This window comes from Ictalurus punctatus, chromosome 16, assembly GCF_001660625.3.
Source record: "Ictalurus punctatus breed USDA103 chromosome 16, Coco_2.0, whole genome shotgun sequence".
NCBI lineage: Eukaryota > Metazoa > Chordata > Actinopteri > Siluriformes > Ictaluridae > Ictalurus > Ictalurus punctatus.
The window spans coordinates 24,847,837-25,133,082 of NC_030431.2; the positions used below are offsets into that span (position 1 = coordinate 24,847,837).

The window sequence follows — 285,246 nt, forward strand, 5'->3', positions numbered from 1 at the left end:
TTTCCCAGAGTAATCCCGGGATTAGAAATCACTATTAGAGCATCCCTGTGTGGGCATGAATTTATATTAAAAGGAAGTCAATGCATAGCATCAGTGTTGAAATAGACTATCAATCTGCACACTTCCTGGAATATATAGTAGTAGTGGGATTTAAGAGAACATGAATTTTGACCAATTTCAATGGGTCATGCAAACGCTAGCATCAGGATAGAAATAACTTTAAGCATTCTTATGCCATGCTTCAATTGTTTACAAATGTATAGACCCAGCCAAGACAGTGCAGTACAGTATAACCGTGATTAGGAAGGACAGACTCACTGAATTGGTGAAAGCGATGACCGAGTTTATCAACAAAGACGTCTCAGAGATTATATCATGAATATCGTCTTTAACCCTGAGAGCTGGGAGACTCTGCATTATATTCAATGTTGACTACAATTAATCTACTGAACACTAAACTTGCTTGTGCCCACAGAATAGTCACCTCATATGTAGTGCTGCCAGGCTGTAGCAGTCTTATTGAACAAAGAGGAAAAACACAGCTAATTAATGCTTATGCTCTGATATGTTGGAGACGCCCGGGTCAGAAGAGGTATTTCAGAGGCATTCTTCAGCAACTGTACAATCTGGAGGTGGAAACACAGCAAGAAGACAAAGAAAAGAGTAAAAGGAAATCAACTTTTAAACAAGGAGCCTATGACCATGACCAAAACTTACCAATATGTGTAATATTTGGTATATTTTGTCTTTATGTGCTGCCAAGATTCCTTAAGGCAGTTGGGATTGTAATTACCAATGATAAATTACTGATACCTTTTGTATTTACAATTAAAGTTACTTTAAGTACGTTGAATAAAATAAAGTTCTATGTTATTCTATAACTTTCTCATTTACACACACACACACGCACCTTGGCAGTAGCAACAGCGTTGCTTTTTTGCCATTATTATGTGTTGGAATACTTTCAAGGAATTCATTAGTGTTGTTTGTTCTTCAGCTGTACAATAGAGTGGTGCTTGAAAGAATTGTCTAAATTTCTGCATAAATATGACCTACAACATCATGAGATTTCCACTCAAGAAGTCCAAAAAGTAGACCAAGAGAACCCAATTAAACAAATGAGACAAAAATATTATTCTTGGCCATTTATTTACCAAGGAAAATGATCCAATATTACATATCTGTGAGGGGCAAATGTATGCGAACCTCTAGGATTAGCAGTTTATTTGAAGCTGAAATTAGAGCCAGGTGTTTTCAATCAATGGGATGACGGTCAGGTGTGAGTGAGTGAGTGATTGAGAGCCCTGTTTTAATTAACGAACAGGGATCTATCAGAGTCTGATCTTCACAACACATTCGTGGAAGTGTATCATGGCACGAACAAAGGAGATTTCTGAGGAACTTTTGAGGTGTTGATGAGAAAAGAGTTGTTGCTGCTCATCAGGCTGGAAAAGGTTTGGTGAATTCGTAGAGTGTGGACTTCACAGTCAATCACAGTGAATCCACAGTCAAACAGAATGTGTACAAATGGAGGAAATTTAAGCTCACTGTTACCCTCCCCAGGAGTGGTCGACCAACAAAGATCCCTCCAGGAGCAAGACATGTAACAGTCGACGAGGTCACAGAGGTATCTTCTAAGCAACTAAAGGCCTCTCTCACTTTGGCTAATGTTGGCCCCTTCCTTTGTGGACGGATGAGACCAAAATAGAACATTTTGGTTGAAATGAGAAGTGTTATGCTTGGAGAAAGGTAAACACTGAATTCCAGGATAAGAACCTTATCACATCTGTGAAACATGGTGGTGGTAGTATCATGGTTTGGGCCTGTTTTGCTGCATCTGGGTCAGGACAGCTTGCCATCATTGATGGAACAATGAATTCTGAATTATACCAGCGAATTCGAAAGGAAAATATCAGGACATCCATCCGTGATCTGAATCTCAAGAGAAAGTCGGTCATGCAGCAAGACAACGACCCTAAACACTCAAGTCGTTCTATCAAAGAACGGGTAAAGAAGAATAAAGTTAATGGTTTGGAATGGCCGAGTCAAAGTCCTGACCTTAATCCAGGAGAAATGTTGTGGAAGAACCTGAAGCAAACAGTTCATGTGAGGAAACCCACCAACATCCCAGAGTCGAAGCTGTTTTGTACTGAGGAACGGGATAAAACTCCTCCAAGCCGATCTGCAGGACTGATCAATGGTTACTGGGAATGTTTCGTTGCAGTTATTGCTGCACAAGGGGGTCACACCAGATCCTGAAAACAAAGATTCATATACTTTTGCTGCTCACAGATTTTTCATTTTCTTCAATAAATAAATGACCTAGCACTTGATGACGGAGGTCTGACTCAACTCAACGAGTTGTTAGCCCATGTTGTGATTCAGATTATGCCAGCGTATGCCCTTAGAACTACGCAAGATCAAGTCAAGACTGGGGGGTCGAAGCCAAGTCAAGATTGACACCCAGAGTCGACACCGAAAACAATCACTCCCTTATCAAAGCAAACATTTACTCTAACTTACTGTCTTCATTTGTGCATTGTGCCAGTGATTAGTCTGCTTTCTAGAGGAAGGAATTACTTCTTGTCGAACTTTGTGCCTGCAAATAGATGACAACACAAACATTATTTATATAAACTCTTAGTCGAGACAAAATGCCATACATGTACTTAGCAAGACCAATGCCCAAGACTGAGACAGGTCCAAGTACAAATGCAAATAAGTCTGAGACAAATCTATGTCAATGTAGAAAATGTCTCAAGACCAGACTCAAGTCTTACTTATATAGGGATATATAATATACTGCATATATACTGCACTTATATAGGGATTTTATCCAAAGCGCTTTACACTGTGTCTCATTCACCCATTCACTCATACACCGATGGTAGCAGAGCTGCCATGCAAGGCGCTAACTTGCCATCGGGAGCGATTTGGGGTTCATTGTCTTGCCCAAGGATACTTCAGTATGTTGAGTCATGTGAGCCAGGAATCGAACTGCCAACCCTACGATTAGTGGACAACCCGCCCTACCACCTGATCCACAGCCGCCCTATTGGACGCACCAGGGTACAATTCAATAGTCCACAAAATTAACACCAGCAGACTGGTTGCATCAGCAACGGTGAGTTACGTAAGAGGCTCGGCTCTGCTAGTTAGTGACGTACGAGATGATGGCATAATCATGAAATTTGACGCTTTGGGTCTGTTCGAGTATAGTGTACAAATGAGGTGGTGAGATAGTTGGCCAGGCTAAAGGACTAAAGCACCGCTGTATCACGCTCGTTACGTAGAGATGAAGCAAGGGCTTCAGTAAGACACACCCTACTCTGTGATTTATACAGAGATCACTGATACCATGCAAATCGATCATATTTGCTACCACTGCATTAGTTCACAGACAGACATGTGTCCAGAAATATTACCCCAGTCGAGTCTTATTTTGAATAAGGAGTTTAATTTCAATAATCCTTCCTATCTTTCTCTCTGAACGAAGCAGAGGAGGCACATCATTTGTTGGACGTGTTTAATTTCCATGAAGACAGTTTTGTTAGATAATTAGTCTCCTGGCTCTTGGTTCTCTGCTTTACTCCAATCTCTCTCTTCTTCCTCCAAGCCAAACATGGGTGGTAATTTATTAATTCAATTGCTGTAGAGCAGGAATTTCCGAGCATACACTGAGAGATGAAAGTCCCTGGCAAAGGAGTGTGTAGGTGTTAATATGTCTCAAAAGTTGTTCTGTTCATCATCTTCCACTGCCATGTTCAAGTCCAGTAATTATATAAAGACCTGCAATTCATTGTGGCAATGATGAAGGGCAAAGAGACAGTTCTTTTAATGAACAGCGTTTTTGATATGATTCTTTTAAAAAAAAAAAATAAGCAGCTAATTGTAAACTGGCTACATTTCACAAACTGTAAGTTATACCATTAAAATTCATTGGCTTCTGCCAAGAAGGAGAAAAAAAAAAAACCTCAGGCTTTTGAGATAATTTGCATAATATAGAAAAACCTACTTTTTTTTTTTTAAACTAGCAGGGCAGAGTTTACGTGAATTACCTCAGACATGAATCATGACTCCTTACACAGTACCAGAATAGTGACTAGTGAATAGTGAATAGGATTCAGGTCTCCATGCTGATTTGCTTGAAGAAGGGGTGGGACTGTAACAGTACAGAACAGACATGGCCATGCCCCCAAATCTGAAACAGCACACAGGAAGAAGGGGAGATGTAGGACTAGAGGACTAGTTGAGTGTGTGTGTGTGTGTGTGTGTGTGTGTGTGTGTGTGCGAGAGGGAGGAAGAGAACAGAAGAATGGGATCAGAAAGGAAGCTGGGGTAAGGAGGAACTCAGAGGTTTGTAAACAGCAGCTCAGCGTGGTGGTGCTCGGGGTTTACTCTCCTTCAGATAGTGTAAATTAAACCACATCACCCAGGAGACACCGAGAGAGAGAGAGAGAGAGAGAGAGAGAGAGAGAGAGAGAGAGAGAGAGAGGACAGCATAGAAGGGAGGAAGAAAATGTTCCATAGAAAAAAATGCAGAAGAATGGAAAGAAAAAAGAACAAGGTAGAGATTGTGAGAGAGGAAGAAAACGAGGTAGAGAAAGTGATAGATAAAAGACAGAAATGACAGACAGAGAGGGGGAAAAAAAAGAAAAGCGAGAAATATACAAAAATGGGAGTAGTATTGACAGAAACAGCTCCCTGGGATAGGCTCCAGGTTCCCCGTGACCCTGAAAAGGATAAGCGGTATAGACGATGGATGGATGGATGGATGGATGGATGAATTGACAGAAACACGACCTGATGGGATTTACTCTTCTTACACCGCAATAGTTTACCAGCAAATCATTTTATTCCTTTAAATAAACAACTGTGTGCTTTTATCCATTTATAGTTACGTTTAATATTGCGGAATGTCCATGAAACATGAAACAAGTTCTTGTCTTCACACATAACCAGACACAAACAAATACAGCTTGTCATGTGACCGGGCAATTGGAAAAGCGTAACCCGCTCGATCCTGTCAGAAAATGTAAAGTTAGCTAGAGTTTAGAATTGCAAATGTTAAATAAGCATCTCCATATCAATAATTACACGTGTTTTTGATCTGATTATGTACAAGTCCTTGTGAGAGAGCTGTTACTATAGAAACGATAATGCATTAGAACGCTGTAGTATACGTGTAACTTGATCCATGGGTTCTCTAGCTTGGTTTAGCTTAGGGGCTTCTCCAGAGAACCCGTGGCGTAATCCTATACTGAAAAAAAAAAATCAGCTTCTGTTTTCTTGGTGTAAGAGGAGAGTGCTTTACAGCCCGCGTTCATTTCCTAACCCAAAAGAAATAAAATCATCTGCAAAGCCTGCAGCTGAGATGTAATTGAATGAAACAAATTTTCTGGCTTCTGCCTTTCTGTACAAGACCCGTATAAAACCCAAAATAAAGGAAATGAGAAAGAAAAGGAACAGTGTGTATTTTAAGAGTGCACAAATAACAATGTGAGGACCTACAGCCTTGTCTCTCACTCGTTCTCTCTCTACTTCTTCTTCTTCTTCTTCTTCTTCTTCTTCTTTTCCCCAGACTGAGTTGAATGACCGGCAACCTGTCAAAAAAAAAGGAAAATAATTTTTATATGCCTTGTGGAAATATTCTGCAGAGTAGAGTGAGAAGGTAATAGATTATTTCTAGGCTCAGCTAAGAGAGAGACAGAGAGAGAGAGAGAGAGAGAGAGAGAGAGAGAGAGAGAGAAGGAGAAGCTCGACTGGCCGTGTTTAAATCACTTTGCTCAATCTTGTAGTGGGACACATTTCATTAGAGCCAGCAGCTGGGGCCAACGCGTCCGGTATGTCCGCTCATCCGTCATACAAATAGACCAGTCCTCTCTTTTCCCTCTGTCTATTTCTCTGCTGATGGACAGAGCAAGAGTGATGCTTCTACACCCTCCTGACGAGATGACTGACGGCTAACTCCCAAATCGCCCTCTTGCCCTCCCTCTCTATGTGTTTTTACTCTCTGCTGTCCAACTCAGCCTCGTTTAGCGCCGTGGCTTTCACAAACCCTTTCCAGCTCCAACATGCCTGACAGGGTTGATAAGTGGAGATACACTGGAATGAAAACCCATGGCTAAATACAGAATCCAGAATCCCAAGTACTAGTATCTCTTTTCTTTTATACTGAGGTGCCATTTTATTGGCTAGATCTCTGGTATATAGGATATTAGACCATGTGTGTGGGTGGGGGGGGGGGGGGATAATTAGGTAGCAAATTAATTAACAAGATTAACTACAAGACGATCTAATCTTGTGCATTTCTGTAACACCTGGCTGCTAATGATTGTGGACGTAGGAAGGGTGTACTTATTTTTTCACATCTGGTTTCTGGACACATTATTTTATTTATTTATTTATTTGGGGGGGGGGGGGGGGGGTGAATAACTACACATTGAAATCTGTTGTTTTTTTTTGTTTGTTTGTTTGTTTGTTTTTGTTGTCACGTGAGATTATTTATTTGTTTATTTAAATTAGTGAGAACCAGGACAATAGTTATTTAGGCCCTGATTAAATAAAAAGGTAGAACTGAAGGCGGGTGTACTTTCTTTTTCCCATGACTATATACTGTATGCTGCAACTGTGTCATATACTATAGCTGCATTGCATTCTGGGATTATATAATACCTGCTCATAGTGGGATTAAGCCCTCGCTTCAGCTCTACATAAAGAGAACGATGCAGCGGCGCTTTTAGTCCTGTAGTCTGTATAGCTGCATTGCATTGTGGGACTTTGAGTCCAGTTTTGGCTCCAACATCTCCAGTACTTCTATGCTGGATTTCTCATTAACGCTGAACGTTTCTGGAGAATGGTGAGTGACAAAAGAAGCTCTTGCTTTATAGTTTTAAGACACTAACAGCAAAATCTGACTGTTATCCCTTACTACGTTGTCTAAATAAATATAAATAAATAAATAAATATAAATAATAAATTCAACATTTACTGTAGGCAGTTAATTGTCCATGGCGTTGTTGGTTTATTTGCTTGTTCCAGGCTCTTTTTTCCATTTGTCTGTGTGTGTGTGTGTGTGTGACTTGACAAATTGAAAACTCCTTATCCTTCTATTAATTAATTCACTAATGCTGATCTCTCTATCGCCCCGGTTTTTTTTTTCCCCTCAAGCCCTCTGTAATGTATTCGAGCATGCTTCTTGTCTATGACACATTCCTTCTTTTTTAAACCTCGGTCTAATTGGCAGGGTACGGATGCAGCAGTAGGAGCCCATTACAAGCCGGCGCATGAGTGGGCGCTCTGATACATGAATAGGCCTCATTGGCATAATTAGAGGGTGGAATGAAAAGGAAAGGTCGCGCTCAGGACTGTGTGTTCCCACCAGCGGTTCCCGGCAACTGCTCCGTGAACATGTGACACGGTGCCAGCCTGACGCTTTAATCCGTGCTAAAGGCAGGAAAGCAGAGCTGCAACATAGTGGGTTGTGCTTTTGTTTAGAAAATCAGCAAGCGACGTAGTGAAATTCGGAGAAGAGACCAAACTTGTGGATGCGATATGTTGCTTTTTAATGTTCATTGGTGATTTGTCAGAAGGTGTATTTGCTTTCCTCCGACCTCCCGTAAACATGCCGGGGATCCTATTCGGATTATTCCCACCTCGTCAGGAATTAATCAATCCATTCCAAATCATTCATTCATCCAGGGTGGTGGTGGATCTGGAGTCTATCCTCTGTCCTGAGGCATGAGGCGGGAATACACACTAGATGGGATCCCCACTGGCATGTTTAGTTGGATATGAGAGGAAAGCTGAAGGTATGGTGAACCTGGAGAACCCAACAGAACCTGGGGAACCCAAAGGAAACTTACATGGACACTGGAAGAACATGCTAGAACCCTTCACAGACCCGAGCTCAGAATCACATGATGGATCCTGGACCCAAATGCGCCACCATGCTGACCTGAGATATCAATAACATCGATCTGCTTTATCTTAGTCAGGGTTGCGGTGGATCCAGAGTCTATCCTGGGAACACTGTGGGTAAGGCAATTTATCTTAGCCAATTCATATGTTTTTGGGAGGGGTGAGGAAACCAGAGGACCCAGAGAAATCCCAGACGGACACGAGGAGAACATCTGAACCTCCACCCTGAGAGTAACCCAAGATCAGGCTCAAACCAGGAACCTTGGGGCAGTGAGGCAGCAACACTCCCCACTGTACCACCAGCAGACATCAATAATATTGATCTTTTATAATGAATTCAAAGGAAATGGGGGGAAAAAATGATGTGTGGTGGATTTATTAGCTTGTTTCTCCTTCCTCCCCCTCACACACACACTTTAACAGAGCGTAACATTTCCTTGTTTCCCTTCTCAAATCAAGTCGTATTTTTACCTTATTACCTCCAGAACCCCGACAGCCTTGACACATTAGCTTGTTAGCCTGGCTACTCCCAACGTCCCTGCCATTTTTTTCCCATTGAATCCTTTAGGATTTTTTCTTCTTCTCCTTTTCCTCATTTATTTTCTTCATTTTAATTACTGAGGTGCCGTTTGTTCTGTCTCTGTTTAACCCGGTCTGTTCACACCAACTTTATACCGCTGCATAGGAAGTGTCGTCTAGACATCGAGATTTAGACGTATGCGAGTAGGTAATGTCAAATGCAAGCGGGTGTACTGTAAATTCTGCATACACGGAATAAGAAGAAGAAGAGGAAGAATTCTACCAGTACTGTAACATTACAAACCAAGCAAGTGAATACAAGCTATATCAAGCCTTGGTAGTGGTCCATTCTCAGCACAGTAGTGACCATCGTAGTGTGTGTGACGCTGGTAACCGTGGATCAAGTAGCAGTATTAATGAGATTTTTAAACACCTGAGGTTGAAAAATCGACCGACCAAAAATTCTCTTCTAACAGCAGTGCTAGGGTCAAAACTTCATGCTAATGAAGCTTAGAGGACGATTAACACACTGGACATGGACATAGATCAGCTTTAGTCTCTAAATCCACACCGCCACAGTGACTAAGGAAGGATTAGGAAGCCACTAAGTGTTTCATAGGTATTTTAACGCATTTACAGTTCAAGTGGACGTCTGTTATATTCGAATACATGTCGTTTACTCTTTATCGATGTAGGTCGGACACCTATTGGCGTTTTAAATGTTCTTCGTGAATAAAATTGTGTCTACAAAATAACACATCGTGCAGTGTTGCTGCAGCCTGATTCTCCAGAGATTCTCTGTGTAAATGAATACCGCAGAAGGGCAAGTAATACATTTGCAGAAGCCACGTTCTGCCAGTCTGAAAGGGAAAATTATACCTCTGGAAATAATCAGTGAAATTGTGGTGTGTGTGTGTGTGTGTCATTTGGCCTAAAGTTGATTGTTTGCCTATACCAGGACATCTTGAAGTGTTGTTCTTATTCCTCTTAACACTACAACAATCTACCCATGCTAACGATTTAATGTTAAGGATTTAAACCTGTTGGTATTGAACCAACAAACTTATGTGATCGTTACCATGGTGAAGTTTTCTGTAAGGAGATGTTTACTGAACGTTTATGGAAGGAGACTCCAGTGTCTGTGGCCACTATGGGAAGCCGCTTCTGGAAAACGGTTAACGTCGGCGTGGGAACAGAGAAGAACTCTGACTCATCACACCACCTCATCAATGATTATTTTCCTATGGCAGCGCATCCCCAGGTGTTTTATTCCTTACTTATTTGAGTTTGTAACGCCGGCGGAAAAAAAAAAAAGAAAAACAACTTAGTTTGGTCATTTCTGTTTTCTTTGCAGTATCACACTGATGAAATGTGCGTAGTGTTCATAGCATAAGCAAAGCCAATAAGGAGCTCGTTGCGTTCTTACTCGTGTTTTTTTTTTTTTATTGCTAATGGATCCAGAACAGAACATTTTGCTTCTTTTACCATTACTGAAATAGAAATCTTCTTCCAAATTGGCTCCCAGAGTGAGAAATAATATGCAAGGGAAAAAGTTCTGACAGTTTGGTAAAATCTCCAAGGCTTTTAAGTGGCTGCGTGTCAGTCAAGATATCTTCCATGCAAAGAAAGACAGGCTGCCCAGAGAGCTGGCGCTACATCCATTTTACTTACTTGCTGTGATTTGATGTAATATGAAGATAGAGACGTGCTCGCGACAAGAACTGGAAATGGCACGATTAATATCTGACACAAGGCAGAAATTGCAACCGTAGATGCTATAACTAGTCGAGTAAAAGGCTAATTATATACTGTACTCCTGCGTTAATGTGTAATTGCATCGCAGCGCCGAGAGGTGGATCATGGGTTAACGGAGATGTGCTAGTGCGAAGTCCTAACGATGCATCGTGCATCTCTTCATCGCTGATTGGTCGAGGTTGGCGGTGATGAAATCAGCTGGACGTACTTTGTTAGTCTGAAAACATTCCGGAATAGATTCTACAGCCAACTGCGCACGACTGTGCTGGGAAAAGACGTCAACAGATCGATTTCATTACAGATTCGTACGAAGAGCAGAACTTTTAAATCCCGCCCACTCCTGAAGGATTTCTTCCTGCCGCTTTCATTTTTTTCTTCCCTGCGCTTTAATGCTGGATAAAAATCGGAATAAAAATACAGTTTTCAAATGCTACTGACGAGATGAGACCGGAGGTGGCGGAAAACCTTCTGGAAGATATCGCGTCGTTTATCCGAGGAAGGCCGCTCGTTCAGCTTTAAGGATGGCTCTGTTGATGGACATGAGCCGCCATGCTGTGCGCTCTCGGTTCCAGTGTCAGCTGATCCACTTAAAACATCCACATGAGTGCATGGTGCTTCCTTAATTAGTGTGCCATGATACACGGGTTTATTATTTCGCACATTTTGACACCGATTTATTTACTCGCATCGACAACAATGTAGCCTAAAAAGCATTGAAGCTGGAAATGTGATATGAAGATGATAATTGCACTGAAGTTCGACTTGTTCTTTGCTGCAGAAATAAAACAGCCTAAAGTCGGCAATGTCCTGGAATAATTGCCGATTAAACTATGGGAAAGATGGCTAATCATTTACTTTTCTGCATGACTAGTAACACGTAGTAGCGACGCAGCCTCTAATATGTTGTCAACATCATGCACAGTCCTGGATTGAGGTTCTGAAACTTCGTGATTTGTTTCCTGATGTCAAAAACACAGTACAGCATTCCTTCAGAGTCACCTGATTAATAAGTTGCCGTTCTTTCTGCTCCTGTTGGCGCTTCCTGATGATTTTTGGTTATTTCTCAGATGAGCTGTCGCCCCTCTCTTGTTACAGCCGAGGGTGTTGGACACACTGTTTGAGATTGCTTCTGGCTGAGCCTTACCCTCCACCACTCTGCACCTCACGAACTCCAGATGAGTTTTTCTATCCAATCATACAGCCCATTTTCTGAAGAAAGGATACTGGGGGGGGATCACAACTCGTTCGTAAAGCATGTGAAGGATCCGACTATTTTATGATGTCCTACTCAGCTCAGAGTCGCAAAGCCTTACAGAAAGCAGAGCTGTTTCCGAATCGGAAAGAAGCTATCGAGGAAGCGCAGCATTTGCACGCTGAGATTCCAGGTGTCCCAGGTGGAATGCAAACACTAGTTTTGTTGCTGCAGGAAAACTCACTCACTCACTCACTCACTCACTCAATTCAGTAAACGCTTATCCCGGGTCGGGGTCGCAGTGGATCCGGAGACTTGAACCTGGGACCTTGGAGACAGCAATGCTACCTGCTGCACCATGATGCCACCTCAGAATAATTGAACGAATCATTTTCCAAACATGCTGTACAGCCCCCTCTGACACTATCGAAACGGTGAGATTAGTGAGATTGTTCCAGAAGCGGTCGTGCAACCCCAAGCCATGACACTACCTCCACCATGTTTCACAGATGAGCTTGTATGTTTTGGATCATGAACAAATCCTTTCTTTCTCCACACTTTGGCCTTTCTATCACATTTCTACAGGATAATCTTGGTTCCAGAACTTCTGTGGCTCTTTTCTGTATTTCTTTGAGAATTCCAATCTGGATTTCCTGATTTTTTTTTACCGCTGATGAGAGGTTTGCATCTTGTGGTATGTCCTCTATATTTCTTTTCTTGAAGTCTTCTCCGAACAGTGGATTGCGATACCTTCACCTCTGCCCTGCGGAGGTTGTTGGTGATGTCACTGACTGTTGTTTTGGGGTTTTTTTTCACAGCTCTCTCACAATGTTTCTCTCATCAACTGTTATTTTCCTTTTTCAACCTATTCATTGTCTGTTCCTCAGTACACCAGGGGTTTCTTTCTTTTTCAGGACATTTCAAATTGTTTTATAGGCTACGCCCAATGCTTGCGCAATGCCTCTGATTGATCTTTCCTTCTTTTCTCAGCTTAAAAAATGCCTTGCTCATCTCCCATAGACAGCTCTCTGATCTTCATGTTGGCGTATCCTTTTTAACAACAAATGCAGTCACGCCAGGTGAAACTGAAGGCAAACCCCAAGAGTAGATGTTCAGAGCTAAACCAAACGACACTTTAAAGTGCTAAATCATGTTACATTAGCTAGATTAAAGATCTATTCGGTGATCTCAAGACTCAGTCGACCTCGTTCATATCTCAAGATGGATGTTAAAACCGGTTGTGAACGGTGTCTTAGTTATGTTCTTCAGCAAAATATACTTTAATGGTGTCCACCACCAGTTTACTACCATAGCTAGCTCCGGATCCATGCTAGCAAGCTGATAAACTAGAAAATACTAATAAACACAAGTAAACAAATTCAACATGCAACAGTGCGCTAAAACTACGATACCACTGAAAGAAACCCTAATCATGAAGCCTGCCTAACTTCCTGTTTGAGACTTCTGAAAAATGCTAATACCTTAAGCAAGTTCCTTCATGATGAAATCTCTCACAGCTCCCTATTCACCTTCTGCAGTCTTCCTTTCCTGCAGAAAATAATCGTTCAATTTGTAGAGTGCTGGAGTGATTTATGAAGCTTGATATACTTTCCCAGTACAGCTCATGATTCACTCACTTGCAGATTGAACAGGAAGTATAAGTCTCTCTCAGACTTTTGTTTGCTTTCAGATTTTCATCTTGCTCTTCAGAGCTCAATGTACTCTTTGTTTAGATGCTCGGTTTGATTGTTTTTTGTTTGTTTTTTTTTTACATCATCCCATTATTTTCCAGGGTCAAAAAGTGCTTTTTGAAAGAGAGAGAGAGAGAGAGAGAGAGAGAGAGAGAGAGAGCGAGAGAGAGGTGAATCAGACTTGCGAAGGGCCCTGAGGTGAAAGCCGTGTTTCTATCTTTCTCTCGCTGTATGTTCCAAAGATGGAGGGGAGAATTAGACAGGGATTACATTACTTTCTCTCCAGAGATGTGTAGTCTCAACACAATTATACTCTAGATCCTTGCATTAATAAGAATACATTTCGGATGGTTTCAGAATGGACGTTACTCATCCTGAAGATCAGTCTCGACCAAAAGTCCAGCTACTTAAAATTTCTTAAATGATCTGGATAAAGAATTGGGGGGAGGGGCACGATTGCTTAGTAGTTAGCACGTTCGCCTCGTATCTCCAGGGTCGGGGGCTCGAATCCCGCCTCTGCCATGTATGCAAGGATCCCGCCTGTTCTCGCCGTGCCTCGAGGGTTCCCTCCGGTTACTCCGGCTTCCTCTCCCAGTCCACAGACATGCGTTCTAGGCTGATTGGCATTTCCAAGTTGTCCATAGTGCGTGAATCTGTGCGCGATTGTGCCCTGCAATGAGAAGGTGTCCCCCATCCAAGGTGTCCCCTGCCTTGCGCCCCGAGTTCCCTGGGATAGGCTCCAAGCTCCTCCACAACCCCGTGTAGCATAAGAGGTATGGATAACAGACGGATAAGCAACTAACATGACAACTATAACCCTTATAGAACCTACACAAGAAGAAGATGAGGAATTCTGAGGTCAGGATTGAACCGGTGACCCTGGTGGTGCAACGCGGCAATGCTACATGTGATTGGATAAGTCACACCAGAGGCTCTGCACCAGAAGATGCGATGGTTCATATTGTGTGTGTGTATGTATTTAGCATGCTGAGTGCTAAGCTGTCCCACAGGGAGTGTTTTAATAGGGCTCGTCCAAGACTGAGACGTGCTGATTGCAAGAGCTACAGCACCCAAGGGCAAAACACAAACATCGAGAGCGCGCGAGAGAGAAAGAGCAAAAGAGAGAGAGAGAGTGGGATTTTGCTCTATTTCACACATGCATGCATACACACTCATCTCAGTGAGGGTATGCGCCTGGGGAATGATCTGTATGAGAAACACATTTCCCTCTCAGTCTCTCTCGAGCTGCTTCTCAGGGTTTTCCTCATGACTGCTGCGGCTTCCCTCCATGCTTATCAGTCTTTTATACCACGCCGCTGTTGAATTCTGATTGGTCAGAAGGTTTGGATTCTTTTTCTGTAATAGCAGCAGCTGCAAATCACCGGTTTAGAGCATACGAATGCGCTCGTTCTAATACGTTATAATTTCTCAGGTTATCGTGTTCGTTAAACATTTACGGAAGGAGTCTCCGGTGTCAGACGGCGTCAGGTCGAGGTGCAACGTGAAGTCTTTGGTTCTTTGTGGTCTCTCAACGTGACGAGCGTCACTCCCATAAGCCTCTTCTGTCTTCAAGCTCTTTTTGATGAATTAATATGTCCCAAGTAATGGCGGAGTTCGGTTAATTTTCCAGCCGGACAGCACGGTTGTGGAGAATGCGTCAATTAGAGTATTGGGGCGGGGGGCGGGGGGGCGGGGGGTGATGGTATGAGTTCACATCTTGAGATCAATGCCAAATTACTGCATATGAAATCATCGATTTATGCCTAGACAAGAATATTCCAGGTCTTTATGAAATCATATTTATTTACGAATTTATTTATTTATTATCTGTCACCGTTACGAAAGCTCGGGATTATTGATTCCACATAATTAAAGGTTTGAAGGAGTTTGACCCTCATCGTCCACGGACGCAAGATGAGCAGCGGGTTTGAAATGATGCAATGGCTTCACGTGTCTCCGAGGACGCACGTGCTCGACTTCACTCCTTCACACTCCTGTTAGTTGATGGGGAGAAAATATCAATCAGAACTCTTTTATCATATTCGCCATGAGAGTCTAAATATTTAATATAGATTTTTTGGGGATTGATTGGATGGATTGATTTGATTTTTTTTTATGTGCCCTGTGATGGATTGGCACCCTGTCCAGGGTGTACCCCGCCTGGGATAGGCTCCAGGTTCCCCGTGACCCTGAAGGAAGGATAAGCGGTATAGAAGATGGATGGATGGGTACTTGGGATAGAATTTTTGCCTAACCCTGTTAAACAGACATGGAGTTTATATAGAATCAGTGATTATTAGCCTCATATGAAATCTTATCCCAGGTCAGTGCAGTAGCAGATGTGACTCAAAGTCAGGACCGTCTGTGTCTTCTGTGTGTGTGTGTGTGTGTTGCTGTAATGTGCACTGGTGTGTTCAGAAATCTGCTGTGCGTGATCCATGTCTGAGTCAGGATCACATCTGGCACTGTCGAGGAGAGAGGCCAGACAGGCCAGGGATTATACGCTGAACAAGGTCTCTCTCTCTCTCTCACACACACACACACACACACACACTCATATGATGCACAAAGAGAGGAGAATAGTGAGGGATGAGATCATGACCGGGGCCAGCGTGACATGAACACACCTCTGGGTGAATCTCACATTCTCTACACAGGTGGATAAACGGATTAGCCTTCAGCGGTTCTGGGGAAAATGACATCACGCTTCACTTTCGTTCCTTATTTCACTTCGTCTTTTTGTCGTTGCTTTCTTTTAGCGCTGTGACTCTCTGATCATGTTTGGGATTTGCTGGCGAATTAGATTTTCTCACTTTATCTGTTTATCATTCCTCATAGACCTCTTCTCTCTCTCTCTCTCTCTCTCTCCATATATATATGTACTGTATATATGTGGGTGTGTGGGTGTGCGATTTACAAACAATAATTTCCTTAAGGGCTTCATATGCAAAGAAATTAGAGAAAACATCATCTCGATGAGCTGTATGCATCTTCTGTTTGTTTTAGTCGTGTCAGGTCTGGATTTTGATTAAGGATGGCGAGACGCCTCGATAAACCCTTGGAAATACGATATGGATGCAAAATACGATCATAGTATCTGATCATAGCCCACAGCAATGCTGAAGTCTTCAATCTGATTGGTCAGAAGGCGAACAGCAGGTCTGACGGTAGCGCCGCTGCGATTCGCAGGTTTATATTAATACGTTATCGTTTCTATAGTAACGGCTCGTTCACAAGGCCTTCTATGGCACATGATCATCGGAAAATGTGTGTAATCGTTGATATGATTTTCTGTAAGGAGATGTTTGTTTAACATTTATGGAAGGAGTCTCCGGTGTCGGGGGTAAAGCTGTAGCTTTGGGTTTTCCGACACCTTCAGGAGGGACGTGTTAACGCTGTGTAGTTTCTCAGTAACACGACAAGCTTGTTATAAATAGTGAAGCGGAACTAACTGGTTTCGTGGACAGGACTGTAGACGGATCAAATCTCTGACGTGTTGTTCTTTAAGAAGTTTTCAAATGAAGTAAAATATCAAGATATACAGTCCCCTCCGAAACTACTGGAACGGCTGGGATCTGTTCCTATACTTTTGCCCCCCCCCCCCACTGCAAACCCTGCAAGTACACAATGTAAAAAATAATAATAAATAAATAAACTGTACCAGCATGTGTCACTGGGGTGGTAGCTACAAGGGGACGTGTTTTGTATCTTGTGCATCTAGTGAATATGGTGTACCATTGTAACTCGCTCTAGGCACATAATTGAACCTTAAGGACCACGTTTCTGTCTTTGGAAGATGATTTACATGTTGCTTGTACCTTGCGGAGCAAAATGTACCGCATGATAGCTTTGCAACTTTTTATTATTATTATTATTATTATTATTAATATTTGACACTGTGGGACTTCGCTGAATATAAATTCTTTACATACACGTACTTGTTTTTCTGTTTGTGAGGACCTCCCATTGACCTAACGATGACTATAGATAATTAACGCTACATTTATCCGTACGTCCAACGATCAGGTGATCGCGTACTTGCTTTTTTTAATCGAGCCATATCATGTAAGTTTCTAAATAGTTGTTTTTTTTTAATGCATGACAGAACTATATGTCAAAACGACGTAAATCATTCATTAGTAATCATTTTAAAACGTCCAACCATAAATCCTGTTCATACGTCCACACGCTTCAACCTGAACGGTGTCGACTAGTTCGGTCATCCGTAATCTAGTGTTAGTTCATTTTAACATATAACGTAGTTGGCGGCTGTGGATCAGGTGGTCGAGCGGGTCGTCCACTGATCGTAGGGTTGGCGGTTCGATTCCCGACCAACGTGACGCCACATGCCGAAGTGTCCTTGGGTAAGACACTGAAGCCCGAGTTGCTCCCGATGGCAAGCTAGCGCCTTGCATGGCAGCTCTGCTACCATTGGTGTGTGTGAATGAGAACCTTTGTAGAGACGCTAAGGTTAAAAAAGCGCTATATAAGTGCTGACCACTTACCATATACATTTGAGCATCAGGAAACGACAATACTGTACAGTATGGATTCCAGATTCCAGATTAGACACAAGACCAATCGTCACTACACTAATTTAGCGAAAGTGATGTATAATTAACTATGGCCTTTGGCCATGTAAAGAGTTCTGTCTTCTGAGTTGAGGACAGATAGACTGATAGACCTTGACTAGCCTCTGCCTGAAGCTAATCCTAGCCTTAACCTTCAACGGAAATATTTTGGTGATTTCTGTTTTGAAAGCCATCTTTCTGTCAGGACATTTTACACTAGCATATCTTTGTGAAGACATTTGATCCTTTCTGGTCTTTAAATAGGGCTAAACACGTGCGTGCACACACAAATCCTTGAGGACCTTCCATTGGCATAATTATTAATGGTGGTAATTAATGCTATGCTACACCTAAATGCTAACCTTAACCTCCGTAAGGAAAGCTTTTGGCTTATTTAGCTCTTTTTATTTTCTTTTTTTTTTTTTTCCTTTTTTTTTTTTAAATAAAAGCTGCAGTTGCAAGAAAAAACAGGGACTAGACACACAAAGTCCCCACAAGGTCTACGCTGTCAAATATTCCTATAAACACACACACACACACACACACAGGCGTCAAAGTTATCCAGTAACACCATGGACAACCATTTTTATTCTACTTTTACTATATGTTCATTTCTCTTCAATTGCTATGCATTTCTACAGATAGATAGATGCATTCGCCCACACACACACAAACTTACACACTCACTTCTACTACAACCATCACAAGCACCACCATGCAGTCATGAGGCTGATCAGCTTCATCACTTGTCCCCACGTCGCCCGATATTAAGTCCTGCATTATTAAAACCTGACAGAATGGATTTTTGATGATATCGCCCCCAGGCTGAGATTGGATATCTGCTCCATCCATTCTCTTAAAGTAATTTTCCCAATAAAACGTACACGGCTGCATGCGATGGTTTTAGATAATCTCGCTCCAAGACATTTTAATTCATTCAGCAGGAAACCGCGAGGGAAGAAGACGAGCTGGAAATAATTTTGTATTTTTTTTTTATTTTTAAATGAGCCACATCAAGAATAAGCAGGGGGGGTTTGTTTTGTTCTTCTATACATAGAACATATAGATACATATAAAGACACATATGTATGTGAAATAAAAATCTCCGTGTCGAGGTGTTATAGGAAAATAATCCACAGTGGTCTCGGTGTGACGAAGCGGAGTTACTGTTACCGCCCAGATGTTGGATATTTTCTTATAACGGCACATCCTGAAGTGTTTATTCCTCTTACACCACAACAATGTGCTCTTTTATTATTATTATTATTATTATTATTATTTCATGTGTTATAGAATGATAAGGTGTATGTATTTTTTTTTTATCCATTTATAGCTGCTTGATAATTCCTTAGATTTACTGTACGCGCTTTACAATGTATGGGGGAATCTCCTCAACCACCACCAGTGTGTAGCAAGCACATGGATGATGCGACGGCAGCCATAGTGCACCAGAACACCCACCACACACCAGCCATTGGTGGAGAAGAGAGGAGAGTGATGAAGCCAATTCATGGAGAGATGGAGAGTGATGAAGCCAATTCATGGATGGAGATTATTGAGTAGCCATGATGGATAAAGGCCAATGGGGGAATTTCACTAGTTCCCCCTTACTATCTTTGTCACATACAACATAAAGAAAGCAATCGTACAGAATCTGAGCCAAATTGGTTCCACTTGAGATACAAGATGGGTAGTTTCCAAACTATCCATTCAGTGTTACCCTGTCCTGTACAAACACTTCACCTCTGCAGGAGAAAGTGTTACGAGAAAGATTGATGGAGGTCCAGCTAAGCACTTGATCTGTCATGCTTTTGTAACTAAGCTGGGCCTCATGCCCAGTGCATTGGAAGAACTTTCAGAATTAAGTGTTGAGTAAAAACAAATAGTGAAAGCAATAGCAGAAAAGCTGGCGCATAAACCGAGATCACCCAGAGGGCAGCTAAAGAAAACCGTTTTCAATAGGTTTCCGTTGCACACAGGGACGCTCAAAGTTGTCCTTGAGGGGATGCGTACCGGATGAGGATACAAGAAAAAATTGAAAGAGCTTTGCGAGGACTATTGGCCTAACAAGACTGAAGCATTGTATAGTGAAACCAAAATGAAGATACTGTATTAGTGCTTTGGCTTTGAAAATGCTACATTCAACAGTCAGGTATTCAGACAGTTCATGGAAACACATACAGGAAAAGAATTAAATGATCTGGCAGTGTGTGACTGAAAGAAGAAAAAAAAAAACTCTTACATCTCAAGTTCAATCCAATATCATACACTCTTAGGAGATAAGAAAATAACAACTTTCTGAGAGGAAAGCCTTTTGCTGTGGGTTTCTACATAAAAATCTTTAAGGATTCCTCCATAAAAAACAAACCGTTAAGAAGCCTTAAGACTTCCGGTTTCATGTCAAACCATAGAACACCAAGAGGCATTACAGTAGCATGGACCCACGAAGTCCAGCCGAGCCGAGGACAAAGGACGTGTTATGGCAACACTTCTGGCCCTTCTTGGTGAAGAAAAGTGTCATGATCTTATCCTTCCCAATTCGCATCCCAGTTTCCATGGCAACAAGCACAATGTGCTTCTGTTTTGTTTTTTCCTCCTGTTTTCATTCTCTACCCTCTTCTTAATTCCCCCAAATGTACTCACCTGTCCCTTTTTTTTTCTCCTCATTAGTTTGTGTATTTAAAACTTTCAGGTTTCTTGTTTTATAAAGTTTTGTTGTTAATCTGGTGCAAGTATTATTAATGATTATTATTATTAATAATAATAATAATAATAATAATAATAATAACAGAAGGCCAAGCACCGAAGGTGTGTAGGCACACTATTGTTATTCTACCGTTTCTTCTTCCTCTTCTGGCTAGGGTGTCTATGGCACCCCATAGAACCCTCTGGTCAAAAGTTGTGAAATTTGGCACACTGATTGGGGAGGATCTAAGGAACATTTGATCTAAGGACCAAATTTGGGCCAAGCTCTGCCAGTGCTGTAGTGCCACCATCAAGTCAAATTTGGGCCTGATTTGGAAGTATGTTCACGGTCATAACCTTTGAACTGTGTGTCCAAAATTTAAAAGTCAGACCTCCCTGGATTCCCTGGGTCGAGACGAGTTCAACAAAACCCATGTCATTCATTTCCAGCTAATTAGATTTTCCGCCATCTTGGATTTTGTAAAATAAATAAATAAATAAATAAATAAATAAAATAAAAATAAACATTTTTTTTCTTTACTCCTCCTACATTTTTTTTTCCCCAATCATCACCAAATTTGGCATATGTCTTCTTTAGGGTAAGCCTCACAAAAGAAAATTTGTCAAAAGAATTTTGAATACTCCAAATGGTTTGCCTGTAATGGGCCAACAAATCTGACAGTGAAGCCTCCAAACATGGAGAGAAGGTGTATCTCAGCAAAGACTTTGTGTACTAAATCAAAACCTGGTAGGCATGTTCAGGACCATGACCTGAGGCTATGCAACAAATTTCATGATAGCACCACTTACTGGTCAAAATGTACAATAACATGCTAAAAATGCTTAGACCGACAGTAACGGCCATTTTTGCTACACCTCCGAGTTTTTCCTATCTTCCCCAAATTTGGCTCAAACCATCTTGAGACCTGTCTGAACAAAAGCTATCAAAGGAATTTTGATATTCAAAACCGTTCTCCCATAACAGGCTGGCAAATGTGTGAAACTACAAATCATTCTTGAATCCCTTTACCTATAGTTATGGCTCTGCTTTCCTGTGATTGCTTCAGCAACAGTTGTAGAGTGTCTGTGAATGTGCAGCTCACAGAGTCTGGGTGCTCGGCCCCTGAAAATGCTGCTTGCAGATTTAATTATTCTTATTATTTGTAGTAGTTGTTGTAATAGTACAGTAGCAATAGAATTAAAGTTTTTTTTAAATTCATTTTTCTACAGTTAGATATCAAGGGCAGTACAGCAGGTAGTGTTTCTATATCACAGCTCCAGGCTCTAAGGTTCGATCCTGAGCTCAGGTTTGATATTTTCTCACCGTGTCCTCTGAGTTCTCTGGTTTTCCTCCCACCTCCCAAAAAACATGTCAATAGGCGGATTGGCTGTATTAAATTGCCCCTAGGTGTGAATGAGTGTGTGCTTGGTGCACTGCAATGGCCTGGCATCCTATCCGGGTCTATTATCTGGTGCTTTGGAATGGCCTCCAGATCAGTTAAAGAAGGTGATGATAACAATAATTAATAATTAGTTCATAATTACAGTATACATGCTCTTTGCTCTGGCCAAGCCTTTCCTATGTGGTCAGTCATGTGACTAGAGGGGAGCCTGTAAGAATCTGCTTACGAAATAAGCTTTCAACATTCCTTAGTGTGCATTTACTGTCTCTGGTTCAAAGACAGAAACTAAAAACAGGGCATATGCTTTCCGCTCAACATAGTTCTTTTAGACGCTTGTAATATTACCCAAGGACAAAGATTACAAGGCCCAGTGGGAAAAAAAGACAGAGGAGTCTAACAAGATGACACAGTAGCTGACTGTAAGAGGGAGTGAAAGGAGCTCAGGAGGCTTTGATTTCCCTGCATGCTCTATTAATGCACTAATGATCTCCACCTCTGCTCAGTGAGGAAGCTACAGCCACGACTGAGCTCTACAACATCATCAGCTCATTTACAACTCTATATTCATCATGGGCCATATTTAGAGGTGCGTTATGCACACTTACTCAGGATTTACTGCCAAAATTGTGCACATCGGTATTCAGACCGCAGATATAACTACAGTACGATTCATAAGTTATGAGAAAGTTATACACACGGGGTGGAGTTTGCCAGAAACACATGAAAGACGTGCCTCAGATGCCGACCTTGGATTTAAGCGGTTTTCTTACGGCTCGAACAAGGAGCAGTATTAAGTCTAGCATCACCGTCTTGACAGTGTTTAGTTGTGCGCTTATGTAAATGTCAAAGGATGGTGCGGAAAGATAAACTGCAAAATAATACGATCCGCTGGATCGAGTGCTATTTTTTATTATTGCTGGACAATAGGTTTGGAAGCCATTTTGCTCAAATTTGCAGTGATTTCATGTGATCGTTACAACTAGGAAAATTGATGCAGCGATATATTTGCAATCTACTAGACTCTTATTACATTTAATAATCCATATATCATGATATAATTCTTTTCCAGTTTTCAATTTTAAACTGTTCCTTGCTTTTATGCTACATCGTATTACATTTTTTTTTTTTGGCTTAAAGGCAAGTTCTTATGTTTAACGGTGGAAGGTCTAGATGCTATAGATGCTTCTACGCAAGAAAAATCTGGCAACCCTGAATTCATGAACTACAGAGAGGTAATTTGCATAATCTGAATGCCCCGCCCTGGAAATTGACTTAACTACAAACATAACCGGATTCTGAATACGAGGAACTTTCCGCCACATAAATATTGATGTAACTTTTGGACTTGAATCACTGACGCTAAAGATGGCTTCCAGATCAATAAATCAGGAAATGAACTATATATGAGACAAAATGAGAAATGGATGCATGTGAGCCATTTTAGGCTAAGGAGAAAGTTTGAGAAGAAAAGAGACAATGAGATAAAAGTGTTAATAGAAATAGGATGTAGGATCACATGTCCTACGGGTAATATGATACCTGGGACAGGATGTTTATTTCATGCAAATAGATATTTCTTTACAAAGATCACCCTTCTTTCAACACTGTGTAGCACAAATCTCACAGTGGCATCGCTTAGTAGCAGCGATAGCTCCAGTTTGCTCCAGTTGATGCAGACCTCTAAGTTTCTGTATCTTGTTTGGGCCATTTATCTTCTTTGTTTTCTTGGGGTTTTTTTAGGCAAATGTAGTGCATCTGGTTCCTTCAAGCCCAGACGCACTCCATTATGCAAACTTGACAAACTATGTAACAAACGAAACCTCAACGCACGCAAATGGATGGCACGTAATGGTGGAATATTAAAGCTTCGAAAAAATTTCGATTTTTGACATTTTTTTTTTTTTTACTTTGACTGACAGACGCAGAAGCCACGCCTCCTCTTTATCTAATAGATACAAAATCCAAGACTACTTCACTTGGACTAAGAGGTCTAGAGTTCACAACTACTACACCAGACTGACAGGCACAAAGAACACGCCTCGGTCGCTAGCACTGACAGGCAAACAAGCCACGCCTCCTATTCCCCCTCCTCCTCCTCCTCCGGGGAGATTAACAGGCTTAATGGCAACGGAAACTCATTTCAGAACCTCCCTAATTAATAAAAAGACCCGAGCGTGTGATATTGAAGTTTTGATTCAGAGATGGCGGAATCTGTAATATATAGTTTTATTTGGATCGGTAAATCTTTACTCCAATAGTATGGGGTATGAAGCAGGGGGGAAAAAAAAAAAAAAAAAAAAAGGTAGACTGCAGTAATTCCATTTCATTACAAAAGCACATAAGATTTCCAGCCAGATTTGTGCTATAAGAGAATATTTGATGAGGAACTTGTGTCAAGGTGGCACCATTTCGCTGAAATAACTGGGTAAAGCCTGCAAGGCAAACAAGGGGGGAGAGGAAATGCCCTTTTCTTCACTGCACTGCAGACGACGAGATGGAGAGAGAAAACGGAACGAGAGATAGCACGGTCCATGTTATCTGGAGCTTTGCTGCCATCATGTGGGCTACAAAATATGGTATTATGTACAGACTTCTTCTTATTTAACCAATACAAAGCTACTCGTCGCATTCTCTCACTGCGCGTCTTCAAATGGTACGAATAATGTGTAGTGTAGTGTACTTACCTGAAGACCGTATCAAACCCCGACCAATCCCCATCCTGAATCCTCCCGCACTCTGAACATTTCCTCCTTAAAGCTACGATAACAAAGCTAATATGAAGATGAATAGACTTCTCCCAGCCTCGGGACTACACACTGAAACGCACTCTGTACAAAGGCTCCTGCATCCGTCCAGAGCCATAATAGGATTAGAAAACGGGCCAGAGGATAGCGTGTGTGACATTTGGTTAGCGATAAATGGGAACTCTCAGAAAAAACAGAGCATACCTGCTGAACAGAATCGATCACCCGAGGCAATCCTCATTGATTTTACACTATCAGCAAGAAATGATTGATTCACTGCAGTGTGTGCATCCAATTACCATCTAAAGACTGAGTGTGTGTGATTGATCATGGCTAGATTAGACACTTGAGGTTTAAAAAAAAAACAGAGAGAGAGAGCGAGAGAGAGAGAGAGAGAGAGAAACAGTTCAGTGTTAAAAGGTTAACATTGTCAAGTTCTATACTGATTTATCGAAGAACTAATGTTATTCTCACGTCTGGAAATCATGGATGTGTCACTACCTGTATATCAGAAAGCTATGATATATTTACAGCACACAAGAACTAGAAAATTACAGGCAAAAGCAGCAGCTTCGGCGGCTAGCAGCTAATTCTTTTGAGCGCTCACGTGCAGCCATTTTACTTCGTCGACTCGAACAGCACTGCACATGTCACGTAATGGCGGCCTCCGTAGGTTAAAATCGGTATTAAATATTAAGGATTTTAAAGTAATGGACATATTTAATGTGTTTCTAACAGCGTATTTTAGTAGGAGAGGGCAAGTATTGCGTGTTAAGACTTACACGTCTTCATAGTCGGGGTTCCTTTTAACTCGGACTGCTTGCTACAAAGTGCTGACACTGGAGACTCCTTCTGTAATGGGTTATTATTACAAAATATAGCTTTAATTCTGAACCTTGGGCTCCTTTGAATACAATAAGACAACTGAGTATATAGAGGTGAGAAGAAAAAGGGCAGGAAACCCGCACAACTGTCTTCCCTGCACTGTGGAGAAAAAAGAAGAAAACGTATAGCTATAGATCAATAGCGTAATTTAGAGACCATTATCTTTAATTAACAGATCATTAGGTTAATTAACAGGGTTAACATCGGTGCCGGTAAGTCCGCACGTTACCTCTTTAAAAGAGCATTGAGATTGGAATAACCACAGGAGCTAGATAGAACATGAGTAGATGAACTGTACCATAGCGCTTTTTGATGCTACGTTCTGATTGGTCAGAGAGTGTTGATTGATTTTTTTATAACAGTAGTGCAGCTCTTAATGCACTCGTTCTAATATGTTATCATTTCTTATTTTTAAAAAAAAGTGTAGAAATACTGTACTAATACAGTGATTTTTTGAAAAGGAGATGTTTATGGCACATTTATGGAAGGAGTCTCCAGTGTCAGTGCTTTCTAAGAGTCAGCGCTTTCTAAGAGTCAGCGGTAAAGCTGCATCGTTAAGTTTTCCAACTGGGAAAGGTTGGAAAGTCTAGCTGCCATTAGCAAACCCAGCTGTTATTTATCAGTAGCTTAATTTCTTCAAATACCAGCTCATTATTAGTTGTCTATCTTTTAAGGCATGAATTTATCACGTTGCACTAAATAATGTGTAAAGTGCATTACTATGGCAATTGTGAACATGTCTAATTTACAGTACGATACCTTATGATTCATCCCTCATCGCTAACTTGCCGTTTAATCTAATAATAATAGATCTCATCAAAAGATGTTGAATTATTATACAGAATATTCTTATATTTTTGTTTTTTTTTTTTTTCTTTACAGCTTTGTTTTCAAATCTCCTCTGTATCGGATAAATCCTAAATGTTGGGTAATTTCCCTCATGCTAACCCGAAAGGATTAGTGTAATTAGCCTAATCTGAACAAAACACAGTGACACAATGTGTTAGTTTGTAGTTGAAACTAAGCTGAACTTGCAGGACTGGGCACTGATTCTGCACGTTCAGCACTCAGGCACTCAATAAAGTTAAAACCCGTACAGAACTAACACACATCGATGTCGTAACTGTTTCACTTTAACTTAACTTCCTGTGACAGGTGTGATTAGCTTACTTAGCATTTGATAAACCACTATAAACAAGTTTTAACTAATATATACTTAACACAGGAGATAAATAAATTGGGGGTTTTTTTTCCCCCCTAAACACCACCACAATGTAATTCAGCTTATAGAAACCGCTATTTGATTGAATACATTTGTATAATTTCCTTCAATGTAACCTATTAAGCGACAGAGGAGGTCTTATTACAATTCAGTCTACGAGTGTGTAATTTACCTCAATGTACAATACAGCATCACAAGAAAGAGACACTAAGAAAGAAAATTTCATCACTTTGAGTTAGTACTACTTAATTAGCTAGTTAGCATACGTGATAGCATGTACGTGACCTTACCCTGCGTATTAGAGATAACAACTATCTTCCCACCATATTTCAGCCGGTTTGCTACTAGCAACCGTTTCTTAGTCTCAGATAACAAGGGATGTCCCCATAACATTAGCTGAGATCTGATTTTTGTTATGCGAACGTTCGGGTCGCTGTATGAATATTACAGGCCAGTCATAAAATACAGCATGTTGGCGTTATTACATCGAGAGCTTATGTAATCCTAGATATATTTGGTCTGCGAAGAAACATTACAAAAGGAGAGATTTTATATACGGCTTTGTTAATGTTCCTGTTAGAGCAGGAAGATATCCTCGGAATGTTCATAAGACATCGGAAAGGATTACTTTTGTACCAAACATAGAACCTTTTAAGAGGGACAACTAAATAACACCTTTGTACATTTTTAAAGTGGAGCTGAGACAAGTGTACCACCATTTAGGAGAAACTCTGTGATTATCTTGCTATCGTTTTGACTCCTACGGAGTTGTTTTTACTTTCCCTTTTGGATCCACACACTTTTTTGACGGAAGAAAAAAAGAACCTTTCATCTACCTTAAATGGTTCTTGAATTTGTTCAAGAACCTTGTAGCAGATGTTTCTGGCTTTCATAAAGAGTTTTACGTCGAACTTATGGAAGCCTGAACCTGTAACTATTCAAAGAACCTTCCTGGAACTCTATTCAAAGATTGATGATCAGAATGTAATGGTATATCTGGAAATTTCATGTCAAGGTTATCTCTGCTGTATATCCTATACTACAGTTCCCTCTACTACTTTTGGCACCCTTGGTCTTTATTCACAAGAATACATTCACAAAAATACTCTGCTCTCATGGATATCGAACAATTGCAAACAAAACACAGGTTTATCAAAAACAAATATTATTGGCACAGCTATGAATTCATATGAGAAAAATATATTTGAAGTATATTCCCATTGATATTTGACTTTTTTTTTAAGTACACCAGGGTGACTAGGAACAGGAAATTGTTCAAGCAAGACTTCTTGTTTCACAGAGGTATAAATATGAGGCTACACATAGGCATGTCATGTATGCAAGGATGATGCAGGATGCAAGTGCATTTAAGAGCTTTTATTATCAAGAGGCAGGCAGACAGATCCAAAACGTTATCAGAATTGTAGTCAAAACAAGAAAAAGGTCAGGCGAACAGCAAACAGGACAGACTAGGCAAAACCAGAATCAATATCCAGGAGAACGAAAACAAGATCAAACCATAAACCGAGAAACGAGGATCAAAAGGCTTGTTACGGTACAAACACTCAATACTTCACCCTGAACAAAGACACAGAAGGGGTATAAATACTAAACGTAATCAAGGGTAAAACATAAACAGCTGAGACACATTAGGAGACAAGCACTAATATAGCAGGGGTGGAGACATGACATAAACCATAAAAAACACACGTGTAATGGTAAACAATGACAAAGTCAAGAACCCGGAAGTGCACGCTGTCGCGCTTTGGGCTGCTGAGTGCGCTGCTCGCTCCAGCACTCAGCATGAGGGGAAATCTCTATAGGCCAAATTCCATTAGTCATTCATAAGAATGGGTAAGACCAAGGAATATAGCTGTGATGTGCAGGAAAAGGTTGTTGAGCTTCACAGAATGAGAAGTGGTTATAAGAAAATAGCACAAGCATTGAAAATGCCCATTTCCACCATCAAAAAAATCTACAAGGATCACAGCTGGAGAGTTGCAGAAGTTAGTTGTTTCTTGGGGTCAGAAAGTCTCCAAAACTACAATCCGAAGTCACCTACATCACCACAAGTTGTTTGGAAGGGTTTCAAGAAAAAAGCCTCTACTCTCATCCAAAAACAAACTCGAGCGTCTTCAGTGTGCCGACACTACTGGAACTTCAAATGGGATCGGGTTCTACGGTCAGACGAAACCAAAATAAAGCTTTTTGGCAATAAACACCAGAGGTGTTGGTGCACACAGAGAGGTAGCCATATGGAAAAGTACCTCATGCCTACAGTTAAATATGGTGGTGGCATCAAAACCAACACAAAAATGGTTTACTGACCACAAAGTCAAGGTCATGACCATCCCAGTCCCCTGACCTGAACCCCATAGAAAACCTGTGGGTTGAACTGAAGAGGAGAGTCCACCAGCGTGGACCTCGAAATGTGAAGCATCTGGAGAGGTTCTGTATGGAGGAACGCTCTCAGATCCCTCGCCATGTATTCTCCAACCTCATCAGTGTTATAGGAGAAGACTCAGAGCTGTTATCTTGGCAAAGGGAGCTAGCACAAAGTATTGACTAAAAGGGTGTCAATAATTGTTGCACACGTATATTTAACAAAGGTATATTTTTTGTGTTTTGTTTTGTTTGCGATTGTTTGATATCCATGAGAGCAGAATATGTTCGTTATTTTTTTTTAAAAACAAAAGATCGAAAGCTTAAACAATATAGACGATTTTTCACAGCCTTATTTGCTCATATTTACCAAGGGTGCCAATATTAGTGGAGGGCACGGTATACGGTTCCAAGGGGAAAAAATAAATGAAAACTTGACTTGGCATGTATCCCAAGGTGGGTTCCCTGGTGGAGTAGTGCTAGCATGTGGCACTCTCACCACCCGGTCAGAGAACCAACCCCTGCCACTGAAGGATTGCACGAGCCGGTGCCAAGTCCCAAGCCTGGAAAATGGGGAGGGTTGCGTCAGGAAGCATCTGGTGTAAAATTTGTGCCAGAATCAAAATATGAGCACAGGTGATCCACTGTAGCAACCCCAAACAGGAGCAGCTGAAAGGGGGGAGGGGGATGTATCCCAAGGTGCACTGCAACATATGTGGACAAACAAGCGTTTTTGTACTTCAACACACCATATCTTCAGGAATCAACAGCATTAATTAACTTTAACTTTGCACCAGTTCATCAAGGTCTTCTTTATTTGGCGGGATTCCCAACCCTGGAGTCGCCCTTCACTGCACAGATGAGTGATTTCTCTGTACAGAGGAGAATTCCCTGCTCAATCACACACGATTCAGCTCATCAGCCATCATGCTTTGAGGAAGGAGAATAGTGGAATAATGAGAGACTCCTTGGCTTGGGAAAGTTAATTTGGCCACCTGATGTTGCTTTCTGTCAAACAAAAAGTGAGTTGTTGATCTTCATGTTCAAATGTTAGCACAAACCATCCCATTTCCATTAGCATGTTTGGCTCTGGGCTGAGCTATTCTCTGTTGTTTTCATGGATATTGTACACACCTTGACTTTGACATTTATTTTCACTGATATCGCACCCCCATGACATCTCATCTCAGGTACAGAATTACCTCACTGTCTTGTCTTTTATTTCCCTCACTCTGGCAGGGAAGCATGGGCCACACTCACGGTTGCATCATTTACATTTCAAGTACAACCTGCTTTGTATCATGGTTGTTAGAAAACCATCTGATTCCATGGTGTTTATGCAAAAATGTTGATATTTTCATATTCAGTGGCCATTCTGCTGCAAAAAAAAAAAGAAAACTTCATCCAGGCTCTCATTGTCTGAAAACATGGTACACAATAAAGAAAATCATTGCTGGTGTGTAGACTGATAAATATGAAGCATGAATGGGAAGCTTTGGCACGGGAAATTGTCAGACATGCATGAAGAACAAATTATGTGGCTTTCATTTGAGAATTGAAGTAGGAAAAATATCAGAAATGACTCTTTCTTGTGAAATTGACAATAATGCTGAGGGATTCAATTTCATGTCATATGTTTAGCACGTTCGCCTCACACCTCTAGGGTCCGGGGTTCGATTCCCACCGTGGCCCTGTGTGTGTGGAGTTTGCGTGTTCTCCCCGTGCTGCGGGGGTTTCCTCCGGGTACTCCGGTTTCCTCCCCCAGTCCAAAGACATGCACGGTAGGCTGATTGGCGTGTCCAAAGTGTCCGTAGTGTATGAATGGGTGTGTGAGTGTGTATGTGAGTTTGCCCTGTGATGGACTGGCACCCTGTCCAGGGTGTACCCCGCCTCGTGCCCCATGCTCCCTGGGATAGGCTCCAGGTTCCCTGTGACCCTGAAAAGGATAAGCGGTATAGAAGATGGATGGATGGATGGACTTCTGAGAGTCATGGAGAGTTTCATGTCTCCGCTAGCATCCATCTGGATTTTTCTTTGCTTGGTTGTGTCTACTGCATGGTTTCCAACATCTTCACCATTCCCCAGATGAAAATATCAATCACAGAAATGTTAACATGTCGGCTATAAGAAGACACAAGCATACGTATGTTCAGGACATTTTATGCCTAATCTTTTCATTATCATTATAGAAAAAGCTCACAATCTGGAACTATCCACAGGTGTACAGACAGGAAGTCCGACGCTTAAAGGGTCCACAGTGGGCTTGCAGTGTCTGAAAACTAGTGTGAGAAGTAATCTGAGCTGTTCAGCACAAACAGAGATGTTTGTGCTCCAAAGAGATGAGCGATGCATCAAATTGCTTCAGAGGAAATCCACAGCAGCTGGATTTGATGGATGGCTGGATGGACGGCTGGACGGATGGATGGCTGGATGGACGGCTGGACGGATGGACGGACAGCTGGACGGATGGACATCAAACAACAAAGGCTGGTTTTGGTCCCTAGCCTGTTGTACCTGTTTGTATTATTTCTTCTTCCAGAGATGGCCCAAAAACAGGGCTGATTTTAGTAGCAATGGATGTCGCTCCAAATCCTTTGAGTTCTGCTAGAAATGGCTCCGAAACAGGACTAATTTTGATTCCTACACTGTAGTCTCCTCCCCCATGTAGTTCTTCTTCCAAAATTTACACAGAAACATGGTTGATTTTGGTTCCTACGCTGTACTTTCTATGCCTTTTTATTTTTTACAGAGACAGTCCAGAAACAGGACTGATTTATTTAGTCCTTTTTTGCCCAGGATGTAGTTCCTGACGTTGATCAAAAACAAGCTTCAAAGATTGAATAAAGGTGAGCAACCATATAAGCCCCCACACATAAAGAGCAATAAACTAGCTATCGGGCAAGCCTCATCAATTCAAGCCTCAAAAATGTATTCATTCATTTGCACAGACAACCCTTAGAGTAAAATGAAAAGTCCAAACACACTAAAGTGGTGGGAAAATGAACTGAAAACACATGCATGGTCTCACGAATAATGATAAATGACTTAACTAAAATATAAATATGTAATTTTATGTCACGTCAGTTTATCACCCGTGTAGATTATGTAGGATCTCCACACCCAACCATGCCACGCCAGGCCATTTATCTATCCATGCTTTGTCATTGAAAGATGCTGCTCTACTTATGCATGTTAGAAGTCATCCATTATAATCCCTAAGAGTCAGAGTAGCTGGAGATCAGGAGTCTCCGAGGGCAGAGGTGCAGAAGGAAGCAGCTGGTTGGGTTTTGGTTCTCAGAGAGGTTACTGTCAGGGACAACAGTTGCTGTGCCCTCTGAATCATTAAAGCTATAAAAAGCTTCAATTAATATTTTCTTGCCTTTAGTTGTACTCATTTCAGAAGTTCACTTTCTCTGCAAAGTTTTTGCTCCATTAAACTTTATTCAATAAGAAGTTTGTGTTTCTGTAAAATACCATAGGGGTTTAATTCCATTTTTTTTTTAAATTAATATTTAATCATCTTTTTAATTATTAATGTTTTTTTTTTCTTACTGTATCTGGTTCTAATACATTTTTAAAGGTTGTTAATAAGTGCTACATAAATTGTCGCAAATCTATTGTGTTCACCTGCTCACAGAGGAATTCTGACTGAACCCACACACTCCTGAAGGAATTCTGTCCAATCCCACACACTTCCAAAGGAATTCTGTTCAATCCCACACACTCCCAAGTAATTTCTGTCCAATCCCACACACTCCTGAAGGAATTCTGTCCAATCCCACACACTTCCAAAGGAATTCTGAACAATCCCACACACTCCCAAATAATTTCTGTCCCAATCCCACACACTTCCAAAGGAATTCTGAACAATCCCACACACTCCCAAATAATTTCTGTCCAATCCCACACACTTCCAAAGGAATTCTGAACAATCCCACACACTCCCAAATAATTTCTGTCCCAATCCCACACACTTCCAAAGGAATTCTGAACAATCCCACACACTCCCAAATATTTTCTGTCCAATCCCACACACTTCCAAAGGAATAATATGCAATCCCACACACTTCCATAGGAATTCTGTCCAATCCCACACACTCCCGAAGGAATTATATCCAATCCCACACACTCCCGAAGGAATTATGTCCAATCCCGTACACTCCCAAAGGAATTATGTCCAATACCACACACTTCCAAAGGAATTCTGACTGATCTTGCCTGCTCCAAAGGAAATCTGAGCAGTACTGCTGCACACTCTCAATTGAATTATGTTATTATTATTATTATTATTATTATTATTAGTGCAAAACCTTTTTATCTCATGCCTGTGCCAGATTTCAGATTTATCTGGAAGCATACAGCAGGTCATTCTGGATAATTAATTTTATGTTTCTGCACAGATGACTGAATAATTCCCACAAGCTATACAGAAGCTATTACACAGTGTTATTTCTCAGTTAGAGTCACATTTTTTACCCCCGATGGTAATAGAATGAGTATATACTTATTTCTCTGTTGGGCCTCCAAGCAAAGTCCTTGACCTTCAGCTGTTCAGAACTTTAATTGGTCTACATTCTGCCTCATTTATGAGTCACTCTGGTTCAAAGCTTAAAACATTAGCATAGTAAAATTAGAAATCACAATGACGGCAACAAAAATAGATTAACAGGAGAAATGTGTGGAAATTTGGAGCACTTAATTAGTAGAAATAAGCAAACTGTCCCTTTGTCCTGAGGATGAAGTACATCAACAGATGAACGGTACAGTCCACGACTCATGAGTCAATCGCCAGTAGGCTCAGACAAGTAAGGTGGAAACATAAATGAATACGCATAAACGAGAGAATTGTCTTTACAAAAGTTATACCCTATTCACCTGTAGTGCCTCGGCTTATGTGTAAAACAGGAAGTAATTTCTTCACCAGAGTGTCCTCACCAATGTGAGGACTGTAATTCGAAGCCCATTGAGCCACAGATTGACACTCAGATACAAACAAATCCCCTCCAAAGCCCCAGAACTCATTCATACTCACAGGCTAGGCTAATACACCTAAATGCTACTTCAGAACAAAATGATGGAAAGACAGATCTCCTGTTCCTAAATGGTGACGCACATCATGGTGGTCCACAACGTGTGTCCTTCACTACCATAAAGCCAGGCTGGCATTGTGTTATTTAGACACAAGTTTCCGTTCACTGAGGATTTGTTTAAATGTGTGAATTAGCTTGTAAATCAGGTCTGAATGGAAGTCTGTGAGAGTAAACAGTGCCTGATAAATACGTTCCATCGAGCTGTCGGAGGTCATGAGGAATTTCTGAAAAGTTCATCTAAGCAACGTGATGATCATTAAACAATAGCACAATAAGAGTCTTTGCTATGATTAGCATGGTTGCTTGGTAACCACATTCATGGTACAGGTTACAGGTGAGTTAAAAGTTGAAGAGTTCCTGCTGCCTGACGTGATGCCTGTGTGCCTGATCCTGACATCCTGTCATCTCCTACTGCGGCACTTCTTGTCCTCTGGATGTGATATTTCTTCTATTTGGAGATTTCTGCACTTGTGACTCACTTTCTGCTGCTGTGAATGACCCCACACTGATACCTTAAAGATCTGAATGTCCCACATCTCTTTGCTTCTTCAATGAATGATCTCACCTGGAAACTGTAAATTACTGTAAATTTGTCCCTAAGAGCTGCTGCTGCTGTAATCATACACCCGGTGTTTTGCTCATCCCAAGACGTACATTCATAATCTGCTCATACTGAACACACTGTACACTAGTATGCTGTAATTATTTATAATCCTCACCCTGAATAGGATGTTCCTCTCATGCGAACCGCTCATGGTTTCTTCCTAATGACGTCTCAGGGAGTTTTTCCCTCACTGTTGTTGCTTTTCTGTTGTATTTTAGGGATCTATGTGACAATATGACAAAGTTCAGTGTTCCAACTAGTTAGAAAACTAGTCACAAAGTGAAAACGCGTCCTCGATCGCTCCATCTTTCAGCGACTGGATGACTAGAGATATAATTGGCAGTTAATGCAGAAACGTCCTGATGTCATTTTCACCATTTATTTACGTTTGTTCATTTGGCACACACTTTTATCCAAAGTGACTTAAGTCCTATTCGGACGGGATTAGTTATGCATGGGGATGTGTGGATGGTAGGATGTGCGGTAATGTGATTATTATTAGAGTATCTCAACCCTGTATAAATCCATCATGTCATTCATTTTTTTATGCCTCATTTCCCGTCTATAAATTGACTAATAGAAATAACCCCAAGTAATACACAGTATAGTCCACCCCAAATTGACATGTTGGGAAATATCCTGTAAGGAAAGAGGTATGGTGTTTTTTTTCTTCAGTATAAAGAAAGCATTTGCTCGTATCTATCATCATCTGCTGACCACCTAAATGAACCAAAGTAATGGCCATGTTTAAAGACAGAACTATAAGATAAATATGATGTTTAGGAGGACGGGGCAGAGAAGCAATGTTTCCAGGGGGGGCGGGGGGGTTAGGTAAGTAATTGAGTGCAGCCTTCATACACTTTATGGTCATGTGACCTACTAATAATCGAGAGCAACATGCACAGCCAGAAGATCGGTCAAAATAATCAGTTTGTGTTCACCTCTGTGTCATCCAATCACATTACTAAAGAGACATGTCTGGACATCTTATCCTATCAGAATAGTGCTTTACTAGTGAGACGGGATACAACTGAGCAGTTGAAGGTGTGTGAGTGTTTTGTTCAAGAACCCAACAGTGGCAGTTTGGAAATGCTGGGGCTCAAACTCACACCTTTCAGATCAGTAGACCAAAGCCTTCCCCACTGAGCCGGCACTCCTCAAGAGTTCTTGTCAAGATCTCATCAAGAGATCAGATTGTGCAGTCTGACCAGGAGTCCGATGGCACGTTTTCTCCAGGGTGCTACAAACACCAGAGTTTCTCCTCGGAGCAGATATTTTATTAAAGCTGCCGGGATGTGAGGAGAATTTCACAGACCTCACCTTTTAATATAGAACACAGTACAGGTCAGGAAGTGGAGGACCTTTCGGAATGCTTTCAGTTTCCTTCAAGTTCAGAAAAGCGGCATGGAAACACACACAAGGCTTAAGTAATGTTAAGTGGAGATGAGATCTTTCTGTGACTGGAGCCTGGCACTGATGTATTAGTTATGAGCGTGGAAACGTAGCAGAAATGAGGCAGCAAGAAACTTCAGATAGATGGCCTTTTGTGTGCATGTGTGTGTGTGTGTGTGTGTGTGTGTGTGTGTGTGTGAATATTGAACTGAATTGAATTGTAAGCGTCCTAGTTGTGATTAAAAATGTAATATCTATGTTAATGTAAAGTGATAATACAGGCGAGGACACGGTGGCTTAGTGGTTAGCACGTTTGCCTCCCACCTCCAGGGTTAAGGGTTCGATTCCTGTATGTGCGGAGTTTGCACGTTCGCCCTGTGCTTTGGGGGTTTCCTCCCCCAGTCCAAAAATGTGCATTGTAGGCTGATTGGCATCTCCAAAAAGTGTCTGTAGTGTATGAAAGGGTCTGTGTGTGTGTGTGTATGTATTTGGATGAACGGATGCACTCCATCCAAGGTGTCCCCTGCCTTCTGCCCCTGGGATAGGCTCTAGGTTCCTGGTGACACAGTAAGGATAAGCGGTACAGAAAATGGATGGATGGATGAATAATACAGGTATCTCAAAGGCAATAAAATAAATGTATGTTCTTCATGTAGCTATTTAAACTCATTCAATTTCAGAAATGTCAATGCTGGAGATTTTTTCGGTAGCTCCATGAGACGTATTATTTGGGGCCATAATATCAATATGTGATGGCACAGACGCTGCCCTCACAATCAGCACGGCTCATAGAGGTGTCAGACTCTTTCATAGCTGGAAATGAATAGCCCTCCACTTTAATTGAAAACGGACTGATTGCCGAAGGTGAAGGAAAATGGATTTTCTTCATCTCCTTTCCTTCCCTATTAGTGCAAGACAGGACTATTAGGTAGGACAGAATTACGTCGGCTGCTTAGCCTCACATGCTAAAGTGATTTTAAAACTACAGCTCAAGGACGACTAGAGCTCGCTTTATTCCTTTGTGTAAGCAGAAGGATGTTTTATCTATGGAAAAGATCTGGCTCGTACTGTATATACAGTGCATTGATGACTTATTACTCACTTTCGTTCCAATATCTAGCTGTCATCAGTATAACAGTCAAAACGAAGAGCGTGGTAATGAATAATTTAAAGAGTTATTACCATGTCGATTATAAACAGAAGTGGACCAAAAGAGAGCCTAGTTGGACACCAGGAGTATCGTGGAAATATGCAGATGACTTGTTGCGAGCTATGCATGAATCATTTCAGGGCTGAACCTCCAAAAACAAGAGAAATACAAGCATACTGTGAGCTACTCTATCAAATAAAGAACCAAAGTCAAGGAGTGCAGCGCATTTTCCCTCTTTTACTTCTTTAATCGTGTTGAGCAATGGAGTGGCTCTGAACAACCAGCTAAAAATGTTTTACTTGGTCTGACCAGCTACCAAAACACAAGCCAGACTGGTCAAACTGCTGAAAAAGATGGAAGGTTATTTTCCTTTGTCATTATTACTTGGCTAAATAATTTGTGATTTTATAATTGCAGCATTATTATCAGTAATTCTATCTGTTCCAGTCTACTGATTTGATCATTTCAGATTGGATTCAGGTCAAGCTGTACCTACAGGCACATGACACCTGAACATCATGGCTCGATAAGCAGTTTATGGGAATGAAATTCCCGTTTCTTTTCACTCCTCATATCGTAAAGAATCCCGTGTCTCTATCAACAGCCGCATCCTCCGTCTCCCTACAGTAATAACACTTGAAACTTATTTCCCAAGACAAACGACGACTCTCTTAAGACAACAGTCGGTTTTTCAGTCTTTATGCCGTCGGTTACTAGTCTGTATTGACTGTTTTGTTTACTTCCAGGTTTTGCAGTTGAGTCTACCGTTCTCCTTTTCGTCTTTAAACTCTGTATATCTATACATATGATTATTAACGATGTCCACAGAGAAACGAGAGGCAAAAAAAAAAAAAGCATCAAAGCCCAACATTTGCGATCGATCAAGAGGCGAGAACGAATACCCTTTCGGTGTCCCCTTCCCCTCGGAAGGTTAACGAGGTTCAGAGGAAAACATTTATGTTCGAGTTTTCTCATTAACAACGACAGGGCCGCTGATATATCTTGACTCGTAGTGAGCTTGACAACGCGGGGGACACTGAGGACGAGGATAAATTGCTCGGCCTGCTCGATTTAGATCAAGGCCAAGCAATTACATGGCTGCCACAATGCATGTACAGTATTTTGTACTGTAGAGTATAGTACATCTGGTATATAGTTTATAGACCATCTACTTAATTAGATGTGTTTGTTAAGTAATGAATATCGCACAACGGATGGTTCTGTTATATGAAGAATACAGAGTTAGTACGTTGAAGTAGATGATTTTCATACTCTACCTTCTATTTATCCAAACAACAACCAGAAGTGACTAGACTGTTGTTAAGACTTAGCCTAGCTATAACCTATAGCGTTCAAGAGACACAGCAACTCATTCCAAAACGCTCAAGCATTCAAAATGAGTTTAGATTAGATTCCTTCTGTCTTGTAAAAGACTTTGGATAAAAATGTGTCTTTTTTTTTATATTATTATTCAAATGAAAATGAATAAATGTAAATGTAATAAACGCAAAAATGACCAGGATCAGCACAATCGCAGGACTCATGAATTCAAATGAGGAGTTTCGGAACGAGAACACATAATCTCTATAAATGTCAGATTGAAGTGCTTATATAAGTCGATAAATAAATAAATAAATAAATAAACAAGCATCTAGAACTCGCCGTTGTGAAATACAACTATGATGTGTAGAAATAAAGCGTTTTATAGCCTCTGCTTTTTCTTCGGGAGCATCTCAGCTGAGCATTGTGTTGAATACAGCCGTGAAGGTCAGGCACCTCACTGAAGCATGTTATGTATTACCTGTAAGTGTGAGTGTGTGTGTGTGTGTATATATATATGTGTGTGTGCACATCGTATTTGTGATTGAAACGCACGCTCTTCAGGTGTACACCCCGCCGCAGCATCTTTCTGGATCAATAAATAATCCATTCGCCTGACCTTGAGTGAGATGAGGATGGAAAATTATACGATTGGTCCTTGTGGAGAAAGATCTCGTGTCTGGCCGTTCTCCACTCCGAGGGCTCAGCAGATAAAAGATGAAGAAAAAGAAGCGGATATGATGTGCTAGGTGGTGTTAGCTTTGATCAGGGTCCAAACAGAGCGCACGCTCTCGACTCGTTTCAGGGGACGCATTACCTAAAACAGTGATGATGCCCATAGTGGCATGACTCAGGCCTACGATGATCCTAATATTTCTAATGGAATACGAAAACTTGCAAATTTACATCCTATTCTATTAAGTGTGCAAGTAGGAAATAAACCTCAATAGGATGGTGTGATAGAGCGGAGTTACTTTTGGCACCCAGAAGCTTATTGTTTGTACAGTAGCAGCATGTACTGAAGTGATTTATTCCAGCGATTTTATTTTGACATGTTTATATTTATTAAGGAAGAATTCATCATGGGGGAAACAGTGGCTTGGTGGTTAGCACGTTTGCCTAGCACCTCCAGGACTGTGGGGTTGAACCCCGCCTCCGCCGTGTGTGTGTGTGTGTGTGTGTGTGTGTGTGTGTGTGTGTGTGTGTGTGTGTGTGTGTGTGTGTGTGTGTGTGTGTGTGTGTGTGTGTGTGCGGAGCTTTCACTGTTTTGACTTTCACACATACTGTAGGAATATCGTGTTTGTGTCCTCTAGCTTGTAGTGAAGCATGATGCTCGAATGTGTATGCAGAGGTTCAGCTCATCTGCTCGCCACACTGCCCCTGGTGTTAAAGAAATTCCATGTTCTCACTGCGGACAACGAGAGCAGCAGGAAAGCTGACAGCGACGCATAGAGCTCGGTCACATACCTGCCACCTGCGCTGGATTGTGACCCGAAGCTATAACTGGTCTCAGTGGAGACGTTGAGCCGTGGAAATATTCAAGGATTGTATATCCCTGGAGTGTAGCGGAATACTCGATGCACTGCTGCTGAGCTGGCGAGGGAACAGCAAGCGACATTTGATGCCATTTTTCTGAGTTTATACAGGATATTATCCGGTACACACCACTCCAAAATGTCTTATAGGTGCTCTTTGGTTTGAGATGTGTCATAGCATATGATTTACATCATCATCATCATTATCATCATCAAACCGTTCATTACACCCTCATACCATGTTGATGAGGGGTGAGGTCATCCAAGAAGAGGCCACGCCCATCAGGATAGACAGGTTCCAATGTAGGATAAAGGTGATCAGTCAGAAGAACTTTGAAGCCAAACCATGCCAACAAACAAATAAATAAATAAATGCGCCCCATTGCATAAGAGCACCCGCATCTTTCGTTTCATTTTCAGAATGGGTGTTTTGGTTGAAGTGGATGAACGTCGTTGGAAGAAATCAAATGAAAACGCACATGATTTTCATATATCGGGAAAAAAAAAACAAGACCTGAAAGTGATATTAGATCTGAAAGCGAAGCTTTATTAACAGAGCGTTAGGTCATGGAGACGAAGACGGAAGCAAGCGCAGATGAAGTTAGAACTAGTGGCAAAAACACAAAGGCTAGGAAACAAACATAAAACAATGACCAGAACACAGAAACGGGGAGGGGGGGACAACGGAAAAGTAAGACCAACGACGTGGACGGCAATGTGTGCGGTGCAAAACGTGACTTATATACAAGTGATCGTTAACCCCAAACGTGAATCAGGTGCAGATAGTCACGTGTGGTGATCAGGTGAGGTGCAGTGGCTGATGGGAATCGTAGTCCTTTTCCCGGTATTTCCATAACATGGAGATTGCTAGATTAAGCTAAAATCCAAGGTCTAAATGCTAAAATGCTAAACTGGTAGCATTTTTCTCGTATTAGCCTTACTAAGTTCTCTTTTCCTCACAGCTTTCTGCCATAGCTCTTTCAAGTCAGCGTTTACGAATCTACGTCTTTGCTTCGTAAATATCTACGAGTCTATATTAAATTGTACCAACATCTGCCCTTTTTACTGTGGTTCTCCTGCAGATAATAGAAGACCCTAAGTGCTACAGTCACCATGCAATGCTAAGATCCATCTCTGAGTTTCCTGATCTGACTGTAATGCTGCAGATGCTCTGTGGTACAAATACAATGCTGTGGTGCTGACAGATGTCACACTGCGTCTCGCAGACCTCATGGCTTGATCTGCAGCAGATATTAACAGCCTCTCCGGAGGGTGAAAGCGACAGGGGGCTTCTCTCAGGGGCAGGAAGGTTGACAGCTACATTAACGAGTGTCACTCATTAACCGCTCGTGAACGTTATGTAGAAGAAGCCATGCCGCGTGCATGTCTGGATTCCTCCGCGAGATCTTCGTATACAGGCTGGATCATAAATCTAGCATTATATTATTTACAGAACTTGCTCAATATCCTCTTGCTCTGTTTAACGTCTAGGTCAAAGACCTTCTGGTCTGTAAAAATAACCTGACATTAACATGTTAACTAATTAACATGAACTATACAGCAGTATCTGTTTGGGTTTGTTGTTTGTTTTGGGGTTGTTTTTTTTTATAACAGAGATAACACGAAGATAGGGATTGAATAGAAAAACACCTGAATGTCACCGATTTGAATTTGACGTGTTTCATCAGACGAAGCCACAACTCTTTTGGCTATTAGCCATGTCAAATTACGTTTCAATTGTGTTTCTTCCAGGAGGTTAAAGCTTGGATATGGACCTTTCAACCAGATTCTCTGACTCAGATTAGATCAAAAGCATGACATGTTGCATTTCCTGTGTGTGTTTGCCCTACACCATGCACCATCCTGACCTTTTCTGCTCTAATTAAAAAACAGAGAGACACACAGGATCATTCTCATTAAGCACTCCACAAACCCTTCACTTAAGGCCCATCAGTGACTCATCGGTGTGTGAAACTGTCCTCTCTAATCAGACTTACAGCGGCCTCCTTCCTGAGCTCCTGAGCTCTTCGTAGCATACAGCTACGTTTTATTAGCAGATCGCGATCCACATTTCACACGCGCGATATCCGCGACTGTTTGCGCTTATGGGCCGTAACGCTGAAAACGTAGAGCCGAATATATCCAGCAATATTTGCTCTGAAGAGTGGAGATCTGAGATAAGTGGGTTTGTTATGGTTCCTCTGGGACTGTGATTGTGAGGGGGGAAAAAAACAGTTCTTATTATTTACTAAAGTAGGTCCGATCTAAAGTGCGCAATGAGATGCGGATGTTTGGAGTAAAGCTGTCGGCTCCGACATCATCACAGGGACGCAGCTGGGTAATTAACGAACAAGAGACTTTCTTTCCTGATTTTAAGGCCTTCCTTAATTAACCTTCTGGGCCTTTTCATCAGTTATCAATGGAAGAGGATGAGCTTGTGCAAAGTTTGTCAGAATTCAAAGAAATAAAGAGATTGGACCTTTTTTTGATATCTTTATCAAATTTATATCTGGAATAATCCTTCTTCCGATGACCATGCTGACCCATTTAGTCAGAACCATTGTCAACGATCCATTGTCAAGCACCTTTTCAAACTAATATTGAAAGTAGCTCGTTGATTATTATAATGATAATGAGTCTTTATTGGTCACATATGTACAGTGAAATTATTTTCTTCGCGTGCCTCAGCATGTCAGAAAGTTGGGGTCCGAGTGCAGGGTCAGCCATGATAGAGCGCCCCCTGGAGCAGAGAGGGTTCAGGGCCTTGCTCAAGGGTTCAACAGTGGCAGCTTGGCAGTGCTGGAGCTTGAACCCCCGCCCTTCCGATCACTAACCCTGATTTATCCATCATCCATTGATGATGATCCATTATCCATCATTTAAGCATGGATAAAAGTATCCCAGATCGTGGTTGCTGTTTCAGTTGTTTGCAGGCTTTTAAGCCACTTAAATTCCGCGATCGATTTACAGACACACTCACGGAGATGATCAGGATGTTCTTACAGCTCCGTCAGGTTGAGTTGTGCTCGAAATGAAGTCCACTCCATCTCCTAAACAACACAACACAAGCTATTTTCAGTCCTGATTTTCACACTGGACTTCATTATTGGCCGGGGGAACGAAGGCGCTGCGATGTAATTGGTAAACAGTGCTCAGGCTTACAGAGAAAAACGAACTAATCATGCTGTTTACATATCGAAGGTTTTTCTTGTTGTTGTTGTTGTTGTTTTTACATTTCACAGTATAGTGACTCGAAGGTCCTGCACTGTACATCACATGCTAACAGAAATGCAATACAACACGAGGTTATTCGGCGCATTTCATAAATATGCTGTGAATAAACGTGGTGTATTTATTGAACGCTTTGAACCTGTCTGGTCAATGGTACCTGGATTGCAGAAAACAGATGTTTTGAAGTGAAATGTTCATTGTTTATGTAGTGTGAGGATTAAAAAGCCAAATATCCCTCCTAGACCAACGACTAGGTGACGTTGATGAAGCGGAGTTACGATTAACAAACCTGACGTGGATCTAGAAGACCACAGCGATTTGCTATCTGGGTTGTTTTTTGTTTTTGTTTTTAATTAAAGAATGACACATCATACTTTTTATCCATTTATCGTTACACTTAATGCTGTGAACACCCGTGGAGGAAAACGTAGCTTGTCGTGTTACCCAGAAACCGCAAATCGTGAAGACAGTGACAAAGCGCTGACACTGGAGACTCCTTCCATACATCTTTAGAGAAAACGTCACCGTCTTGACACTTCTACGTGTTTTTTTTTTTTAGTCCCTGTACAAGTCCCTGTGAATGAGCTGTCGCTATTGAAACAAGCACATTAATATAAACCTGTGATTTGCCGTACACTCTCAGAGCTGCTGTTCATTCAGTAAAGGTGAATCAATACCCTCTGACCGAACAGATTTGAAGAACTTTGTCTTGTTCAGTGGACAGATCAGATATTTTCAGATATGCTCATTCCTACGCTCTGAGTTCTAGACCAGTGCGGTCTATACGAGTGAACGTGTTTGGGGATTAGTGGGAGGTCCAGATCACCCCGTGGGTCAGAGTGTTAATTACACTTTCAATCCATTAAACAACACTGTTTTTATCAAGTGGCCAAAGCAGAATAAACAGCAGTTAATTAAATAGCATCTGGCCTGCTTTCTGCTTCCCGCTGTTACATGAAGACATGTTTATAAATCAAAATGGCCACCTTTCTCACAATCTGCCAGCGTTAGATCGGCTCATTAGTTATGGTCTAGCATCTCCTCTGGAGAATCTCAGAATGCATCCAAAGTGCTAGTGTAGTAATAATAATAATAATAATAATAATAATAATAATAATAATAATAATATGGGGCATGGTGGCTGAGCAAGTTTGCCTCATAACACCAGGGTTGGGAGTTCAATTCCCACCACTGGCCTGTGTGTACAGAGTTTGCATGTTCTCCCGGTACTTCAGGGGGTTCCTCCGGGTACTCCGGTTTCCTCCCCCAGTCCAAAGACATGCACGGTAGGTTGATTGGCGTGTCTAAAGTGTCCATAGTGTATGAATGGGTGTGTGAATGTGTGTGTGATTGTGCCCCATCCAGGGTGTCTCCCGCCTTGTGCCCCATGCCCCTTGGGATAGGCTCCAGATTTCCCCATGTACCAATAAGGATAAGTGGTACAGAAAATGAATGGATGGATGGATAATAATAATAATAATAATAATAATAATAATAATAATAATAATAATAATAATAATAATAATCTGTGTGGTGCAATACCTATGTAAATAGCCTTTAAACCTACCAAACAGTCTGTTTTGCGTACTAGACGTCTGGATTTTCTAGATTAAATAAAAAAATACTTTTATTTATAACGCGAAGTCAGAGTTTGCGATTTGAGATGCAGCTCATGATGACGATCGCGGCGAGTTTAAAACAGCAACGGAGCTCGTCGGCCTATATAACACCGTTGGACATGAAAATCGCTAAACATTTGACGGTTTGTCTTGGAGACTTGTTTCGGATCGACCGGGTGTCGCTTTTAATCCTTCGGCTGTATATGAGATACACAGGCGAGCGTATGAACAACGAGGCTCACGTCGCTGCCACGTCTGCACGTGAACGTAAAAAAAGGCAAGAATAGCATGAAGTGCAATAGGAGCATTATGTACGTTTTACGACATTTGCACTCAGCCCTAGTTCGAGATGAGACTCCTTTTTAAAGGAGTCGATTAACAGGACAGTACAAAAAAATATATATAATAATACATCGAACAAGGCTTCACATTTAAAACGAGCGTCCTACTGTGTGGTTGTTGATAACAGATGATAACAGTAATAGGGCAGGCTGTTATAGGAAAGCAGTCGAAGGTGTCGTAACGTGACGCAGCCCGACACAAACCCGAGTTACGGTCGATCGTTCTCCTATATCCGCATGCCTCGAAAGCGTGTCGTTCCTCGTCTACCGCAGCAAACGATTACAGTCTCCGTGTAAACTCGAGTCTCGATAGAGACGATCCCGTATTACAGCGAGAGTATTCATGTATAAACCTGTTTCTGCTGTAATGGAAAATGAATCCACTCCTCCTGACCAATCAGAATGCAGAAATCGACAGCGCTGTCGTACACGTCCTCAACGCTCGACGCTTTGCTGTTTTGTCGCCTCCTTTTTTTTTCTTTTTCTTTCTTTCTTTTCACTCCGTTTATATTCGCGCCTGAACTAAACCGACCTTTTCAGAGCTGAGGTCACCTGGCGTTGAGAAAATTACCGCGCACGCTACAAATGCAATTAGACGGACGCACAGCAACAACAAAAAAAAAAATGTCAGGATGTGACATGGGCAGGAAAGGGTCATACAGACCTAACTGAGTTTCTTCTTCTTCTTCTTTTTTTTTTTAAACATTTAATTTAAAAAAATATATATATGCTTAACTATATGGCTTTGCAGGAGGAAATACAAAAAAAAAAAAAAAAAACAGGAGAAAAAAAAGCACAAACCCTTGCTCAACTCAGTAATCGCAGCATCTGGATGCAGCAATCCATCTGTCGGATGGAACACACACACACACACACACACACACACACACACACAATGCTTGGGGTGAACGAACTGAAATGTAGGACTCGTTGAGAGATAGTCAGAGTCAAATGGAGCTCTCGGAGGTGAAGACGAGCGCTCTATCTCTTCCCCACAGCCTCCACTCAGATGAGTCTCATTAGTGCACGACTGAGATATTATTCACTCTCCAGATTAGAAAACACGCTGTTCACACAATAATGGAGCAAAAATATGCCTGTTTGCTGCCCCCAGCCATTAAAACAAAAAGCCAGTGTTAAACAGACGAGAACCTGCCACTGGCTCGTCTTCATAATTGAACATAAATTGCAGTGTGTGTGTGTGTGTGTGTGGGTGTGCGTGTGCGGGTGTGTGTGTGGTGGGGGGGCTCTTCTCACTTCGGTGTGCTTTTGTAGAGCGAGAAGCTTCCCCTGGAGTTTAATTTGTTCAAATGGCAATTAAGGAACACAATAGATCTCATCAAGGACACGCAGTATCACGCTGAAACATGAAGTGCCATGTTACATATTCGCGCGCTGTTCCCCAGTGGGCACGCACCTATTTTAGGATCCAAAAGCACAGCAGTCGGGTCGCCGGGGTAAAATGAACACCAGCAGAATTAAAGCTGGTGCAGTTTAACACCACAGCGGCTCTGTCAGAGTTCAGCAGCAGCAGCAGCAGCTCTGTCACACTCCTTTCTAATGAACCGATTTCACATTCACACCGATCATTTACTCCTCGTAACGCTGTTTAATTCAGGATTCATGTCACATGCTGTAGGAGGGTCAAGTCCCAGCACTGCCAAGCAGGCACTGTCGGACCCTTGAGCAAGGCCCTTAACGCTCTCTGCTCCAGGGGGCGCTGTATCATGTATCATGGCTGACCCTGCACTCTGAGCCCAACCTCCTGACATGCTGTATGTGAAGAACATAGTGCTGTAATGTATACGTGATCAATAAAGACTCCTTATCATTTACGGAACTTCCAACTCGCGGGGAATCTTTCGCTCCGACCCGTACGGGACTCTGACGCTGGAGACTCCTTCCAGAAATGCGAACTAAACCCGCAGAAAATCCTCATACGATCGGACATATTTTGCCGTCTACGTAGCGCTTCGGCCGTCCGAGTCGCTGCGGACGAGCTGTTACTATAGAAACGATAAAGCCTTCGAACGCGCCGATAAAAACCTGTCTAGACGTACCGTCTAGACTATATCAGCATGTCGAATACACCAAATCTACAGTGGTAAGGATTTACTCCATTGGATTAGTTAATAAGGTTTTTTTGATGTAAAACGTATTCGCCGTCTGCTCTGATAATAACATCATCGTCCAGTTACATAAACTCTTATTACTAAATCAATGAAATACCCAGAGGAAGAGGCCTTTGTAAGGCTTAGAACAAACGGAATTAGTGGAACAAAAGGAATTAGTGTGTGTGTGTGTGTGTGTGTGTGTGTGTGTGAACGAGAATATTAATAATGATTAGACCATTGTAAATGACACCGCCCGCGCATGTAGTTCCACTCAGAACTTATTAAACAGAGAGGATCTGCCATCATTAGCTGCGTTTTTATCGAACCCTTTTCTCGTCTCTTAATCACGTGTCGCCGTTTCGCGATCAGTATAAAGGTCGGAGGCTTCCGACAGGAAGAGCATGTGTATGTGTGTGTGTGTGAGAGAGAGAGAGAGAGCTTGTGTAGCGCTAAAAGTGGTAAGAGAGAAATGGTGTACGGATCAGAAGTGGAGGTGAGAAAGCAACGGCAGTATGGTGGGAGCGACGGTTCAGAAACAGAGAGGTCCTAGTGGTTCTCAGACCCGGTTCTCAGCCTCCCGTTAGAGTTTTAAGTGCTCTGATGGCCCTCATCAGGTTCTCATGAAGCACCTCATGAGCTGAATTTTGTGTTAATGCTGGGGGAAAACACTCCAGAGCATGGGGCAGCTCTTATTTTCAGGGCTTTTTAATAAAATAGTCGAGTTACATTCATCACCGTGGTGTTTCTGTATAACAGCTCATCGTGGCATGAGGAACACGAAGCATAAACTCCTCGGTCCTGAAGGTGTCGGAAAACGTACACGTTTTTAATCTGTTTATGTCAATGAGCTCCTTCTTTATGCTATTTTCTTAATATCTAATATAAAGAGTTATGTAGATAATGCATGATTAAGATGCACAATGTGACGAGCATCCGCAGTGTGATGAGCATCCAACTTAGCTTTCTAATCCAGTTTCTCTTTTTTCGGTGTCTGATCATGGGGACTGAACTGATAACAGTAAATGCTATAATTAGTGTGTGTGTGTGTGTGTGTGTGTGTGTGTGTGTGTGTGTGTGTGTGTGTGTTTCCAGTGGTGAAGATAAATGTGTGTAATTTGAATTGGATAGTGATAAGGTAGATGTGTCCCTGGAGGCAATTAGAGAGGAGTTTCCATCTGCCAATAAACTCCTGCTTCGGTGGCCTCTGTGTCGGTCGGTCCTAGAGAAGGAGGTGTGGCCTCTGTGTCGGTCGGTCCTAGAGAAGGAGGTGTGTCCTCTGAGTCAGTCAATCCTAGTGAAAGAGGTGTGTCCTCTGAGTCAGTCAGTCTCAGTGAAGGAGGTGTGTCCTCCAAGTCAGTCAGTCTCAGTGAAGGAGGTGTGTCCTCTGAGTCAGTCAATCTCAGTGAAGGAGGTGTGTCCTCTGAGTCAGTCAGTCTCAGTGAAGGAGGTGTGTCCTCTGAGTCAGTCAATCTCAGTGAAGGAGGTGTGTCCTCTGAGTCAGTCAGTCTCAGTGAAGGAGGTGTGTCCTCTGAGTCAGTCAGTCTCAGTGAAGGAGGTGTGTCCTCCGAGTCAGTCAGTCTCAGTGAAGGAGGTGTGTCCTCCGAGTCAGTCAGTCTCAGTGAAGGAGGTGTGTCCTCTGAGTCAGTCAATCTCAGTGAAGGAGGTGTGTCCTCTGAGTCAGTCAGTCTCAGTGAAGGAGGTGTGTCCTCTGAGTCAGTCAATCTCAGTGAAGGAGGTGTGTCCTCTGAGTCAGTCAATCTCAGTGAAGGAGGTGTGTCCTCCGAGTCAGTCAGTCTCAGTGAAGGAGGTGTGTCCTCCGAGTCAGTCAGTCTCAGTGAAGGAGGTGTGTCCTCCGAGTCAGTCAGTCTCAGTGAAGGAGGTGTGTCCTCCGAGTCAGTCAGTCTCAGTGAAGGAGGTGTGTCCTCCGAGTCAGTCAGTCTCAGTGAAGGAGGTGTGGCCTTTGCGTTGGTATAAGTGAATGATTTTCATATTCCTTTATCTTTATACATATTGCTTATACATTTGTTTTATTCTTTGTCTATTTTTTTATATTTTATGTGAAGCATGTAAAGATTTTGGATTCAAAATGAAAACTGCTACATAAATATAGATAATAATTATTGTTGTTGTTGTTGTTGTTATTATTATTATTATTGTTGCTGTTATTATTATTATTATTATTATTATTATTACATTTTATTTGTATAACACTTTTAACAATGGACATTGTCTCAAAGCAGCTTTACAGAAACATATAAACACAGGATACAGATTTTAAGTGTGTGAATTTATCCCAAAGAAGGTCATACCAATCCAGCGTGTCCTGGGACGGTCGAGGGTACGGATGCTGACGTGTCGACAAATCAATAAATGTGCGAAAAGAAGGCGAGGATGTGGAAAACAGTAGATGTGTAGATGATAGAGGAGTAGAGGGTGAGGAAAGTATGGACGTTGTCTCAGGAGCTGTAGAACGTACAGGAAAGGTGAACGAAAGTGAAACTAATGTGACCGCCGATAATGTTAAAGCTGCAGCTGAATGTACTGTAGCCGAGGAAAATAAGAACACTGACGTCGAGAAGGATGAGGGCTTAATTAAAGCTCCTTGTAGTAAGAGGAAACGCTTTAAGAAATCCCAAAGCCAAACAAGTGATGACTTCGGATGGCGATGGATCACATTTGAACTCTGTTAAAGATGGAGTGGCCGTTCCTTTTTGCAAAAATCTTTCCGCCAGTTTACAGTGAAATAAAGCAAATGATGCCTGGTAGGCTATTAGTCCTGCAAGCAAACTTTGAAAAGTTTCATTTTGTTTTTCTTAATTTATATGCTCCTACATAATAATGGTACTGGAAGAATCGTCTTCTTTAATAATGTCAGGTTTGTTTTTTTGTTTTTTTTTTTACGAATTCAGATGATTATCTCATTGTAGGGGGGATTTTAACTGTACGGAAAATGATGTTCTTGATAGGAATCATTTGGAACCTCACGCTGCGTCAATTCGCGTTATACGTGAATTGATTGAATCCCATTGTTTAGAGACCTGTATGGGTTTAAAGACACAAGGAGCTCTGGTTAGATCACGATACCAGATGCTCACACAAATGGATGCCCCATCGGAGGCGAGTCGATTTATTCGCTCTGTTCGATCAGAAAATGGGCAGGAATTGAAAGAGCCTGCAAGTGGAAGGAAAAATTGCCGTACAATTCTATTCTGCGCTATATCGTAGTGAATATAAAGAAAATGAAGGGCTGTCTGCCAAGTTTTATGATGGTTTGCCAGATATGCAGGACTCCAGTAAAACTTGATAAGCCTCTCATGGGGCAGAAGATTTTCAATGCTTTAACGGACGTGAAGACTGGTAAAGCACCAGGTAGTGATGGTCTCAACGTGGATTTTTTTTAGGCCCTTTGGGGAATGATAGGCAAGTCGTAGGAGGGCGGTGGTCACCGTGCCGCCTAACAAAGATGACTCACAGGAAATAAAGAACTGACCAGACCTATTGTGTACCCGGAAGGTCGATTATGGGTAACATTGCTCTTATCGGGGATATTTTAGATGTCTCTGGTTATCTCGGTCTTGATATAGGCTTTATTTCTTTCAGTCGATCAGGAAAAAGCTTTTGATCGAATAGAGCATCAATCTCTTTGGAAGACACTTGAGGCATTCGGGTTCGGGTCTACTTTTAGCGGAATGATTAAAAGTATCGTATACGGACATTGAGAGCGTACTGAAGATCAATAGTGGTTTGAGTGGCCCTTTTAAAATGGGTAGAGCTTGCTAACAGGGATGTGCTCTATTTGGAATGTTGTATTCCCTGGCGATCGGAAAAAAAAACAGTGTGTAATATCGAATATCAGCTTATGCGGATGATGTTATGATTTTAATTAAGGTGGTGGGGGGGGGGATGTTACAAACGACCATTGGTGAGAAAATCAGGGGACCTACAGGGGAGAATCCTGAAGGGGACTGTTGCTGTTAATGCCATTGTCCCAATCATTAACACGTCATTAACATGTTAATGAGCACGTTCGCCTCACACCTCCAGGGTCGGGGGTTCGATTCCCACCGTGGCCCTGTGTGTGCGGAGTTCGCGTGTTCTCCCCGTACTGCGGGGGTTTCCTCTGGGTACTCCGGTTTCCTCCCGCAGTCCAAAGACATGCACGGTAGTCTGATTGGCGTGTCCAAAGTGTCCGTAGTGTATGAATGGGTGTGTGAGTGTGTGTGTGATTGTGCCCTGTGATGGATCGGCACCCTGTCCACGGTGTACCCCGCCTTGTTCCCGATGCTCCCTGGGATCGGCTCCAGGTTCCCTGTGACCCTGAAAAGGAGTAAGCGGTTGAAGATGGATGGATGGATGGATTGTTTTTTGTGATAATCAATGATGATGTTCTTTTGTTACTAAGAGACTGATTTAATAAAAGTATGGGGTAACATTAAGAAATCTCTCTCTCTCTCTCTCTCTCTCTCTCTCTCTCTCTCTCTCTCTCTTAGTTGAACTTAGTACAGCGAAGGAAAAAAAAGAAGGAAATGAAAAAGCTGCTGATATGAAAGCCTAGTCCTGCCATATTCCAGCTCGTTCATTAAGCACAGCATAGCTTTTGGCCTCGGTTTGACATCAGAAGTAATTACAATAATGAAACGGAGTATATTAAATGCCCCCTGCGTTATTTCACTGGGATTTATTCGGATTTTTCTTTCTCACCAGAAACATTATTCCCTTCACCCTAACGCGAGCCGGCTCCATCTGAAAAGAAAATGTAAATCTAAATTTGTTAAACCAACACTGTTGTAGTCTTTATTATTATTCAGCTGGATGCGTCATTGTAATGTATTAGCGTTAGCGTGAGGAATAAAACACGCGGCGTCGTACTGTTTGAGGAAAAGAATCGACGACAGTGTGGTGTGATGAAGCGGCGTTACGGTTACCACGCCGAAGTGTTTTATTCCTCTTATACCACAGCGATTTCATTGCATTTTAATGTATTAAAGAGAGACCTGCAGTGCTTTTTATCATGTTATGGTTACACTTACGGTACACAGTTACACAATTGTTCCTTTGCCAGTATCTCTTTTCTCTCTCTCTCTCTCTCTCTCTCTCTCTCTCTCTCTCTCTCTCTCTCTCTCTCTCTCTCTCTCTCTTTCTTGATGTAAATAAAACAATGAGTTTGCATGTTTTTATTTATTTATTTATTTATTTATTTATTTATTTATTTATTTTTTTATTTATATGGAGCGTTAAATGTCCCTGTGAATGAGCTGTTACTATAGAAACGATAACATATAAGAACGAGCGCATTGATATTCATAAGCCTGTGATTTTGCAGCTGCGCTACCGTCTGAAGTATCACGATTCACTTTCTGACCAATCAGAGTCAAGAATTCAACTGCACTTTGGTGTAAGCGATATTAAATCTCATACACAAATCTCGCCGGCCTAAATGATCTTCCCGGGAAATGGCAGAACGCATAAATGCATTGTGGAGTACAAGAGCAGTTGTAGTTCTCTACATGTTTATGTATGCATGAACTTCAGATAACCTGTGGAAATTATTTCAGACTGTTGGAATGGAAAACCTTATTTACCCCAAGGCGGCCAGGTCCATCATGTACCGCAGTGTGAACACTTTAAATACGAACCTAACATGTTTTCTGAGTTTATGATGATTGCGTGTTGATGATAATTAGATTCTACGAGCGCACCCGCTCCGGATCCAGGCTTCGCGTCCTGCATATTCCCGCAGGCGTCCTGAAACCGTGGTTCGTTTTATCGAAGAAATTATTTCAGAGCTCTCTATTATCACTGTGCTGGAGACGATACGTGGGCTTAGCGGGAGACGGACATGTCCGATTAACTAGGGAAGCGCTACGGTGTGCTACTGACGTGACAGTTCAATCAAACCTGCAATAACAGTTCTTAAATATCTCATTTATCTGCATCTGGAGCCCAAAGGCTGAATCTCAGACGATACCTGTTTCATTAGGAAGCACTAAAGATCTCGGCATGGCTTAGATTTGTAATAAAGATTACACTTTTGTGGGGCAACTTCTTTGGCATATTTTGGTCTCAGGAAGCCATCTGGAAATCAATTTCCTGCTAACGTGCCAGATAGTGAACCTGTTTACGTTTATAATTTTTGACTTGTTTCTATAAGGGAGACATGTGAGATTGGTGCTCTTCTGCTTTTTCAGCTCAAGCATCGATATAATTCACCTTCAAACTTTGACCTGTGAATTCATTAAGTCTTAATGCGCCAGTAGAAACCCAAGAAGTGTTGTCTGTTTGGTGGGAAAATAACCGAGGAGCCGTTAATGATTAAGTGGCACTCACACCGAGTCGAGTTTACTTACAAAAACAAATGAACCAGCCAGCTAGCACGGTGAAACTGCAATCGGTATAAACAAATCAATCATTTTATCACCGCAGGTATGTTATAAGGTGAGGACACTGTTGGGTTTCTGTGCGTGGAGTATCGTGACTCTGTGTTTAGCTGTTGGTAAGCTGGTTGATGGGAAACGGGAGGGTTGTGAGCCCCCTGCTGGCCAAAAAATTCCCACCTCTCCATATTAACACCGGTACAAACATAAAATGTACAGCACAACTAAGGTCCTGTTTACACTAGTGCGGTTTCATTTTAAAACGCATAACTGTCACTACGGTTACGCCGGTCGTCTACACTACTCCGCCATTTTAGACTCTCGTAAAACGGAAACTTTTGGAAAGTTTTTAGTTTGAAAACCCCGGGCTCGCGTTTCGGTGTAAAACAGACCAAAACGTTTTGAAAACGAAGGCGTGGCTTCGGCCACGTCATGATTGGGTCTTTTCTGGATCGTCGCGTTTCCTTCCCTGATTCGTCAAGCCCCTACCACGTGACCGTTACGCTTCCTTGATCGTATACGCAACAACACGGAGACTGAACCGCCGCCGTCGTGCGGTTCCATTCTGTATTTTATAACACTGCGGCTGCTACACGCGCAAGAGGCGAGCTACGATTAGAGCGATCGCCAACAGATCTCATTTCGAGCGGCGTAAGCCCTACACGGAACGCCGGTTTGGACTAGCAACCGACTTCCTGTTTACGCTCGTACGCGCATGCCCAGTGTTCACGACCGGTCACGTGACATGCGTTTACGGTCGTGTAGCGTGGACGGAGATCGTTTCCGAAACGCGGCGGAAACGCCAGCGTGGCCGAGGAACGTTTCATTTTAAAACGGCGTTTTAAAGCAAAGATGTAAACTGCCAAAATAAAATGATTACATTTAAACCTAGTAGGCTACGTAAATAAATAAATGAATAAATACTTTAAAAAAATAAATAAATAAAAATTGTAATTGTTTGCAAATTGCTGTGGTATGATTGGAATAAAACAGTGACTCGGCTTCATCACACCACCATGTTGCTGATTATTTTCCTATAAGAGCACAACACAGAGCGTTTTAGTTCCGTACCTGATACATATTATCATTCTTGCTTTCATCTGTCGGGGAAACAAGTTTCTCCAGATGTAATACTTGCTCCTCGGACGAAATCATTTGCGCGCTCGATCGCCTTCCCGAACGTGACCTTCAGACTTAAATTCAATTCATTACGCGTGCGAAACCAATCCGTCCGCATCGACACCGTCGTATATTTTACACCTTCGGGTAGAAACGACCCGCGTTGCATAACGGACGACATGCACGCTATCTGCAATCGATCCTTCGGTAGTCGAGCGCATTCCCTCGTCACAAGTGATCGGCTCTTTGTGTTTTGCCCGTGAGTAGATAATGAGGACACGTGAGCCGTGCTGCTTTCTGTAAAGGAGTTGTTCTGACGCTAAAGGTTATGTTGTTTTGCTAACAGCGTTCTGGAGACGTGGACGAATAAAACCTCTCGCACACAAGCTGAATCAGTGAAAAAAAAAAAAAAAAAGAAAAGAAAAAGTGTGCGAGACGCAGATGAAGTCAGGTCGAGGATTAAGAGGCGAAGTGTGTGTCTGGGAAGCGAGCGAAGCTAAACTCTTTAAAAGGTCATTCGATTTTTATACTACGTGTACTCCTGCGTTTTTGTATCTCTCCCTGTGTGTGTGTGTGCGTGCATGTGTGTGTGCGCACATTTTAAATTGCTACTTTATCAGAACAAACAGACGAAGCCCACGAGGACGTCGTTCCTCTCTCACACAGTGCGCGTATTTATTTGTATGTTGTTTTGTTTACTGCCTAAAGCTCTCTGCGTCTCTCTTTTGTACTTCCATGAATTATTCAGCGCCTGACCTCCTGAAATTGATGATCTTTAACTTTGTCTGCTTTCATCCATATGCATATATATTCATTTATCCGCTCCTGCGTCCCATTACCCGGAGGAATGGAGTATCCGAGAGGGTGGGCGGCGTGTCGGCGGGAATGTTTAGCGCCGGATTACCTGACGCCCAGGTCGCCTCTTCCTGCTGAAAATTCCCGAATTCAATTCAGACACGCTCCGAGGACTTGAGGTATTTAGTCGGGGGTGGGGTTGGGGTAGTTGGGGTAAAAGCTGACCAGATCCAGTGTATAGATCCATGGCCTGTCGAGCAGATTCCAGAGATTCCCGTCAAATCTTTATTTCTTAGAGAAATGTTTTATTTTGCACCTAGATGATTGATCGTAGCTCGTCAGAGGCACGGACCGTATCTCTAATAAGTCTGTGAGGAGAAGTCACATATGTGGGATTTCTTTTTGTAACACACACACACGTACATTATACTGCAGAGTAAATGATGTGTATGCAGAAGAAACGGTCTCGGGTCGATTCCGCATAGGTCAACATAAATCTACATTAACCGCCGTTCTTTATATGTTCCCTCCGACAACATTTCCAAATGAAGATACGTTGGCGATTTTCCAATCCATTCGACAAGACCGATGAGGGGAAGAAGAAAAAATCTGACAGCCGAGATGATAACGCCGCACTTTCAGGAGCGATCGATCCGTACGATCCAGTCCCATTCTGTCATGATGGCGGATTAGGTTCTCGCAGGTCCTATGTTGTTCCCGCATCTGTGCTAGGATCATCTGTCAATCAATTTCCCTTGATCGGATCAGCTGTAACTATCTTCGATGGATAGAACTTTCCTGGAAAACTATCAGTGACTTCTCTTAGTTGAAGCATTACACATCGTGCGTTCTTCTCTTTACTATCTATTTAATAGTAGTTGCGTTTTGATTATAAAAAAAAAATGATGATAAAACCGCCGCTCGGACGGTTCCTGAAAGCGGACACTCGGTGTGGTCTAGGAGGAGCACTATGAGGTCTTCAGGAAACGAATCCCCGGCTGAACTAGAACCGAAGCTGCTGTAGAGCAATAAATCTTGAACGTAGGAGCGTTTATTTCGACTGCGGCTGAAGCGGGTCTCTAGCGTAGAGCCCTTTAAAAGTTCTGACTCAGTGACTCGGGTGGAATCGGAGAGCTGTTAAAAATGAGTTATTGTGTACGCTGTAAAGTAGTTGACCGTATTTCCAGGCCTTTTGTATCGTTGTGTGTGTGTTTTATTTGAAATGATTTTTGCCATTGACCTTTGTGTCTGGGCTTTGTAAAGGAAAATTAACTAATGACCTCTTGTTAAACATTGCCAATTTTTTTTTTTTTTTTTTTTCTCACCAGTGTGGGATAATTAATGAAGTAATTAAGCAGCAGGCGAAGAGGATGAGGATGCTGTATCATCAGAAATATCTCTCCGAGTATTTCTCCTGTGGCCCGTTCTGTCCTCTGCCTTCTGTCCACTCGATATAATAAAGCCGCATACTGCATGCACGGTCTACTTTGATATGATAATCTTGTCTCTTTATTCTAAGGAAATATTCCCTATTTTGAACAGTCTCCCATAAGAAGGGATCTCTGGTGTCTTATGTAATCAAATAAATCCATCCATCCATCTTCTATAGCGTGTATCCTTTTCAGGGTCACAGGGGAACCTGGAGCCTATCCCAGGGAGCATCGGGCACAAGGCGGGGTACACCCTGGACAGGGTGCCGATCCATCACGGGGCACACAAACACATACACGCATGCACACACTACGGACACTTTAGACACGCCAATCAGTCTACCGTGCATGTCTTTGGACTGGGGGAGCAAACCGGAGTACCCGGAGGAAACCCCCGCAGCACGGCGAGAACACGCAAACTCCACGCACACACAGGGGCACGGTGGGACTGTACATCTAATACTCGGTAAATAAACACACGCTTACTGATCTCCAGTGTACTGTACTCTACCAGTTCCCTCTCATGAAGAATTCATAAGGATGGTAATGAGCGCAGTGATTTAAAGAAATGAAACTGTACGAACCACTTAACCCGCTTTATAAATCTAACGAATCTTATCATTAATCTCTCTCGTAATGGTGATGAGTATCGCTTGCCAAGTGAGGGTTGGTTAAATTGGGAAAAGGAACATTTTTATTTAACGGCGCTCCTCGGTGTTTCTTGATCTCAGCACTTGCTGGAAACTTTGGTATGAACATCTGCCCTATAACTTTTACATACAGAAGGTCATAACCAGAGGTGGACAGTAATGAAATAGATGTAACACATTATTGTACATAATTCAAGTTTCTGTACTTCATTAAAGTGTTTTCGCAGATGTTATGCTTTTAATCCGCTACGTTTCAAAGCTATGTAAATATCCGATTTTCACGCAATTACAGGACGGTGGTGGCTTGGCGATTGAGGCTCTGGGTTACTGATCGGAAGGTCGGGGGTTCAAGCTACCGAGCTGCCACTGTTGGGCCCTTGAGCAAGGCCCTTAACCCTCTCTGCTCCAGGGGGCGCTGTATCATGGCTAACCCTGCGGTCTGATCCCAACTTACTAACATGCTGGGGTATGCGAAGAAAAGAATTTCACTGTGCTGTAATGTATACGTGATCAATAAAGACTCATTATTATTATCATTACTTTCCGCAGCATGAATCGTTACTAATCACAGGAGAAAACCGGACTGGATTAAAATATCTGAACACGACACGCTTTCAAATCGAAGTACACCGAACGATTGTGCGGCGAAACGTTGAATTGGCCGAGAAAGCGCGCTGTCCATTTCCGACGGCGTCCGATCGCACACTGCTCGAACGTGCTTTTTAAAAGGAAAACATGGAGCCATGAATCTCATAGGGTTCAAACAACAATGATGCAACTAATTTGAACTGAAATTCAGGGTTTCGCGATGGACAGGTTCGTACGCGTCCTGCGTCGTAGATCGACAAGAGTCGGAGAGCTTTCTAGAAATTGTTATCATAACAATAATGATAATAATAATAATACAACTACAATAGCTCGGTACTTTTACATCGAATACTTCAATGCGGTTTATGTATTCTAAATGTAAACAGAGGTCACATGTTACCAAAGGTTTGTCTGCTTTCCCTCCAGAGCAGGAATTGTGTACTTTGTCCATCGATGCTCAAACAGTACAACCCTTTTTACTAACGCTTACTTTTCCAGCCTTACGTTGCCCCCGTCCCAACTTTTTCGAGACGTTTTGCCGGCATCAATTTCAAATTTACCTTTTTATTTTAAACCTCCGTTTAAACATTTGAGATGTTTTCCCCCTGTTTATTTCCAGGGGAAATTGACCGTTAAGACCAGTTCCTTTTAATTCAATTCAATTCAGTTCGATTCGATTTTATCTGTATAGCGCTTCTAACAGTGTTACACTTGTGTTGTTCTGAAAAGCAAAACTGACCTGAACTCTGCACCGACTCCTGACCAGGGATTTCAGGAGTGTGTTTTCTCTCAGACCGGACTGTCTGGAGAGTCACTTTCACTTTTATCTGTGTTGTTTCCCGTCTGCTTTCACTGGAGCTTCAGTGCTTTTTTCCTTCACTATAACACAGAACACACATCTACACACAGCCACAATGCTCCACATCAAAACCTCAAGTGCCTACAGAACAGTGTGTAACCTTCCTTCGTCTGTGCATGTGTGTGTGTGTGTGTGTGATGAATTCCCTCATAAACCTCATGAACATTAAATCACAGCGGCTCTTTCCCCCGCGTGCGGGTTCGGCCTGCTGATCAAAGCCGCCATCAATCGTGCGACCCGAGGCTATTGACTTATCGTCATATAGTGTGTGCATTATTTAGAGGCATTATGCAGTGATAAGTATTAATAAACAGCACAGGAGCCAAAGGGCATAATAATCAGAACACCACACACACACACACACACACACACACACTTCCTCAGCACTATCGCACACATATGTATATACGGACTATGTAGCTTCTCTGCATGCGTCATGATGGACAGGGTGAAGTGTGTGCAGTCAAACACGGCTCGTGTGTTCAGGAGGACCGTGTGAGCGCTGAGGATTTATTTTATAATAAGTAGCGCACACCGAGGAGCTCAGAGGGGGAAACAACCCGAGTTCATCTGACGCTCAATAACGAAGCGGCGTCCCGCAGGAGCCGGAACGAGCCGCGTGAAGCTATCGTGCGCCAAGGAAGACAGAGAGCATTGTGGGAATTGCGGGAATTGAGCTGGAGTCCAGCCTGGATCTGGACTTCATCCCTGCCGGTGTTTCATTTATCACTCACTTCCAAGTGGCCTGTTTCTCTGAGCCACGTCCATCTTCACCGCTCTTTAAAGATGACGTCTGCAGTGTGTGAAGAAGAAAATTACGCGTGAAGTATTCCGTGTGAGAAGGTGAACCCGAGTAAACCTTTCGCATCACGTGAGTCGTATGTGAACGATGAAGCCGCAGTGTGAGAAATGTACGAAAATAAATAAATAAATAAATCATGGGGGGTGGGCGAATCTTACGAAATATAGAAAATGCGTGACGACGTGACGTGTCTGTAAAGCCTCCGTGAATTTCACGTGAAGCGCGTGCGATGTTTCGGTAAGCATCCGCTTTCCAAAGCGTTTCGGGTTTCACGTTCACGCTTCCGCACTGCTCACGTAAAAACCAACGTCGTGTTGTTTTTTCCTTTGTCGACCGTCGTTAAAAGACGACTCGGAGCCGAGTTCAAGGAGCGCGCTGTGAAAACCGTGTTCACACCGATGTTGTTTACGCGAGGGTAAAAAAAAAAAAAAAAAAAAAAAACAAATCAAGCAACTGTTTAGATCCCCGAAGTACTGAAGAACTCGAATCAGCATTGCCTCGAGTGTGAATATCAAACTCCGACAAGCTGCCAGCGTTTACCGCACTGCATTCTGTTCACTTTAAATGGCATACTGGCATTTAAAAATTCATTAATTAATTTAAAAAAGGATGCATGAAGGCAGTGAGTCGTTATCATAAAGAAGCTCGGGATGAACATCCGACCCCGTTCGGGCGTCGTTCACTGTTGATCGTCATTCTCATGCGTGCGTTCAATTTTTTTTATTTATTTCAAAACATCTGAAACACTGTACAGATGGTCGCTTTAGGCGTAGTAATTCATACTTGGAACTGAACACGAGCATGGAATGAATCAAAATTCATAGTTCTCGGTACTCATGGGTTGCCAGGTATTGTATCTACGTACACAGTCTAATTCAATTTTTTTTTTTTTTAAATCCCAGAAAGGACAACTTTAGATTCATGTAAGAGAAGCATACTGGACCCAGAGTGAAATATTCCCTCAGAGAGACCCGCCCTTTCCTCCGAGTGTCCAGGGAAGACTAACAGATGAACCAGTCCTGCTTTGAATCACAGGAGATGATTCACTGGCGAATCTGAGAGTTGCCTAAAGACATGCAGACAGAGCGGGATTCAATATGTCGGGAATGATAAAAATGTGGACCACAGACTGAAAACCATACGCGTGGTAACAAAACATGTTTGTTTGGGGTTGTTTTGTTTTTTTTTTGTATCATGGTATGAGTAATATCATGGCTACACCCATCTGTTCCACTTCCATAATACACAGCAAAATCTAAATAATACATCTAAATCCCTAAAATATTATATAGCATTTTTAAAACAGGAACATTTTTAGAACGGGGTTAAGCCGGAACCTGGTCACCTCTGCCAGGAGGTTACGACTTGACCATTCATATATTTATTTATCATCAGCAAGATAAAATCTCAAACAAGCAAATCAACAGAAAAAGGTTTTATTATTTTATTATTATACATCCATAAATCCATCTTCTATACCGCTTATCCTTTTCAGGGTCACGGGGAACCTGGAGCCTATCCCAGGGAGCGTCGGGCACAAGCATCGGGGTACACCCTGGACAGGGTGCCAATCCGTCGCAGGGCACAATCACACACACATTCACACACCCGTTCATACACTACAGACACTTTAGACACGCCAATCAGTCTACCGTGCATGTCTTTGGACTGGGGGAGGAAACCGGAGTACCCGGAGGAAACCCCCGCAGCACGGGGAGAACACGCAAACTCCGCACACACAGGGCCACGGTGGGAATCGAACCCCCGACCCTGGAGGTATTATCATCACATTTTAAGAGTTAACTTTGTTAACTCTGCATGAACATGAGATGAAGTTCACGTAATTTAGTATCGGAGAGATCTCCTTGTTAATTAAATAAGGATGAAAACACCCCATGTTGTGTGATGAGGTGGAGTTACTGTTACCATCCTGAAGTGGATTATTTTCCTATAACCGCATGTGTTTTATTCCTCTTATACCACGTCGGTTTGCCGACAGTGACGATTTTGTTCATATATTACTAAATGTCACCATGCGTTTTATCCATTTCGAGTTACTTTTACAGTTGGGGAACATCCAGGAAACAGTTCCTGTTCTCACTGACGTTAAAACAGTAAAAAACAGTCGTTCCCTGACCGGCCTCTATTTCTTTTTCTCTCTTGGAGTTAATAAGACGTGGGGGCGGATAGGCAGTTTGACATCAACCGGAGAGACCATCAACCGCCAGAGCCATATCTCCATGCAGTTCTAGCCTGGTTTCCCACTGAAGCTAAGTAGGGTTGAGCCTAGCCAGTAGACCTCCTGAGGAAAACTAAGGTTGCTGGAAGTGGTTTGAGTGAGGCCAGTAGGGGGCGCTCACCCTGTGGTCTGTGTGCATGAGAACATGAACATGAAGGAAAAACACGAGACAAAACACCTTGACAAAAGCATCCTCAAGGACAGCTTCTGTTAACAGCGCTGCGATAAAAATGACATTTACTCAATTCTTATGAAAGGGTCTAAAGCTTAAATGGTCTGCACTCATACACCGCATTTCGAACCTCAGCTTAAAGCTGAAATGAGCACAGAGATAAGTAGAAATGATCAGTTCTGCAGGATCTCACCTAGACAACCTTCTTAACCGCACAGAGTTTCTGAACCTGGTGCGGGTCTTAAATCTCCTCCTGAAACACACCGCGCTCGGGGGAGGTGCGAATGGTCAGATAATTGGCGTCGCTGACTGCTGAATGAGTTTTGCATGGCTGAGCATCAGAATTACAGCGGGATCGATCCGGACGCTCTCGTCTGTTCAAGCCGGTGCAGGCGTTACAGGCATCCTACAGAGACTTTAAATCAAGGCAAATGTGCACGGCAAAAAGAATTTACACACTCTTAAATAGAGAGCGTCTGTAGGGTCGGTGGATTTACTGAGACCGAGAACGCTTTAGGTTTGATATCCTAACACCACTGATGATGCTGACTGTTTTGTAAATATATATTCATTGATTGTTTTAATAGAGTTGATGTTATGTTGAAGGAGTCGGCTCTTCGCTTGTGTACGCTTAAATAAACATGGGATAATTAAGGGTTCTTAGGCCTTGAAGAGGGTTCTATTTGGTGCCTTTTTTTGGATTTTTCTCCCCAGTTTGGTTTTGGCAATTCCCACCTACCCTCTAGCTAACTCTCTCCATCAAAGAACACATACCATGGTTCTACATGACAGAGAGAGAGAGAGAGAGAGAGAGAGAGAGAGAGAGAGAGAGAGAGAGTATGCCCCTCCCACCCTGAGAGCACAGACAATTTTGTAGGATAGCCACTTGAAAGCTACCTACATGGAAGCTTTATGGGCGGGACAACAAATAGCGAGAGAAACGGCGTGTAATCGCGAAAGAATCGACCCGCGCGTAAATAAAATATCAACACGCCAAGATCGGGATATTCCGATCTGAGCCAAAAAAAAAAAAAAAAACGGCTAAATGAAAATGTTAAAAATCAAACTTAAATAAATGTTATAAAGGTTCACACATTCGAGGCTCTTTTGAGGATCTGTCAGTATGTTTATGTTGGTCACGACGTAGATATTTAGATCGAAATAAATGCTACAGTCGCAACGCTATCATATTTAAACCGATAAACCCATTGTTCTTGAACAAAGTAAAACATATAAGCATTGATATAGGTGTACTGATTTTTATTTTTTATTTTTTTTTGTAAGGAAACGTTTATTTCACATATAGGGAAGGAGTCTCCATTGTTAGTGCTTTGTAAACGTCACTGGTAAAGCTGTAGATTTTCCACCGTGTTCCGCAACGTTAAACGGAACTATAACTAGATAAAAAACGTACGATATCGTAGTTTATTAAACGACAACATCGTGTGCTTTTGCGGTGTAAGAGGAATAAAACACTCACTGGAATAGCTGTAAAACTTCAGGATGGAGTTCGCGTGTTCTCCCCGTGCTGCGGGGGTTTCCTCCGGGTACTCCGGTTTCCTCCCCCAGTCCAAAGACATGCACGGTAGGTTGATTGGCGTGTCTAAAGTGTCCGTAGTGTATGAATGGGTGTGTGAGTGTGTGTGTGATTGTGCCCTGCGATGGATTAGCACCCGGTCCAGGGTGTACCCTGCCCTGTACCCCAAGCTCCCTGGGATAGACTCCAGGTTCCCTGTGACCCTGAAAAGGATAAGCGGTATAGAAGATGGATGGATGGATGGACGGACTTCGGGATGGTAACGGGAGCGCATCGCACCGCATCGCCGTCGTGTCATCGTTGTGTATTTTTCTATAACACCCTGTGATCAATTTTTTTAAAAAATGGTTGAACCAAGCACATAAAGTCGTTCAACTTTTTCAATTAAAATGTTCTATTTGAACCTGAAAAGAATATTAAGGGTCAAATGTATTTGTATCTTGCATGAGCGATTATTCAGATTTCGGGTTCCCACTCCCACTCTGGCCAGAGCGCTCGAGCTGAAGCAGATCATTTCACATCCTAAATTCTCGGTGAATATTTTACACTGTCTGCAAAAGAGGAGGAATATAAATTGGAATGTCATTCCACCTCCCAGGCTCTGTGTGTATGTGTGTGAGTGTGTGTGTGTGTGTGTGTGTGTGCTCGCTCTGTCACTCACACACTCTATATGGGAGTTGAACATTCAGTGCACTTCAGCAGAAGTAAGAAGAGAACAGAGCGCAGTGTGCGGCTCAGCCTCGGCACGCTGTTTTATTCCCATCCATATTCAGTGCTGTCAGAAAGTGTTGTTGTGGCAACATCAGTGCTCCAAACTTCAAAACTTCCAACTCTGGTGCAAGAGCCGGAGATGTCAATCGGGGAGGATTCATTTAAACGGAATGTCAGGAAGTCACGGAAAACAACATTTGTTACTGGGAATTTGTAGGGAAGTATAGGCGAAGGAGTGCGAGACTGAGAGAGGCTGATGATGATGAGGCAGTATATAGCAAGGAGGGAATTTTTCAATAGAAACCGTGTGTGTGTGTGTGGGGGGGGGGGGGGGGGCACAGTTTTCACACCCCTTTTGTTGAAATAGTAAATCCAATCAAGTTTTCCAGATGTTATAGTGAGTGATAGGTTGGATGGAAAGGTGTTCCTGTCACTCCTGACACACAGAGAAAGAGAATGGAGAAGAATTGACTATTAGCAGCTTGCTTTTAACGAATCCAGTCGCACGTACTCTATACAACACGTGTCACATATTCTGTCTCCCTGACCTCGACCCCACCAAACTCATTTGGGGATGAACGGAAACTGGAGCCTCCTCGCCCGACCTCGACCTCACTAATCTTCTTGTCGCTGAATGAACACACATCCCCCACAGCCACGCCCCCAAATCTACTGGAAAGCCTTCCCAGAAGAATGGAGTGCATCATAACAGTAAACGTTGATTAAATCTGGAATGAAAATGTTCAGCGAGCACATATGGTTGCGATGGTGAGGTGTCCACAAACATACATTTTGGCCATAGAGGTGTTAATCAGAAATGAGTCATTTTGTACGTTAATCTTACCCTTAACAAAGACTTCATGTTCATCTGAAGGCAGGTGTTAGTTCTGGTATTAGGATTTAAAAAAAACAAACAAAAAAATGTGTTTATCCATATAGAAACCGGCGTGGGGGTGAAAACTTTTGCACTCATCTGTATGTATAGAGAGGTATTTCTATCAGCTTTATATAATTGTATCAGCTTTCTGCTCCCGACCTCTACAATGATGTTCGCTTCAGGGCATCTAAAGGGTCATGTAGCAAACATCTCCAGTGGTGTCCATACACTAAGCATGAACTTCAGCTTGTCCTCATTTTGTAGATTTTCAACCTACACACAGAGTTTTTTTTTGTTGTTTTTTCCCGACAGTAGTAAAGGTCTGATACGTGGTATTCGCTCAGATACATCGTGTAGTGCCAGAAAATGCAGACGTCCTGTATTATTATTTTTCCTCGCAGCTCTAGATGGATGGCGTGAAAATACTTGTAACCTTCTGATAGGAAAGCCCGTGATAATATCGGCGCTGGATTTGGAGCTCCGTCCTTCGCGAGCGCACGAGTATAAATGGTTCAAGCCACAAAGTGAGTGAACTAAAGGAGCTCTGGGCTTTCTCGTGTGCAAAATGAACCTGGAATACAGTGGATTATTGATATATTCTAAATTATTAATACAGTGGTGCGGCGAGTACAATAATGGCCGATACTGGAGAGGATTATATTCAGGTCATGGATGACTTCCACCTTAACGAGTCAGGTTCTTCATTATTTTTATATAACTAGCCGCTATTGTGCTAGAACCATACAGCTCCTTTTTATTTATGTGGGTACCTCTCTAAATAAATAAAAAAAACTACTATAAAGAGCACTAAACTGAAGAAAGTCAGTATTTGGTGTGACAACGCTTTGCCTTAAATATGTCTCATTGTGTGCAGTTCTATGAGAAGATTGGCTGGTAAGTTTTCTTTTCTTTTCTTTTCAGCATGAAGGTTTTGTGTGAAAAGTGGTCTATTATATAATAAGTCCATCCATCCATCTTCTATACCGCTTATCCTTTTCAGGGTCACGGGGAACCTGGAGCCTATCCCAGGGAGCATGGGGTACAAGGCGGGGTACACCCTGGACAGGGTGCCAGTCCATCACAGGGCACAATCACACACTACGGACACTTTGGACACACCAATCAGTCTGCATGTCTTTGGACTGGGGGAGGAAACCGGAGTACCCGGAGGAAACCCCTGCAGCACGGGGAGAACATGCAAACTCTGTACACACAGGGCCACGGTGGGAATCGAACCCCCGACCCTGGAGGCGTGAGGCGAACGTGCTAACCACTAAGCCCCCGTGCACCCTCTTACGTACGTTATTTTCTTTATTGACATACAAATATTTTTCTGTAAATGCCATGGAAGAAATGACTCGAAGCTACTAATACATAATTAAACATTTCAAATGTCAGCTGGTTTCATTTCCTGCAGTTCCAGATAGTCCAGATGGATGAATGGACGAATAAGTTCTGATATCTGATTTGACCAGTAAAGGTTTTCTGATGACCAAATGGAAAAAACACAGTCGTCGTCATCCCCCCCCCCCCCCCCCCCCCCAACTGGAATCGTCATCACTGCGGACATTCTGAGAGTCGATATCTGCTTACAGACCTAATACCTGAAAAGTGTCATCGGGGTCCGTCTACCTGCAATCGTCACTTCGTATAATAGCTGCTGTAAGGCCATCGTGGATGACCCCACGATCTCAACCCTCTCGTGGACTCTCCGCCCTCCTGCCATCTATCAGCACATCCATGCTACCACCAGCATATTTCTGTCGTTTGTATATTTATCGTTCTGAGTACACTGTTGTGGGTATTTATTGCGCTGCACTGTTGTGTATTTGCACTTTATGTAGTCTGTTGTACTGTACCGTATAAAAGTCACCTAAATAAAAGCTGTTTGCGATGAACAAATCAATTTATTCAATTTAATCGATCGATTTAAAAAGCGCATCATGAAAAGAACACCATGGTGAAGCATGGTGGTGGCAGCATCATGCTTTAGGACCGCTTTTCTGTAGTCCTAAAGACATGAATTCATATGAGAAAATATATATTTGAAGTATATTCCCATTGATATTTTACATTTCTTTAGTCCATCTCGGTGACGAGGAACAGGAAATTGTTCAACCATGACTTCCTGTTTCACAGGGGTATAAATATGAGGTAACACACAGGCCAAATTCCCTTCGTCATTCATGACAACGGGTAAGGCCGAGGAATATAGCTGTGAGATGTGATAGATTTATATTTATGGAATTAAGATGATTTTCATGACTACCATTGTCATGTAGATCTGATCACCCTGTTTACATCCAATTACGAGGCATCGGAGCTGAAAACCAAGTGTGTATGGAGTGTGTAACAAGAGTGCGTATTGATAGAGTGTGTGAAATGCGTCGGCAGGTCATTTCCCTCCCGTACAGCAGGCACTCGCTGCACACTCCGAGCTCTGGTGGCAGCTACGGATGCTGCTTCTGCGTTCTGCTGAATAAGGAGCTCTCGCTCACTCCGTTATTCCAGGTATTTCACGCCATTTCAATATCGGGCCTCCAGAGACGAGCACCTTGTCCCGGCGCCTGGCTGAGATCCTCTCCAAAACCTCTCACGAATTCTCTTTACTCACGCTCTCTGCCTCTGATGAGAGCTTTCCGCCGCCGTAGAGTGTCCGATTTCACAAACATGTTCATATCTATTAGATCCTGATTCATGATCATTGAACATATTGTTGTTGTTGTTGTTGTTGTTTTTTGTAAAAGGAATGCTGCAGTTACATCGTACTCACCTTTATCAAATTAATTAGTCTTCCAAGCAGAAAAACCGACCGATTTTAAGTACAAAGTCATCAGTTTGCTCCAGCAAATGAAAGCGTAGAGCGAATTCACAAAGGAATAAAGCAACTCATCTTAACATATATCTTCAGGTAGGAGCTATAGATCAAAGCGGTCTGAAGCGGCCTGGATCATTAGTCAAGAGACGGAAATAAATGGGAACTGTGTGTGTTTTATTACCTTGTGGAATATGGAGAAATGGAGGCGTGTTTATTCCAAAACATCATCTACTGGAGTATTATTTTGCCTTCTCATATAGAGAACTGTAGCTCGAAGACAGCACTAGAGGCTCACAGGTAAAGAACACTGTCTGACACAAATGATCCCAGAGAACTTTTATTTCTCATAAAGCTGATCTACACACGTTTTTAATCAGTTTATGTCAAAAGTCCCAAGTTATTCCAAGAGCATATCGGATAACATCTGGATTTGCAGCTGCACCGCTGTCAGGGCTGTTGTTATATAGAATGAATCAAAACCTTTTGCCAAATTAGTGCATTACTACCCGCGTCCGTATGCTAGCATGCAATTTCGTACTTAGCATTGTGACTGCGTGTGTTTGTCTAACTTTTAATCCGCTTAAAATTTGACATATGGGTTGCAATTACACTTTATGAATCCTAACAGAAGCATCAAGTGACGAGGGAATGTTCCAGAAATGTTCCATCTCTCTCTCTCTCTCTCTCTCTCTCTTTAGACCACCTGTTTCGAGCAGTTCTGGAGACGTGAGCTTGAAAACAAGCCTAAGTGGTTATAACAGAAGCGAAATCAATCCCCCAATAGTGCATTAGGAGATGCGAATCCCGGGCCTGATTGAGCAATCGGAGGGAATCAGAACTCGCTCAGGCTGACACGGATCAGGTTTGGCACTTCTAATTCAGAGTGTGATTCAGAGCAGGAAATGATGTAATCAAGGCAGCTGCTGTCACCTTTCATTTCCTCGGAGTCTGTCGCTTGATGCCTCGCAGCGTCTGGGACTTACTGAAGTGTTCACAAACATGTTTAAGAGACAGACAGAATCGGGGTCTTTATTTGATCCTGACTTTATTATCAAAGTGTGTATGCAGAGAGTTGAAAGGACCGATGTTCAAAAATCCGTTCACAATCTCTGAAAACTCGAGCGAGGATTCAAACGAGCCGGATGGATCAAAGTTCTGTCAAGCCACAAAGCTTCGAGCCTTCACTGCTCACCGCGGTTGGTCTGTAAGCTTAAACGCAGATTATTATCATGTTAAAGCATTCAGGTCAAGCAGGTCAGGAGATATACAGTAGGTATGGAATAGGTGGAATGACGTGGAGTTGCTGTCACCACTCACACAAAATTGGTTATTTTCCTATAACAGCACATCCTGGAGTGTGTTATTTTTATTTTTCATTTATTTAATGTTGTCGAACGTCCATGAGACAACTTAGTCCTTGTTCGCACTTACGTTATAGCAGACATAAACAGTCGTTCCTTCAAAAGCCTGCTTTTCTCTCTCTCTCTCTCTCTCTCTCCTGGAATTAATATACGGTATGGAATTGTGTCAAAAGTATTGTCACGTTACTGAGACGTTAGTATCGTGAATAGTAGAAGTCCCCCTGAAGACTCTCTTCAATGATGCACTGACATTGGAGACTCTTTCCATAAACATAACAGCCAATCATCGATGCACCATTGTTTCCAGTGACCGATTACTGATCACCATTGTTCTAAGGAGCCAATCGCTGACACCAGTGTTCCCAATGACTAATCATTGATCAACATTGTTTTCAACAACCAATCACTGATCACCATTGTTTCAAATGGCCAATCATTATCATTAGTGTCCCCAATGACCAATGACTGATCACCAGTGTTCCCAATGACTAATCATTGATCCACATTGTTCCCAACAACTAATCACTGATCACCAGTACGCCTAATGACCAATCACTTATCACCATTTTTTCGAATTACCAATTACTAATCACCATTATTCCCAAAACCAATCACCGATCACCAGTGTTCCCAACGACCAGTCACTGATCACCATTGTTTCCGATTACCAATCACTGTTCACCAGTGTTCCTACAGTCCAATTACTGACCACCAGTGTTCCCAATGACTAATCATTGATCAATATTGTTCTCAACAACCAATCACTGATCACCAGTGTTTCAAATGACCAATAACTGATCACCTGTGTTCCCAACGACCAATCACTGATCACCAATGTTCCTAATGGCCAATCACTGATCACCATTGTTTTTTCCACCTGTACACTTGTTTGTTCTTTCTCTCTCTTCTCTCTTCTTGGCGATGTTGACAGTGATAAAACTTCCATCCATAACTGTTTCCTTCATGTCAATTTCCTGACTCCTCAGCAGCACCACTTCATTTGGTCTGCATTCTTAATACAAATTATATGCACATATTTTGTAAATATGTGAATAGTTTTTGTGATGTTGTGACCAAAGACGACTTCGTTCTATAAGAAAGAAGTTACTGTATAGTCTCTTATCTTCTATTCTGATCAAATTATTTTCCATTCTATTCTATCACGAAGAGTTTTCAGAAAATCGTCCTTCTTCGTGTAACGCGTTTTGATATGCAAATGATTTGAACTGATTCAATGAATATTCAAAAAATTATTCTTGAAAGTCACTTTTTGATTAGCATTAGCTACTTTCCCTTGAAAAGAACTGGCAGCACTGATCTGTATGTAGTTATGGAGCAGTTAGGTTCCCATGAGGTGTTGCACTACTAAGAGGCAGTTCATACATTAACACCATGCTACTTCCACCCATCCATCCATCCTCAACCGCTTACTCCATTTCAGGGTCGCCGGGGAACCTGGAGACTATCCCAGGGAGCATCGGGCACAAGGCGGGGTACACCCTGGATGCCAATCCATCGCACACAATCACTCCCACTACGGACACTTTAGACACGCCAATCAGCCTACCATGCATGTCTTTGGACTGGGGGAGGAAACCCCCGCAGCACGGGGAGAACATGCAAACTCCACACACACAGAGCCACGGGGATCGAACCCCGACCCTGGCGGTGTGAGGCGAACGTGCTAACCACTAAGCCCCCGTGCGCGCCCATGCTACGTCAACTAGAACGTAGTCTCCTTTGACATTCACCCAGGCTAGGATAGAGCTTTCATTCAATTAGTACAACTGGCTACTGCTCTGGATGCCTTGAGCAAGACTTGTGTTGGCTCAAGTTAACTCAAAAACATCTTAAACAAAGCATAAAAAAAAAAATTAAAGGTTTAGAATGTATTAGAAAATCTTTAGCTTAGCATTGCATGTCAGCACTTACACTTGGGTGGAAAAGCCACCTCGATCCAGGCTGATGGGCGTCGTTCAGCTTTTCCCCTCGGTTTGAAAAGCATCCATGCTCCTTCATCCTTTTGTCTAGAAGAAAATGTCTCAGGCGGCCCTGTCACAGCGGAGGGCTAGTTAGAATTTAGATGGAAAGTGAGAAGATGGAGGATAGAGAGGCTGAGTAAAAGATGAAAGATATCCCTTTGATAGGAGCATCAAAAGAGAAAAGTCCACGGTTTCGACTTTCAGACAGAGCTAGCAGGGTCTCACACGCATGTTTTTGTTTTTTTTTTTTGCTTTTAGTTTTTCGACCATCAACCATAAATTCACTAATTTGCTTTCAGGAAATATTAAAATCTTCAGCTCTTCTTGTCTATTTTTTGTCCAAACTTCATGACTTAAGTTTGATACTCCGTTCTTTACATTATATTTTCCTATTCATGGGATTCTGGCACGCAGCAGGAGCTTCTATATTATCACCGACATCTTCTATTAATTGCCGTAGCTAAACACGGCGCACACGTCCGCATACATCTCCATTCATTACACTCGTCGTCTGCATACACGCGCTTCTGAAACGAGTCTCATTAACAATTTCTCTGCTTAAATGGAGACATAATTTAAGATTTTAATACACTTTCCATCCCTGTAGTCTTGTTTATAGAGAGTGTGTACGTGGAGGTGTTCAAGGTGACTCATTAATCATATTCTAAGAATTCAGTCCGTTAACTCTTTTTTTAAGATAAATAGATCCGTCCATCCATCTATCCACCGATGCTTCCGTACATTCGGCTATCCACCCACTCAGCTATACTGTACATTCATCTATCAGTCCTTTTATCTATCCATTTATCTTTCAGTCCACCCATTCGCCAATCCATCCATCCATCCATCCATCCATCCATTTTTTCCATTCCTCTATCTATCTATTCATCCATAAATCATTTAAACTTTATTTTGTCTTATGCACTCTTCGAAGTAAAAAGTGGTTCAATCTAAAACCCTAAATAGATTTGCAGTTTGTTCCTCTGGGGAACCTTTGAAGGTTCTAAAACAGAGTAGTTCCCTTTTAGAAAGGGTTCCAAAAAGAACCCCTCTAGAATGATAAGAACTCTCAGAAACCCGGTTGTACAGGCGATTTACAGATTTAACCTCATTTCTATGGATATCTAATTTGCCTCTTTGTCCACGCATTCTCCAATCCATCCATCCAGCCATCGACAGCGGTGCTTGAAAGTTTGTGAACCCTTTAGAATTTTCTATAGCTCGACGTGAATAAAACATAATCTGACTTTCTAAAAGCAGACGAAGAGAACCCAATTAAACAAACGAGACAAAAATATTACACGTGGTCATTTATTTATTAAGGAAAATAAACCCGATATTACATATCTGTGAGTGGCAAAAGTATTTGAACACCTAGGCTTAGCAGTTCATTTGTAGGTGATATCAGAGTCCGGGGTTTTCGATCGATGGAATGACGATCAGGTGTGAGTGAGTGAGAGTCCTGTTTTATTTATCGAACGTTTATTTATTGAATGTTTGCGGGAGTGTATCATGGCACGAGTTGTTGATGCTCATCAGGCTGGAAACGGTTACAAAACCGTCTCTAAAGAGTTTGGACTCCACCGATCCATCTGTTAAACGTCCAGTGATCTATTCCTCAATCCACCCATGCATCCATCCGTCTATATATCAATGCACTCGTCCATCATTTGTATATCCGTCCGCCCGTGCATCCATCCATATGTTCATTGTTCAATCCACCCATTCAGCCACCGATCAATCTTTTTTAAACGCACGTAGTCGTGCCGCTGTTCTCGCTCTCACGGTCTCACAGCAATGAGTCTCCATAATGGACAATTCTGCTTGAAGAACATCTGATTACGTTTTGATCCCAGGCACCGAAAGTAAACCTGTACTGAATGCAAATTATACATAAACACTCGTATGCGACGGGACCAGATGTTTAGTTCTTCCTGTATTACCACTCAGATCGAGGAAGCAATTTCAGCCCACAGCTTCCGATTATACGTCACATTCTGTATTAAAACATTCGGTTTCATACGAGTGCACAGACACACGCCGACGAACACGAAGCTTCAGCCAGGAGCCGTGAAGTGCTACCCGTTTAATAAAGCTGATGGACTTCAGCTTTATTCCAGCAGTGCAGGAACCACAGATATGTTTCAGGTCAGTTGAGGGAAGAGGAATTAATAAAGCAAAAGCGGCCCAGAAGCTTGCGAGAGCTTTTTTATTTTTATGTCAGCCCCCTCCTCCTAAATGTGTCGTCTGGATTTAGAGGCAGTAAACATGATTTGTTCGGTCCGAGCCGCGGTAAAGCGTAGCTCCTGCATTTTTCTCCAAGGCGTTGTTCCGCTCGACATTCCAGACGCACAGGCGTGCAGACGAGTGTGTAGCGTTCGCTCTATAGAAAAGTGAAATCAGACGCACGTGCGCATCCGTTCAACACTTCCTTTATCATCTCTCGACACTGACAACCATTAATGAGCCCTCTCTCCGTTTCTTTCTCTCTCCTTTTCTCTCCCTGTTTAATTCGTGACACCGCGTCGTTCATGGAAACGTCTGATTAAGTGACAAAACTGTAATCACTTACTGATTACCCTCATCTTTCCTCTTCTTGTTTACTCTCTCGTTATTTTGCAGTTTCCGTCACAGCTCGTCAAAGCTGCCGCCGTGTTAACACGCTGACACAAAATGGCCGCCGCCGTTAATGATTATCATGTAATCCGATGCCTTTTCGTGAACCGGTGTCATTCCTCTCCGATGAATCTCCGTGATAAAGTTATGTCGTGTTAAAAAAAAAAATTAAAAAATCGGCTTGCTTTAACATGCCGAAGTGCGCAACAAATCAGAAATATGAGAAAGAAATAAATAAATAAATCTGAAAACAAAACAACAATATCTTGATCGACAGATGTGTCGACCAATCAGCGGTAAGAAATCCATTCGCAAATTTTTTTTCCATTTTGTCCTACGTTACACTGTGTTTATAATTCGTTGTTGTTTTTTTGGGCGGGGATTTGTTTTGCACTACTTGGCCACCGTAGAAATTAGCATGTATCGTATTACTAGCAAACAACATCGGTCTTGTTTCTTAGCATGTAGTGACTGCTAACCTTGTCACTTGTGGGCGTGGTCTGCCCAAAGCATTTTTGCTGTTCTTGTTGTTTTTATTTCAGGTCTGATGAAAAGCATTAGCAGCTAAAATATACATCCTGCATCCCACTATGTAATTTATACACGCTACTTTTGTTTAAAATGTGCTTGGTTACATTGTGATGCGTCACGCAGTAAATAGGAACTGATTGCTGGTAGGAACTAAAGTCGTGAGTGGGGAATTTTAAGAAATGTCGTACCGCGCACACACCAAACTGATCCGAATAATCATTCTAGCGAACTGTTTGGATTTGTCGCTTTAGCGTGTCATGGCTAATTTGCATACAAATGCTGTCACGTTGGACTGGCACCCGGTCCAGGGTGTACCCCGCCTTGTGCCCGATGCTCCCTGGGATAGACTCCACGTTCCCCGTGACCCTGAAAAGGATAAGCGCTATAGAAGATGGATGGATGGATGCTGTCACGTTGTCACATGCTTCTATCGCTGTCACACATGTACGTCCAAAACGGCGGTCCCTTGTTGCTATCTTAATGCGCAGCGATGAACACAATGGTGTGTGATTGTTTTATTTATGCTTGTTCAGGAAAAATTGCCGCTAATATCTCATGCTTGAATATTTTTCCAACATAAAAGGGGATTTTAAAAAAATAAATAAATAAAAAATTCAACACACACTTATTGTAGACCTCACACTCTGATCTTTCTTCAATGGCATGAACATCTTCCAAACTTTGTTTCAGCCTCGTCTGGTTCATGAACATAGCAGCAGGGGTTTTTCTGCATCTGGAGCGAGTGTGTAGCGCTGGAAGGGTCTACAGGGCTTCATGGTGGTGTGTGTGTCAAACAGAGAGAGAGAGAGAGATGCGAGAGAAAGAGATGCTCAGGGACCCAATGGGGGAAAATCAATGGAGGTAAAGTGGGAAAATGAGACAGACAGAGGAGACAAACTGCCAGACGCCTGTGTCTCTCTAGTTAAGGGAGATACGGCTGTGTCTCGAATCGCTTATAGAAATCTAGCACACACTCTGAGTGAAGTAAGAGAGGAGGGACACACTCTGCGCATTTATCGATCTATATCTGTCCGTCTTCATACCTGCTTCAAACGTGATATGATATGTTCTTCCATCCATCCATTTTCCGTACCGCTTATCCTACACAGGGTCGAAGGGAGACCGGAGCCTATCCCCGGGGACTCGGGATACGAGGCAGGGGACACCCTGGATAGGGTACCAACTCGTCACAGGGCACAATCACACACACTCATACACTACGGACAATTCGGAAACGCCAGTCATCCTACAGCGGGAGGAAAACCCCGAACTCCACACACACAGGGCAGAGACGGGAATCGAACCCCCAACTCTGGAGGTGCGAGGCAAACGTGCCAACCATTCAGCCATCTTAATATTGATATATGGTGTGATTTTTTTCACACGTAATATTACATAATATTTTTGTCTGTTTTCCAAATGAGTCAGTTATACGATTCATTTATTTACACGTATAATCTTTCTTTATATATGACTCATATACTTTCATGTAATTATTTTCCGACAGGATTCGTTTATTTTCACCCGTGACTTTTATTTTGTACACGATTAATATATTTCACTATCTGATTTTTTTTTACAATTCATTTTCCACAATTTCTTATTCATTTTTTTTTTTTTTTACACGTAATTGTATTTATTTTTATATGGGATTTGTTTCTTTTCCAAACGAGTCATTTTTTACAAAGATTTTTTACACACGATTCTTTTATTTCCCCGTGTGATTCTTTTCATTTCGGATCAATCATTTTGACGTGATTTTTTTATTTTTTTTTTAAACGCGATTCATTTATTTGCACGTATAATCTTTGTTTATATATGACTCATATACCTTTCGTGTAATTATTTTTGGACCTGATTCGTTTATTTTCACCCGTGATTTTTTTGGCAAACCGTTAATATATTTTTACTAAGTGATTTTTTTTTTTTTTTACACCTTTAATTTATTTCACGTGATTTATTATTTTATTTATTTATTCATTTATTTATTTATTTTCACATACGATTCGTTTATTTCACTCGTGATTTCTTTATTATCACGGTCCGTCTATGTTTATGTCTGATTTTGTTCATACGATGAGTTGTGTTCATTTCTGACATGAATTCATCACATATGACTCGCACAACCACGTGAAGGACCCGTGATCGCACGTGAAACGTAGCCTATATTTTTCCATTCTCCTGTTTCAGGAACCGTTTGCAGAGATCATCACGTCCTGCGTGTGCGGTGCTGATGCGCGGCGTTTTTAAGCGCGTGTCCGACTTGCAGCCCGTGATGGATGATTGATGTTTTATTGAGGTTGTTTGTGAGTTCGGTTCTGACCTCGTTCTCTCCCCTTCTGATATCTCACATCCATCTGCCTGTCTCAGTGTGAGACGGACGATCATGGAACACACTGTACAACTGACAAATTCCCTCTTCCTGTCAGTGCTGGCCTGCTGCACTGCTGTAAATTAGGTGGAGATGTGAAATATTAAGCAGCGTTGCTTACTGCACAGCGGGCAAATCTCACATCCCCGACTGCGGCGGTTTACAGAGAGACAGGAAACGTTCGGCTCTGTGCACGTGACGAACTGCAGACCCCGGGCAGAGGATGTGACAGGGAGACGTCTCTGTCCACACACGTGCGTTTTCATCAAAATACAAAATGCAGAATTATTGGCACCCTTGAATGCAACGAGTAAACATTACACACAAACAATAAACTTGTATATGTAAAATATGTCACCCGGTCCAGGGTGTACCCCGCCTTGTGCCCGATGCTCCCTGGGATAGGCTCCAGGTTCCCCGTCACCCTGAAAAGGATAAGCGCTATAGAAGATGGATGGATGTAAAATATGTATATGTAAAATTATTGGCACCCCGGACATACATTTTCAACCTTAAATAAAAGGCTGTAGATTATGAACTGAAGTGCACAGCGTATAGAAAGTGTGCTTCTTCGTTTTCAATCGATTTCTATGAAGTTTATGTTTCAGTCATGCACACAAATGGACAAATGGAGTTAAACAACGGCAGTGACACGTGTGTGTGTGTGTGTGTGTGTGTGTGCTAGGGTTCTACACTTCACTAACATACCTTAATGCTTTTAAAAATGGATTTGACTGACGTCTTGACGTGACGTGTGTGCGTGTGTGTGGTACGAATCGGCCTTTAGGTGTAAAAGCGAACAAATCGGTCAACGTGAGCATTGAAATAAGACGTTATTCAGGTGTCGCGTATAAACTGACACGTGACCGGTCAGTTCTTTTCGACCGTTTCACTACGAAATCTCGCCTCTTGGGTTCGACTCGACCGCGTCGAACGAGTTTATGATATCTGTTATTATATGGAATTATATTATCTGAATTTACGATAATAATGACGTGATATCTGTTGCTGTGAATCTGGGCGTTGTTGCATTCAAGAGATGAAGTGAAAGGATCTAAAACTAAAAAAAAAAAAAAAAAAAAAAAAAAAAAAAAAAAAAAAAAAAAAAAACGAGCAGATGGCGAGTTCCTGCCTGGGAGGATCTACAAAAGGACCCACACAAATAAATTTAAAAAAAAAAAAAAAAAAAAAACAAGAAAAAAAAAAATCAAAAGAAGGGCGCAGGGGGAAACATGGGTAAACAATTCAAAGGAAACAAACCTTTTAGGTCAGTGTACACATTGAAAAGCGAGTAAACAGAGCGTAGATATGAGCTCGCTCTCTCTCTCTCTTTCTCTCTCTCTCTCTGTCTCTCTCTCTTTCTCCCTCTCTCTTTCTCCCTCTCTATCCATTTCCTGTGTGCGTATGCGTGTGTGTATCACTATCTGTAACAGACCAAAAATGGAGCTCGGTGTGAGAGACGACAAACAGCATCTCATTCTCCTCGCAGCAGCACCAGGGTTATTCGACAAGACTAAATCAGGGGTTCCCAAACTTTTCCAGGGCGAGGCCCCCCAAATGGCATTAACATTTGACCCCCTTTTGCAAGATGTCTTTAAAACACATTAAAAATACAGACTTCTGAATTTATCCTCCTTTTTTTTTATATTAATAATTACATCTTACATCTTTATATTACATTACATTAGGAATTGATTGTGTGTGTGTGTGTGTGTGTGTGTGTGTGTGTGTGTGTGTGGTTGTCTGACAGTGGGAAAGAGAAAATCATGTATTTATTTATTTTTCACACCAAATTGTCGAGGCCCCTTGGGCGCCCCCTGGCGGCCCCTAAAGGCAACCGCGGCCCCCACTTAGAAAACCACTGGACTAAATGACGTTGGGGTTGTGAAATGCTACGATTTGATAGCATTCGGGGATAATAAGGCAGTGTATTTGTGTGCAACCTCTCAGAAATAAACAATTCGACATCTTCTATCTGTGCATCCTTTCAAGACCTTGAACTTCCACACGGCGGTAATTGGCGCCATTAAAATCATTAATGTGAAGTACTGCACACGGAACGGCTTTTAACGGAAAACGCGTAACACTCAATCAGCCGCGGAGAGGACGTGCAATTTGGCACACTCGTCTCTGAAGTCGAGTGGGTTCTTGTCGGATCTGCGCTACACACGTCTAGTAGCTACGCTTCGTGCTGCAAGGGGCCGTTCGTGCCGTGTCTGAAATGTTCGCATTTTTTTTTTTAAATAATGAGCGTGAATCCATTCGGTCAGATTTCAGATTTAAACGCACGGCGTATGGCAGAATTCAGCTGATCCTCTGACCCGGCTAGTCGTCTTCCCAAACAAACAAAGTTTTGAACTCCGAGCCAAGCTATCTCTAGCGATACGAGATCGTAGATTAGTACCGTTAGCAAAAATGAGGTCTTTGGTGCCAAAGCGAGATCGTGTTAGCATTGCGCAGATTTCCCGATGCTAACGTTTGGTTTTTTGTTCTCTGCCTCGCCAAGTTTGCACGATCGTTTGACCCTTGCCTGTCTATGGTTATAGATTTCTGACTAACCCTGTGGATAGGTCTGCCTAGCTCTCGTCTAATAAGGCTCTTATCTGCACCGTCCTAACCTACGTTACGTGATTTACATGACAGCAGCAGAATCAGCGGTAGCGTCAGAAAGCTAATCGCTGCCTAAGAAACGACGTTGTATGATATGATGTGGAAGCCTGAGGTTTGCACCCCTGCAGTTTACAGATACCGGACTTCCATTAAGCCTGAATGAGAACTGTTTCGCCAAATGAAACGTATTCTGACGAAGAGCACAGCTTTGGCTTTTTAAGACAAATTGAAATTAAAAAAAAAAAAAAAAAAAGGTACCGAAATGCAGCGTCCCAATCCGCACCATGCTTAAAATTCTCTTACAGGTTTCAAAGTCCGTAATTAAAGCGATAAAAACTTAATTCTTCCGTCAGTCTGATTTGCATGGCTATTGACGACTCTTTTGATCCTGTTAAATCAACTCCACACGGCTGTGAGAACTCGACACAAAGGATTTCTGTCAAAGCAGATCGTTCCTGGCGTTCTCTCTCTCCCTCTCTCAGAATTCAGCAGCACTCTGCAACCATTTCATTTTTAGTCCTTCAGTACTTATTGTGTTGGGTTTGTGACTCGGTTCTAGAGAAGGAGGTGTGGCCTCTCTGTCTGTCAGTCTCAGTGAAGGAGGTGTGGCCTCTGTGTCTGTTAGTCTCAGTGAAGGAGGTGTGGCCTCTGTGTCTGTTAGTCTCAGTGAAGGAGGTGTGGCCTCTCTGTCTGTCAGTCTCAGTGAAGGAGGTGTGGCCTCTCTGTCTGTCAGTCTCAGTGAAGTAGGTGTGGCCTCTGTGTCTGTTAGTCTCAGTGAAGGAGGTGTGGCCTCTCTGTCTGTCGGTCTCAGTGAAGGAGGTGTGGCCTCTGTGTCTGTTAGTCTCAGTGAAGGAGGTGTGGCCTCTGTGTCTGTTAGTCTCAGTGAAGGAGGTGTGGCCTCTGTGTATGTCAGTCTCAGTGAAAGAGGTGTGGCCTCTGTGTCTGTTAGTCTCAGTGAAGGAGGTGTGGCCTCTGTGTATGTCAGTCTCAGTGAAGGAGGTGTGGCCTCTGTGTCTGTTAGTCTCTGTGAAGGAGGTGTGGCCTCTCTGTCTGTTAGTCTCAGTGAAGGAGGTGTGGCCTCTGTGTCTGTTAGTCTCAGTGAAGGAGGTGTGGCCTCTCTGTCTGTTAGTCTCAGTGAAGGAGGTGTGGCCTCTGTGTAAGTCAGTCTCAGTGAAAGAGGTGTGGCCTCTCTGTATGTCAGTCTCAGTTAAGGAGGTGTGGCCTCTATCTGTTAATCTCAGTGAAGGAGGTGTGGCCTCTGTGCCTGTTAGTCTCAGTGAAGGAGGTGTGGTCTCTGTGTATGTCAGTCTCAGTGAAAGAGGTGTGGCCTCTGTGCCTGTCAGTCTCAGTGAAAGAGGTGTGGCCTCTGTGTATGTCAGTCTCAGTGAAAGAGGTGTGGCCTCTGTGTCTGTTAGTCTCAGGGAAGGAGGTGTGGCCTCTGTGTATGTCACTCTCAGTGAAAGAGGTGTGGCCTCTCTGTATGTCAGTCTCAGTTAAGGAGGTGTGGCCTCTATCTGTTAGTCTCAGTGAAGGAGGTGTGGCCTCTGTGCCTGTTAGTCTCAGTGAAGGAGGTGTGGCCTCTGTGTCTGTTAGTCTCAGTGAAGGAGGTGTGGCCTCTGTGTCTGTCAGTCTCAGTGAAAGAGGTGTGGCCTCCCATTACTTAAAATTAATACTTAGTTCAAAATTAATTTTGCACAAAACTAAATCACATAATAATGCACTGTTTTATATTTGTCTTGTTTTTACTCATAGGTTAATATAAATATATTTGCTAGTTAGGATGCTGATTCCATACATCTCTGAAGAAGATTTCACACTCCTGGAGGAGAACTTATGAAGAGAACTTGTGCACTCCGAGCATTTAATTTCTTTCATACACAGATATATCAGGTCTTTACGCGGTGACAGTCCATTTCTCTTTGAAAAAGATTAATCCCTATTTCCCGTTCTTTATTCTCCGAAGACCTATTTAAGGAAGGTTTTCTGTCAGGAGATATTTATATTAAAATTCCCTTTGGATCTCTGCCCTACATGTGCTACACAAATCCTCTTCAGCAGAGCAGTCCACGTAAATCTGTCTACAGATATGTACTTTTAGCAACACACTCGGTGTTCAGCGCGCGCTCACACTCGTACACACTGCCTTTATCTGTGTTCTGCCTCCAGACGCGACTTCCTCCTGCCTCAGGTGAAAGAGTGGAGGAATGACAGGACGGAGAGAGAGAGGGACGCTCACTTCAAGAGGCTTTTGGACACTGGTAAGGAATCTGACCCAGGTGACACTCACACACACACAGCTGTAAGACCACACACACACACACACACACACACACATTGCTACAGCAGGGGAAAATGTTACACGCTGACATTTCTTTGTAATCAAAGGAATAGAAAGATTGCAGCAGCGGGTCACATATGTAACGAATCAGTCCGAGACAATCATAAAATCTAAAAACTTATTCTAAAAACTTATTTTGGCCAAATAAGTATGTTACACAAGATGTCAAACTTTGGAATACTCTACCACTAAATATATTTTTTACGCAGCTGAGGCCTATTCGTATAAATTAGACTTTATGTTATGTGTTAATAATTATTTCAAATTATAATCTTTTTTAACTTTTTTATTTAAAAAAAATGTAAAACTTCAATTATATCAATGATATATATATATATATATATATATATATATATATATACTGTATATTTATGTATGTAATATATAACCTTTTGCATTATTAAAAAAATAACACTAGTAGTATTCCAGTTCTGTCAGAGATGAATGACAGCTAAATGTGAATTTTAAAATTTTTTAAAAATAATAATTTTAAAAGTTTGACCATGTGATTGTGGTAATTCTGACTAACGTTTCAGTTAGTATTCGCTTAAACATTAGCATAGAGGTGTCACCTTAAATTTTGTTTAAGTAGATATGAGATTAAAGAAAAAAAAAATCCCACGTGTAAATAAAGACATACGGTATATACGACACGTGACGATGTGTGAAACGTCCTGTAACTGAAAGCCACATTTTATCTGATTGTTCACACACGGAGTTTGGGAAAGTTAAGCTCCCCGAATTGTCCATAAAATACAAGATCCCTCGCAACTTTGTTGTTAAAAATCCAGCGTGCTTCGTGTGCTGGTTGACTGACCGGCGTTCTCATAGAGCCGATAACTGACGCGAACCGAATTTCCAACGATCCCGGGTGTTCGAGTTTCCGATGGATGTTTAATGGGGACACACGTTGTCCTAGAGAGAACTTTTAAGGCTTCTCTAAGCTTTTCCAGCTTGAAATGAGTAAAAAATATCTATAAATATATAAAATATCTATAAAAAAAAAACAGGGCTACAAAGTTACCTGTACTTAAGATTCTTTCATTTGCTAAGATTGTATCTTCTGCAACTATACCACTTTAGGAACCTGAAAACTAGACTGCTCGACAGCACATAAACGAATGGCTCAGGCTAGAACCAGGAGGGTGTTGGGAAACCAGAAAGAAAGAAAACCTAAGATTTAGCAGTTAACCAGATGCATAGAATACTGGAGAACTAGACAGCTGGGAAAACTAGGAACCGGAACGACATATCAAGACTTCCTGTAAAACAGGAAGTAGCAACTGTATGGACGTAAACAGGAGACCTCTATGGACAACTCGTCGCTTTCCTTTTTTTTTTTTTTTTTTAAATGAATTAATTAATCCAAAACACTGGTATCTTTCCATTCCAGACAAAAATCGCTGAACGGAAACGGACCGATCTGAGTGCAATCCAGTAAACCGCCATCTCCTTCATTTTTGAGAAGTAAACTTTTAGTATATATAAGTATAGAATATAAAACATTGTAACAATTTAAACAGTCAATAGCAGGTTTAGCACTGACCAGGCGAAACCTTTGGATAATTATTCTAAAATTCAAACGCACAGACTGGATTCTTTGGCTTTGTACACGGTAATGAATGTAATTATAGCACCAAGGAGGAGCGGATCCTCTCACTCTGAAACGTTTCGTGAATATAATATCACTCAGAGCCTGAAATGCAGGTGTAGTATAATTACAATGCAGCTGCTAGGTTCAAAATAATCATCTCTGAGGTGCTCTTATGTTGCTAAACTGTACCCACTGATATTACATTTACAAATATCAAATAAATAAGTTGTTGTGTGATGCTTTTTAATGTTTTCTTCTCTTCTTTTTTTTTTTAGCATGTAATGTATCTGTTTGTGCGTGTATAAGATCTGCAAAGTTACAAAGCTCATAGACTCCCACATAGGGAATTTATCCAATCTAACAGAGAACACTGCACCAGACCTGCCTAAAACACCTCGATCCGAGTCCGGATATTACTTCAAGAAACGTCTACGTCACCATTTGGACTATTAGCGTAATCCCGCCCACAGGCAGGCACGAAGAAAGAAGGCGTGGCTTCAGTGAATTGTTCGATGTCGTGGTGATAACCGTGTGTAAGGAGGGGCTTCGGAGAAACCGGAACTCAATCGGAGCGTTTCAGGCAGACTGGGAATAGAGGTACTGCAATAATTTCACCCAGTAAACAAAATAACGAACTTTTTACAAAAAAAAAAAACGTTTCAAACGCATCACGTGACCCCTTTAATCGAATCTATAAAACGCGCATTCACCCGTACGAAATATCCCACAAGTCACGTGCTCAAGACCCACTCGAATCATCTCAAGCGAAGAAAAGTCTCTCGTTCTTTTTATTTATTTATTTATTTATTTATTTATTTATATTTTCAATGATCTTGACTGATGAGATCACTTTAAAAGTCCGACCTTGTTATGGAAATGAACGCAGCCTCGATAATTCATATTTGAACGTTAAAAAAAAAAAAAAAAAAAAAAAAAAAAAAAACACGATATTTAAAGCCCTCGGTCTGCTTTTTTTTAAGCAACTGCTTTCAAAATAAACCTCCAAGACATACTTATATAGTTATAAATCTGCTTTCTTAAAGAACTACTACTTCGACATGACTCGTCTCCAGAAACAAGAATCTATCGTTTCATAGGACCTTCTGAACCATGGATGATTACACGAAACATGCCCCTTCACTCCCACAGTGTCTGACCTTTCCATATCAGAGCCTTGGACATTTTTCTATTAGCTTGGAGATCAGACTGCTTCCCCGCTCTCTCGCTGTGTCTCATCGATATTCCTAACAATAGCTTTGTGTGTGACAGAGATGAATCCGAGCTCTCCTCTCGAACCCTTTACTCCAAGTTCATCTGAAGCATAAAGGAAAATGTTAATGTCGATGTAACGCACGCGGAGCTCACGTGATGTTCATATTCTCTGATTTATCGACACCGATAAGTTGTAGATACTTGATAATATTACGTTTGTCTGGACGGGTGATGCATTTGTCATCCAAGCTAATAAAAGCTGCTGATGAATGCGTTTGATGTGGACAGGTACAGTGGATAGAAGAGGTCTACACACCCCTGTTAAAATGGCACCGTGTCAGGACTTTTCCCGCCCTCAGTGTGAAATTACAACGTATAAAAAAAAAAAATGACGTGAAAAAACAATCAAAAAAATATTAGGGAAAATAGGTGGGGGGGAGGGTTTGGGTGGCGGCGTTACAATACCCTTGTTGTATAAGCATGCACACCCTTTTATAATTGGGGACGTGGCCGTGTTCAGAACGAACCGATCACATTCAATCTCGTGTTTAAAAGTAATCATTATACAGCTGTCAATCAAGGAAATGATTCTGGTTAACCCCAAATAAAGACCTGTTGGATTTTCTTCACGTCTTCTTCGTTCCATCTGACAGCTGAAGCCATGGTCCGCAAAGAGTTTACAAACAGGAAGTCCATCCAAAACAAGACAAGACAAAAACGTACCAGGGAGGCTGCCAAGAGACGTGCAACGTCGCAAACGTATGCGACGTCTTACTAATAAACTGTGAAGCTCTGAATGGATTTGCACTTCTAATTTTATGCCGCATGATCGCCGATTGATTTGGAATCGCATGAATGCCCAGGGTGTTCCTATTAAAGTGGCCGGCGAGCGTATCTGCATAAATTCACGCATGATGGACGTATTAATGAGAGGAATCTGTATATCTGCATTTCCTCCAGATGCCTCCATCTGCTTTTAAATCAATCACACACTCGTTTAACCCTCAGACACGTCGCGCTTATGGTAATGGCTGTGAATATGATTATGGTTATGGTTATTGTAATATTTTATTGAACCCCAAAAGGGAAGATTAGACTGCCTCTTTGTGAGCGAAGGAGAAAAAAAAAATAGAGACTTAAAGAAAATTCCGATACATAGAATTAAAATAGACCGTTCTGTAAAATATAATAGTGTTGTAAATATTACAGCATCACTCTAACGGCTATTCCAGAGTTCTAGTGTGTGCAATCATATAATCTCCTGATAAAGTGCTGCTGGTCTCCATCCAGATTCCTTCTGCATGTGTGTGTGTGTGTGTGTGTGTGTGTGTCCTCCTGTTCTAGTCCAGATGAAGTGTTTGGGCTCCTTGAGGAGTGTGATGGCCATCAGCATGCATTGTGAATCACCACAGTCTCCTCTGAGTGCTGAGGAAATAGAAACAGCCAAACGGGGAGAATGAAAGCAGTGTCTGGCTTTATGTTCGAGTGTTAATTTGTTGGTTGTTTTTGTATTTTCGTCATTCTTGTGCGGTTGTATCTCACTCTGATGTCGCAGGGGGACGTTATTCTTGCGAGAGCAGTTGCACTGATGTTTAATATTTTTAAAACTCAACGACCTCAGACGTAAGTGATAATAGTCAGGTTTCGACGTTAGCTCAAAAACATTTTTCACTAAACATAAACATTTTCCAGTGATGTTCAACATGATATTAATGAGAAATGGAGCGTAGAAGTAGTGGAGACGTTGCTGCAAATGCTGGACTCCGATCCGCAGAATGCAATGCGGCTATACGACACGGTTAAGAGACTCGTCTCGACTGGATACCGATCTACGAGATGACGAGTGCGATGAGGTTAATATTGGTGTTAGCATGAAAGCTGGACAGAGATCTGGACAGACTAAAGGAACAAAACACGGCTGCATCACTCTCTTTAGGTTGAGATGAACATTATCAGCAAATTGCCAAATCCATATCAGCCTGCAGTTCTGGTGTCCTGGTGTCCCACTGATGCTAAGTAGGGTAGCGCCTGGACAGTACTGGATGGGAGACCTTCTGGGGAAAACTAAGGTTGTTGCTGGAAGTGGTATTATTAGCGAGGCCAGCAGGGGGCGCTCACTCTGTAGTCTATGTGGGGCCTAATGCCCCAGTATAGTGACACTATAATGTAAAAACAGCACTGTTTAATGAGACATTAAACCGAGGTCCTGATTCTCTGTGGTCATTAAAAACCCCGGGACACTTCTGGTAAAGAGGAGGGGTATGACCAAATTCCCACATTGGTCCTTATCTATCATGGCCCCCTAATAATCTCCATCCCTGAATTGGCTACATCATCCTCCTCTTCTCTCCAGTAATAGCTGGTGTGTGGTGGGAGTTCTGGCGCACTATGGCTGCCGTCGCATCATCCAGATGGATGCTACATGCTGGTGGTGGTTGAGGAGATTTCCCCATACATTGTAAAGTGCTCTATAAATGTAACTGTAACTAACAAACTAAATGAAACCCTGAATTTCATTACAGAATAAATCTTTAGATGCAGTAACTGATCACATGCTACTGATCAGAGCCCATCCATTTTGATGCACCATGGAAGATCACAGAAGATCAGAAAGCTGAGTATTGGCTTTAAATGTTTCCCTCTGGCCGGAGCTCTGGAACGAGGCTGGGAGCTTTAGGTGTTTTCGGTGGATCACCTGTGAACCCTCAGGGCACACACCAAGGGCCTGAAGCCACAATTAATGATTATAACATAGCTAGCAGCTAACAGCACCGGTTTAACGGTTTAAAAAGTGTATGTGTGTGTGTCCATAAAACAGAGCAACTACGAAAACATGTTTTTACTTCATGAGTTATGAAAACTCTATATATAAAATGCTTTATATTTGATCATGCGTCACAAATATACATTCAGATTGCAAAGACATACTGTATCCAGTCAATATCAGATGTCTACAGTGAGGGAAAGGAGTATCTGATCCCCTGCTGATTTTGTACGTTTGCCCACTGACAAAGAAATGATCAGTCTATAATTTTAATGGTGGGTTTATTTGAACAGTGAGAGACGGAATAACAACAAGAACATCAGAAAAACGCACGTCAAAAATGTTATAAATTGATTTGCATTTTAATGAGGGAAATAAGTATTTGACCCCCTCTCAATCAGAAAGATTTCTGGCTCCCAGGTGTCTTTTATACAGGTAACGAGCTGAGATTAGGAGCACACTCTTAAAGGGAGTGCTCCTAATATCAGTTTGTTACCTGTATAAAAGACACCTGTCCACAGAAGCAATCAGTCAATCAGATTCCAAACTCTCCACCATGGCCAAGACCAAAGAGCTCTCCAAGGATGTCAGGGACAAGATTGTAGACCTACACAAGTCTGGAATGGGCTACAAGACCATTGCCAAGCAGCTTGGTGAGAAGGTGACAACAGTTGGTGTGATTATTCGCAAATGGAAGAAAGACAAAAGAACTGTCAATCTCCCTCGGCCTGGGGCTCCATGCAAGATCTCACCTCGTGGAGTTGCATTGATCATGAGAACAGTGAGGAATCAGCCCAGAACTACACGGGAGGATCTTGTCAATGATCTCAAGGCAGCTGAGACCATAGTCACCAAGAAAACAACTGGTAACACACTCTGCCGTGAAGGACTGAAATCCTGCAGCGCGCGCAAGGTCCGCTGCTCAAGAAAGCACATATACATGCCCGTCTGAAGTTTGCCAATGAACATCTGAATGATTCAGAGGACAACTGGGTGAAAGTGTTGAGGTCAGATGAGACCAAAATGGAGCTCTTTGGCATCAACTCAACTCGCCGTGTTTGGAGGAGGAGGAATGCTGCCTATGGCCCCAAGAACACCATCCCCACCGTCAAACATGGAGGTGGAAACATTATGCTTTGGGGGTGTTTTTCTGCTAAGGGGACAGGACAACTTCACTGCATCAAAGGGACGATGGACGGGGCCATGTACCGTCAAATCTTGGGTGAGACCCTCCTTCCCTCAGACAGGGCATTGAAAATGGGTCGTGGATGGGTATTCCAGCATGAGGATGACCCAAAACACACGGGCAAGGCAACGAAGGAGTGGCTCAAGAAGAAGCACATTAAGGTCCTGGAGTGGCCTAGCCAGTCTCCAGACCTTAATCCCATAGAAAATCTGTGGAGGGAGCTGAAGGTTCGAGTTGCCAAACGTCAGCCTCAAAACCTTAATGACTTGGAGAATATCTGCAAAGAGGAGTGGGACAAAATCCCTCCTGAGATGTGTGCAGACCTGGTGGCCAACTACAAGAAACGTCTGACCTCTGTGATTGCCAACAAGGGTTTTGCCACCAAGTACTAAGTCATGTTTTGCAGAGGGGTCAAAACATATTTCCCTCATTAAAATGCAAATCAATTCATAACATTTTTGACATGCGTTTTTCTGATGTTCTTGTTGTTATTCTGTCTCTCACTGTTCAAATAAACCCACCATTAAAATTATAGAATGATCATTTCTTTGTCAGTGGGCAAACGTACAAAATCAGCAGGGGATCAAATAAATTTTTCCCTCACTGTATACATTTGGTACTATTTGGAACAGAACAAATACGCTTTAAAGATCCAGCTTTTTTCCTGTACACTTCCTTTTGCGTCGTCCTTACAGTATATTCCGAATGTCTTTGTATCGGAAGCAACGAAGGCGCAAAACGTGATGCTACCACCACCGTGCTTCACAGAGAGGATGGTGTTCTCAGGGTGATGTTGAGCTTCCCACCAAACATAATGCTTTGTGCCGAGGCCAAAAAGTTCACGTTTGGTCTCATCAGAACATTTTTCTACATGTTTGAGTCTCAAGTATGCATCTTGTCCAAATTCCAAACACGCTTGCAACTCCGTAAAGCACAGCTTTACGAAATACCGAGGTTGTCTGGCGAATATCTATTCCCAGCCTTGTCTAGCCTCTTGGTTGCTTCTATGACTAATCCCCTCTTTACCAGCTCATTCAAATTCGGGAGACAGCATTGTCTAGACAGGGTCCCAAATGATTCATATGCTTTCCATTTTTAAGTAATGGGATTTTTTTTTTCATAACTAAACCATCATACCTTTCCAGACCTGTCCCGGACTTGTTTATAATGCTGTATGTTTGGGTTTAACTGGCCGCACTAGAAATAATTTATGTGTTTCACAGCAACAGGGATGATTACTTTTTGTTTGTACATGATTTTGCACACTATATTGAGTTTTCCTCCTGTTTTAATTTTTATGGGCTATTTTGTGTATAACATAAAATTTTAATCCCAGTCCATTTCAGCTCCATTACAAAATGTAGTTCAAGGTTGGAGGGGTGAATACTTATGCTTGACACTGTATATTCATTTGTGAGTACACCTTATTTGAAATGATCTTTTCTGTTCCCGATTAAACCCCTCTATACACAAACCAGCACTAGTCTTTAATCGTTCAGGTTACAGATTCTTTAAGTTCTTTTTATATCTGTGTACTTTTAGCTGTTTGGTACGTTGCTCTCTTTTGTAAGAGCATCTGTGCGATGACTTCATTTAAATGTAAACGTACATACAGTATGGAATACAGATTTAAAAGCCCTTTGCTTGCACAGCTGATGAAGCACTTTTGTTCAAAACGTCCTGCTATTCTGGAGACAAAACAAAAGCTCCTTGAATATAATGACTAAAGATGTCTTGCCATAAGGGATGGGTTTGTTTGGGGGGTTTTTGGGAGGGGGGGATGTTTGTTTGTGTTTTTTTCTATTCGGAATGATTGATGCAAGTTTTCCATGTGGCTCTCCAATGCTGATCCTTTCTTCACTGGAGGAATGTGAGCTGATTTCAGTGCTTTGCTTTAATACCCATTTTATCCTCGTTAATTAGCAAGTTATTGACTAAGATGTGCGATAGGAAGACACTGAAATATGCAGTGAAGGACTAACACCTCCATTTGACTGGTTCTAACAAATGACAAACATTCATATTCATTTACAATGGAGAGGACGCACCGATTCTGCAAACGTGGACTTTATTGAAGCCTCGAATGTATAAAACACTTCTGCAAGAGACCTAATGCGGACACTGTCGATCCTAGCTATGATAATACATCCCTACTTTACTAGCTTGTACTTTGCTAGCATAAGTACTGTGTATCTTTGCAAATTTAACTTTAACTTCCAATGCATTGACTTGTGGAAAGCTAATCCTTATGGGAAAATACGATTCCCATGTGAAAAAACGTAAAAATGTCGGAGACGCTAAGAACCACGTGTGTAAATCTCACGTGAATTTTCTGTAAGAGGAAGGCTTTCCTATGTCATGTAACTTACAGTTATAGTCGCGTTCCCACTGACACTGGAGACTAGAGACCGACCGATACTGATTTTTTTTTCTTTTTGTAACCGATACCGATACTGATACCGATTATTTGCATGTTTGCATTTGCATGTATGTGCCCGGTAACCGATATGCAGAACTGATATTTATTCGTTGTTTTACTTCTGTTTTTGACACAATGATAACGACACCACTGAGCTGAACAAACCGTTTTATTTATAACAATTTTGTCAATTTCACTTCCCCCTTGCATACAAAACAAAACAACTCTTATTTATACACCAATAAATAGAGGGGTCTGAAGAGTGCAAAAAATTAAAAAAAAAAAAAAACAAGTGCACTGTTACTAGCATGTCTTTTTTTAAAATAAAAGCTTTGATGAGGTAAACAAGCAGGTAAAACAAATGAAGCATATAAAAAAAAATAATAAAAAAAAAAACAGATGCAGTGCTTCAATGTCGGTCCTTCTTAAAACGCCCATAAGATGGCACCATTTATCGGTGGATCCGATATTACAAAACCGATATCCGATAATGGAAAAATGCTTAAATATCAGGAAAAATATCAGTAAAACCGATTATCGGTCGATCTCTACTGGAGACTCTTTCCATAAATGTTAAACACAACGTCTCCTCACAGAAAACTGAACCATGTTACATCGATTGCACGTATTTTTAATCCGTTCATTTGGAGTGTCTTTAATACAAGTCTCAGTGAAGGAGCTGTTACTATAGAAATATATTTTTTAAAAAAGCTGTTTTTATAGAGAATTAATCAATTAAACATCAACATCTGACCAATCTGAATCCAGAATTCAGCAGTGTTGTAGAAGAGATCAATGTTTGCGGTAAAAAGGTCACGGTCATGGTCAGTGTTCAATTTGGCTTGTGTTTTTTCTCAGCTCAAGCTTTGAGCACTGTGGTTTGGGAAAGCCAGACTGCTCGAATGGTTTGGATTAATTACGTAAATGTGCACATATGTTGATTGATGATGTTGCAATTTAAATAAACCAGGGGAAAAAGTTGTTCAGTCTAATGAAGGCAGCAGCCTGGAACATGGAGGTGCTGTAATTAAAAAGCTATTTTTCCTCCATGCTAATGTTTTTGCATTGTCCATTCTCAAGGACTGTGTTAGGGAGTTTACGTGTTTTTGAATAAGTGAGGTTATTTCAGGTCATTCTTGTGAAGGATGGACTCTTGAACAAAACTCGTGATTCAGACCGCCTCAGTGCAGGGCTGGAATTTGACTCGGTTTTGCGTTTCAATTTGAACTCGTTCAGATACTTCATCTGTCTTAACTTCCATCTTCTTTTCATTTGAATGCCTGAGGTGAACGAATCCATCCATCGTGACACAACAGTGTGATGGTATTCGTGTTGCAGTTACGTTCCCGATTATTTCGTTCCTTTTCTTGTGATTCTCAGGAAGTTGGGGTCAGAGTGCAGGGTCAGCCATGATACAGCGCCCCCTGGAGCAGAGAGGGTTAAGGGCCTTGCTCAAGGGCCCAACAGTGGCAGCTTGGCAGTGCTGGGGCTTGAACCCCAAACCTTCCGATCAGTAACCCAGAGCCTTAACCACCATGGTACAGTAATACCTCTCGGGTAAGTTATATCGTTAGAAGGTTCTTCAAATGACTGAGTATGATGCATTGTTCTTTAATAAATAAATAAAACTCAGATCATTGGCAAATTGCTGTGGTATAATGTGTGTAATAATCACAGGAATCACTTTGGGACTGTTATAATTCCTCTGATTCTTTTCTGAACTGTGTTACGACTAATGGACTTGGTGGCCTTGTCAATGTAGTCATGACAGGTGATGTAGTATTCATAAACACACACTCCAAAGCTCTGAAGCGTTCATGCATCAGACAGCCAGGCGCAAATCATGAGTTATTCCCATGAGCCTCTCTGCTGTAATTCCCCAGAGACAAACTGAGCCCCAATGAGAGAAGCATTTACACAGCACGCTGAATATTTCTGTCCTCTAATTAAAAAATGTTGATCCATTATACAGCGGTAATCATTCACGAAAGTAAATTTACCCAAAGCATCGTTTTAGGTTTTAAGACAGTACAATTCGTTTTAAGAAACGTGACGAAATGACAGAAACTCTAATTAATCCAATCACATAAAGTTTACGCTCGTACAATTACATCTGCGAGGCTTGAATTAAAAAGTCTGAATTTACATTGGACAAATGAAAATCCTTAAAATTCTTAAAGTCTCATTTAGGCTACAAACATTCTCGATCTAGTGCTTTTTTTATTTATGCGTTTATTTTTCACTTTAAAAAAAGATGCATTATCATCTGTTTTCGATATCATATCATACACGTTTGATAACAGTGATATTAAAGTGCACCTATTATGGTTTTTTCCTCATGTAGTGTGTTTTATATAGAGAGCTGTCCGTGAATGTAAAAAGTCTGCAAGGCTTCAAAAGTCAAAGCGCACGACAAACGGAGTTATCGACTCCCAAAAGAAGGAATCGATTCTGAACAGCTGAACCGACTCATTAGTGATTCCAGACTTTACCTGCTGTACAAACCTACGTAGGTTCGTAACAAAAAGCCCCGCCTCTCGTCTTCATCACCTGCTCGCTGACAGCGTTAGTGCAATCAAAACAGACTGGGACATCTGACCAATCAGAGCAGAGTATGCTCTCTGAAAGGAGGAGTTTAGAACGAATCATTTAACGAGTCGTTTGTGACACTGGGGGAAAAAAGGTAACACTGCAGTTTAAATGATGAGCACGTTGACGTGTTTTTTGACCACGGATGCGTGTAAATCTATCGTATGGGAGCTTTAAAACAAAATTAGGCACGTTTATAAACGATGACGTACGGTATAAGAACGAGCGTATTAATTTAAACCTGCATTATTGTCAGAACTGCTGTTAGAAAAAATGAATCAACCACCTTCTGAACAATCAGGAACTCGAATTGAAGCCCCAGGTACACGCAAGAGATGGAAGGAATCGGATGGGAACTAATCACTGGGCATGTTTTAACGCTCTTTCATGTCCAATCTAAAAAAAAAAAAAAAAAAAAAAAAAAAAACTTGGTCCTGTTTTTTTATTCGTTTTGTCTTGTTTAGTTTTTTTTAAATCTTCATCAAGAATTGGCCTATGACGATATAAATATAAACCCAGTGTGTCTTTGTTCCTTAATCATTTCCACACCGCCGCTGATGATGTAGCGTTCGAAAACGTTCTCCGGTCTAAGTGTTCAGCTTTGTGAATTTATTTATTTATTTTTTTAAACAAACAAACCAACAATGCATTGACAATACCAATACTTTCATATTACCATCATAAAGTAGTAGCGATATGTGTCATGCTGTTCAGTCCTAATTAAACACCTGCTGCTTTTAATTCACACTCCAGAAGCAGATTAGAGATGATGGAGAAGAGCTGCTCTGATTGCTTCCCTGATTGATCATCCATGCTCATTACATAATAAACAGATGAACAAATAAAGAGCAAATTAGTTCGCCGAGAACGGCTTCTACGACTTCTATAATCCGGATTCTTAAATACTTCTGTACTGCATATCGTCCCGTTTTCCTTCTCCGAGTCAGCTACAAGGGCCTTCGTGATGACAAATCGCGTTAGAAAGCAGAGACGATCCCCGAAATCAAGTTATACTACTCAATCATTCACGAATAACACAGTTTCCATACAAAGCACTCCACATTCACCGTAATGCTCCTATCTGAACTTCCCTAGAGAAATTAAAAAGGATTTCATAAACAGTACACACAGTCTTAGAAAACAAAAGAAGTCTCGAATGTCGTCTCATCGAGGTGGTTCGAAAGACACATGGGGGTCATTATGGCATTTCTATAAACGTGCTTGTTATCCTTTCTTCGGTAACAAAGACTTGTACGCTGGACGCTCCGTATAAACGGATTGAAAAGAACGTGTCTATCTAACGTTTACGGAAGCCGTCTTCGAAGACTGTTTGCTAAGGTCTTATGTTCGTGTCTGGAATCGTATCTTAAATATACCGAGCGTATCTGTCCTTTTATCCGTCCGCCCTTGTTTCTCGGCTCTGTACGTACGTCGGCTTCGAGCGTGAGCCGATGGAACCTTTCCAAAGTTATGCTTCTGCTGGTGAAAAGACCGATCTAAAGATTCTTCAACTGAAAGAATAAACGTCAAGGAATCTGAAGCTCAAACCCGTCTTCGTGTGCTGACTCATCTTGGCTGAAACTTGGTGCCGTGACCCGGGTGGCTCGCTGATACATCTCTGATGAGTTATAATGATTATTTATAAACCAAGACAGAAGTCGGGTAAAAGAAAATACATAAAACATTTGCACTTAAAGCGCGGTGTGCGCCAAGTTCTCCCGCCATGTGCGAGTTACACAAGCAAACCACGAGATATTTAAACTTCAAACTTGAGAAATTCCATACGTTTTGCTCAATTCTAACATGTAGGTGTCCCGCCCACTTTTTCCAATTACTCGTTCGCCATAGGATGAACAAACCTAACGTATGATCAACCGTTTTGGGGAGATTCATAACCTATTTCCTTTCTCTGTTACAAGAGGGAACAACTGTTTATGGCCGCTACAGTGCACTCCACTAATATTGGCACCCTTGGTAAATATGAGCAAAGGTTAACCTTTTGATCTGTCATTCACAACAATACTCTGCTCTCATGGATATCAAACAATTGCCAAAAAAAAATATATATCTTCGTTAAATATAGGTGTGCAAAAGCCCAGAGTGCTCTGATTGGCCAGCTGACCCACTGCGTTATGATTGGCCAAAAACCTCAAGCGTGTGTCGGGAATGTAAACGCCGCTTAGCATAATGGCGAGCGTCAGCTTCCATGGCTTCCGAAGCAATTCCTAAACAACACTGTTAATAATGTCGTCGGTTTTACCGTATCAGTTCGAGCCTGAGTCAGATATATGAAAATGCGGATGATCGAGCAGCTCAATCGACACCAACTTTGCGAGCACAACTTGAGCCGGACATTTATTTCGGAAGGTCGGGGGTTCAAGCCCCAGTACTGCCAAGCTGCCACTGTTGGGCCCTTCAGCAAGGCCCTTAACCCTCTCGGCTCCAGGGGGCGCTGTATCACGGCTGACCCTGCACTCTAACCCTAACCTCATAACATGCTGGGGTGATTCACCCATTCTCCACCCACACACTCTCACACACCAATGGTAGCAAGGCGCTAGCTTGCCATCGGGAGCAACTCGGGGTTCAGAGTCTTACCCGAGGACACTTCGGTATGTGGAGTCACGTGGGCCGGGAATCGAACCTCCAACCCTACGATCAGTGGACGACCCGCTCTACCACCTGAACCGCAGCCTCCCAGAATGCATCAGTCTATGAGTTTTGTAGCTTTGCACAAACAGATACATTCCACACTAAAAGAAATGGAAAACATTACAAAGCATCGTATGACCCCTTTAAATAGAAAGGTCCTGAAATAATTCATCGTTCATCACTTAAATTGCACGCTGTTCTGAGTAACGTGATGAAATCTTCTGCGGTTCCACCTGGGACGTTAATCATCCTTTGTCCAGCAGAGAAGAAGGATGAAGACGAACAAGGCTGAGTACGGTACAATTAATATTTTAGAGATCGAGAGAAAGAGACTGCGAGAGAGAGAGACCACATTCACGTAACTTTTCCTATGATAATTGTTCTATCTTATTACTAGTTATCGTTCTTAATGTCTTATTGCGCCTAATTTATAAGAGAAACTTTATCACAGTTATGTACTGCACAATATACACTGTTCGCTACTATCCGTGGTCTCAGGCTTTATTTTATTCCTTACATCGCTTAAAAATCTCTAATCTTGTCCAGGTATTCTGTCTGCATGATTCTATTTATCGTTTCTCTTAGGTTTGAGAAAGGTGTTCAACAAATTGCTTGGCGTGTAAGGGTGCGTAAGAGCCCGATCCTGGACCGGTAGTTCATCTGACGTTTGATAAATACGCTGTAATGTATCTGACTGTCAGCAGACGGCGAGAGCGTTCTCTGTACTGCTCAGAGATCTGATAAGATTAATGACGGTTCAGAGGTGTGAGTGATAAAGCGAGGGGAACGTGTGCAGCACTCAGGCTCTACATGTGAGGTTTTGTGTTGCTGCTTAACCCCAAACAGCAGCGTATACAGGTCAGAGCTCCAGAGAGGTGATTATCCCATTGTGTGCTTAATGGCCCTTAATGACAGTGCTTAATGAGAATTAATGAAGGCTATTATAAACACCCCTACATACACAAACTCACATGGTGGTTACACACACACACACACACACACACACACACATACAGAAACAAACTCATCTAAGTGAATCTGTAAGTGTTATCTTTCAGAACGCCATTAAAGATCAGATTTCCTTTGTGTTTTCAAAGAAATGCTATGCACAATACACATTATCCGAGAGATGTCTTTAGCTATGTTGCGTGTGGTTGGATTAGAGGTTTACGTCCTGGAACGATGCTCTACAGTGAGTAGCGAAGGAAATATCCGACCTATTTGCTTCTAATTATTTTCCTCTGGCTCCATGACCATTTGCTAACCTTTCTCTGACTCTCTGTGTTGAATATGCTCGTTACGTTGTGTTTCTCATTCCTTGTGTCTCGCTATCGTCTCAGAACACACCACAGTCGGACGTGACGCACTGTCTGGCTCCGTCGCATGAATCTGGAGATCAAAGCAGTCTCCTGCCTGCTGAATTTCTAACAGTTCGGTGCCGTGACCCGGACGGCAGGCGAACTCCTGCCTGGTGAGTTCTAATCACAAGAGAAAAGTTGACCGTTAGAGACCATCGGACTCCTGTAGGATTTCTGAGTGCCGTTAGAAAAGCGTCAGATGTGTCTAAGACAGGTCAGCTGAACCACGTGTAATACGAATGCACATAAAAACCCAACATTGGGGTTTAAAACTATTAGAAAATCACCAGGAACCAGTAAAAATGGCTGAGATTTTTGTAACGTTATCGCTGGGACGTCGCAGTGCCGGGAGACGAATAAAACTCTTCAGGTCGTGCTGTTATAATAGTCAGTTTGCTCTGCTTTTAAATCGCATGTTTTATTTACATTCACGTTTATATTTATGGCATTTGCCAGACACCGTTATCCAAAGGGTCACATCATGCGTTCATAACAAAGCCTGGATGAGCAGAGCCGATCACGACCGTACTGTAACCGTGGAGCATAATTAGGCCTGCTGAGATAGTCTTGTATTTCCATTGATATCGTCATTCAAGTTGTTATATCGGTGTTCACGTCGTTTAAAGCGCTAAGTGTACTTTTTGTAAGACCCGTAGAGATATGACTCAAAGTGTCTGTCGCCAGCTTGAGCACGTCTCGTGAAGGAAACGCGTAGTCGACTCCGCCAGTCCTCCCACGGCATCGCGGAATCCCCCGTCGTACCGAAGTCATTATAAACACGCTATTATCCCTAGCTCGATACGACAGCACACGACCGCTCCCAGCGCTGTCGTCCCGGGACTTTTTCCTCACGTTTTACAAATGAATCACCGGTTTAGCGGTTCAGATCGAAATCAATGATTCATGAATGATTCATCTGCAGCGATCGGTAAAGAAAACACACACACACACACACACACAAAAAAAAACGTGATTTGTTTATTTATTTATTTATTTATTTATTTATTTATTTATTTATTTATTTTGCTTCCGAGTTCTACTGTAATACTCTGTCGGGCCGTGAGCACAGAACTGCCACGGCTCTTTGTCCTCCCCTGCCAGGATGGATACAGCGATTGTGAGAGGAGAGGATGGAGCGATCGTGAGGAACGATACGGCCTGGAGAGCTGGCACACATTAGCATGACTTTCATAGGCTAATTAAATGGCTGTCGCTCAAAGCGATCGATAGAGGGAGAGAGAAAAAAAAAAAAAACTCGAGCCAGAGATTCGGCTCTCCACAGTGACCCTTTCACACCAATTGATATGTTTCAAGAACCTCCACCTCCCTCTTATCCCTCTGTTTCTTCTCATCCCTCTCTCTCTCTCTCTCTCTCTCTCTTCTCTCTCTTTTTACTCACCTGTCCATAGAGAGAGATGTTGGATGTAGAAAGGCTGCCATCATGTGCCGACTAGAAGCTTTCCTTCCCTTTTCCTCTCCCTCGTTCTCCTTCATTTCCATTCAAACACAGAGGACGAAACGAAATTTCCCAAACCGTCACCCGGACTTTAACTCGAACCCACATTTTTATGGAAATGGCACAAACTCGATAAACCGTTTACTTAAACGTAACGCTTTGCCGATCGATTTCAGAATCGGCCTGCTCTGATCGGAGCGGCCGTCCACGTTCCCATGATGCAACACTGCCACCTGTTGGTGTCGGTTTCGATCCCAGCTCTCTTCGTGATAAAGTGCTCACATTAGGAGCTCCCGAGAGCCGTGCAGTCTAGAATGGAAACACAACCATCTGCCGCCTTATTCCTAGTTACGTTTCAGACGTGGGGAGAAAGAAAAAGAACGCTTGCGGAAATAGAAGACTCAATTTGTTTTGTGTGCACACACCGTAACCTGAGAGAGGGGAGGAAAAGAAAGAAACGAAAGAGACGATAACGCTTGCTATCAATCGTATCATGTTGTACCGCGTCTAACACATAATACCTTATAATGTCCGTCAAGTGCTCTCGGATGCTCGATCCTGATTGGTCAGAAGGCCGTTGATTCGTTTTCTATAACAGCGGCTCAGACGGGAATGCAGCCGCAAGTCACATTCTATCATTTCTGTACAGTACTAACAGTTCGTTCACAGGGACTCGTGTGGCAGATGCGCTACATAAATGGACTGAAAAATGTGTAACTATGTGTATTGTTTGAAGGAGATGTTTATTTAACGTTTACGGAAGGAGTCTCCAGTGTCAGCGCTTCGGAACGGTCAGAGGTAAAGCCGCCAGTTCGCGTTTTCCGACATCTTCGGGACAGAGGAATTTTTCTAGGCGGCTGCTCGGAAACATCTGCGAGTCTGCAATCTCTTTATGTACAGACACACCGAACAAACACTTTATTATTACGATTATTATTATTAAAACACCTGTACACCTAGTCATTCATGCAATTATCTAATCAGCCAATCGTGTTGCAGCGGTGCAAAGCATAATCCATGCCATGAAGAATTGAGAGCAAAGCAAAGGGAGGCCCTACCCAATGCTAGTATAGTGTTCCTAATAAAGTGCTCAGTGAGGAGTGTATAATGATCCTTATACCTCGTCATAAATTCATGCTTTACGAAGTGTTACTCATGACTATAAATACAGACTTACAGTACGCCGAGCATTATGAAAGGAATTTAAAAATAAAAAAAACCACTCTGCGCCGTGTTGTGTATGACTTTTTATCCGTTTATAGTTACATTTAACATCGTGGGATGTAAACTCCTCTGTCCTGACGACTCATAGCTTCATCTTGTCAGTTATCGATCAAGAAGAACTCTAGTCTCTGTGTAATGAAGAAAAAAAGACAAAAAAAGAAACAGGGCCACCAACCTCCAACCAATTAGAAAATGGACGTACTATTTCTTACCTGTCAGTCATGTTGATTGACACATAGTGCCGGAGTACCCGTGGTCAAATATCGAATCCTTGCCTCGAGAAGTGTTTCGTATAGCATTTTCCTCTAGCGTTAAGATGTTCTAGAGAGTGTAGGCGTAGCACGCAAGCGTGTCTTACAAACGGACAATTTTACAAACATCAGAAATGCTTATCTGAAATTTCACATACGGAGCAAATGGAGTTAGTTTCCTAGCATGTCCTCCTTCTGTAACAATGGGCATACTCTGTAGCTATTTTTATCTCAGGCTTTATTTTCATGTTCCAAGCACAGTGGTGTGTGTATGTGTGTGTGTGTGTGTGTGTGTGTGGTGCTGCATTTGGTGGCACGAAAGTCAGTAAGAGCTCGCTCACTTGTTCAGCTCCCAATGCTTATGTGATGACTCAGGCTCTGCTCTCGCCTATTAGCATCACCTCCACTGCTGATCCCTGGTGCAGTGTGTGTGTGTGTGTGTGTGTGTGTGTGTGTTCCTACAGAGAATTACAGCACTTTCTGATTCAGCAGCTGAGATACTGTAGGTTGGCTTTAGCTCCTACACTGAAGTCTCTGTGCTGTTTTCTTTAAATGACACAAAATGGATTTCCTGCTAAGAAAAAGACAGGAATATATACATACAGCAACATAAGACATAAGTTTCCCCCCCCTAACTTCTTATTCAGCTGGAGATGGTCACGGTACATGATCATTTACTTTTCCATTCATTCATATGCTGGATGGTTTTATTTAAATTCGGGGTACCACGTTACACTCGGCCCAATATGTAATGTAGTATTCACCCTGCAATAAAAGACAGGTGAAAAGAAACGAATCGAGGGAAGAGGTTAAACACGACATGCGCACGTTTCGGATGTGAATCGTGCGATTATTTACACGTGACTTTACTGTGCGTGGAACATGTGCTCATTGTGCTAGATTAGAATCGTTATTTTAATCACATTTCAATGACATCGATGTTAGAACGACATATAAAACCTTAACGACGTGACAGCTGGGCTCGTCAACCTTTAAAATCCCAGTTTAAACAAGTAACAACATGAAAAACATCAACATTTGAACACACACACACACACACACACTCAATGGAATGAGGGTGTTTCTTAAGACAAGTCAAATCAAGCCTTATTGTCATTCTTTCACATCACAGCCGCGTGTTGAGTAAAGAAAGGAATATACATTGAGCCTTGCATAAGTATTCACCCCCTTGCATTTTTTTTCTCCCACATTTTGTAAGTGCTACAACCTGGAACTGAAATGGACTTAATTGTGATTTTTAGTGTTGGTTTTTTGCCAAAAGTAGAGCTTTGTTCCAAGGCCACAAATATTAAATTTTGACCAAAAGAAATCAAACCAAAGAACCTTTTTTTTTTCGTCAATATTTACTTCAAATAAGATTTCGTCTTGTTTGCTACTCTTTCATAAATTCACATGGTTCTCCTATGAACAGTTTCTCCCACCTGAGCTGAGAATCTCTCCTGCGCCTTCAGAATTAACCTTGGACTCTTGGTTGCTTCCCTCAAAGCACTTAACCACAACAATTGTGATCACATAAACAGGTTTTTCTATTTAAAAAAAAAAGAAAGAAAAAGTTTATATGGGGATATGCAAGTGGCTCATGCCCAAGTAATATTGTATCATTAATAAAGTTAAGGAGATAACTTGCACCTCTGGGGTTGGGGGTTCGAATCCCATGTATGCACAGTGCTTGCATGTTCTTCCTGTGCTTCGGGGGATTCCTCCGGGTACTCCGGTTTCCTCTCCCAGTTCAACAACATGTGCTGTAGGCTGATTGGCATTTCCAAATTGTCTGTAGTGTGTGAATGTGTGTGTGATTGCGCCCTGCGATGGGTCGGCAACCCGTCCAGGGTGACCCCTGCCTTGTGCTCCGAGTCTCCTGGGATAGGCTCCAGGCTCACCGTGACCCTGTGCGGTATGGAAAATGGATGGATGAATGACCGATTGCTGTATGAACATTTCAATTTAATATTGATTATAAATGTGTTTTCAGTAAAATTAGCCCTGAAAATATTTAGCAATTACTTTGGTCATATTCCAGGAAGGGGGGGCGGTTGTTCGCAACAGCAACTTGCAGTTATATTGTTTAATTATAATGGAATATGTTATTATAATCATGTCATGAAATGGTTATAATCAACTAATGAAATTTTAAAATGAATATAGCCTATAAATGGCTTTCTACATTGCAGACTATTTCATAATGTAAAAATTCAAAATACACTCTTTTTTTTTATTTACGCTTTTTTTAAAAAAAAAAAAAGTTTTTATTTTTATTTTGTAATATTATATATATATATATATATATACCCCTGCTCTTGTTTGCAAAAAACAGGCACTCTGGATTGTATTGTATTGTTTTCAGTTAATTAAGAGTAAAAATTATTTAAAACGAGATAGATATGCGCCGATATAAAACACACACATATTGACGCACACGAAAGGCGTCATGTCAGGGAAGGTTCCCCGAAAGATGTCGGCGCGTGTTGATGGCGTCACGGCAGGGCGGGGTTGCGCCATTTTGAATGTGGATAGTGGAGTGTGGGAGGAAAAGGCTGAAGGAGGATTGTTGGACTGGTTCAGAGGGACTTCAGCTTGAGAAAGGTGGAGAGAAAATAAAGCGGCCAGAACACATCCGAGATTTATTATCTAGCACAGATTTTAATTATTTCGTTGGTGCAATAACACAAACCTCGGGAAAGTTATCAGCCGCTGAGATTCCCTCCCTCTCTCTCTCTCTCTCTCTCGCCATGGCAGGTAACTTTGCTAAGCTAACTGCTAGCCTGCATGAACGTCATGATAGCTAGTTAATGCATCGGTTCCTGTATGATTGCAGCGTGCTTAAAATCTGACCGCGTTATTAACAACTCTGTATTGCAGCGACTGTTTCCTATCATCACATGGGACTGATCCCATGAAACGGAAACAGTGCTCGTGCCTTTAGCTTAGCTTATTTTATCTTAGCATGCTAGCATCCTGCTTCTCCCTCCCGGTTCGTCAGCAACTCCGCCCAAACTTTTTTTTTTTTAATTTAATCTTGTGTGTGTTAATTAAACCATTTTATTGCATTTATTGTGTCTAGCTCTTTACGTTGAACCTCTGTACGTTGAGTACGCAAAGGGATGGGAAGGGGGCAAATTTACTTGGTTTGCTAGCGTGTTTTTCCCCCGCTCTACCTGTTTTCCGATATGATCAGACACGCGGACTTGATTGGTTAATCCCATCCCGCCTCCTGTGCTATGATTGGCTTGTTGTTATTGAAGGGCTGTTAGCGAATGGAACGTGTTAGCCAATCATATCTGAGGAGGCGGGATGTTTCGGAAAATGGGTGGGGATGAATAGCGCGGCTTTGCTAGCTCAACTTGCTGCCAGTAAAGCAGGCGCATTATTGAATGATTGACTTTTATTTCTTTATTTATGTTTAATGATCACTGTATTTTGGTGAGTTTATATTAAATATATTGTCACTTACTCATCTGGAATAGGTTTGTAGGGATTTCAACTAACTAGCTGATGAACTTTAATGAGTATTTGCAGAGTCATGTGCAGTGAGAATGTGTGGGGAGGAAATAATAATTTTTCAGCTGCAAAAAATCATTTTCAACCCATAAACCCTTCTTGAGGAATATCTGTGAAGGTGTTCGTCCTTGCGTTTCTGCACGCAGGGATGATAAAGATTGTGCTTAATAATAACAACAACAATAATAATAATAATAATAGCAATAACGTCTCATATTTAGGTTATATCCAGCACCTTCCTCAGGTTCAAGGTCACTTATTTCCTGATTTCTAAAGTTGATTCATTCAGGACCGGAGCAACCAATGCACACACAATTTCCATCATAATCGTTCAGGAGAAAATCTGCTCACTGTAACTCTGTGTGCAAAAGTTTGCACCCCCCATGTTTACTGAATTGGGATTGAAGGGGGACCGCTGGATCCAAAAGCTCCTCAAATAAACTCTACACCCAGTCCAAAACATATTTAAGCTTTTATTTATTTATTATTATTATTTAAATGAACATATTTATATTTACGCACCCCACTCACAAACTCATTCAAGCTTAAGTTTTTAAAAGTTAATTATCTGGCGCGATTCACTATTCATTTATTTCTTTATTTTCTTCTTCAAATTAGACCCACATAATTAAGACCCGAGCACCCCGATGTGGCCGGTGACTTAAATATTTAACGTGCCTGAAATATGTACGTATATAACTGTGTACGTGACCAATAAAATCTCGAACCGTGGTTTCATTTCACCTGGGAAGGGTGCGCAAACTTTTGCACTCGACTGTATAGGCGTGTGGGAATCGCTACCGACCTTAAGTTTTGTTTTGTTTATGATTTATTCTGCCCTGATTGTGATTATTGAAATGTTTCTCTTCATGCATCTTGATTTTTTCATTTTTTATTTTTTTTAATTCCTCCTATTATTATTATTATTATTATTATTATTATGGTTATGATGCAGTTGTCTATAGGATGCCTTTGCGATCCACCGTAACCGTACGTTTAATTAAAAATGTTCCTTTACGTGAATAAAACCTAATCGTTAAGGTTTGTAATAAAATCATCATGTTTCTTCCTTGTGATTTTCTTTACTTTGGAAAGTGAAGCGGTCTTGTAATATTTCCACTATAGCATTCCTATTGTTGTTTTATTTCAATTTAATTTGCATATATTTGCTTATACGCGGAACGCGTTCAGGAAGGAATAACGGCTCAGCCGTCTTTATATCCCTATGGCTGGTCAAGTTTTGATGAATGTCTGTTTAAAAATGTCACAAGAGATCAGATCGTGCAGATGTTATTCTGTTCTAGTGAATATCCGTTATAATATTCCTTTTTTAAACAGTTTAATTAAAAATAACGACACAGTCTGCGTGCGGAAATCTCAGAGACGCTTTTTGTACGCGATTAAGTTCGTAAAGCGGAGTCTAAAGTGATATAAATCGGATGAGACGTGCTACTGGTCAGTTGGCGCACCTTCGTACTGGCGTGACGAGCCAATCGTCGTGATTTTATTTTTTTTTCTTTTCTCACACACGAGTAAAACGACGCTTTGGATCGATGCTCAGTCATCACGGTGAACCGGTTTATTGTGTAATCTGACGTTCGGTTTTGATGACTAACCCATCCTGTTTCTTCTCTTTAACTCGTGCTTTTTTTTTTTAACGCTTCTATTTCTGTAATGAAGCGTCTTTACTCATTTTTCTAAACACACTTGAACGCCACTCTCCTCGTCCTCGTCTGCGTCGCTTCCCTCCAGGCGGCTTTTAATAGCGCAGCCGCACATCCTGCTTTTCCACTGCGTCTTATGTCCGTGACTTTACATTTTCCTAGGACAGTCCTATGAGCTGTAAGTGTGTCGCTCAGCCAGGGCGTGCTTCTCGTCGTGACACGATTGGCCGCGAGGCGAGGCGAAGGCGTTCCTAATAAAGTGGACGCAGATTGTATGCGAGCTGGTGTATCTGTTTTACGCCGAGGTGTCAGGATGTTAGAACGAACCCCTCCACACGTCCGTGGGGTTTGATCTGTTCTCTGCGATCAGATCGGAGCGTTTGTGGTTGTGGGCGGAGTTTAAGCCGTGCGTTTTGTTCGCCGCAGGTGCCGGAGGCGGGGGCAACGACGTGCAGTGGTGCTTCTCGCAGGTCAAAGGAGCAATCGATGATGACGTAGCCGAAGGTAAGTGCTTGCTTTCTTTTTTAACCTTTAAATGTGTAGAAGTAATTATTATTATTTTTATTTTTTTTAAAAGAAAGTAAATTTCAGCACGATGTTTACAGTTTTTTCGTAAAGTTGTGCGTAAACACCGCACTAACATTTTTCACAGGATTAAACGACAGTTTCGCAGATTTTTCTTCTTACACGCGCGCGCACGTCGATCAGACGTAAAATGCGAATCCCGACACGGCTCATTTGCATTTTGTGACGCCCACAAAACTCCATATAAGGTATAAGAGCACCGACAGCTAGGAGCAAGAAATGAGCAATCGGAGTAAAGACGGAAAATCAGAAGTCAGGGTTATTTTCACTCCCTTCTGTGCCGTTAAAAAGACTTCATAATCTGTAAACGTATTAATAATAAACAAGCGCTACATCTCCCGTCAGCTGAGGCGTTTGTTTACGGCGTTTTCATCCGGTGACGTTTCTGTAATGATCCGTTTTATTTGTCTTCGTTTATAGGTTTGTTTTGGCTCGCTTTCGTTCTGTCTTTTTACTTTTTCTATTCTTTAATAACGAAATGTTCTCGGTGGTACTCTCCTATAGTATACGTCGCTCTGGATAAGTGGCTCCTACCATGCCTGGTATTCGATGCACAATGTTCGCTCTGCACTAATAAGGAAGTGTGTGTATTCTGTTCAGCTTACAGAACGCTGGAATCTGATTGTGAAAGAAGGAAGACGTGAATCCTGCCTCGTCATGTTCCCACATAACTTTAACTCCAACCACAACGACTTCATTTTATTTATTTATTTATTTTTAAAGCGATCCGAAGGATACAAATAGATCGTGACGAGCGAGTGCGTTTTTTTCCTCGTCGTGTGGGACGGAGACCGAGAGGTTGTTAAATAACAACCACGGCACACCTTAGACGTTATTCCATGCGGGGGCACAAACTTTCGAATCATCGCCTCTATTCCCGGCTGCATGGAAACTTTTATCCTCTTGCACCAGAAGGATTTTTGTTGGTCTACGTCGTCGCAGGAGTCGGAAATGATCGGTCGCGGGTTAGAACGAGGCGCCGATCAAACCGAGGCCCCGCCCACTTCACTCCGAAATACGGCATAGACACGTTCCGATGCGTGTGTGTGTGTGGTTTTTTTTTTTTTTTTTTTCTTCTTCTTCTTCTTCTCCTTTTTGTCCGATTTAAATCAAATCCCTTTAAACCGCGCCTTGTATCCGGATTGTATTCCGGTAAAACTTTTAAACAAATGTGTTGTTTTGCATATTCATGTCATATGCAAACGAGCTCATTACACTTCTCTAACGCTGCTCGTTTCACACCGATGCATCACCTCCGCTCTTTAAAAAAAAATAACCTGAAGCGCTAACCAAACAACTCGTTCCTTCCGGTTTGCGTTGACGGTTTAAAGCGTGTGTTCGTTTTCATTTCCGACTCGAACGCTTCGAAGCAGGAGGGTCCGAGCCGGTTAGAAAACATTCCCAGTCGTCCGAAACGCAGCGTTTTAGGCTCCGTACAATCAGCTGTTCGTGACGTCCTCCGTCTTGCGTAACTCTCACTAACGGCACCGACGCCGCCCGACACGCTCGGACTCGTCGCCGGGATCCGTGGTCTTTCACGCGGACGCCCTCGAAATCTCCCAGGATTCTTCAGTGAACTGTACCGAGTGTCTGAAAAGCCAGGAACTAATAGATAAACGGCGTATACTTCGTTCTGTATCCGTGTATGTATTTACAGCATGGAATTTTTAAAAAAAGATGGTTTATTTATTTATTTATTTAAGCTTTCGAGAAGCTTGCTCTCAGTTTCACGGTCCTTCATTTCATTCTGCAGACCAAAGCCAACTCCCCCGTCCCCCCATCCCCCCGTCCCTGCACCCCTTTGGTTCGTCCCATGGGTATTATTCCTGCTTTGAAAAGATGGACGTCCTTTTGTACTATATGAACTAACTCTCTCGCTCTCTCGCACACACTTAAAGAGAGGCCTCAGGGAGCCCGAGCTCACACAAAAGCCTCCTTCTTCTCTCTCTCTCTCTCTCTCTCTCTCTCTCTCTCTCTCTCTCTCTCTCTTGCACGCACGCTCGTTTTGTCGTTGTGCAGCAGCGAACAGCCGAGGGTTAAAGCGTGAATCAGTCTCAGGCGAGCGAGACTCAGACGGCCACGCACCTATTTTAGAGCAGCGTGGGAGTGTGTTCGCCGTGTGCTGATATTCATCTCTCATTCCACCGTAACTGCTGGTTTACCGCCGGCGTGTCGGTCGTCTGGTTTTAACAGCAGCGACGTGTCTTCAAAATGTGTGCATGATAACACGCTGTGCTTTTAAAATGTTCACGATGACATAATGTGCGTCAACATCCTGCTGTATAGTGTACCCGGTTATTGAGTGTGTGTGTGTGTGTGTGTGTGTGTGTGTTTCCGACAGCTGATATCATCTCTACCGTGGAGTTCAACCACTCAGGGGAGCTGTTAGCCACCGGAGACAAAGGCGGACGCGTCGTCATCTTCCAGCAAGACACTGAGGTATCAGCACACGTTTCCCATCATGCATCGCTCCACACTGCATATTCGCCATTCGATTAGTCACGCGTTTTAACATCGGCGAACACCGGTACGAGTTCTCTCTCAGAAATACGCCCAAAGCTCCGAAGCGATTGATAGTTGCCTAGGTGATTTGAACTTTTTGTGATTATAACTATCTTTTGAAGGCGCATGCAAATTTTTCAGAATCATGGGCCGAGACGCATCACGTGACGCCGTCACGCCGCTCGTTCAACCGAAACCGTCTTCGAGTCGCGTGCGAGTACAGCCGAAAGGTCTCATTTACCAACAAACGTCGCTGCGATAGAGCGCGCAAAACAATTTCGCGCAGTTGCGATTCTGCAAAAAAAAAAAATCTAGCCTTTTTTTTTTTTTTGCCTGCAACACACACACAAAAAAGTCCCCGAGATCGAAGCTGTTTTGTGATGATTGTTGACATTACAATGTATTAGGACAGATATAGTTATAATAACAGGGGAAAATAAACATTAATATGCAACGCATGCAGCCTACAAGACCGGCAGATGGAGACGTGGCGTGTCCTTGATGAACAAGCGGTTCGATAGTGACGCGAACAGTAACGCGTTTTCATCCGTAGAGGGTCTCGGAGGAAACGGTGCGAATTATAATGCGTAAGAAGAATGATTTGTGAGCTATATTTTGTCCTGCATCTAACAAAATCGGTCTCTGTCCTTTATTTTTTATTATTATTATTATTATTTAACGCTCCAGAACAAGGCACAGTGCCGCAGCGACTACAACGTTTACAGCACGTTCCAGAGCCACGAGCCCGAGTTCGACTACCTGAAGAGTCTGGAGATCGAGGAGAAGATCAACAAGATCCGCTGGCTGCCACAGAAAAACGCCGCACAGTTCCTGTTGTCCACGAACGGTGAGTGTTTCCGAGGCAGGATGCAGCGAAAGCACGCGAAACCTCACACACTTACAGGTAGAAGCTCACGTTTCACGCGTTACTGAAGCGAGCGCGCTTTATATCCGCAGGAGAGGCTGCGTGTCCGAGATCGATGATCTCGCACCCGGGTATTGACCGACTGTTTACTTTGGCCTGGTTAATCGCAGATGTTTTTCTCAGTAAAGACGTGCGTAAAACATGAGCAGAGTAACGTCCCGCCGTCTGTACAACGTTAAAATCGCATTTGTTCAGATCATTATAATAAGGCCCGGGAGCGTCTGCGCGACGTGATATCGAACCGCTTCCAGTTGAACTCTAGTAGGAAAATGATTCGACTCTGAATCGACTCGGTTACGGAAAACCCAACAGGCAAACGAATCAAAAGAATCAACACGGAAATATATAGAGATATATAAAACAGAAAATGGAAGATATCTGAATGTGGAGCTCATCCGTTATAGTCCACCTTTAAGTCTCATAAAGCGCTTCATTCCTGTTGTTTTGTTTTTGATCGACAGATAAAACTATAAAGTTGTGGAAGATAAGTGAACGCGATAAGAGACCAGAGGGTTACAATCTGAAAGAGGAGGATGGCCGCTGCAGAGATTCGACCACCATTACTACTCTACGGGTACGTACGCACACGCACACGCACACGTGTACGCGCGCTCATATCCCTCCCGAGTCTTACCTGAGTCTTACCGTGCTCTGTGTGGTGCGTCAGGTACCCGTGTTCAGGCCCATGGACCTGATGGTGGAGGCGAGCCCTCGGCGTGTGTTCGCGAACGCTCACACTTACCACATCAACTCCATCTCAGTAAACAGCGACAACGAGACGTACCTGTCCGCCGACGACCTGCGCATCAACCTGTGGCACCTGGAGATCACCGACCGCAGCTTCAGTATCCTGCACAGGGCAAAGGTCAGGCTCGGGCAGAGGGTGCGCGCACGCGCGCGTGTTTAAGTAAGTTAAAGTAAATTTCTCTCAAGCACAAGAGTTGAAGTGACGAATGATTGCTGCACAAGTGTTGCACATTCAAAAATAAATGAGTAAATGTTTTTTTTTTTTTTTTTTTTTTTTTTAATAAATAAAAATCCCTGAAAATTCCAAAAGACTACATGAATTTACAGATTTACAAAGATACCTGTTTGACTTTGTATTTGAATATCGGGTACACATATGATAGTTTTAATTCTTTAAACAAAAAAACACAACAATTCAAAATGGTGTCTAAATCCTCTCTCTACAATCTTATTTGAGATGATCAGATTTTAAAATTAGATCAATCTTAATAAATAAATAAGATACATGGATAATAAATGAGATAATAGATCGACGTATTTAGCTAAAAGCTATATTGGCTCAGATTTGAGTAAACTCAGATTTGAGAGTGCACACGTGAGAGAGAGGTTGTGAGAGAGAGAGAGAGAGAGAGAGTGCACTCTGTCTCAGAGCGCTGCACGTACTCCTTAACTCGCCGTCAGACATCGTGGACATCAAGCCGGCCAACATGGAGGAGCTGACGGAGGTGATCACGGCGGCCGAGTTCCACCCGCACCAGTGCAACACCTTCGTCTACAGCAGCAGCAAAGGCACCATCCGCATGTGCGACATGCGCGCCTCCGCCCTCTGCGACAAACACTCCAAACGTGAGTCTCACCGCCGCGCCGAAGGCGGGATTACTCACACGGTCTTACGTTTAATACCGTGGAACGTACGATGGAGTTAATATAACCTGATTGCTTAAATGTTTTTCATTAAAAGCGATTGTGTGTGTGTGTGTGTGTGGGGACAGTGTTCGAGGAGCCAGAAGACCCCAGCAACCGCTCTTTCTTCTCAGAAATCATCTCTTCCATCTCGGACGTTAAGTTCAGCCACAGCGGCCGCTACATGATGACCCGAGATTATCTGTCCATCAAGATCTGGGACCTGAACATGGAGAGCCGGCCAGTGGAGACGTATCAGGTGGGGCCGTGTAGGGTGTTTTACTGGAGGTTGGTTGGTTGGTTGGGTGGTTGAACTTATTCATGTCCGTTGTTGTATTAGATAATTGAGGGCGCGCAGTGTAAAGTGTAAATCCAAACGAAATAGCACGTGATTTCGCCTACAGTACGTGCTCCCCCTTTTCTCCCTAATTCCCACCTGTCAGCTCTCCCACATCACACGACGGCTAGAGTTAAAAGCGCTGGTGTCACTGTGATTGACAGGAGACGGGAGATTGTACCTCAACAGGTTCGGTAGCTTCATAATCCTCGTTAAGCAACCTTTTCGATTCGAGCTATGACGAAGCAGCTGCTGTCAGGGCCATGTTAGAATTTCACCCATGTTCATTTAACCGAAGCACATCGGAGAAAGAGAAAGGCTTTAATGAGCTAATGTGCAGTGGGAGGAAGTAAAACTTTTGAATGGAAAAAAAAAACAACTTAATTTTTTGTTGAAAAAACTGTTCTTTGTCATCATGGAGTAAATCAAATGACTAAAATGTCCATAATTAAAAAAAATTATATTAAATAATAATAATAATAAATGTGTTAATTTCAGCACACTATGAATTATAATATTTATCCTATTGTAATGTTCTTAATGCTTCAACAGGGTGATTATGCAGCATGTAAACCACTAGAGGGCGATGTCACGGCACATTTGATATTACAGGGTGTCCCAAAAGTCTCATTCATATCTATCTATCTATATATATATATATATATATATATATATATATATATATATATATATATATATATATATATATATGATTGAGACTTTCGGGACGTGTGTGTATACACTACCGGTAAAAGTTTGTGGACACTCGACCTCGCGGTCGCAGGACAGTACCGGACACATTTGGAAAGTTGTTACGGTTGGTCCGACGAGTCCCTCGATTTGTCGCTATAAAAGGCAGGCTAAGCTCCGCCTTATACAGAGAGAGAGGGAACGTGGGCTTTTTTCATCTATGCACATTCTATTTGAAAAGCATTGAAGTACACCGAGGACCCAAATGATGCCCTGTTTTTTTTATTTTATTTATTATTATTTCTTAAACAATTTGCGCCCCCCTTCCGATCTAACCCTAACTCCAAGGTTGAGAACCACTGCGCTAGCCGACTCTGACCTCACAACCCTTCTGGTCTCCACAGGTTCACGAATACCTCAGGAGTAAGCTGTGCTCGCTCTATGAAAACGACTGCATCTTCGACAAGTTCGAGTGCTGCTGGAGCGGGAACGACAGGTGAGGAGGAGATCGGAACGGAGATCCGTTATGTTTACGCGTTACGTTCGCGTCCAGCGACCGAGCAGATGAGAAGATCATTTAGCCAAATTGTTAGTTATTTCTTCTATATATATATTTCTACCTGACATGTTTTCTCCAGGTAAAAAAAAAAAAAGGCAAATCACAGGTTTCTATGGTAACGGCTCACTCGCAGGGACTCGTGCAGCGCGAGTCGACGGCGCGAGGGTGGGGTCCTCTTATCGACACGAGCCGCTCTTATCACACGCTGCAGGTTTAGAGGACTCGACGCATCACTGACTGTTGCACTGGATATTCAGTCAGATTTGCTCATTTGCTCAACGCCTGTTCTATATTTTTCCTTACACACACGCACACTCTCGCTCAGTCACTCACTCACTCTGCTGGTGCTCACTAAATACACACACAGCTGGTAATGTTTACACACAACACACATACACAGCTGGCAGCATTTACACACACAGCTTTTACACACAGCTGGTAATGTTTTACACACACACAGCTGGCAAAGTTTACACATAAGTAGTGATGACTACACACACAGCTGGAAATGTTACATACGTAACTAGTGATGAGAACACAGCTGGTCGGAGAACGGGGGAAGTTTGAAACACCTTCACACACACAGACAAAGAGATAGAAATGTTCACACACGCACAGAGTGCTCGAAAAGCCCACACACACACACACACACACATTCTTTCTCTGACTCACTTACAAACACACACACACCCCCTGAAAATACCTGCAAATACAAACAGAGACCTTAAAAATGTCAGCATGGCCATGCGTACACGTACACACACACACACACACACACACAGCTCAAACTGTATTCTAGATACACAGAGAACTTGGAACATCTACACACGCACGCGCGTTTTTTGTATGCGGCATTACGTCTCATTAAAACTTTTGTACACTATGTTCATGTTGTTGCTTGGTGACAAACTAGCTGCATAATCGGTGTTTATTTATTTATTTATTTATTTATTTACTTACTTACTTACTGTTATTTATTTATTTTCTCTCTCTCTCGCTCTCCCTCCCCCCACTCAGCGTGGTGATGACGGGCTCATACAACAACTTCTTCCGCATGCTGGAGCGCACGCAGCGGCGAGACGTCACCCTGGAGGCGTGCCGTGAGAGCTGTAAGCCCCGGCAGGTGCTGAAGCCGCGGCGCGTGTGCGCTGGCGGGAAGAGGAAGAAGGACGAGATCAGCGTGGACAGCCTGGACTTCAACAAGAAGATCCTGCACACGGCCTGGCACCCGCACGCCAACATCATCGCCGTGGCGACCACCAACAACCTCTACATCTTCCAGGAGAAGGGCAACTAGGAGCGAACGACCAACCTCACACACCTCCCACACCTCCGTCTGCGTACGTGCGTGCGAGTGTGTGACTGTGTGTGTGTGTGTGTGTGTGTGTGTGTGTGTGTGTGTGTGTGTGCGTGCACGTACGTGGAGAAAAAGTTAAAGAGGAACTAGAGAAAATAGTTTTTGTGACAACCATCACCACTACTGTCGTCATCTTTATCATCACGAACAGGACGGGGCGGGGCAAACTGCCGCCATGACGCTGTACCGAGACAGCCGTGACACACGCCGTCCACTCTGTGTACCCACAATCCTCTCCTCTTACCCATCAGGCCTGGCTACAGGGCCACGTTGGCCACAGGTTCTGAAATGTCAGTCATTTTGTCATTGTCTTTTTTTTTGTACTTGTCGAAACCTTCGAACTAGGAATGTGCCGATAATCAATTACGCAATACATCGCAATATTTGCATATATTAATATTCTTAACGTGTACTTTTCAAACACAAACGAGAAAGTCCATAATTCCGTGCAGCGGACGAGGATTCCGGCCGCCTCCGCAATACGATACTGTATTGCGATATAAATATTTAATATCAAGCACATACCTAATTCGAATGAGTCCCTGTATTCTTTACACCTCAGCTCTTTTTGGTGCCATTAAAGTTTTTTTTTTTTCTTTTTTAATCTTCTCAGTGAAATTGCCAAGTTGTTTAGGTTGTTTTAATTCTGTTTAAAGAATTTTGTCTTTCTTTTGCTCAATAAATTCTCCTCTATACTGTACTCAAACCACATGGTTCCATTCAGCCATTCATTCCCAAAATACCCACAGTACTTTTTAATATGCATTCACACGTACATACTCGCACGTAAAGAACAAAGAAGGCCGGTCGCGGTGCAGACGAGCCCGTGGCAGTATTGTAGTCGTGTGATTTGTTTGCCACCGTTTGTTTGACCTCGACATGCTCCAACAGACTGATGAACTCTTGTTTGAAATTTTTTTTTTTCCTTTCTGTTCCCACCTCTCTGTCTGTCTCTCGTTGCAAGCTGAGAAAGATTATAGAGATTATGACAATGGAAATAATGGTATTTATAAACTGAACAAACATTACATTCAGAGTCGTGTCTCTTTTTTTCCCACCGTATTTTTATTTTAACTTTTTTTTTTTTTTTTAAACGATTTTTGACCCATTGCTGCAGCGATACGTTACCTGAAAACGACACTTTTCTGCTTTTTCAGATAAAGTCGACCAAACGAATAAAACTTGCCTGGCAGTAAAGGGAAAAAAAAAAAAACTAAAAACAATTAACCGAAGGGGAAAGGTCTATCAGTTTAGCACAAAATTCACACCTCAAATCCTTCTCCGCTCCTGACAAACCACTTTTCGTTTTCATGACGCTCCTTCTGAACCTAGCCTTTTTTGGCCTCGTCTCTGGGGAATTATGCTGTAAGCATTTTCTTCAGCTGGAAAAACTAGAGCGAAAAGGTGCAGTCCGTCGTTCCGCCCACCTGTGTGACGGCGTTAATGTTGAGCACTGGGCTGGTATTTTCCTAATGAAACCTTTGTGTTGCCGACTTATGGCTTCGTATTACTGTACTCTAAACCTGCAATTATGTGCGCTCGTGTTTACTAAACTCTAGCAACTACTTAGATGGAATTACAGGTGTTAGAAGCGCAGTAAGTGTCCCGTGTGACCTTTTGTACTCTCCCTCAATGAGCAAAACATGGATGGAAAGATGGAAAAGTTTGTGTGTGGAATGTTATGGCAAAGAATCCGCTAAAGGAAGAAGCTTAATGAGTTCGAGAACACCAGTTGAAATGGGATCGTGTTTGAGAGAAATGCCCCAGTCTTGCGCTATTCACTTCCAAAGTCGAGATTTTCGAACGGCTCCAAATCTGGTAGTTTAATACCTGCTGGCAGGGACAATAGAAACAGAAATTCAAATGGTTTCCACTATAAACCATCTGCGAACAATTAAACCATTATCATTTATGGTCCTGAATGGTATCTACATACCACCAATAGAAGGCAACAAATTACCAGTAGAGACCCACAAGGACCGTTACACTTCCATTACATCCAATACAGTTTCAATTATAGACATTAAACCATTACAAATTCTATGAGTGTTTCAATTATGTTTTTTTTTTTTTATTTATTCGGGAGGTCCGTGTTGCTGAGTAGTTTCTCAATATGGAGACCTATAGGCTATAGAAGTTGGATACACTTGATGCGAAGAGTAATTTTAGTCGTACTGGATCTTTTCTTAGCAATTCACCATGGTATTATAGACAAACATTGATATTACCAACAGTTTTGTCTTATTTCTAGCTTAGTTGTCACTTTATATAAGGTCATAAGGTCATGCTAGTTAGCTGAATTGTTTGCCTCAGTCATTAGCTAGCATAACATTGGTGTCCATGCTTAGCACAGGTGCACAAGCACATATTCATGAGTTGTACAATAGTAGTTTCTTTCATATCGATTCATGTTTTTTTTTTTTTATGGATTAATTTGTAGAAAAGGCAATGACTGGTAAACCTCTTGATAGGTGTAAGGCCAGTGTTTGTACCTTATTCTATTAACGACTTAATTCACTCCATATGGAATCAAACCACAATTTTACTCATACTGAGTATTTTATTAGAAAGTTGCTAAGACATCTGAGGTAAAAGTTGATCTTTCTGATTGTTTTGCCCAATTTCCATTGTTATTCGGTCTTTATAATGTTTGTTTTCTTTTTATAAAGACTTGGAACAGCTACGTGCTACCTCGGACCATATATTTTCAGTTGCCTAGCAACAGTGAGCTCACGAATTCAACTATTTGGACTTCCCATATTGAAATGTTGACATGTCGTGAATTGACAAATTACGTTTTAAAAAAAAATACTTATAGACTAGTATCACCCAAGTATATACATCACATTCATTTATTTATTTATCATTATTATTATTTTTAGAAAGACACGTTTATATCCTTATTTTCGCAGGGATCATCATATACACAAATCCTCCAATAGGAACACAGCGTGCGTGCGTGCGTGCGCGCGCGCGTTCGCTGGCAGTTTTACCCGAGCCTTCCTTTCACAGACATGATGTCGGACGCTGCTGCTACACGAAACACAGGAGAGTCGGGATTAAACGGTATGTACCGTCGCCTGTTTGACTCGTATTACCCCGTCATCCAGGTAGTGCGAAAGATAAGACTTTATCGTACCACACTTTGTGTTTTTTAAGACTTTTCAAGCGTCGCTTAATGTACAAAACGACGTTTGCTGAGTTCAAAACAACTTAACCCAAGCATTCCCTATAGCGGTCCCGACATGATTGACACCTGTCGTGACCAATAATAATGCGCTGAGTGTTAATGAGGCGGGACAATAGGAAAGATTGACAGTCTCCGAACCAATCATGACGGTGAACGCTGTGACGTGGCTCTGCTGAGCTTCATGTCAACAAGACGACTGAAAACATGAAGATTTCTACTCTACATGAAAAAAAAAACCTTTATAGTTTTGAAACCTTTTTCATTATTATTATTATAATTAATAAACAAATAAAAATCCCAGTGCTTGAGAAAAGCCTAATTTCCAATATAGCCAGCTTTATATAAAATGATATATTCCTTTAGTAAACATAATGTCCGCTCTATTTTCATTATTTCATTATTTCTAAATAAAAAAATTACAGTTACTTTTCACGTCTGAATGGCTTTTAAAATCTTTACAGCAGCTGCTTCCGTCAGTAGTTTCATCTTTCTAATTTATAACGTGTTGATATCGCGACATCTAGATTTTCAGTCAAAATCTCGTGTTGTCTCGCGAGATTTCGCCTGTAAGCATACAACATAATATACAGTAGTAGGCATTGTAGTATGTGTATATTAGTGATCTGCAACAAATTCTCAAATGTTTTTGCAGTGTGAATTGTAAAATGTCACTTGAGCTACATTTAAGGGGGAAAAAAATAGTGCAACAAAATTGCAAATGAAATTACAAGACCAAAAAAAAAAAAAGAATATAAGGAAGTAAGAGAGAGGGAAAAAATACACGGTTGTGTGTGTATGATATGAAGGAAAAAAATGTCATCGTGATGTTCTGAAAATATTTCTATAATACACTATATTTCGATTTATATCGTGGCATAATTCATCACAATATTGATATCATATTGTCGTCTTGCCCTTACCGCGTGTGTGTATTTGTTTGCACGTAATCAAGGACAGAATGTGACAGAGACGTCTAAAGGGGAGGGGGGGGGCAAAAAACAAAAACTACTGAATACTCTTCATATTTAGACGTACTGTATAACACAATAATAATAATAAAGTTGTAATGAAATCCCGGTGTATGTTTGTAATCGTAGAGACGTAATTATCCTTATTTTATTATGTTGACGTGAGTGAATTCTGTGTCCGAGTCCTAATACAGCTGGTATACAGTAAGACCTGGAAGCGTTTAGCGCGAGGCGGAGAGCCAGTCGTCATGCTCCTGCTAGCAGAGCACAAACCTGGCGTCGGAGAGACAGATTTCCATTCCTCGGAGAACGGTCGGCACATCCCGCATGTTTAAAGCTTTAAACATGTGGGATGTGCCGAACGTTCTCCGAGGAATGGAAATCTGTCACGCCTCGGCCTTGCTGTGTGCTTAAATAATAATAAAAAGCCATGACAGTTTTTTTCCTCAGACTCTTTTAATAAAAAATGTAAGATGACATAAAAAAAAAGTACATCTATTTTTGAAATTGTAATCATTTAAATCTATTTCGATTTTGACATTATCTTCCATCATAAAGATGAAATTATCACCGTACGCCTTTCCTCCATCCAACATACACTGTACTATTGTCTCTTTACACGTCTGTTAGGATCTTTTCATGTCCTATTTAATAGATAATAATAATAATCCGTGCTATCAGCCCTCTTCCACATACACGACCTTACAGATGCCCGTGGTTGGCTAGTGACGCTGTGATTGGCAGGTGAGAGAGCGTATGCCCCTCCTACTTAGTGGCACTGGCAGCTCAGTGCTGAAGACATTAGACGTCTGATCAGAAGGTCATGAGTTCAAATCCCAGCACCAGCGAGCTGCCACCACTGGGCCCCTGAGCGAGGCCCTTAACCCTCAACTGCTCAGATGTATAAATGAGATGTGTGTAAGTCGCTCTGGATAGGAGCGTCTGCCAAAATGCCGTAAATGTCAATGATTTTTTTTCAGTTTTTAAACACCATAATTGAGATAGTTGAGATGAGATAAAAAGGTATTAGAGTTTCGCAGTAAAATTCGCATCTTCGTGCAGAATAAAGACGCCACTGTGCAGAGTTTCATCATTCCTGTGAGACGTTAATCATGCTTGTTTTTATTTTCTTTCCCCGAAGTGTTTAGTTTAACCGAGATTCGGTTTTATTCCACTCGCTTCCAGAAATAGAGCCGCACGTACGACTCGGGATGCAGGACTCACAGTTTTGGAATTATCCTCTCTGTCTCTCTCTCTCTCTCTCCCCCTCTCCCTCTGTGTACATGCATTACGTGCCCTGTGGAAGAAGATTAGGCTGCGCTCCAGTGCTCAGCCCTCTTACCTAACCGCGCGCTCGAGTTTCCAGCACTTCAGAGCCTCTTTTCTCTTCAGTGCCAGCGTTTGTGTTTTTTAACGACCTCTCGCTCGCCGACAGTTCTCCACGCCCTCAGGTTCGGCCGTTTTTAACCTGCGTAAACACCATAAAGGCGGTTTATCAGGTGACTTGTGTTGTAAAGAAGACGTCGGAGTTCCTCCGGTCGATATTTTCACAGAGCACAGTTTGCAGTCTGCTTTGTTTCGAGCAGACTTGAAATTGATTTCCTTTTCCCAAGCTGGCGATTTTGAAGATATCGCGGTAGACGACGTAATTGTCCAGAACCAATGGCGTACAAACAAACAAACAAAAAGGAAAATGAGCATTTCCACCATTTCAGATTGATGGAGATTGGAGGTGGTGTAATATTATCATTATTATTATTATTATTATTATTATTATTATTATTATTATTATTATTATTATCAGCTGTAGAAGGCGAGCAAATGGTGGGGTTTTGAGGTGGTTTTACAGTAATGTGCTGTAAGAAACAACACAAACCCCTGAAACAGCACATTTTAGATGTAATCCTGTTCCGATCGGTTTTTCGGATGTCCACATGGCTGACATTTTCTCTGCTCAGTGTTCGAACATCTGCGCCAGTGTATTCATCACTTCATCATCGTCGTCATCATCATCATCATCATGTTTTCTCATGTCAGGAAAACGTACACAAGGCTTACGTCACACAGTAGCACATGGTTAATAATAATAATAATAATAATATACATGAGTATTATTACTTCATGCTGTGAAAAAGTATTTGTGCCATCTTGATTTCTTCTGTTTTTGTGTACATCTCATACTAAATAGTTTTACATCTTCAGACGCAGTACAATATAAAACCAAGGCAACCCGAGGCCCTGATTACACTGGTGCGTTTTCGTTCTAAAACGAAAACGTTCCTCGTCCACGCTGGCGTTTCCGCCGTGTTTCAGAAACGATCTCCGTCCACGCTACACCATGACCAGTCGTGAACACTGGGCATGCGCATACGAGCGTAAACAGGAAGTCGTTTGCTAGTCCAAACCGGCGTTCCGTGTAGGGCTTACGCCGCTCGAAATGAGATCTGTTGGCGATCGCTCTAATCGTAGCTCGCCTCTTGCGCGTGTAGCAGCCGCAGTGTTATAAAATACAGAATCGAACCGCACGACGGCGGCTGAGAATGACGAGAAAGCCGGCAAAGCTCGCGGTTCAGTCTCCGTGTTGTTGTGTATATGATTAAGGTAGCGTAACGGTCATGTGGTAGGGGCTTGACGAATCAGGGAAGGATACGCGATGATCCAGAAGAACCAATCAGGGAGTGAATGTGAGGGAAGCCATGCCTTCGTTTTCAAAACATTTTGGTCTGTTTTACCCTGAAACGCGAGCCCGGAGTTTTCAAACTAAAACGGGGTCTCCGGCGTTTCCGAAAGTCGGCGTTTACGAGAGTCTCCGTCTATGTTCATCTGGGTCCCTGTCTCCTCCTCTGTTCGTCTGGGTCTCTGTCTCCTCTCTGTTCGTCTGGGTCTCTGTCTCCGTCGTTTGAGTCTCCGTCTCTGTTTGTCTGGGTCTCTGTTTCCATCTCCGTTCGTCTGGGTCTCTGTCTCCGTTCGTCTGGGTCTGTGTCTCCGTTCGTCTGGGTCTCTGTCTCCGTTCGTCTGGGTCTCTGTCTCCGTTCGTCTGGGTCTCTGTCTCCGTTCGTCTGGTCTCTGTCTCCGTCTCCGTCCGTCTGGGAAAATCTTGGTTTGATTTGTCTCTTATTGCCCTGTTGCTTGTGTCTGCCACTGGAATTGCGTCCACACGTTGTTCCATGGTTAAATAAGCAGTGTGTAGTGGGTGAGCATTTTTGTGTTTCAGAAACCTGATGCAGATTGTGGTTTGATGGACAGAGGTTTGATTATTCACAACATTACTATTGTGTCTTTTTTCAGGATGTTATGGCTCAGCCGTTATCAGGTTCTGCTGCATCGCTATGTAAATCAGTGTAACATCCCATATCAGAGTGTGCAGCCTTCCAAACGGAGTGTGTGAGAGTGTGTGAGAGTGTGTGAGAGTGTGTGAGAGTGTGTGAGAGTGTGTGAGAGTGTGTGAGAGTGTGTGAGAGTGTGTGAGAGTGTGTGAGGATACGAGCTTCCTGCTTAGCTCATCAGATCTCAGTTCCAGAGCAAAGTCAACACACCCTGGAGTCACATGACCCCCACATATTTACTTGGTTAAAGGAAGTCATGTGATTGTTTTTCCTGCTTATTTCTTAATCACCGGGAACACTGGATTTATTGCTGCAGTTGTGTCTCAGATAATCAACAGTGTGTGTGTGTGTGTGGGGGGGGGGGGGGGTTGGGGGGTTGTGTGTTCCTGACTGGGCTGACGTAAGGCTTTGGTTCAGATGTCAGTGAGTTTATAGAGGGAGGCGGTGAGAGGCATTTAACTTCCTTTCACCACGCTGTAAATAGAGTTCAGCTCAGCCACCACAGGGCTTATGGGAAATCCTCCTGTCCCCGTCCGTCTCTTTCTGTCTCCGTCCATTTTTGTCTCTGTTCGTATCTGTCTCTATCTGTGACTCTATCCGTCTTCGTCTTTCTCTCTGTCCATCTTTCTCTCTGTCCATCTCGGTCTTTGTCTCTGTCCATCTCAGTGTCTGTCCATCTTTGTCTCTGCCCATCTTGGTCTCTGTCCATGGTGGTCTTTGTCTCTGTCCATCTCTCTCTGTCCATCTCGGTCTCTGACCATCTTTATCTCTGTCCATGTTGGTCTTTGTCTCTGTCCGTCTCTCTCTGCCCATCTCTGTCTCCATATATCTTTGCCTCTGTCTCTGTCCATCTTTGTCTCTGTTTCTGTCCATGTTGCTCTTTGTCTCGGTCCATCTCTGTCTCCATCTATCTTTGCCTCTGCCTCTGTCCATCCTTGCCTCTGTCCATCTTTGTCTCCGGCTATCTTTGTCCATCTCCATCTGTCTCTGTCCAACTCTCTCTGTTCATCTTTGTGTCTGTCTGTCTCCGTACCCTTTTCGGGTATCTACGGATCGTTTCTTTAAAGGAATACCGGTCCACGCATCGTAAGCGAGAATCCTTCTTGGTGCAGCTCCAATCCCTTTAGCGCAGGAGTGATTAAGCACTTAAATCAGCAGGTGAGTTTTAACAGCTGGAGCCGAACAAAAGAAGGCAAATATCTGCCTGCGGACTGACATCGGTGTTGCAACACGGGTTTGCAAACAGTGTTGAAATCAACGTCTAAAAATAACCCAGCGCTGGCGTGCGAGCTCCCGCTGAACTCACGAGGAAGGAAGTCGCACAAGTGAAATGAATAACAAAAGCGATTTGTTTCGATTTTCCTTCTCCAAGCCAGCGTGTATATTAACCGCTCATTCACGGAGTTAAAACGTGTTGCTATTTAACAAAGATATGCGAAGATGCATAATTGTCGATATGGTGAAGTTTAAGGAAGGAGTCTCCAGTGTCAGGAAAACAGGAACGAACTTGTTTTGCAGAGATTATTAAATAATAAAGAGAAATAAAACTCAGTAACTGGAGTCTGTCACGCTTTCGAGATCCTAACGATGGCCCTTCGTTGGTCCGTGTTTATTTCCCGGTACCGTGTAGGATGTTCGTGACGTTTCTTTGCTTTCAGTTCTGATGTTTGTCCACGTTTTCCCGTCCTCAGGCTCATGGGTGGAGCTCGAGATGAACAAGAACTCCCCCGAGACGTCGCAGTCCGCCTCCCTGGGCACGTCCGGTTTGGCCCAGGTTGTTGAAGAGGATGACGGGATAGTCGGGGGGCTGGAACACGTACCTTCTTCATCCTCCATCCATAACGGAGACATGGAGAAGATCCTGCTGGACGCACAGCACGAGTCCAGCCGCAGCAACTCCTCCTGCGACAGGTAGTGGAACAGTTCTGGGCTCGGGAAAACAACAACAACAACAACAACAGATTATCTGCATTGACCGTTTTGAATTAGCATCACATATATCCCTCTCTCTGAAAAAGCAGTCGCATTAGCTTTCATTTCCTCATATTTAAATATAGACGTGCTAAACAACTTAAAACTTAAATGGCACCTTTCGTTTGATCAAATATATTGGAACACGCGTATAGGGGTTTCGTGCTGCCCAGGTGTGTCCTGTTCGACTGATTGTTTAAATAATTAATAGCTCTGAATATCTACTCTTGGTTTGAGCCCTGGGTTTAACCTGTGGAGACTGTATTTGTTGTTAAAAAGGATAAACCAACATGAAGACCAGAGAGCTGTGTATGGGAGAAAAGCAAGCCACTGGGGATAGCCAGTACAACTATGTGTTCACATTTTCGCAGATGTAGTGCATTATTAATAATACTCGGATGAGGTGCCGAAAATGTGGAACGCCGGACACCTTTTGTACTCTGAAATTCCGAAATTAACCCGGTTGTTTCCGTCCCGCAGTCCACAACGTCCCCGCAGTCCTCAGGATGAAGGTCAGATCAGCTTCGACGTGGACAGAGGAGAAACCCAGGTACTCTTAGACCGAATTTCCCTCTCCGATTCACGTGCGTCGACCACGAGTACAGCTAAAAAGGTCTCGTTTACCAGCAAACAAGTATAAAAATGTATTGTTTTCTGCGAATGTACGTATGAAGAACTCAAACTCGCGTTTTTGGCCGCAACAATCACACAAAAAAAGCCAACCGGCACAAATTTAGCAGATTGTCCAGAACATGTTAAGAGTAACACTGACGGAGAGAGCGTTGTGTAAAATGAGTAGCCAAAAAAGGTTTCTTCAAAAAATTGCTACGCTACCGGTCAAAAGTTTTAACTTTAAGACACACTCGGTCTTTATTTTTATTTTCCACATTTTAGAATAATAATAATGAAGTCATCAAAACTCTGGAGTAACACAAATGGAACGATGGGAATTATGTTATGATAAAAAATCCAAAATAAATCAGAATAATTGAATATTTTAGCATCTTCAAAGTCGACGCCCTCTTCGCAAATGTATTCTTGGCATTTTCTCAACAGATTTCTTGAGGGATTTCCCTGAGATGATTTTTAAACAGTATTAAAGGAGTTCACAGCGACGCCGGACTCTTATCGGCTGCTTTCCGGAAAATATTTCCCACCGAGTCGTACGTTTAAAAAAAAAAAAAAAAAAAATTTGGTAAATAAATTAGACAAAATTTTTTTTGAATAATGAAATAAATGAATACGTCAGCACGATGATATTTCTCTCTACGACACCGATTTCGAACATTTGATCACACACCTTCAGATCAAAAGATTTCATTCTCCAAACTTTTAACCGGTTGTGTATACCAATTTGCAGATATGATGCAATTTATGGGTTTATTCGATATCGTTACCTGACAGGATTGGAGCCGATATTATTATTACAGACATTATTATTATTATTATTATTATTATTATTTTATATAAAGTGAATAACATGCATTGTAAATCTGTAGATGCACCAGAGTTATAATAAAAATAGCATATAGAACGGACTAAATTTGGAAATCTGTGATCTAGTTTTGTGTGAATTATCTGTAATTGTGTGTGTGTGTGTGTGTGTGTGTGTGTGTGTGTGTGTGTGTGTGTAGGAGGAACTGGAGAAGCTGAGGGATGATGAAATTCTGATGAAGGACTCGGACTGGGTGGCCGACTGGTCCAGCAGACCTGAGAATGTTCCTCCCAAGTGTGTGACTCTGCTTTTTTTTTTTTTTAAAAAAAAAGAATTATTTGTTTATTTATTTATTTATTTATTTAAATATTATTAAAATTCCCTTTTTTTATTACATGTCTAAAAATCTATATCTAAAAAGTGCAGTTGATTTATCGCTTTAATGTCGTACAGTGACTAAAAACAAACTCGATATTATTGTTGTTGTTGTTGTTTTTGTTTTGTTTTGTTGCGTGTCTGTGGCAGGGAGTTCCATTTCCGACACCCTCGGAGAGCCGTCACGCTCAGCATGCGTAAAACTGGAGCCATGAAGAAAGGAGGGATCTTCTCTGCCGAGTTCCTCCGAGTGTTCCTCCCCTCGCTGCTGCTCTCACACTTACTGGTCCTGGGGCTCGGGTGAGCACTTAAATTATACGCAGACACGCCGTCCACTTTATTAGGAACACCTGTACGTTCAACCAACAACAGTAACGGGAAACGTCTGGATATTGGAGCAATTTGGAAAACTAGATGTCGGTCGTTTGTGATGATCATTTGTTGGTCTCTCTCTCTCTCTCCCTCTCTCTCTCTCTCTCTGTCTCTCTCTCTGACAGGGTGTACATCGGGAAGAGGTTGACGACACCCCCTGCCAGCTCATTTTAAGCGTCGACGTGAAGACGCCTCCTCAGCCGTGGCTCGTGTGGATTTGAGAGAGTGTCGCATTTTGTACAAGAAACGTAGCCCCACCCCCCCCGCTCGCCCAAAACTCACTTACTTTTAGTCACCGTTCTCCTCCATCTCTCCTTTTATATCGGTACAATCGATTTCTGCATCGCTCGGCCTGGAAAGTGCCATAAGAGACCAGGAGGAAGTTAAACGCTCTATATCCTCCTCCCCTCCCCCTCCTTTCCCTCTATTCTGTATTGTCAGGAGTTGTGATTACAGTTGTGTCGTGTGTTCAGTGTTGTGGACGTGGATACAGAGGGGGCAGAGTTTAAACCGGACCCCGAACCGGAAATATTCCACTCACGAAACCCGTAAAAAAATAATACTAATAATAATCATTTTTAAATCGGGGGTCAATTAAAGTAAATATATCAGCTTGCAGGTCTCGTAGATATTGCTTTATAGCTCGTTGAGGTATTTTGGATTTATTTAGCCGTTTAAAAAAAAAAAAAAAAACATTTTAAACTCTGCGTATTCTCTGGACTCCTTTCGCAGCTAAACCGTTATCGCTTCTGCGTTTTTATTTTTCATTATAATACACACACACACGTGCTAATCCAGCATTTCTGGTAATTAACGATGTCCTTAATTATCCTGATCAAACCAGCACAAAATCTCACGAACCAGCAACACTACTGAGACAGAAACGAAACTAGTCCCCGCACCAGTAGGGGGCGCCTACCTAAGTGCCGCTTTCAAATGCAGTCCAAAATGAAACATTGAAATGAATGCGACTTATTCATAATGATGCAGCCTTTTAATTTTATTATTCCAACCCGGAGCATTTTTTTTTTTTTCCGGAAAAGACCGTACGTGTGTGTGAGACCCAGACGTTGGGCGTGGGCGAGACCTGTTACATGTGAAGTGTGTAAATGTTACTGCGTGATGTATTTAAATCTGTGTGCGAGTAGATCGGAGTGGGATGAAGTCTGCGGTCGTGTCCGTCGTGTTTGTGTCGCTTCACTGTTTTTTTTTTTTTTTTTTTTTTTCTTTGTCGCTTTCCGTTTTCATTTCTCTTCTCCGTTATCAGACATTTCTTGTGCTCCAGAACATAGCTCCACTTACAAGTGGCTTGTCGCAATAAAGGAGTAAAGTAGTGCTATTTGGGAGGGGAAAAAACCCTACACATTTTGTCGAGCCTGCAAATTAGCTGCTAATCCGTACGTTTCGTTATTCGGTTCTTCAGCAGTTAAAGATTAAAGATACGGTGAGGGGAAAAATCTCTTTTCCAGACCAGTCCTTACACTCGGCCTTCCGGGTTCCTGACATCAATCAGACAAAAGGGTCTAAATCAAGGGTTCTTGACCTTGTTATTTAAAAATAAATACATATACAGAGTACAGATTATTATTTTTATTTATTTTAATATATTTTTTTTTCTCTTCCCACCCATAGAACCCATTTTTAATCAGATTGTCATTAGATCAGAGTCGACGTTATTTACAGATGCAGTAACTTTCATACTTGTGGATTGTCATGTCCACTACTTATAATAAAACAAAAAATAAAAGTGCAGACCCCCTGTCTACGCTTCAGACCCCTCTTTTAGAACCAGGGCTCAAGATATATAACATTGGGGTTTTTTTTTAATTAAATTATTTTTTTTATTATTATTATTATTTCTAATATATTCATTTTTTCTTTCCATGGTGAGTAATTTGAATTATCTTGGAGTAACCCAGTGAATAAACCACGCCCTTATCAGATATAATGTGAATGTGTTTCAGCCAATCAGATCGCGTGGTTGGAACTAACTGTCTTTATGCGACGACATCCGGGTAAGGTTGATGTATACTACGCGTATGTGTACGCGAGACGGCTGCCGCACGTATCCCGAGGTCACGTGGCGCGCCATCGTGACGCGCGGACGCGGTATAACGCCACGTGACGCGGTCCGCACCTGAATAAACGAACTAGCGTCGTGTCCCAGATCGCACGCTTGTGTCTTTATCCAGACCGTTATAATCCAGCACTAAGAGTTTTCCTATTACAGTTAGTGTTTGAATTAAAAAATATATCAAAGGGATATTTTGAGTACCAGTCTAGGATTCAGGATTTTTTTTTTTTTTTTTTTTAGATTAGTAAATATTTCTGGATGTTCAATAAGGGGTTTTACGCAGATCATGCCGACGATCACAAAGACGGCAGAGAGAAACCGTAGTAGCAGACGGTCAAGTCGGGTCAAATTCTCTTCATTTTCCGCCGCATGACGACAAACAAGCTCCTCGTCCCCAGAGGATACACCGGTCTTCTATTTCATCCGAATTACCGAGAATAATAAATCGAATGTAGAGAGCGAGCCAGGCTAGTTGGCTGATTCTAGCTAGGACGGGTAAGCGCGTCGTCCTGGCGACGGCGTGCGTGACACATTTAAACGTATAAGAACTGAAGACTCAGGTCAGCGCTTTTTGTGAAAGCAACCTAGTAATTGAGCTGCATTTAATACGACTCCGCCCTCTAGGCTCCGCCCCAAAGACTTGAGATGAAATTGTACTAGAATGCTAATACAGTCCCACGTTAAAATGAAACGTTTGATCACGGACCGTCTTTTGGTCTGGAACGGAAACGTATTTCTCCTCAGACGAACAGCATCTCTCGACTCAAACTATTCAGTTAGTTAGTTAGTAAATAACGCTTCCTCTGTCTCGCGGAGCGTGATTACTGAATATACAATGATCCATTCAAATCATGAGCTAAAAACCGGAACGTTTAAAGCGAGTACGGATCACTTTTCAGCTCGCAGCTTGGCATGATTTACACTTCCAATCAAATCAAATGCCATATCAGGCATGATATGAGGCAGCAGTACAAGGATCACTGTATTTCCTCCATAGCCTTCAGTCGTCGATCATAATAACGAGTAAGTCTTGGAGCATGCTCTCAGGTACTGTAGATAGTTTACTCGTATCAGGGGTGACCGATCAGAAGGTCGTGCGTTCATGCACCCAGCACTGCCAAGCTGTTGGGCCCTTCAGCAAGGCCCTTAACCCTCTCTGCTCCAGGGGGCGCTGTATCATCTCTGACCCCAACTTCCTGACATGCTGGGGCATACGAAGAAAACAATTCACTCTGCTGTGACCAATAAAGACTCGTTATCATCTGTAATTTCAGTAACTATTTCACTTTTATTTCAGCATAGTCCTCGGACATGTTTAGGGTTCTTCAAAGCTTCTTTAAGGATCCATAATGTTTCTTCGATTCAAAAAAAAAACCCTTTCAGAACCTCTGAGTGCACGTAGCCACGTTTTCAGATAGTCTGTGTGATCGACACATTGTGTCTTAAAGCAACATTGGGACGTTTTTCACAATTGTCCTCCGTTTTGTTTTATTCCTCCCATAAGACCTCCTCATCACTCGGGCTCTCCTTCACCATTTCGCGTAAGTGCTCACGCCCCCGTGTGCACCGCCACGTCCTGTTACTTTCCGTTGATGGGATTCTTTCTTTTCTTTTCTTTTCTTTTTTTGTCTTTCTTTTTTACCGCTTTTGTAGCTAGAGATAATGAGTTGTATTTGTCGGATTGTTTAGATTGTGGCCGAGCTAAAAGCTTGCAGCGAGTTGCTTTTGGGCGTGGAGAAACCTCTTTCACAAATTACCCCTGTCCGTGGACAATTCAGATCGTTTTGACATTAAATTTAAAGAAGAAATCATGTTTGTTTGTTTGTTTTTCTTGATTGATTGATTTATTTTGAGAGGGTGGGGTTGGGCTAGTTATTACTTTAGTATGCACATTGTTTTCTAAAAATAATAATAAATAAATAAATAAAGTCTGCAACTCCTTACCTTGAAAAAAAAAAAGTCAAATAAAATTAAAATTCAGTGTTAAGGTTTTATCATATACGGTACCTGGAACTGAAATGGATTTATTCAGAATTTTATACGATGAATCTATATAAAACAAGCCCTAATATTGAAATTGAAAATATATACACTACACAGTATAGGCAAAAGTTTTTGGACACCTGACTGAGACACTAATGTGTGTTTTTTTTTTTTTTTTTTTCTTCCAGATTTAGTCACACTTTTGCTGTTATAATGCGCTCCACTCTTCCAGGAAGGATTAACGCTAGATTTGAGGGCGTGGCCGTGGGGATTTGTGTTCATTCAGACATTCCACAAGTGCGTTAGTGAGGTCGAGGTCAGGCGCTGATGTTGACTTGAGGAGGCTCCAGTTCCAGTTCATCCCGTAGGTGTTCAGTAGGGTTGAGTTCAGGACACCTCGAGTCCTTCCAGTCACACACCATGGAGCTCTTCATGGGGCTGGCTTTGTTGCACAGGGACACCTTCATGATGGAACAGTGTCTGGGCTTCTTAGTTCCCGTGAAGGTAAATTCTAACGCTACAGTGTTCTGTACAATTTTGACCTTCCTGCTTTGTTGAAGAAGCATGTGTGGGTGTCACGGTCAGGTGTTCACACTTCACCTGTGTTCACATCTTTATGCAACACACTTGGTCAGTAGCTGAGTTTATGGCTGTGAGTTTATTGCTCTATTTTGCCCCCTAGCGGACTAACAGTGTATTACGGTCTACAAGATGATTTTAATGTAGAGTGTAAATTGTATGGTAGGCAGTATCAGAACCTTCTTCTTAAGTAACAACTAAAAGGAAAATGGATGGAGTTAATAGGAAGAGGAATGTACATCTAAATCCACCGAGTCCTGACAGTCCTGAAATAAAATTAGGTAATTAGAATATATTTTTTTTTTATTATCAGGGTAAATGGAAATGAAGTCGATTTGAAATGGATGAAAATGATTTGATGTGAAATGCAAAGTATATAAAGTAAAGATATTCTGTTTCTTAGAAAGTATATGAGGTCTTCGTAAAATGATTTCAGCCCAAATATCATCAAGTGTGTCTAGTTCTGAAACCAGTAAAGCCAGTGAGTCGTTTGGGAGCCGAAAGAGTCGACTCATATTGCTGAGCTGAGTCAAACGAGTTGACTCACTGACAATTTTTTTTTTTTTAATGAATTGAAACCAGAATTCCCAATCAGTACTAGCTTTCCATTCTCAGTGATCTACTCTGCCCTCTCGTGGGTAAGATGAGAAGTAAAAGGTGTGTCCATGTCTGGCTTTAAGACCTGAGAAGTGCAGAGAGACAAAAGCTGATGAATCTGATGAGTCAGTACGCTCTGTCCGAGCTGGAAATACAACACGCATGCAAGAATCCATCAGGAACACGGATCACTTACTCGGGAATGAGTTCTAACCGCATAAAACAGATGATATGTTCTCAGAGCTCAATAAGTCGTTGCTTCTTCATGGGAATTAATTCCTGATGTTTTCCTCCATAAATAAAAATTAAAAAAACTGACCACTTTTATGTATTTTATAATCTAGGAAGAAAGCCCAGTGAGACACACCCAGAAATATCTAATCACACACTAATACAATCATCCAGCCAGATCCCGGTGACCTATGACATCAGCGGCAGGAGTGGGAGGAGCTAAACTCATAGGTTGCTCTATCCTGATAGGCTGAAACACATGTTCTGATGCTCTCTAAGGGAAGGCGGTGTGGGACGTGTTGTAATAAGGAGGATTTATGAGGCAGTGTGATGAGATAATATCGAAATCGTGATGTATGACATCACAGTATGCTTTTCCGAGCTACTTGGTAATGATAACCGCAGTCGTAAGGATATACTTCATTGGTTATGTGGTGTGTGTTAAAATATACACGTTCTAATAAAGAAACTCGACGCTCTGCCTGGTTTTCAGTAATAGTTTGAACATGGGAAATAAATGAGCATTTTCTTCAGAAGGTGTTGATTTATTCTCTGTAACAGCGGCTCTGAGAGTTCTACAGGTTTATATTAATGCGCTCGTTGGAACACGTTATCGTTTCTATAGTAACAGATCGTGTTCAGGGACTGGCACGGCAGACGCTCCACGTGAACGGGTTTATTAAAAACTCGTCGCGGTGGTGACGTTTTCTATCATGTTTACGGAAGACGTCTCCAGTGCCAATGCCACTTCTGTGGCAGTCAGAGGTAAGTTCAGTTTCTCCTCTCATAACCTCATACCAGTGGTGCGTGTGAACACCGTACACAGGAACCTTTGCACAAACTCGTGTGGCCGTCATATAACGTTAACATCATCCCCTGGAAACTTCTAAACAAGTTCCTAACAGTTTGGAGCGTTGAGGAACCCTGGCGGTTACCTGACGTCCATAGAACCACGGTTGCATACATAACAGAGCTTTCTTTTTTTCTGACAGAGGAGTTTAAGCGTTTAAGCCAACCAGGACAGCCAGGAACCTTTTGATGGCAGCTTGACCTTCACGGACCACGTTTCAACAACTGCATGGTTCTGTAGGTTCATCCTGTACAACATCAAGAGAATCAGACCCTATCTCACTGAACAGGCTACACAGATACTAGTCCAAGCTCTTGTCATCTCAATACTGGTCTACTGCAACGCACTACTCTCGGGCCTCCCGGCCAGCTCCATCAAACCCCTTCGGGTGATTCAGAATGCAGCAGCGTGCCTCGTCTTCAACCGGCCCAAGAGAACCCACGTCACACCCCTCTTCATCTCACTCCACTGGCTTCCTGTAGCCGCTCATATCAAAATGATGCTCACGTACAAGACCTTGTCTGGAACAGCGCCCCCTTACCTCAACTCTCTCCCGAAGGCTTACGTTCCCTCACGCACTCTGCGATCAATCAACGACCGATGCTGAGTAGTGCCTACTCAGAGTGGCTCAAGGTCCCTTTCAAGAACCTTCAAACTAACTCCCTCAGTGGTGGAATGAACCTCAATCCAACCTCAATCCGGACCACAGAATCTCTCACCATCTTCAAAAAACAACTAAAGACCCGCCTCTTCCTTCAACACTTAACCAACCCCTAAAATGCCAACCCCCACACTATTTAATAAATAAGTAAATAAATAAATAAACTTACTCTGTGCACGCTGCTTCTCTAGAACTCTATAGCTCTCGTATGGTGGCGCTACTTGTATGGTTCTCCGCTTGATATATATCGCTTCGCTTGCATTTCCGCATTTGTAAGACGCTTTGAATAAAAGCGTCCGCTACACGTATAAACATAAATGAAAAAGTTTGACAAGTTTGTTAGCTTCGGAAAAGAGAAACGAGACAGGCTGGTGAAGGAGCGAGTGTTATAGCTGCCGTAACGTAAGCGAGGACATGCAGGAACTCGCTTTCACAATGTTAAGTGTGATTATTAATAAGATTTGAGAAAGTATGCAGTGTTATTACGTAATAGAATAATGGAACGGATGGCCAAATGTTGTAGTGTGAGTGGAATGAAACGGTTCGGAATCAACGCGAAACCTGTCGTCGGTTAATTTCCCTTCACAGCACGACGCAGAGAGAACGATTTCTTCATTCATTTGTTTTGTTTATCTGGAGACTTAAAGCATGCTTCTAATAATACGTCACACCATCACAAGATCACTGGAAAAACAGCATGGGCGCAGCAGTTAGTGCTTGGACCACTAATTTGCGGGCCATTTATGATTCCAACTGATTGTGTGTGTGTGTGTGTGTGTGTGTGTGTTAATGCTTGTAGAATATGTAAGCAATAATGTGTGTGTGTGTGTGTGTGTGTGTGTGTGTGTGTGTGTGTGTGTTTGTTTTATGGCTTGTAGAATATGTAAGCAATAATGTGTGTGTGTGTGTGTGTGTGTGTGTGTGTGTGTGTGTGTGTGTGTGTGTGTGTGTGTTTGTTTTATGGCTTGTAGAATATGTAAGCAATAATGTGTGTGTGTGTGTGTGTGTGTATGTGTATGTGTGTTATAGCTTGTAGACTGTGTATGCAATAATGTGTGTGTGTGTGTGTGTGTGTGTGTGTGTGTGTGTTTTTATGGCTTGTAGAATATGTAAGCAATAATGTATGTGTATGTGTGTTATAGCTTGTAGACTGTGTATGCAATAACGTGTGTGTGTGTGTGTGTGTGTGTGTGTGTGTGTGTGTGTGTGTGTGTGTGTGTTATGGCTTGTAGACTGTGTATGCAATAATGTGTGTGTGTGTGTGTGTGTGTGTGTGTGTGTGTGTGTGTGTTATGGCTTGTAGACTGTGTATGCAATAATGTGTGTGTGTGTGTGTGTGTGTGTGTGTGTGTGTGTGTGTGTGTGTGTGTGTGTGTGTTAAGGCTTGTAGACTGTGTAAGCAGTAATGCGTGGGTGTGGGTGTAGGTGTGTGGAATGGCTCGCGCGGTGCTGAACGGACAGCGCCCTGGGCGGGGCAGCGCGCGCCACCGCGCGCCACCGCGGACACGCAGCCCCGACATCAAGTTAACGCAAACTTTCCCCGCGTTCATTCTTGTATTTTAGCTGCACCGTGTGTTATAATTCTCTCCAGATGTGCGGTGCGTGTGAGCGCCGGTAATCCGCCGGAGATCGATCACGCGGTCAAGCAATCACACAATCGCGCTCGCGCGCGTGCGTGCGGGGGAACGGCCACGGTGGTCAGACAGAGCAAAACAAAAGGAGCTGCACCATAAATCAATCCGGGAGGAAGTGGATCAGAGATCAGAAGCTTGGACGCGTCCGTGACTGCGTGAAAGCGCAGCACTTCCGGATAAGAAGCTGTGCGTGGACATCTTCCCGCAGCTCCCAGGCGCATCCTGATCAGATCTGCTGCACGGTAACGCACACCTATATTTTCTCCTAAGGCGTGACATTTGCGTCGGGGTTTGCATTAAAGCGCGTGCTTGTCCTGTGATCGAAACTAAACCGTGCATGTGCACGAGCTGAGAATATAAATATATATATATGGCTTTAATCGCGTGCAACATATAACCAGAATATGAGGATGAGATTAGCATGCAGTGTTATTTATTTATTTATTTAATAAAGAAGTTTAATCCTGGTTGTCAGTAGCGTTAGCAGTGGTGGTGGTGGTGCGGTTTAATTCCACCCTGAACACTGAGTCACTCCTCCACTCCTCCACTCCTCTGTGCATTTCATTTCAGTCCTGAAAACCAGAGCCTTCACTTCACCTGAGCTTCCAGTCTGAGCCATGTCCATGTACAGAGACACAGCCGATTTGTCCCGGAGTTCCCCGACCCCCAGGCTGTGTGGAGTGCTGTGTCCGCTCGACTCGCTGTGGACCGACGGGAAGAAGATGGAGGGGCAGCAAAGGAGCACGAACACGGAGAACAGGAAGGTGGAGATCCGCAGGAGTGCTGGCAAAGAGCTGCTGCAGAACCTCAATGACCAGGTACCAGACTCCATCTGTCCATCCCTCCACCCATCCCTCCATCTGTCCATCCATCCATCCACCCATCCCTCCATCTGTCCATCCATCCACCCATCCCTCCATCTGTCCATCCATCCACCCATCCCTCCATCTGTCCATCCATCCATCCACCCATCCCCTCATCTGTCCATCCCTCCATCCACCCATCCCCCCATCTGTCCATCCCTCCACCCATCCCTCCATCTGTCCATCCATCCATCCACCCATCCCCCATCTGTCCATCCCTCCATCCACCCATCCCTCCATCTGTCCATCCATCCACCCATCCCCCCATCTGTCCATCCCTCCACCCATCCCTCCATCTGTCCATCCCTCCATCCACCCATCCCCCCATCTGTCCATCCCTCCACCCATCCCTCCATTTGTCCATCCCTCCATTTGTCCATCCATTCACCCATCCCTCCATCTGTCCATCCCTCCATCTATCCATCCCTCCACCCATCTCTCCATCTTCAAGTGGTTTCCTCAAATTCAACTGAAAATGCAACTTATAATGATTTCTCCAGTCTCAAAATGATTCACCCCCCTGAATAGAATCCCTCACAACAGCACAGATATGCAGAGCAGGTGTTTTCTCAAGCACACCTGATGTTAAACTAATCAAGGGCTTCATTAGCTGCACCAGGTGTGCATGAGCTGGAACACATCAAATACCTGAACTGGCTGGGGGCAGAAAATGTATGAAATACCTGGAAGGGGTGGAAAAATGAAGCTGTCAACAGCTTCAAGCAGATTTGTGAGAAGGCAGATTGTGAAAGAACCTGGAGTGACTGTAAAAGACCTGCAGCGAGACTTGGTGTAACAGACACTGAGGTTTCAGTGAACACAGTAAGGCTCGTACTAACCTCAGAAGGTCTCCATGCCAGAACTCCAAGACGTTCACCACTACTGACCCAAAAGCACAAGAAAAGTCGCTCAAAATCATATAAATAATCCACAGAAGTTTTGGGATTCTGTTCTGTGGAGCGATGGAACAAAACTGGAACTTTTCAGCGGTACGTCTGGAGGAAGAAGAATGCAGAAAGAACACTCTGTCCACAGTCGAGCATGGTGGAGACTCGGTGATGCTCTGCGGCTGCTTTGCATCCTCTGGCACTGGAGACCTGCAGCGTGTGGAAGGCGAGATGGATTCAGTGAAGTATCAGGAAATACAAGGAGAAAACATCATGCCGTCTGTGAGGAAGCTGAAGCTCGGGCATCACTGGACCTTCCAACAGGACACTGATCCCAAGCGTACCTCAAATTCCACCAAGGCTTGGTTACAGAAGAAGTCCTGGAAGATTCTACAGGGCCATCACAGTCACCTGACTCTGACTCTGGTGGGATTTGAAGGCGGCGGTTGCAGCACGCAAACCCAAGAACATTACTGAACTTTAGGCCATTGCTCATGAGGAACGGGAGAAGATTCCTCAGGAACGCTGCAGAAGCTCTGCATGTCATTTGCATCAGGTAATAACAGCAGAAGGTGCTCTACTAAGTACTAAAGATGCTTGTGATGAAGGGGGTGAATAATTTGAGACTGGAGAAATCATTATAAGTTGCATTTTCAGTTGAATTTGAGGAAACCGCTTGAAGCGTTCGTCGTGTCGAACTATTTCAATCGCTTTCATTTGATTTGTTCATCGCAAACAGCTGAAAGTCTGTACGTTTTAATAAATAAACCTGATTTGCAGTTGGGGTTGAATCATTTTGATTGCAACTCTATCTATCTATCTATCTATCTATCTATCTATCTATCTATCTATCTATCTATCTATCCATCCATCCACTGCTATAATTATTCATGTCTGTGTCTGTCTGTGATTATCCATCCATTCAACTGTCTGTCTCTCTAAATCTGTGTTCTAAGCATCCCTGATTTGGCTACTGTTCTGGACATCACTGAGAAATTGATGTAGCAAATCAACATTCAAATACTGAGCTCCTGTGACAGATGCAAGCTAGTTTACTAGCAGCTAATGGGCTAGCTATCTGCTGCTGTTACCTACACTCTACTAAATTCTGCTCAAACTCACCATTTTACTGACCAGATCATTCTGACCTTCAATCTTGCACAATAGACGTCTCCTCTTAAGACTCTTTAGCCAAAGTGGATTAGACAAATTGTTCACAGAATCAGACCAAATGTTCAGGATTAGATCAAATATTCCAGATTAAAGACATTTTGTTTTCCTGGATTATACCAAATATTCCAAATTAGAGGAAATATTCTCGATTAGATCAAATATTCGGGTTTGGAAAAAATCAGTCTGGCTTAGACAAATTATTCCTGATTAGAGAAACTATTCTGGATTAGAGACGAAATAGTCTCGATTAGATGAACTATTCTGGTATGAAGAAATTATTGTGTATTTAAAAAAAAAATATTCCAGATTAGTCAAAATCGCATGGATTAGACAAAATATTTGAGATGAGAGAAGTTTTTCTGGATTAGACAAAATATTCCAGATTAGATAAATAATTCTGGATTAGAGAAATTATTCAGGGTTATACAAAAGATTCCAGATTATAGAAATTACTCAGAATGAGATTTTTTTTTTTTAAATCCAGATTAAACAAAATATTCCAGATCAAATGAAATATTCTGGATTAGACAAAATATTCCAGATTAGATAAATAATTCTGGATTAGATAAATAAAAACATATTCCAGATTATAGAAATGATTTGGAATTGGGTTTTTTTAAATAAAAAAAATCCAGATTAGACAAAAGATTCCAGATTAGATTAAATATTCTGGATTAGACAAAATATTCTGGGTTGGATAAATATCTCTGGATTACAGAAATTATTCTGAATTCGATTTTTAAAAAAAATCCAGATTAGCGAAAATATTCTCGGCCATACAGAATGTTCCAGATTAGAGAAATTATGCTGGATTGGACAAATTATTTCACGTTAAATGACATATTTTTTCGTGTGAAATCTTTTTCTGGATTAGACTAAATGTTGTAACCATAATTACAGCCATATTGTGCCATAAGTATTGGCATATCGTCATGAGGGTTGGAGGGTTAATGGAGGAAGGAAAGGAAGGAGTCGGAATGGCAGGAGGAAATGGGGGTGGTGTTCATCATTTGCATATTCATAGACATTTACATTTCTAATGAGAGTAAAGGTATGGCACACGTTCCTAGAGCAGTTGTAGTAGTTTGCTGGGTATTAAAAAGACATGAAACACTTTATTATTCAACAGATTATGTTTTTATAGTTTAAAAAGCATAAAAAGTGGTTCTCTAAGCAAGACAATGTGAAATGAAAATTCGAATGCATGTAAATCATTGCATTTTAGTGGGCGGGATTTCAGTAGGTGATCTTTCGAACTTTTGCAGCTATAAACATTCGTTCCCTCACCAAACCTCTCTCTCTCTCTCTCTCTCTCTCTCTCTCTCTCGTAGACAAAAAAAAAACCCCAAGAAACTGCAAAGTCACAGCTTTACCTCTGACTGTTCCAAAGCACTGACACTGGAGACTCCTTCCATAAATGTTAAATAAACATGTCCTTACTGAAAACCTCAGCACATCGACGATTACACATTTTCCTCTGTTAAATAGTGTTTTTAATCCGTTTAGAAAAAACAAAACAAAACAATTAACAGATATACGAATCCCTTCGATTGAGCTGTTACTATAGAAACAATAGTATATTAGGACGAGCGCATTTATATGAACCGTTTCTCAGACAAATCAGACAAAGCTTTAGAAATTCTGAGTCTTGGCTTGCGTGCTGTTCCGCTGCCTCTGAGGACATGCTAAGACTACAGGGAGCTCTCGATATCTGGGATGCAGTAACCATAGTTACCCAGCCCCGTCTAACGACAGCGACGGAGGGAAAACGGGAGCGGAGGAATGGCGGAGGAGTGATTCAGGAGAATTTGCTTCTCTCTTCCTGTTGCATTTGAGAGAGAGAGAGAGAGGGGGGGAGGGAGAGAGAGGAATGGGGGGTGGGGGAACACATTTAATAATCATAAATCAGTGCAGTTGATGTGATCTCGAGAAGAAGAGTAGAGTAAAAGGGGGGAACACATGATTTAAGGCGTAGTAACATGACCCTGAGCTGCTCTCAGTCACAGAGCTTCACTCGTTCATTCTGTGTGGATGTGAGAGAGACGCTGCAGCTCTTTCCCTCACCGAGAGCCTGTAATCATCCACCAGATCAATATACAACTGTGGTGAAGCAGCTGGACTAATGCACTCTAATGTAACACCCGAGCACTCTATCTATCTATCTATCTATCTATCTATCTATCTATCTTAAAACCACCCACCCTTATTTCTGTGCCTGCCTGTCTATCCATCTGCCTATTGTTCTGGTCATTTATCTCTGTGCCTGTTCTCTTAGTCCATCCATCCATCCACCCATCCATCCCAGTGATCATTTATCCGTCTTTCTTACGCATTTATCTATTTGTTGAATTATTTATGTTTGTCTGTCTGTTCTCCATTCATCCATCCATTCACTCTAATTCTTTTTCCCTCTTTGTCTGTCTATCTGTCCATTCATCCATCCATATAATTATCTACCATATAATATTTATCTCTGTCTGTTATCCAGCCATTACTCCATCTATTTGTCTAGTTATTTATGTCTACATCCATCCATCCATCTATCTATCTATCTATCTATCTATCTATCTATCTATCTAAGGAAAAGTTATTGTATTTAATACACAGAGACAGGAAAGTAATCCAGGAGTGAATAATGGAGAGATTAATCGGTGAGGTTGATGAAACCAGGCTCCAACATATGACCGAATCAATCCCCCCCCCTCTTTTTTTTTTTTAAGCAGAGAGATAGACTGGATCTTCTTTGGTCAGTTCGCTATCCGTAACAACCGGCCACACCTTCTGTAGCTAATGCACACTTCCGTTAAAGATAGCATGTCTCATAGTAGTGTTTACCGTGGGTGGGGTACGGTACGGTACAGTAAGGAGTGTATATAGAGTTCTGTGAAGAAAAAAACAACAGCAACGAAAATTGATTCTGTTTTTCAATCGTATTCCTAGATTGGACATTTAATTAACCCATTTTATGGTATATTATTATTATTATTATTATTATTATTATTATTACTATTATCATTGTACTTGATTTCTCTTTATATCTCAGTAATGAATCCTCCCTCAGTTGCACAGAGATGTCATTGAGGGATAGCGCCACCTACCTTTGCACAGGTTAAGGTTGCGTTTGTAGAACATCTGATATCCTTTAAGAATAAAAGCAGGAGATTTTTGCTCTGCGGTTCTTAATAATGAGTCAGAAGCCCTACAACACTGCATATAAATCAACATGAGTCGGATATGATCCATTAACGCTTAATGTATGAACTGCACAGACCTCTCAGAGGTCAGACTGGGGTGGCATGCTGGGGTGCTTCAGGGGTGGCAGTGGTGCTCTTGTGCCCCCCATGTGACCACGGTGCGAATTTGTTCTGGCCTGTTTGACCCTGTTTCATTAAAAATCCGTGGCTCGCTTGGCATTCAGAAGCGTTTGGTCACACTGGATCCAATGTTTTCCTCCACCCAGTTCTTGGACTCGGAGATGGGCGTGGCTAAACGTCTGTCCATTCGGAATGGAACAGGGCGGGGGCTTTGCGCATGCGCGCTGCGCTCTTTCTGTCCTTCTTGGCGCATCAGCGGAGAAAAGGAGAGCAGATAGACATTCTTCTTTCTTTCCCTGTGATTTCTGTCTTTCTCTTTTTGCGCTTCGGCTCGATCGTCTCCGACTTCCGTCGCACAGCACGGCCTGATTTCCTCTCCTTGAAAAGCGTTGGAGAATTTTTTAAAAATTTTTGACATCTATTTCAGCCATAACGGTTCATCCAAAAGAGGGTGAAGATGTCCGGATATCAGGGCAAGAAGAACATCCCTCGCATCACTGTGAGTTCATGGAGAAAATTATTTGATTTCTATAGGGTGGGGGATTTAAAAAAAAAAAGAAAAAAAAAAAAAGGTGCTTTTCATTGCAGGACAGATGACAAAATAAAATAACCTAATGCACTAGATCTTTTTTTTTTTTTTTCATCATTCATATTTTGGAACCATTTCAATCCTGATGTTTTGTTTATAAATATATACAGCAACCTTTAACAGATTAGACAGTTATGTGCAAAAACATGACTCGTTCGAGAGCTGTGTTCTGGATATTGACTTATTATGTATTAATTTATGCAAATGTCGAGCTGTCACTTGAAAGGATCTCGTGCACCGGCTTTGCATATGAAAATAACACAAGTGTTCATTTAAATACTAATAGCAACAATAATAATAACTTCAAATCTAATCCAGGATGCTATAGTTGATCAGAGTATACACTAGTGCATTGTTATTTGCTTATTTGACCCAGAGCAGCTGATGAAGCATGTCCGATCTCCTCTCCAGCTCTTTCATTTCTGCTCTTTGTTCGAGCTGCTGCGGCTGGGTTTTTTCAGACCCCGGGTTGCCAGATTGACATTTTGTACGCTCTGCGTTTTAGGAGCGTTGGCATCATGTAAAGGATTCGGTGTGTGAGATTGCCTTTCGGGTGGATGTGATGTGATGAAAGGGTATGGACGATCTGAGGAGAAGAGTGTAAGGGTTTTGTGTGCAGATGATGGAATGAATGGTGATGAAATCTGGCAACCCTGCGGCTGTCGCGGCGCTACAGTGTGTGTTTAATGTCGCATCCGCCCATCCGCAGCCAGGGCCAGCTGGGAGCGGTGCAGGGTAGGATTGTGGGGGGAACAAAAAAAAAAAAAAGAGAGAGAGAGAGAGAGAGAGAGAGAGACAGGAAAGAGGGTCTAATGTCATCAAAATAGTGCACTAGTGGAGATAAAGTGCAGTGCAGTGAGAGATATGTAGAGCTGTATTATTATGGAAGCACCTTTGCTTGTGTGTGTGTGTGTGTGTGTGTGTGTGTGTGTGTGTGTGTCTGGGGTGGAACCCCAAATAATCTTTAGTACCTTCACTTGGAAATGTGTGCGATTTAACATCAATAGTGGAGCACACGCACCTTTTCCAGGTCTATCCGTCTTCACGGTACCACCCCAAGCATTCGTACACGTCTTTCACGTCTTTTTTTTTTTTTTTTTTGACTCCACCTTAATGAACATGTACAGTGATGTAGGTGAGTACACTGGAAGGAGCTCTGGAAACCGTGTTCTACAGTTCGGGTCCATGAAGCGAAACAGGTGTTCACGAGTACTTATGCACAATAATCGACACAACCCCTGATCGCACAAATCTGGCTCAGCCGGTGGTCGGGGGACATGGTTGCATCATTACAAAGGAAGCCATTTTTGGTGGGCTTTAGAAGACGACGAAGAAGAATAAGAAGAGGAGGAGGAAAGGAAAGAAGGAAGGAAGGAGGTCTTCGGGGGACGTGAGACGGCCTCTTTGCGCTACACGAGAGGACCGTTGTCGTCCTTTGTGTTACTCAACCCGGAGCCATGCAGCTGCCACGACTGAGTGTAGGAGCATGTGCTCTCACGGCACACGGACTGGTGTCCGGATGCCTTTCGCACGATTTCAAAGGCGTAGAGATGAAGGGACGGCTGAAGAACGCGTGCTGGAAGAGAAAAGCGAGAGAGGGATCAAATAGGCGAATAGAAATAAATAAATAAATAAAAAAAAAGGGTGGGGATTGATTTGGTAGCTGTGAGGACCCTCTCTCTCTCTCTCTCTCTCTCTCTCTCTCTCTCAGCTGTGTGAGTGTGTGTGTGTGTGTGTGCGAGCCACACCCCTGTTCCTCACGTCCATCAGGTACCAGCTGCCTGCATGCTGACAGCACCGGACTCCTAACACAACCGCAGTATTTACACCGGATTCATCAGTGTTTTTAAGGAGCAAACACAAACCCACAGGATGCTGGTTATAAATGATCACTCATTCATTCCATCTGTCCGTCCGCAGCTCGACAGACAGCTTTCGGACTGATGATAAAACCCAGAATCGGCTTCTAGAAAGCATCCTCGTTCCACACGTGGAGCCCAGCCATCCTAAATTTATCCGAAACAGTGACCTCGCGTTGTTTATCTCGTTTCTGTTAAGCGGTTAATTCTCATCACTCGTCACAAACTCATTCATAGATCAGAGAGGGGAAAAAAGAAGATGCACAGTACGTTTCTGTAGATAGTAGATACACTGTAATACTCGTTATACTTCATCACTAGTCAAAGCAGGTGCATTTTTGAAAAATTTGTTTTATAAGTTAAAACACATACAGCTTTATTTTAATTAAAAATTTTTTACAAGTCAAGGTAAATACACTGTACATTTTGAATAGATAGGGAGTTACAACTTGAATTGGAATTCTCTTTGATTTTTTTTTTTTTTTTTTTTTTTTTTAATAATAAGTCAGAGCAAATTCAGCTACATCTTTTAAAAGTACAGACTTTTTAAAAAGGTTTTTGTTTTATTTCAAAGTAGATACAAATTTAAAATCATTTTTTTATCGTCGATGCACAAGTTAAATTTTTTATTTTTTTAAATTTTTTTTGGTAGGAAGATTTTATTTTAGAATTTTTTTTTTATGAAGTCCAAACAGATGCAACAAAATGTTTTTTTTTTTATTTTTTTTTTTAAATACATTGTTGTAAGTCAAAGTAGATACAACTTTCGTGTTTATAGAAAATATTTTTGTCAAAACAGATACAACTTACATTTTTTAATCATATGTCAATTATATGTCCAAATAGATACAGCTGAAGTGGTTTATATATTTATAAATCAAAGTAGATACAATAATAGGTTTATTTATTTATTTATTTATTTATTTATTTATTTATTTTTGTGCTTCTACTGGTAGCCAGATAGTTGACATTTTTTGTTTTGTGATTTTTATAAGTGAAAGCTTATACAACAACAACAATATATATATATATATATATATATATATATATATATATATATATATATATATATATAAAGTAGAAACAATTCTTTTTTTTAGCAGATACATTTTAGATACATTTCTAAATACAAGATACATTTAGCAGATACATTTCAAGATTTTTATATGTCAAGGCAGATACAGTTTTTATTTTTTAACAATTCTTAATAAGTCAAAGCAAAATCAGCTTGAATTTTTTACATGTTTTTATTAGTAAGCAGATGCAACTTTTTTTAAAATAATTTTTTATAAGTTCAAACAGATGCAACAATTTCTTAAATACATATTTGTAAGTCAAAGTAGATACAAAATTAATGTCTATATTATTTGTTTTTAACAAATTTTTAAAGAAAATTAATTTAACAAACTCCTCGTTTATTTTTTTTTAACAAATTGAAGCAGCTACAACTTTTTTTTTCTTTTATGTCAAAGATTTTTTTTTATTTATTTATTTTTTTTAATAAGACCAAAATTGGCTCCTCGTAAGCGTTCCTGCTCCACATGTGGACTTGATCTTAAATCTTAAATTAGTCTGAAACGACCTTGTGTTGTTTATCTTGTTTTCTTAACTGGCTAATCCTTATCACTCACCGCAGACTCATTCACACACGACGTTGCCAAAAATCAGAGAGAAAAATCCCAAATACAAACTGGCACACACACACACACACACACACACACACACACACACACACACACACATGCTCGTAAGAGCTTCGTTGTTCACTTTAACTCAATTCCGAGGTCTTTCTGGAAAGATGCAGTGATTAGATTTGCGTGTGCTGTATTTCCTCTAATTTCCTCAGACTACATGAATGCTCAGGGGAGCGGGGAGCAGAAGGTCTGGGTAATTGGGTGGGGCAGGGCAGTGGTGGTCAGCTGCTCTCTCTCTCTCTCTCTCTCTCTCTCTCTCTCTCTCTCTCTCTCACACACACACACACACACACACACACACACACAGCAGTGTGACCTCTCCTTTCTTATTAAAAATAAATGACGTCTTAATTCACCACCTGCCTGTCCACGTCCAGCTTCGACGGTGTGTGTGTGTGTGTGTGTGTGTGTGTGTGTGTGTGCTTTGTTAAAACCATTAATAGAATTGTAGATTTGTAGAATTTTATCTGAACTCTCCGTGACATATCTGATAATCAGTCCTTCAGGCAGCGCGCTGCAAACCATCCTCATCTTTTGATTCAGTTTTCAATGGAAGAAATAAAAAGATGGCCGACATGGACGTGTTTGCGTTTGTGTTTACGCTGAAAAACTAAAGACTGCGGTCTAAAGTCAACAGAGCGCGAGTCGGTCCATGGTCACGGATCTCCGAAAATACACGCAAAAGTTTATCGTGAGTCGAATCTGATAACTGTCTGATGTTAAAAACATTACGCCTTAAAGATCAAGCGTGCCTTCAGTAAAGTCAAAACAGATACAACTTTAATATTTATTTATTTATTTATTTATTTATTTGTAATTCATTTAAATCCGATGCAGCTTGAATGGTTTTTTTTAAATAGTTTCAGAGTTAAAGCTGTGACACAACCTTCATTTCATTTTTTTTTTTTTTTTTTTTTTTTTTTTTTTTTTTTAAGAAACAGAGTTAAAAGTCTGTACAACTTTGATTAGTTTTATACATTTATAATTATAAATCAAAGCAGGTACAGCTTTAGTATATTTATATATTTATTTTTTTACGGGTAAAATCACTTTTATAAGCAGATATAGCTTGATTGTTTTATACATTTTTATATGATACGCATTTTTATATTTATTTGTTGTTTTTTTTAAAAAATAAATAAATAAGTAAAAGCAGATACATCCGTATGTTTAATACGTTTTATCATTTAAAGCAGGTGCAATGTTAATATTTGTTCAAATATTTTATATCTTCATATTCTTTTGCTTTTTAAGGGCAAGCGAATAGTTTTATTTTTCTTCTTATTTTTTTTTAATGTGTCAAAGCAGACACAAAGGCTTTTATCATACTTTTATCAAGAAATATATATATATATATTTTAATAAGTCAAAAGCAGAAAATTCATGTAATTATTTTGATAATGCAAAAAAAGGCACAGCGTCGATCATTTCATAAGTTTTGTTTTATAGGTCAAATTTACAGACGTGATTTATTTCTTTATTTTTTTTTACACATTTAAACTATAAACTGTATTTGCTGTCAGGTTTCTCGTGTGCTGCATGTTCAGCGGTGGGTAAATAACATATTTATAACATCGACTCGTTGCCGATATTTCCAAGATCTTTGCCAAAATGCAGTACAATGAGATCAGATTAAAAAAAAAAAAAAACCAGTAGTCGTTAGTCACATGATCTGCTATTTGTATTCATTTTTTTTTAAAAAAAAAATAAAATTTTGCCTGCGCGGCTTTGAATGTATATTCTCTTCCGAAAATCCTTTACGTTTCCGTACAGCTTTTTAAATAATAAAATAAAAATTCCTATAAATGCTCACCACATAGTGCACCTTAAGTCTTTGTGTAACCTGTGTAGAGCTCAAGAACTGAATTTGAAATAACAATAATAAAAAAAGCATAATTTTAATAATATCTATAACTAGTTTAACTGTGTATTAACCACCTAAATATGGATGTCACGTGTTCAGTTTATTTCTGGCACATAAGGCCTTCTGAGTTCTAAACAGATTTTTTTTTTTTTTATTATTCACTATATATGTTCACTACTTAGGGTAATGTAATATTTGCTAGCCCCGCCCCCCCCATATTTGATTATGAAACCGAGACACAATTGAACCGATGTGTCCAAATGAAGTATTCCGATATATAAACGAGATGCTTTTATGTAGCACGGACGAGTCCTAAACGTTTAGCTGAAACATGTTTCGTTTTGGGACTAACGACAGAACACGGGATTTTAAACGTTTGTGTGGATTTTCTTTTTAGCGTCCAGCGTTTAAACTGTGAAATCGGTCGTGACAGCTGAACACCCAGCTCCGTCGTTCCAGCTGGAAATCCGGCATTCTTTGCCTATCTGTTCAGTTACTATGGCAACCACATTGTTGTCCCAGAATGCATCGCGTCTCGTTCTGCACCCGAGCCGTCTCAACTCTTTGGCACACACACACACACACACACACACACACACACACTCGTCTTCCAGGAATGCCATTTCTCTCACCGGCCGCATCGTGTGTCAGGATTTCCCCCACTTACAGCCGACACTCGTGTGGGTTTGGGGGCTATTTTTGTTCTCCACAACGTTAAAAAAAAAAAAAGAGAGAGAGCAGTTTTTCTGGTGGAAGACTGTAGGGCTGTAACCACACACTTCCACCACACGGGTTTTCCTTCAGGACGATCAGATGTCAGACTTCCTAGACAGACCGATAGTCAGTTGAGGAACAGTGCTGGGCGGTTTTGGACGGTGGAGTTTAGAAGACTGCTTTCACATATACAGCGTTTAATGCGTTTGAACAGAACCCTGGTGTGTCCTTCACCACGGTGCGAGAGCACTCCGGTCCAAGTGCGTCTGAGAGACGTCGGGCTCAGGGACTTTGAAACTTTGGCTCGATTGCAGGAAGTGAGTTTCGCCTTGAAGTGTTTTGTCCTTGATGGAGGATGTTTTTAGTTCCAGACTTCCCCCAGACGACATTTCATTGGCTTTTTGGTTCATTAACTACACTATTTGTCCAAAAGTTTGTGAACCCCCGACCATCACAACCATACTGTATGTGATTCTTCCTCGAACTGTTGCCAGAAAGTTAGAACACCACATTTAAATGTACATTCATGGCATTTGGCGGACGCTCTTATACTATACAGAGCGACGTACATTGATCTCATTTGTACAACCGAGGGCCTTGCTCAAGGGCCCACTAGTGGCAGCTTGGCTGGCAGCGCTGGGATTTAAACTCATGACCCACTGGAACTAAGAGGCTCAACATTGTTCCAGCATGACGATTCCCCTGTGCACAAAGTGAAGGTGGAAGAACTCGAGCGTCCTGCACAGAGCCCTGACCTCAACCCCACTGAACACCTTTGGGATGATCTGGAACAAGGTCCGCAAAAAGTTCTGAGAGCTTCATAAGGCACTGGGTTTGGGGAAATCTTTTTTTTTTTCTTTGTTCTGGACTAAGAAATGAGTTCTACCATGCACTGTGATGTTCAGCGCACACACTCTTCTCACACACTCCTAATGTGATCCATTCATGAGGTTATCTAGCTAGGCAAACATTTTGGAAAGCATTTATAGTCTTGCGTCATTTATATATAAAAAAAAAAAAAACACAAACACATGTTGACTTTACTAACAGGGTCTACGGAGGATTGGGGCTTTCATGAGCAAAATAGCACGTTAGATCCAAAAAATGTGTCATTCGGGGCACTGCGTCTGAAACGGCAATACACAAAGTGAAGTCAAGGCGACTGGAATAAATAAACCCCCGCAGTGTGATTTATTAAAGCCGGTAATGCAACTTCAACACAGATTCCGTGTGGCTGAAGGGCAGGGATTAAATTTGCCGAAGCCGATCGAGTTTTCCTTGGTTAGAGAGAGCAGTACAGCATTTTTACAATTTTTTTTTTGCACATTGCTCAGCCTTAGAACACACCGAAAAGTTAAAGACATGGTGTTTACAGTAGTTGCAGGACAGAGCATTTTGGTTCTGTGTCGATTTAAGCAGCACTCACCACGGCAATCCTCAGAAAACTCCCACACGCTCCATATCAGTGTCCTGGTCCAAATCCCAAACCCGTTACACACCTGACCTGAGTCATTTGGGATATTTTGAATACAGATACTTTGATTTTAAATATTGGCACATGGTGCGTTTGCATAACAAACTGTATGTCAATATGTTCAAAAATATATTATCTATCTATCTATCTATCTATCTATCTATCTGTCAGGTTTGTATTCTGTCCATTCTGCTGCGGTTTCTGGCGTCTCTTCATGTTTTACTCCAACATCCGTCTTCATTTAGGTCCAGCCTTACTGTACGTAGATAAACTTTTCCGTATGATGAGAACTCTGAGAACATGTTCTCATCGGTGAAGCATCCGCCGCTTTATTAATCTTCTAGAGCTGCTCCAACACAAGCGGCGGAGATGAAGGACTGTGGGAATGGGCCTTAAATCTAACTGAGAGAAGTGAGATATGGCAAAAATATGAAGGAAAATCACAATATACACAATATTATGTATCAGAATCTAAATACGGCAAATGTAAATGGTTGGGATTCAGGTGTAATGATTGATAAACTGCACTGTGATGTGTCTGTCTGTCTGTCTGTCTGTCTGTCTGTCTGTCTGTCTGTCTGTCTTCCTTAAGAGTTTCTGAACACTATTTTTACGTTTCTTAATGGACGTTACTAAGAACCCTCTCTATCTGTCCATGAGAAAAATCCAACAACCCCTCCATCCTTCCAACATCCATCTATCCATGCAATTATTCATCCAACCTGTATTTATTTTATTTTATCTCTGGTCTTTTGACACTTTTTATGCTTCATATGTTTGGTGGGAGTTCTGTCTATCTGTCTATCTATCTATCTATCTATCTCTCTATCTATCTATCTGTCTGTCTGTCTGTCTGTCTGTCTGTCTATCTATCTGTCTGTCTGTCTATCTATCTATCTGTCTGTCTGTCTATCTATCTGTCTGTCTGTCTATCTGTCTGTCTGTCTGTCTGTCTGTCTATCTATCTGTCTATCTATCTATCTGTCTATCTATCTATCTGTCTATCTATCTATCTATCTATCTGTCTGTCTGTCTGTCTATCTGTCTATCTGTCTATCTATCTGTCTATCTGTCTATCTATCTATCTGTCTGTCTATCTATCTATCTATCTATCTGTCTGTCTGTCTGTCTATCTGTCTATCTGTCTATCTATCTATCTGTCTGTCTATCTATCTATCTATCTATCTATCTATCTATCTATCTATCTATCTGTCTGTCTATCTATCTATCTATCTATCTATCTATCTGTCTGTCTATCTGTCTGTCTGTCTATCTATCTATCTGTCTGTCTGTCTATCTATCTATCTGTCTGTCTGTCTATCTATCTGTCTATCTATCTATCTATCTGTCTGTCTATCTATCTGTCTGTCTATCTATCTATCTGTCTATCTATCTGTCTGTCTATCTATCTATCTATCTATCTATCTATCTATCTATCTAACTGTCTATCTGTCTATCTGTCTGTCTATCTATCTATCTCTCTGTCTATCTATCTGTCTATCTGTCTATCTATCTATCTATCTATCTATCTATCTATCTGTCTGTCTGTATATCTATCTATCTATCTGTCTGTCTGTCTATATCTATCTATCTATCTGTCTATCTGTCTATCTATCTATCTGTCTATCTATCAATCTGTATATCTATCTATCTATCTATCTATCTATCTGTCTGTCTGTATATCTATCTATCTATCTATCTATCTATCTATCTATCTATCTATCTATCTATCTATCTATCTATCTAACTGTCTGTATATCTATCTATCTATCTGTCTATCTGTCTATCTATCTATCTGTCTATCTATCAATCTATCTATCTATCTATCTATCTAACTGTCTGTATATCTATCTATCTATCTATCTATCTATCTATCTATCTATCTATCTGTCTGTCTGTCTGTCTATCTATCTGTCTGTCTATCTGTCTATCTATCTATCTATCTATCTATCTATCTTTTTCATCCATCCATCCATCTAATGATCCATCTGTGACCCATAGTGACCCAGCTGTTTGTCCAGCGTGTACTGCTCTGTCTACAAGCCTGTGTTTAATTGCACTCCTAGAAAATTGTGAACTATTGTAAACCAAATTAAACGATCCGAACTCTTATGTGTCGAAATGGAAAAATACAGCAGATGAAACTGTTTACGTTTGCAGGAATAAGCGTTGTGTGTAGACTCGAACCGAATTGTATTTCTGGACATATTTCCCCTGATCATTGGGCTAATTCAGGGCTGTGAATGATAAGATACAAACCAAGCGTTTACGGTATATCTGCGCACGTCTTTATTCGGAATTTCCTCGTGGATTGTGTCATACGTTCGAATCTTTGTAGCACAAACCGAACTCCATTACCCAAATGCAACAGTGACTTTAAACTGCGAACACACATGACCACACGCCTGCTTATGAGGAAACCCTCCTCGTGCAGCCGATTTCGCTCGTTTCCACCGGACTTTACTGATCTGGGTGAATAGGAGTGATTACTATTAACATTTCACAAAGGAAACAATCCCATGTTTGGCTTTTATACTGTAGTAACCTTTATAGATGAGATTTGGTTCGGTTTTGCGTTACCGGTCTCTCGTCCGTTTGAGTTTGCGTTCTTGTTTTCCGAGCTGGATTAGGAGTTTCCCTGTTTTAGGACTGCACCATCATGCCGATGTTGGGGGGACGCCAGACACACTTTGGCCCGGGTTGCCAAGCTGCCATTGAGCATGCGAGAGCGTCGGGGTTGGGACAGAGACGCCTTTGTCTGAAAAACCATGCAGTGTGTCTTGTGAGCAGAATGGATCCTGCTTTCTTTTCATGGAGAAATGAGTGTCCTCCGGGACTGAGCGTGTAAACAGCATGGAGTAGGAGTGGTTGTGTGTGTGTGTGATGGGAGTGTCATGAAGCACTTATAATTTAGCTCGATCTGGATCCTGATCCATGGTTCAGCTCCATTGCATGCAACAGTGAGCTCTTTATTTTTTCGTAACATTACTCGGGAAACTGGAGAGCCGCAACACAACACCTCGCCAAACACGCGACCCGAAGCATTAGCACAGAGTGTGCATTCGGCTCTGTTAGCAATTCGGCCTCGCTAATCGATGACACGCCGGTCGGTGCTAACATTAGCCGATGGTTTTGCTCGTCGGGTCCTGTGAACGCTAGCACGGTTCACAGGGTAAGAAAACATCCTTAATTCATTAAGGAAATCCATTTCGGAAAGGATTTCTAAAAGTATTAGACCGTAAGGCACGCTTTTAAAAGGTTCTGTGACTTTGGGCAGATTTGTATTATATTTTTACTTTTATATAACATGGCTTTTGGCAGACACCCTTATCCAGAGTGACTTACATTTATCCATCTAAGCAGTTGAGGGTTAAGGGCCTCACTCAAGGGCCCAACAGAGGCCGTTTGGTAGTGCTGGGATTTGATCTCATGACCTTTTGATCAGTAGGCCAAGATCTTAACCATTGAGCTACCACTGCCCTAGGACGCAATCTTCATGCCACCTCCAAAATCTCAATCGTGCATCATCATGTCAGTCTGTGGATACGGATGCTGATTGGTCGAGCAGGGCAGTGTACGGATTAGCGCTAGCATCGGGGTGAGACCCGAACGTTCGAGCATGTAGGTGGCGGTCAGTGTGAACGTCTGTGCGTGACTCTTCGGTTTCCTGATTCGCAGATGTACACGTCAACTCGTAGTGCGTTTATAGCGTATGGTAGGTTGCTAGTTTGGTGTAAAGAACTGCTAGCATAGACTAACACGACGCTAACTGTCCTAGAGCGGTGCAGGTGAACGCGAGCGTTATCGAATCGTGACGTCCCGACTCCAGAACCTTACAGCACTGTGGTATTACGCAACGCATTCAACCAAACACTTCATATATTGTTTTTTATTATTATTATTATTATTATTGAAGAGTCTAGGGATGTGCATCATAGACTCCAGAGAGACTTAACATCTGGAAAATATTGTATTATGAAAGAAATGACGTGTTTTTGTTTATTTATAGCGGTAGTTACGAGGCCAGCGTTTTATCTTCTTTCTTGCTCCATCCTCAATCCTCAATTTGACTCGTGCACCCGAGACTAAATCTGCCGAGTCATGTGAGCACGTCTTGCGCATCCGGATGTCGCAGTGATGACTTTGCGTCAGTTGTGGAGCATGGTGTCAGGGTGAGCTGGTAGGAAAGACACTGGTGTGTTTTATACAGTGCGGTTGGTGTTACAGCGGGGCCGAAAGTAAGAGTCAGCCTCGTAAACGTCTTTAAAAGGTTCCTGTAAAATTAGTTCTAGGAACCACTGTGTAATATTTCAGCTTTCCTTTCCGGCTTAAGCAAGTCCATGACCCGAGTCCAATCTTCCACTGTTGACATTCGTTCATGAATAATTCAGCGTTCGTATCAGGTTTCTTTTTACTTCTTCTTTTCTTTTTTCTTTTTTTTTGCTTCCCTCTAATGGCGCTGTATTAATATTTATATGAAACTTTCTATTTCTAGAGTGAGCGCTTGCTCATTAAAGGAGCCAAGATTGTGAACGATGACCAGTCCTTCTCCGCAGACATCTACATGGAGGATGGACTCATCAAGTAAGTGTGTGTGTGTGTGTGTGTGTGTGTGTGTGTGTGTGTGTGTGTGTGTGTGTGTGTGTGTGAGAGAGAGAGAGAGAGAGAGACTGCAGAGATTATAGAAACAAAAATTATACCAATTTTTTAAGTTAAAAAAAGACAATTCTACGATTCAACACTTCACTAAAATACACCTTTCCATTTCTTCATTTCCTTTCTTTCCTTTCTATTTCTTTCCCTTTCTTTCCTTTCCTTGCATTTCCATGTCTTTCTTTCCTTTTCTTTCCTTTCCCTTTCTTTCCCTTTCCTTCCTTTCCTTTCCATTTCTTCATTTCCTTTCCTTCCTTTCCTTTCTTCCCTTTCCTTTCCTTTCCTTTTTTTCCCCTTTCCTTCCTTTCCTTTCCTTTTTTCCCTTTCCTTTCTTTCCTTTCCTTTCCTTTCTTTCCTTTCAATTTCTTTCCCTTTCCTTCCTTTCCTTTCCTTCCTTTCCTTCCTTTCCTTTCCTTTCTTTCCATTTCCTTTCCTTCCTTTCCTTTCCTTTTTTTCCCTTTCCTTCCTTTCCTTTCCTTTTTTTCCCTTTCCTTCCTTTCCTTTCCCTTTTTTTCCCTTTCCTTTCCTTCCTTTCCTTTCTTTCCATTTCCTTTCCTTTCCTTTCCATTTCTTCATTTCCTTTCTTCCCTTCCCTTTCCTTCCTTTCCATTTCTTCCTTTCCATTTCTTCCTTTCCATTTCTTCCTTTCCTTTCTTCCCTTCCCTTTCCTTTCCTTTCCATTTCTTCATTTCCTTTCCTTCCTTTCCTTTCTTCCCTTTCCTTTCCTTTCCTTTTTTCCCTTTCCTTCCTTTCCTTTCCTTTTTTCCCTTTCCTTTCTTTCCTTTCCTTTCCTTTCTTTCCTTTCAATTTCTTTCCCTTTCCTTCCTTTCCTTTCCTTCCTTTCCTTCCTTTCCTTTCCTTTCTTTCCATTTCCTTTCCTTCCTTTCCTTTCCTTTTTTTCCCTTTCCTTCCTTTCCTTTCCCTTTTTTTCCCTTTCCTTTCCTTCCTTTCCTTTCTTTCCATTTCCTTTCCTTTCCTTTCCATTTCTTCATTTCCTTTCTTCCCTTCCCTTTCCTTCCTTTCCATTTCTTCCTTTCCATTTCTTCCTTTCCATTTCTTCCTTTCCATTTCTTCCTTTCCTTTCTTCCCTTCCCTTTCCTTTCCTTTCCTTTTCTTCATTTCCTTTCATTCCTTTCCTTTCCTTTTTTTCCTGTCCTTTCTTTCCTTTAAATTTCTTTCCCTTTCCTTTCTTCTCTTTCCTTCCCTTTCCTTTCATTTCCTTCCATTTTTTTCCATTTCTTTCCTTTAAATTTCTTTCCCTTTCCTTCCCTCTCCTTACTGTTCCTTCCCTTCATTACATTTCTTTCCTTTCCTTCCCTTCCCTTCCCTTTCCATGTCTTCCCTTCCCGTTCCTTCCCTCTCCTATCTTTTCCATTCCTTTCCATTATTTCCTTTCCTTCCTTCCTTCCTTCTTCCTCCCCTCTTCCTGCTGTATAGGCAGATTGGGGAGAACCTGATTGTCCCAGGTGGGGTGAAGACGATCGATGCTCACGGCCGCATGGTGATGCCGGGTGGTATCGATGTCCACACTCGCTTCCAGATGCCTGACCGAGGCATGACGGCAGCCGACGACTTTTATCAGGGCACCCGCGCGGCAGTGTCAGGAGGAACCACCATGATCAGTGAGTCTCAGCGGGACTACCGGCGTGAAATAATCTCTCAATCAGTCCGATAATCCTCGCAATCAGACCCCATGTGGTCTCGCACGGCGGAGAAAAAGGCCAGGGTTACTACACACTGATGGAACACGTGGAGCAACTCAACACACTTTACCGTAAATAAGTCAAGAAAGCCGTGAGCAGATAAAAAGTCCGAATTTACTGCGGTCGACGAGATGATACTTCACCTATGAACACACACTTCTGGAATCTCTCACTGATGACAGATGTTCATGTTTATGTCTATCCGTTTCTCTCCACATTTTGGAATACCCTCCTGCGTGTCCGTCTGTACTAAAAGCCTCTGCTTTGTGTCCGTGTGTGTTTTTGCGTGACTAGTTGACCACGTGGTTCCCGAGCCCGGTACCGGTCTGATAGCGGCGTTTAATCAGTGGCGTCAGTGGGCTGACAGCAAGTCGTGCTGCGATTACTCGCTCCACGTCGACATCACCGAGTGGCACAAAGGCATCCAGGAGGAAATGGAGACGCTCGTCAAGGACCATGGTACGACACACGCCCGTTTTAAAACCCAAAAAATCGAACACGGTGTTTCCAATACGCTTTCCAACTATCAGGAAGTCGTTCAAGATGTGTTTGAGCAGGATTGATCGGATATATCCAAACCAAATAGATATACATGAATGAGTTTGTAATAAATTGGACCTCTATGTATTCAGTCCTCGGTGTGTTTGTTGTACAGGTATTAACTCTTTCCTGGTCTACCTGGCTTACAAGGACATCTTCCAGCTGACCGACTCTCAGGTATGTCTCTCAGGAAGTTCTCTCATCTCACCAGCTCTCTTCCACTCGGTGTACGTCACACGGCCGATATTAAAACCAGACCCGTTCGACATTATTTACATCATGTACGCTGCGAGACACAGTGTTTCCTTTAGACGTGAAGCTTTCCAGAAGCACCGAGCGATCTCCATAAGAGTAAGGACGAAAAAATGCGGGAAATGATCTTCAGAGACGCCATTCTGACTCACTCGTAAACAAAAGGGACTCTGGTGGTCTTAGACTGCGTTTTCCATCTGCGTGAAGGTCTGGAGAAAAATCCAGAAACGTAGAAGGTCTGTTAAGGCCAACATAAGTGAAAAAGTGTGTGTGTGTGTGTGTGTGTGTGTGTTTGGTCTTCTGCAGATCTACGAGGTGTTCAGCGTGATCCGGGACCTCGGCGCCATCGCACAGGTCCACGCTGAGAACGGAGACATCATCGCCGAGGTGAGAATCTCAGATACTAAAGACATGGTGGATTGACATACACAAACCATGTGGAATAAAACGCCGGGGACTTTTAAGTCCGAAGACGTTCTGTAATGTTCAGACTTTATACTGGCACAGCGAGCAAAGCATAACTCCGTCGTGACATCAGAGTTATTAACGCACACGCGCTCGGCTCTGGACAGTTTCGCTTGTCAGAGCCGTCTCTCCGAAAATAAGGACGCGGTCCTCGTTGTTGTAAGATATATGTGCGGTTGAAGACATGGTGATTATTAATGTAATCATTTCTTTCCATTTGTTTTGAGTGTGGTCGTTCGATGCAGTTTTTTTCTCATTCATCTTTTCATTTCAAGCGCTGCTTTTTTTTATTATTTTTTTTTTTTACTTTCCGTCTGGACCAGATCGGCGTTTCTGCACGTCCTCGTCCGGGCCTTATAACGTCTTAGCCCAAATCGTATACTGGAGAACAGCTGAGAATTTCGACTCGTGTTCTGATTGACGTCTGAGTAACTTCGCAGGTCGATGTAACATGTTATGTGGAGGGAAAAACAAACAAACATTAAAATAGGTCAAAAAATGTAAATGCATAAATAAATACATAAGGAAATAACATCGAATTTTAAAGAAATAATCACATTAAAAAGTTAGTCCGTGTAAACAGCTCAATAATTTTGCTGCAGGTCGTCATCACTTGCATTAAAAGAAACATAAATAAATAAATAAATAAATAAATAAATAAATAAAATTTTTTGCCATTTAATTTTTTTAAGAGGCTAGAAGCTGTGTCAGTTTCGTAATAGTAGGACATGCAAATATTTCACTAATGAAACATAAATTAATTAATTAATTAATTAATTAATTAAATGTGTGGTTTTTTTTTTTTTTTTTGCATTTAATTTTTTTTTAAGAGATACAAATCCCCTCCTTATAGGGTGTAAGACATACCCATGTGACCATCCACTGCATTTTTCTTTATATCTGTATATGTTTCTCCATAGTTATTATTTCTGGTTAATGATTCTAGGAGCAGCGTCGAATCCTGGAGTTGGGAATCACCGGACCGGAGGGACACGTTCTGAGCCGTCCAGAGGAGGTACATCACACCGATCTGTGTTCGCGCTAGATCGGATTATTATACCTAATAAACTGGCAACTCAGTGCATGGAGGTTGTTGAGGAGAATTTGAGCTGCCTGTGGTTAAAGTGGGATGTCACGTCACATAACGGTGAAGGTCTCAAACGTACACACGCCTGTTTAATGATTTGATGGTCAGAATGGGATTTGTATTGGTTTTAATGGAAACTGTAATGGTCCCTGTTGGTCTCTTCTGGTAATTTTTTGCCTTCTATTGGTGGCATGTTCGGTCTAGCGGATACCATTCAGGACTGTTAATGATAATGGTTTTAATGATTAGCTGACGTGTGTAATGGTATTTGTAGTGGAAACCATTAGAATTGGTGTGATGTGTACTGGAGGGTTGAAAAGAAACGTGTCGGGAAGAGACGTGTCGTTTCCCCCAGCAGACCGAAGTGTCTGAAGACTTCAATGAAGGAATGAAGAGGAAGGAATTTACAGATAGTTAGCTAGCGTGGACGTAGAGTGTTCTAACTCCGTTTAGGGTAAAGAGTTTTGCACGCTATACTAGGCGACTTCCTGTAGAATCTGGGATGTAACACCGCTAACGCTGCTAAAATCCCTCCACTCTGTCTTGGCGTTTAGGTGGAGGCCGAGGCGGTGAACCGCTCCATCACGGTGGCCAATCAGACCAATTGTCCTCTTTACATCACCAAGGTGATGAGCAAGAGCGCAGCTGATGTCATCGCCCAGGCCAGGAAGAAAGGTTTGGACCTCAATAACAGGGTTGGAATGACCTAACAGTAAAAAAAAAAAGATTTCAGACAATTTCAGATCATAACACACAACATCGCATGACTCACTTTCACTCTCGCCATTATTTGACGTTATATAGCCGAGACTCCAGAATTAGACAAGATAATTGCTGTATGATTACACGCTAGCGCTGGATCGATGTGATGTGATGTGATGTTGATTGGTCGTCGCAGGCACCGTGGTATACGGGGAGCCAATCACGGCCAGTCTTGGCACAGACGGCTCGCACTATTGGAGCAAAAACTGGGCCAAAGCTGCAGCATATGTGACCTCGCCACCCCTGAGTCCGGATCCCACTACGCCCGACTATCTCAACTCCCTGCTGTCATGGTGAGACTCGTACTCTGTCTCGACATGTATTTCTGGTACATTTTTTTTTTTTTTTTAGTCCTAATTATAAAATAAGCATTGGCCAGTCTGGAACCACTGAAGAGTGAGCTGCAGAAAAAAGGAAGAGAGTGAAGTCATGGGTGGCACTGGGTTTAGAACAGGAACCCACCCTGTTATGGGGCAGATCCAGTCATACTGTATAATCTCATAACTACACACTTTCCATATCCATTTCATTGAATAATACATGAACGTTTTAGTATATTATGGGACGAAAACTAGTCTTCTAGTCTAGATGTTTTTGAAGTACAGTTTGTAAATGTTTTTCTTTGTTGTAAGGAGTTTAACATTTATGGAAGGAGTCTCCAGGATCTTTTACACTTTACACTTTGGTACCATGATAATGAGTCTTTATTGATCACGTACAGCACAGTGAAATTCTGTTCTTCGTATACCCCAGCATGTCAGGAAGCTGGGGTCAAGAGCGCAGGGTCAGCCATGATACAGCGCCCCTGCAGCTGAGAGGGTTAAGGGCCTTGCTCAAGGGCCCAACAGTGTCAGCTTGGCAGTGCTGGGGCTTGAACCCCCGACCTTCCGATCACTTAGCCAGAGCCTTAACCAAGCGGCAAGCCACCACTGCCCCATGTACCATGTTACCTTGTACCCTGCTGCGTAGTTATTTTTTTGTCTTGTCTTATTAACCAATCTCAGAAAGGAGCTTAATTATGGTACAGGTCAATCTGCGGTGGACAAAACGACAAAATCAGTTGAGATCAACGGTTAATTCTCCAAGCTGTGAGATTTTCTGTTTCTATGGAAATGTCGTGTTCTCAGTATACAGTAAATTGCAACCAAGCGCCATTGCTGTAAATATTACGTTGATTTGGTTCCCGAGTGGTGAAAAAGAAAAAGCTAGCTAGTTAGAATGTCTGACAGTGCCAGAACCATCCCTAGCCGAGAGCCAAAGGAGCTAAATTGGCTGTGTTCTCTGGGTGGGCGGGGCATACTTCTCTCTAACTCTATCTTCAATCAATCAGAGCGACGCTAGACAATCGCAGCCGACTGTGAGCTCATATATGCGTAAGATGGTAGATCGCTCATGTGATGCAGCGTGAGCAACAGTTTGAAGAAATCTAGTTGTCTTGGAGGAAGCCTTCATGTTTGCTTTCACAATGGTTGGTAGGTGTTGTATGATTGGGGAGAGCTGGCTGGTTGGCTAGTCCAAATATGCAGGAAATGGGGGAAAAAATATAGAAGTCGGCATTATTTACCGACTTTTCATCTCTGCGTGTCTACAGTGGCGACCTCCAGGTGACAGGAAGTGCCCACTGCACCTTCAACACCGCGCAGAGAGCCGTTGGGAAAGACGACTTCACCCTCATCCCTGAGGGGACCAACGGCACAGAGGAGAGGATGTCCATCATCTGGGACAAATGTGTGGTGAGTAGGACATACTGGAGGTTTGAAATCAGAAGAAAAAAAAAAAAAGATTTCAAGCAAAATAATTTCTCTCAGTTTTATTTCATCGTTGTTTTTTTTTGGGTAACAATCTGATCACGCTCTTTTCCCTTTCAGGTGTCTGGGAAGATGGACGAGAACCAGTTTGTGGCCGTGACCAGCACAAACGCAGCTAAGATCTTCAACCTGTACCCCCGTAAGGGCCGCATCGCCGTGGGATCAGACGCCGACCTGGTGCTCTGGGACCCCGACATCACCAAGATCATCTCGGCCAAGAGCCACAACCTGGTGAGGTCAAGCTGCGATGTGCGATGAGGGCGGGGCCTGTCGTGATCAGTTTAAATGAATGCAAATAGGAAGTGGGAGTAAGACTCTTCGTTTTTCATGCTTTCCATATCCGTATTTATCCGTTTGATTAGAACATATGAGAAAATGCGTTCCTAATTGAGACGGAGGATAAGCATAAGCATAATTTCTGGGGGGGTTTTTTCTGCCAGTCTAAATCAGTTGAACACCAGAGCACGACCTGTTAATTACAATAAACCTATATTCGTTTTCTTTCTAACATTATGTAATGACCGATTCTGGGTAGATCAGTTAGCTAATCGATTCATGAATTAATTCCTGTGCGACGTAGGGTGACCATACGTCCTCGTTTTCCCCCGGACCGGTCCTCTTTTTCAGACCTCAAAAAAGCGTCTCAATTTGAGAACATGCCCGGGATCCGGCTTTAGTTTCATTATGATGCGTTTATGGTCTCATCACGCGTGCGCATATCTGCATTGCTTTAACCCCACTCTGTAATTCCCGCCTTCTCGCACACCGATTGGTCGATTCTAAAAGCCTTGCAGCAACTATTGGCCAAATTCCTGCCTCTCCACCGTTAGCCTACTCTCAGCGAACGCGCAAAGACGAAGCGCAATCGGTTGCTTGACGATAGCAGCGAATGAGTCGAAACGATCAAAAGAACGTAATGTAAGACCTGGACATAGCGAAACTTTGAATCTAATCTTAATTCTATATATCTATGTGACGCTAATAGCGTGTCTTTTGTTTTCAGTGTATTAACGTCTGCATTCATAGATACACCGGTTTGAACGCCCTCTCGTATGTTCTGGAAATTTCGATCCTGGTTATAGAATATAAAAACTAAAAGATTTGGGTTGTCTATCGAGGGTTTTTTTTTGGTAAGTTTTTATCTAGAACAGTAAAACAGGGTTTCCAAGAATAACCCTAGAACCCCTAACTATCTAAAGAACACACTTCTTCTTCTTCTTCTTCTTCTTTTTAAAATTTTTTTTTATTAAAGTGTGTGAAGAAAACTCGCGTCAGTGACACTACTGTCGACCAGTGTAGAGCAAATTTGGGTGACGTGATGCAAAAATAAATAAATAAATGAATGAATGAATGAATGAACAAATGAATAAATGAGTTAACGTATTTCCAAAGTGACCGTGCTTGCTTCCATGGAAAATGAGGCGTGATGGGTGTATTTAATAATGCCATCAGCATACAGAGTCGTTTTTTCTCTTTTTTTGCAGACTGTTGGAGTTTTTATGGAGTTTTTTTTTTTTTAGTGTCGACTGTAAGTGATTGGTCGTGTTGTTCACCAGAGTCTGGGTGTGGAGCTCTGACTCATGGTTCAACGCTGATGTCATGCTAAAATGCTGCCCAAGTGTTGGATCATAACTGAACCGACTGTTGGAAGCCATAACAGGATGCGTGTGTGTGTGTGTGTGTGTGTGTGTGTGTGTGTGTATATTGGTCTACATGCATCCTGTATACTCTTGAACTATATACCACAGCGCTAGCCAGAAGGCGTTGATTAGTTTTCTACAACAGCAGCCCGGACAGTACCGCGTGCTACAAATCACACGCTTACATTAACGCAGCTCGTTTCACAATATCATCGTTTCTATAGTAACAGCAGCTCGTGTACCGGGACTCGTACGGTTGACGCGCCACGTAATCTTTGACTAATAACACCGGGGTTTAAAACAACGTTGGAAGGAGTCTCCAGTGTCGCAGCTTTGAAATGTATGATTTTTTATTTTTTTTGGTAACATTTCCACACAAACACCCCCCCCCCCCTCTTATTAATTGAAGAGAGAGAGAAAAAAAGAGAGGCCGGTGAAGAAACGTCGTCGTACAGCTGCCGTAACGTAAGCGATAGCACTGAACGTAACTGTAAATGGATAAAAAGTACGACGTGCCGTTATTCAGTGAAGGAATTTTTTTTTCATTGTTGGCAATTTGCCGTTGTGTAAGAGGAATAAAACACCGTACGGTTATTAGCAGATGATCAGAGACCTAACTTGTTCCTCGAACATTAAATGTAACTATAAATGGATAGAAATTAAACTATAGCTATGAATATATAAGAAAAATGCACACATACGGTATGATTTTTGGTTTTTTTTTATCGCTGTATATTCTGTTCAGTCAGGAAGGATGCCATTCCATGAGGTACAGGAAAATTGGCCACAGTGTGTGTGTGTGTGTGTGTGTGTGTGTAAGCAAGCCCAGACTGACCTCATGCTGTTTTTACCTCAATTGGGACTTCGCGTGCCATCATTAGCTGTGTGGCAGTAATATTTATCGCGCTGGTCACGCTGACCTCAGCAACACACACCCTGCTGACTTTCTCTTCTTTTCACAAAATATCAAGGAAATGCTTTAGTTTAACGTGAACAAGATGTTGATGCTACACCCCCCCCTTCCCGCATCATATCAGTGGAAATTGTAGACTTTATTTATTTATTAATGGAGTTTTTCCTCACACTTTCTTCGTCACACAATAATAAGGTGAAAAACGCAGATTTACCAAGGTGGAGCCGATGAAAACGGGCCGTCGACGACTGACGAGCGTTTGTGGTACAGTAGAAGGAAAAAAAAACAACTCGGGTTGGAGTCCTGGACTGCTTTAGTTCTAGAAAACCAGAACCGCTTGTTGAAAATGTAAGACAGGAGCGAAAGAGCGAAGGCGAACAGGGACATAACGGTGAGGAGGTGTCATGGGGAAAAATAAAGTTAGATACAAATAAAGTTAGATGGGTGATACTGTATGATCGATATATTGTGCAAAACTGTATCGCAATACACAGTATCGTGTGCATGGTTAGTCTGTCTCACACAACCAGATCCGCTCTTCATCACAGTCGCAAGTATTAACGTGTGGAGGAGAAACTTTACGTTTTAATGTCGACCGTACGTAATATTTTTTCCCTTAAATCTGATCGATCGCACGTTCCATTTTCTTTTGTTTTGTGAGTGCGCTGTGTTCAGCTACAGTATGTTGTTCCATGCGCCCCCTGGTGGTTAAGGTGTGAAGCACAACAAACGAATTGAAATTCGAAGAAGGAGAAGGGGGACGGCCTGCAGGGTGCCACGTGAGTCATAGCACGTGACGGGGGGGGGCGGGGGGGGGTGACGTGCGTTCTCAAAGGCCACATGTGTATTCTGTATTCGGAATATGATGTACAAATGACAATTTTTTTTTTTTAATAAATATTTCATTTATAATATATAATAATACAATATAATAAAACAGTCACTTGTATTAAATCATATAGATTTAATCTTTTTAAATGATATCTGTATTATTATTATTATTATTATGTATTATCAGATCATATTTTAAAAAAAGAATATATATATATATATATATATATATATATATATATATATATATATATATATATATATATATATATATATTCTTTATATTGATATACTGTATATTTCTGGATATATCTATCTATATTAAGGAACATGGGTTCCTTAAGCTTAACAGTTCCCTGTGTAGTAGGGTTCTACAAAGAACCTTTAAGGTTTCCATCACGTGTACAGCAGAAGACATCGTTAGTGTTGTATTTAAATGTTTTTATACACGGAAATCTGGATTAAATGCACTTAAACAATGTCTGTGTGTGTGTAGGCGGTGGAGTACAACATCTTCGAGGGCATGGAGGTGCGTGGGGCTCCGCTGGTGGTCATTAGCCAGGGAAAGATTGTTCTAGAGGACGGAACCCTGCACACCACTGAGGGCTCAGGACGCTACGTGACCCGAAAACCATTCCCTGACTACGTCTACAAGAGGATAAAAGCCCGCAGCAGGGTAAGAAACCACATACGGCTCCATTGTTACCATAGTTACCATAATTACCATACTTTACCCTTACCAAGAGATTCATTCCCAAACACAGTGGGCCTGATTTATGTTAAATAATTTATGATTATTTAGCTGTGTGTAAACGTTCCTGCCGATCGGCCGATAAAACGTGTTCGCGTCGTAGTTGATTTCCGTTTAGCCACGCCCACAAACGCTCACAAGAGTGCTGTAAAATGTCAAAATTGATGAGTAAATGATGCAGGAGTGCGTCAGCTATCAAAGAGACGGCGTAACGTGTCATAACGAGCGCATTAATATAAACGTGATGTGATCAGTACCGTCTGAGCTCCTGTTATAGAAAAGTAATCATCACCTGCTGACCAATCCGATTAGTAGATTCATGAGTGCTGTGATGTAAATAAAGATCGCATTTGATATGTATACGTCTGTGTCCTGCAGCTTGCTGAGTTGAGGGGCGTTCCTCGTGGCCTGTACGACGGCCCGGTGTGTGAAGTTACCGTGACTCCCAAGGCTGTTACCCCTGCTTCTTCAGCCAAAACATCTCCAGCCAAACAGCAAGGTCAGCCTGTCAGGAACCTGCACCAGTCTGGCTTCAGCCTCTCTGGTGAGTGTAGAAACTAGAACTATGAGTGTAGTTAGCGAGCACTTAGCTGTAGCATCTCTTCCAGAGGTGTAAAAAGGTTACATTTAGAACCCAAAGTTTGTAGCGTTGAGGAACCCTTAGACGTTATACGCAGAACCTTACAATAGTGTTTCTCTATCAGAGAGGATACCAAGTAGAAACCATTCAGGAACCTAAGAACACTCACCTGTCCGAAACACACTCGGGGAACCTTACGAATTGAGAAACTCTGCATGCACAGTATTTCATCCTGCTGTACACCGTATACAGTATATTCCCATAGAAAAATCTAGAACCCTGTGGGGAGAACCCTTAAACGTTCTACGTAGAACGAACAGAGAGGCTTTCGAGTAGAACTCTTTTGCGAAAATGTTTTCCAAAAACGTTCTCCTTGCAGAAAACTAAAGACGGTTCTTCAAATCTAGAACCATCTGGGGAACCACTGAGAACCCTACAACAAAGGATTCCCGAACAGAGAGAGCTCAACTCTTCAAACTTTTTTCTAAAAAGTGTCCTTACTTACAGTACTACTACGCTAGTAGAAAAGTCTAGAATCTAGAAAAATCTAGAACCCTCGGGGGGGAACCTTTTTAAATTTCTACGTACATCCTTAAAACGGAATATTTCATCGGACTTGTGAGACTTTTAGGAAGCCAAGAAGCCCTTCACCTATTTAAAGAACTTTTGAAGAACCCTTTAGTTCCAGAACCCATTATTACCCTTAAAGCGATTATGTAGAACCCATAAAGGTTCCAAGAAAAACCATACGACAGAGCGTTTTCTTATCAGACGGGTTTCCAAGTGATGCCATTTTACACGCCATCAAATAAAACCTTCAAGAATGCTCTTTCTTTTTCTAAGAATATACGTGATAATAAGAATACACGGTAATAATAGACTATGATAGGAAGTCTTAAAGGTTCTGCGTAAACGATACAATAGATTCATTCTCTATCAAAGAAGATTACAAGTAATAGGCCTTTAGAAAGCTAAGCACCTTTACCTATCCTCAAGGAAGAGTGTAATTTCATCCCTTGCTCTTGTCTGTAGTTGTCAGGATGTCATATATAATAGAAAACCACTTAGAAATCTAGAACCGTCGCCCACTTAACCCTTAAGAAAAGAGTTTATTATTAAAATCAATGGATCTTGATAATAATGCAAGGATTTCTTGGTTGAAAGAGCCCTTAAAGAACCAGAAATGGCTCTTACTATTGACTTGACCCTAACACACGTTTCATGTTTGGGCTCTTCATTCTTCGCTTCGTCCCTCTGGGAATAACGAGAGGTTCCATTTAAAAAGGTTTCCTCCAAATAGAACTCTCGAGGAACCCTTGCATTATATTATATCATGAGAACGTAGGCCAGTGGAAGTTTACGCTCAGTAAGTGGATAAGAGTCACAGAGGTTGAGGCCTGAAACAATAACAGGATGCGCTGATGCGATGTCGTCAGTGATATGCTCTGAAACACAATAACAGTTCAAAGTTCATGAGGGGAACGCGGTCGTCGTCGCCTGACGTAGGTGTTTGCTCCTGTTTTCTTGTTCGCAGGTGCTCAGATTGACGATAACGTTCCACGTCGCAGCACTCAGCGCATCGTGGCACCCCCTGGTGGCAGGGCTAACATCACCAGCCTGGGTTAGAGCTCTCAGCTCCCTGCAGGAGATCAGGGGGTTGGGGGGTGTTTACAAGTGGAGGTGTTTCCGATACCAACGCTAGGTCCAGAGTCGAGACTCTCCACTCCTGAAACCCACTAACCCTCCTTTAATCTCATAGTCCCCTACTTTTACCCCGTTTCCCCTCCTTGCCCCAAATCCCTAAACCCTCTCCTTTAGGAGAAATTTAACGAAAAAAAAAAAAAAGAAGTATTTGCCTCATGTGAAGATAAAAGTAAAATAATTAACACTCCATATTTGAGCACCTTGATTGTATGATTTAGCATTTTTTATACTGTATTTTTTACCTATCGTGTGCCATTTTATAGATCTTTTTTTTTTTCTCCTTTATTTAACACCTTTTTTTAATTGGAGGGGTCCAGATAATAGGCTAAGCGGTTATTGTTTACCATTAAAACTTTATTTAACAAGGTGAGTGGCATATAGAGTCCTAGCTTTGAGCACGTTCCAGTGGCATAACGTTGTTTTTCCGTCATTGTAGGGTTTTAATATCATTTAGGATTGTTAATATTCGTTGCGTAATCGGCGACACGTTAAAACTAAAGGCCGTTCATTTTTGTCGCACGCGAGCGCTAACTCGTAAACGTCGGCTTTTAGGCCGGAAATTGATCCGACTTAAAGTGCACCTATTGTGGTTTTGAAACGCGCCTAATTTTGTTTTAAAGCTCTCATACGATAGACTTACGTGCATCCGAGGTCAAAAAAACTGCAGCGTTACCGTTTTTCCCCCCAGTGTCACAAACGACTCGTTAAATGATTCGTTCTAAAGGATTCGTTCTAAACTCCTCCTTTCAGAGAGCATACTCTGCTCTGATTGGTCAGACGTCCCCGTCTGTCGTGATTGGTCTACCGCTGTCAGCGAGCAGACGATGAAGATCAGAGGCGGGGTTTTTTTGTTACGTACCTACGTAGGTTTGTACAGGAAGTAAAGTCTGGAATCACTAACGAGTCGTTTCAGCCGTTCAGAATCGGTTCCTTCTTTCGGGAGTCGATAACTCCGTTTGTCGTGCGCTTTGATTTTTGAAACTTTGCAGACTTTTTACATTCGCAAACAGCTACGTATAGAACACGCTACATGAAAGGGAATATCTGAAAAAACCATCGTAGGTGCACTTTAAGTGTATTCGTTTGGCGTAAATGAAAAACATCAGGACACAATTCAAGCGGGAGTCCTCACGATTTGGCCACTCGATCTGAAGAAATCAAATCCATACGAGGAAGCAGCTTTAATGCTTCGAAGTTAGTTTTGTGATTGGTAGTTGAGGAATTGTGCACTGTTTAGTCGTTTTAAAAGGTGAGCTGTGTGGAAATCGGCACCCCGTGTGAGGACTTTTCTGGCTCGTTTTAATTCACCGAGATGCAGATGGGAAATTGCAGAGACGAACGTCCTTTTTTTTTGTTTTGTTTTTTTAAATAAAGTTTGCATTGTTGTGGTTGTTTTATATTCATGTAAAATGTGGGATCGTAACTTCTGCCATTCCTGTAAATCGGGATTTCGGAGCCAGATCCGTCATCTTGGCTTATTATTATTATTATTATAATTGTGCTTCTCTTCATTTTTTTTGTTGTGTTTTTTACTTATTTTAAATTCCTCCATTACATTCTGTGTTAATGAATGTGATAATATGGCTAACGTTTTTTTTTTGTTTTTTTTTTTACGTCCACGGAAATGCAAACGTAACAGCTTATGATTTTAGACTAACCTAACACTTATCTTTATGCCTGTGCCTAAAGTAACAGAAGCGTACTGATCGTTTTAAGGCTTTTATTATTATTATTTTATTTGATTTTTGGAAATTTTTTTTTTTTTTTATTCGATTAAACTTGCTGATGAAAAAAAAAAAAGAAAAAAAGAAAAAAAAAAAGAAGGCTATAGACGTAGAATAGCCGAAGTAAACCGATGCAAAGGTGCCAGATTTTTCTTCTCAACCCCTTTTCCGCAAGGGTCTTGTTCGAGATTCTGTGTCGCAGTGCCATTACAGGGGTGTAAATGTCAATGTTAGTGATGTAGTGCAATGGATGATCATTTACAATAAGGGACTTTCACCACACTGAAATACACATCGACTGACCGCGTTTTCAACATTAAAAAAAAAAAAAAAAGAAAAAAAAGAAGGGTTGAGCCATTTTTTTAGCATGGAATCCGTCCGTACGGACCATAACATAGTTGTAGTGTTGTGAAAAAGTGTCACGCTGGATCTTTGTGTAACTCTCTCACGGGATCCTCAGGATCGCCCGTGTTTTTAAAATTTTTGTATTTTTTTTTTTTTTTTTTGCCTTTTTTTTTTTTTTTACCCGTCTTTTCTGTTTTTTTTCCCTCAAAACATCTGCTCTGTTTTTCTCTCATCTGCAGAAATCTTGGCTCCTCTGTCGCTCACCTTTTCCTCCCCATGACTACATAAACACACACACACACACGCATAGAGATTTGTCTGCTTTATTACGCCGCCTTCCCACGAGTGCGAGTCGTAAGCTCTTGGCTTCCAGTTCCTCAAGCTGTTTTAACTCTATAAGGAATTTGGAATAAGATTGCGAGAGACGTAGCGCTGACGGTCCCGAGCGAAGGGGGTAAGCGAGGGGATTTCCGAATGGAAGTTAGAGAAGGATCGGAGGAGCGTATTAGCAGCGTTCTTTACCTCTCACGGAATTCGGTGCCGAACGTGGGGGGGAGGAGGGGGGAAGCGTACGGTCCAAACGACATTTCTTCAGCATGAGGCCCCTCTTTTCTTTGTTGATGAAAGGGCTTCGGAGGCTTTACTGGGATCTCGCCAACATTTTATTTTTATTTTGAATCTCAGTTCCTTTATCATCCCTCATATTTCATTTACCGAACCATGTCTGTTTTCCTCTGTGACTTCCCTCCTTCCTGCATTCATGTGTTTTCCGGCGTTACTATGACTACGGCTCAGTGTTTGTCATGGCAACACACTCTGATACGTCGGAAGTTGCCCGTAGCAACCCTTCCAGACACGGTGCTATAAAAACAACATTGACTCATTTGGACCGCTGTCTTTTCTTTCTTTTTCTCTCTCTTTTTTTTTTTTTTTTTTTTGGAAAGTTGTTCCACGACTGTAAGATAAAACACATGTTTTGTTTCTGTCTCGACTGGGAACGGTTCAACATGTCGTCACGCGTCGCGCTTTCTCATCTTCGGTGACATGATGTTCTCCTCTTGTCTGGGGGTTGCATGTTCTCGAAGGTTCTGTGTGTGGTGCAGAACTGGATAGAGCTACACAACACCATGCCTTCCCCCCACCTCCCCAACCCCCCCCCCCAAAAAAAAAGAGTTAACCCACAGAGCCACTGGTGTATGCATGCATGTGCATTAAGCTGATATTAAAAAAGACATGCCTTAAGCTTCAGGCTTTGCCTCCTCACATCATCATCATCATCATCTAGTATAGCTTTCAACATTCATAACACACACACACACACACACACACACACACACACACACACACACTTATACTTAACGTACCTCATTCTGTAAACCTGTATGTTTTATATGCCTCTAGTATGTGATGTAAGTGAAACGCTGTTTGCTGACTGGGGCTGAGGGACATTTCAGCCTGAGTTTGTTATGCTGTTAGAATCCGCCCTCTTTCTTCACTTGCCCTTCCCCTCCCCCACCCCCGAACCCCACCGTTGGCTGGTCGATCGTGTCTGTGGGGTTCGAGGATGTTCGCTCGCGCTGAAAAGTGTGTAATGGATGGTGATGTAAAGTTAAAAAAACAAAACAAAACAAAACAATGGTGGTTTGACAAAAATAAAAAATGTTTAAAAAAAAAAAAAACAACAGCTTGTAGTTTTCTGATTCTTCGTGGTGATGTATTGTTCAGTTTGCACTGTGGGAGTCGAGTCCGTGCAGCCAACCTTTCAGGCAGTGGTAGCTCGGATATTTATCGGAAGGTCATGAGTTTTCAAATCCCAACACCATCGAGCTGCCATTACTGGGTTCTTAACCCTTAACTGCCCGGCTGTATCCGGTCTCGGTTGTGAGGTGCTTTGGAGATGAGCCGAACAAGGAAATGTAAAGTGAGAAGTCTTCGTAAGCAAAAAAAAAAGAAAGAGAGAGAGAGAAAACAAGCACCTCCTCAAATTTTTTTGCAGAGAATTTTTTTTTTTAAAAGATTACAGTCCCGCCCACTCGGTTTCTATTGGCTCACACTCGATTTCATAATTCATGAGACAGCTCACGAAGGTAAAGAGTATATACGGAGCGAAAGCTGCCGTCTCTCGCGTCCTTTTCCCCTTCAGCGACATGAACAAAATAAAGAAATAAACATTTCAACAATACGGGTAAGCCATAAATATTGGCACCCCTGGATTAGCCATGAATTATTTTTTAATCGACATGCACGATATAAATGTCGGCTTTTCTCATATTCTACCGTCTTGTGATTGGTCAAAAGGTTTGAACACAAACGTTTGGTCATTTACGATAAAATACCGAATAAAACTAAGTACCAGAGGTTGTCGTCTGATGTTGTGAGGTTAGAAAGGGGTCTACATTTCAGAGCCATCTCGATAGACCGGTGAAGCTTAATCGAAAGATTGCTTCACCGTCGTGTGTCCTGCTCGTCCGTATAATAATAAACCGGACGACAGATCGTTTGTTTAAACAGAAACATTTCAAGATGAATTGCGCACAAATGTTTTGGCACAGCCAGACCCTTACACATGCGAGAAGAACACTGTTGATGAGGGGGAAATAACCGTTTAATCGGAACCAGCTTTGAAAAATAACATGCAGTATTAATAAGACATAAAGCACTGGCACCAGAACAATCATGAACGGCGTCATTTATTCGAGATACTTTCGAAAATACACTTGACTAATTAATTGCTTGATACAACAATAAAATCTGAATATAGTAGAGATGAAAAGATGATGATGGACCACTAGGTGGCTCTGTATTCCTCTTCTAGAGCTCTTTTCCTCGTTGTTTTCTATTCTACAGTGCTCAGAAGTCAGTTTTGTCCATATCCTGATGTATTCGTCCATGTAGAGTTAGGATAGAGTCCGCTATCAAGAACGTTTTATTTCACAGGTTAACAGATAGATAAAAGTAATAGATAGAGATAGAGATAGCACCGATCTGATACCCAGTATCATTAAAAAAAATAAAATAAATAAAGGTTCCAGTTCGAAGTAAAAAGGGGGGGGGGTTTCATCCTGAAGCCATAGGAGAACTCTTTTAAGTTGCACAAAGAACCTTTTACTTTCAAGTTCTTTAAAGAATCATGTATTTACTGGTGCTTTAAAGAACCCACAAATGGTTCTTCATAGTTGTGGCAACAAGGAACCATGTTATCTAAAATAAATTCTCAGTTATTGCTTTAAGGAACCAAAGTAAGGTTCTTGAGAGTGATGTCCTGAGAACCTTTTCCAATTTCACCCTGTTAAGGAACCAAAGTAAGGTTCTTGAGAGTGATGCCACGGGAACATTTTCCAATTTCACCCTGTTAAGGGACGATACCTTCGAGAACCAATACACTGCTCCGAAGAACCTATAATGCAACATAAAGAACTTCTTTAATCTCCAAACGAGCATATAGCTCAACTCAAGAAAAATCGGTTCTTGACAAGACGAAGGTTCTTTGCAGAACCTGTGCTGCTGTAAAGATCCATTGAAGAACCTTTATTTTTAAGAGTGTGCTTTAAGAAAAACAACAAACCCGATCTCGTCGGAAAATGTGCACAGATCCACCCGGACTAACACGCTGCTGGATTCCCTTCGATTTCGTTTCACGAGTACAGCACATTCAAGTATGCAAAATTTCCTTATTTCTGCTGGCGATTTTTGTATTTCGAGTTGCACCCTATGTCTTGTGTCCGAGAAGCACGCCCGGAACTTTTGATTAGGCCCTTTGCAGTCTGTGAAAGAGTGATTTCCTCTCCATGTATGTGCTACTACTGTATCTGTTGCCCACCTACAGTCTACATCTGAGGGACATTTCTCCTCAGCATGCAGAGCACGGATGAATGAACAACACGCTTATGGAAATAAGATATAGTCAGGAGAACCTCAGGGGAACGGCAGAGAGGGGAAAACGAACACACCTGCCTAATGTGAAGGACGAGGGGATAGAAGTGGAAGTGCAGAACATTGTATTTTCTGCAATAATAATAATAATAATAATAATAAGGAGAGAGCGAGAGAGAGAGACAGAAGTTCTACAACATGCTGGGGCGGCGTTTTTATTATGTTTATTCATTTTGTTAACAAACTCCCAGAAACAAAAGCTCATTTTAGGAACAAAGATGAGCAAGAAAACATCCAGCTGTACAAGGACTGATCTGAAACAGAACCAGAAACGTGCATTGTAAAAGAATGTATAGTCTATTCTTTATTTTTTTTTTTTTTTTTTTTAATTTATTTATTTTTCGTCAAAATCGGCAGTGAAAAATGATACACGGATTTATCAGAAAGTTTCCCCGTTAAAGCGGCAGGTTTTTGTGAACTAAAAGGACGACACTGAGATCAGATTTTGTCAGGTTCTTTCTGAGCACATCCACATCCCAAATTATATAAGGGTGTGCATACTTATGCAACCAGGTTATCGTGACGTTCTTCTTTCTCCTGATTGGTTTTTCATTGAATTGATATCGGTTGTACTTTCACGTCGAGGGCGGAAAAAGTTCTGACATGATTTATCTTAGTTTCTTTTTTTATTTATTTATTATTTTTTTTACATCACAAAAACCTGAATTTTAACAGGGGTGTGTCGACTTTTATATCCCCATCTGTATAATCCAATTTTTCCATAACAATCACGTTCGTCATGTCTCACACCGCCTGTCCTGCCGTCATGCCTTTCATGTCCACAAAGACGTGACGGGTCTCAGTGCTGGTACTTCTGCCCCTGGCGCTGAAGCAACAGGCCTTCAGGAAGCTTTTACTCATCTGATTTGCCCCTGTCTGAGTAAACTGAGGGGCAGAATGAGTGACGGGACATGAAGGCGGGGCAGGATGGAAGGCGATTCGGGTCAGAGGTGTGGCGGCGGTGGTTCTGCATAAGCAGCAGCCTTTGAGAACGTTCTGGAAGGCTTTTTTGAACTCCTGGCTGAAGCAGGTGTAGATAATGGGGTTTAGGCAGCTGTTGAAGTATCCAAGCCAGAAGGTGATCTTAAACACCGCGTCTGAGGGTCTGTGAGACGGGAAGATGGAGCCTACACGTAGACAAACAAACAAAAAAAACGAATCAATAAAATTTCCCTCTCATCATTAATTAATTATATATTACAGTAAATAATCACACTGCTTTATATCGAGGCTTAAAGCGCCGCCTACGTTATTTTAACCAAATGGATCGAGTGTGTGTTTTGCTCACGACAAAAACACAACAAGACAACGACAGTGTGTTAGGAATTTATTTCGATTATTTATTTGCTTGTTTATTTATTATCTTCATATTATAATCGTATTGCAATAACGATGAACAAATTCATATTTTGTGCATCACTACACAAGGGCGCACGGAGGCTTAGCCGTTAGCACGATTCCCACCGTGGCCCTGTGTGTGCGGATGTTCTCCCCGTGCTGCGGGGGTTTCCTCTGGGTACTCCGGTTTCCTCCCCCGGTCCAAAGACATGCACGGTAGGCTGATTGGCGTGTCCGAAGTGTCCATAGTGTATGAATGTGTGTGTGAGTGTGTATGTGATTGTACCCTGCGATGGATTGGAGTGTACCCCGCCTTGTGCCCCATGCTCCCTGGGATAGGCTCCAGATTCCCCGTGACCCTGAAAAGGATAAGCGGTATAGAAGATGGATGGATGGATGCATCACTACACTACAAACCTTAGTTTAAAAAAAAGGTTCTTCGAGGTTATTTAAGGGTTCATTGTATAATTGGTTCCTAAAACCTTTTCTGACTGGAAAGGCACACAACGTTCTCCTAGAGGAACAAGTGAAGATTCGGCTATAACTAAAAGATAACTGGATTCGTCAGGCTTTCTTTTAGTCGCATCTTCTTTTTAGCACGTTCGCCTCGCACCTCCGAGATCGGGCGTTCGAATCCCGCCTCCGTCCTGTGTGTGCGGAGCTTGTGCGTGTTCTCCCTGTGCTTTGAGGTTTCCTCCAGGTCCCCCCCACCAGTCTGAAGACATGCACTGGAGACTGATTGGCATTTCCAAATTGTCTATACTGTATGAATGTGTGTGTGGTTGTGCCCTGCAATGGGTTGGCACCCCATCCAAGGTGTCCCTGCCTTGTGCCCAGAGTTCCCTGGGAGACACTCCAGGCTCCCCATGACTCTGTGAAAGATAAGCTGGATGGATGGATGGATGGATGGATGGATTTTAATACAGACTACTATTACCTCACAAAATAAAAGCCATGTTTTGAGACTCTGGAAAACGTGCTCATAGATTATTACTTATTAGGCTCACTGTATCATTAAGGCTGTGTAGCTTATAAATACGTATACACGGATCGCTATTTGCTGTGTGACATTTTGACAGTGAGCCCATTCAAACAAATAGATCTGCACTGTGTATTCATTTCCATCCCACAATGCATTTTATCTTCGCATCAAAGCCCCATTTAAATGCACACACACAGCAATAAAAGAGCTCTTTATACAGTCCTTTACACACAGCAGCTGACAGAAGGATATAATGAGAAGGCTGACATGAATAACTGCTCACGAGCGAATCATAACAAAGAAATGAAAACGTACTGCAATAACGACAACTTTGCCCTCATGAAGCTTTTCCCCACACTGCTTTACTATCCACGGTCGTACTCTTTACATTTTATTAATGCAGAACGTGATCCTTCAGAAATATCTACAAATATAACATCATAGACATCAGTTGCATTAAAGGAAAGGGATAAGTGACTGTTATGCCGCTTATACCGCAGTTAGCACGCCTCAAGACGTCGTTCGGAGGTTTTTATTTCAAGACGTTGGTCAGGTTTTTGTCCTTAAAAACGCTCGTGTGTGTGGAACTCATTCAGCACGCATCGCATCTCACGTGTCTGTTGCTAATTCTGAAACGTTTTAGAGCTAGTAACGGAGATGCACTTACGGGAGAGAGAGAGAGAGAGAGAGAGAGAGAGAGAGAGAGAGAGAGAGAGAGAGAGAGAGAGAGAGAGAGAGACTGCGGAGATTATAGAGACAAAAATTATACCAGTTTTTAAAAGTTTTTTTTAAGTTTAAAAAAGACAATTCTACAATTCAACACTTCACTGAAATACACCTTTGTCTTCTCTGTTACCCTTTCCTTTCATTTCTTTCCTTTCATTTCTTTCCTTTCCTTTCTATTTCTTCCTTTCCTTTCTTTCCTTTTCATTTCATTTAATTACGTTTCATTTCCTTCATTTTCTTTCTATTTCTTGATTTCCTTTCTTTCCTTTTCATTCATTTCTTACCTTTCTATTTCTTACTTTCCTTTCATTTCCTTTCTTTCCTTTCATTTCATTTCATTTCTTTCCCTTTCTTTCTTTTGCTTTCATTTCATTTCCTTTCTTTCTTTTGCTTTCATTTCATTTCCTTTCTTTCTTTTGCTTTCATTTTATTTCCTTTCTTTCTTTTGCTTTCATTTCATTTCCTTTACTTTCATTTCCTTTCTTTCCTTTAGTTTCATTTCCTTTCCTTTCAATTTCTTCCTTTCCTTTCATTTCCTTTCTTTCCTTTCATTTCATTTCCTTTCTTTCTTTTGTTTTCATTTGCTTTCCTTTACTTTCATTTCCTTTCTTTCCTTTAGTTTCATTTCCTTCCCTTTCAATTTCTTTCCTTTCATTTCATTTCCTTTCTTTCCTTTCATTTCATTTCCTTTCTTTCTTTTGCTTTCATTTGCTTTCCTTTACTTTCATTTCCTTTCTTTCCTTTCCATTTCTTCCTTCCTTTCAATCTCTTCCTTTCCTTTCTATTTCTTTCCCTTTCTTTCATTTCATTTCCTTTCGTTTCATTTCATTCCATTTCCATTTCTTCCTTTCCTTCCCCCCCATTTATGCTGATAATATAAAAGTAGAATAAATAAAGGGGGCAGGGGTGGCTTGGCGGTTAAGGCTCGGGGTTACTGATCGGAAGGTCGGGGGGTTCCATATCATGTCTGACCCTGTGCTCTGACCCCAATCTCCTGACATGCTGGAGTATGTGAAGAAAAGAGTTTCACTGTATCTAAGCAAAGTTATTTATTCTGTGTGTATCTTCTTAAAGTTCTGACAGCGTTACATCTATAACTCCGATTCATTGCAGTTCCTATGAAAAGGATTATTTACAGTTAATTCCCGTTCTCCCTTTTACCTTCTAGCAGCTATAAACAATTGTTTCCTCACCGACCTTTCGTTTTGATCTCTCTTGAAGTTTTTTTTATTTATTTTTTTTTTATTTAAGAAAGGAAATGCACCTTGTCTTGTTACAGCGTACTGAAGAGTTCTATCTGTGTTGGAAAACATACAGTTGGAGAGTTATCTCTAACTCTGACACTGGAGACTCCTTCCACAAATGTTAAATAAACATCTCCTTACAGAAAACTTCACCATGTCAGTGATTACAACGCGTCCGCTGTACAAGTCCCTGTGATAATGCGCATTAATACGATGCACTGTGATTTCCAACTGACCAATCAGAGCTGAGAATCAAACAGCGCTTAGTACGTGTTTGGAACTGGTCAAAATCTTTTTATTTGTCAATACGTAAGCTGTACTGTACTCACTGATGGGCAGCACGAGGAAGAAGGGGAACCAGCAGAGGACGAAGCAGCCCACCACGATGCCCAGGGTCTTCGCCGCTTTCATCTCCCTCGAGAATGTGAGCAGCTTCACAAGGGCACCATAGGAGCGACATTTCCTACTTACGTCATCTTCCTTTCCACACCTCTGAGCATTGCCGCGGTGGATCCTGAACACCACCCTGTCCTTTACATCGCTGTGCCACTGCCCATCATTGAGACTTCTTGCTCTCCTGTGTGCCACCACGTAGACTTTACAGTACATGACTAATATTACAGTGAGGGGAACGTAGAAGGAGCAGGCGGCCGAGAAAACGGCATATCCCGTGTCTTCGTTGACTCTACACACCGATTCGTCGTCAGGCATCGGCTCTCTCCAGCCAAACAGTGGCCCGACAGAAATGCCAGCCGACGCCACCCAGACAGCCACCATGGCACCGATAGCACGTCGACTTGTGGCGAGACATGGGTACTGCAGCGGATAGCTGACAGCCAGCCAGCGGTCCATGGAGATGACGCAGAGGTTGAAGATGGATGCGGTGCAGCACAGGACATCGAGAGACGCCCACACGCCACAAAGAGCCTGGCCGAAAACCCAGCGTCCCAGTGCCTCAGATGAGGCTGACAACGGTACAACCACGCAGCTCAGCAGTAGATCAGCAACAGCTAAGTTGGCGACGAAGTAGTGTGTGACCGAACGGAGATGACGGTGGCACGCGACAGACACGATGACCAGCACGTTACCCATTACTCCGAACACAACGAAGAAGATAAAGACCACCGCCATGGTCACCACCTTCGGGAGGTTCACATCATACACTGACGTCTGGGTGCAGTTCAGACAGCTGTCTAGGTTTAACACAGCTGTGAGGTTTTCTTCACTGGGCACCATTACACATCTGCTGTAAACTGGCTCTTGTGATTATTGCTGAATTCTTAAACTTCTCACCATCAGGTGGTGCATACAGTGCAGCGTTTGACGTCATAAGTCATCCACGTGTTAAATCTGTCCGGAGATCAGGATGGTTCTGGTTGCGTTCAGGCCAAAAGAAATCGCCATCTTTGTTAAAGCCTCATATCCGGCAAAATCGAAACACCAAACTCGACGTGAAATTTCACCTTTCCACCTTTCCAGATTTTCAACGATGCATCCATGCAAACTCTTACAGCATCCTGCAAATAGAGAGGAAGAAGACCCGGTGAATAGCAGGTCCATAATGTGATTTAAAAATATAAATGCAGGTCTGGGTTTTTTTTTGTTTTTTTTTTCCTCACACCTTGTCGTGTAGCATGACGAGGTGTGGTGCAGTATAGCATGGCATGGTGTGCTATAGAATAGTATGGTTTAGTATTGTGTAGTGTAGTATGGTGTGGTGCGGCGCAGCATAGCATAGCATAGTAGCATATAGTGGCAATAGTGGCATGGTGGACGAAAGAGCTATGGTATAGTACCGTATGTATAAAATAGCTACAGTATAGCATTAGATAGAGCAGTATTGTATAGTAGATAAAATAGTTATACTTCCATCCAAACTCCTGTATTGCACATGTACTTTAAATGATATTGACCAGTAAAGGTTCAGTTTTCTGCCTCTGAAACCAATACATTGGAAATTAGAGGCTCAGATCTCACTCAGTTTTGGAGCCTGATATTATGAAACTAAGTTCATTCCTGTGTTATTATTAAACATCCTAATGCACCGTGTTTGCTTAAAATCAAAGAATGTTACATCTTTCCTTTACGTTTCTTTTTTTTTTGGCAAAAATTTGATGACCTCGAATCTTTACCAAATTTTTCACCATGCGTCAGGGTGGTCCGTACTAACCCCAAAGTGCACTCAGTTTCATATGTACACCATCCAAAGTTGACATACAACAGAGTAACGAATAGGGCAGTAGATCATATAGCTATAGTATAGCATGGCAAAGTATAGTATAGATTAGAACAGTTTCGTATAGTATAGTACAGAAAATAGATAAAATAGGTATATTTCCGTCCAAACTCATGCACTACACGTGCACTTTAACTGGTATCGGACATTAAATGTGCTTCCGGAATGTATATTTTATTGAGTATAATATATTAGAAACGAGAGGCTCGGATCACGGTTTTGGAGCACCGTATTATAAAACTACGTGCATTGCTGTGTTAGTCGTGTCTGTTCTGACAAACCATGTGAATCTGATGAACATCAAAGAACAATACTTTTTTTGTTTTGGTCGCCAAAAACACGAAGGGATCAAAGAATGTTACGTTAGATAAAAACCCTTACCATTTTTGGTGTGAACAATCTGACGTTCTCAGACCAAATTCACACTGTGACTTAAGGCAGTCCAGACTAACACAGTGGTGCACTTACTTTCATCCCAACACACTCCAAAGTCGAGATATAGTGCACTGTATTGTAGTAGAGTATAGAATAGTATAGTATAGTACAGTACAGTATAGTACATTATAGTGTAGTATACCACAGCATGGTATAGTATAGTACAGTACATTATAGTGTAGTATACCACAGCATGGTATAGTATAGTACAGTACATTATAGTGTAGTATACCACAGCATGGTATAGTATAGTACAGTACATTATAGTGTAGTATACCACAGCATTGTATAGTACAGTACAGTACATTACATTATAGTGTAGTATACCACAGCATGGTATAGTACAGTACAGTACATTATAGTGTAGTATACCACAGCATGGTATAGTATAGTACAGTACATTATAGTGTAATACACCACAGCATGGTATAGTACAGTACAGTACATTATAGTGTAGTATACCACAGCATGGTATAGTACAGTACAGTACATTACATTATAGTGTAGTATACCACAGCATGGTATAGTACAGTACAGTACATTATAGTGTAGTATACCACAGCATGGTATAGTACAGTACAGTACATTATAGTGTAATACACCACAGCATGGTATAGTACAGTACAGTACATTACATTATAGTGTAGTATACCACAGCATGGTATAGTATAGTACAGTACATTATAGTGTAATACACCACAGCATGGTATAGTACAGTACAGTACATTATAGTGTAGTATACCACAGCATGGTATAGTATAGTACAGTACATTATAGTGTAGTATACCACAGCATGGTATAGTACAGTACAGTACAATATAGTGTAATACACCACAGCATGGTATAGTATAGTACAGTACAATATAGTGTAATACACCACAGCATGGTATAGTATAGTACAGTACATTATAGTGTAGTATACCACAGCATGGTATAGTACAGTACAGTACATTATAGTGTAGTATACCACAGCATGGTATAGTACAGTACAGTACATTATAGTGTAATACACCACAGCATGGTATAGTACAGTACAGTACATTACATTATAGTGTAATACACCACAGCATGGTATAGTACAGTACAGTACATTATAGTGTAGTACTGTACAGTACAGCATGCTATAATATAGTACAGTATAGTAGAGTACTGTATAATAAAGTATAGGACAGCATAGTATAGGACAACATATAGCATAGTATATTATGGTTAGATAAAGTAGCTATAGTGTAGCATGGTACAGTTCAGTATAGTGTAGTATAGTATAGTACATAAAATATACACAGTATATCATAATACAGTTTAGTATAGTATACTATAGTAAATATAATGGCCATATAGTACAGTATAGAAGAGTACAGCATGGTATAGTATGGTACAGTACATTATAGTATAGTATAGTATAGTATAATACAGCATTCTCAGATCTTCACCAAAATCACACCGTGCCTTAAAGCACTCAAGACTAACACAGTAGTGCAGTTAGTTTCATCCCAACACACTCCAAAGTCTAGATATAGTGCAGTGTATTGTAGTATGGTATAGTATAGTACAGTATAGTAAATTATAGTGTAGTATATTACAATACAGTATAGTAGTGTAGTAATGTAGTGTAGTATTGTATTGCATAGTACAGTACAGTACCAGAAGTGTAGTATGGTGTCGTATACAGTAGTATGGTTGTTAGTATTAGTCACACTGTGTGTGTGCATGTGTGTGTTTCCGTGTCCACATCCTGCCGTGTTAACGTCTGGGGTCTTCCGCATTACTCCGCATCGTCTACGGGTGTGCTACATCATTTGTGATTTGTCAGGTGTCCACATACTTTTGGCAATAAAGTGGATTTAGTAATATTGTTATATTAGTGAAATGAAGAATATATACGCTTCTTTCATCACTGCTTCCAAAACATCTGGGACCAGGTCCAGTGGAACACAATTACATCTAAACTAAATTACATCCACCTGCCAGGGATATTCATTCATTGTCATGTGATGACATAGGCAACACCGAGGTGAAAGAGTCCAATCTGGCAACACGCACATCCAGCTAAGATCAATTCACTTTAGTGAGGTCAAAAACATTTGGACATTTTATTTTTATTATTACATTCCCCATCCATTAAACTGAAATTGTGTCACGCACAGATTTCAAAACATTGTTTAATTCTGACAAAAACTAGGTAAATAACGTGAGGTGTTAGTCTAAGAAAAAATTTAATACACCAAATATTGAAATATTTTATAGTCTGTATTTTATATAGGCTGCATATAAACAAAATATACTTCAATATTTCTTTGATTTTCCAAAAAGGAAAATCACAGAAAAAGAAATACGTGTTATTTAGGCTCAAGAGAGAGACACATTATTGTTCCTTTTTTCAGAACAACAACAACAAAAGGCAATAAAATCAATCTGAAAACATTTACAACACGTACAGCTCTCTCCTCAAATCCACCAATCAGGGAATAACACCACAGCGCAAGAACCAAGTGCATTTCATTTATGAACTGGGGTCTCTTTAAAAACTGAGGAAACATTGTTCATTCATTAAGACAGAACATCATGAAGATTCAATTTAACCTCGTGCAGCCTTTTAAAAACCCGCGACATGCTTTTAGAGGGTCTTTGGAACAAAAAAAAAACAAAAAAAACCAACTGGAAATTCAAAATCACACAGCTTTTTTTTCTGAACGATATGAAAACTCACCTTTTCCCCCTGTCATGGTGAAGTCGTGTCTCCGGAGCTCAGATGTGAGGTATAGAGAGTAAACAAGTGCAGAACATGTCTGAATCTGAATCCCGGCAGCATCATTATGCACGTTACATCCTTTGCAGCCACCTGCAGGATGATGGTATGAGCCCCATATAGCCCTCCCTACACTTTTGTGCACTCAGGATGGGTGGGGTCATTGGTCAGGGTCCAAGCTCTTCAGCTCCTCAAGCTTTTTTGTTTTGTTTTTTTTTCCCCTTTGGCATATGTTCAGCATTTTTACATTCTCTCTGAGATTGCAGTGACACATGCACACAGATTCATCTATCTCGGATGCTATGAATATATACAATGCACAAATGTATTTAGCTTGGATTAGATCCATAAATCAGAAAGTGCTTGTGCTGGGTTTTTGCGATTGAACACTGTCTGATTGTACACTTACAGTAGTCTCTGTATGTGAAGGTCAGCTCGGATAATGAAAGGAAACAAAAAAAAAAGCAGCCAGTGAAGGACTTGGCTTGATTTGATTTATATGAAATGGCATGACCACAGGTATAAAACACTCTCAAACTCGGGTCTGCTCGGCATCCATGGCACCGTTGTGCTTTCTAATTTCCAGGTAAAGGATTTATTCGATGAAACTCTCACCAGAATCCTGAAAGCTCAAAGCTCCAGTCTGTCCACATGGCAGTATAAAGCTGATAAATTTGAATAAACGTTGAAGTTTTATTTTCAGAAGGCTACATGTCCTGTATAAATATTACCAGCTTGTCCCAATTCACTCTCAGACAAACTCTCAAAGACGCTCAGAGACTCGAAGGCATGCTCAGAATTTTAATATTCCTTTGGAGGTTGCTTTGGACGTCCACCAACAATGGAAAAAAAAAAAGAAAAGAAAGAAAAAAAGAAAGATGTGTCCAAGTGAGAGGCTGTACGTTAGCAACAGATTTCCATCTGCCACAACATGCTTTAAAAACCTTCCCATATCGACGTATATACACTTCGACAAACCCCTTCGTGAAACGTTGATTTGGTGCTCGTGCACGGACGACTCGTCTGTTAACGTATGCTAATTTATTCTGAAGAGGTTTGTTTGTGTTTATTTATTCAGAGCAGAACTGGGAAATGGCCGTCTGCTCAGACTAATTGTCACTTCAGTTGTCTGGAACTTGGAAGATAAGCTGCACTCATATCCACACACATTTTGTCTATGATTTAATTCACTCCATCGAGAGCATTAAAGCGTGAAATTCTCATACGGGGTTAAAAAAAAACCAAACAAAAAAACAAGCTTGGGACTCCTTTGTATACAGGCTTGAGCAATAAAGCCTCAGAGGCGCACACTGTGGTGATATTTGTCTAAAGACATTACACAGAACTGTTTCAGTACAGCGTTTTGGTACTATGTCATGTCCTGTAGAATAATCGTTTAATACTTTTATCACAGGGGAATTTGTTGATGAATAAAAATTCACCTTCTATAATAAAGCCATGAGTACATTCCCCAAATTAATAGTTTCATATAATAACAGTTATAATGACTCAAACATCACACTCAAAATAATCGAGGAATCCTTTTTTGATATTACACAAATGGTGAAGTTCAACAAGACATTCTTTTTCATCCTTTCATCTAATTATCTATAGGTATATACAGTACACCTATCCTGTAATTCGTGTTTTTAAGCTTTTCCTGCATGGTGTATTGCAACAATTCATTTATCTCCAATTTAAAAAAATAAATAAAAATAAATAAATAATAAATAAATAAAGGAGATGACAAACTCTTTTCTAAACTTGTTGTTTCCAAAACATTTGATAAACTTTCCATAGACATTTAGCTGGTTGATTCCCGGCTCAATCGAAATATTTCAATTCAATTCAATTCAGTTTTATTTGTATAGCACGTTTAACAATGGAAATTGTCCCAGAGCAGCTTTCGAGAAATATATCAATTCAGGATATAGATTTTAAATGTATGAATGTATCCCTAATGAGCAGCCAGAAGCGACGGTTGCGAGGGAGGAAAAACTCCCTGAGACGATATGAGGAAGAAACCTCGAGAGGAACCGGACTCAGAAGGGAACCCGTCCTCATCTGGATGACGCTGGATAGTGTGATTATAAATAAATAAATCCCTTCTGTAAATGTGCTAATACTACATGGTCAAATAGTGCAGTTGCGTAACCAGGAAAATTCATTACAGTTTTTACATGCTTTGTTGAACTTCTCCACTGTTCACTGATGGAGACTCGAATGCAAAACAAGCGCAGTCCTAAAGCTATCATAGCGTAACTGTTCCTATGAATTGAGGTCCAAAGCCATCTTTATGGTTTTTAAGTAGTACCATCCTCAGTATTCTCAGTGATCTTCAGGCTGCACAGGTTGGGCCATCCTCAGCAGCAGCAGCAAGTGACTTCCAACTCATGAAAACAGGGCATCAGGATGGATCGGGCAGGTCCGGAGAGCAGAAGGGGGTCAGGATTAGGGCTGCACCTAATGATTATTTTGATAATCGATTAATCTGGTGATTATTTCTTCAATTAATCAATTAAATGGCCAATTTTTATTTTTCTTCGAAAAAACTTTATTTCACATTCTGCCCAATGTTGTCCTTCAAACATTGTGCAAATTGTACTGTAACCCTATTACAGTTACTGCTGTCATAAAAACACAATTTTTATTGTGTGTGTGTGTGGGGGGGGGGGGGGGGGGGGGGCAATGAATTCACTGTTGTTCTTAGACATCGCCTACCAGGAAGACACCAATGTGAAAATGTTTTAGAATATTTATAGGCAGTATGAATAAAATTCATTAAATAAAAGTGAATAAGAGCCGCTCATACCTTAAAGCTCTAAAAAAAAATAAATAAATAAATAAAAAAAAAAAACAACTCTAATTTATGCACATATTACCTGTACATATCGGTTAAACAGAAAGAGACTTACGGCTGATTTAATCAGGTAGAACTAGCATCCCCCCCATAGACTTGCATAGACTTACCGTTGAATCGGGCCTTTTCCAATATGGCGGACGCGTTGACGTGTCATAGTAATTCGCAACACTGTCCAATATGGCGGCGACCGTTTTCCTCTCCGGGCTGGATTCGCGAAAGACGCCTCATCTCCTGCGACGTTACGACGTGACGTCATAAACCCGGAAGTAAACAATGTAAAGAATGTTGAGAGCAAGCTAACAGGCCTGTTATTCTCTTACATTTATTTATCTTCTGTGAAAATAAACAAGCCCACGGGACTCCTGCAGCTTTAGACAAAGTTAGTATTTCAATTCCATTTTAATATATGTAGCGCTTTTAACGATGGACCTTGTCCCAAAGCAGCTTTATAGAAATAGATCATTTCAGGATATAGATTTTAAAAGTTTGAATTTATCCCTGACTATATAGTAACTATATCATTTATATCATTACTGTAAAATATGCTGTCATATGCACGAGTCAGGCTTTATTGCGATTTAATTTGAATACCCTAAGGCAAATGCTCAAAATAGAATAATATCAGATGAAAATGTAAAAAAAAAAATCTTTGATTGTAATTTCCATATTTGATCACCTTTATGTTTTTTATTTTTTATTTTTTTTTTTACTCTCCATATTTTATCACTTTATCACATTGCATCTCCTTTATTATTTATTTTGGTCTAGATTCTTATCACACATGTTTTTATAAACATATTATGTCTTCTTTATTTTATTTTATTTATTTTGTAAACTCTAGATTATCATCTCCTAATAAATAATATCTCCAAATAAATAAAATTGTACAAGTCCTGTACAAAAGTATCGGCACATAAAGGTGATGTGCCAATACTTTTGTACAGGACTTACACAGTTTTATTTATTTGAAGATGTTGAGCTGCATTTTATGTATTTCAAAGGTGCTGTATTCATATTTATATACATATTATTATTATTATTATTATTATTATTATTATGGTTCAGAATAACGGTGATCTGTGTTGGTATCAGGTCATGACGCCCGCTCTGAGCAGTTCAGTGGGCGGGGGAATCTCAAGCAATAAAGTGAAATACTCCAGACTGGCGAACAGCGATGAAGGCTACATCGATCTGCAGGTGAGGAGGAATGGGTTTTAATTATAATTGCAATCCAGCTTCTTTTTTTTTTTTTTTTTTTTTTACCTTAATCTCTATCCACTCTGTCTGTGTGATTAGCACAAAGAACGAACGTTTCCACTGTTGCGCTGAGAACGAGAGAGAGAGAGAGAACCTGTTTTTACTTCAGACTCACTTATAACGGAAGCGTAAGTGTAGTTTTGAGCTCAATAAACATTTACGTGGAACATATTCTGTTGAAAACCTGACGGAATTTTCTCGATGGTGCCGCTCTGAATCTGTAGAATTAGTTCTTAAAGCTGGAACTACTTTTTCAAAACTTTGTGTAGGGATACTACAAAACCTGGAGGTAGTTTTAAAGCCAGTGGAACTACTTTTACAGTAGAGTTACAGTGGTATGACTTTACCCTCACATTTTTATGGTTTCAGTGGAATGACTTTTAGATCTTCACATGGCAGTTACACTCGCAGGAGATAAATTGACACGTGATCATCGTTTTCTCCGTACGTATACGGCGCGGCAACTGAGCGACCTTTCAGCAAAGAAGTGACATTTGGATTTAGATTCAAGCACTGTCTTGAAGCGATCGTCTCGACAAATTCAGACCGATCTTATGGCACGTGAGGTCCGGTGTTTCTTCGGTTCTCACAACTTTCCTTCCCACCTGCAGCAGAAAAAACGGAAGAAAAACTCACTATAACCTCAGTTACATCTTATCTCATCCTATACGACATTCCATTAAATGTGTACATAGACACAACTTTAAGTATCCATAACTAGTACTCTTTAATCAGCTCGTATGAAACCGAGCGCATTGTTTCCAAGGTACACTACGCTATAGATGCAGTGGATCTTCACGTATCCCTTTAACCCCTTTTACTGTAGCTCATGATTATTCCTGTTTATTTTCTCACAGTTTAAAAGAAGTCCACCTAAAGTTCCATACAAGGCCATCGCTCTGGCGACGTTCCTCTTCCTGGTCGGGTCTTTACTAATCATCATCGGCTCTCTGCTGCTCACCGGGTACATTCATGTTGAGGTGAGCTAACAAACACATAAACCTGCAGCATAAGTAAATATACTGAACCCTGGCTTGCGTCAGGATCCACTCTGATATACAGTACATACACCGATCATGCTACAGCGCTGTTAAATTCTCAATTCTGATTGGTCAGAAGGTGTCGATTCATTTTCTCTGGCAGTAGGCCAGCAGCAGACGGTGAAGATTTCTGTAAGAACAGGTAAAACAGGTCCGTAGCACCCCCTTGCTGATTGTAAGAGGCGACAAATCGGGCGACTCGTCGGCCGTGAGTTGCGACTCGGATCCTGGTGATCGAGGATTTTGGCTTGCTGCCGGTTCCACTTATGCGACACATGACTTTGGCTTGGTGGAAAGGTTGGAAAGGCCCGTTCAAGTCAGTCGGCTTGTCAGGACTTGTCCTGGGACTGTTTTGGTATCACAATCGACCATCTCTTTCACTTTTCCCAGAATGTACCGGCGTAGGGTCAGTTGAGTAGTATAAACCTCGTGTTTATGTGCTGGAGTATATAATTGCTGTATCCTTGGTGTACATCCCCTTGTTGGGCTCAGAGGTGAGTGAGGAGCAGAGATGATGAATAAACATACTTCAGACGTCCAGGACTCGGATGATGAACCGACGACTGATGTAATTTTTTCCTTTAAAAATGAAAACTGGCAAAGATTTCCTCTACTAGAGTCACAACTACTGGTATGCCCCTTACTAAACTCTCACGGGAATAGCAGGACCGGTCAAAGACATCAAAAAGCTGCGATCTGACCAAATTTTTGGTCGACGTGCTACAGTAAGAAAGTAAACTCGGAAAACTTACTACGGGCAACCAGTCTGACCGGAGTCGCCATGAAAGCATTCATTCACCCTTCCTTAAATAACAACAAAGGCGTGGTCCGTACCAGAGAGCTGCTGGGCATGGACGAAGCCGAAATCGCATCAGAACTGAAACAAGCAGGTGGCCAAATGATTAAAGCATGGACATACGTCCTGTCGTATAGGAAGAAAGAATCCAAATAGGATACCTAAGTGTCACCGTGAACGTCTTCATACCGAACCCATCGAGATGTTTCAAATGCCAGAAATTTGGTCCCGGTTCTGCCGGATGCAAGGACCTGTCGAAATTGTGGTGAGGACAGCCCCGAAGCGAACTGTACAAAACATTCTAAATGCAGAAATTGTCTAGGTGACCACGCAGCCTCGTCAAAAACACGTGCTATCTGGATCAGAGAAAAGAGAGATCCTGTAAATCAAACACACAAAGAAGGTGAGCTATCCTGAAGCACACCAACAAGTTGAAGGTCTCCCTGCTCTGACGCCGAGCGAGACCTACGCCGCTGAGGTTAAAGCAGGGTATGTACAGACAAACCTCAAACTCTAGGCAGTGCACGGACTCTGTCCCCTCGAAAAAGTAGGAACGTGCACATCCGGACCAACCCGATTCAAAGCTCACAGTCAGAACAGAGGGAATCCAGAGAGAAAAAGAAGTCTCATAGTACAGCGACTCAACAATCAAAATCAAATCAAGATAAAAACCCCACTTTAAAAGATCAGGCAACACAAAGGATGTCGAAATGTAGTCGAAGCCTGTCTCCTAAATGGTCTGCACTTATATGGCGATTCTTTTACTCTCACACTCTCCGTCGTGACCCAGATGAGGACGGGTTCCCTTCCGAGTCCGGTTCCTCTCGAGGTTTCTTCCTCGTATCATCTCAGGGAGTTTTTCCTCGCCACCGTCACCACCGTCTCGCCCAATAGGGATAAATTCACACGCTTAAAATCTCCATCCTGTGTTTATATGTTTCTGTAAAGCCGCTTTGAGACGATTTCCGTTATTAAAAGCGCTACACAAATAAAATCGAATTGAATTGAGTTCCATGAAACATATTTTATCGGACTGTTCTGCTTTTAATGCAAGTAGACAACATTTTATATAGTAAGCTCACTTGTTTAATAAGATATTTTTTCTCGATATTTTATCGTACGTAAAGGTAAAACATCTATCTTTTCACCCCCGACATCTTCCGGACAGAGGCGTTTACACTTTGCGATCTCTTACTAACGAATCAAAGCTGCGTTTTAATCTCGTTAACTTCAAGAGAGAGACAGAGACGTAAACAGGGAACGATAAGCGAGAAGAAGCACTTACGTTAAACGTAGCTATAAACGGATAAAAAGTATGATATGATAGTTTAATGGATTTTTTTTTTTTTTAAATGTAATATTGGTTTAAAAGGAATAAAACAGTCAGTGAGGTGCTTATGTATATTTTTAAAAAAAAAAGAATCTTTTAAAACACCAAGTGTTTTACTCCTAATGTATAATTTGACTCCAGAACTATTGGCACCCTGGTTTTTAGTCTCTATGTTTCTCTAGTTATTAACACCCAATAAAGACGGACGTAGTCGTCGTCGTCGTCGTCTCGCAGGTCAAACCGTCGAGCCCGAGGGGTGCCAATACTTTAATCTCAGCGTGCAGACGGAAAGACGTTCGAGCGGCTAAACGTGAAATGAATTTGTGAAACTCTATCGATTTGTAGATAAACAAATCAAAACATTAAACTGGAGGATGAAATGTCCGCTTAAATCCAGACAAATGAGGCTTTGACCGTTTAAGAATGAACTCTGACACTTTTTTCGTTCCTTCAGAACCCGGACCGGACGATTCCGGTGCTCATCATCGGGGTGCTCGTCTTTCTTCCTGGCTTTTATCACTTGAGGATCGCCTTCTACGCCTCCAAAGGTTACCGCGGTTATTCCTACGACGATATCCCGGATTTTGACGACTGATCCTGACCCGTGCCTTGTCGGAGTTACACAAGCTGCATGATATTTGTGGTATTTTACTTCCTGTGTCTGAGCAGAGGTCCGGGATGAGGTCACGTCTCATCCTGCGCGGTATATCAGTTATGCAAAAATATACTCATCTCTAAAATATACTCTGATATGCAAAATAGCCAAAAGAAACGCCTTTGTATGTTTGTTTTACGTATGATGTGACGTGTACATAGATATAAGAAAATATTGTTTCAAATAAACGATTTTTTTTTTTTTTTTTTTTTTTACGATATCGCTATGGTTTAAAAAGAATACATTTATAGTCTGGCTCGCTTTGTCGCGTTCGCTTGTACTTATTACGTGCATCGCACCTACGACCTTTTATACGGATGAGTGCAAAAGTTTGTGCCCCCCCCCCCCCCCCGAGTGAGAAAACGGGAAACTGTACCCCTATTGTCCAATTGATCAAAAAACTACAGCGTTAAAAATAAAATGCTTAACAAAAACGTAACGCAGAATCATCAGAAAAAAAGATTTCTTTATTCATATATAGTTATTTGGTGAATTAGAAAAGAAATGATGGGAAGAGGTTGTTATCATTTGAATATGGAGTAAGTTATGAAAATTTATTCGCTAGTAAGAATCCAAAGGAAAAAAAATCCGTTCAGAGATTATACGCAGATATAATATCGATATCGTGATACATTCCGTCACGATACACTTTTCTCAGGTATTGTCGCGATTATATCGATAACTTTTTTCATTCGAAGCAGCTTATTGTTAAAATTTACCGTTACATTTTTGTAGTAAACCATTGCAGTCGTCAGATTTATTATTAAAATTCCTTAAAATTATTATCACTTATTTGCAGTCGGTTAGGAAACCTATATATCGTGATACATATCGTGTATTCAAGTACCGCGATATGATATTTTTGCCGTATCGTCCAGCCCTGTTCAGTAATCTACTGTTTAACCCATCTGTGAATCCAAATGCACTCATTTTTTTTGTTTAGGGTGTAAAAACATTTGCATTCAAGTGTCGCTGAACAAGTTCTGCTTGTAGTAATAAGTGCTGAAAGTATTGGCACCCATCTACCTCATCGATCGGTACACAGAGAGCAAAGAACCAGCGCTGAGCAGCTAATTGTTTAGTTAATAAATAATTATGAAAAATATTAACCGGAAGCTGCTTGGGGTTTGTACGTTAATTGTTTTTCTGCAAAACGATGGATGTCAAGTCCAGACTTTCCTCACTCTCATAACTACACACACTTCCTATTAATCTCACCGAAATTACCGAGTCATCGGATTAAAGGTAAACAACTGAAAAATAATCCATCAGGTGTGTGGTGCCATCTAGTGGCACAAAGTGTGCGGTCGGAGGCGAAGCTCGATTATGCGTGGGGCCCTGATAAATTCGGACAGATTTATCTTGTTCTCATGTCTTCACGTCGCCCAGAGGTATTGTCGTGACCCTTTAGTTCCGTGGAGGAATCGCAGTATACGGGTCTCCTGTCTGCTGACCGATTCAAATACGTAGGCACGATAGGTCAAAGTTTAAGCCCACGTCATCATATGGTTAAGGGAAAACTAAATAAAATGTTACATAAACGCATAGAAATATAAAAAGGTTTTAACAAGATATTTGATAGATTTAATTATAATAGATATAATTATACAACGTACGTTTAAAAGTACTCAAAACACATCTAAGAGAATATGAAGTGCGTATTTAAAAAAATTATTTATTTTTTTTTTTACAGCTTCATGGTGTGTTTTACAAATAGGAAACAAAATGTCCTCCTTCAGCTAATGTGAACTAATATTAACCAGAACGTACAGGATTTCGCTGAGGTTTTTTTTTTGTGTGTGTGTGTGATTGTCGCGGCCAAAAAATGCTCGATTTCGCTGTGGCCGTTTTTCAAAAATTCCGACGCAGTTTGTGGAGTTTTATGCGCTTTTGTTTTTTCTTGCAGTAAACTACTTGAATTGGCGAAATTGCAGTCGCACGGAATTGTTTTGCATGGTCTTTCGCACTGTTTGTTGGTAAATGAAACCAATTATGGCCGTGCTCATGTTCGACGAATCGGGATTCGACCGAATGTGCGTCGTGATGACGTCACATTGCTCGTTGCGATGATGTCACATGGCTCTTTGCGATGATGTCACATGGCTCTTTGCGATGATGTCACATGACCCGTGATGACGTCACATTGCTCGTCACGATGACGTCACATGGCTCGTCGTGATGATGTCACATGACCCGTGATGACGTCACATTGCTCGTCACGATGACGTCACATGGCTCGTCGTGATGACGTCACATGACCCGTGATGACGTCACATTGCTCGTCACGATGACGTCACATGGCTCGTCGTGATGACGTCACATGACCCTTGATGACGTCACATTGCTCGTCACGATGATGGTCACATGGCTCGTCGTGATGACGTCACATGACCCTTGATGACGTCACATTGCTCGTCACGATGATGGTCACATGGCTCGTCGTGATGACGTCACATGACCCGTGCTCGAGCCGCGATGACGTCACATTGCTCGTCACGATGATGGTCACATGGCTCGTTTTTGGCACGTCACTGCCAAAAATGATCTTGAGTATATCCAAATGTATCCAGTATTACTTATAACCTTAGTACAGCAAAGCGAATATCATTATTATTATTATTATTATTATAAGATTATTAAACCAATTTATATCTTTTATCACTCATTTCAAGCCTGACATTTTGTCATTCGATCGGCGGATGATTTTTGCTTCTTTCTAGAAATCGGCTCGATAAATAAAACAAAAAGAAGCGAATAAAAGAAATACATTTTAAATTCTTAAAATGAGCAAAATCATCCGCCAGCAGAGCAAGACTATATTAAACTTCGAACATGTAAAATTAAAAAATGTAAAAAAAAAATGAAAAAGGAATGTCTAGAAAAAGTTTTAATAAGCTTATATTTGGTTTATTGTAAACCGATAATAGGAATAATAGGGGAAAAAAAATGACTACATTCAAGATATTTCCGCTTGCTAATGTCATTTTTTGCAGTGTTGGGACAAAATAAAGCCGGCGTGGCAATTTACAGAAACACGACATGGTATGTTCAGATGGAATCGGACAAATTGTAAAATTGAGGTATGTTTTGCGTTTCTTTCCTCCACTGAGAAACCGTGGTGGACCAAAACTTTTGCACCCAGCCGCATCCCAACAGACTGCACCCTGTGGCCTTCTCCGTTTATTACATTATCGTTTATACACTCTTTGGCACGAGATCCATCCTCATGACTTTATCTAATATTACTCATGTGCTTTCAATCAGACAGACTCGTTTCTAAACAGGAGAGGAACCGAGGACAAAGTACAGAGGGCGTGCCGAACACGTACACGCCGTGTTATGAGGAAGAGTTCGGAAATAAATAGCGTCCGTGCTAGTTCACAACACGGTTAAAGGAACCGTCCAATCTGAGACAAAACACGAGGATGATGCAAGTGTGCTTCACCTAAAAGCTCCTCTGGACATTTCTTGTCCAGGTCTTCAGTGTTGAGACTCTCTCTCTCACACACACACACACACACACACACACACACGGTGTGTCAATGTGGTTTAGGACATGGAGTGTCACTGTTGTCTATCAACATGAACTAATCTTCACGCTGTAGCACAACACTGGAATTTCATTCATATTATAATAAGGGTGAGAAAAAAAACACATTCTTAGCGACCGTATTTTCACTTTAATGCTTTCATGCAGAAATTTTATTTTAGATTTATGTTTTAATATGAATAAAAACGGTCACAGAGTAAAACGCTGGCGTGTGCACAATTGAGATGCGTCAAGAGTAATGCCTGGGTTTGATCCGCGGCTTGGGCTTGACCTTGATTAGACTTTTTTGTATTTAGTTTGATGTGACTTTTCTGTTTATATAAACTGTATATAGTACACACACGCGCGCACACACACACACACACAAATGCACACACACGGTGTGTCAATGTGGTTTAGGACATGGAGTGTCACTGTTGTCTATCAACATGAACTAATCTTCACGCTGTAGCGCAACACTGGAATTTTATTCATATTATAATAAGGGTGAGAAAAAAATGATTTCTTAGCAGCCGTATTTTCCCTTGAATCCTTTCATGCAGAAATTATTATAAAGCATATCGAGATCGATGTTTATTATTACTCAGGAACGGTTTGCAAATTCAAAGGGACTTTCTGAAATAAAATAAAACACGACTCTAGTCAGGCTTCAACATGATCTAATACGATTCGTAAGGCGATGATTCGATACGTGATGATATTAAGGAATCGGATATGATACGATTCAATATGATTCGTACGGCGATGATTTGATACGTGATGATATTAATGAATCGGATATGATACGATTCAATACGATTCATAAGGCGATGACTCGATACATGATGATACTAATGAATCGGATATGATACGATTCAATACGATTCGTAAGGCGATGGCTCGATACATGATGATACTAATGAATCTGATATGATACGATTCAATATGATTCATAAGGTAATGATTCGATACATGCTGATGATACTAATGAATCTGATATGATTCAATATGATTCATAAGGTAATGATTTGATTCATGCTGATGATACTAATGAATCTGATATGATTCAATATGATTCATAAGGTAATGATTCGATACTTGACGATACTAATGAATCTGATATGATACGATTCAATATGTTCATAAAGCAATGATTCGATACTTGATGATACTAATGAATCTGATATGATACGATTCAATAAGGTTCTTTTACGTACAATTTATGAATCTGATCAATAACAGCACTGCTGAATCTCTAGATATCAAGGGGCAAATCACCTGCCCCTTTGCCCCTTGATATCCACAGTGCCTCTTTAAAAAGAATTTTTAATTGCTCAAGGCCCTTAGCAAGAGATTACATCACCTGTCCTACAACCTTCAACCCTGCATTGTGCTCAGATTTAACAATAGACACCATCACAAAGAAGCTTTACAGAAAGCCGGATGTAGATTTAGATCCCAGAAGAGCAGAAAAGCAAACTAGGGGAGTCTGTGATGAGGAAAGTCTCCCACAAGGAAGACTTCCGGTGACATCGTACATAACTAACATATATATATATATATATATATATATATATATATATATATATATATATATATATATATATATATATATATATATATATAGACTTCACAGAAATCAATCATCAATTGTACATGAAAATTTTTAATGAAAATTAAATAAACAAAATAAAACAATCATTAAAATATATTCAAATGTTTGCAGTAGAAAATTCTTGATTCTTACTTTTAATAACTAATAAATATTATAGTGAATAATAATTTGTATAAATGTGCGTTCATGAATTGTGCTTTGATTTTGAATGAAAATAAAAATAATCACTGAAACGTATAAAAGTAGAAAAAATAACGCTGTGACATTATAATAAAAATAATAAAGAAATAAAATAACTATAATAACTTAAAATAGACGATAATATTTAGAGTAGAAAAAGTTTGAAACTAATACATAAATAATGGAATCAATAATATGTGTAAGTGTGCATTTATAATCCATAAGCTATACATTACGCTTAATGAAATACTACTACTACTACTACTACTAATAATAATAGTAACAATAACAATAACAACAACAACAACAACAATAATAATAATAATAATAAATAAATGATACATGAATGCCTAATGAAGAATGCTAAAATTATCACACACACACACAAACACAATCACACACACAATCATACACACAATCACACACACAATCACACACGTACACACACAATCACACACACACACACGCATACACACACACAATCACACACACACCCCTTCCTGGTTGATGAGGGTAAACTTGTGTGCGCGTCCTCGAGGAGACAGAACACACAGAGAGCGCGAGTCTCGCGCGCCTGAGAAACACTCCGCGCACGAGCCGAGTTGATCAGAGTTTCCGTGGAAACCTTTCACTTCCTGATCCACAAAATCCACGAATAAGCCATTTACCTACTGACGGACATCTCCGATACTGACCCGGCGGCTCTTTCCTATCCTTGGGAAGTTGGATGGTGAGCGTGGAGGAGTGGAAGAAGAGAGAACCTGCTCGCGACCGGCAAGGAGCTGCGCGTGCATGCGGACGGCAGGAATAAGAATAAGAAGTCGGGGGAAGAATGAAGCGCTTTTGTGGCGCATTTTTAGACTTTTAAACACCGAGCACGAGGAGGCTGTGAGTTCTGATCTCATCCGCGCGTGAGTACGAGTTATTACTGCAGTGTTCAGGACTTTATATCACCGAGAGAACCTCTTTAACCTACTTTAATCTACTCTAATGCAACTACGTTATCTACACCTGCGCACGAGCGCGTTTTATGCATTAAGTGTTGGATAGAGCATTGGATATGTATTATTATTATTATTATTATTATTATTATTATTATGATTAGTATTTAATTATTCATTTGCACATTCGTCAGGTAAACAAACTGCTTTATTTTGTTGCGCGTGCATTTTTTAATTTTTTTTTTAGAGCTTTAAAAGGTACAACTATGTCCCTTACATTATCTTTAAAAGGTGAAAAAATATACTAAAATATATACTATATATACACTATATACTAAAAGGTACTGTACAAAAAGGTACTGTACTCCATTGATGGTTCCGTCCCAACAGCCAGGAGAAGTACAGTTTGGTACCTTTATTTCTGAGAGAGCATAATTTTTTTTTTCTCTCTCTCTTTCTTTTTAAATAGCATTCCTTACAAAAACAAAACACGTTTTAGTGCTTTAATCATAAATGACTTGTTTCCCTTAATTCACACACCATTACCCACTTCTTAAATCTCAAAAGCAGAGTCCGGTGCACTGAAATAAAGGTACCAAACACTACTCCAGTAGTTGCTCGGGTGGTACCTTTTTGTCAGAGTATCGCTTTAAATGTTCAACAGGTCTTTGAGGTCCAATTATGTCCCTTAAATTGTCTTTAAAGGTGAAAAACATGCACTGGAAGCGACAGGACCTTCTCCCTTGTTTGGTACCGTTCTTCCTGAGAGGGTGTTTAATGTTTTATTTAAAATGAATTCTAATATAAATAAAGGTATAAAACTGTACTTTGTCTTGTCAGTGGGACGCTACCTTTAGTGTGCAGCGTTTACCTTTAAAACACTTTTAATCTACACAGTCAGTCCTTATATTTAAAGCTTTACTTTAACATGTCCGGCACACACACTTTCCCAGGTAAAAGACACTAAAGGTACCTCTATTTCACTCGTAGGACATTAACACAGCGATATAATTTAAAATATACTATGGTATGTAGGATTAAATGCTAAATACGTCTTTTTTTTTTCCTTTTTTTTAAATTAGGGTGCCGATTCCAAAAATGGGAACTGATTCGGGAAGCGAAATGGCTCTTCTTTTGACGGTTTTATTTATAAGAGTGATCGTTTCGTTCGTAAGAGGGATTCCGTGAAACGTTTGACTCATTTGGAACTAAATTGTGGACTGGGAACGACATTTTTGAGGCAGTTCGGATAAAAACGGTGTCCAAAGTGATGATAAATAAGGCTTTGTGTGTGTAAAGGGGATCTGATATGGAATGTGTCTGATTATTGTAATTAAAGGTTAAGCTAATAAAACAATAAGTGCAACAAAACGGTAAAACATGATCACAAACCAGCTTTATAGAAATCGAAGTCTAGATCCCCGACGAGTCTCAGGTGACGGTCACGAGAAACGGATCCGCGAAAAACACGAGGGATAGGGATAAAGAGGAACGCGTACAAAACGTGCCCGAGTACAAAAACGCTGACACCGGAGACTCCTTCCGTAAATACCAGATAGCCATCTTGTTAAATGAAGCTTCACCGTATTAACGGTTTTCCTTCTGTGTACGGTATTAGAACGAGCGCGTTAATGTTTACACGCCGTTCGATCTGTCCGAGAAAAAAAAAAAATCACCGAGACGTTCTGACCAATCAGAATCGAGAATCCGACAACACTGTCGCGTAACACTCTGGGGAAATCGATCGGATTTCCACAGAGGCGGCTTCGAGACCGCCGACGCTCGTTCGTGTGGGAACGAGAAGCGCATGCGTCCTGCTTCGATCATCTCAGTGCCCGAAAGCCACTTTAAGATCCAATCCTAACCCGCGATTGAGCGCTGAAGCTGCTCTGTATGTTTTGGGGGGTTTTTTTGGCACATGAATTATTCACTAAAGTGAATTAAGATCCTGGAGGAGAGCGTTATGGACATATGGCTGTAACGTGAGCTGGAGATCGTCTCTCGTTTAAAGCCTGATGTGACTCATTGGTTCTCTCTCAGTCAAGCTGGAAGACAGGATAAAGCCTTACGAGCGTATACAATATTCATTATCGAAGGACAGATTGTAATTATCCGTGTACGGTCTTTCCTTTTCACATTATTACCTACAGAGAATTTAACCCACAGGGACACTCGCGTCCAACCTGGCAACAAATCACATTTGTATGAAAAGTGATGAAGGGTAACGTTAAGATTATATAAGGTGGAGGTTAGCAACAAATTCTCAACAAATTCATTCATACCGAAGCGAACGAAATCCTGTCGAGACTTTCCGAACTCATAACCCGGTGTAGAACTTTACCCGTCGATGGAATTACACGAACGATTACACGACTTTATCCAAATCGTTTGGCAGAAACGTCTCCAGAAGGTCAAGCGATCGCGAAAACAGAAGAGTTCAGGTGAAAACGATGGGCGTGGCAAACGAGGGAATCGAACACGAAAGCAAGACGATATTAAACCATCGAGGAAGAATAGTATAATATGTGTGGTTTAAATAGGAGGAGTGGATTGGAGTCTAAACAGGAAACAGGTGAGCTAGTGTTCAGGTGAGCGTGAGAGTTAAAATCCGGAGCGGATCAGGATCCGGTGCTGGATTCCGGCTCGGCGGTCGGAACTAAAAAATCTCTTATAACTTCATGCATATGAAATCGGACAAATTCCCACGGCTCCAACCTTCATCTTGCTAAAATGTATATGATAACAGGTTGGGTTATGAATGAAATATCGAAGAAGGCGTCGCTCAGTGGCTCTTTATTCAGTCCCTCCAGAAATGAACGCAAAACTTCGCGCCATTCGCAGGAGCTTGCGATTTTTCAAAATCACCGCGGATTTTCCGCAGATCCGGGCCGAGACGCGTCACGTCGCGTCGTCACGACGCGCGTTCAGTCGATAGCGGTCTTCGATTCACGCGCGTCGAACATGAGGACAGCTAAAAGGTCTCGTTTCACAGCGGACACCGCTGCGAAAGACCGTGCGGAACAATTCCGCGCAATCGCGATTTCGCCAATTCAAGCGGGCCGGATTTGTTAGCTCAGTCTCACGCTTACAAATCCGACCTCGAACTTAGCGGGTTCAGTCGAATGAAAAACGAGTACGGAGAAAGATACGGAGGTTGGAATCAGGGGCGGGGTTAGTGTTTGTACCGTTCCTTACGACTTCGTTTATACGAAATCGACGGAAATCCAACGACTTCGCCGTCGTGTTGTTCAAGCTTGCGTAATTATGAGGGTTAAGGTTGAGGCTGGTGTGTGTGTGTCACGTTTCTTACGAAAACACAACCGCCTTGCGTTCACGTCGTCGAATTCCCACTCGAATTCTCAGTTTGCATGAGCAGCGACGATGGTTCGAGTTAGGGGCGGGATTAGTGTTTCTAACCCATTTTTAGGACTTCCTTTTGCATAATAAAGGGAAACTCATTCATATTAGGATAAATTTCTCTCTCTTACACGCACGATCAGAATCGCAATCACTTCCTCGTAAGACTCGCGGGCATCGGGACAGGTTCGAGGAATGACAAATCTCAGGGTGTTAACACACACACACAAACAAACACGCAGGCTATGGAGATCAGGGTGTGATCTTGACAGTGGAGATAGATTTGTTTGCACTTCCCTCCCCTCCATTAGTACATTTTGCATGCGGTGGAAGAAGACAGCCTTGCTGTGTCCACGTATAAGAAGAACATTCCTTCTTCACAGCTCTGCGCTTTCGCACCTTTCAGTCCTTTTCTTGAGTCTGAATCAGAGCGAATCTGATACTTATGGCGTCGGTTGCTCTTTGTTTCGGTCTGGTTTCACGCTGCATATAATTAAATGAACAATAAAAAAAAAACAAAAACAAAGAGTCATTGTTCAGAAACAGGACTAGTTTAAATATTTTGTATGTCTCATATCGTGTGTAGTTTCTCTTCTTTGTTCATCAGAATCTCCAGAAGACGTGACGTTTCTACGGCGGATACACGTTTATACGTTTTTTTTTTTTTTTAAATATGTACTAAAAATGCTGCCATATGAAAAAAAAAAAAGCACACAGCATGTTTGATTCACTTCCTGTAGGTGAGTCGATTCGGAGTCGAATCAATTTCTCGTTAGAGTTCGCTTATTCCGTCGCGTCGCTCAGGTGCTCCCGGACCCGAGTGTGATTTTCTCACCCGCCTGAAGAACTGCGACGGGTTGGAGAACACACCACGGTTCTGTTCAAACAGACCGACCTCGTAAAAAGACACAGGACTAGAGGTCGTAAAAAACAGGACTAGAGGTCGTAAAAAACAGGACTAAAGGTCGTAAAAAGCATTTCACTGCGTGTCATATGATATATGGTTATGTATGCGACAAATAAAATTGGATTTGATTGGATTTGTGGGTAGTGGTGGCTCAGTAGTTAAAGGCTCTGGGTTACTGATCAGAATGTCAAGAGTTCAAACCCGAGCACTGTCAAGCTACCACTGTCGGGCCCTAGAGCGAGGCCCTTAACCCTCAGCTGCTCTGTTGTATAAATGAGATAAATGTACGTCGCTCTGGATAAGAGCGTCTACCAAATGCCATAAATGTAATGATCTGATAACCTTTCCAATTATTGATTCAGATATTCTAATCTCTTCTCCAGAGAAGAATGGATGATGAATCCACTAATCTCCATTATTAGACTCTTGTAGCCGTTTCTCGTTTCTTGTGTCCATCTGCCCGTGGCATCTGTTTGGGTCAGGAAAGGCCAAACGGAACTGGCACAGTAAAACGGGTTATCCTTTCTGGCCCCGGTAAATCAATGCTTTGCCCACCATGATTAAATCTGAGAACATGACCATGAACCCAGTCGTACGTTAAATCCCAGCCGTCTGTTTCCTCCTTTCAGCACTCAAATGCAGTTAGCGGCTTGCGCTAGCTCTCTCAGCACCCGTTAGCGTCTGTGTTTATGGGTAAACACAGGACCAGCGGGTTGCCATGGAGAGCACGGCTTCGGAGGGCTGAAGAACCCACCTCATTGTTTTCAAGGAGATTAGAGTCTGGGTTAGAGTTCGGAGGTCAAAAGTAGCAGATTAGTAAAAAAAATAAAATAAAAAAAAGAGTTATGTGTTAATTACTTTGAGTGTAAACAAAGTGTTAAAGTGTTTCAGTGCACTGAATTACAGGATCGCCATTTCACCGAAGCTTCGATTGTTTTTAAATTGGTCCCAAATAACCGCCTTTAGAGGACATTCCAGCCCTAATCCGAAACCTGATCTCAACACCACAGGCGCCCTCCAAAAATGACTGACTCCAAGCCCCGCCCACACGTCATTACTGTTGCTACCTAGGGCAAGCCGGAGGCCGGCATCGACGAATTAAACTCTAACCCGGTCCTTTCACGATCGTGCGAACGCAAAATCGAACAAACGGTCCGATATTCGCAGGAGCTTGCGATCTTTCCAGATCGCCGCCGATTTTCCGCAGATTTGGGTCACGTGATGCACGTCACGTGACGCCGTCACAACGCGCGTTCAGCCGAAGCCCTCTTCGATTTACGTGCTGTGAATAATATGTTATATTATAGATCTGATTTGAGGATCCGGAAAGGTTTTTAAGTAGAATCCAAAGACGAGCAGGTATTCGATACATAAATAATGTTCCAGAAAAACAACAACAACAACAACAACAACAACAACAAGAGCTCAGCTTGAGCTAGCTCTCTCATACCTATGGGTATTACCATAATTAAGTCAGATTTTACACAAAAACTAACTTTATGTTAGTCTAAAAAAATTTCCACCCATGGACTATTTGCTATACATTCCACATTTAGCTGGTTACTTTCTTATTGGCTAGGCTCCATCCACAAATGTTGCCAGATCCTTTACAAAGAGGGCGTGTCCAGGTTAGAGCCAATCACTTAATTGGGGGAATTCATTCATTTGGGCAACAAATGACGTATAACAAATATAACGTTCGCTTGCCGTATAACAAACTATGAAAAAAGTAGTAATGCGATACGCTAGCATTACGTATTTAGCGTCGTTAGCTAATTATAGCCGAAGAAATCCAGTGTTACGCCTCCAGACGATGAATATTGTTAACATATTGTGTTCGCTTGCTCAGCTGTTTGTGTTTGTTGTTTCACTAGCGTCAGAGAATGCTCCTCTTCCATGTCCGCTCGCTAAATCAGCCTGTCCCTGCGTGTCGCGACACTCGTCGACGATCCTTGCGGCCGGACCGTGATGGAATCCTCTTTCAGGTGTTCTTATATAAAGCAGTCTTTCACAGCGAGTCGTTCGGTTTGGCATCACGTGACATTCGCGACCGCATATTATGTAAAGATATCAAACGGAAAGCACAATATCTCAGACGAGTGTATTGTGACGTTCATCACAGTATCGATGTCATATGGTCGTGAAGCCCCGCCCTGCCGGGACGTACAATAGAACGCAGAGGGGAAGAAAAAACAAAGCTGAATGCTAATGTTCCTTATATGGAAATGGCGAGATCAAAGGCGAGATTTCACACGTCTTTATTTTTTTCTCCCCAGGGATTGAGAAACGCTTCGGATTTTTAAATGACAAGGTTTTACGACAGATTTAAAAGCGGATTATAAACTCGACTTCAAAATCAAATTAACCGAGGACCCGTGTGGGTTTCAGATCTTTTCATGAAAGCTCACAATAATGTGTAAACATTCATGTGGAGAGAAACCATGATGATACATAACCCTGTCTCTCTCACACACACACACACACACACACACACACACACACACACACACACACACACACACACACACACTACAACCTTTGTTCCCTTAAAGCTGTTAGGTAGCTTTTGGCTTTTGCTTGATCTTCAGCAGCACACGGCCATCAAACACAGTGTGTTTGCTTTCAGGACTTTGGCCTTAAATAGTGCTATAAACTCCATGACTTAAGTCAGTAACATCACCAGAGCTTCCACATATGGTGGAGTGCAAAAGTTTGCATCCCCCCATAGACTTGGAACGGAGAGAGAGAGGAAAAAAAAAAAAGGACAAAATGAACAGAAACACTTTGTGGGCCTACAAGTGATTAAAGAATATATATATATATATATATATATATATATATATATATATATATATATATATTTTAAATCACGTTATTACCACAGCGCTGTTGAATTCTGAATGCTGATTGGTCAGAAGGTGCGGATGAATCTTCTAGAACGGCAGCTCTGACAAATCACAGGTTTATATTAACGCGCTGGTTTCAATACGTTACCGTTTCTATAGTAACGGATCGTTCGGAGCGGGATCGTCGGTACGGCGTCGTTTTACGTGACGAGATGTTTACGGAACGATTGTGGAAGGAGTCTCCAGTGTTAGCGCCTGGTACAGGTCAGAGGTAAAGCTGTAAGGTATGAAGGTGTTTCACAGTATGAAACGTAACTATAACTGGATAAAAAGTATGACGTATCATTATTTAATAAATACTGACGTGTTAGCATTGACAAATACGCGGTGGCGTAAGAGGAATAAAACACGCAATCCATTTCCTTATAGGAAAATAATCAAATTCACCACACCGCGCAGTCGTTGATGAATTTCCTATAGCAGCACGACACGGCGTGTTTTATACCGTACTTCAAGAAGGTCGAGACCTTTTTTTTTTTTTTTTTTTTTTTTTTTGGAATAAATGACATTTTTTATCGCGTCACACACGTGCGCTCGTTCGGAATTTTTCTTGTTCAAACTCTCAATGACCGATTCGATGTTTTGCATGAAACAGCAAACTAACCAAACCTTAAAACAAAATGGCGGCGTGCACACCAGCAGAAAACTGTTCAGGAGATGTTATGCATGGATTTCCAGCTCGAATCGGCGGAGTAGCGAGTAAACCGATGTTATTGTCCTGCAGCTGGACCTGACCCGGCGTATTCATACCGATAAGCGCGACGCTAGACGTGTATCAGGTTCATTTCTGACACGAGTTACATCATCCTGCAGCTCATTTGAATCGCTGTGAGAATGGAAATGAGGCCAGAATCTGAGTCAGCCGCTGGTCACACGATCGCGATCTTCTCGTTAGGCCGTGCTATATTGTATTTTCAACCATTCCGGAATATACATAAGCACGGACGCTTCATTTGACTGCCGTTAGGGCCGGAACTAGCTCAAAACAAAACGGAAACAACCTACCAGAAAGGTTTATGCAAGCCTAGACGGATAAGGTTAAAAACGAGGAATTGTAGTCCATGCTTATCTCTTTGCGCTGGATTCGGGGGTGGGGTTTTGACATGATTTGGACACGACGGCGTGTTCTGAAAGCGTTTATGCGGTTCAATATGTTCACGCGGGGACGTCTCCGAGCCATTTATCCCAGGACCCAACAGCAGTGTATGCACCAAGTTATGTTTAAAATGATGAAAATGAAGTGATTTCAAAAATTTCTCCATGTTTGACTCTTTGTCTCCGAAATAGTTTGCGCCGCTGCTGTAATTGTGAGCACGAGTCCTCGACGTGCACCGGTCTGTTCGTGTGTTTGTTTGTTTACTCATCCTTGTGCAGACAATCGACCAAACACAATTATTAAACAACGCCGAGTGGACAATCCAGTTATTCTGACTGACTGATCCTTTCAGCTGCATACCGAGCCACTCTACACGCCCGAGACAGGTTTAACATACAGCATCGAGCATATGTTAATATGTTATCGTTTCTATAGTAACAGCTCATTCACAGGTACGTAAAGGGTTACCTCAATCTCGCAGTGGTGGCTTGGTTAACTGGGGTTTAAGCTCCAGTACTGCAAGGCTCTGGGTTAGTGATCGGAAGTTCGGGCGTTCAAGCGACAGTTCTGCCAAAGCTGCCACTGTTGGGCCCTTGATCAAGGCCCTTAACCCTCTCTGCTACAGGGGGCGCTGTATCATGTCTGACCCTGAAAATTTTTTTAAAGTGTAACGATTGACAAACTGGTGGGGTATAAAAAGAATAGAGCGTCCCGGGGCTTGCTGTTGTAGGAAAATACTCGAAGGGGGTGCAAATATTTAAAGCGATACACGTCTGTTTTTCCACTATCGATGTCTCAACATGTATTCTTTGAAAACTTATGGCACTTGTGACGAAGAAACATTTGTGAAATTGTAAACATTCCGTCGCTATAAATTCCATAGGAATTCGTGATTTTTGTCGTAAGGGTACACAAACTTTTTCACTCAAATTTGCCTATTTGTAAAAATACAAGAATAATCTTGTCGGATAGATATAATTGGGCAGAATTGTGTTTACTCATAGAGGATTTCGATTTTTTTTTCTTTTCTTTTTCATAGTTTGAATGATTTCCCAGGTTAAACGTTATTTTGCGTCAATATGTTATTGACTCTTTGGGTGATTTCTCTTCTCCAGTGAATATCGGATGAACGGTCGATTAATATTTGACCCGAATGATCTTTATCGCAGTTAAGGAGATGACCGAGTGTGTCTGAACGTCTGCCATGGCACTAAAGGAGCTCCCTGCACCTGGAGTTATAATTACTGCTGCTGCGGTGGTGCTCTGCTTACTTGGTGAGGAAGGATAAAGATATCCTAGCTAAAGGATTAATATCTATGTGTTATTCGTGCTAGTATTGATATTAGTACGTGTTATCCTGTGCTAGGTGGAGTAGGAGGCGAGCGGACCACGCTGCGGGCCAAACAGGGAGGTTCGGCGCTGCTGAATTGCCCCCTCAGTCCTCCGGCGGAAGTTTCCTCGGCTTCGCTGCACGTAGTCGAGTGGGTCCGGCGGGATTACGACGTTCCCATCCTTATGAAGTTCGGCGCACACGCACCACGAGTGCATCCCAGATATGAAGGTGAGCGTAACAGAATTGACTAGCGTGACTAGCATAGCGTTTGAATGTGTGCATGTGTGGAAATCTGTGCAGCGGATAGCGTGGGAGGTGGGAGTATTTACTTATGGAAAGTACGTGTCGGTGTGGTGGATGGTGGGAAGACGTTTTCAGTATTGCGCACTCTGTCCCACGTCTCTAATTTGTGTCCGATACTGAAGACACCATTCTAGAAATCCATCCCTTCCGTAAGTTTGTGCCCCTCTTACACTTACAGTAATTTCTGTGAAGGATGTTTACTTGCGAATGTGAACGACCAAAATCTTACCATCTGTGTGGGTAATACGCCGTGACCTATAGTTTGTTTGTTTATGATTTTATCATTTGTCTAAGCCACTGAGAGTCAAAATTGCATATGAAGTCGATTCCTGGTTGAAACGGAGAATCAGAGAGCTTAGATTAGTAACCGAACTTCACTAAATAGCCGAACCCAGCTAGCAAATAAAGTTAGATAAAGTCTGTAGAGATAATTAGTAATATATCATAGCTTTAGCCTCTTTGTGTAATAATTAACATGAACACAATCCAAATTCAGTCACCCTTGGTAATATTAAAGCCATTAACGCCACTTAAATAAACAGCCTAGTCGCCTAGTCTAGTTAGCAAACATAGCTAGATAATGTTCGTGGAGATAATTCCCAAGATAGCTAAAGATTCTTTAAGATTCATGAATATATGAATCTTGAATTTTGAAGATTCATGAATATATGAAGGCGGAACCTGACCATTTTAGACGTTATAAATACGTTCAACTAGCTAGCTAAGAAAGTTAGATAATACTTGTAGAGATAATTCGCCAGGTATATTAGCTACAATTTATGCTAATCTAGCTAGCTAAGAAAGTTAGATAATATTTGTAGAGATAATTAGCCAGGTATATTAGCTACACTTTATGCTAATCTAGCTAGCTACGAACGTTAGATAATACTTGTAGAGATAATTAGCCAGGTATATTAGCTACAACTTATGCTAATCTAGCTAGCTAAGAAAGTTAGATAATACTTGTAGAGATAATTAGCCAGGTATATTAGCTACAACTTATGCTAATCTAGCTAGCTAATAAAGTTAGATAAAGTTTCTAGAGAGCATTAAGACGATAGCCTAGCTAAAGTTTCTTTGTGCTATGATTAATACTATGCTGAAACACAAGCTGAAATCAGTTCCCCTCGGGAAGATTTAAATTAATCGAAACTTTTAAATAACTTTCACTGGCTGGTAACATATAAAATAAGACTGCTAGTGGTCCTGTAGCTGTTTTGCTAACCCCTACACCTTGTTGCCGTGCCACTCCCTAGTTGCTGTAACTGTACTCTTCCGTGTCCGACGCGACGTCCTCGCTTTTCCCCCATCGTTGCGTATTGTGTGCTCCGAGGCTGTGGCACAAAGGGCGTGTTGGAATAGGACACCCGAGTCAGTGGACCGCGCGCGGAGCTTGTCCTTAAAAAGGCACACAATGCCGCTAATGTGGAAGAGACGAACGGCTGCCGTGGTTACGTGGCGGGCTGCCATCGTGCCCCCTGTCCAAATGGAGGGTTCGACCCTACGACCTTTCATTAGCTCAGAGAAAGATTTCATTAGCTGGCTGCGTAACCGTGGGATGGTCTGCATCTGTCCGTCGCTCTGTTTCCAGGACGATTCAGGAAGGAATGTTTGTAGGAGGTATTAGTGCTACCGTGGCTAACAGTCAATGGAAACAGCTTGCTAGTTTGTACAGTGAAGCTACTAGTGATTGTTAGCGTCATTTCTTCTGCCCAGGATGAGGTTCCCGGCCTCCGGTTTCAAATGATTGCATATGATTTTCATCTGATTTCCATTTCCTCAAGCACAGAACAATCGCATGCTGTTCGAAACCCACGGAATCTAATAGGGCACGGTGATGCTAAATAAAGATTAAACTGTCTAGATCTCATCTAATTAACGTGCACGTGCTTTAAATGATACTTCCTGTAATCTAAGATTAGAGCCTGAATTCCTTAATATTACAGTGGAGTCAGTGTCTGTAAGCTCTGGCAGCACTTCCCCAGCTGTGATATGAACGATAGGTTTATATAAATGCTTATTTATTAACATTATTCATGTTTTCCGACATATTCTGGACAGATGGAGTAGGAGTTTACGCTTTGTGGTTTCTTTGCGACTTTAAATATAAAAGATAAGAAGAGAGGCTGGTGAGGGAACGACTCTTTCTAGCTGCTTTAAAGAGCTATATAGCAGCTTTCTAGCTGACTCTTTCTAGCTGACTCTTTCTAGCTGACTCTTTCTAACCGGCTCTTTCTAGTCGACTCTTTCTAGCCGACTCTTTCTAACTGATTCTTTCTAGCCGGCTCTTTCTAGCCGACTCTTTCTAGCTGACTCTTTCTATCTGACTCTTTCTATCTGACTCTTTCTAGCTGACTCTTTCTAACTGGCTCTTTCTAGCTGACTCTTTCTAGCTGACTCTAGCTGGCTCTTTCTAGCTGACTCTTTCTAGCTGACTCTTTCTAGCTGACTCTTTCTATCTGACTCTTTCTAACTGACTCTTTCTAGCTGACTCTTTCTAGCTGACTCTTTCTAGCTGACTCTTTCTATCTGACTCTTTCTAACTGACTCTTTCTAGCTGACTCTTTCTATCTGACTCTTTCAAGCTGGCTCTTTCTAACTGACTCTTTCTAGCTGACTCTTTCTAGCTGCTGTAACGTAAGTGAGAACATGAACTAACGTGTTTCACGGACGTTTCACAACATTAACCTTCTAACAGTCGTGTTTTATTCTTCGTGCATAAATCAGTGTAATTAATAATGAGATGTATATAAACATGAAATATTTACTTTATTAATATTTTCCTACATTACCCTGGCTCCTTTCTTCCTTCCTTCCTTCCTTCCTTTTTCTTTCCTACCTTACGCTTGCTCCTTCCTTCCTTGCTTTCTTCCTTCCTTCCTTCCTTCCTTTTATCCCCGTTTTTCTTTCCTACCTTACCTTCGCTCCTTCCTTCCTTCCTTTCTTTTTATTTATCTTGCTTTTCCCCCTTCCTTCCTTCCTTCCTTCCTTCTTTCCTTCCTTTTTTCTTTCCTACCTTACCCACGCTCCCTCCTTCCTTGCTTTCTTCCTTCCTTTTTCTTTCCTACCTTACGCTTGCTCCTTCCTTCCTTCCTTCCTTCCTTCCTTTTATACCCGTTTTTCTTTCCTACCTTACCCTCACTCCTTCCTTCCTTCCTTCCTTCCTTTCTTTTTCTTTATCTTGCTTTTCCCCCTTCCTTCCTTCCTTCCTTCCTTCCTTCCTTTTTCTTTCCTACCTTACCCTCCCTCCCTCCTTCCTTGCTTTCTTTCTTCCTTCTTTCCTTTTCCCCGTTTCTTCCCTACCTTACCTTCGCTCCTTCCTTCCTTCCCTTCTTTTTCTTTAGCTTGCTTCTCGCCCTTCCTTTCTTCTTTCCTTCCTTCCTTCCATTTCTTTCCTACCTTGCCCCCCCGCTCCTTCCTTTCTTCCTTCCTTTGTTCCTTTCTATCATACTTTAGTTCCCCCCGTTCTTTCTTCCTTCCTGCTACAGTATATATTAAGTTATAACAGGAACCATCTTGTTTCCTGGATGTTCCACAACATAACTATAATATAACTCTAAACAGACGTGTCGTCCTTTATTGAATAAAAACCGCAGTAATTTGTAAGGAGGCGTTTTATAAGAGGAGCTGCTCCGTACTAAAATAACGTTCTGCGAAGAAAAAAAAGAATTTTTTTTTTTTTTTTTTTTTACGCGATTGCGTAGAAGCATCGACGATGATCATGAGCATAAAGAAACACTCGGTGTATTTTCACCCTGGAAATATCATATTATAAATCTGTATGAGAAAGCGTCCTGGATGAAAATCCCCACTCGATAGCGTATTATTAACATTCCCAAACAAGGAAACGAAACACTTTCCTGATGTAGAACAGGAGCAGGACAAAGACGTCTGGAAGGATTTAGGATTTGGCGTCTCGTCTAACCCCGAGCTCACGTTCTGTTTGAGCAACAACAAAAGATTCCGAGGGACTTTTTCTCTCAGGTGGAGACGACTGCTGGCTTACAGGACGGTGGGATGATGATGATGATGATGATGATGATGAAGTTACATGCCCTCAGGTTATAAACCTTGTCTCAGGTGGTCTCGTGTTGCTCATTGTCGTGTGTTAGTGTTACTCCAGTCATGAAAGTAGAGTCCTTCGGGACAAAAACCGTCCCGGATGCAACGAAACCCCTCTAAAAAAAAAAACAGCACAATGCGGGAGTTTATTTATACGGATTAGACAGGAGTCCGAGCTGTAACGCACATCGCAGGTTCGTGTCGATATGTTATCGTTTCTATAGTAACAGCTCATTCGCGGGGACTTGTACGACGGACGCTTCACAGAAACGGATTTTTTAAAAGCCTGTAATCATTTTTTTTTTTTTTGTAAGGAGTCTCCAGTGTCAGCGCTTTGGTCGCAGAGCGCTTTACGCTTTGTGATTTCTCGAAAACGTGACACGATTTTTGTTATTTTTCTCAGGCGCTGTGTACACTAGTGCGTTTTCGTTTTAAAAACGCATAACCGTTGCTACGGTTACGCCGGTCGTCCACACTACTCCGGCGTTTTTCGACTCTCGTGAACGGAGACTTTCGGAAACGCCGGAGACCCCGTTTTAGTTTGAAAACCCCGGGCTCGCGTTTCAGGGTAAAACAGACCAGAACGTTTTGAAAACGAAGGCGTGGCTTCACTCACGTTCACGCCCTGATTGGGTCTTTTCCGGATCATCGCGTTTTCTTCCCTGATTCGTCAAGCCCCTACCACATGACCGTTACGCTACGTCGATCGTATACGCAACAACACGGAGACTGAACCGCGAACTTCGCCGGCTTTCTCGTCATTCTCAGCCGCCGTCGTGCGGTTCGATTCTGTATTTTATAACACTGCGGCTGCTACACGCGCAAGAGGCGAGCTACGATTAGAGCGATCGCCAACAGATCTCATTTCGAGCGGCGTAAGCCCTACACGGAACGCCGGTTTGGACTAGCAAACGACTTCCTGTTTACGCTCGTACGCGCATGCCCAGTGTTCACGACTGGTCACGTGACATGCGTTTACGGTCGTGTAGCGTGGACGGAGATCGTTTCTGAAACGCGGCGGAAACGCCAGCGTGGGCGAGGAACGTTTTCGTTTTAGAACGAAAAGGCACCAGTGTAAACAGGGCCTCGGAGCGAGAGAAAGAAAGAGAGGCTGGTGAGGGAGCGTCTATTTATAGCCGCGATAACGTAAGTGACAACAGGAGCATGACTTGTTTCTTGGATGTTCCACAAGCTTCTTCTTCTCCATCATTGTTCCTTCTCAGGGTAAAGTGTCATACCAGAATGTTGTCACACCAACACGAAATAATAATAATAATAATAAATAATAATAAACCCTTCTTAAATGATCATGCTGTAAGCTTCCGGAGCCACCATTACTGCTCATCCAGTAAATTCGCCGAAACAGGAAGTGATGTTTTTACTGCGTCGTCATGCGGTTTCGTGGCAGGTCGGTGTTTAGTATACAGAGCAGACACATGCGGGTGTTACAGAAAGGTGAGATCGGTGTCTGATGTCACAAGGTGTATGTTTTATAACACCACTTCTGTTCTCGACTCTGATTGGTCAGAAGGCATTGATTAGTTTTCTGTAACAGCACGGATTAAACAGGAGTCCCAGCTTCTAATACGTTGCGGTTTCTATAGTAACAGCTCTTCTGTGTGGCGGATCAGTCGAGGTCGGTCGAGTTTTCTATAAGGAGGCATTTATGTAATATTTATGGAGGCGTTTACGTCTCGCAGCTTTTTTTTTTCCTGCTTTTTTTCGAAACTTTTTGACTATTATTATTTCCTTCTTTCATTCCTTTCTTCTGTTCCTCCTTCCTCCCTCGCTTCTTAGGCTCTCTTTCTCTTTTTTTTTATTTTACCCTCACTCCTTCCATACTTCGTTCCAGAAATTTCTTCTTCTTTAGTTTTCTTTTCCCACCTGTTTTCTTTCATTCTTTCCTACATTGACTTCTTCCTTCCTTTCTTCCTTTTCTTTCCTACATAACCTTCGCTCCTTTCTTTCTTCCTTTCTTTAGTTTTCCTATTCCCCCTTTTCCCCCTCCATCTTTCTTTTATTTTCTTTCCTACCCTTCGCTCCTTCCTTTTCTTCCTTCCTTCCTTCCTTCCTTCCTTCCTTCCTTCCTTTCTTTCTTCCTTTTCTTTCCTACATAACCTTTGCTCCTTTCTTTCTTTCTTTAGTTTTCTTATTCTTCCTTTTTCCCCCTCCATGTTTCTTTTATTTTCTTTCCTACCCTTCGCTCCTTCCTTCCTTCCTTCCTTCCTTTCTTTCTTCCTTTTCTTTCCTACATAACCTTCGCTCCTTCCTTTCTTTCTTTCTTTCTTTCTTTAATTTTCTTATTCCTCCTTTTTCCTTCTGTTTCTTTTATTTTCTTTCCTACCCTTCGCTCCTTCCTTCCTTCCTTCCTTCCTTCCTTCCTTTTCTTTCCTACATAACCTTCGCTCCTTTCTTTCTTCCTTTCTTTAGTTTTCCTGTTCCTCCTTTTCCCCCTCCATCTTTCTTTTATTTTCTTTCCTACCATTCGCTCCTTTCCTTCCTTCCTTCCTTCCTTCCTTCCTTGCTTTAGTTTTCTTCCCCCATTTTCCTTCCTTGCTTCTTTTAGTGTCTTTAGTGTCTTTCCTCTTTCCGTCCTCTCTATCGGTGCTGTTATGTCTGGAATCGTTTTGATTGTCGTCTGTAAAGCACTTTGAGCTGCGTTTTTAACCGTGCAGACAGCGCTACATATATCCCTACGTCGGCTGGAAGTTTCGCTGGGTTTGTCTGCACAATGGAAAGCCCGCATTGTTCGTCTGCGAGTGTATTATAACAGTGCGGTTGCGGTCATTGTGCCCCAGGCTTAAGAAACACCCCCCGTGCATTGTCCATGCTTTCCCACCCAACCCCCACACGTCTGCATTGACCAAGTCCCTGCATCACATCTCTCTCTCTCTCTCTCTCTCTCTCTCTCTCTCTCTCTCTCTCTCTCTTCACAACCTGCCACTGAAGTTTCGACTCTTTTAACGTGCTATGATTCAAATTTCAAATGAAAACAAGGCCTTAAAACAGAACAATGGGAGCAAAGCCGGTGGATATTGTGGCCCGGGGTGAAACTCTACCTGCTCTCTCCCGAGCTGAAACCCGAGAGTGTGTATACGGGAAACACTTGCCGAGGCAGAGGAGGGAAGAGGCGATGGATTCCCCCGTTCAGACCCCCGGGCGGTGTAACAGAAGGTTGGCAGTAATGTGTGGAGGGACTGAGACGGGGTTTGGGACTGCACTAACGGCTTTGCCGCAGGAGATTAGCCATGAAACGCTCCAGCAGCACTGTGATGATGCGCACTGAATTATGGTCTGTGTGCGAAGCTCTTCCCGTTCCTCCTGCCGTGATCTCGCTGTCTGACAGAACCGAGAAACCTTCCCTGGGTTATTACTTCAGCTTCTCTCGGCGTACAGCACTGCTGCGGCGTCAGTGCGACACTAAACACGATAGCACTAACATGTCATCTATAGGAAATGGGCATCGGACATGAGCTGGGGAATGTAGAGCGCGATAAGCGTCTGACTTTTAACTGCTGGTGCAGAATTGATTTCTCCAGAGAACACAACAGAACGTCCTGCTGAGAAATGAGCTCAGAACTGAGCCGACTTAGAATAGTTCATAAAACTTCTTCCACATAATATCCTTCCTTCCTTCCTTCCTTCCTTCCTTCCTTAGTTTCCTTCCTTCCCTCCTTCCTTCCTTCCTTCCTTAGTTTCCTTCCTTCCTTTCTTCCTTCCTTAGTTTCCTTCCTTCCTTCCTTCCTTCCTTCCTTCCTTCCTTCCTTCCTTAGTTTCCTTCCTTCCTTCCTTCCTTCCTTAGTTTCCTTCCTTCCTTCCCTCCTTCCTTCCTTCCTTCCTTAGTTTCCTTCCTTCCTTCCTTCCTTCCTTAGTTTCCTTCCTTCCTTCCTTCCTTCCTTCCTTCCTTCCTTAGTTTCCTTCCTTCCTTCCTTCCTTCCTTCCTTCCTTAGTTTCCTTCCTTCCTTCCTTCCTTAGTTTCCTTCCTTCCTTCCTTTCTTCCTTCCTTCCTTCCTTCCTTAGTTTCCTTCCTTTCTTCCTTCCTTCCTTCCTTCCTTAGTTTCCTTCCTTCCTTCCTTCCTTAGTTTCTTTCTTTCTTTTGACTATCATTATTTCCCTCCTTCATTCCTTTCCTACACTTGTCCTATACCTTTCTCGCTTCTTTAGTATTGTTTCTTTCATTCTTCTGTTCATATGTTCATCAAAGAAACTTTCTTTCTTTCTTCCTTCCTTTCTTTCTTCCTTTCTTTCTTTCTGTCTTTCTTTCTTTATTTATTTCTTCCTTCCTTCCTTCCTTTCTTTCTTTCTTTCTTCATTCCTTCCTTTCTTTCTTTCTTTCTTTCTTTATTTCTTCCTTCCTTCCTTCCTTCCTTTCTTTATTTCTTCCTTCCTTTCTTTCTCTTTCTTTCTTTATTTATTTCTTCCTTTCTTTCTTTCTTTCTTTCTTTCTTTCTTAATTCCTTTCTTTCTTACTTCCTTTCTTTCTGTCTTTCTTTCTTTCTTTATTTATTTCTTCCTTCCTTCCTTTCTTTCCATCTTTCTTTCTTTATTTATTTATTTCTTCCTTCCTTCCTTTCTTTCTTTCTTTTTTTCTTTTTTTCTTTCTTTATTTATTTCTTCCTTCTTTTCTTTGTCTTTCTTTATTTCTTCCTTCCTTTCTTTCTGTCTTTATTTATTTATTTATTTATTTATTTATTCCTTTCTTTCTTTCTTTCTTTCTTTCTTTCCTTCTTTCTTCCTTCCTTCCTTCCTTCCTTCCTTTCTTTCTTCCTTTCTTCCTTCCTTCCTTCCTTTCTTTCTTTCTTTCTTTATTTATTTCTTCCTTCCTTTCTTTCTTCCTTTCTTTCTTTCTTTCTTTATTTATTTCTTCCTTCTTTTCTTTGTCTTTCTTTATTTCTTCCTTCCTTTCTTTCTGTCTTTATTTATTTATTTATTTATTCCTTTCTTTCTTTCTTTCTTTCTTTCTTTCTTTCTTTCTTTCCTTCTTTCTTCCTTCCTTCCTTCCTTCCTTCCTTTCTTTATTTCTTCCTTCCTTTCTTTCTTCCTTTCTTCCTTCCTTCCTTTCTTTCTTTCTTTCTTTCTTTCTTTCTTTCTTTCTTTCTTTATTTCTTCCTTCCTTCCTTTCTTCCTTCCTTCCTTCCTTCCTTCCTTCCTTCCTTCCTTCCTTCCTTTCCCCTTCTTCCTCCCTGAACAGTTTGGCTGTAGGTCAGGGAGAGTAAGAGTAGGTGATGATGAGAGGAGTGCGTGAGGGAAACATGGGGTTTGCTGTTATAGGAAAATAATCAGGAAGTGGTGTGAGGAAGCAGAAATATTAGTAATATTATTTCAGGTTGTTTTCCTCTAGCAGGACGTCCCAGAGTCTTTTATTCCTCTTATGCCACAGCAGTTTGTCAGCGATTACAATAACCTCTTATCACTACGTACGTTTTTTATCCATTTATGGTTACATGTAACGTCGTGGAACGTCCAGTTTAGGCCCAGTGCTGTTGTGTGTTTAATGACGTCACGCCTGTTAGCAAAGCACTGCAGCATGAGTTGCTCCGGGGTCACGAAACCCCTCCCCTCCCCCCATGGCACCCCTCCCCCCGGTACCTCTTCACTACCCCCACCCCCACTAAAGGTTTATAGACGTTTTTAAAATGACTAAAAAAAAAAAAAAAAAAAACACACCTTTTTTCTGGTATGAACAGGAAGTGAGTGTTGTAAACAGGAAGTGAGTGTTGTAAACAGGAAGGGAATGTTAGTTGTTTACTGTGTGTAATTTCACACCACGTTCAGCCGAACCCTCTGGATGCTCGAGTGACATAGCAACAGACTGAGTGTGTGTTTGTGCTGTGAGTATGCAGTGTGCAGTGAAGTGTGGATAATCGCTCGGCAACAGTGTGTGTGTGAGTGTGTGTGTGTGTGTGTGTGCGCGTGTGTGCGTGTGTGTTTTGAAGTGGTTCCCTACTGAATGAGGAAGCAGGTGGACACACAGATGACGCCTTTGAAAACTTTTTTACTTTGTTGACTCTGTGTGGAGTTTTTTACTGAGTTCTAACCACATCTCTAAACTTTTACCTTTACTGACCCCGCCTCCATCTCTCTCTCTCTCTCTCTCTCTCTCTCTCTCTCTCTCTCTCTCTCTCTCTCTCTCTATCTAAAAAGTTATTCCTTTTTTACTAATATGGGATTCTTTCTTTCATCCCTGCTTCTTTAGTATTCTTTTTCATACTTTTGTTCAAATATTCTTCCTTCCTTGGTTGCTTCTTTACTTTTTCTTTCTTTCTTTCTTTCTTTCTTTCTTTCTTTCTTTCTTTCTTTCTTTCTTTCCTTTACTTCTTTCTTTATTCCTTCCTTCCTTTTATTTTCTTCAATGCTTCTTTCTTTCTTTCTTTTTTCAAACTTTACTTCTCTTTTTTATTTTTTTCCTTCCTCCTTCTTTTCTTTCTTTCTTTCTTTCTTTCTTTTTTCTCTCTTTGCTTTCTTTTTTCCTTCTTTCTTTCTTTCTTTTTTCAAACTTTACTTCTCTTTTTTATTTTTTTCCTTCCTCCTTCTTTTCTTTCTTTCTTTCTTTCTTTCTTTTTTCTCTCTTTGCTTTCTTTTTTCCTTCTCTCTTTCTTTCTTCTTTACTTTTCTTTGATGCTTCTTTATTACTTTCTTTTTTCTTCCTTTACTTTTCTTTTTGGTTTCTTTTTTTCCTTCTTTACCTTTCGTTGATGCTGCTTTCTTTCTTTCTTTCTTTCTTTCTTTCTGTCACAGAATCCCTTTCCCTTTCTTTTTTCCTTTCCATTTTTTGCACCAGTCTTTATATTTCTGTTTCCATTCTCTCCATTCTCTTTACCTCTTTAATATTTCTCTCTCTCTCTCTCTCTCTCTCTCTCTCTCTCTCTCTCTCACACACACACACACACACACACACACACACACACACACACACACACACACACACGTCCTGTCCTCACTGCAGTTGGAAGATGAGTAATCCTGCTCTGAAGTCACTACCTCGCTCATGTGATTTCAGTCCTTGTCTCCATGGCAACTACATTCAAATCTCGACCACGGCTTGCACTGGTGTTTAACTCCGGATCACCGTCCGAGTCCGAGTGTGTGTGTGTGTGTGTGTGTGTGTGTGTTTATACAGAGTGTGATCTGTGCTGTGCTGTAACCTCTCAGCTGCGGGTGCTTTTACCCGGCGCTGTAGACGGGTGAAGTGGAGTAAACAGGCGTGTGCTGGAGCTCGGCGCCGCTCCTGTTGTCGCAGCGTGGACTCCACGGTGCCTTCCGGTCCTCAGGGGAGCGCGTTAATGATTAGCATCAGCACCTAGCATAAAGAAAACATCATGGCATGTGACTCAGTTCGGCACGGCACGCACGAGTCACAGCTTTAACACCGAGACGCCGTCGTGATTCACTTCTTCACCACGCGCAGGACAAAAACGCACAGGAAAGGAAACGGATCAACACAAACAAACAAACAAACAAACAAACACACAAACACACAAACAAACACACAAACATTCTGCTCCGTCCTCAGTGCTGATTATTTCCCTACAGCACACGGGTTTTATTCCTCTTCTCTCACAGCAGTTTACCATCGTTAGTTCTGTCCATCAAAGAACACCGTACTGTTTATCCATTTCCTGTTACAGTTAATGCTTTCCCTTCTTCCTGTCATCATTCCCTCCGTTCTTTCTTTCATCTTCCGTCTATTACAGAATTCTTCCTTTCCTTATTACTATTACAGAACTCCTTTCTTTCTTTCTTTCTTTCTTTCTTTCTTTCTTTCTTTCTTTCTTTCTTTCTTTCTTCCTGTCTATTACAGAACTCTTTCTTTCTTTCTTTCTTTCTTTCTTTCTGTCTATTACAGAATTCTTTCTTTCCTTATTACTATTACAGAACTCCTTTCTTTCTTTCTTTCTTTCTTTCTTTCTTTCTTTCTTTCTTCCTGTCTATTACAGAATTCTTTCTTTCTTTCTTTCTTTCTTTCTTTCTTTCCTTTTTACTATTACAGAACTCCTTTCTTTCTTTCTTTCTTTCTTTCTTTCTTTCTTTCTTCCTGTCTATTACAGAACTCTTTCTTTCTTTCTTTCTTTCTGTCTATTACAGAATTCTTTCTTTCCTTATTACTATTACAGAACTCCTTTCTTTCTTTCTTTCTTTCTTTCTTTCTTTCTTTCTTTCTTTCTTTCTTTCTTTCTTTCTTCCTGTCTATTACAGAACTCTTTCTTTCTTTCTTTCTTTCTTTCTTTCTTTCTTTCTGTCTATTACAGAATTCTTTCTTTCCTTATTACTATTACAGAACTCCTTTCTTTCTTTCTTTCTTTCTTTCTCTTTCTTTCTTTCTTTCTTTCTTTCTTTCTTTCTTTCTTCCTGTCTATTACAGAATTCTTTCTTTCTTTCTTTCTTTCTTTCTTTCTGTCTATTACAGAATTCTTTCTTTCTTTCTTTCTTTCTTTCTTTCTTTCTTTCTGTCTATTACAGAATTCTTTCTTTCTTTCATGTTTTGTGTTTAATTTCTTTATTTGTTTGTTTGTGTTCTTCTTCTTCCTTTGCCTTCTCATCTTTTTTTCAAAATTCTTTCTTTCTTTCCTTTTTATCAGATTCCTTCCTTCCAGGAAAAACCCCAGCAACGTGTAAACCCCTCTGTCCTGATGATGTCGGAAATCTCTGAAAAGTCACACATTCACCTTTGACTGTTCCGAAACTCTGACACTGGAGACTCCTTCCCTAAATGTTCAACAAATATCTCCTTACAGGAGCGGTTGCTATAGAAACAATAGCGTATTAGGATGAGCGCTTTAATATACATTTCTGTCTGCGCTGCTGTGATCGAGAACGAATCAACACCTTCTGACCAATCAGAACACCACAACCCGCACCCAGAGCTTCCAGAGAAGAAAACCTTTCTCTTCAATTTCCACCCGTTTAAAGGCCGAGAGAATAAAAGAGGCATTGAAAAGTTGCTTTCAATGAAAGAAATAGGAGAGAGACAGCGAGAGAGAGAGAGAGAGAGGGAGGGAGAGGGAGAGAGAGTGTGAGAGTAGGGGGAGTGAGATAGAGAGAGAGCGAGAGAGAGAGAGACAGCAAGAGAGAGAGAGAGAGAGAGCGTGAGAGAGAGCGAGGGAGAGAGAGTGTGAGAGTAGGGGGAGTGAGAGATAGAGAGAGAGACAGCGAGAGAGAGCGTGAGAGAGAGAGCGAGAGAGAGAGAGAGAGAGACAGTGAGAGAGAGGGAGAGAGGGAGGGAGAGAGAGTGTGAGAGTAGGGGGAGTGAGAGAGAGAGAGCGTGAGAGAGAGCGAGGGAGGGAGAGTGTGAGAGTAGGGGGAGTGAGAGAGAGAGAGAGAGGGAGAGAGAGAGAGAGAGAGCGTGAGAGAGAGCGAGGGAGAGAGAGTGTGAGAGTAGGGGGAGTGAGAGAGAGAGAGAGAGAGGGAGAGAGAGAGAGAGAGAGCGTGAGAGAGAGCGAGGGAGAGAGAGTGTGAGAGTAGGGGGAGTGAGAGAGAGAGAGAGAGAGGGAGAGAGCGTGAGAGAGAGCGAGGGAGAGAGAGGGAGGGAGAGTGTGAGAGTAGGGGGAGTGAGAGATAGAGAGAGAGACAGCGAGAGAGAGCGTGAGAGAGAGAGAGAGAGAGAGAGGGAGAGAGAGAGAGACAGTGAGCACAGCCACTCCAGGGTGTAGTCACCTGGCAACTGCGTGATTGAATTTCAGAGCCTGCAGAAGTGTGTGTGTGTGTGTGTGTGTGTGTGTGTGTGTGTGTGTGTGTTTTGAAATGTGCTTTATTGCGGTGCTTTTATGTGCTGAGTCATAAACCCGTGCGGATGGTAGGGAATGTATTTGATATAATGTACCTGAGTAATTTGCAGCACACTGCCTCACCCGCCTCACCCACCTCACCCGCCTCACCTGCCTCAACTAACATAACACACTGCACCCTCATCCCTTTCTCCAACACACCCCTTCATCTCATCTTCAAAGGAAGAATTCGGCCAAAAATAAACCGCACGCAATGCAGCGCCGATGCTGAATCCGGCCGACCGGGCGGGGTGTGTGTGGTTCTGCAGGAGCTTCGGTCCGCCGCCGACGTCACTCACACACACCCAGAACAGATCGTTACTTCTTTCTTCATTTTCTCCTTCCTCCTTTTCCTACATGACTTTTTTTATCCTTTCTCTTCTTCTCTTCTTCCTTCCTTCCGTCACGGAATCCCCTTCTGTACGTCCTTCCCTTTTTCTCTTCTCTTCTTTGTCTTATCATTCTTGTGTCCCTTCTTTTCCCATCTTAACCTTTTTTTCCTTCCTTCCATCCTTTCCCTAAATTATTTCCCTTCCTTTCCTCCATACTTCCGTTCCTCGTTCCTCCCTTCTTTCCCTAAATGAGTTCCCTTCCTTCATTCCATCCTTCGCTTCATTCCTTCTTCCTTCCTCCCTTCTTTCTAAAGATTATTTTCCCTCCATTCTGTACCTCCTTCCCTCTTTCCCGTTCAGTTCTCTTTCTTATCTTTCTTTTCTTCCTTCTTTCCTTTTGTCCTTCTATCCATCCTTTCATCTTCTTTCCCTAAATTATTTCCCGTACTTCCCTTCCTCGTTCCTTCCTCCCCCCCCCCCCCTCCGTTCTTTCCCGAAGTGAATTCCCTTCCTTCGTTCCAGCCTCTGCTTCTTTCCTTCTTCCATCCCTCCTTCTTTCTCAATATCACCGCATTTCCCGTCCTTTCCTTCTCGTCTGCCTTCGTTCCTTTCCTTAACTGTTTTTCTCATCCCTTCATCCCTTCATCTCTTATTTTCCTAAATGATCGATCCCTTCCTCCCTTCGTTCGAAACGTTCTGTTCCTCCCTTTCCCTCTCTCCTTCCTTCATTCCTTTCCTTACCGTGAATCAATCCCCTTCCTTCCTTCCTTCCTTCCTTCCTTCTATACTTCCTTTCCTTTATTCTGTTGTCTTACCTTTAAAAAAAAAAAAAAAAAAAAAAAAATCTCTTATTTTCCTTCCTTGCTTCCCGATCCGTTCCCTCTTCTTCCCCTAAATAATTTTCTTTCCTTTCTTTGTTCCCCTTATACCCCCCCCCCCTCTCTTTCGTTCCATCACTCACTTCATCCCTTCTTCCTTCCCGCCTTCTTCCTGACTTCCTATATTGGCTATAAGGGGAAGTTTCAACTTTTTCCTTTTGAACGTATGAGAAATTTAAAAGCAGTTTAAGGTTCTCTGAAAGTTCTCCTATCGGTTCTACATAAAATGTTTACACGCCCCCAGAACCTCCTGTGTGCTCGATAGAACGTACTTCTCTCAGAGGGCGTGGAAAGAGATCCGCTGTAACAGTCGTCCTTTGACCTTTTCCAGGCCGGGTGTCTCTTTCCGAGGGGACGGCTCTGAGGGTGATGGATCTCGTCCTGGAGGATGAGGGCTGGTACGAGTGTCGCATCCTTCTGCTGGACAAATCCTCGGAGGAGACGCGTAACGGCAGCTGGATGCTGCTCTCGGTCACAGGTGAGCGGAAAAACACACACAATAGCGTTGTGTTAGTAGCACGATGCTTTTGTTATCACACACACACACACACACACGTGGGTATTTATTCCTCCTGTGCACCTGTAAGATACGCAGATAGTAAACGAGCGCCGGATCGCTCAACTCGTTCGTCCTGTCTACGTGCCGCCGTGCGACAGTGGTGACGCGTTAGTTTCCCCGCTGTATTGTGCAATCTCATCACGCTTAAAAAAAAAAAAAAAATGCTCCATTCTGAGCGCTTGTTTTTCCGGATTTCCGAGCACGGGTTAATCCGGTTTGTTTATCTGAAAAGCCTGCGTTCGGACCTCTGTTCCGTACGGTGATGACGATTCGTGGAGCGCCTCGGATAAATCATAGGTTTATTACGTACGAGATTACATATGAACACATGGAGATGTTAACCCGATTGAGACGATGCTCTGATTAAGAGACGAGCATGTAAACAGACCTTAATCCGATTAAAGTCGCACTCGGAGTAAACACGAACGGAATTAAGACGTGTGGAGTATTTCCTGTTTTGGTCGCATTATCGGAGTGCGTTGCAGACACGTACGCGCCTTAGTCGTCGTGCGAGTTTTCACCGCATTGTGCGACGGGACGCGATCGCCCACGGCAGCGCTCGACCGTTTGACGGCGAACGAGAGAGCACGGCCGCGTCCCAAACCGCGTACTTACCTACTACGGTATATAGTAGGAGAAATACATGTATCTCGGCTACTATACGGTAGGTAAGTACGCGGTTTGAGACGCAGCCCACGGCTTCAAGCAGTCGTCTGTTTGCACGTACGGCGCGACAAATAATTAACTGCACTCGAAGCGTCCGTAAAATTAAACATGAAACACCCAAAACTGTATACGGGACCATAACGAAGACCAACTGTACGTCGATACGTGAAATTCTGGAAGGGACGTCGTACGGCGTTGCGCGGGGACGTAATGACGTGTGCCGTTAATCGCTCTGTGTTCTATAACACGTAACACGGGAACATGAAAGGAATATTCTAAAAGCGACTCATGTAAACACCTTCATCAGAATTTCGTCTTATTCGGAATAAGGTCGATAGTTAGATTACCGCCGTCCGGGTAAACGTAGTCGTAGTGTGTGCCTTTAATTCACGTCCTTACACATGCACTCTTCAGGGGGGGAAAAAAAAAAGCTCTAAAAGTCTCTCGAAATCACAAAGCATGACACACGTGAAGGACGTCTCCGAGTTATATAAACTCTAAACGTGATCACCAGACTGGAAAACTGGCGTGTTTTCAGAAGCTGTCTAAGCTGAGGAGAGCTCAGACGCCTGAGGGCTTTACTTTAACCTCAGGTGCACAAGTTTGGAGACGAGAAGTCTATTATGCTATTGAGCCCACGGGGGAAATTGCGTAATACACGGAGAGAGAATACGTGTGTGTGTGTAACATCTAGCGTCTAATTCTCAGAGGAAACACCGACCTGCAGGCTGATGTCTGTGAATAACAGCTTCATTAGCAGCAGTAGTAGTGATTCGGTGATCGTGGTGAGATTTGGCCATTATAATTCCTTATAGTTTATCATATTTCAACACTGAATCTAATAAATCTAAGGAAACAATCTCTCTCTCTCTCTCTCTCTCTCTCTCTCTCTCTCTCTCTCTCTCTAGTGCAGTTTCTTTCCTGAGAGGCTGCGTTTTGCTCTTAAATAAGTAACAGGGTCGAGTTTTTTAGCATGGAATTAGCATACTCACAAAATGCTGTTGACTAGCATTCACGTTAATGGTATTAGGGCATTAAGGACAACAACTGACGTGAAATTGTTTCTGGAACTTGTTTAGTGAGTGATTTACTTCCAATCTATAATTTGTGTATTAGTTTCCTTAATATCCAGATGAAATATCGCTGAAAAGAAAAAAGAAAGAAAACAGAACTGACTAGAAACCCGCGTCGCTTGTACCGTAGGTTGTCTCTTGCGGACATGTAGAGGCCGCTACTGTTGTCGCTTGTGGGCGTGGCCTGTACAGCATTTAAAAAAAGATTCTGCAGCCCACTGTGCGATTTACGTGCATGAGTGTTTAAAACATATTTAAGTTTGATTTACGTGTTAAGTGCTAGGCTTCATATTAGCTTTGCTTTCGGATTCTGTAGATTAGCGAAACTAGCAAGCTAACTTCCTTCCGAGCTTTATTTCTCTTAGTAACGTCTCATAAAAAGTCCAGGGGGTAGAGTCAGGGACGGATTATGAGACCCTTGGCACAGACCCAAAAGGCTAGGTTAGGGGTTTAAGGTTATAGGTGGAGCCGGATCAGGTCTAGCTCCACCTCCTGGTTCTTTCTGTCTGCAGCGAGGACGTAATCTCGATTTGATCTTTTTGTGATGACGATGATGAGGAAGAGGATTTATTGTCCTGAGTCGTTATTTATAAATTTCTCAAAGTATTTACTGGTTTATTTGTACTTTCAGCCCCGCCTGTGTTCAGCGAAACTCCGCCCTCAATCAACGAAGCCTTCTTCGGCAGACCAATCACCTTCAAGTGTGTTGCCCACGGCAACCCATCTCCCACCATCGAGTGGTATAAAGACAGAGTTCTAATGACCCAGACCAGCGATGTGATGGTGAGATGTATCTATGAGTTTTAACATGGTGGAGAAAAACTTGAATTGATGTACTACTTTTTTTGTCGTCCATCTTGTGTAGCTGTGCTGCGGAATCTGCCTGAACGGCCGCGTATGGATCGCGTATCATTAGCAAGGAAGCGAAAGCCGACGTTATGTTTCTGAATCACACGTGCAGCTGTATATAGAGGGAGAATAATAACGGGCCTAACAGAGAACCTTGCTGGACGCCATAATGGCGGAATACTTTCCTTTAATGCTAACAAAGCAGTAGCGGTCAGTCAAGAAAGATCTAAATACACAAGAACGTCTGTATAAAATGACGGTGTTTTCAGACGTCTTGGGAATCTCGGACAGCTGCCCTTTAAATCTGCCGTTGTTTCTCATCAAGTCTAAACATTACATTATTTCCTAGAATAAAGCCCAGAGAAGTTCTTTTTCTCAGCCCAGAAGATGAAAAGCGAGAAAGTGTTAACCATCCAAAGAACCTTTACACAAGAAACATGTCAAATGCTTGTGATTGTGTACATTAATAGCATCGTGACATTTGTGACTTGCATCATTGGTTTTCATTTTCCTCTCCACCAAAGTTTCCATGTATGTTCTCCTCCCTTCCTGTTGTCCCCTCCCATCATCCTGACCCCTCTCTCTCGCTCTCTCGCTCGCTCTCTCTAAAGGTCCTGAATGGGAGTCTGACTTTCTCTTCTGTAAGCAGAGAGGCAGCAGGAGGTTACCAGTGCCAAGCCTCTAACAGCGAGGGAAATGAGATTCACACCATGCAGCTCAGGGTCATAGGTCAGCTCCTATACTATGCCTCCCCCTCTATTAGACCTTCAGTTGTCTAGAACAAGTTGTGAACTTATACAGCTCTCTAGCTCACATGTTGAGAGAACAGATTCACTTGGCTCACCACTAGAGTTGCGCTTGTGTGACCAATCCCTAATCATCATTATTCACAGTGTCCAATCACTGATCACCATTATTCCCAATGTCCAATCACTGTTGACCATTATTCCCAACGCCCAATCACTGATCAGCATTATTCGCAATGTCCAATCACTGATCATCATTATTCCCAACGTCCAATCACTGATCATCATTATTCCCAACGTCCAATCACTGATGACCATTATTCCCAACGGCCAGTCACTGATCATCATTATTCCCAACGTCCAATCACTGATGACCATTATTCCCAACGGCCAGTCACTGATCACCATTATTCCCAACGTCCAATCACTGATGACCATTATTCCCAACGGCCAGTCACTGATCACCATTATTCCCAACGTCCAATCACTGATGACCATTATTCCCAACGCCCAATCACTGATCAGCATTATTCGCAACGTCCAATCACTGATCATCATTATTCCCAACGTCCAATCACTGATCGCCATTATTCCCAACGTCCAATCACTGATCGCCATTATTCCCAGCGTCCAGTCACTGATCACCGTTATTTCCAGTGTCCAATCATTAATGACTGTTGTTTGTCTTTTCTATATATATATTCTATATATTATTCTTCATGATCTATTATTTTCTATTCTGATAAACCTTGATTATAGTCAAAGAATCTTTAGAAAATCCTGCTTCTTCACGTAACACATTTGGATATGCAAATTAATCAATCAGTGATGTCATCTGGTAATTTCTAGCGACTTTTTGAACTACTTTCCCTGATACACTTATTGTGTTGTAATCTGAATGGCAGTGAGGTTGGACAAGCAGATACTGCCATCTAGTGGTGAGATGGTGGAGTTTTAAGAAATGTCTGCAAATCACAAATCATCGTTAACGCCGGTCAACTAGCTAAAATGATCTCGTTTTATTTTCTTCCACAGCACAACCCCGAGTGTGTATATCCGTTATTAAAATGACCTTTCCTCATCTCCTCATCGCAGGTCCTCCCGTCATCCTGATTCCCCCGACGGACACCGTCCTTAACATGTCCCATAACGCCTTGCTGCGGTGCCAGGCCGAGGCCGATCCTCCCAACATGACCTACGTGTGGATGAAAGAAGGAGAGAACGTCTACCACATAGAGTGGGTCTTACACCAGATTTACACCAAAACACCAGCTTCAGCGTCGGTGAGACATTTTAGTGCCACGCTTTCATCCTGATCATTTTGTCTTTGTGTGGTCCGTCAGATCTCTGAAGTCTCGTGTGAAAGTGATGGTCGATGGCACGCTGCTCATATCCGGTTTAATCCCGGGGGATTCTGGGAAATACACCTGCATGCCTACGAACGGCCTTCTGACTTCGCCCACTGCCTCGGCCACGCTTACAGTGCAACGTATGTATATGAGTCTGTGAATGTGTGTGTGTAATAAAATATACATAAATAATAACATTTTATAAATTCAAAAATGAAATTTGACCAAAAACGTATATATATATTTTATTGATAATATCGATTATATGATGACTATATGATCGATTATAATTTAAGATAATGCAAATTTATTATTTAGGTGACAAATGGGGCGCATTTCAAATATTTGCATATGTTTTAAAATAAAAGTTTTGGAATACAGTTTTAGATATTAAGGTATTGAGGTTAAATTATGCTCTTCATTATGCTGTGGGGGGGGGAAGAAGTGTAATCCTGAATTTCACTTTCGAGAAGATATCACATAAATAAATGTTTATTTACATTCACGGCATTTGGCAGACGCTCTCATCCAGAGCAAATGTATAGGGGCTTTTATTGTGAAAAATGGTTGTTTTTGGTACCAAAATATGTGAAGAACCAACAATCACCAGGTTCTACTTCCAAAAATGCCTTTTCCTCTAATGGACACTTATCTGGAGTTTTTTTTTAAACCTTATTTGTGAATCCAGAAGCCAAAACAAATCGAATAAAATAATTAAACTCCATTAACAATGTTAAAAAAAAAAAAGAAGCTAAAACCCGTCCATCCCGCCGTGTTGACCGAGTTAACCCCTCCTCCTGTAACAGACCCTGCGCAGGTGACCCAGATGCCCGAGTGGATCTTCCTCCCTACAGGAATGAGAGGAGTGATCTCCTGCCCGCTGCTTTCCGAACCGCCGCTGCTTCGAGTGGACTGGACCAAAAACGGAAAAGCGCTGGACCTCGACGCTGTAAGAGACGCTTCCTGTTTATAAAACACACAGCACACGGAAACGACCTATACGCTCATATCGGTGCGCTCGTTCTAATGCGTTATCCTTATTCTGAAACAACTAGGAACAGCTTGTTGGACGCGCCACGTGATCTAAAAAATAAACGTATTTAACAAAGGAAAAGCATTTAAGTACCATGTATCTCCAGGAAGGAGTCTCCAGTGTCAGGGCTTTGTAACAGTCAGACGTAAAGTAACGACATCGTCAGGAGAGAGGAGTTTACGCGTTGTGGTTCAATTATTTTTAAAAAAATAATTATTCCTTTTTGTCTTCAGCATTACACATTTTTAGACTTGAATGTTAAAACTTTTGGACATTGAAAGATTTATTATTATTATTATTATTATTATTATTATTATTATTATTATTATTCCTCCAGGCGTACTGTTTTAGCCTTTTTTTTTTTTTAAACTCACGGACAATCTCTATTTACTTTTTAATATTTGATTTAAATAGGATTTAAATAGACGCGTATAGTGAACGGAAACGGAAGTTTGAAGGCGGAAGGGAATACATTTAGGAAAGGAAGCGATAATTAAAAACAATAATAAAGAGCTGAGCCTGGACTAAAACAGGAAATGGGACACGTTAGAGCCGGGACGCGGACAGGAAGGGACGAGACTGTGACGGGTACGACACCAATCAGCTTTAAATGTGGTCCGTGTATTAGTAAATAAAATATCACGTTCCTGTTCTCACTTCATTCAGTACCCAGGATGGATCCAGACGGCAGACGGTTCCATCGTTATCACCACGGCTAACGACGACGCGCTCGGCGTCTACACCTGCACTCCGTATAACAGCTACGGGACGATGGGCCGATCCGAGAGCGCCACCGTCATCCTGCAGGTCAGACTCTCGTAACAGGAAACGAATAGATAGAAACGAATACAGGAAGTCATGCAGTGCTGTAATGTGCCGAACTCTTTCAGGATCCTCCGTCTATCACGCTCGCGCCGCGTAAGGAGTACAGGGCGGAGGCGGGGAGGACGCTGATTATTCCCTGCCAGGCGCACGGAGATCCTCCGCCGAAAGTCACGTGGACCAAGGTAACCAGGACGTCCAGCTTATACAGGGTGCTCAGCGATGTTCCGTTCTCAATCCTGATTGGTCAGGAGGTGTCGGTTAATTTTCTAAAACAGCAGCTTTGACGGTCGCGCAGCCGTTTCGCGCCAACGCGCCCGTTCTTGTACGTTCTTATACGTTTCTATAGTAACAAGCCCGTTCACAGGGACTCGAACGGCATGTTTTCTGTAAGGAGAGGTTTATTTAACATTCACGGAAGGAGTCTCCAGTGTAACAGTCAGAGGTAAAGACATTTTAAAGATAAAGGAGTTTGGGGGGAAAAAAAGAAAGAAGAAAGAAAGAAAGAAAGAAGGAGGGAATGACAATATTAGGAAAGAAGGAAGGAGTCTCCAGTGTCAGTGCTTTGTAACAGTCGGAGGTAAAGACGTAAAGTCCCGTCCCCCCCCCCGACATTTGAAGGATGAAGGAGTTTGGAAGAAAGAAAGAAAAAGAAGGAAAGAAAGAAGGAGTCTCCAGTATCGGTGCTTTGTAAGAGACGTAAAGGGTTTTTTTTCCCCGACATGTTTGGGAAAAAAAGAAAGAAGGAGGGAATGACAATTTTAGGAAAGAAGGAAGGAGTCTCCAGTGTCAGTGGTTAGTAACAGAGGTAAAGCTGAAACCTGGCTGTGTTTCGTGTGTTTCTCTTCATCACTCCACCCCGTCACTGATTATTTTCCCGTCACCGCGTGACACCGAGTGTTTTATTCCTTATTCGTTTGCCGCCAGCTTTTACGTAATCAGTAATCAGTTAATCGCATAATAACCTCATATTATCCTCTTCGTTTTTTTTCTTCTCTCTCTCTCTCTCTCTCTCTCTCGTCCTTACTTGCCATCACCTGTCTCTCTCCCTCTTCCTCTTTCTGTCACACTCTTCCTCTCCGTCTCATGTCCTTTGTCTCACACTACTCTTTCTCCCTCGGACTTTTTTTTCCCTTCACCTTGCTCTCTATCTACCCATCTCATCATCTTGCTTGCACGCTCTCTTTCTCTCTCTCTCTCTCTCTCTCTCTCTCTCTCTCTCTCTCTCTCTCTCTCTCCAGCTCAGTCCCTCTGTCTCTCGCCCTCTGTACTCTATAACAGGGAACGGTTCTCTGCTCCTTCAGTCTCTGAGTAAAGAGCATTATGGGGAGTGGGAGTGCAGTGTGACGAACCGAGTCGCCACCATCACCGCCGCCACCACCGTCACAGTGCTCGGTGAGGATCAACACCACGATCCCCCCAATCCCCCCCCCAACACACACACAGGCAGAATTGAGATTTTTTTTTTCTTCTTCTTGTCTCTGCGCTGTTTCATGTTCTTTCTCTGTGTGTGTGTGTGTGTGTGTGTGTGTGTGTGTGTCAGGTACGAGTCCCCACGCCGTGTCCTCCATGTCCGTTGAAGTCGGAGTAAACCAGGCCAATGTGTCCTGGGTGCCTGGATTTGATGGAGGATATACACAAACTTTCACCGTCTGGTTAGTGTCTAGAAGTTCATTATCATTTCCGCACGTGCGCGTGTGCGTGCGCGCGTGCGTGCGTGCGCGTGTGCGTGCGCGCGTGTGTGTGTCTCTGCGTTCATGCTGCCTCCATACCAATAACAGGTTAAACACCACAATACTGGTAGTATAACGGTACTTTATAATATCTTAATATTCTGGAATTCTGGACTCTGATTGGTCAAGCTGGTAAAAGACGTCTTCAGGACATCGAGAGAGAGAGAAAGAAAAAGAGAAGCTGGTGAGGGAGCGACTATAAGTCTGTAGCTACTATAATGCAGACGAGAACAGTAAACATAACAATAATATATATATATATATATATATTTTAACGCATGAAAATGTGTTAATGTTGGTAGAAAACTGGAAAATAAACCTCGGGGCTGTTAAGAGTCACGCCTCTTCATCACACCATCCCGTCACTGATTATTTTCCTGTTTCTGCATGACACGGAGTGGTTCATTCCTTATGTAATGGCTACTACTAGTGTTCCACAATCAGAAACGAGAACTACTACAAAGGATATTCTATTTAACAGGAAAAAAAGGATAACAAACTGTAACTAGGCTGAGTTACACGAGTACATCCTATGTGACCGACTTTATTTCTTCTATACGGCTCAAAAAGCACAAAAACAGCAATTTTTTTTTTCTTTTTAGGTTCCTCCAGCTGTTGCATTTGAGCGTCGTATATCCGTGCACGCACCCGTGTAAGAATCTGAGGCCGTTCATTTTTGTGTTCGTTTCTCGACTGGGCGGGGCTCGGGTAATCCGGCCGCCGTGTTAAGCGTCACATGCAGGGGGCTGTCTTGTCTTTGTCTTTATCGACATTAAAACGGATTTTGGTCGCACAGGGCCGTATTCGGAGTTGTCGAATCGAGTCCAAAAGTCCTGTCGATATTTACACGGCGAAAGTTATACATATTCAGAGACGGGTGTTATGCGGCTTGGCGCAGCAAATTACCTGCACCTTCAAGGTTGCCAGGTTTATCCTGAGCAGAAGTAGGCTTGTGCACAGACGAGGTTCTGAGTAGTGTTTAGACCACAAACGCTTTCCGTTAGTCTATATCGGATATGTGAATCCTGAGACCTACTTCATGGACACGCCCCTCAGTCCACTTCTGATATATCTGTAATAATTGCGCTTGTTCTCATTCAGGTCGAAGTGCGTGTGTGCCGTTGAGGAGCAGCAGGAGTGGCGCTCGGCTCCCGGTCCGTCCTCCAGCTCCAGCGTGTTGGTCGGTGACCTCCTTCCATCCACCGAGTACCAGTTCAGCGTGATGCCTCACAACAAGCTGGGCAGCGGCCCATTCAGTGACATCACCTCTGCCCGAACCATGGGTCAGAACCAGCTTTTATTACCTCTATTAACCAGCTCTAGATCTCCTTTCTCTCTGTCCCGATCCATCTGCACGACTTGTGATTTATTTATATTTTTTTTGGCTTCCTATCCAGATGCGCTCCCTGCATCGTCCAAGCTGGAACCGCCCACGCCGCTATCCTTCAACCAGAGTTCCGAGGGTGTTTATCTACGCTGGGCGGTTCCATCGACTCGGCAGCTACCTATCGACAGTTTTGTCCTCCAGTCACGTCTTGAGGACGGGGAGTGGTCGACGTTGGATGAGGACATCAGTGCGAATAAGAGTGAAATGCTTGTTCAGGGATTGCAGAAGGTATTGTTTGGTACTTTTGTTTGTCTTGTAGTCCTCGGGTACGCTGTGAGCGGAAATGCAAATGCTAAAATCTCAAAATCTGTCGCGCAGCGATTTCGGCATTCGGTTACATGTCGTGGCTTTGAAGGTATTTTGAAGGTTAAATGATTCATATAGAGCTAGAAACACATTTAAAGTCCCCTCAAAATGGTTGGAGAGCTGTGATTTGATAGTTCCATTCAAGTATATATCTAAACGCGCTTACTTAGAGAGCTACCTAAATACGGGGCGGCTGTGGATCAGGTGGTCGAGCGGGTCGTCCACTGATCGTAGGGTCGGCGGTTCGATTCCCGGCCCACGTGACTCCACGTACCGGAGACGGCGTATAAAGACGGAATTGCGTTCTCCGTCAGTCTGAGGTAGCGACATTCGGGCATCAAACAGCCCCGCGATGGTCAAAGACCTCCGTAAAGTCACGTCTCCACCTTCTTCCAAATATACAAACTCCACCCACTTCACCGAGTGATGGCTGGAAAAGGAAAGACGCACGGTCGAAAACACACTGACGGAACAGAGCACGTTTACTGTTAATGAGCTGCTTCTGTAGAGCAAGACACGCCCCTGGGGGTGGGGCTTGTACATTTTAGACAGCATATCACTGGACAAACACAAGACTAGTACAGGATGAGTCATCAAAAATGACATTGTTTTCTTGGAAAGGATGAACTTTCAAATGAAAACATGAATATCTGATATAACACAGTTCTCCTCTCGTGTAACAGACAGGTCTGAAATGCCAAATTTGACATCAGGGCTGCTTTAAACGTTACAAACCGCACCTTTAAAGCCACAATTACAGTCTGAGAATGGAGCGGTTTGAAATCAGGACTCAGTAGTGCGATGTGATATTTCCATTCTGTGATGTTTCAATAAATGTCATTCCGGTGCCTTGCCTTTGTCGTTTTTTCTCTTCACTTTGTGACATTCTGCAGAACTGCAACTACGAGCTAAGACTCCTGTCTCGCCGTGGAGAACAGCTGAGCACGCCGAGTCACTCGATCAACGTCTCCACTCTGGGTCAGTGCCTAAGCCTCGCTCCACTTTCCTTCCAACTGCTCTGGTTATTCAATTTAGGCCCATATCTGTTTGGATTATTCTCATAAATCATCCATTGTTCTGTTTTTGAGCGGTGTGATGGAATTAAACAGAAAAACAACTTTTTATTTTGCAGTCATGGACACGAACCCTCCAAGTTCACACCTACCTGGGACAGAGCCTCAGCCACTCTGGGCTGGAGTCATGATTGGGATGGGCGTCCTGTGCCTTTTGCTTCTGGTCATTTTAGTCACGGTGTGTTTAATTGGCCGTAAAAGAAACCGGCGACACAGGAAGATGATGCGGGGTAAAGAAACTACACGTCGCTTTTTTTTTTTAAACCACAAAAACACAATGAGTGTTTTATAGACTGTGTCTTTCCCAGCTCAATAAAACGTTCTTGTTTAGAACAGAATATGAAGTAATTCTTCCCTCAGATTTCAATTCACCGTGTCGTTTGCTTATTTCAGGTCACCCCGCTGCTCCGTCTAGGAAGTAAGTGTATTTGATCGGTCTGTTATCATTTACTTCCTGTTAATGAAGATGGATGCGTTACTTTTACCTTCTGTCTCAGGAAATGGATGGAAGGTTTTTATTAGCATTATTGGTTCGTTGATGTGAAGTAAAATCTAGCAGTGTGTGTGTGACTTCTGTTATTACTGCTCATTCTTCACATCTTGTATCTCCTTCAGAGCTGAGTCAGACCCTGACAGCCCTGACAGTGTATTAAAACAGAAGCTCCTCCCTCTTCGCCCGCTCTCCAGTTCCTCCTCGTCTTCAGACCACTCTTCGGACAAATCCAATCGCAACGACTGTCCTGACCAGAAACAGCACCAGCTCCCGTGTACCCAGACCCCTTCCCAGGGATCAGTACCTCAGATTCACCTCCATCGTGCCTCCACCGTGGAGCTCATTCACCGTGGGCCAGATGGCCGATTCATGCTTGAGCCTTATGAAGAGTTTGGCACGTTCTATACCTCTCCATCCAGGCATGAAATGTCGAGGCAAGGCTTTTCACGTTCATCTGAGCGACCTGGTGATGCCAAACTTCGTAAATCACAATCTTTGCGCTCGTACAGGAGTGAAAGAAGGCATCCTCCTTTCGTCCTGTCCGTGGACATGCCGTCTTGTGGATTGGACATTTCTCCTTCGGGCAGAGCGCAAACGTTGCCCAGATATGGCTGCTACTCTGTGTCTCTTGGACAGGAGATCTCAAATAGATCAAGTTTGTCCTCTGAGATCAGCGGTTCGGTTCTCTACCCACCGTCGGACAACTGTCCGACGCTAAAGCGTGGCGACACTCACTCCACAGCCAGCACGCTTGTTCTACAAATGGAGCATGAAAGAGAACAAGGCAATCTTAGCCGGTGTCTTAGGCTGGCCCAGGAGAGAGAGGAGCTGGAGCGAGAGTTGCGTAAGTACACTCTGGATCGGAACTTTGAAGTCAAGAGAGGTGGGTCACTCCGAGTGGAGTGCAAGAGAGGAATTGCAGAGAATGATGAAACAGCCTGGAAAAGCAGAGGACCAGGATCCTTGCATGTTACACAACTGTCCAACAGAGAGCAGTGTCTATCCAGTAACACTATTATTCCAAGAGTAAGAGCTTCCTCTTGTATTCCGTGGGAGGCTGGATATATAATGTCTCCCAGTAATCTGGTAAAAGCACAGAATTGCCATGAAAGTACGTTTGAGTGCCTGAAGAACTCTCATTTAAACCAAATGTCAAACCACAGAAGGTCTAAAAGTCTAGAGCGAGGGGAGCACCAAAGATCACGTGTTAAAGATCAGCGGCGAAGGCGAACCATGACTGAAGGTGCCCCTGTCAATTTTGATAATAAACCTTTAGACTCAACACTGGAAAGATCTCATTATAGTGTGGAGGGCAGCCTGAAGAATCCTGTAGCCTACAGTCGCAGTCAACAGCATGTTTTCCCAAGAATGAGTCACCTGGGAGAGGCACAGCAAGGAGGAAATGTGGAGAAAAGCAGAGGACGGGCTGGCTGTGCAACTGATTATGTGGAGATGTGTGTGGATGAGCCAGAGATACAGGCTCATACTCGCTTAACGAGGTCCATGCCAAGGTCCATGGATTCTCACAGACCCAGTCTATATCAGCTGCAGATGGAGACAGAAAGACAATCAGGGTACAAAACCGTTCAGAGAGGCTTGAGAAGAGACTCCGAGAGGATGAGTAGTGGGTCAAGCAGAACCCTTCCCTCAAAACATCGACAAAGACCGGCTTCCCAGAATGGTCTTAGTGGGGATTCCCAAGATATAAATCACCACAAAAGTGCCCCTAGTTTGGATGATAAAAAGTACAGTGAGCAATTCCTGCCCCCTGACGCCTGGATTGACTCCCTAAGCATGGCGCGAAATTCCTCCCTGTCTCCTTGTCCAAGTGGAGAGGAGAACCAGGTGACCCAGAGTCAAGAAACTGAACCGTGTGCACCTTCAGAAAATCAGCTTCGAGACTCCTATCGTCAGCAGGCCTCTAATGGTGCCTCTACTGCTGATCAAGACGGCCAGCGCCACAGTCCGCCTTCCGTGCCTCTAGAGGGTTCCCACTGGCCTCCGATGCATTGCTATTCCCCAGAACCCGAGGGAAGTTGCCGGAGCTATGCCAGCCATAGCAGTGGCAGAGGAAGTATGGATCAGCCGAGCAGCAGGCAGTCTCTGTCTTTTAGCCCACCTCTAAACAGCTCCCTAGAGATCCCCGAGGAGAGCGATAGAGACGAGGCTGGCCAGCGCTCGCTACATAAATGGTGAGAAACACCTGCTTCAATCTCCAATTCCTTTGCCCATTATTATTTTATTTATATCTAGGCTAGTGTTTTCCTAGGGGGGCGAGGTGTTATTGAACCAGCTAATTGAATCAAGACTATTAAATAAAAGAAAAACAGCATACTGCATCTCAGGGGTCCTTCAGTATTGTGATGGAATCCTACAAAATCGCTTTGTCGTCCATTTGCAGAGTTTCTTTTTAAACACACCCAAATTTCTCATAAAGTCCCACTTGCTAGCTGGTTCTTCTGTGCCATTTTACAGATATATTCCGACATGGGCGTTTATAGTTTTGCCTATACGGTGTGTGTGCTGGAATGAAAACAGCAAAAGAAATATCTTTAAAACTATATCTCCAGCTCCAGGAGAGATTCCGTCGATGAGAACTACGAGTGGGACTCTCACTACGACTCCGTGAACTCTAATGACCTCAAAACTTCAATGAGCACAGTATGCCTGCAGGGGGAGATCCTGAGCAAGGGAAGACGGAGGAGTGTGGCGAACGACAGCAGGTTGTCCTTAAAGCAGGACAAGAGAGGTGGGGGAAATTTGTTGAACCAGACACATTTAAAATGTTCTCCTAAATGTTCTTACAGTTGAAAAAACCGTTCTGTTTGAGTCCCGTTTTATGTAAGGAGTCACACATTTGCGGCGGGAGTCCATGTTACTACCCTGAAGTCGATTATTTTCATAGAAACAGCGCATCCTAGAGAAAAAACACCACAGAAAAACCACAAAGCGTGAACTCTTCTGTCCTGAAAATGTCGGAAAACTTAACATTACAGCTTTACCTTTGACCGTTAAAAAACGCTGACACCGGAGACTCCCTCCGTAAAGCTTAAATAAACACCTCCTTGTAGAAAACGTCACCATATCCACGATTCCACGCGTATTTAAATCCGTTTCTGTCGCGCATCCGCCATACAAGTCGCTGTGTTAATTAATCACCACCTTATAACCAATCAGAACTGAGAATTCAACAGTTGATTTATTAAATCTAATCACATTTTATCACAGTCTAAAACTGGATTTAAAGAGAAGCAAATCAGTAAATGAATCGCATGTAAATGAATCACACGAAAATGAATCACACGAAAATGGCTCACAGGTAAATGAATCACATGTAAACGAATCACATGAAAACGAATCACATGCAAATGTATCACAGGTAAATGAATCACATGAATATGAATCACATGAATATGAATCACATGAAAATGAATCACATGAAAATGAATCACATGCAAATGTATCATATGAAAATGAAGAAATAAATTAAAATGAGTCGATTTATTAAATTAATTAACGTGTGTTTGCAGGTCTGTACCGCTCGGTTAGCATTTTGCCCCCCAGCTGTGAAGAGTCTCTCCTGGAGCGGGAAATTCAGCACGGCTCCATGTCCTACTCTGACCCTAATCCTGCTGCTGAAGCGGTGTTATTCTGAGTCTTGACGGTAAGGACACCTCCAGTATGTACACGCTACATTAGCAAGCTACGGAGTGCCAGGCCGTCATTCAATTTCTGTGATACGAAGCCGCGATTTCACCACGACCAATCCTATGGCTTTCTTCAGTTCCCCACTCAAAACCTTAGCTCCTATCTGCAATTACTTTCCGTTTACTAACTGAAAAATTACCCGCTCTCATTAACTGTATATACTGCAGGGGCGGTATGTTGAAAAAGAAAGCATGGAAACACGTAGCAGAGATTTGTTTGGGTTTCCGGCGAGTGTACATAGCTAGGACAGTTGGCTTGCTTTGCTAAACTAATCTAATCTAATCTAATCTAATCTGAAAACGAAGCTAGTATGAAGTTGTGCACGTAACACGGAAATCAAGCTGTAGGCTGTACGTTTACAGTCTCCCGTCGGAAATAAAAATATGCAAGCGCACATCCAGACTAGTGATGCTTGTTGCTTGCTAGTGTGAATGTAGAGTCACGTACACCGTCTAATAAGTGTGTGTCCGGCCGTGTGTGTGTTTGTCTATGCATATAACAAATAAGAAAAATACCAAAAGTATCGTTCGATACCAAAAGTAATATTGTACTGGACACGTGATTAAGCCGAATGATAACTTCGCATATTACATTCTTAGATGGAATAGCTCTATTTAATATTTAAACACTTCAATATTGAATATTACCCAGAGCGAACCCCAATGCATATTAGATACTGTAATCTAACACACTGCAACGTTCATTTCTCTTTCTGTGTAAAACAGGATCCTCTGGACCAAACATGGTGGACCTCGAAACACGAGAGACTCCATAACGTCGATGAGAAACCAACAAAGACGCGGGACCTGTTTCTCACGTCCCGTGTTCGAAGTTCCCTCACCGCTTCCGCTTTCCGTTCCGCTCTACGCGACTTTAAACGCCTGTCGGGCGAAATTATGCAAACGAAGACAGCCCGATACTTTCCCGGACAAATCCAGCTGTCATGACATCTCCAGTGACATTTGAATTCGGGATAATTTCCCCGTGGGATCGAGGAGAGCGACTCCGATTGGTTGCACTCACCGGTCTCAAAGGATGAAGGAAATGAATCCCTCGTTTCATCACTCGTCTGAGATCACACCGAGGAGCAAAGTGACTCGAGATACCTGCTCCAAATAAACTGCCGCGCTCTTTCGGCACTGCGATTCACACTTCCTGTACCTGCGAAATGAAAGAGAACGTAAAAAAAAGAAAAAGTTTATGCCAAGGATGGAACAGGTCTAAATCGAGGAAGGTTGCCAGTCCATGTGGTCAGATTCGGGTATTTTCGAGTGCTTCGGATGCAGTTCGAAGCAAACTTTCCGCACGGCGGTCAGCCGCGGACTAGGATATCGATCCGCGCTCGGAGACCGAGCAGTGGGATTAAAAGCCTGGTCAGTTGTGAGTAAAAGTTCTAACGTGAAAGCTTTCTTTTTGCACTCCTTGCCTTTGGGAATAACATGAGAGGACGCAAACTGCGATCGGTGCTCTGAGGGCGTAAGAGGTGATCCATTATATACTGTGAAAATGGCTCGATGGAAGGCAGAGTTCTCTTTTTCAAAACAAAACGGAAACTTACGTGAAGGATTACAGCGAAAAACGACAACCGAGATCAGACTGTTAACCGTTTATTACACTTTTACAGTCAGTATATTCGATATATTTTTCACATTTACTTCCAGACACTTTATCCTCATTTATGAATGGATTTATTTGTCAGTTATTTGCAGGGGGATTTAGACACGAAATGTCGTTTCATGAAAATCCAGTCGTATTTGTGTACATTTATATCACTTAAGGAGAGTCGGTAATGGGAACCTCGATTGATCAGCTTCAAAACATATAACCGTTGATGAGTTGCTTCGATTTTATAATATGGATTACTCTGACCTCACTTATTTATTTCCATTACACACACTCAGTTCCTGGTAGCTTAGCGGTTAGCACGTTCGCTCTAACCCTAACCCTGCCCTCTCTGGGCGGAGTTCGCGTGTTCTCCCCGTGCTGCGGGGGTTTCCTCCGGGTTCTCCGGTTTCCTCCCCCGGTCCAAAGACATTCATGATAGGCGGATCGGCGTGTCCAAAGTGTCCGTAGTGTAGGAACGGGTGTGTGAGTGTGTATGTGATCGTACCCTGCGATAGATTGGCACTCTGTCCAGGGTGTACCCCGCCTTGTCCCCTGGGATAGGCTCCAGATTTCCCCACGACCCAGTAGGACAAGCGATATAGAAGATGGATGGACCTCAATTCCTTGACTTCTAGAACAGAAAACATCTATTCATAAATACTAGCCGTTTAATTTAAATAAAAGCAGAAGAAAAAAAAGAGGAGGAGTTATTGTGTGTCTGTGGTAGCTGCAGTGGCTGAGCTGCATTACTGGATTTAGAAGATTTGGAGCATACCATGCTTAAGAGGCGCTCGTCCACCGTCTTAGTCACTCCCTATGAGGGTTGCCTTTTATGGAGTTTTGTAGGCGTGGCCGAATGTAGATCTGTCACGAAGACGCTCTGTAGTTTACAGATGATTGGTGGTTGTCGGCAAACGCACGAGTCCGAAAAACATCAGTGTGGTTCTCTGTAATTTTGTAAATCTATTGGGAATATTTATTTCTGGTATTTAATTCCAGTATTTACTTGACCTATGAAAGCAAAGATTGATAAATGAGGCCCAGCGTGCAATTTATTACTATTATTATTCATTTTTTTCATATAAAAGTCAGTCAAAGCACACAGTTTGCCAGATATAACTCTTTTATAAAAACACAGGATGTTGAATAACTCGTTAAATGTCAGCTCAGTTCACAGGGGATCACACACACACACACACACACACACACACTAAACTCCTTTAAACTCTGCGGACACGGTCTCAGCGTACAGATTCACACCGAGAGCATCAATATCTCCATTGAAACGGTCATTAAAGTCGCCACACCGATCGCGAGATTATTCCGTTTTAACGTCGTGAGAAAGAAGCCTGGAGAGAGACGGGACCGTACGACTTAAAAGGTACAAAAACGTCGACAATTTCCAATTTAGACTAACATTGCGGAGTTATCGCAGACTGTAACGCACCACATCGTGCGGCGTTTTCCGAGATTCCAGATCCAAACATTTCCGCTCATCGGCGCCGAAAGCTGAAAAAAAAAAAACGAACGAAACCGCGGAGCGATTCGGGAAACGCTGACGCGCCTCGGAGAGTCGCTGAAACAGAGTCATTTGGCTTTCAGGGTTTGGTGAAAGAGAGGATTAAGTATAATTACACATTGTAGGATTTCACACACGGTAATCTTACTTGAAAGCTTCTGTCACTGGAAAAAAAAAAAAAAAAAAAGAGAGAGAGAGAGTCAAAGAGTAAAAATAAAACAACCTGACAGTTTCAATTTTTTGTCATAATTGCAGCTCGCGCGGTTACGAAGACAATCAGAGACGGAATGATGGACGTCTCCGGCCTAGTCGTTATTTTATCCTGTTTTTTTTATTTAAAAAAAAAAAAAAACCTCGCACGGACCTCGTTTTTCGAACTGTTAAAGACCGGAGGAGGAAAAGAAAGGAGATAAACAGAAGAGAACAAACGGACGAATAAATAAATAATAATTGAGAAAATCATTTGTAATGATGATACCGCGGGAAAAATCTCCATGCTACGTAGGCTACGTTAACAGTTTAGACATCTAGGCTAATTAGCTTTCCATTCACATCCGTCGGTCCTTTTTCTTCCTTCCTTCCTTCACTCATCCGACAGCCGGAGAAACACGACTTCCTGTCAGCTTTCACAGTGTGACCCTTTACCCTGATCCGTTTGTCTGACGACGCTATAATCAGCGCGCGTATCTCTCGGTGGCGCTAAAAGCAACTCATCGCTAATTGTTTGCAGGGCTCCTCACCTCCTTGCGTTACTCACGTGACCCCGGTAATCGGCTCGAACAGACGCTAGACAATCTTCCGAATCGGGACGTGGAAAATACAGCATCGTGTAGAGAAAAAGAAGAAGAAAAAACGTCTGACGCTAGCACGACGCGGTCACTTAGCACGCTAGCTCAAACAGCTCCCTGCTGAAATGTCAGTCAGAGACTTCCTGCCGCTTTAACGCATTACGATTCTGTGAATACGATGCTTTTCATCTGCTTTTTATTCGGTAGTTATTTTAGTTTCCTCTTATTCAGGCGTGACACAAACCAAAATAAATGCATCCAAGAAACTTTTCTATCCACCACGCTACGCTGAGCGCGAACGCCGCGCCTGCTTCCGAAATCGGTAGGCCTTAATCCCGCCGCCTGATTAACCGGATTAATTAATAATTGAATAATTCACCTTCGAATCGTGAAATGATGTGTAAAAGGAGTTTCATTACCTGCTTTACCTTCAGCGTAGCAGTGTTTTATTCCGTTTCTTTTACAGACAGTTAGGCACACGAGATGCACGCTCGCCTCAGACTAACCGCGATCGACATTTACGCTTAATCAGGAGAGGTAATGGAGTGCCACATTTCCATCCGGCATTGTCTTCTAGCAGACACTCAAAATTAGTCACGGATAATCGAACGCATTTAAAATGTGTGTTTCTCGGCGTTTTAAGCCGTTTCGCAACGACGTCGTTGTAGGCTATAGAGCAACGGTGTCGGATCTTATCCGGAAAGCTCCGGCGTGGCTGCGGGTTTTCATTCCGACCGAGCGGGGGCCACACCCGAGTCTACCGGAAGCTCAAGATCAGCCGATTTAAACGGGCGGAATCGGGTGTGGCTCCTGCTCGACTGGCATGAAAACCCGCACCCACACCGGCCCTTCCCGGATAAGATCCGACACCCGTGCTATCGGCTACGCAAAGCATCAAAACCCATCACGGGAAGCCAGATCGGGATGCGTTTCACGCCACGGCGCTGTTGAATTCTCCGTCCTGATTGGTCAGAAGGCGTTGGTTCGTTTTCTGTATACAGAAAAGAGTTATCGTTTCTATGGAAATGCTTCATCCACAGGAATCGATGCTGCGCATAAAAGGTTTCTGCGTCGGAGACGTTCACGGAAGGAGTCTCCAGCGTCGGTGGCTTGTAAGAGCTTGTAGGTTTTCAGGACAGGGGAGTTTACAACTGCTGTAACGTAAGCGACAACAGGAAATACGCTGTTCTACAGGTATAAATGGATAATAAGTATGATGTATAGCTCTTTAACAGGCAAAGCGTGCAATCACTGGGAGGGAAGTTGCTGTCATATAAGAGGAATAAAACACTTCACGGTGTGGTGTTGTAATAATAATATTAATAATAATAATAATAATAATAATAATAATAATCAACTTCCACATCTAAACCTACAACCGCCGCTTTATTCTTTACTCGACTCTGACCAAAGTGTGAAGGAAAGACGCACGTTTGTCGCACGTGCTCTATTTTGCTATTATGATATTTTTGTACACTACTGTTCATGTGATTATGATGATTTTCTTTTTATTTTTTTACATTCCTTTACCACCATGCAATGTAAATATCCTGACATGTAAATGTTTATATAACCGATCGACGACTACGTGCTGTCTATCCAGATTTTAGAGTATTTTTCTAGACTAGACAAGGTTATTTTTCTTTTTTTTTCTTTTCTTACTTCTCTTTTAAACTCCTGGGCTCATCAGTAAATAACGAGGGCAGTTACTGTACAGAACGGCGATATCTCCAGCTGTTTAAACCCAACCAGATGTTGTTACAGCTTTGTACAATGATTTTATCGACATGGTCACATGGGATATTTCTGTGCGATGAGTTTATACATTAAAAGTAAATGATTAATAGTTGTTGGTTGGTGTGTGTGTTTGTGTGTGTCATCTTGGTGGGACCAACTGTCCCCACAAGGACCGGAATATCAGACGGTTTTGGTCTTCAGCTTATCTTTAAAAAATAAAATAAAATAAAATAAAAAAAGCCGAAGGGTTTCATGGGGTTTGTGGTTTAGTTAGATTTGGAAGAAGCATAGCCTTAATTAGCTGCATTAATAATTAAATCAATGGGAAGGTCCTCACAAGGATAGTACTGTGTGTGTGTGTGTGTGTGTGTGTGTGTGTGTGTGTGTTTACCGAGGAGTTCTACCTTCATTCCAGATGATTCAATTAAAAAATCCAGTAACAGCTCATTAGGCCTTCTAAGGACAGAGACGGCCACACACACACACACACACACACACACACACACACACACATACACGCCTAGACAGTTATTTATTTAGTTTTTGTACTGAAAGGGTTACAGTAATTAGAAGTAATGTAATGTCTCGGCACGTCTTCAGCACCTTATTAACGTACTTTATATGGTTTTTGTTTTTCTCCCTCTAGGTTATTACTCGGCTGCATGTGCACTCGGAGAAATCAGCGGTCGGTCTAAATGATAGATTCGGGAAGATCCGCGTCTCGGTTCTGCTGTGGCAGATTGTTGCTAATTTTATACTTTTAATGAGCCACGCATTTAACGAGTCGTGCGACTGATATCCGGCAGCAACATGCAAATCAGAGAAGAAATCCCAAACGCTGTGTTTAAACGCAGCTCGATCTGTCCATCCGCATGGAAATGCGACCGACCTATCCCACCATCATCTCGTTCCGGGGTCGCGATTATATCCGAACAGATTTGTTCGGGCAGAAATCTCTTTTCTAGTTCACGTTCCGAACACAATGTTATCTCCCTTCATTCTTTCTCCTTCGTTCTCTAACAGCGCTCTCGTTTCAGCCCGGCTGTAGACGCATTAGTATGCGTCCGACGTCCCGTCTCCCGCGTCGTTATTCCTGCCTCCCGGCGCTCCCGCTCTCGCTCTCGCACGCGTGCTAGCAGATATCGATTAGCATACGGTGATGAATACGAGTGAGCTGATTCAGGATCAACACTCGCGCGCTTGATAAACACGCCGGCGAAATGCGTTTCCAATACAGTTCAAGCTTTAAGAACGATTTTTCCTCTCAGCTTGGACATCTTCAGGGTGGAGGGTGGTGGGATGGGGGGGAGGGGAGAAAAACCTCCCGAACGTACTCACGTAATCACTTTTAAAGTCAAACTGATTGGACGTGACCTTTCGGTTCATTATCTCAGTAAGCGATCCTCTTTCTTCACCCTTTTGATTTCATGCACTAGTTCTCTTTTTCTTTGGGCTTGATTATAGTGGGGGGGGGGGGGGGACGACGACGACTCAGTCGACTCTTTCTTTTGTATTCGACGCCGTGTGTTACTAAAAATAAACGTGGAATCGAATTTTCAAATTCATTTCTTTCTTTTCACCAAGGAGAACGCTTCCGATGGACCCAAGACTGTTGGAAAAGAGAAGAAAAAAAACCCCCCACATGAGAACACTATAACTGACTGTTGAAAAGCAGACTTGCGTTTCATGTCTTTGATACCCCACCCCACCCCACCACACCACACCATTTTCCAAAAAAAAGTACCATTTTTTTTTTTTTTTTGGAGTATTGCCGATCTCCTTTGAAGCACTAACATGTCATGCATTTTTCGCAACCCTATACTCGAAATCTCTCACTGTCAGTGAGATAAAACAAAACCTGTCCAGATCCACAGTGCTTCATTCGTTCATCACCGTTCTCCAACTTTCTTACCTTTTCACCCATCACGGCACTAACGGATGCTTTGTATTTTTTATTTTTATCAACACTCCAACCCCAGCAGATAATAACTGCTTTCTGGTTTCAAATTTTCCTTTGGTTTCAAAGGTTCCTGGATGTCTGAAGTCCATCGCAGTTTGGTTATTTTCCTTCTCAAAAGACCAGGAATCCATCTAACCATGTTCAGTAGATACATCAGATCAGGGAAGAAGTTATAAAACTGTACAGTATCTCAGATCTCCAGAACTAGAAATGGAGAAATCCATTAACATGATGCTCTCCTCCAACATCTCCTCCATGCAAGGCTCAACTCTCAACTCACAGCTTTCTTTTCTCGATGGCATATCTTCTTCTACCACAGGTATACTGTTATGATGCCTCACTCAGATGTGCATGGGTTTCCTCTCAGCTCACAAGAACATCCTGGTAGATGGGATTGGCGACAAGAAAACGCCCCTAGGTGTGAACGAGCACGCTAATGGAGCCCTGTGATGGACTGGAGTCCCGTGCATGGTGTATTCCCGCCTCGGGTCCAGCGTTCCCTGGATTTTCTCGAGCTTGACCAGGACTGAAGATGGGTGGATGGATGAGTGAATGAATGAATGTCAGACATCAATGTTGCATCAATATTTGTATCCTGTCAATTCTCTTCAATGTCATCATCACAGTTGAATGTGAAGTTCTAAGTAGATTTATTAGGCTTTCATTGTCTGGTGATTTTTATTTTTTTTTTCTCCTGCCAATGTGTTCCCAGGATCAGCTCTGAACCCACGACGTCCCTGACCGTCCGTTTCCTGATCATATCAGGAAACACGGCGTGGATTTCCTATCTCTCATCAGTTGGTGTCCCACAAGGCTCAATCCTCAGTCCACTCCTCTTTCGCCTCTATACAACCTTCTCTCGCTGATGTAACATCATCTCCCAACACGGTTAAAAACCTTATGACATCCGACTAATCTTTTTCCTCCCACAGTCAGATAAACAAGTATTTTATCTCTAGCCTGGAGAATAACAGCTCACTGTCTCATGTTGCCTTTTCTAAGAATACAAAGCGCTCTCTATGCTTTACTTTACTGTTACTATAACAACAACAACAACAATAATGTATTAGAAAGAGCACATTCATACAAACCTGTGATTTGCAGATGCACCGCGGGTACAGTGTAGAAATGAAATATACAGTATGCGGATCGGAGAATTCGACGACGCGGTGATTTTAACGTCGGCATTTGAAGGAAGACCAGCAGGAAGAGAGTCGTCAAGTCTAGAAATAACTAGGGCTCGGATGAGCGCTCGAGCAGAACGTGTGGAGAGAAAAGGTTGATCTGGGGTAATCGGAGGGGTTAAGTCTGATCCCTAAAATCACACAGGGGGTTGATAACGATTGACATTTCCAGCAGAGTGGACTTCTTTGTTGATGTTTATTAAGGGTTACACGGGTACTTACATTCTAGTAGTTTCGACCAGTAATTTAAAAATAAACAATTAAATAAATATTTGACTACAGGCCTTTTCCCGTAGGTTTCCGGACATCGCTATCTGTATTAGTACAATAAAGAACATCAAACCGCACTCCAAGTCCCAGCCAGACGCAGGCTACGAACGACATTTCCAGCTTCAGACTTTGTTTATGTTACACTGTTAATAATGAAAGTGGAAAATAATAACTCGGCTTATCATATTACACTATTTTACGTCACACTGGTTCTTAAAAGGCGCTTGTGTGGGTGAGCTGGTGGTTCGGCTTTGGTTCTGAAACTGGCAGCGCAGGACAGAAGCTCCTTATGACGTGACGACGGATGGCGTGATGACGGGAGATTTTTTTTTCCTCACCGTGTTCAACTTCCAAAAACGTGTCTCGGATCAAAGATCATCTTTGGAATTGGATGGCTATAGAGCTGTTAATTCCTGAACTTTCCACCTGGACAGCACGTGAGGTCCAATTCGACATGATTTAGATCTGACCATTCGGTGAAACGACTTGTTTTCGAGTTCTTGAGGTTCGGATTAAACTCATTAAGTCGAGTCAAAAGTCAGAGAGGTTAATAACTGTACGAACTCAACAGAAATGTGATAACTCTGATCCCTTTTCAGGGCAGTTACAACACCCTTTTGGCGCCGTGATTTGATTCTTTACGCGGACGCATTTCCTTTTGAAGCAGGATGTCAGAGTGGTATAGAACTGTTGGACTGATCGACACAACAGCTAATAGCGTTTGAGATACGCCAGGCCACACCCCTGCCAAAACAACACAAACTCGAGACACAAACACAAACTGCTACTGCTACTGAAGTCCATGACTCCCCCTGGTGGCAGGGAATATATTTTTCTAGACAGCATTTAATTGGATTTAAGGGTGTGAATTTATCCCTATTGGGCGAGACGGTGGTGACGGTGGTGAGGAGAAACTCCCTGAGATGATACGAGGAAGAAACCTCGAGAGGAACCGGACTCGGAGGGGAACCCGTCCTCATCTGGGTCACGACGGAGAGTGTGAGAGTAAAAGAAAGTTCATTATGGTTTTATATGAAGTCTGTGTGTTGAACTAGTCCACTGTAATTGCAGTCCAAGCGGTACCATCCTAAACGATCTCCATGCTGTAGCCTCCAGTTGATGAGATCTCCATCCAGTACTACGGCATCAGGACGGATCAGGCAGGTCCGGAGAGCAGAAAGGGTCAGGATCACTCACATCTCCATAAAATCATGTGTGGCTCTCGGTATCTCAGAAGCAGCCCCACCAGCCGTCGACTGGCTTTTCAAACTCTCCAAAGTCCTGTTAAATTGCGACCTTACATAATCCAGCGGAGCAGACGAACGCATAATGAAAGCCGGAGGAAACGGCAGCTCTGATGCACCTGTAGTTACACCGTGTGCTTCTGTAAAGCACTCACAGCCGAGAGACTGACCCGAGTGATTACGCCAGACTCGAGTCACATCTCGGCCTGCCAATTAGACCGCCGTTTCACAGCGAGAACAGAAAACACAGCAGCGGATCGAGTCATGTTTGTTGGCAAATGTTATGGAGACGATGATGAAATAAACCTCTCTTTCGTCTCTTCTTTTCTTTTTTAAAACTACATTTCTTACAGTTCTTACATTTGGACCTTGTGTCTGTAAGTGTGCTGTATCGTACACCCGTGCTGTTCAACTTCATGTTTTGTTTCGTTTTTTAAGACGGTAACCATCCTATGCTCGTTGATACACGACGATGGGTTTCCATCGTAGATAGAACCGGTATAAATGTGCCAGCAGGGCTTCCAGAGATAAACAGACTTTCACAGATGTCAGGCTTTGTAAGCATCGACAACGGATTATTTCTTAATATAAGAAATAATCTGCATTAAAGGTCAGTGGACTTTTTCGTGTCAGTAGGAGATTAAGAAATATAAAGAGAATACGGAGACACGAGAAGGCTTTCGATTTAAAAGCGACGGGTTAATTTGGCTTCTTTGTAAATGAAAAAATGGCTAAAAACATTTTTTTTGTGTGTGTTTATGAAACCTGTGCTTGTCGCTGGTATCACCATCAATCGTTACTTGGAGGTCGGCCAATACGCCTATAACTCTTAGCTAGAGCGTTACGTATATGGCTTGGAACTGTCTTCTGAAATGATTATATTGGCGAGTCATGGCGAGAACAGGATTGTCCGATTGTCCTTCACAAAACATCAGAGGTTCTGTCTACAAACATTTTTTCATAGGACAACATTCCCTGCGACCTCCGAGCCTTGGTGTTTTGGTTTCTCCTCGCTGTAGAGTCCTAACACCCGGAAATGAGTTGCACTTCCGGTTCCATCGTCCCGAATCGATGCTTTTTCTTTTCTTTTTGTTGCTTAAATGCCTGAAATACTGAAATAAGGTCTGTGGTTAGCACGAGCTCATGATATTCTCACATTTCATTCTACGACGTGAACTACATCGATAAAACCCAACCCGTGACTCGTCTACTACGGCGGCCTCGTCGCGTCCGTACTCGTGCTCTTTTCAAAGTATCCCGACTCAAACGCTGACGATTATATTTAGGCCTCGAAATCCAGAAAAGTCGTGCTCGTTTGTGAAGATCATCTTAAGAATCGTAAACCTTTACTGGTCACGGAGCGTATTTTCTGCAAATGATTCAAAAGCCAATGGAAAAATCCTATTCGAAGGAACCGGGGTGACGCTAACTTCCGGGTCGGCCTACGAAAAAAATAACGCGTCATCCCTGCAGCACTCTACGTACCGCCACGCTTGTAAACGCATTTCCGCGTTTATTTTGGTTTTGTTTTAGTGTTTGACTTCTGATGCTCGTCAGAGTCCGGGTCGCCCGATGTTTTTTTTCTGTTGTTGTTGTTGAAGAATTAGCAGAGGGAGATGAACATACGTTATTACTGCTGAACTTTTATGCCAATACACTGTAATTAAACTAGCGTGTACGTTCAAAATAGTAACCCGATCGTAGTTAGAGAGATTAGAAATCATATCGTGATGTAGGAGACGTGCGAGTTTCTCTCATGACCTCTATCTACAGTATTTTCAGTATCCAACCACCCTGAAAATACCGTAAGGGGAATGATGAAAGATTAAATCACAGATCGATTTAAGCCATGTTCAGAGTAAAATCTCCTAATAGTCCTTGAAGTAAAGCCTTTCGCTCCGACGCAATCATGCGATATAATCTCTGATATGTTTGTACAGGCTGATCCTCTTCTCGCCATGTCGATAATCATTTGTCAGCGGTGGCTTGGCAATTAAGGCTCTGGGTTACTGATCAGAAGGTCGGGGGTTCGAGCCTCGGCACTGCCGAGCTGCCCCTGTTGGACCCTTGAACAAGGCCCTCAACCCTCTCTGCTCCAGGGGGCGCTCTATCATGGCTGACCCTGCGCTCTGACCCCAACCTCCTGACATGCTGGGGTATGCGAACGAAAGAATTTCACCGTGCTCTAACGTATACGTGATTAATAAAGACTCGTTATTATTATTATTATCATTACTTCCGAACGAGGTTACAAACCTAAATTCCAATGACTGGCCTGGATTAGAATACAGAAGTGAGAAGCGAGCCTGAGGGTTATTATTACTTTCTCAGCTGGAACAAGACACATGCCAAATCCTGGACACTGTGTTCTGTCTCGGAGTCCGTTCGCCAGAGCGTGTGTCTAAACACACTCTAAATACAGTATTCATACAGTATACAGTACAGCGTTTCAAGACTACAAATCAGGACCGAAAGAGCGTGACTGAGAATCATATCATTGCTCTTGTTGTTCTCGTCAAATCAATGAGAAACATCTGCAGCGTCGAGCCGGAAACTATTACCCGCGTTGGACGAGATGTGTGTAAACTTCTACCGGATAATGAACGTACTCGGGCGGCTGAAACAGACGTACTAGAAGGACTTTTGAAGATAAAACGACATCAGTGTACGGTTTTATTTAGTTATTCATTTATTTACTTGCTCTTCACGGGGGGAAGTAAAAGTAGATTGAGTCACAAGATCCCAAAATATTCTGTACGGACTTTGTTTGTTTCGATTTCTAAACGACCCGAACTCTTTTAAGTGTTTAACGATTTAAAAAAATAATCATCCGCTACCTCGTCTGCAATCCTGCTCCAAGTAGCGCGACAGAAATGTGCGTGATTAGGCTAGTTAAAGTTTCTTTGACATTGGAAGTTTTGCATTATCGGTGACGTTTGACGACGCGGGTACGTAGTCGCGTCGCCGTAAAATCGAGTCACGGGTCCAGGGTCCTTAGCGGTGCTCGAACTCGTGTACACGATGTACCGATTCACCACCTACTGAACTAGGGAGCTGATCGAGACACACCCTGGTATACGGTACGTGTAACGCCGGTGAGGATTAGCATCAGGCGTGAATGATTAGAAGTCTGGAGACCGTGAATGTGACAGGGCGTGTGCGTGCGCTCTGGGAAGCGTAGTCCGGGCCGACCATGTCCGTGTGCTGATGTTACTATTATGAATGTTGCTCTAACTATGAAGGTTACTCGTTTGAAACGTTAGTGGGAGTCGCATTCAAACAAACAATATTTAAATGAAGAGCGTACGTGGTATTAGTCTTTCTGTGATGAAAAACTGAGAAACGCCTCCATCCGTCTTCCTCCGGTAGTTCCTCAGTGTGTGTGTGTGTGTGTGTGTGTGTGTGTGAGAGTTCTTATTAGGCCATCGTTGAGACCTCGTATTATAACGCGATGCTAAATATTTACTTTCGAGTCACAATACTGTTAGGCATTAAATAGATTTCTCCCGTCGCCGCTTTGTTGTCTAAACGTTCTGCAGAAGAATCGGTTTAAACATCTCCGTCCACTCGAACGCTGAAGAAGAACTAAGAGAGTGAACGGGAGAGAAGGAGAAGCTAATATAGATGCTACACCATGCTTTGCATGCTTGAACGAGAACGAGAGAGTTCTTATAGAGTTCTGTCTCTTGCCGTGAGTGCCCGAGTCTGGCACTCAGACGGATTAACCGGAGCGAGAAGTTTAATGACGTGCAGACTCGAAACCTTTATTTAGATGTCACTCATTAAACCAACAGAGCACAACGACGGAGTCAGGAAGAGACTGAAGATTAATTTCAATCAGGCGGACATCAGGGAATGATTAAAGGAAGGACAGTGGGTCATAAACAGGACGGGACTGGGCTCTAGGAATATATATATATATATATATATATAGTGCGTTACATATTTTTATCCAGAGTCAGTGACATACAAGTGCTTCCTATGCTCAAAAGGATGAGGATGAGGATGTGTATTTTCTTTAGTACACACACACACACACACACACACACACACAGTAAGTGGTCTTCAATGATGTTGTGCATTTTTACACAATTCGTCTATCTTCTTTTGTTATTCATACAGTTTCACGTGATTTATTTTATTTATTTTATTTATTTATTTATATTAATGAACCCTTTCACGCATAGTGTCCACATTTATGGACTGTGCATAGTTGTAATATTTCTTGAATATTTCTATATAGTATTGTCATCAACATTAAATATATTGGAGCTGAACGTTAACAATTTTCTTCTTTTTTTTTTTTTTGTTGTAATGTTTTATATTTTATTTATTTAATTAATTAATTATTATTATTTTTTAAAATCCTGTTATTGCTACAAATGGACAAATCCATTTACTTTTTTTATAGAAGTGATATTTAGACCATATTCTGCCCCATAGTGGGCCCAAAACAAAACAAAACAAAACAAACAAACAAACAAAAAACAACAACAACAAAACCCTTGTATAAAATGTCATGTGTAATTTCACCAGAATGCAGTGAATAATAACTTTGATTGATGCCCATTCATTTTGTCCCAAAGTGAAAAAAAAAAAGCTTGTTTGTTTAAATGATTCATCAAAATGATTCGTTCTAATCGTATGAATCAACTCAAATGTATCCAATTCATATTTGACTCTCTGAATCGTTTCATTAATGTGTGCTTTTGTCACATTTGTGAACAGTGACAGCATTTACACAGGGAATGTCAAAGTGTTCTGTGCAAAGGTGAAAAAAAGTTATATTACAATATCATATACTTTAAAAGTAATATTGCCTTAGTGACATTTTTACCTCTCTCTCTCTCTCTCTCTCTCTCTCTCTCTCTCGACAGGAAAAAGGAATGAAATTACATGGTAATATCACATTCTGCTGTTTATCTGAATATTCATGTGGCTGTATTAAAATGTTCTGGAGTTCCTGCTCTGCTCTGCTCTCTGGGCGAGACACTAATTAGTGTAAAATTAATTTACCTGTGCAGTTTATATATATATATATATATTTAAATTTTTTCTGCTCTCATGTCCCTGAGCGATGTTTACACTCAGTCAGTCATTTTAAAAAGTCTCATCCATTATAGGAAAAGATATTCACTGACATTTTTCCCGACTTAACTGATTAAAATACAGAGAGTCTGTGGAGTGCACTGTGGAGTGAAAATTCAAGAAGGTGTTTTGATGTTTTGATTACTGAGACTATAACAGCGAGGTCTTTATGAAATGAATTCTTCACGTCCCCCTTATTATAGAGCTGGAAGGTCGTCTTTCACTCCTCCGAAACGAAGATTTCACACCTATATAAAATTCCCTCGGAGCTCCATACCTGTATATCCGATACCGCTCTTTCGTAGAATGTCATCTCGGTCCCGAGGGTCTAACGACCGGCCTTGAGGACATTTATACACGCTTTTCAAAGGATTAAGCCGGGGATGTTCAGTTACAGCGGATTCAGAACGTGTTCAGACCCCTTTATTTGGTGCACACTTTATTGTGTTGTGGATTCGACTTTTGAATAGATATAACTGTCAATTTTACCCGTCGGTCTACACTTAGTCATCCATGATGATGACGTAAGAACTGTCAGGACAAAAAACAAGCCATGAAGTCCAAGGAACTGTCTGTGGATTAAATTAACCTGGCTAATCACAGAACCTGGCTAATACCAACCCTAGAATGAAACATGGTGGTGGCAGCATCATGCTAAGCGGATGCTTCTCAGCGGCAGAGACAGGGAGACTGGATGAATGCAGCCAAATACGGGAACGTCTCCTGTATTCTCATGAGCACATACAGACTCGGACTCGTGACACGGTTCACCTTTCAACACGGCAATTACCCTAAGCATACAGCCAAATCAACACTGGAGTGGCTTCAGGGCACGTTTCGGTTTATCCTTCAGTGCCCCAGGCAAAGCCCAGACTAAAACCCCATTGAGCATCTGTGAAGAGACCTGAAGATGGCAGTTCACAGATTCTTCCATGCAGTCTGACAGAGCTGGAGAGGATCTGCCATTAAGTGTGCAACGCTTGTAGAGACGTATCCATGAAGCCTTGTAGCGGTCAGGGGCTTCTACGAAGTATCCGATAAAGCCTCTGCATACTTTTGTGAACAAGTCTTTAAGATTTAAGTTTTTAAAAGTCTCTAAAAACAGGTTTTCACGTCGTCAGGTCTAGCACGACGAGTAAACATGGCAAGTATATTCATTTCAAAAAACTCCGAACCACAAGCAATAAAGTGTGCGACAAATAAAGGGGTCTGAATACTTCCTGAACCCACTCTATGTGCATTTTATTCCTGGAATAATTCAACAGACCTGATGTGATATCGAGCAGCTCAGCTTAAGTTAGTTAGATGTTGGTTTTCATTAAAAAAATAAATAAATAAAAATCTCGAAGTAAGTCATGCGCTTGAACAAAAATTGAAAAGGGGGGAAAAAAAAAATATATCTATGCAGCCTGTACGGAATATAAAAAACTAACACCGTCAGTTCAACCGCTCAATTACACACGGTGTCCAAAAATGAATGAATAAATAAATACATAAATAAATAAAAATAAAAATGCAAAGGAGTGAAGCAGTTTTCTGCTTTTACGCACCACGAATTTGGAAGTCTTTACCAATTTATATATTCATCAGGCATCCCCGGTGACACGGTTTAAAACGCAGTTGAACATTTTTATTTAGATTACCATTCTGTTCATTCTTATTTTTATTTATTTTTTATTTTTATTTTATTTATTTATTTGTATTCTTATTTCTGTATTCGTCTAAATCCCATTGTATTATTTTATTATAGAAATAAATTAATCATTTCTAAAAAAAAAAAAAAAAAAAAAGCGAAAAAATGAATCGACTAATAAATTAATCTTGTAAAAAAATTCTAATGTGAATATAAATGAATTGTTTGTGTGTGTATAATATTATAATATATACACACACATACATTATATATATATATATATATATATATATATATATAAAATATACATACAAATTTTTCATTTATATTCACATTAAATTTATATATATATATATATATATATATATATATATATATATATATATATATATATATATATATATATATGCGCACACACATGATTATAACAGTGTGCTACATTATTAAATACCATAAAAGTTTCTCACTTGTTTGGGGTCCTTTCTGCGCAAATAATATGCCCTTGCAGCATTTTATCTCTGGAAAGTCCACAAAATTAAAAATGCATTAAAACGGGCGGTGTTCGGGACGGCGTGCTTGTGTTCACACGCTAAACAAACACACTGAATTGGAACACATATCGGACGGCGCTCGTCTCCGCCGGTTCTGCGGATTAGAAGAAACACATTAATTGCAAATTATCTTCAAACCTGCGGATGATCGGGTACATTTTCTCCAGAAAGCATCGAGTGTAAACACCTGCGAGGTTTTCCAGGCTGCAGCAATTTGTCTTGTTTTCTCAGATGGAGGACAGGAACACGGCTGTAAACCTCCGGCCGTTAAAGCTGAGGTGAAAGCGTGCTGATGTTATTAATAGACGAACAGTCGCAACTTCCAGACTGAAGACAACGCCTTTAACATGTTTGCTGTGCCGTGTTGCGTGTGAAAGTTTCACGACTTCCACAGAGCTAAGAATGGATAGAGTAAAAGCATAGCATAAACCTGGAGTATACGAAGTTTAAAGCTTAGCATAGAGAAAACAACGAGCATAAAGGTTCAGGTGATAAAGATAGCATAAAGATTAGCTTGCATGTTCTCACAGACGATGCAGTAGATTTCAAACAGAAGATTAATAATGAAAAGTAAAATAACAATAGACACTGTATTGACTGTGTGAGGGATTCGTGCAAGATATTTTGTGATTGTGGAATAAAATAAAACTCTACATTGTCCATTCTTAGCTTTAGCCTTGTCTTTGAGCTTCGTACATTCAAGCTTCATGCTAGTTTTATTTTGTCTATTTTTAGCTCTCTGCTAGTCTATGCTAAATGTGTATATGTTAGCTTCATGCTAGTTTTGTACTTTGTCCATTCTTAGCTCTATGCTAAATGTGTATATGCTAGCTTTATGCTAGTTTTGTACTTTGTCCACTCTTAGCTCTATGCTAAATGTGTATATTCCAGCTTCATGCTAGTTTTGTACTTTGTCCACTCTTAGCTCTATGCTAAATGTGTATATTCCAGCTTCATGCTAGTTTTGTACTTTGTCCATTCTTAGCTCTATGCTAAATGTGTATATGCTAGCTTTATGCTAGTTTTGTACTTTGTCCACTCTTAGCTCTATGCTAAATGTGTATATGCTAGCTTTATGCTAGTTTTGTACTTTGTCCACTCTTAGCTCTATGCTAAATTTGTATATTCCAGCTTCATGCTAGTTTTGTACTTCGTCCATTCTTAGCTCTATCCTAGTCTATGCTAATTTTGTACTTCCAGCTTTATGCTAGTTTTGTTCTTTGTCCATTCTTAGCTCTATGCTAAATGTGTATATGTTAGCTTCATGCTAGTTTTGTACTTTGTCCATTCTTAGCTCTATGCTAAATGTGTATATGCTAGCTTTATGCTAGTTTTGTACTTTGTCCACTCTTAGCTCTATGCTAAATGTGTATATTCCAGCTTCATGCTAGTTTTGTACTTTGTCCATTCTTAGCTCTATGCTAAATGTGTATATGCTAGCTTTATGCTAGTTTTGTACTTTGTCCACTCTTAGCTCTATGCTAAATGTGTATATGCTAGCTTTATGCTAGTTTTGTACTTTGTCCACTCTTAGCTCTATGCTAAATTTGTATATTCCAGCTTCATGCTAGTTTTGTACTTCGTCCATTCTTAGCTCTATCCTAGTCTATGCTAATTTTGTACTTCCAGCTTTATGCTAGTTTTGTTCTTTGTCCATTCTTAGCTCTATGCTAAATGTGTATATGCTAGCTTTATGCTAGTTTTGTACTTTGTCCACTCTTAGCTCTATGCTAAATTTGTACATTCCAGCTTCATGCTAGTTTTGAACTTTGTCCATTCTTAGCTCTATAGGAGTCTATGCTAATTTTGTATATTCCAGCTTCATGCTAGTTTTGTTCTTTGTCCATTCTTAGCTCTATGCTAAATTTGTACATTCCAGCTTCATGATACTTTTGTGCTTTGTTTTAGCTCCATGCTAGTTTTTTTTTTTTTTTTAAATTTGTCAATTTTTCTGTTTATTTTTATAAACAAACTACACACTCGCCTGTACATAATATAATTTTTTTTAAAAATCAGCTTTGCTGTATAAATAGCTATAAATATCCGACATCAGAAAGATTTTTTCCCCTCCTGGTTTTGGTTAGGCATGGAGAAACGTTATACTGTATATTCTTTCAGGACTTTTCCCCCCAGAGCAGGGAAGATCCTTTTAAGATCTTACTCAGCCATTCTGTTTTGTTGATGATTTTGGCCTCATTCCTTCTGATGCTAAACCTCAGGCAGCTTCATTTTCTATATTTTCCAATACATTCACGTAAAACCGACAAGTCGGCCGTCTGGTCTCTTTAACGCATGTTTTGACCCTCACTTCTTCCTGACACAATGCGTCTGATGCTAACTCATTTTTAGAGATAAAAAAAAAAAGTAATCTAAAATGACTCTAGTAATCTTACTTCCTTACTGAAATGAAGTTTACCTGAGAGCGCTATTGGATATTTACTTTATTAATATAAAAATCAGAAATGCATTCCAGGTCATTATTAAAATGAATTCAAAGTAAATTGTGTGTAGAAATGCGTACTGGCTAATCGGCCGTGCTCATTAAACGCTCATCCTTTGGCTGAGGGGCAGTTTTACATCTAATGTTTCTGTTATCACCCACTGAAATCATTTCCACATACAGAGTGGCATTTTTTTTTTTTATCATCATCATCATCCTCTCATATCTCTGAGCAGCAGCTTCGCTAATGAGAGAGAGAGAGAGAGAAATCTTGCGAATTGTTCGTGGACGCTTCAGGCTTTTCTCTAATGAAAGGATTGCACTGAACATGTGAATTATTGCTGTGGTTTAGAACATCATTTCAGACGTCCAACCTCTTGGCGTCTTTTGAGCCTTTCATTAACAACCTTCATTACTAGGCTTCAAACTCTGACTCCAACATACAGGATACTCTAAGATCCTCACCATACCATATGTACAGCCATACGATCTTTTTTCTTCTTCTTTTTTATCTGTACCGTAATATCCTGGACGTCCTAGCCTAACGATATGCGTCATTATTTTACATTAATTCGTTTTCTTTTTTTCATCCGACGTGTTTGTAGTTTCCAGGAGCTCCCAGCGTAATGATTATTTGTTTGTTATTATTTCATGAGTAATTTTTAATTTTTAAAAAAAATTTGTGCAACTATTTTATTACTTTCCTTTGGTAGTGTATTTTATTATAACATTTTATTTCAATTTTATTTTTGAGTATAGATTCCGAATAATTCATTATTAATTTAATTTAATATCAATATCATATAATTTAATATTAATTTAATCATTGATAATTAATCATTAAAAGTTTATGCCTGATTTCTTTTCTCACATCCTGTTGGCTAAACGGATATGTTGTCATGTTCGGAATAATTAATAATGATATTTTTTATTATACCTATATAAAAATATAGTTTTATATTTTATTTTATAATGACTATTATATGATAGTTGTTTTTTTTATTTATTTATTTATAATAAATTATTTTGTGTGTCTGGAAAATTTGAGCATTTTTTTGTACTTTTATTTATTTTTTTGTTTTTAATTTTCTTTTCTTTATGAATTAAATGTATTTTTTTTTTAAAGTCATAACAGCCTTTTGTGCATCTATCTATCTATCTATCTAATCAAATCTTTGTAAATGTAACTCTAAATGGGAAAAAAGTGCAATGTGTTCTTTAGTAAATAAAAATATTTAATTGTTAGCAATTTGCTGTGGTATAAGAAGAATAAAACACTTCAGGATTTGGTATATGAAAAATATATGCCGGCTTTTAGCATTCAGTTAGTTTGTATCATGCTAGCTAGCATTTAAGAGATTAGCAAAGGAAGCTGTGGTACTGCAAGTTAGTGCTGGCTAACGTTTCCCCGTCATTCTTTTGTAAACCTTGTTTTTTCCTACTTTTGCTTTCATACTTCAAGTCATTCCTCTGAGTTCATTCATTTCTATTTTGATGTGAGAGAAGAACTTTTACCAAAATAAAAAAAAAAAATAAAAAAAACCCCAAAAAGATAAAAGTGTCTTCTACGTGTTTCTGGTCAGTTTGTTGGGAAATTAATCTCGCAAGCACTTGTATCTCTGTCAGCTCATTGAACAGCTTTACGCTTGAACTGCGTTCTGAATCACTCGTACAACGTTTCTGCATTAAAGCGTCTGCCAAATGAAGAAACGCAGAATAATTATTGCACGTGTTTAACAATCCGGAAGGTGCCGAGCCGGTCACTGGAAAATTGAATTCGTGTACTATGGGGGAAAAAATAAAACCCAAGAATAAAATAAAGATCATAAGCGTCCAGGATTTGAACAGAGCTCAGGCTGGAATGGTCGTTTCCTGAAAGTGTCCATGATCATCATCATTTTTTAAGTTCAGTAGAATAAGCTGTTCTGTTTTTATCCTTGAGAATCTTAAGGTTAAAATGTGGGTGGTTTTTGTTGTTGTTGTTGCTGTTTTTGTTTTTTCGGGTGCTCAATAGTACTTGGCTTCCTTGGAGGTACCATAAGTGCCTTTCTGAAAGTTAACGGCTAAGCAAAGCATGAAAACATTTTGAACTGCTGCTGGTATAAATGATGTCATGAAGCATGAGCTGTCTCTCTTGTTCTTTCTGTTTCCTTTCTTTCTTTCCAGTGATTATATATATATATATATATATATATATATATATAGGCCGCTTCTCCAACGGCCAGCTGTTCATTCTCATCAATGAAGTATTCAGAGGAAAATCTGGTTTGTCTGTTTTCATGTACATCTGTGTATTTCTGTAAATTTGGTTCATTTTGTAGATTCGAATGATGAATTAACACAATATCGTGATAATACTTGGTATAGTATCGTAGGCTATAGATATAGTATTATGACAACCCAAATCGAAACAAAGCTAAAATGTCTCCGAGGCCCTCTAGTGGCTGGTTGCGGTGCAATTTCTACCCCACCCATTCCCACGTAAGTGAACGGAGAATGAGTCAAATTAACGAGGCGTGGTTGAAGAGGTGATTAACGGTTCTGTAGCAAAGCCAGGTCTTACGCCGCTGTAAACTGTTCTCCAAGACCCTCAGAAGTGAGTTCTTTGCAGTTTTTCCTGATATGTTGCTCATCATGATGTCTAAGCTAGCTCGTACTGATATTATAACTAGCAAACACGAGTGAAAGAAGTGATGGCGATCTTTTCCTCACAATACAGACGGTGTTAAGTGTACACTAAATGCTGACTGATCTTTCCCAGTATAGTTTCACTTGGTACCTGTGACACTGTACTGTACTTAACACGTTGAGCTAGCATTCAAAGTTCAGGTAATATCCCCGAACTTGTGCGCTCCGAGCAGGAAGAATGTCGTGGAAAATCTCTTCAATCAAAAAGGGTCAAAAACTTCCAGAGGGAAGGGGTTAAAAAGCAAAACTTTACTGAAAACACAATAAAACCGGGACTCCGAGCACTGCCAAACTGCCAATGTTGGGCCCTTGAGCAAGGCCCTTAACCCTCATATGCCCAGTTGTATAAAACGAGATAAATGTAAGTGACTCTGGATAAGGGCGTCTGCTAAAAATGCTGTAAATGTAAAAATATAAATGACAGGCTTTTATACCATCCTGAAACAGCGATCTCATTTAGGCTGGGTTTTACCCCTTTTCTCTTTTAGTCACACCCCGACCTTTTGGCCACAATTAAATTCATCCTGTTCGTACCTTATTTATAATTGTGGCGTGAGCTCAGTTAGCTTAACTCGGATCCCTAACCCGTAACCCCTAACCCTTAACCCTATTTTTGTAAAAGAATTTATTTTTATAACACAATCGCAGTTTAAATTCTGATTTATCGTCCAGTCACGCTTTAAAATGCTGATTGTTTTTCAGTGACTCTTAATCATGCGCTTAAATGCTGATTTAACACTCAGTCTTGTACACTGTCAGCACTGTCAACGCTAACATTTTCCTGACTAAAGCACATTCAAGGTTGATGTAAATCTTTTCTGGATGATTAAAATGCTTCGGCATCACCAGAAGTAAGACGTTTGGAGACCAGGAGGTATTCTCGAAGAGCAAAAATCCCATTGAACTGATCTTAAATGAATCGTAATCATGGAAAATAAGGATAAAAACCTTTCACAAAGTTATTTTTTTAGGTCTTTGACAGATACGAAACATTTCTTGTTGATTCATTCACATTTAAAAAAAAAAATGAATCAAGAAAAATACTCCAATACACACCATACGAGCAATATGGGTGGACGGGAGGTGGACCCACTATCTGAGCGACAGTGTTTACTGCTCAGAAAAAGGCTCTGATTTTGATGAACGGTGCAAAATCAGTCAACATGGCAACTTTCGGTGCGACCAAACAGGCTTCAGAATCGTACAGCGAGAGTCAATAGTGCCGTGTTATACAGCGCACTCATTGATGGAGACGCATTGGGGCTGGAATCATGCTGACCGGTGCTCACACGATGAACTGGGGGAGGAGCAACAGACAGGACAGCTAATGACAGGGGTTGCCAGATTGGGATAGTTTAAAACAATAAGATCTCGATTAATCGGAGTAAAATCGAAGAAATTTCAGCAAACAAAGGTAAAGTGTAAGTGCATACAGTGTGTCTATGGCATACAGAATCATCGCTATTGGGAGTGAAATAAGCGAATAAAGTCCGTACATCGAAAAAGCTTGTGACCTTGGTTCTCCACATAAAGGCTGAGAAAACGTTTTTCTGAAATATCGAGCCAGTTTCTCTCGTGTGGATTTTGAGACGTCGTATGGACTGGAGAAAAAAAAGAAAAAAAGAAAAGAAAAAAACTTTGCTGAACTTTTTCGTGTCTTTCTTACCGTCTTTTGGTTTAATTAATTAAGTGGAGTAGTTCCTTTCGTTCTGTTTCATTTTTATTCATTTTATATTCCTGTCCTCGACACTCTGCTCTTCTTTTGTGCCAAATGCAAATCTCACATAAAAGCTCCGGGATGTGAAGCTGCACTTGAGAGACGAAGCGTATTTCAGGTCCTTATTCACATTCGTTTCCCTCAGTGAGAACTCATATGAATGTATATCGCTGGCAGTAGCATCGAGGTTAACTGCTGAATGGATAAAAAAGAAATGCAAAAATGTAAAATAAAATGATCTCTTAGGACTATATATATATATATATATATATATATATATATATATATATATATATATATATATGTGCTTATTGAACATCCCATTCCCCCTTTGCGGTTATTATTGATGAGGCTTTCCACTAGATTTTGGGGCGTGGCTGTGTTTTCATTCAGCTACAAGAGCGTTAGTGATGTTGAGGTCCGACACTGATGTTGATGTGAGGAAACTCCAGTTCCAGATCATCCCAAAGGTGTTCAGTGGGGTTGAGGTGATTGAGGTGCAGGACATTCGAGTTCTTCTACCTTCTTCCAACCTTCACACACCACGTCTTCATGGAGCTGGCTTAGTTCCAGTGAAGGGAAATTGTAGCGTTACAGTGTACAGAGACGTTCTATACAACTGTGTGCTTCCTGCTTTGTGGTAAAAGTTTGGGGAAGAAACACACATGGGTGTGATGGTCAGGGGTGCACTTACTTTTGGCCATACTACTGTATATATGAAAGCTCTGGGGATAATGTTTCCTTTTTTCTGTGCTTCACTTTCTGTAAAAATGTATTCTCTCATTTCTCTCAGACACTGTTTTATGCCTTTCGACTATTATAGAATCTTTCTTTCTTTCCGTTTTATTCATTTGTTTGTTTGTTTGTTTGTTTGTTTGTTTATGTTCCTCTTCTTTTTACTTCCTATTTTTTCCTGATTACTTTATATCTAGGCTTTTACACTATTATAGAATCCATCCTTCTCTCGCACCTTCCTTCCTTCCTTCTACACATTTGACTGTTACAGAATCCATCCATCCATCCTTCCTTCCTTTCTTCCATCCATCCATCTTTCCTTCCTTCTACACTTTTTGACTGTTACAAAATCCATCCTTCCATCCATCCATCCATCCTTAAACACTTTTTGTCTGTTACAGAGTCCATCCATCCATCCATCCTTCCTTCCTTCCTTCTACACTTTTTGACTGTTACAGAATCCATCCATCCTTCCTTCCTTCCTTTCTTCCATCCATCCATCTTTCCTTCCTTCTACACTTTTTGACTGTTACAGAATCCATCCATCCATCCATTCTTCTTTCCTTCCATCCATCCATTCATCCTTCCTTCCTTCTACACTTTTTGAATCCATCCATCCATCCTTCTTAACTTCCTTCTACACTTTTTGAATCCATCCATCCATCCTTCCTTCCTTCCTTCTACACTTTTTGACTGTTACAAAATCCTTCCTTCCTTCCTTCCTTCCTTCCTTCCATCCATCCATCCATCCATCCATCCATCCATCCATCCATCCTTAAACACTTTTTGTCTGTTACAGAGTCCATCCATCCATCCATCCTTCCTTCCTTCCTTCCACACTTTTTGACTGTTACAGAATCCATCCATCCTTCCTTCCTTCCATCCATCCATCCTTCCTTCCTTCTTTCTTTCCACACTTTTTGACTGTTACAGAATCCATCCATCCTTCCTTCCTTCCATCCATCCATCCATCCTTCCTTCCTTCTACACTTTTTGACTGTTACAGAATCCATCCATCCATCCTTCCTTCCTTCTTTCCACCCATCCTTCCTTCCATCCATCCTTCTTTCCTTCTACACTTTTTGACTGTTACAGAATCCATCCATCCATTCTTCTTTCCTTTCTTCCATCCATTCATCCTTCCTTCCTCCTACACTTTTTGAATCCATCCATCCATCCATCCTTCTTTCCTTCCTTCTACACTTTTTGACTGTTACTAAATCCATCCTTCCTTCCTTCCATCCATCCATCCATCCATCCATCCATCCTTAAACACTTTTTGTCTGTTACAGAGTCCATACATCCATCCTTCTTTCCTTCCTTCCTTCTTTCTTTCCACACTTTTTGACTGTTACAGAATCCATCCATCCATCCTTCCTTCCATCCATCCTTCCATGTTTCTACACTTTTTGACTGTTACAGAATCCATCCATCCATCCATCCTTCCTTCCTTCCTTCCTTCCATCCATCCTTCCACACTTTTAGACTGTTACAGAATCAATCCATCCTTCCTTCCTTCCTTCCTTCCTTCCTAGCTGTTTGACTATTCCACAATCCTTCCTTTGTTCCTTAACTGTCTCTCCGTTTCTTTCTTCGATTCCTTCGTTCATTTACTCGTCCTTACGCATCTCTGAGGAAAAGGAGTTGGTATTTGTTCCTGCGCTTCACTTCAGCGTTGTGTTTCTGTGTGAATCTTTTCTCTCCTCTCAGCGTGTTTTGGTGAAGAGCTGTGCTGGAGGTGTTGCATTAGAACGTGGGAACCGACTCGACCCTGAGATTTTCAGCCTGGGTTTCTGGATTTAGACTCTGTGAGCACGAGCCAGTGCTGAGGAGACGAGAGTGGAGGGTGTGGAGCGCGAGCGAAGATTCAAGCTGATTTCTCAGCCACAGACGCTTCGGAGGAGCAGAACTGTGAGGTTTATAATTGAAAACGAGGCACACGAGGAGGCGTGTACTTCACTCAGAGCCGCTGTGTTCATACCGAGTCAGCTTGTTGTTGTTGTTGTTGTTGTTGTTGTTGTTGTTTTTAAATAATTCCCATGACTGCTTTCAGACATCAATCTCCTGGTTTTATGATTGAACACATTGAGCTAGCTGATTGGATGGAGTGAATGGATAAAACAAACAAACAAACACTGGTGATAAATCATCGAGACAAAACGTGACAAAAAGTGTCAGTGAAGAGACAAGACGGCTTTCTTTATCCTTCTTTCTCTTATTTATTTGTGTGTTTATTTAATTATTAGTGTTCTTTTTTTCCCCCTTTGCTTTTTTCTTTCTCTCTTTCTTTATAATTTCTGCTTCATTTATTTATATATCTATCTATTTTTTTGGATTTAATTATTTATGCATTTTCTTCCTTTTCTTTCTTCTTTTTCTGATTCTTTCTGCTTTCCCCTATTGATCTGTTTTTCTGAATTTATTTATTTATTTATTTATTTATTTATTTACTTCCTTCCATATGCTTTTACTTTTTCATTCATTCTTTTTATCCCTTTTTTTTCTGATTTCTTTCTACTTCACTTCTCCCAGTTTCACTTCTTTTCCCTTTTCTTTTCTTCCTTTTCTCATTCGGCCTTCCTTCCTCCTTTATTTTTGTTTTCGGTTGTGTGCTTGTTTGTATTCCTCTTCTTCCTTATCCTCCCTTCTTTATCTGATTTATTTCTCCCTGCTTATTTATTAATTTATTTATGCTCTCTTTTTTTGTTTTTCTTTTTTCTGATGTTCTTTTCCTTGTTTCGGCTTGTCCTTGTTTATTGATCCATTAACAGATCTCTCTCTCTCTCTCTATCTCTCTCTCTCTATCTCTATCTATCTATCTATCTATCTATATATATATATATATATATATATTTTTTTTTTTTTTTTTTTGGGGGGGGGGGTTGTTTATTTACGCATTTTCTTTCCTTTCTTTCTTTTTCTGATTCATTCATTCTTTCCGCTTTCCCACCCATTTCTTATTAGATCTGTTTTCTATGAACTTTTTGAACTGAACTCTACGTCACCGTTTCCCTTTTTTTCCCTTTTCTTATTTTTTTCTAATTCTTCCTTTCTCCTTTATTTGTTTCTTTGTTTGTTTGTTCTTCTTCTTCCTTATCCTTCCTTCTTTTTTTATCTGATTTCTTTCTCTCCTTCCCTTCTCCGTTTCTTTTTATTCCTTTCAATTGTAAACAATTGAAAGTTTAAATTGTAAAAAAAATGTAAACAGTTGGTAAAAAAAAATAAGTTACAAACATATAAACGGACTAGGTTGTGTTGATGTGCATTTGCTCTCGTCTACCGCATTGTTTACAACGTTTGCGATAAATACTCCCACAGAGCGTCTCCTGGGTGTGTTACAGGTTGGCCGATTCATCACTGTAATGAGGGAGTGGACTTAGATGGAGAGAGGTGAAAGAGAAGAATCATTATGGTTATGTTTGATGAATGATTAGAAAGACACTCGAGGAAGGTTGGGACACCGTGCCCTTTCCATGTGATGTCAAGAAGCTCACCTGTTCTCCATCCGTCAAGTTTAATTCCTCCGTTTATGGCTCGGGTGATAACGATCAGAGAGATCAGAGTGGTGTTAAATCTCAGGTGGTTCGTTCCACTACACTGAGCACGACCGTGGCCTTGAACCTTGAACAAAAGCACAGAACCTGAAATTCACCTGAAATTCATTTTTATCTCCATCATCTTATTTCTTCCCTCTAGGAGACTTCCTGTTTTTTTTTTTTTTTTTAAAACGTAATTTCCTACCTGCAATTATCTCCTCAAAAAACAGAGATTTTACTCTTCAATCCGAGAACCGTACTTTCCCCTAAACCTGTCATATATGACCTCTCATTAAACGTGCATAGAGAGGTTACGGAGAAAAATAAAGCTTCGAAGGACGTAGTCGAGATCGTTGGGGCGTCTGGGCAATGTTTTCAGCTGGTAACTGAAACAGAGTGTGCAGCATGTAATCTGATTAGCATGTTATTTGATTTGTGCTTAACGAGTTAGAGGAAAATAATCGAGATATATAGGTATACGGTGGTTCCTCCGGAGAGTGTATGGAGCTAGGGCAGTTAGCTTGGATTAATATGAAGCCTGGCACGTAACGCACGCCAAACCTTAATTGGTCGATCTGCACACGTTCACTTTACTAAAATATTAGAATGCATTTTGAACACAATTCATTCGTATGCTGTAGGCACACGTTTTTGGCTACTACCCTCTCTCAACATGGATTGAACTCAAAAGTTCAAAAGAAACATTAATAGAAGAACATGTTATAAGAAAGAAAAGATTGAAACCAGGAAGTCAAATTGCTCAGAATTGCAAATCGAACAGCTCTTCAAATCCATTTGTTCTCAAATCCATTGTGCAAATGATCATAAAACTTGCTGATAAAAGATAAAACTTTTCTAACTAGGCTAGTTTGGTGTCGCTACCCAACCTGGGGCAGAGCTAAGCAATCACTGTATGGGTTTAGCTGCTACAGCGCCATGCGAAGTACATTATCTTTCTTTACGCTCTGCTCATATCATGTTCACGGAAACTGGAACTCATCTAGACGTCTACGCACCTTGTTTTCCCGCTCAGCATCAGAGGATGTTACCGTTTCAGTTTCGACCCCTTTACTGATGACACGAAAACGAAGATTCAAATAAACCTCTAGTGAAATTGCGAAAGGTTCTCATAATTATTTTTGTCCTGATCCACGTGCACGAGGTCCAGGGTCATACATAAAAGATTCAATGATTGCTAAAGCACAAATTCATTTACATGAATAACAACTAATCAGCAAGGATTCACAATTAAGTGAAGTGTCTATGGGGTTTATGTACGCTAGGGGCAGGAAACGGGAATGGGAATGATAACCCAGGAAGCGTTGGTAGAATTTAGGCGAGGTTGCCCTCTGCTGGTGTGGTGGTGAAATGTCGCAAACAGACCGGACGATCCTCATCCTACACAGGGTCACGGGGAGCCTGGAGAATATCCTGGGGAACTCGAATAGACAAGGCAGGGGACACCCTGGATCGCAGGGAACGATCACACACACATTCACACACTACGGACAATTTGGAAACGCCAATCAGCCTACAACGCATATCTTTGGACTGGAAGAGGAAACCGGAGTACCTGGAGGAACCTCTCAAAGCACGGGAAGAACACGCAAACTCCACGCACACAGAACTGAAGCGCACTTTGCTCTTAATAGGCATTGTGAAATTTTCTTTGTACATCAACTGCTTCCTTTCCGATTTCCGAACATGCTTATTGACAATGTCTGATCTCGATTCTGAATCCGCAATAATCCGCTCTGCCAGAGATAACCGCCCACTTACACCGGGAAAAGATGATTTCCGAGACCTTATGCTTGTCTCACGAGCACCTTAATCACAGACATGACGCAGAGATGTAATGAATCGAGACCGCAAGGCATCCTGGGAGCTTGTATTGAACTGAATGGATAAAATTGAGGATGAGGAATATGATATAGGCTAAAACGAGGCTAAAATATCTGCCGATGCGGTGTTACAGGCGTGTCTGAAACATGCCAGTGCATATGGAGATGGCATCGATGTAGTCACCTGACACGAGCTGATTGAATGTACAGTCTGTGCTAGAAAGAAATCAGCCCCTGGCTCGTTTCCTGCTTCTTCAAACCGTTCCGTGTGGTTTTCTTACAAATGTTGGTGGTGCTCTTGCAGTGCTGGTTATTTCCATTAAAAAAACAAACAAACAAACAAACAAAAAAAAACAATCTACTTTAAGACTTCAAATACAATATCCTGATGTGACTGCCAAAAAGTAAACCTTTTACTGATGTGTTTTTATCCTCAAAATCCCTGTCAGGGCTTTATATATCAGCAGCCCCTGCACACAGGAGCTAATCATTTGGTGAAGTTTACACACACTTCCTCGAAGAGAACCGCACAGGTAATAATTTCAGTCTTGACACGGAATTATTTTCAGGTTTCAAATCATTCTCATTAACCCGACAACAACAACAACAACAACAACAACAGCAACAACAAGGTCCTCGGTAATGGGCTTTCATGCCTGACTTTTGAAATGTTTGCAGAAAATTACCTGGCGTTTAAACACACATTCTCCCAAATGAACGCAGAGACGGAAGCGTCCACGATTTGGCATGCGTCATGTCCCAGCCGAGCGTCTGGTCGTTCCTGCGCAGACGATTTATTGTCTGTGAGTCACAACGCACGCCGCACAATGTCATCTGCGCAAGCGGTGAGATGTGAGGATCCGGTTAAAATTCATGCCAGTCTTCTGTCTTGATGGACGTTTGAAAGAGGTGCAGCAGAATTTACGATAAGCTTCTGGGTACGGACGGCACGCATGGAGAAAGAGTGGTATTTTAACACAAAGCAACTTCTATCTATAAAAGAAAGAAACGCAGTCATTCTAACGCACGGTTTTACAGCTTTGAGTTAATTTCCTTTAAACCCCAAATAAGAAAGTCATGAATTCTAAGGAACAATTTTCATGCTCATTAGGAATTTTTTTTATCTCTTCAGCGGCCGTTCTCCTGTGAACTTAAGCCTTCAAACACCTTAAGAGTGATTCTCATTGGTGCAATTGCCAGTGTAGATCCAGCCTGAATATTCCTATCATTTAAACAGACATTTTTCTTGGAGGCATTTGAGAGCTTTTGAGGGACTTGAACAGACTCAAGGCACTGATTGGTACAGGGATGCCTGAGGTGACTCTTAATACCATGGCAGCGCAAATCACAAAAGGAAAAAAAAAAAAAAATAGGAAGAAAGAAATTTAATAGAAGCCTCGATCTCAGAGGAGGTTTTATTCTTGTACCTTCAGAAGAAATGTTAAGGACAGAGGACACCGCATCCCAGAAATGGAATATCGAGTAAATGTAACGTTGTGGTCTTACAGCTCCAGTGTGCCGGTGTGGTTCGACTCGGAGGTCGGGTTTCTCTCCGTGTAGAGTTCCACCTCTTCTCCTCATGTCCAGGTTCTCCGGTTTCCTCTCGCCTCCCAAAAACATTCCAGTAAGTAGACTGAAGACTCTAAATTGCCCCTGGGCATGAATACGTGTCTGCAATGTTCCCTGTGATGGACTGGTGTCTCCAGCTTCATGCTCAATGTTCCCAGGATCGTCTCTGCATCCACCGCTACCTTGACTTGCATGAGTACCTCAAACTCTACGGTGTCAGGAAGCAAAAACTCTAATCCATATATGTATAGCATGAATTGAAAATGAAAATTTGAATTAAAAGCCTATACTTGACTAGCTTGTGTCTGTGTTCATGTACTCTAGGTTTCCTCTGGGTTCTACAGCTTCCTCCTAAAAACATGCCAGCAGGTGGATTGGTGACTCTGAATATTCCCACTAGGTATCAATCATCTTCAAGGTTCGCTGCAGTGGTCCAGCATCCCATCCAGTATGTATTCCAGCCTCTGGTCCAGCGTTCCCAGTATGTGAATGAATAGACCTCATGCTGCACCATCGTTTATTTATGTATGTATGTATTTATTTATTTATTTATTTTTGCTCAGTTGCTGTAACTGTTTCTATAGACCTCAGTGCTTAATGTTCCTCAACATCTTTGGCCTCAGATTCTCAAAACGCAACAATACCAAGCACACAGTTAGCTAAGCTCAGGCCCCGCCCTGTTTCAGAGAAAGCGAGAGTAACCTGAATGAGATGAATAAACAGGAGGACATGATCGTTTAGTTGTCTACGAGGGTAGTAGTAGTGCAGTGGATAAGGTGTTGGTCTAGTGCTTAGAAGGTTGTGGGTTCAAACCCCAGTGCTGTCAAAGTGGGGCCCTTGAGCAAGGCCCTTAACCTTCAATTGCTCAGATGTATGAATGAGATAACTGTTAGTCACTCTGGATAAGGCTGAATGTAATATAATGCACTTTTAGCCTCTACATCAAATCCTTTGTAAATTATCAAGTAAAATGTAAATGATTATAATTTACTCACCAATATCTATACTATTCTATGTCTCACGCCCTCATTCAATATCGCTTTGAAACTGGACTTTAAAAAAAATACGTATTTTTATAATAATTTTATTATTTATTTATTTGTCAATCCACTTGGTCTGGAATGTCAGCGTAGAGAGTAATACTTTTCTCCCAAATGAGCAAACTGGAGAAAAATTCCTCCGATCGACCCCGGCGTTGACACTTTACCCCAAACAGACTTGGTTACGGGGTCAGGAATATTCCCCTCACTTGAAAAGCCCAACAGAAAGTGAAGCTCGGTCAGATGTTTTGAGCGAGCCGCGTCCGTTAGCAGAGATCTGATTGATAGAAGAGAACTGGCAAATAGAATTGAACCTCTAATTTAATACATGATTTCGACCCTTGAGTCGGAGCGCTAATTGTGTATATGGGTTTTTAGTCCATTAGGAGGCCATATGCGATTCCAGCACTTATTAATGAATGCCCAGTAAGTATGGATAATTTGAGCACTCCTGGGAGTTTGAGCAGAATTAAAACGCCGCCTTCATCACATTCGCCCTCTGAGTGAGAAGTTAATTCACCGAGTTTGAATTGTTTCGTGGAACTGCGAGTAATGCCGTGATCAGAAAATAACCCTTATTTCTAAAGTAGCACTTTATAATGACATTTCTCATATAATGTAGATAGTTAGCATTGAGAATGCATCGTCGTTTATAAAATAAGGAACAACAACACCGTGTAGTGCTGGTGTAGGAAAGTGATCAACGCTGGGCTGGGGTGGAGTGATGAAGCGGAGATACAGTTATCACCCCGATGTTGATTATTTTCCAAGAACGGCAAGTCCTGACGTGTTTAATTCCATTTATACAACAGCAAATTGCCAAATTTTATTTATTAATGGGTGTTACTTTTTTTTTTTGTATATTATAGTGAATTGATGAATCATTTCCTGTCAGATTTAAAGATATACATCCTTCTATATATGTATATGCTAAGGTTATAACGTGCACTGTTCCAGAATTGTTGTTTAAATGCCTTATATGCTTCCTAGCTGTTGTTCAAATTGTGCATTTCCAATAAATACGCATGCTCACTCAATAAACTATCAAAAAATATCGATTTTTCTCAACCTCACCACACTGTTTTAACCGATCGTACACACTGATTGATCTTATATGAGGTTTTTTTTTCCTTTTCGAATTACAGCACTTCAAGCCACACATTCACACCTGGTGGCAATTTGGAGTCGTGACTCAACCTATCTGTTGTTTTTGGAATTGGGAGGAAACCAGAGAACCTGCAGGAACCCACAGTGACATGGAGAGAACATGTGAAGCTCCACAGAGACGGTAACCTGAGCTCAGGATTGAACCTGGAGCTGTAAGGCTGGAACTCTGCCTGTTGCACCAGCCGTTGCCAAGCTATCTCTTATGTTTGGATGTATTTTTAGGTTTCAGTGCATACCTCGTTTTCCAAACCTTCCACCAAAAAAAAATAAAAAATAAACATCAGTGGGTGTAGATGATGTTTTTTTGTAGATTGTGTGCCAGTTGTGCTGAAGGTTGTTTTGCTCTGGAGGAAGGAAGTAACAAAGAAATGGTTCAAAAAAAAAAAAAAAAAAAAAAAATGGTGCATATGTCCATCAAATCCAGTGTACGCAGTATATAAATGACCTACACGCACACACACAGCTCGAGAAACACACACATCGTGGCTGTACACTGCACTCTTAACAAAACATGGCCTTTAAATAATATTATATAAATCTCATTATTATAAACACATCAAGGCCAAATATCAGAAGTGACACGGCTTCTCTGAACAAATTCGCACCTCTGGAAACCATGACAACTGGGAAAACATGATTCTGAAATAGAAATACGGGGACGTTGTTCTATCTCGCGCACACGTGGCTGGAAATAAGTGTGATCTTTGTGTCTATATCGTCTTTCAGGGGAAATGATAGGAACTAAAACAAGAGACGAGACGAAATTACGTTCACACATTACAAGGGGACATTTCTTACAGTGTGGTTCATTTACATGTCGTATCTATTTTGGCGTTCCGGTCCCTCATTTTAGACCCTTAGCTTCACTGTTTACTTTGAACGCAGTGTGAATTATACCAAGACTCATGGACTGGAAATTGGGGTCGCAACATGGATCTTAATTAACGTTTTATAGAGAGTCAGGGTCGTTTTAATACGAAATAATACTGTCGTCGTTGGATAAATGGGCTGGGAAAGACCAGAGCACTCTTTTAGACAATATTTCACATTAACAATGCCTGAACTTCAGAATATCGACACTCATACTGATACTGTACAGCTGTAAATACTATATGTTTTTGTTTTTATTGCATCCCTCATTGTCAATGACTGGTACGTCATACTGGGTAAAGTCTGTCATTTTCACTCACCTAGCATTATCTGCCGCTTCTATTTGTTGTATGAGAGGAATAAAACATTGCGACGTGCTGTTTTTAGGGAAATAATCTTCAGGGTGGTAAGAGTAACTCCAGAATAATTTCAATTCGTGACATTCACACACCAGCTGGGATTGAAAAGAAACAGTAATAAATGAAACAAAGTCAATGCATAACAGAAGACAGCGCAATTTGTATCAGACCACCAAATTTGTAGGTGAGCGACTGACAGGTGTCTCTCGTTACCCAGGCACGTCCTGTTAGACGGATTGTTTGAACAGTAAATAGCTCTGAACGTCTACTTTTAGTTTGCGCCTTCGGTTTCATATGCGAAGATTGCATTTGTTGTTAAATAGGATAAACCGACATGAAGATCAGAGAGCCGTCTGTGGGAGAAAAGCGAGCCGGTTTGAAGCTGAGATAAGAAGGAAAACAGCAGAACAAAGCAGTAGACTCAGGTAGAGTCAGTGCAGTTTTACTGAGCGTCTTGCAGAACCAGCCACGGTTCTTCTCGTCTCTAGACTGACTATTGCATTCGTTCCTTATTTTTTTGAAGCAAAACCCCAGCAGCCTTCATTATGTTTAACGTTGGTCCGAGAAACGGCCATACAAACATTTAGTCTGTAATATTTAAGTTTGTGCTGGAGAACTAATGTTTGGAAATCTAAAATGTTTTGGAACTGACTCCATAATGCAGAAGTCATCAACAGTTTGTAAAAATAAATAAATAAATAAATAAAAAAAGTACTGCATGTGGACATTCTTTAAATACAAAAGCTGATAAACAGGAGATGTTGAGAGTTAACACGATGAATTTAAGATTCGAACCCCAAGAGATCGTCTCAATCGTTAATTAATTTTGTATCGCATTAATTAGACTATTATGCGAGTAGCCTGGCTCACTAAATCACTGGTCTGTACTGTTTTGGTTGTGTTTTTTTCCCCCCTGTGTGGTCTTGATAACAAACCATAATTATCCCTAGAGCTTTAGGGATTTGTTTACGAAAGGATACGGAATCTGTCTTCAGGACCGCATTTCCATTTTCATGCTTCTATCTTACTCAGAACATATGATTACCGTGTCGGGAAAAAGGAAAGCGTCATAAACGGCCTGATGTGTTATTGCTCGCACATCTGCCAAGCTGTTTGTAACCGATTGTGAGTAATTAATGTTTCCAGCCAAGTGTGAGGAAAAGCTGTCTGGTGTCCGGATTGAATTTAATAAAAGAAAAAGAAAGAAGAGGAAGAAAAAAAAAAGCAGCAAAATTCACAGAGATGATATCCTGCCAGTGTGATGTCACTTCTTTGGCAGTTTTGCGCCTTGATAAATTGAGAATAAGAACAACGGATGTGCTTTATCGCCTGATTTTATTTACCTAGTCGATGTTTCGACGGAGGAGAAATGAAATGAAAAATCCATACTAGATGAATTCACTTTATTACTGGAAGATTCTGCTTAGCAGAATGTATTTTTTAGACGTGTATGATGCATTTAAAATAGATAGACAACAATTCTGTGTATGTTTACGTTTTAAGCAAGGCAAGCACTTCCCAAACACTTTTGGGTGAGGAAGTATAATGGTCTCACAGGCGGTGTCATAAATCTTTCATGAAAGAATCGCAGTGCAGTAACACGACCGCGAGTCAAAAATAGACAAGATTTATCAGTAATGATGGTCAAGTAGAAGTGAGATGTCTATTAAGTGGACATTTAGTAAAAAAAAAAAAAAAAAAAAAAAAAAATCATTACTTTTTAATTCTGAACTCTAACTTCCGTTGCGAGTTCTTTACGGTGCAGAAAAGGTCAGCGAGCTCAGCCTGCGGTTTTTATGGACTGCTGGCATTTCGATAATGAAAAAAGACATATGAGAGTATGAAGAGGGGGGAAAAAGATACAAACACTCAATGAAAGCAATTTTTGTTAGTAATTAGACGGTAGTGGTAGTGAAAGGTCAAATGTCTAACTGTAGAAACGTCACGGGCTGTCCAGTGATTCCCTGATGAGCTCCGAAGGGTCCCTTCAGAGACTCAGAGTGCACTTTAACTCCATAGTTTGAGGACCAAGCTTGAATTCTGTCCGTTGCGCAATTGCTGGAACCCGTGTAAACGAGAACGTGTGTGGCAAATTAATATTATAAAAAGAAAAGTATTTCATTTCCACTCATTAGTTAATGTGTTTCAACTCTCTGTGTGTCCTTGTGTAGGTGCAGTAAGTCTTGTCGTCTTTTTTTTTTTTTTTTTAATTGAAAGCAAATCTTAAAATTGTCTCATCAGCATAATTCCAAACAGGCTAATTTGGTTCTTTGAAAACATCCTGAGTTTTCCTGATATATCTGCGCTCCTGGCCTTATTTACATCATCATTCATAGTGCTTACAAGGCTGCACCCTGCCTCACCTGGGCTGCTCGACCCACATCGCTGTTATACTAATCCCAGGATACAGACCACTTCGAAAATGCGGCAAACTGCTTCTGAAACAGGTGAGAACCTGGTCCAAGGGAGCCATCTCAGTACTTCAGGACTGTTTTGAGGACACTGACTGGAATATGTTCAGATACAGTAGGTTGTTAGATACCACAACACCACAGACTTCCATGCACCACGTGCAAACCTACTAGGTGCTCAGGGAATGTTCTGCTCAGCTTGCAGACATCATTAGAGACATCGTCAACATATACCTGAGCCAAGCAGTTGTCATGAAACACATAAAGAGAAGTCTTCCCACCACACTGGACCCATTCCAGTACTCCTACCATCCTAAATGCTCAACAGATGATGTCATATCTGCTACCATCTACCCTTATCTCAGCCACCTGGACCAAAAGGACAATTATGTAAGGTTGCTGTTTATTGACTTCAGTTCATCATTCAACACAATGATTCAGCTGAACTGAACCTGCTGGGTTTGAACACCTCCCTCTGTAACTGGATCCTGGAATTTTTGGCCTGGAGACCCCAATCCGTTAGGATCGGCAACTCCACCACCACTACCACCACCACCACCACACTGAACCCCGGCGCCCAAGTTGTATGCTATGTCCACTGCTGTTTACCCCACTGACTCATGACTGTGCTGCAAAGTACACTTCAAATCACATCATCAAGTTCACTGATGATTCTCCAGTTGTTGGCCTCATCAGCAACAATTTTGAATCAGCATAGAGCGAGGATGAGAACCAGCTCGCAGAATGGTGTAGAGACAACAACCTATCTCTTAATATTGATAAGACTAAAGCCATTATTGTCGACTTCAGGAGGATATGAGTAGAACACTCACCACTCACAACTGTGGAGAAAGTCAGAAGCTCCACTTTTCTTGGTGTGCACTTGATGGAGGACCTCTCCTTTACTCTCAACACCACCTGCCTAGCCAACAAGGCACAACATCTCCATTCCCTAAAGGCTGAAAAGAACCAACCTCCCCTCTCCCATCCTCACCACCTTCTACCAGATGTCTCACGGCTTGGTATGGGAACTGCACAGTCTCTCACTGCAAGGGCCTACAGCAACTTGTCAGGACATCTGAAAAGATCACCAGGGTCTGTCTTACAACCATCGTCACATTGTGCAATAATCGCTGCATCCGCAAAGTCACCGGCATTGTGAAGGACCCTTCCCACCCTCCTGCAACCTGGCAGAAGTTACAGGAGCATCTGTACCACAACAGTTTCAGATTACTCGACACCTCGCTGCCTCCCAACACTCACCTGGGCTAGTCAAACACCTGACCCAGGGACTTGGGAAAATCGTCTAGGAACTTTCCAAGTCCCGAGTATAATGGATTGCAGCGATCGTATATATAAGTACTATTAGAGACTCCAAACCATGCTCAACGATTGGCTAATGTGATTGGTACAGAAACCTGGAAATACAATATAAGTAAGCGAATCGTAATGCTTGTGTAATATTTAACTGCTTGACATTGTGCCCACATCTTGGCTTATTTTTTGCTTATTTAAAAACCCATGCACTTTATTTATTTTAAGTAGGTGTAGTTTAGACTCTGTTCAGTCCTCCTACGATTAGGTTGTGGGTGGCAATGGCAATATGTCTCACATCCACATGCTAACGCACAATTAAAAATGTCTATCCGTAATGATATTCTATATTAAAATGAACGCATTAATATAGAGTAAACCTGGTTTCTGCAGCACCTCCGTCAGAGCTGTTGTTATAGACTACTAAACAACACCTTCTGACCAATTCGACTCAAGGGTGATGAGAATAACTGTTATAAAAGGTCACTAGGGAGTCATAAATACATATCTCCACTGTCTTCGCTCCTTTCACACCTCATATAAAGCACAGAATCAAGACTGAACCATTTATTCGGAGGTATAAATAGATCGGTAAGATTCTTCCCCCCCGTAATGGAACCAATTTGAGAAGGAGCAGCATTGTAAAGAGCTCAGCACATTTCTAACTCATTAACTGTCATTTAGGAATGTGAGATGGGCTTCATTAAAAGTTTGAACACCTGTAGCGGTGACATTTAGGCTGAAATCCTGGCAGTAATTATACTCTCGCGTTCGGAATGAACAGCGAGCTCAAATCAAGGTTCAGGCCGAGTAGAAAATTCTCATCTGTTTAAGTAAAGTGGTTAAAGTCTCGTTCTCTGTCCTGCACTCGGACCGCTCTGATTGATGATCGGGGAATTGTTTATCATCTCAACAATTTTACTTCTACAACGAACTAATACTGTGGTTCCCTAAGCCATTTTTATCGTTTAATGACTTATTTATTTATTTGTTTGTTTATTTATTTATATAAATCACGGCGTTCATGAAATTCAGCCTTTAAACATTTAAATCTATTTTTAGGATTATGCCTCAAGGATGGGTAACGGTAATGGGTTTTTAAGAGGCGCAGGGTGGGAGGGGCATACCATCTCTATCTAGTCATTTAGAGCACCGATAGCCAATCCTGGGTGTCTGTGAGCTCGTAAATGTAGAAGAGATACGAATAGTGCTTTCTTCCGATTGTGTTATACCAACATATGACTAAAAAATGTTCGTCGTCTATAATCTTTGACTAAAGTGCAATGACTTTTTCCTGCCTCTAAACTGCCTTTGATTTTTTTAGCGTCATGGTTGAATAGAATGCATAAAATAAAATAGAACAATCTACCGATGCCTGAGATGCTCATGATGTTGATCAACAAACACTGGACTCAGCATTTGAGAAACAAATGTGGCCTGACTGCTGAGGTGAAATTATGTCTTTTTCCTCCATCTGTACCCCCCTGCATTACCTTGATTACTTCCACCTCGGCCTTCTCAAGTGGCGGTCTTATTTCACTGACAAAATGACTGCAGGAAGAGGAATCTACATTTGACTTAGTGTTTGTTTTGGAGTGCCAAGTTTTCACATAGAAATCCTGCCCCGAAGCAGCGGTACTGATGAAACGGGAAATAGACATCAAGGAAATTATTATAGAAGGAATTGTTCACAGTTATTACTGTAAATTTCACCAGGAAAAAAAGCGTAAAAAAAAAAAAAATGAACAAAGTGTGTGGGTGGACAAACACATAGTAATCAGTGATTGGTCGTTAGGAGTAATGGTGATCAGTAATTGTCAATTGGGGACAACAGTGATCAGCGATTGGTCATTGGGAAACTATGGTGATTAGTCATTGGGCAACTATGGTAATCAGTGATTAGTCATTGGGAAACTATAGTGATCAGTGATTGGTCATTGGGAAGCTGGTGATCAGTGATTAATTATTGGGGAAACTATGGTGATCAGTGATTAGCTGTTTTTTTAAACTATGGTGATCAGTGATTAGTCGTTGGGAAACTATGGTGATCAGTGATTAGTCGTTGGGAAACTATGGTGATCAGTGATTAGCTGTTTTTTTAAACTATGGTGATCAGTGATTAGTCGTTGGGAAACTATGGTGATCAGTGATTAGTCGTTGGGAAACTATGAGAAACTGAGAGAAATCGAATATATATCCTTTTCTCAAAGGTCATTCGCAGTACTACAGGAACTGCACAATGCGCTGTACATTCGCATTCTCAGCAATTGACATGACTTTGAATAGAAACGCATTTTGTATTGCAGAGAAGAGTTTGCACTGTGGCCTTCAGGAAAAGTTTTCACAGCTTGATCCTTGCAAAACTTTTTTGAAAACAAAGCATGGAAGGCTAAAATACTACTGAGCTGTCAGTTATCCCAGGGACGCATCTACATCAGGTGTTGTCCCACATCTCAGGCGTGAGTGGAGACCATCTGGAGTTTGAAAATTTGATCGTTTGAGTCACTTGATGCTCGTCACGACTCGCTCAATCCCACGTTTAAGGAACAGAATTGACATTTTTCAGTTTCATGACCCTTCCGTTCAAAGTCAGTTCCTGACACAGATTGCATCCGACTCTCGGCGGTTTCGTGCAAAAATCTTGAAGCGGTAAGGAAACACTGGCTGTTTCTCCAAACCCTGAGCTTGCATGTTCTAAGGGAATTTGTCCAGCTGTCTGTCAGCTGCACACAGTGCACTCAGAGTGCACAGATACACACTGAGCTATGTTTGTTTTCACAAATCAGTGCAGTGACTGTCACTCAGACACCGCCGACGTAAACATGGCACCGCACTGAGGAAACTCTGAGCTTTAAATGTGTTCAGAATCTATCTGTCAGCTTCGACCTGGTTAGGCTTGACGGACAAACCTTAACAATTTTTGTGTAATGATACAGAGTGTCCCAAAAGTCTCTGTACAACGGGGAAACGAAAAAAGATTTAGCAAAACGTCTTTTTCATGCTTGGTTTACATTATATATATTTTTCAGATAGCCTTTAAGAATAACTAACAGCACGACCCGGAGGGTTTGGTTCCTTATTTAACACAACACGCAGATTTACAATGCCTCCGCACATCCTTTTCTACACCCGCGATTCAACAAATTCATTTTTGATGAAGATACGGTCAAGTTACCGTCTATGCGGACTCAGTCCGTAGTAATTAACTACATGATTACGTGATAATGTACGTGTCGTAGTATAAGAAAGTCTGGAAAAACAAGACAGAACCTACCAAGAAAATACACCGACATGCCACAAATACAAATGATTTGATTTAGTTCTAAGCCAATTGCCTCCAGTCATGGGGCATGACCTGATGTGGACGCTGCTGGAGGCGAGAACATCACCTCTTAACCTCTCTGCACTGAATGATTGACAGGCTGTGTTTGAAATACGTGTGTGTAGGGGGCTCGGGGCTCATCAGCTCCCCAATGGATTGAGGGTCATGTACAAATCGACAGAACACTGGGGTTAGCTCTCTCAAACACTTGTTTGGACTTTGATCTTCCGTGCTCTGAAGGCTTCAGTGTTTCACTTGATTTATTTTGTAAGAGAGCCGATGAAAGAGATTTCGGCAGGACCTCAGAGGAACTTTCAAAAGCAAAGCCCCGATGTTAACTTCATCCCCGCTGTGTTGTTTTAACATCCTGATTAATTCATACAGCTCAAAGCCTGATGGTTTCTAAAACGGTTTTCCTAATGCTATGCGGGAGACTCATGCCATCGTCGACATGATAAAGTTTTCTGTAAGGAGATGTTAACAGTATTGAACATTTTCTGGAAGAAGTCTCCAGTGTCACTGTCATTTTTAACTGTCGAAACCGCCCTACCACCACCGACAAATCTGATCTCACTACCGTTCTCGCTTGTGGGCGTGGTCTGTCCAGTGTTTCTTAGTTCCAATCAGTGCGAAACTGTCCTAGCGATATATCGCTTTTAAAGCTAACTAGTTAAACGCCAATTAAATATTGCATTAATCAGTGTAAAAATGTTTTGTTCTTGATTAACGTTTAGATGTTGTCTTATTTATGTTGGTATGCGTCGCGTCAATTTTTTAAGACATGCACAAGCGATCACACGATGAGCATGGCGGCCATGTCGGGTACACACATGCATCACTGATGGCAAGTATAAACAAAGCCTAATGCTTCTTAATCAGACGTTCTAGCATTTTAAAATCTGGTTAAAGTCAAAAGGAAAAAAATCACATTTAAAGATTTCTTCCCAGTTCCACAGAAAGATGCCATGCCTACCTCTTTACTTCAGGAAAGGTGTTCTCATGTTTGGCGTTCACATCAAACATCAGAATGCGGAAAAAATGTGATCCCAGTGACCTGGTTGTTGGTTCCAGACGGGATGGTTTGATGATTTCAGAATCTCGTGCATTTTAACGTGTCTAAAGTTTACAAATAATGTTGAGAAGCACTCTTTACAACTGTGGTGAGAAGAAAAGCGTCTCAAAAAACGGAAAAGAAGTTGAACGTCAAGGCGGATGAGCTACGAGAGAAAAATACCCCATCGGCTTCCGCTCGTGTCAGCCGCGAACAGGAATCTAGGGTTACAATGGGCAGAGAATTTGGCATCAGCAGAATGAATCCATCATCGTAACCTGCCTGGTGGTGGTGGTGTAATGCTGTGGGGAATCGTTCTTTTCGGCGACGTACTGGGCACGTTAATACTAATTCAACATTGTTTGAATGCGACAGCCTATCTGAGTATTGCTGGTTCATGGTAAGGCCACAATTTACCCACCTTATAATGCCTACAGGACTTCCTGCATCATAATGAACCAGAGTATGAATATAGTACTTTTTATAAACACTAAACATGCATTTTTCTGGCGTTGTTTACAGGTAATGTATACTTATGCCTCTTCCTTCTGAATACAAACCAGTGGATATCCGAGCTCAGGATTATCCACGTGACATATCTGATTGACAGACGCTTATGCTGTACCTGAAGCGTAAGCCGCTCATAAGAATAAGAACTCCAGATCGGCAAAAAGAACAGCAAGGCGCTGGAAAGATTTTAAGGAAGTAAGTAAGTCAAATTTATTTGTATAGCACGTTTCACACAGCAACGCCGGCCAAAGTGCCGAACAGAGTACAGAAAGTAAAATAGAAACAGAATTAGACCAAATAAAAGGAGACAATTGAAAAAATTTGTTTAAACAATTAAAAATTTGATCAAAAAGCCTGGTAGAAGAGATCTGTTTTAAGCCTATTTTTAAAAGTGGTAATAGAAGGTGCAAGGCGGATGTCCAGTGGCGGTTGATTCCATAGACGGGGGGCAGCAACAGCAAGAGCTCTATCCCCCTTTGTTTTTAACCGGGAACGAGGGACATGCGAAAGAATCCTATCAGAAGATCTTAGACATCGGTTTGATGAACGTGGATTAAGAAGATCCACAAGATACGAAGGAGCTTGATTATTAAGAGTTTTAAGAACAAACATCAGAACCTTAAACGGAATCCTAAAACGGACCGGGAGCCGGTGAACGATGCTAAAATCGGGGTGACACGATCAAACTTCTTTGCCCTGGTCAACAGCCTTGCAGCTGCATTCTGAACCATCTGAAGACGAGCCAGAGATGACTGAGGAAGACCCAAGTATAATGAATTACAGTAATCTAAGCGAGAAGTAATAAAGGCATGAATGACCTTCTCCAAATCCTGGAAAGACAAAAATGTTTTGAGTTTTGAAAGAATCCGTAGTTGATAAAAACTAGTCTTAATGACCGAATTTATCTGCTTGGTTAAGCATAATTCTGAGTCCAGGATGAAGCCGAGGTTCCGAACCTGGGAAGAAATTGAGGGGAAGTGTTTATGGAGCTCGTTAATGAGACCATCTCTCAATCTCAGGGGGCCAAAAACAATTATTTCAGTTTTGTCTTTATTAAGGTGGAGGAAATTGTTTGTCAACCATTTTTTAATGTCATCCAGACAGTCCAACAATGGCTGAATGGAGTCGCCGGCTTTCAAAGGAATGTACAACTGGGTATCATCAGCATATAAATGAAAAGAGACATTGTGAGCGCTAATAATATTCCCCGACGGCCGCATATATAAATTGAAAAGAAGTGGGCCCAGAATGGAGCCTTGAGGAACACCACTAATAATAGGACTAGAAGAAGAGCAGAAATTACCCAACGCTACCGAGAAAGACCTGTCCTCAAGATATGAGCTGAGGCATTGTAGGGCGGTGCCCTTGATACCAAACAGATGCTCTAAGCGCCAGAGAAGTATGTAATGATCTACAGTATCAAAGGCGGCTGTAAGATCTAGTATCATCAACACAGTATTTTTTCCAGCATCCACTGTGAGTAAAATGTCATTGGACACCTTTATCAAAGCAGACTCCGTGCTATGAAAAGCAGTGAAACCAGACTGTAAAGGTTCAAATAACATAGCTGAGTTTAAAAACAGGAGCAATTGAGATTGTACTACTTTCTCAAGCAGCTTTGACAGAAGCGGTAGCTTAGAGACAGGCCGATAATTATTAAGGCGACCTTCATCCAAACCCTGCTTCTTAAGCAAAGGTTGAACAATAGCATGCTTAAAACAATTTGGGACCACCCCAGCATCCAAAGATGAATTTATCAACACTTGGATACTGGGGCCAGTTTCAGAAAAGGTTACCTAGACCTAGCTGACTTTGCCGCACTCTGAAACTTAAACAAACAATCTTTAAAGATCTGGAAGGACACCGTTAACTGATCACGCTTCCATCTCCGCTCAGCTCCACGACAAGGCTGTCTGAGAGAACGTGTATCATCGTCCAGCCAGTAATAAGATTTACGATTTGGTTGCTTCAGCTTAAAAGTCGCAATGGAGTCTAAAATATTGGAGCAAAATGTATAAAATAAGGCGATCAAATCATCAGAAGAAGACTCCGCAGATAGATGTTTCAACGGCATTAGCTAGAAAACTTTCACTAAACTGAGAGGCAGTGAGTGAATTAATACAACGGGGAATAATACCCTGGAGGCCTCGTCGTAACGGCAGACACTTTTTTAACACTTTGTCTATCCAAACATGAATAATTAATGAACACACACACACACACACACACACACACACACATCTACTAATTTGCTAATCATGCCTTTTGACAGAAATATAATTCAATTACGCAAAATAAAAGGGAGGGATTAGAGTTGGTCACTTATCTCAGGGCTGCTTTCTTGCCTGGTTTGAGGAAGCACTCTGTGCTAATTGGCCGTGTGTGTATCGGTGCCAGCGCGATGGCTAAGTCCTACATTTAGTGCCTGGAATTAAAAATGAGCCTCCTTGTCGTGATGAAACAGTCGGGGCTTTTCTTTATAGGAAAACAAACAGGCGCATTCATTAGGAGGCAGAACGTCTCGACGGGAGCCTCCTAGTGGAGAGGATGTACACACACACACACACACACACACACACACACACATACACAAATATACACACAAACTGTTCAGATAATGGTGTAAAGAACACACTCGTGTGTGTGTGTGTGTGTGTGTGTGTGTGTGTGTGTGAGAGAGAGAGATGGCACACGTGCGAGAATGTAATTATATTTATTGCACATGCGAAATTTCACCAGGAGCCACATTTAGAGTGTTTTTTTTTTTTTAAACATTCACTTCTGCTTTATTTGTTAAAAACCTGCGAAATAAATTCCTGGTATTTTCTCCTCTAAAAGTAATTCCAGTCTTTTTCTATCGAGCCTTATGGAAAGTGTCATACGTTTCACACGTGAGTCCTGTGTGATCATCATCATACTGTGTGGTCACGTTCCGACTGTTAAAGAATCCTTCCTTCCTTCGTAATGTTCTCTTTTCTTCTTTCTTTCTTTCTTTCCTTTTTGAATATTACATAATCTTTTCTTTCTTTCTTTCTTTCTTTCTTTCTTTCTTTCTTTCCTTTTTGAATATTACATATTTTCTTTCTTTCTTTCTCTATTTCCTTTTTGAATATTACATAATCTTTTCTTTCTTTTTTCTTTCTTTCTTTCTTTCCTATTTGAATATTACGTAATCTTTTCTTTCTTTCTTTCTTTCCTTCCTTTTTGAATATTACATAATCTTTTCTTTCTTTCTCTTTCTTTCTTTCTTTCTTTCTTTCTTTCTTTCTTTCCTATTTGAATATTACATAATCTTTTCTTTCTTTCTTTCTTTCTTTCTTTCCTTCCTTTTTGAATATAACATAATATTTTCTTTCTTTCTTTCTTTCTTTCTTTCTTTCTTTCTTTCTTTCTTTCTCCACTTTTTGACTATTAAAGAATCCTTCCTTCCTTCGTAATGT

General features: G+C 41.6%; 6 protein-coding genes across 11 annotated transcripts; 5 read left to right on the forward strand and 1 right to left on the reverse strand.

The window, feature by feature from the left end:
* The first annotated feature begins 103,350 nt into the window (after window positions 1–103,350).
* Window positions 103,351–115,666, forward strand: ppp2r2ab (protein phosphatase 2, regulatory subunit B, alpha b). Of its 2 annotated transcripts, none has more exons than XM_017489894.2 (10): window positions 103,351–103,607; window positions 106,460–106,537; window positions 108,960–109,057; window positions 109,808–109,967; window positions 110,507–110,619; window positions 110,713–110,890; window positions 111,474–111,638; window positions 111,785–111,954; window positions 113,127–113,218; window positions 114,299–115,666. In XM_017489894.2, the coding sequence occupies exons 1-10, from the start codon at window positions 103,376–103,378 to the stop codon at window positions 114,576–114,578; spliced, it is 1,566 nt and encodes a 521-aa protein (XP_017345383.1). In that variant the 5' UTR covers window positions 103,351–103,375; the 3' UTR covers window positions 114,579–115,666. The 2 variants fall into 2 exon arrangements, with proteins under 2 accessions (XP_017345383.1, XP_017345384.1); XM_017489895.2 differs by having other exon boundaries at window positions 103,355–103,454.
* A 1,891-nt stretch (window positions 115,667–117,557) lies between these two features.
* Window positions 117,558–128,036, forward strand: bnip3lb (BCL2 interacting protein 3 like b). Of its 2 annotated transcripts, none has more exons than XM_017489472.3 (6): window positions 117,558–117,704; window positions 123,814–124,033; window positions 124,574–124,643; window positions 125,728–125,822; window positions 126,054–126,203; window positions 126,401–128,036. In XM_017489472.3, the coding sequence occupies exons 1-6, from the start codon at window positions 117,653–117,655 to the stop codon at window positions 126,447–126,449; spliced, it is 636 nt and encodes a 211-aa protein (XP_017344961.1). In that variant the 5' UTR covers window positions 117,558–117,652; the 3' UTR covers window positions 126,450–128,036. The 2 variants fall into 2 exon arrangements, with proteins under 2 accessions (XP_017344961.1, XP_017344962.1); XM_017489473.3 differs by lacking the exon at window positions 117,558–117,704 and adding an exon at window positions 122,662–123,280.
* A 2,263-nt stretch (window positions 128,037–130,299) lies between these two features.
* On the forward strand, window positions 130,300–170,752 carry dpysl2b (dihydropyrimidinase like 2b). 3 transcript variants are annotated; one of them, XM_053686602.1, is made up of 16 exons: window positions 130,300–130,836; window positions 134,842–135,126; window positions 135,455–135,702; window positions 153,811–153,899; window positions 155,406–155,590; window positions 155,966–156,130; window positions 156,327–156,388; window positions 156,770–156,850; window positions 157,875–157,943; window positions 158,570–158,690; window positions 158,914–159,070; window positions 160,369–160,510; window positions 160,646–160,816; window positions 164,466–164,645; window positions 165,099–165,264; window positions 166,835–170,752. In XM_053686602.1, exons 3-16 carry the CDS (start codon window positions 135,502–135,504, stop codon window positions 166,924–166,926), a joined length of 1,881 nt encoding a protein of 626 aa, XP_053542577.1. In that variant the 5' UTR covers window positions 130,300–130,836; window positions 134,842–135,126; window positions 135,455–135,501; the 3' UTR covers window positions 166,927–170,752. The 3 variants fall into 3 exon arrangements, with proteins under 3 accessions (XP_053542577.1, XP_053542578.1, XP_017344960.1); XM_053686603.1 differs by having other exon boundaries at window positions 165,099–165,219; XM_017489471.3 differs by lacking the exons at window positions 130,300–130,836; window positions 134,842–135,126; window positions 135,455–135,702 and adding an exon at window positions 141,352–141,620.
* Window positions 170,753–171,858: 1,106 nt separating this feature from the next.
* Window positions 171,859–183,089, reverse strand: adra1ab (adrenoceptor alpha 1Ab). The gene is made up of 3 exons (XM_017488430.3): window positions 182,678–183,089; window positions 177,626–178,813; window positions 171,859–174,133 (listed from the first exon to the last, which is right to left on the reverse strand). Exons 2-3 carry the CDS (start codon window positions 178,530–178,532, stop codon window positions 173,751–173,753), a joined length of 1,290 nt encoding a protein of 429 aa, XP_017343919.1. The 5' UTR covers window positions 178,533–178,813; window positions 182,678–183,089; the 3' UTR covers window positions 171,859–173,750.
* Window positions 183,090–185,815: 2,726 nt separating this feature from the next.
* On the forward strand, window positions 185,816–190,918 carry tmem230a (transmembrane protein 230a). Its single transcript, XM_017490092.3, has 4 exons — window positions 185,816–185,958; window positions 186,672–186,776; window positions 187,694–187,816; window positions 190,457–190,918. Exons 2-4 carry the CDS (start codon window positions 186,675–186,677, stop codon window positions 190,595–190,597), a joined length of 366 nt encoding a protein of 121 aa, XP_017345581.1. The 5' UTR covers window positions 185,816–185,958; window positions 186,672–186,674; the 3' UTR covers window positions 190,598–190,918.
* A 5,474-nt stretch (window positions 190,919–196,392) lies between these two features.
* Window positions 196,393–243,415, forward strand: igsf9a (immunoglobulin superfamily, member 9a). Of its 2 annotated transcripts, none has more exons than XM_017489614.3 (22): window positions 196,393–196,892; window positions 206,304–206,462; window positions 206,555–206,749; window positions 222,192–222,338; window positions 224,790–224,941; window positions 225,619–225,736; window positions 226,849–226,990; window positions 227,097–227,242; window positions 227,909–228,051; window positions 228,802–228,942; window positions 229,026–229,142; window positions 230,199–230,352; window positions 230,501–230,612; window positions 231,792–231,973; window positions 232,088–232,305; window positions 233,277–233,361; window positions 233,516–233,686; window positions 233,850–233,874; window positions 234,072–236,141; window positions 236,520–236,698; window positions 237,480–237,613; window positions 238,383–243,415. In XM_017489614.3, exons 2-21 carry the CDS (start codon window positions 206,393–206,395, stop codon window positions 237,602–237,604), a joined length of 4,692 nt encoding a protein of 1,563 aa, XP_017345103.2. In that variant the 5' UTR covers window positions 196,393–196,892; window positions 206,304–206,392; the 3' UTR covers window positions 237,605–237,613; window positions 238,383–243,415. The 2 variants fall into 2 exon arrangements, with proteins under 2 accessions (XP_017345103.2, XP_017345102.2); XM_017489613.3 differs by having other exon boundaries at window positions 196,394–196,892; window positions 206,358–206,462.
* Window positions 243,416–285,246: the final 41,831 nt, after the last annotated feature.

Excerpts from the sequence above, each read along its gene's own strand:
- tmem230a (XM_017490092.3), top strand. The coding sequence starts at position 186,675 with ATGACGCCCGCTCTGAGCAGTTCAGTGGGCGGGGGAATCTCAAGCAAT. Across the intron at positions 186,777-187,693 it reads AAGGCTACATCGATCTGCAG|TTTAAAAGAAGTCCACCTAA; the intron begins GTGAGGAGGAAT and ends ATTTTCTCACAG. Across the intron at positions 187,817-190,456 it reads CCGGGTACATTCATGTTGAG|AACCCGGACCGGACGATTCC; the intron begins GTGAGCTAACAA and ends TCGTTCCTTCAG.
- dpysl2b (XM_053686602.1), top strand. The coding sequence starts at position 135,502 with ATGTCCATGTACAGAGACACAGCCGATTTGTCCCGGAGTTCCCCGACC. Across the intron at positions 153,900-155,405 it reads ATGGAGGATGGACTCATCAA|GCAGATTGGGGAGAACCTGA; the intron begins GTAAGTGTGTGT and ends CCTGCTGTATAG. Across the intron at positions 156,389-156,769 it reads TCCAGCTGACCGACTCTCAG|ATCTACGAGGTGTTCAGCGT; the intron begins GTATGTCTCTCA and ends GGTCTTCTGCAG.
- ppp2r2ab (XM_017489894.2), top strand. The coding sequence starts at position 103,376 with ATGTGGATAGTGGAGTGTGGGAGGAAAAGGCTGAAGGAGGATTGTTGG. Across the intron at positions 106,538-108,959 it reads CGATGATGACGTAGCCGAAG|CTGATATCATCTCTACCGTG; the intron begins GTAAGTGCTTGC and ends TGTTTCCGACAG. Across the intron at positions 109,058-109,807 it reads TCTTCCAGCAAGACACTGAG|AACAAGGCACAGTGCCGCAG; the intron begins GTATCAGCACAC and ends TTAACGCTCCAG.
- adra1ab (XM_017488430.3), bottom strand. The coding sequence starts at position 178,532 with ATGGTGCCCAGTGAAGAAAACCTCACAGCTGTGTTAAACCTAGACAGC. Across the intron at positions 174,134-177,625 it reads CTTCCTCGTGCTGCCCATCA|GCTCCATCTTCCCGTCTCAC; the intron begins GTGAGTACAGTA and ends GTCTACGTGTAG.
- igsf9a (XM_017489614.3), top strand. The coding sequence starts at position 206,393 with ATGGCACTAAAGGAGCTCCCTGCACCTGGAGTTATAATTACTGCTGCT. Across the intron at positions 225,737-226,848 it reads CATGCAGCTCAGGGTCATAG|GTCCTCCCGTCATCCTGATT; the intron begins GTCAGCTCCTAT and ends TCCTCATCGCAG. Across the intron at positions 233,875-234,071 it reads CCCGCTGCTCCGTCTAGGAA|AGCTGAGTCAGACCCTGACA; the intron begins GTAAGTGTATTT and ends TATCTCCTTCAG.
- bnip3lb (XM_017489472.3), top strand. The coding sequence starts at position 117,653 with ATGATGTCGGACGCTGCTGCTACACGAAACACAGGAGAGTCGGGATTA. Across the intron at positions 117,705-123,813 it reads AGGAGAGTCGGGATTAAACG|GCTCATGGGTGGAGCTCGAG; the intron begins GTATGTACCGTC and ends TCCCGTCCTCAG. Across the intron at positions 124,034-124,573 it reads AGCAACTCCTCCTGCGACAG|TCCACAACGTCCCCGCAGTC; the intron begins GTAGTGGAACAG and ends TCCGTCCCGCAG.